The following is a 208511-nucleotide window of genomic DNA, read 5'->3' on the forward strand; positions in this document are numbered from 1 at the left end:
GATATAAATTGGTGAGGTTCTGAATGTGACCTCTCAATGACATTATTGTCAGATAATGTTTCAATTTCTGTATATCCATAGTATCTTTTTGGGAGAAGACATATATGCGAATATTGGAATGTGTTGTGGGTGGTGATGAATTCAAATTGAACTCAATTTTGAATCCTTCTATACTGTGCAGTACAAACGGATCCTTAGTGACCCAACACCATTCTTTCAAGAAATATTTTAACCTTCCTCCCACCTGTAAGTGAGGTTCGTCTGGAATGTTCCCTAAGGAACTGGCATCCACGAGGTTTGGGGAGCTGAGCTGGTGGTTGCTCTCTCCTCATCCTCGCTGTCGGCCTGCTAGGGCCTGCCCCTAAAAAAGACCTTGACTCAGGTGTGGGTCTTCTTCCAGTGCCTGGCTCTCTAGGCGTGAAACGCCGAGAGCTGTAGGGGTGAAATCTTGTTGATGGACCCTTAGGGGTAACCTGACCTTTGGTTATGAGACGCATGGTCTTTGCCTCGTCATCCAGATCCCGTACCTGTCTCGGCAGGTCTTCCCCGAACAGGTAGTTTGCGGGCTGGATATTGCTGGCTTTACAAAGAGCTGCGAACTTCGAGGTGATTGCTGGTTTAATTGCATCCTTCCGAATGCAGTTTATCTCGAAGCGGGCATTGCATAGTAGCGCCATGGTGTCTTGTTCCCGGTCAGTGAGGAGGCCTCCTTCCACACCTCCTGCAAATGAAGTAATACCAGACCCCAGCAGGTTTAGTACTTTCTGGAACTTTAGTTCTTGGTTCCTGATGATAGGACCAATTTGTCCCCAGATTACATGGTTCACTACTTGAACCTCCAGGGAAGCACAGTTGGATGGTGGGGGGTACCTGTTCATGGTTTCTTCCATGACCAGTTCTTTGAGTTGGTGGGATGCTAAGTAATTTATGTTACTTGCCAGGTCTTCATCCAGGGGAGCACCCAGTGATGTGGTAATAGCAAACTTGGATGATTGTAGAGGTACTTCCTCCATTCTCCCCTGGGAATGTTCCCCCCTTGTGCTTCCGTATTCTGATTCCGGGTAGTCCCCATATGTACTTCCCCCTTCCATGGGGAAGACATAGTTCTGCCCCGTGTACGAGGCTGCTGGCACGGTCTGTTGAGGGGACTCGTGCTGATATCGCTCCCTCCTTCGGAGCTTATCATTGTGGAGCAACTTCTCCACAAGCTGCTCCATCTGGGAGAGTCGTCCTCGGACGCTTCCCGTTGAGTGAGGGTATCCCACTTCCCCGGACTCATCCGAGTCTACGGGTCTGGCAACCTTATGGGTGGCTTTACGCCCCGCCGGGACCACCAAGGTGCTTTCCTCCTGCGCCAAGTCTGCTGCTGCCGGTTCTGATGCCGGCGGTAATGTCGGCGAAAATGACCGTCGCCCGCTACCAGGAATGCTGCGGTCTTCGGCAGCTGGTTTCCCCGCGGACCGTCTCTTCGACATTTTTGGGGCTCTGAAACACAAATATTTTTTCAAGCCCGAACAGAAAGTGCAGGGTAAGTAGTTCAGCTTCTCTTACCTGCCGCCTTTTTTAAATCCCAACGGCTGGGAGGACACAGTGCGCGTTGCGTTCAGACGTAATGATGCGCACGCAGACGGACGGCCCTTCACGTAGTCACTCACGTGACTCCGAAGTAAAATTGGTGATTTTACTTCGGAGTCACGTGAGTGACTACATGAAGAAGGCCGTCAGCCCGCATGCGTGTCATTACGTCTACTGCATTGCGCAACGACTGACTGGCAGGCACGCTGCTCCTTCCAGCGGTAAGTTTAAACCTGCAGGTAATTTTAAAAACTTATTTCCAGGTTCTGTTTTTTGTCTTGCAGGAAGCTCTTACAGAGTTTGCCTGCTGGATTCGGGGCGAAGTCATACGGGCCGCGGGGAAACCGGTTATGGACCGTGAGGAGATCCCGGTCCGGACCGCGGAAGCCGGCGGCCGTCAGGTTCGCTACCTAAGTCGCAACATTACGTGCCCTCCGCTCCCAACCCTCATCTGGTATTTCTAGTCCTCTCTAATCTTACTATGTTCAGTTCACCAACTGTTATCTGTGATTTCACACCGCTGCTTTGAAGATTGAGGCGCATGCGGGCTGACGGCCTTCTTCACGTAATCGCTCATCGTAACTCCTCAAAAATAAAGATCAAATTTCAAACTGAGAGAGAGAGAGGGGTGGAGGGGTGGAGCCGGGGCTGTGTGCGTGAAGCACAGCGACTGGAGGGGCGGGAGCGCTGCCGTGAGCGAAGACCCACCTCTCCCTCTCCCCCTTCTCCATTCCCCCTCACACCCCCCTCCCCGTCTACCCCTTTCTACCCCCTCCACCCCTCTACTCTCTCTCCCCCCTCCACCCGGGGTACATCTACCTTGAGCCGAAAGGAGATTACTCCGGCGCGGGGCCCCCTTACTCGCGGGGTCCAATTGGGAGCAACGGTCCAATCGGCTTAAGGCCGGCCCTGCTCCTTGGTGACCCTCGGAGTATCCTTGATCAGTCGTTGCTGGCTTTACCTTGCACTAAACGTTATTCCCTTATCATATATCTGTACACTGTGAATGGCTCGATTGTAACCATGTATTGTCTTTCCGCTGACTGGTTAGCGCGCAACAAATGTTTTTTCACACAGAGAGTGCACGTGACAATAAACAAAACTGTAACTGAACTAAACTTCCTTCTGAAGTCCCCGAAACTCCTCCAGGGATGCACGGGTAAATACCCGTCCCACGCCTCCCGCTATTTCCTGACACGACCCTCAGTCTCACTGGTCATCCAGGCCGCCTTGCCCTTCACTCCAAGAGGAACACACGCGAGTCTTGACCCGCCACTATCCCCCTTTTCAACACATCCCACTTTCCGGACCTTCCCTTGCCAGCAAATCTCCTCCTCCCGTCAACTCCGGCAAGTTCAGAGCTGCAAAAACATCGGTTGTGTAACAAGGGTATTTCCAACAGCAGAGGAATTCAAAATTTCCTCACACTGCATCACTCTGCAGAAAAGAAAGTGATCTCGTGCGGCTACACATACTGAAAGTAACAGGGGCAACATCTTACAGAATTCACACAGCCCAGAAACGTCCGATTAAAGATAGTCCGAGGGTCTCCAATGAGGTAGATGGGAGGCCAGGACCGCTCTCTTGTTGGTTCTAGGATGGTTCAGTTGCCTGGTAACAGCTGGGAAGAAACTGTCCCTGAATCTGGAGGTGTGCGTTTTCACACTTCTGTACCTCTTGCCCGATGGGAGCGGGGAGAAGAGGGAGTGACTGGGGTGCGACTGGTCCTTGATGATGCTGCTGGCCTTGCCGAGGCAACGTGAGGTGTAGATGGAGTCAATGGAAGGGAGATTGGTTTGTGTGATGGTCTGGGCTGGGCAAGAATCAACAGATTTTGGCGGCCTCTCCGCAGACCACAACCATCGACTCCACTGGTCATCACCTCTCCACCGGCCCCGTAACGTTAACTCACCCGTATTCCACGCCCAGTTCCGGACTGAGAGTCTGATGAACAATCTCGACCCGAAACGTCACCTATCCATGTTCACCGGAGATACTGCCTGACCCGCTGAGTTACTCCAGCACTCTATGAAACGTCACCTATCCATGTTCTCAGAGATGCTGCCTGACCCGCTGAGTTACTGCAGCACTCTGTGAAACGTCACCTATCCATGTTCTCCACAGATGCTGCCTGACCCGCTGAGTTACTCCAGCACTTTGTGTCCTTTTGTGCATTACCCAGCATCTGCAGTTCTTTGTTTCAGCTACTTACACAATGATGTGTGGGAAAGAACTGCAGGTGCTGGTTTAAATCGAAGATAGACACAATATTATACAACGATACTCTATTACACAGTAATCCCTTACTTGGTTATAGCGGACACTCTGCAATAACGGACACCATCCCCCACTCATGGTCCATTATAACGAGGGTTTACTGTAGACATCAGGTGTTCTCCCTTCTAGGAATAAAATCCTCTTTCTTATCCCTTTTCCACCAACACCAGTTCTTGGAAAGACCCTTCCTCCTCCTTCCAGCTCTCCCGGTTTCCCGCTTCCTCTTCCTCCTGGGAATTTTCCCCATTTGTAGAAAGAGTGTGGAGGCATTCAAGAGGCTTCAGATGAGATTTACGAGATTAGTTCTCGTGACTAGTTAACAGGATCGATCCAAGAGGCTAGGACCACTTCATTTGCAAATCGTAGCGTGCATGAGTGTGTCAGAGTGTGCAAAAAAGAAAATGCACAGAGGACAGCTAATAATTTCCATAAATGACAATTACGGAGAAAGTGCAGATAATTTTAAAAAGTGCAAGGGCAGAAATGAGGTAGGGTGGGAGATCTGGATTTTATCCTTAGTCTGAAGAGAGGTCCATTCGAGAGCCTGATAACTGAGGGGAAGTAACTGGTGATGTGTGTTTGCAAGCTTTTGAATCTTCTGCCCGACAGGAGAGGGGAGAAGAGGGGGTGACCGGGGTGAAAAGGATAAAAGTTTCGGAAATTCGGCTTGACTCCCACGACTCTTACCAATGTCTACAGATGATCCGTAGTTCCTGTCTGTACTGTTCTATTTTCGACATTCTATGTTTTCCAAATTGGTAAAATGGGATGGATCGAACGACCTCATTTTGTGCTCTAACCACCCGGAAACTAAACTAAACTAATCTAAATGATTGCAAGATTTCCCAACACCTCCAGCAGCCAAGATTTGGTCAATGGGTGATAGGCATGTGTCTTTACAATCCTTAATGTATCCTATCAGCTGCAGTTTATTGTTTTATATCACAAAGCTACCTGTGAGAGCAAAGTTTAAATGAGAAGCAATTAACTAAACTGCATTTCACGTGGACAATTCAGGAAAGACCCAGCAGATCAGGAAGCACATATAGAGGGAGAAAGATCAAACATTGAACATAGAAGAGCACTGTACAGAAACAGGCCCTTCGGCCCACAATGCCCATTTTAGTTTATTTTCATTTAATTTAGTTTTGTTTTGATTTGTTTACTTTAGTTCAATTTAGTTTATTTTACTTTATAGTTTAGTTTAGCTTAGTTAGTTTAGTAGTTTAGTTTAGCTTAGTTTAGTTTAGTTTAGTTTAGATCAGTTTAGTTTAGTTTAGATTAGTTTAGTTTAGTTTGGTTTAGTTTAGATTAGTAGTTTAGTAGTTTAGTTTAGTTTAGATTAGTTTAGTTTAGTTTAGATTAGTTTAGTTTAGATTAGTTTAAATTAGTTTAGTTTAGATTAGTTTAGTTTAGTTTAGTTTAGATCAGTTTAGTTTAGTTTAGTTTAGTTTAGTTTAGATCAGTTTAGATTAGTTTAAATTAGTTTAGTTTAGTTTAGATCAGTTTAGTTTGGTTTAGTTTAGTTTAGTTTAGTTTAGTTTAGATTAGTTTAGTTTAGTTTAAATTAGTTTCGTTTCGTTTAGTGGTAGTGTATTATCGTCATTGTACTGTGGTACAGTGTTTTTTTTGTGGCGTGTTCTCCAGTCAACAGAAAGTCTATACATGATTACAACCGAGCCGTTGACAGTGTACAGATGCAGGATAAAGGGAACAACAAATAGTGCAAGATAATGCCCAGTAGCGTCCGATTAAAGATAGACTGTGGCTCTCCAATGAGGTAGATGGGAGGTCAGGACCGCTCTCTAGTTGGTGATAGGATGGTTCAGTTGCCTGATAACAGCTGGGAAGAAACTGTCCCTGAATCTGGAGGTGTGCGTTTTCACACTTCTGTACCTCTTGCCTGATGGGAGAGGGGAGAAGGGGGAGTGGCCGTGTAAGAAGAGAGAGGGTCTCCAATGAGGTAGATAGTAGCTTAAAACCGCTCTCTAATCTGTAAAGTCAGAAAGAATTGAAAGATATGAGAAGAGATAGAAACGAGCGTAGTTCGTGTAAGAAATGTTTTAAAAGAGTGGAGCGACTGTAATGAATGATTGTAGATCAACTTATGGGCCAGTATGCAGAGGGTCGCCAGGCTTGGGCGCCAGCTTGGGTTTCTGTGTTAAAAGGATTATCATTTGCCTCAGGTAGAGGGTTTAGATTAGTTTAGAGGTACAGCATGGAAACAAGGCATTTGGCCCACCGAGTCCACGCCCACCATCGATCACACGTTCACACTGGTTCAATGTTGTCCCACTTTCTCATCCACTCCCTACGCACAACACACAGAGGGCCAATTAATCTGCCACCCCGCATGTCTGTGGGATATGGGAGGAAGCCAGAGCACCCGATGGAAAGCCACGCGGTCACAGGGAGAACGTGCAAACTCCACATGGACAGCACCCGAGGTCAGGATGCAACCCGGGTCTCTGGTGCATTGAGACTGCGACTCCACCAGCTACACCACTGTGCCATCCTATGTCAAGAGTGTTTTATTGTCATATGTACCAACAGCGGAACAATATAATTCGTACTTGCAGCAGCTTAACACAGGCCTGTAAACACGATATATACAGAGAATATTAAAAATTAAATAAATTAATAACTACAACCAGAGACAGTCCATCGAAGTTTCTAGTTGGGCGGCACAGTGGCGCAGAGGTAGAGTCACAGCGCCGAGACCCGGGTTCAATCCTGACTACGCTGTCTGTGCTGTCTGTACGGAGTTTGTACAATCTCCCTCTGACCATCTGGGTTTCCTCCGTGTGCTCGGTTACCTCCCACACTCCAAAGGCATAGTAAGTAAGTAAGTAAGTAAGTAAGTCAGTTTTATTTATATAGCACGTTTTAAGTCAACTCGCATTGACACCAAAGTGCTTTACATAAAATAGATAATAAGTCCATACAAACCATAGAAAAAGGTTAAAAAAATAAAGATAATGGACACAGCACATTTTAGAGTTCAACACAAATGTCGCCCCACAGCAGAATCAAAATTTTCCACTGTGGGGAAAGGCACCAGAAAGTTAAGTCCTCTTCCTCTGTGAAACACCCGAGGTCGGGGCCCATTTGTGGCCTTGCAGCCAGTCCGGTGATTTTAAGGGCCCTCTTGCCGTGAAGATGGAACTCCGGCGTCGAGTGAAACATTCCTCAGCGGCTTGGAAAGTCTGGAGCGGCTGCCTCCTCCCCGGAGACCGGGGCACTCGTAGTCCTCAGGCCACGCCGGTTGGAGCTCCGACCCTGGCGAACTCGATCCCAGGCTCCATGGCGCTCCAAATCCAACGCCGCCCGCGGCCGGACACCCGCAGCCACAGCTCCGTGATGTTGGTAGTCGGCGTAGTTACAGGCTTGTAGGTTAATAGTCTTTTGTAAAAACTGTAATTTGTCCCCTGTGTGTAGGATAATGCTATTTTACAGGGTGATCGCTGGATCGGTGGGCTGAAGGGCCTGTTTCCGTGCTGTATCTCAAAAGTCTAAAGTTGAGGTTAGTGTTTGTGCAGTGTTCAAGAGCCTGATGGTTGTTGGGGCAAAGCTGCTCTTGAACTTGGTGGTCATTTGAAATGTCTTCCGTCCATTCCCTCCACGGATGCTGCCTGACCCGCTGAGTTCCTCCAGCACTTTGTTTGTTATTCCAAATTCCAGCGCCTGCAGTTCCTTGCGGTTCCATTCGGCTGAGATCAGCGCCGACCCTTGAATAAAGAATTCCCCTGCAATCTCAGCCCTAATTTCTGCTAACAGGAACGGAATTCTGTGCCTTAAAGAGCCAGTATCCTACTGACCCTCATAGCATTAGTAATGGGGGTCAGAATGACCAAGGACAGACCAGTCGTTTTCACGGGGTCTTTTTTGGCCCATGTACCCAAGATGGCACCCAACCCAGGCGACTATATGCTCGCTAGATATTCTACAATCGCGAATTACAATCGCTCCACACACTTAAATCTCTATCCTTGATCGGACTTTGCTGGCTTTACCTTGCACTAAACGTTATTCCCTCATCCTGCATCTGTACACTGTAAATGGCTCGATTGTAATCACGTATAGTCTTTCCGCTGACTGGATAGCACGCAACAAAAACTTAAATACACGTGACAATGAACGAAACTGAACTAATCCGAGGTACAGGGTAATTCATTTTTCTACGCTGTTTAGTGCAGGTATCACTGTACCCAAGCACAGATACAACTTATATAAGCATCTCAGATATAGCATGCTTATTGCAGTAGTCTGCCTCACAGCGCCAGAGACCCGGGTTCCATCCTGACTACGGGTGATGTCTGTACGGAGTTTGTACCTTCTCCCCGTGAGTGTGTGGGTTTTCTCCGGGTACTCCGGTTTCCTCCCACATCCTGAAGACATACAGGTTAGTAGGTTAATTGTCCCCAGTGTGTGTAGGATAGTGTTAGTGTGCGGGGATCGCTGGTCGGTGCGGACTTAATGGGCCTATTTCCATGCTTAAACTCAGTAGTGCACTGAGAGAGTGTACAGAGTCGCCAGTTTGGCACCATTTTCAAGTGCCAGTTGTTGTAAGTGCAGGGTTCTTGATCTGACCACGAAGGCCCGTTGGCATGGCGACATTGCAGGGTGGGCCTGGCCAAGCATCGCCGTGGTGTCTGCCGCCGCTGCTCCACCGCTGTAGGTCGCGTGCAGTCCAGGTGCTCGGCCTCTTGGAGCGGCGCCCGGCCCAGCCAAGCTCCAGGTTTTTAGAAAAGCACATGGATATGTAGGGAATGGAGGGATTATGGATCACATGCAGGCAGATAAGAGTTGGCCTTGGCATCATGTTCAGCAGGGACATTGCGGGCTGAAGGGCCTGTTGCTGTGCTGTACTGGTTTAGTTTAGTTCGGAGATACAGCGCGGAAACAGGCCCTTCGGCCCACTGAGTCCATGCCGACCAGCGATCGTCCCCCCCCCCCCCCCCCCCCCGTACACTAGGGGCCAATTTACAATTTACAGAAGCCAATTGACTCACAAACCTGCACATCTTAGAGATGTGGGAGGAAACCGGAGCATCCGGAGGAAATCCACGAGATCACAGGGAGAACGTTCTTCACTCTTGTTATGTTACAAACCAGCTCCCACACACTGAGCTAGAGTGATCATCTGGCACAGTTTGCATTGATTTGGGACGGAGCCAAGTGGGAAGAGCGATAGCCACATTTCCCGACCACAAACCAACAGGGCCACGCCTTCCCTGTATACATCTACTTTGATCGGCAGCCGGGTTAGAGAGCAGCAGGCATATTCCTGCCCAGTTAGTGAAGGGTTAATATTGATGTGGCGGGGACTCTGCAGATGTATATATAGAGGCAGCAGCCCTGTGTGTGAGCAGAGAGCTTCAGCGCTGATCACCAGGGAACGAGACCAAACAGGAGCCAGAACTCAGAGCTGACCACCACAGTGCTGACCTCCACAACCAGCCACTCGACTCTGCCAGCATGACCCTCCACATCCAATACGCCTTCCTGCTCTGCACCGCACTCTTTCACCTCAGTCAAGGTAAGGTGCTGTCCTTCAGCGGACCAGGTACGGGGGAAGCTGAGAGGTCCCGCGGAAGTGGAAGTGGGGGTGCCATGCAGACATGATTTACCAAGGTGTTGTCTGGAGTCAAGGGGCCTGAGCCGAAGGGAGACATTGTGCAGGATAGGACTCTGTTCGTTGGAGCACAGCAGGCTGAGGGGTGATCTAATAGAGGTGTATAAAATCACAAGGGGAATAGACGGGGTGTTTCAATCAAGAGATTGAGGATGCACGTGTAAACTGAGAGGGGCGGCACTGTGGCGCAGTGGGAGAGCTGCTGCCTCACAGCGCCAGAGACCCGGGTTTGATCCTGACTGCTGCTGCTGTCTGTACGGAGTTTGCAAGTTCTCCCCGTGACCTGTGTGGGGTTTACCCGGGCGCACCGGTTTCCTCCCACACTCCAAAGACGTGCACGTTTGTAGCTTAATTGGCTACGGTAAAAAGTGCTCGCTAGTCGGCACGGACACAGTGGTCCGAAGGGCCTGGTTCTGCGCTGTATCTCTATACGAAACTAAACTAAACTAAACTAAACTATCAGGGTTGGAACATTGCCTCAATGTTAACGTTCAATGTTCAGTCAGTGCTGGAGTAACTCAGCGGGTCAGGCAGCATCTCTGGAGAACATGGATAGGTGATGTTTCACAGAGTGCTGGAGTAACTCAGCGGGTCAGGCAGCATCTGTGGAGAACATGGATAGTTCATCATTCTGATGAAAGATCCCAACCTGAACCATCGCCTATCGATGTATCTCGAGATGCTGCCTGGCTGTGTGGATTTTATATGTTCCACATGTGACTGTGTGGGCTTGCTCCGGGTGCTCAGGTTTCCACCTCTGCCCTGTAGATCAGTGGGTTACATGGGCCGCTGTAAATTGTCCCCAAGTGGGTGAAGGCGAGTGGTGGAATACCGGAGTTGACGGGAGAATTGAACGGGATGCACATGGACGGGTGCTTGATGGTCGGCACGGGGGCGATGGGCCGAAGGGCCTGTGTCACTGCTGCATGCCTCTGTGAATGGGCATGGAGTTGATGGTCCCTGCTATGAGGTTCTGTTCTATCAGGGGCATGGAATTGGAGGGGAGGGGGGAATAGTTAGCTCTCCTGCAACCTCCATGAGCAGGAGTTCTCTGTAACAACAATCTGAGGGGCAACATCTAGTTCAGTTCAGTCTTGTTTAAATTTTGTTTCTCAAATTGTAAAAATAAAAACGTAAAAAACAGATAAAACACCCAGCTCCACAGATACACCTGTAGATACATCCACAGATACTGTATATGCAGATGTCAGGCACATCTGTGGAGAAACAGCTCAACGTGTGACAATTTACAGCCTGATTCAGACTCAATTTAAGAACTCCGGGCATCGACAGTATATTTAAATTTTCTGCCGGGTGTTTGCATAGAGGGAGGGGAGCAGGGAGGGGGAGGGGGAGTAAAGGGGAGTGAGGGGAGGGGGAGTGAGGGGGAGGTAGGGGAGGGGGAGGAAGGGAGTAGGGGAGGGGAGGGAGAGAGGGGTAGGTAGGGGAGGGAGGAGGAGAGAGGGGGAGGGAAGGATTGTGAGGGGAGGGGGAGGGAGGGGAGGAGAAAGAGGAAGGGACGACAGGAGTGGTGGAATGAGGAAAGGCGATGAAAGAAAGGAGAAAGAGGGAGGGGCTAATGGAGGAAAGGGTGAAAGCAAAGGGAGTGAGGGAGAAGAGGGGAGGAAGAGGGACAAGGGAAGGAAAGAAGGGAGGGAGCCTCCCTAGTGCATGTACTCCCCCCAGCTCTTTCAGCCTCTAATGTTGCTTTCCCTCTCGTTGCGGCAGCGCGTTGGGGTAATGATGCTATGGACTGCTGCCTGGAGGTGAGCCACAAGGTTATCCCCAGAAAGATCGTGGCCGCCTACAAGGTGCAGGGCAGCAACAGCGGCTGCCGCATCCAAGCCGTTGTGTAAGTAGAGAGCTCCATCCACCTCCCTCATCCCTCTACCCCCATCCTGCCCTCCCCTCCCCTCTCTCCCCTCTCCTCCCCTCCCCTCCCCTCCACTCCCCTCCTCTCCACTCCCCTTCTCTCCACTCCCCTCCCCTCCACTCCCCTCCCCTCCACTCCCTTTTCCTGCACTCCACTCCACTCCACTCCACTCCACTCCACTCCACTCCACTCCACTCCCCTCCACTCCCCTCCACCCCTCTCTCTTCCACTCCCCTCTCCTCCACTCTCCTCTCCTCCACTCCCCTCTCCTCCACTCTCATCTCCTCCACTCCCCGCTCTTCCACTCTCCTCTCCTCCACCCCTCTCTCTTCCACTCCCCTCTCCTCCACTCTCCTCTCCTCCACTCCCCTCTCCTCCACCCTCCTCCCCTCTCCTCTTACCTCCCCTCTCCTCACCACAGGGTGGGGGTGGGGGGAGTAGGGGATGGGTCGATTACGGGAAGGAGATGGGAGGGAGTCGATTGGGGAGGTCTAGGGATGCGGTCTCTTCGGACCATGGACCACACTGGGGGGAGGAGATGGGACAGGGAGAGAGGGGAGAGCAGAGGAGAGGGGAGGGGACGGGGGGGGGGGAGGAGAGAGCAGGGTAGTGGGGGAGGGGTGGGGGTGGGGGCAGGGCAGGGTAGTGGTGGAGGGGTGGGGGTGGGGACAGGGCAGGTTAGTGGCGGAGGGGTGGGGATGGGGGCAGGGCAGGTTAGTGGGGGAGGGGTGGGGATGGGGGCAGGGCAGGTTAGTGGGGGAGGGGTGGGGATGGGGGCAGGGCAGGGTAGCCTGGGGGAGGGGTGGGGGTGGGGACAGGGCAGGGTAGTGGTGGAGGGGAGTGGGGATGGGGGCAGGGCAGGTTAGCCTGGGGGAGGGGTGGGGGCAGGGCAGGATAGTGGGGGAGGGGAGTGGGGATGGGGACAGGGCAGGTTAGTGGGGGAGGGGTGGGGGTGGGGGCAGGGCAGGGTAGTGGTGGAGGGGAGTGGGGGTGGGGGCAGGGCAGTGTAGTGGGGGAGGGGTGGGATGGGGTGAGGACAGGGTACATGGCCTGTCAGGAGTGACCATCAAGCACGCTGACCAGCAACACTCCTCTCCTGTAGCTTCGTCACAGTCAAAAACAGGAAGCTGTGTGCCCCACACGATGCTCGCTGGGTAAAGAATTTGATGAGGTGGTCTGACAAGACCAACGGATCCAGGTAGGTGACATCCCGTCAATAACCAGGGGGGGCGGGATACCCACCCACACATGAATTTAGGATGAGAGGGGATCTTATAGAAGCATATAACATTTGACAGGGTAGATTGAGGAAACATGTTCCCAATGTTGGGGGAGTGCAGAACCAGGGGCCACAGTTTAGGAATAAGGGGTCGGACATTTACAATACAATAATACAATATACAATATTTATTCAATGTCATTTAAACCTCAGTGAGGCTCAACGAAACTCTGTTTCTACAGCCATACAAAACAAAACAATTCCTACAAGACACACAAACAATTCAATTCACACAAACATCCATCACAGTAAATCTCCTCCTCACTGTGATGGAAGGCAAGTCTTTGAGGTAGATTGAGGAAACATGTTCCCGATGTTGGGGGAGTCCAGAACCAGGGGCCACAGTTTAGGACTAAGGGGTCGGCCATTTAGGACTGAGATGAGGAAAAACATTTTTCCCCAGAGAGTTGTGAATCTGTGGAATTCGCTGCCACAGAAGGCAGTGGAGAACAATTCTCTGGATGTTTTCAAGATAGAGTTAGATTTAGCACTTAGGGCTAAATGAATCAAGGGATATGGGGAAATAAGCAGGAACGGGGTACTGATTTTGGATGATCAGCCATGATCATATTGAATGGCGGTGCTGACTCGAAGGGCCGAATGGCCTACTCCTGCACCTACGTTTCAATGCAGAGGGAGCTTCATTCTGTGTCTGACCCCATTATTTTTATAATCCAAAATGCTTTTATTCAATTATACACAAATACAGAGTAGTAACAGAATCAAGGCTCCCCTCCGTACCGGGTGACCAAATATCAAGAGTGGCTTAATAAAAGTTATCAATATATAATAAAATCAAAATCTTAATGCTATGACTGACTGTGTTTCTGTCTCTGTCGCTCTGTGTCTCTGTGTCTCTGTGTCTCTGTGACTCTGTGACTCTGTGTCTCTGTGTCTCTGTGACTCTGTGTCTCTGTATCTCCGTGTCTCTGTGTCTCCGAGACTCTGTGTCTCTGTGTCTCCGTGTCTCTGTGTCTCTGTGTCTCTGTGACTCTGTGTCTCTGTGTCTCTGTGTCTCTGTGTCTCTGTGTCTCTGTGACTCTGTGGCTCTGTGTCTCTGTGACTCTGTGTCTCTGTGTCTCTGTGTCTGTGTCTCTGTGACTCTGTGTCTCTGTGTCTCTGTGTCTCTGTGTCTCTGTGACTCTGTGTCTCTGTGTCTCTGTGTCTCTGTGTCTCTGTGTCTGTGTCTCTGTGTCTCTGTGACTGTGTCTCTGTGTCTGTGTCTCTGTGTCTCTGTGACTGTGTCTCTGTGTCTCTGTGTCTCTGTGTCTCTGTGTCTCTTTGACTCTGTGACTCTGTGTCTCTGTGTCTCTGTGACTCTGTGTCTCTGTGTCTCTGTGTCTCTGTGTCTCTGTGACTCTGTGACTCTGTGTCTCTGTGACTCTGTGTCTCTGTGTCTCTGTGACTCTGTGACTCTGTGTCTCTGTGTCTCTGTGTCTCTGTGTCTCTGTGACTCTGTGTCTCTGTGTCTCTGTGACTCTGTGTCTCTGTGTCTCTGTGACTCTGTGTCTCTGTGTCTCTGTGTCTCTGTGTCTCTGTGACTCTGTGTCTCTGTGTCTCTGTGTCTCTGTGTCTCTGTGTCTCTGTGTCTCTGTGACTCTGTGTCTCTGTGTCTCTGTGTCTCTGTGTCTGTGTCTCTGTGTCTCTGTGACTGTGTCTCTGTGTCTGTGTCTCTGTGTCTCTGTGACTGTGTCTCTGTGCCTCTGTGTCTCTGTGTCTCTGTGTCTCTGTGTCTCTGTGTCTCTGTGACTCTGTGACTCTGTGTCTCTGTGTCTCTGTGACTCTGTGTCTCTGTGTCTCTGTGTCTCTGTGTCTCTGTGACTCTGTGTCTCTGTGACTCTGTGTCTCTGTGTCTCTGTGACTCTGTGTCTCTGTGTCTCTGTGACTCTGTGACTGCCTCCCCTTCTAACATGGTGCCGTTTTGATCTTTCCCCCCAGCGGATAATAAAAGCCAGCGTGACGTGAGGTGAAGTGAGAGTGCAAGAAGTTTCATGGTTCCTGCCAGGACCTTGCATAGTCTACGCCGTCTTTCATCTTCACTACGCTGTGAGAAGCTCTCTCAAACAATCCCAGACCAATGTGAATGCATTTTCTCTTCCCTTCTCCCTTCATCCACCAGATATTTTCCCCACCCCCTCATCTTCCCTTCCCCCCCCCCCCCCCCCCCCCCCCCCCCCTCCTGGACCTGTACATATCTCCCTCCTCCCACCTTCATTCCGTCCTCTGTCTGCACACTTCGATACTCGCTAATTGTTTTGTCTCACACCTTCTGTCTTTGCATCTCTCTTCCACCCATCTGCCTACCAAATACACCCCCCAACCTACCAGCCCCTCCTCTCTTTGCCAGCATTCCCCCCCCTCCCACAATCAGTGAAAAAGGGTCCCAACCTGAAACGTCACCCATCCATGTTCTCCACAGATGCTGCCTGACCCGCTGAGTTACTCCAGCACTCTGTGATACGTCACCTATCCATGTTCTCCAGAGATGCTGCCTGTCCCGCTGAGTTACTCCAGCACTCTGTGAAATGTCACCTATCCAAGTTCTCCACAGATGCTGCCTGACCCGCTGAGTTACTCCAGCACTCTGTGTCTATCTTGTGCAATGACTGGTATTTCGGATCTATGGGTTTGAGCAAGTTGTTTACACTGAGGGTGGTGGGTGCCTGGAACACTTCCAAAGATGGTCTTCGAGTCGTATAGAACGGAAACAGGCCCTGCGGCCCATCTTGTCCATATCGACCATCTATGCTGGTCCAATATGGCCACCTTTGGCCCATATCCTTCTATCCATATATAGAGCCGTGAAGTCATAGAAGACGGAAACAGGCCCTTCGGCCCAAATCGTCCATACCAACCAAGATGCCCCATCAAAGCTAGTCCAATTTGCCCATCTTTGGCCCATATCCCTCTAAACCTTTCCTGTCCTTTTGGCTTTGGTTCACTATTGTCACGTGTACTGAAGTGTAATGAAAGGCTTTGATTTGCATGCTGTCCAAGCAAATAAGATATACCATACTCATCCACGTACCAGCCCCAGCTTCTTTTAAATGGTTAGGAAGGAACGACAGATGCTGGTTTACACCAAAGATAGGCACAGAATGCTGGAGTAACTCAGTGGGTCACAAAATGTCATCCATTCCTTCACTCCAGAGATGCTGCCTGCTGAGTTACTCCAGCATTTTGTGCCTGGCTTCTAAATGCTGTTCTTGTACCTGCCTCAACTACCTCCTCCGGCAGCTCGTTCCATACACCCACCACCCTCTGTATGAAAGAGGTGCTCCTCAGAATCCAGGGGTTCGTTGGGTCAGAGGTACTGGGGCGATGGCCTGTGCAATAGTTCAAAGGTCAGGGATGAGGGTTTGGGTCAAGGGTCAGAGGTTTTGGGAATCTGGGATGGAGGTCAGATGTCAATTCAGAAATAGAATTTTCTAGAAATAAGTTTCAGGAAAACACTTTGTATTTGTTAAAGTTGAAATTTAACGACAGGAACTGGCATGATCTTTGTATATTTTTTTTTGCATTTGTAATATATGCTTTGTCGCTCTTATTTTCATGAATCATAAACATTGTAGACCGCTTATATGAATAAACTACCTGATTTAACATTTCCAATTTGTGGTGGAGATTCTGTTGCATTTTCATTGCGAAAGAGGAGGGGTCTTAAAGGTGGATTTGGGCAATTTTGAAAAGAGCACCATGTATTTCCAAGGCACGGTGGCGCAGCGGGTAGAGCTGCTGCCTCACAGCACCAGAGACACGGGTTCGATCCTGACTACGTGTGCTGTCTGTGGGGAGTTTTCACGTTCTCCCTGTGACTTGCGGGTTTTCTCCGGGTGCTCCGGTTTCCACCCACATCCCAAAGACGTGCAGGTTTGCAGGTTAATTGGCTTGGTATAAATGTGAAATGTCCCTTGTGTGTCGGATAGTGTTAGTGTGCGGGGATCGCTGGTCGGCGTGGACTCGGTGGAAGGGCTTATTTCTGCGCTGTATCTCTAAACTAAACTAAACTAGACTATGGCGATGAGGGAGTGCTGCATTGACAGAGAGGTCTTTTGGATGTAACTTTAAGGCTAGGTCTTTCTCCCATTCAAGAATGTTCAATTGTTCGTAAGTTCATGTCATTCGAGCAGAATTAGGCCATTCGGCCCATCGAGTCTACTCCACCATTCAATCATCTTTCCCTCTCAACCGCATTCTCCTGCCTTCTCCCTATAACCTTTGATATACTTAGTAATCAAGAATCTGTCAATCTCCGCCTTAAAACTACCCTTTGCAGTCTGTGGCAAAGAATTCCACAGATTCACCGCACTCTGACTAAAGAAATTCCTCCTCATCTCATTCCTAAAGCTACATCCTTTTACTCTGAGTGTTTCTGAATTGTTTAGTTTAGTTTAGAGATACAGCGCGGAAACAGACCCTTCGGCCCACCTAGTCTGCACCGACCCAGCAATCCCCCCCCCCCCCCCCCGTTCACTAACATTATCCTACACGCATTAGGGACAATTTACAATCTTTATCAAAGCCGATTAACCTACAAACCTGCACGTCTTTGGAGTGTGGGTGAAAACCGAAGCACCCAGAGAAAACCCACACGGTCACGGGGTGAACGTACAAACTCCGTACAGACAGCACTCGTGGTCAGGATGGAACCCGGGTCTCTGGCGCGGTGTGGCAACAACTCTACCGCTGCGCCACCGTGACGCCCATTGTCGTGTGTACTGGCAATGGAACAATCAAATTCTTATTCGCTGCAGACTCATTAATGGAACAAGAGGCAGATAAATATACACAAATCAACACAATAAATTAATTATTATTAATAGTCAGTATGGTTGAGAGCACACTGAGTGGTAGCGTGCACACTGACTGAACTCTTGATGTGAGATCACAACATTGGCAGCGGTAAACAGCTGTCTTCTTTGCAGTAAATTGGGATGGGGAGGACTGATAGATCAGGAATTCCACTGGAAATCAACAGGATTTGAAATGTTCCGGATATGTTGCTCAATGCCTTTTCACATCGAACAGCCGATCAATCTTCCCAATCAGTCCTTCAGCAATTAACACCATGTTGTGCCGTTCAAAGCTAGTATAGACAATAGACAATAGGTACAGGAGTAGGCCATTCGGCCCTTCGAGCCAGCACCGTCATTCACTGTGATCGTGGCTGATCATCCACAATCAGTACCCCGTTCCTGCCTTCTCCCCATATCCCTTGACTCCGCTTTCTTTAAGAGCTCTATCTAATACTCTCTTGAAAGCATCCAGAGAACCGGCCTCCACTGCACCCTGAGGCAGAGAATTCCACAGACTCACCACTCTCTGGGTGAAAATGTTTTTCCTCATCTCTGTTCTAAATGGCTTACCCCTTATTCTTAAACTGTGGCCCCCTGGTTCTGGACTCCACCAACATCGGGAACATGTTTCCTGCCTCTAGCGTATCCAATCCCTTAAAAATCTTATATGTTTCAATAAGATTCCCTCTCATCCATCTAAACTCCAGAGTGTACAAGCCCAGTCGCTCCATTCTATCAATATATGACAGTCCCTTCATCTTGGGGCATTGACGTTCATTCATTTCTGTCATCCGTACCAAGATACAGTGAAAAAACATTGTTAGCTTGCTATCCACTCAAACCATGAGAACATTCAAGCCATGCATAAAGACAACAGGTAGTGCAAAGAGAAAATCACTAGAGGGCGGAATATAGTGTTACAGCATTATATGGTTACAGATAAAGTGCAGATTTAAAAAAAAGTTTAAGGTCCACATTGAGGTAGGTTGGAAGATTGAGACGACACCCTATTTATGGAAGGACCGTTCAGAAGCCTGATAACAGAGGGGAAGAAGCTGTTCCTGAGTCTGGTGGTGCGCGTTTTCAAGCTTCTGTACCTTTTGCCGGACGGGAGCAGGGAGAAGAAGGAATGACCGGGGTGGGACAGGGACAAGTCTTTGATTATGTTGGCTGCTTTCCCAAGGCAGCGTGAAGCATAGATGGAGTCGATGGTGGGGAGTGTGGTCTGTGTGATGGACTGGGCTACATCTACAATGGTGGGGAGTGTGGTCTGTGTGATGGACTGGGATACATCTACAATGGTGGGGAGTGTGGTCTGTGTGATGGACTGGGCTACATCTACAATGGTGGGGAGTGTGGTCTGTGTGATGGACTGGGCTACATCTACAATGGTGGGGAGTGTGGTCTGTGTGATGGACTGGGCTACATCTACAATGGTGGGGAGTGTGGTCTGTGTGATGGACTGGGCTACATCTACAATGGTGGGGAGTGTGGTCTGTGTGATGGACTGGGCTACATCCACAACTGTGTGATTTCTTGCGGTCTTGGACAGAGCTGTTCCCAAACCCAAGCGGTGATGTAACCCGACAGTGTGCTCTCTACAGAGCCGCTGTAGAAGTTTGTAAGAGGCGCTCGAGACACGGGGAATTTCCTCAGTCACCTCAGGAAGTAGAGGCGTTGGTGTGGCTTCTTGGCCGTCGCTTCAATGTGGTTGGTTCACAACAGACCGCTGGTGACATTAACACCAAGGAACTTGAAGCTCTCAACCATTTCCACTTCAGCACCATTGAAGTCTGAAGAAGGGTCTCAACCCGAAACGTCACCTATTTCCTTCGCTCCATAGATGCTGCCTGCCCCGCTGAGTTTCTCCAGCATTTTTGTCTACCTTCAGCACCATTGATGCTGACTGGGGCTTGTACTCCACCATGCTTCCTGAAGTCGCTGGCAGGAATGGGAAGAGAGGGAGAAATGGGAGCTATGGACTGATGGGGTTTAGGTGGAGATGGGCAACAAGAGAGTGAAAGGGGCCGATGACATCAGGTTGGGGTTACGACACTTGACCTGAAGCAAGACCTCCAACCCTCAAACAGGGCAGGTTCGGAGCCAAACGCAGGCGCGGGACTAGGGGAGAGGGGACATGTTGATCGGTGTGGGCAAGTTGGGCCAAAGAATAGAGTGCATGTGGAGAGGATGTTTCCACTAGTGGGAGAGTCTAGGACCAGATGCCACTGCCTCTGAATAAATGGACGTACCTATAGAAAGGAGAGGAGGAGGAACTTCTTTAGTCAGAGAGTGGTGAATCTGTGGAAATGAAGGCTGTGAAGGCCAACAATGGATATTTTTAAGGTGGTGGTAGATAGATTCTTAATTAGTACGGGTGTCAGAGGTTATGGGGAGAAGGCAGGAGAATAGATCAGCCATGGTTGAATGGCAGTGTAGACTTGATGGGCTAATTCTGCTCCTATAACATATGGGCTACAACACAATGGTTGAACACAAACTCAAAACCGACGCTAGGGTTGGGTGAGCGGGCGTATGGAAGGGCAGTGGGATATATCCCCGCTTCTTTCACTCCTTTGTTAGTTCTGATGTTTTCCTTTTTTCCTTTTTCGTGTTTTTCTTGTAGTTTTTTCTTTTCTTTTTCTTTTCTTCTTTCTCTCCCTTTTTTCCTTTTTCTTTTTTTCCGATCTAGTTATTAGTTCATAAAATGTTAAAAACTGAAGCAGTACGAAAATTGTATAACTGTTATGTCGATTACTTTCTTTTTGTACAATTGCTTCTAATAAAAAATAAATAATAAACAATAAATAGATAAATAAATGACATGAACTTATGAAGGGCCTGCTTCCACACACTTATGATTATGATTATCATGGGAAAAGATTCAATAGGGTCATACACATAGGAAACAGGCCCTTCGGCCCACCAGGTCCATACTAGGTGGTGAGTAGATGGAACGAATTGGTAGAGGAGGTAGTTGAAACAGGTTCTATAATGACATTTAAAAGACATGGGACAGGTAAACGGACAGGAGCAGCCAAACGTGGGCAGGTGTGGTTAAGAGTGTTGAAATGTCCCGAAATCCAGGAGCAATTGGAGTATTGCGTTCAGATTTGGTCGCCCTGCTATGGGAAAGCTATAGGATGTTGTTATGCTGGAAAGAGTGCAGAGGTGATTTACAAGGATGTTGCCAGGACTCGAGGGCCCGCAGGAAATAAATTGAGTGCGTGCATTTTACCTTGAGTAGGGGAATCAAGAAGCAAAGGACATAGTTTAGTTTAGTTTAGAGATACAGCAAGGAAACAGGCCCTTCGGCCCACTGAGGCCATGCCAACCAGCGAACCATGCACATTAGCATTATCCTACACACATTAGGGAGAATTAAAGGACGTTCTTTTAGGAAGGAGATGAGGAGAAAATTCTTTAGTCAGAGGGTGGTGAACCTGTGGAATTCTTTGCCACAGAAGGCTGTGGAGGCCAAGTCAATGGATATTTTTCTGAGGCAGAGTTAGGTAGATTTTTGATTAGTTCATGTGTCAGAGATTATGGGGAGAAGGCAGGAGAATGGGGTTAGGAGGGAGAGATAGATCAGCCATGATTGAATGGCGGAGTAGACTTGATGGGCCGAGTGGCCTAATTCTACTCCTATCAATCATGACCTCATGAACTTATGACAATTTACATTTATCTCGGACTAATTAACCTACAAACCTGTACGTCTTTGGAGTGTGGGAGGAAACCGGAGCACCCGGAGAAAACCCACGCAGGCCACGGGGAGAACGTACAAACTCCGTACGGACAGCACCCGTAGTCAGGATCGAACTCGGGTCCCTGGCGCTGTGAGGCAGCAACTCTGCCGCTGCACCACCTGAGGTTTGAAGTGAGAGGGGAAAGACGTCAAAGGAATCCGAGGGGCAACTTTGTCACTCAGAGGGTGGCGGGTATATAGGGCCCTCTAGTCCTGGCGACATCCTGGTGAGTCTTCTCTGCGCTCCTTCCAGTTTCATGACTTGAAGGCCGATGAAGAAATCGCAGAGCAATAAAGCCATTAAGGCTGATAAGTGGTGTTAGTGATGGGACAGGCACAGGGCTGGATGTGAGGCAGGCTTTGTACCTCTGTCACAGCAAAGCCTCTTAATCAGGAGCCAGATTAAGAGGGAATTGCTTTATGGTCACAAGTGCTATCTTGTTCAGACATGGACTTCAGCTTCAGCCCTCGCCACCCGTCCACATCAAAACGCTGTGCCAAGCAATAACAAGCTTGTTAGTGATCTCCGCCTGATAGCCTTGCCTTCCCCCTCCCTTGTGTGTCGGACGGAGTTATAAATATCTGTGTCAGAGGGTTGATGGGGTTCGGGTTGCAAAGGTGAAGGCACAGGACCCGGATAGCTCAGTCGGTAGAGCATCAGACTTTTAACCCGATGGTCCAGGGTTCAAGTCCATGTTCGGGCCTTGTACTTAAGGGCGGCACAGTGGCAGAGTTGCTGCCTCTCACAGTGACAGAGATCCTGACTACGGGTGCTGTCTGTACGGAGTTTGTACGTTCTCCTCGTGACCCGGGTGGATTCTCTCTGGGAACTCCGGTTTCCTCCCACGCGCAGGCATGTAGGCTAATTGGCTTATTAAATTGTAAATTGTCCCTGGCATGTGTAGATTAATACTAATGTATGGGGATCGCTGGTCGGTGTGGGCTCGGTAGGGCATGTTTCAGCACTGTTTCTCTAAATTAAACTAAAATAAACACAAGGAACTGCACATGCTGGTCCACAAAAGCAATGCAAAAGAAGTTCGGCATGTCCCCAACTCTCACCAACAAATGCGCTATAGAAAGCATCTTATCGGGATGCATCACAGCACAGTTTGGGAACAGCTCCGTCCAAGACAGCACAAAATTGCAGAGAATTGTGGACGCAGCCCAGACCATCACACAGACCAGCCTCCCTTCCATTGACTCCATCTACACCTCACGCTGCCTCGGCAAGGCCAGCAGCATCATCAAGGACCAGTCACACCCCTGGTCACTCCCTCTTCATCCCCTCTCCCATCAGGCAAGAGGTACAGAAGTGAAAAAGCACACCTCCAGATGCAGGGACAGTTTGTTCCCGGCTGTTATCAGGCAACTGAACCATCCTACCAACAACTAGTCCTGAACTACCATCTACCTCATTGGTGACCCTCAGACTATCTTTAGTGGTCTAGTTACAGGTCTTTATCTTGCAGTAAACATTATTCCCTTTATCCTGTATCTGTACTCTGTGGACGACTCGATTGTAATCATGTATAGTCTTTCTGCTGACTGGTCAGCATGCAACAAAAAGCTTTTCACTGTACCTCGGTACACGTGACAATAAACAAAACAAAACTAAAAAAATCTTGTGTGAACGGGTGATCGATGGCCCACTGAGTTACTCCAGCATTCTGTGAAATGCCACCTATCCATGTTCTCCACAGATGCTGCCTGACCCGCTGAGTTACTCCAGCACTCTGTGAAACGCCACCTATCGTGTTCTCCACAGATGCTGCCTGACCCGCTGAGTTACTCCAGCACTCTGTGAAACGCCACCTATCCGTGTTCTCCAGAGATGCTGCCTGACCCGCTGAGTTAGTTTTAGTTTTGGAGATACAATATGGAAACAGGCCTTTCGTTCCACCGACCAGCAATCACCTGGTATACTAGCACTATTCTACACTCCAAGGACAATTTACAGAAGCCAAATAACCTACAGGCCTATGTTTAGTTTAGATATACAGCACGGAAACAGGCCCTTCGGCCCACCAGATCCAGAACAACCAGCACACTAACACTATCCTACACACATTATGGACAATTTACAATTTTACCTAAACTAATTAACTTCCAAAACTGCACGTCTTTGGAATGTGGGAGGAAACCTTAGCACCCGGAGGAAACCCACGCGGTCATGGGGAGAGCGTGCAAACTCCGTACAGACAGCACTCGTAGTCAGGATCGAACCCTGGTCTCCAGCACTGGAAGGCAACAATTCTACTGCTACGCCACCGTGCCGGCCACAGTGTAAGCCCTGCGGTTCACAGACTCGCCAGCCGCCTGCCACTGTTGCGGGCTGGAAGAGTCTGTGTACCACGTGTACATGGAGTGCGTGAGGCTGCAGCCCCTGTTCCAATACCTAAAGGGGCTGCTCCTTGCCTTCTGGCTGCATTTCACACCCACCATCCTCATCTTTGGACACCCTGTGCGTAGGGGAGAGGGTAGGGCTGAAGATGTCCTGGTTGGGTTGCTCCTGGGCCTGGCCAAGCTGGCCATCCGCGAGTCACGGCGCCAGGCGGACGAGGGCTCTGCCCGAGCCGGCTGCCTGCCCCTTTTCCGGGGTTACGTCCGTGCCCGGGAGGCGTTAGAGAGGGACTACGCCCTGTCCACGGGCACCCTGGGGGATTTCCGGGACCACTGGGCACCACGGGGGGTTGGATGCATCCTTGACAAGGATTGTAACATAGTTGTATAGCAGTTAATTTAGGATATTTGTTTGTATTGTATTATGGTGGTGGGTTCTGTTTGTTTTATTGTATTGTATATAATGTTTTAATATTTGAATAAATATTTACGATTTTTTAAAAATAGTGTAAGCCCTGGTGTTACTCCAGCACTATGTTCTTTTTTTTTGTAAACCAACATCTTCAGTTTCTTGTCCTTGGAAACTTAAGGATGTACAGGAAAACCTGAACCTTCAAGGCTAAGTCGATCACTGTGGCGCTGTGGTGTGATACGGTGTAAATACACACACACACCATTATGATCAGTTCTGGTTGCATTCTGCAGGTGTGGAGTCCATGTGCAAACAAGGCTCGGTCTTGTTAATCCCACACATTCCAAACTCCTCGTCGCCCGACAACTCCACCCTACTGAAAGGGTCAGCAGCTTCAAGTTCCTCGGTGGGCACATCACTGAGGACCTCTCTTGGACGCTGCACACGGAGAAAGCCCGCCAGCGGCTCTTTTTCCTGAGAAGACTGAGGAAGTTTGGCATGAACGCCAGCAACCTCACAAACATCTACAGTTGCACCATCGAGAGCCTGCTGACGGGCTGCATCACAGTCTGGTACGGGAACTGTTCTGCCCACAGCCGCAAATCACTACAGAGAGTGGTGAAGGCGGCACAGCACATCACTGGCCACTGTCTCCCGGCCATTCAGGACATTTTCCACAGGCGGTGCCTGCGGAAGGCACACAGTATCATCAAGGACCACCGCCACCCAGCACGCAGACTGTTCTCCTTGTTCCCGTCAGGCAGACGATACAGGAGCATGACTGCACGCACCACCAGACTTAAGAACAGTTTTTATCATCATGCCATCAGGCTTCTGAACTCATAAACACATCATATATGTTGATTATTTTATTTATTATTGTCTTTTACCTACCAATGTCACTTTTATCATCTTTTTTTACCTTAATTTTATCCTTATAATATCATTGCTGAGGTGACCCGTTGTCTTGTCAAACACATTTCATTGTACCGTTGACCCTGTGTTAACCTACATATGACAAATAAAACTGAACTCAACCGAACTGTGTCGCTGTTCCCCCTCAGACCATGCCTTCATCTACCCAGACCCCCAACCTCACCAACCCCTCCTCTGCCCATCCCTCTCTCTCTCTCTTACCTCGTTAAAACCCACCTACCTGACCATAGCCCACCCTGACTTGGGCGGAAACCCCGGGGTGGTGGGGGGGGTGGGGGGGGGTGGGGGGGATGACTCCCCCTATGTTTTGAGAAGTGGGGGACAATCCCCCCCATGTTTTCTTGTGTATCAAAACGTAACAGGCCTATTCTCCGGCCCCTTTACCCCCCTAAGTGCTCCCACCCAGCACGGAAGGAAGCCAGCGCTACACTCTTCCCAATTGATCCAGTGCCAACTGTAATTACCGTAGCATGCGTACGTGCGTACGCACTAGTACATCAGGGGTCTCCAAACTATGGCCCGCGGGCCACATCCGGCCCACCACTAGATTTTATCCGGCCCGCAGCAAGCTCAGCGCAGGACGGAGCGTGTGGCCGTTAGGCGTCGAGTCGGTTCGGGTCGGGTAGCGCGGCGGCTGCTCTCGGTGTTGTTACCGTGTGGGTCCCTCGAATTGTCGGAGCCGGGCCTCCTGCAGGGCCGCCATGAAGAAGGGTGCAATGTTGGGTGTGGGGGGGGGGGTTGTTTGTCAGCGGCCAAAATGGGTCGGTGGCGGGAGGGCGGTGTTCGGCGGCGGCAGCGGTCAAAATGGGTCGGCAGGACGTTATAACGTGTGATCATTCCTCTTTGCCCTCTCTCTCTCCCCTCTCTCTTTGAGTCTCCACTCCCCCCATGTTTTAAAAGCAATTTCCGCAAAGTCTGACAACATTCCTATAGTCCTCCATTTTAAACGTTATTCCCTATACACTGTGCACTGTGGGCGGCTCGATTGTAATCATATGTAGTCTTTCTGCTGACTGGGTAGCACACAATAAAAAAGCTTTTCACTGTACCTCGGTATACGTGGCAATAAACTAAACTGAACAAAATTGAAGAAGGGCCCTCCACCCAAAACGTCACCACATTCACCAGAGATGCTGCCTGACCCGCTGAGTTACTCCAGCACTCTGTGAAACATCACTTATCCATGTTCACCAGAGATGCTGCCTGACCCGCTGAGTTACTCCAGTACTTTGTGTCTTTTTTCGTAAACCAGCATCTGCAGTTCCTCGTCTGTCTTATTTGAGGCATAACCTGATAGCAGTATAAAAAAATGATAATAGGCATAGATCGGATAGACACACAAAACCTTTTTCTTAGAGTGGAAATGTTAAAGATGAGAGGGCGCAGCTTTAAGGTGAGAGGGGTAAAGTTTAAAGGAGATGTGCGGGGCAAGATTTATACACAGTGGGTGGTGGGTGCCTGGAACACGCTGTTAGGGGTGGTGGTGGAGGCAGATATGATAGTGGTGTTTAAGAGGCTTTTAGATAGTCAGGTGGATAAGAGCTGGGCTTGGCATCGTGTTAGCAGGGACATTGTGGGCCGAAGGGCCTGTTCCTGTACTGTTCTGTGCTCATAAATCCTGTCCCTCAGATTATTCTGCAACAACTTCCCAAAAAACTGATGTGAATTCATTTGGACTAGTACCTGGATAGGAATGTTTGGAGGGGCATGGGTCAGATATGGGCAAATGGGACTAGTGTAGATGGGGCACGTTAGTTGGCATGGATGAGGTGCGCCTGCTTCCATGTGGTATGACTCTATGAACCTACAATCATAGAATCATAGAGTCATACAGTGTGGAAACAGGCCCTTTGGCTCAACCTGTCCACAACAACAAACTATGGTATCTACACTCGCCCCACCTTTGGCCCAACTTGGCCACTTCCCTGAGCTGATACAACCTAGTCGTGAGTCTGACAACTAGACTCCATCAGGCGAGGGGTACAGAAGTGTGAAAATACTCATACTCACGCTTACTTTATTAGCCACGTATGTTTTGCAACATACGAGGAATTTGATTTGTCATACAGTCATATCAATAAAAAGCAACAGAACACACAAAATACATTTTAACATAAACATCCACCACAGTGACTCCTCCACATTCCTCACTGTAATGGAAGGCGAAAAAAAACGTTCAATCTCTTCCCTTCTTTCTTCTCCCGCGGTTGGGAGCCTCGAGCCTTCCGTTTTTGGGACGATCTTGGCTCCCGTAGCCGGCCTTCCGTGTCGGGACGATCAAGCTCCTGCATCGGGGGGTATCTCAGCTGCCCCGCACCGGGCGATCTGACCCCGGGTCGGGGCTGGTCGAACCTTCTGCTTCGTTGGAGCTCCCGACATCTACGGTCTGAGCCCGAGACTGCGAGCTCCTCGATGGTGAAATCCGCAGGCCACGGTTGGAGTGTCGATCCTAGGCAAGGGATCGCAGGCTCCGATGGTAAGTTCACGGCCCCGTGGTGGGGCTCAAAGTCAGACCCGAGCAAGGCCTCCAGCTCCACGATGTTAGGCCGCAGAGCGACCGGAGATACGATCCGGAAAACAATCGCATCTCCGGCAAGGTAAGAGATTGAAAACAAGTTTCCCCCGACCCCCTCCCCCACCCCCCACATAAAACAAATCAGAGAACATTAACAAAAACTTTTAAAACACACTAAAAATAACAAAAAAAGACAGACAGACAGACAGTTGGCGAGGTTGCCATCGTCAGCCCCTCCAGATTCAGGGACAGTTTCTTCCCAGCTGTTATCAGGCAACTGAACCGTCCTCTCACCAACTAGAGTGAGCGAATGTACGGGGATCACTGGTCAGCGCGGATTGTTTCTATGCTGTATCTCTCAACTAATCTAAACTAAACTAAACACAAGAAACTACAAATGCTGGTTTACAAACTAAACAGTATAAAAGCAATGACCAAGAAAAAACACCACGCCCTTAACACCACTTGGGCACCATTTGCGCATAATTTACGCGACATAATTTACGTGTCGCGACACGCGCGTCGTGCCACGCATGTGATGCGTGCATGGTGTGCATTACGCAAGCATGGTGCGCATTACGCGCGCATGTGCGTGGTGACGTAGGCAGTGATGCACGGTCGCGCGCGGCGCCCAGGATTTTGGGATGTACCAAATCTTTATGCGCCATCTGCGTGACGCGCAAATGACGCCCAAGTGGGACAGGCCCTTAACTTCCTTAGAAGACTTTGGCCAACAAGGTTGGTCAGAGAATGTTCTGCCACAGAAGGTAGTTGAGGCCAGTTCATTGGATATATTTAAGAGGGAGTTAGATGTGGCCCTTGTGGCTAAAGGGATCAGGAGGTATGGAGAGAAGGCAGGTACAGGATACTGAGTTGGATGATCAGCCATGATCATATTGAATGGCGGTGCAGGCTCGAAGGGCCGAATGGCCTACTCCTGCACCTAATTTCTATGTTTCTATGTTTCTATTGGCTGTAACCTTCCCTCCATTGATGAACTGTACACTGCAAGGGCCAGGAAGCGAGCGGGCAAGATCATCTCTGACCCCTCTCACCCTGGCCACAAACTCTTTGAATCACTTCCTTCTGGAAGGCGACTCCGGACTGTCAAAGCTGCCACAGCCAGACATAAAAACAGTTTTTATCCACGAATAGTTGCTCTACTCAACAGCCAAATATCTGTAACCTCCCTTTGTTCTGGTATTTGGTTGGATCACATGCGTGATCAATGGTGTTTTATCATTAATGTTTTATTATTATTAATGTTTAGTGTTTACTGAGTCATTCGTAACTGTCACTGTATGTCATGTTGTCACTTGTGGGCGGAGCACCAAGGCAAATTCCTTGTATGTGAATACTTGGCCAATAAACTTTCTTACTACTGAACTTACTTACAAGAGAACGGCCCTGACCTCCCGTCTACCTCATTAGAGTCCCTATCTTGAACTAAATGCTATTCCCTTTATCCTGTATCTGCACACTGTGGACGGCTCGATTGTAATCATGTACAGTCTTTCTGCATCCAAACTTGTCCCACCTGCCTGCGTTTGGCCCATGTCCCTCTAAACCTTTCCTAACCACTTGACTTCTGTTCCGAAGTAATATCGGGACTGCAGATTACACAATGCGGTAAGTGTTGGATGGTTTCCCAGCTCTGAGCAGATCTGCTCAGCTCCAACACAATGACTCCGACAGGCAATCAATCATCCCCACCGGTGGTGAGAACTGGGCTGGGCCCATTGATTGACGGCCGGTAAAGGAAATCATAACTTATCTAGAGATTCGAGGCACGAGAAACAAAACCTAGCATGTTGAGCGCTGATTTCAAATAATGAATAGGTGTTAGTCATCTCCACAGCGCGCCAAGTTCCCCTGGAATAACAAAAAGGAGTTCAAGACCAGATAATTTCACTCTTGTGTTTGGATAACCTGCAAAACAAAGCTTTTCATTGTACCTTAGTACATGTAACAATAGTAAAACAAAATTTAAATCGGCGTCATGCTGGTGCAGGGGTAGAGTCGCTGCCTAACAGTGCCAGAGACCCGGGTTCGATCCTGACTACGGGTGAGGCTTTACGGAGTTTGTACGTTCTCCCCGTGACCGCATGGGTTTTCTCCGGCTGCTCCGGTTTCCTCCCACACTCCAAAGACGTGCAGGTTTGTAGGTGAATTGGCTTCTGTAAATTGTCCTTAGTGTGTAGGATAGTTTAGTTTAGTTTAGTGTAGAGATACGGTGCGGAAAAAGGCTCTTCGTCCCACCGTGTCTGCGCCGGCCAGCGATCCCCGCACACTAACACTGTCCTACACACTAGGGACAATTTACAATTTACCAAAGCCAATTAAGCTACAAATCTGTAGGTCTTTGGAGTGTGGGAGTGAAACCGGAGCTCCCTGAGAAATTGTATGTGGGTCACGGGGAGAACATACAAGCTCCATACAGACAAAACCCATGGTCAGGATCGAATGCAGATCTCTGACGCTGTAAGGAAGTAACTCTATATCTGCACCACCATGAACCACACTGGACTTTAGACCTTGCTTTAGACTTTCGAGATGTAGCGTGGAAATTGGCCCTTCGGTCCACGTTGACCAGCGATCGCCCGTACAATAACGCTAACTTGCACACTAGGGGCAATGTACAATTTGGGCCAAAATCAATTAACCTACAAACCTGTATGTCTTTGGAGTGTGGGAGGAAACCGGAGCACCCGGAGACAACCCACACTTGACCCTTGACATAACGTGTACCGAGGTACGGTGAAAAGCTTTTGCTGTGCGCTGACCAGTCAGTGGAAAGACAAAACATGATTACAACCGAGCCATCCACTGTGTACGGATACATGGTAAAGGGAATAACGTGAATAATATTTAGTGCAAGATAAAGTCCAGGAAAGACCGATTAAAGATATGACGAGGGTCTCCAATGAGGTAGATAGTAGCTCACGACTGCTCTAGGATGGTTCAGTTGCCTGATAACAGCTGGGAAGAAACTGTCCCTGAATCTGGAGGTGTGCGTTTTCACACTTCGGTACCTTTTGCCCGATGGGTGAGGGGAGAAGAGGGAGTGGCCATGGTGCGACTGGTCCTTGAATATACTACTGGCCTTGCCCAGGCAGCGTGAGGTGTAAATGGAGTCAATGGAAGGGAGGTTGCTTTGTGTGATGGTCTGGGCTGCGTTCATACTCACTTCCACACACAGTTCCCTGACTGACAAGATTGGGCAGCTTACAGCCCAGCGGTAAGAATATTCATTTCTCTAACTTCAAGTAACCCCGGCATTCAAGGGTTTCAGCGATCACCCCGTACACTAGCGCTATCCCACACACTAGGATCATGTGGAGGGAAACCGGAGTCCCCAGAGAAAACCCACGCAGGTCATGGTGAGAACATACAAGCTCTGGCACCGTGAGTCAGCAGTGCTACCACGGCCACCACTTAGGGACGGGTTTGGAGGGATATGGGCCAAACACAGGCAGGTGGGACTAGTGTAGGCGCAGATTGGCAGCCACGCTTCCGTCAGTCTGCCCCAGGGCAGCTGTGGCTACAGAAGTAGCTTACCACCACCGAGTGTGACTGAGGAGTGAATGAATAATGCGATATAAAGCGCCTTGAGTATTAGAAAGGCGCTATATAAATCCCATGCATTATTATTATTATTATTAGTGTAAATGGGGCATCTTGGTCGGCGTGGGCTAGTTGGGCTGAAGGGCCTGTTTCCGTGCTGCATGCCGCTATCATACTGGAACAGGCCCTTTGGTCCACAAGGTGCATTCTCAAAATGATGCCAAGTTAAACTAACCTCCTCTGCCTGCACATGATCCACATCCCTCCATTCCCTGCATATCCATCATGTGTCTGTCTAAAAGCCTCTTAAACACCACTATCGTATCTGCCTCCACCACCACCCCTGGCAGCGAGTTCCAGGCCCACCTGTATAAAAAAAATCTTGCCCCGCACATCTCCTTTAATCTTTGCCACTCTCACCTTAAATCTATGCCCTCTAGTCTTTGACTTTTCTAACTGAGAAAGAGGTTGTGTTTGTCTACTCTATCTATGCCTCTCAAAATTAATTGGCCCTTTGTAAATTGCCTACTGGCGTAGAGGGATGAGAAAGTGGGAAAACACAGGATTAGTGTGAATGGGAGATCGCAGGCCGGTGAGGACTCGGTGGGCCGAAGGGACTGTTTCCACGCTGTATCTCTAAACATGTCACGCAGAAGCTGCAAGATCTCTGCAGGTCAGGGAGGGTCTGTGGATGGAATGATCAGACCACGTTTCGGGTTGGGACCCTTCTTCAGACCGACTGCCCCCCGGTGTGCAGGGAGTGGATGAGAAAGCGGGATAACATAGAACTAGTGTGAACGGGGGATCGATGGTCGGCATGGACTCAGTGGGCCGAAGGGCCTGATTCTATGCTGTGTCTAAACTGAACGTGGAACTCGTGTGAACGAGTGATCGATGGTCAGCACGGACTAAACCGGGCCGAAGGGCCTGTTTCCAACCTGTGTCTTTCATTCAATTAATCAGGCTCCTTCCAGTTTCTCTGCGTCCCTTGTTGGTTTACAGTCTCCCCCCTCCACATCCCGCCTGTCCAAGCACATCCTTCCTGTCGTGTGGAGACCAGAACAATACACAGCTTGCAAGATGGTGTTATAAATATCCCTAACATAAGCTCTCTGCTCGAGTATTCTCATCAATGCAAGTACCCCATAAATCTTTTTGGCATCTTGTTGATTTATTTTGCTATCGCTAAGGATCTGTAGAAATCCACTTCATAGCCATTCTGTCACTGCTCCAGCTTGTAATTGTACTTCTCCCCACCTGCAATGGATAATATACAGTATGTCTAATTTAAGTGTGTGTTGTCTGAGTCCCTGTGCCTGTGAAGACACCATGCTGGAGTAACTCAGTGGGCCAGGCAGCATCTGTGGAGAACATGGATAGGTGACGTTTCACAGAGTGCTGGAGTATCTCAGCGGGTCAGGCAGCATCTCTGGCGAACATGGATAGGTGGCGTTTTACAGAGTGCTGGAGTAACTCAGTGGGCCAGGCAGCATCTGTGGAGAACATGGATAGGTGACGTTTCACAGAGTGCTGGAGTATCTCAGCGGGTCAGGCAGCATCTCTGGCTACACCCATCACCCTTTGTGTGGAAAAAGTTACCCCTCAGATTCCTATTAAATCTTTTCCCTGTTCACCTTAAACCTGTGTCCTCTGGTCCTCGCTTCCCCTCCTCTGGGCAAGAGACTCTGTGCGTCTACCCGATCTATTCCTCTCATGATTTTATACACCTCTATAAAATCACCCCTCATCCTCCTGCGCTCCAAGGAACAGTATCCCAGCCCACTCAACCTCGCCCTATAGCTCAGACTTACAGGTGACCTGCAGGGAGTTGAAACCATTGACAGATTTGGATTATTTGGAGGTTGAGGGGAGACCTGAATGTATAGAATCATAATCATAATCATAATTACTTTATTAGCCAAACATGTTTTGCAACATACGAGGCGTTTGATTTACCATATAGTCATACCAATAAAAAGCAACAAAACACACAAAATACATTTTAACATAAACATCCACCACAGTGACTCCTCCACATTCCTCACTGTGATGAAAGGCGAAAAAACTGTTCAATCGCTTCTCTTCTTTGTTCTCCCGTGGTCGGGAGCCTCGAGCCCTCCGTTGACGGGACGATCTTGACTCCATTAGCCGGCGGTCGGGCCCTCCGCATCGGGGCGATCAAGCTCCAGCATCGGGTGGGGGGGAATCTCAGCTCCCCCGCGCCGGGCGATCGGACCCAGGGTCGGGGCTGGTCGAAGCCTTCTGCGACTGGAGCTTCCCGACATCAGCCTCAAATCAAGATCCCAGGCAAGGGATCGCAGGCTCTGATGGTAAGTCCACGTCCCCGCTGTGGGGCTCAAAGTCAGTCTCGAGCAAGGCCTCCAGCTCCACGATGTTAGGCCGCAGAGCGGCCGGAGATACGATCCGGAAAACAATCGCATCTCCAGCAAGATAAGAGATTGAGAAAGATTATGAGACGTAGATAGGGAGAACGTCCTCGGGTTTTAAGATCTTTTCCGTTAAACTGTTCAAGTTGTGTCATTGTTTCACTAAAGAACATGAAGTATTAAGGTGTTGGCTGGTCGGAGCGGACCCGGTGGGCTGAAGAGCCTGTTTCCGCGCTGTATCACTGAACACAACTAAATGTGAACCCTTGGGGTCAACATGGACACATTGCAGTGGGATTAGTTCGTGGAGGCCGTGTGGCAGCAAAAGTCGTAATTACTCGAGAGGTCCACAGCCAAGGATGGTCTTGACGTTAGCCGGAGCTGAGAGACTTACAGCGCCAGAGACCTGGGTTCAATCCTCCCCTCGGGTGCTGTCTGTTCGGAGTTTGCACGTTCTCCCTGTGACCGCGTGGGTTTTCTCCGGGCGCTCCGGTTTCCTCCCACACTCCAGGCTGGCTTCTGTAAATTGTTAATTGTCCCGAGTGTGTGCAAGGTGGCGCTAGTGTACGGGGTGATCATTGGTCAGCGCAGACTCAGTGGGCCGAAGGGCCTGTTTCCACACTGTATCTCTAAAGTAAAGTAAAAGCTTCTTCCCTAAATGCTAATAAAAAGATTTAAAAAGAAAAAAAAAGATAAAAATAAATAATAAATAAAACTAAAAATTTTTTAAAAAAGAAAGAAAAAAAAGCTTCTTCCCAGTTCTTCCCAGCAACCAGCAGGCTCTTGAACACTGCACAACACTAACCTCAGCAACTTTGATCTTCTACGCAGTATGTACTTTGGCTTTGCACTATTATGGTTAACTGGTATTAAGTTTATTAATTTATTGCATTTATGTTTATGTATTATCTGCCTCATTATGTTTATGGGCCTGTTAAAATGCAGCAAGCAACATTTAGACCGAAGGATGCTTAAATCTTGAGCAAAAAACACTTGTGCCTCAGCGGATCAGGCAGCAGCCTCTGGAGGGAAGGAATGTGCGACGTTTCGGGTCAAGACCCTGCTTCACACTGAGAGTCGGGGGAGAGGGAAAGGAGAGATATATACTCGGTAAATAGAACAAATGAATGAAAGATATACAAAAAGCAACGATGCATCGAGAGTTGGCATTGCAGAACCCTCGTCAGAGAGAGGAGGAGAACCTCTTCAAAGTGGGCATGGCTTGCTGTACATTCCTCAACATATATACCCCTGGGGGTGTAAGCTGCCCAAGCAGAACATGAGGTGCTGTTCCTAAAGTGTGTGTGCAGGCTCTCACCCTGACAGTAGACGAGTCCCAGGACAGAAAGGTCAGATTGGGAATGAGAAAGGGGATTTTAAAATGGTCAACAATCGAGAGTTCCAACAGGCCTTGGCGGACCAAACGCAAATGGTCAATGGCTGCCTCGCCAACAGTCTGTCTGTCCCTTCCTTCTCTGTTGTTTCTTTAGTATGTGTTAAATGTATGTTTTTAGTGTTCTTTAGCTTGTTTTATGTGAGGGGTGCGGGGGGGGGGGGGGGTGAAACTTTTGAAACTTTGGGTGGGTGAAACTTTTTGTTTTAATCTCTTACCTCGACGGAGATGCGATTATTTTCGGCATCGTATCTCCGTCCGCACTGCGGCCTAACATCGAGGAGCTGGAGGCCTCCGCTAGGAACCGTCTTCGGGAGCTCCCACCGTGGGTGCCTGCGGACTTTAACATCGTGGCGCTAGCCGTCTCTGGTTAGAGGCCGACTTCGGGAGCTCCAAGCCGCAGGACTTTCGACCGCCCGACGCGGGGGCTTCGATCGCCCCATCGCGGGGGCTTCGATCGCCCCGCCGATCGCCGGCTGCCGGAGCTTCGACCTCCCCGACTGCAGATGGTTCGACTGCCTCGACCGCGGGAGGAAAATGAGGGAAGAAGATTAGACTTTATTGTCTTCCATTACTGTGAGGAATGTGGGGAATCCACTGTGGTGGATGTTTATGTTAACGTATGTAGTTATAATAATAAATCTATTTAATGGCGCCTTTCAAGACACTCAAGGCCACCTTACATCATTTAACATCAGTAATAAACAAAAAATAAGCAACAAAGCATAGCACAACCAGTTTAAGTTGATATAAAATAAGATGCATTTGTTGCAGTTGAAATGAGTAAGCTAGTTTAAAAAGATGGGTTTTAAGAGCGGTTTTGAATTCTGTCATGGAGTCCACTGTGCGGATGTGAGGGGGTAGTGAAGTCTAAAGTTTAGGTGCAGTGTGGGCGAAGGCCCTGGCACTCACTGTGCTGAGGTTGATGGGTGGTAGTACCAGTAGACCTGCTAATGAAGGCCACAGGGGATGGATCAAAGGACCCAGTAGCTGAAACAACAGGGGCAGCTGTGGTAGTGCAAGGGATGAATGTTGAGATTTGCAAAAGAACAAATAACTATTTGGCAGTATATACAGTGGAACTGTACGCTATTTTTATGGCAGTTCGGTGGATAGAACAGGTGCAACCATGCAAAGTATTAATATGTAGCGACTCATTGTCTGCAATCCAGAGTATTGGGTCTGGTGCATCCCATAGGCGGCCTGACCTAGTGTATGAAATTCTACTACTATTAAGCCAAGTAACAAGGAAGGGCAGTGACGTGACGTTGTTGTGGGTCCCAGCACACATTGGTGTGCTAGGAAATGAAAAAGTGGACAAATTAGCAAAAGAGGCCGTAATAAAAGAGAACATAGAGGTAAACCTACAATTATCCAAATCTGAAAGAAGACGCATTGTGTGGAAGAAAATAAATCAGGAATGGCAACAATACTGGGAACAGGAGACAGAGGGGAGACACCTCTATTCGCTACAAAACAGAGTGGGCATTACAGCAAGAAGAGGGGGGAACAGGAGAGAGCAGGTAGTATTAGCAAGATTGAGGATAGGACACACTCACCTGAACAGCACATTAAAAATGTTGGGAAAACACCCTACTGGGATGTGTGAGGAATGCCATCAGCCGGAAACAGTTCAGCATGCTCTAGTTGCATGTAGAACAATAATAATAATAATAATAATAATAACTTTATTTATAAAGCACTTTAAACAACTACAGTTGCCACAAAGTGCTGTACATGAGAAATCATGAACAAAAAGCTATTACAAACAATTAAAAACCATTAAAACCGTAAAACGAAGGACTATAAAAAACACACTAAAAATTAAAAGACATTAAAAGCACTAAAAACAGGAGCAATGCCTCAGCCAGTGTCGAAAGCCAAAGAATAAAAATATGTTTTTAGGGAGGATTTGAAGATGGACAGTGAGGGGGCCTGTCTGATGTGCAACGGCAAGGTGTTCCAGAGTGCCGGAGCAGCAACAGAAAAGGCTCTATCCCCTCTGAGCTTCCGCTTAGACCTTGGTACCTCAAGGAGCAGCTGATCAGCTGACCTGGGGCACCGGGCAGGAGCATATAGGTGGAGCAGCTCAGAGAGGTAAGGCGGGGCGAGCCCATTCAACGATTTAAAAACAAATAAAAGAATTTTGAAATGAACTCGAAAGTGCACTGGGAGCCAGTGTAGGGAGGGCAAAATTGGCGTAATGTGCTCCCTCTTTCGAGTTCCAGTCAAAAGGCGAGCGGCAGCATTTTGAACAAGCTAGAGACGAGCCAATGAAGCTCGTGCGACTCCAGAGTAGAGTGCGTTACAGTAATCCAGCCTAGATGTAATAAAGGCATGGATTACTGTTTCAAAATGCTCCCGCTCGAGAATGGGCTTCACCTTTGCCAGCTTCCTTAGGTGAAAGAAGCTGGACTTAACCACCGCGCCTATTTGTTTGTCTAGTTTAAAATCACCGTCCATCCTAAAACCCAGGTTCAAGACGGTTGGCTTTACAGACAATGCCAGTGGACCAAAGTCAACAAAGGGAGGTTCACGGCAGCCATTGGGGCCAAACAAAATCACCTCTGTCTTCTCTTCATTAAGTCCCAGAAAGTTTAAGGCCATCCAGGAGATATGAAACAGAAAGAAGAGTTTTGATCAGTGAAATGAAGAAAATTGGAATGACAGATATATCAGAAAAGAACATTCTAGAGTATGGAGGGGAAGGAAAAGGAGTAAAGGTGTTGTTTAATTTCTTGAGGGCCTCTGGCCTTATAAAAAGGATATAATGTAAAGACATGAGGACTGTGGAGTGAAGCCAGAAGGTGGCAGCAATGCAACATTGTGGATGCCGGCTGCCGTAAAACTCCAAAGAAGAAGAAGAAGAAGAAGAAGTAGAAGAAGGCCACAGGGAGCAGGAGGGGGTATAAGTCTGAAGGAGGTTGTGAGATAAACTGGGGAAAGGTTATGAAGCGCTTTAGATGTTGATAATACAAGTTTAAAGTGAATCCTTTGTGACACAGGGAGCCAGTGTAATTGAATCAGCAGGGGTGTGACATGAACAGTGGACTTTGAGCGTGTGATAATCCGTGCTGCAGAGTTCTGGGTGAGTTGAAGTCGATGGATACGTTTGTTGGGGATGCCTGCCACGATCGCATTGCAGTAGTCAATGTGTGATGTGACCAAAGCATTGAAGCCCCTGTCCCACTTTCACAACCTAATTGGCCGAGTTTGCCCTTGACTCATACTCGCAGCATGGTCACCACGAGGTAGTAGGAGGTCTTCGTAACTCTTCCTCGTGCTCGTGAGGGGTCCCCGCGTACCCCTGGCCTCAAGTATGTCGCGCCGCTTTTTCCAGCCTGATAAAAAATGTCCACGAGTAAAATAAAAGCCGGCATGAAAAAAATGGATCCATTTTACTCGTAGGTAGGTCGTAGGTCGGCCTTAGTAGGTCGTGATGGTAGTCGTAGGTAGGTCGTGGATAGTCGTGGATAGTCGTGGATAGTCGTGGATAGTCGTGGATAGTCGTGGATAGTCGTGGATAGTCATAGGTCAGTAACTGGCTCGAGGAAAAAAATACAAACATGACATTATTTTATCATGTGATCATTTTCCACTCGTATCTGGTCGTAGTTGGCTTAGGTGTGGAAGACCGAGGTCGAGGGGGGTCATAGGAGGTCGTAGACATAGTTGCAGGAGGTTGTAGACATAGTCGTAGGAGGTCTTTTACTTTGGCGAGTCAACACGACCTTGACATTTTTTACAACTCGTCTATGGTCTTCTGAACTTGTGGAGTAGGCCGTCCAAGTGGGACAGGCCCTTGACTAGAAATTCCGTGGAGTGTTGTGTGAAAGCAGGGTGTAGTCTGGAGATGTTTCGTAGATGGAAAAAGGCAATCCGGGAGACATCGTTTATATGACTGGAGAAAGAAAGGGTGCTGTCCAAGATAACACCAAGGCTCTTCACCTGTGTGGAGACTGGTGTGATGGCTTCAGCAATGGGGAGTGAACCGATATTGGTTTTTGAGCGTGTAGATTTCGAGCCAATGAGGAGTCGCTCAGTTTTACTAGTGTTGAGCTTTGGGTAGTTGTTTGTCATCCATATCTGTATCTCATGGAGACAGGCAGTGAGAGGACTGGAGGGGGCAGTGGAAGTGGGCTTGGTGGACACATAAAGCTGTGTATCATCAGCATAACAATGAAAATGAATACCATGGTGCTGTAAAAATGTTGCCAAGAGGAAGGAGGTAGATAATGAACAGGAGTGGCCGGCCCCAAGTTGTGTCTTGTTGCTTTTGTTTTCGTATGGCTGTACGGTAATTCGAATGTACCTTAATTGGCCCACGTGGCAATAAAAGACCTTTGAAACCTTTGACACCTTTGAAGTGTTCGAAGAAACGGTCGGCGAGTCTACGCTTGGTCTCGCCGATGGACAGGAGGCCAGATCGGGAAGAGCGGATGCAGTAGTCATCCCATTGTTCCATTGCCGGTACATCCGACAATTAAACACTCTTGACCCCTCGCCCCCTGCGGAGTCCTCGACCTCTGCTCCTATTTCCCTTACAAGGCCGGCACAGCCAGATATTAAACTAATTTTGCAAACTGTTGTTAAATATATAGAACTCTGCAAACGACTTCCGTTTGCAGAACTGAATGTTCCCTCAGTCACGTGAAGTGTTGTACACACAGCCAGGGTTCTCTCCCTGTTCATCTCTAAACGGCTGGGTCAGGACAACTGCCTAACTTTCCCACACAGCGCTGGAGTTCCCCTGCACTGATAGTGTTTGCCTTGTGACATTCGAGAACCAGGCTGGGTAAACACAGGGATTGATGTTCCCGTTAACTGTCGAACTCCTGGAGAGAGATGAAGCCCCGGACCGACATTCAAACCAACCTCCCTTCGTTTGACTCCATATGCACCTCGGCAAGGCCAGCAGCATCATCCAAGACCAGTCTCACTCCCTCTTCTCCCCTCTCCTGTCAGGCAAGAGGTACAGAAGTGTGAAAATGCACACCTCCAGATTCAGGGACAGTTTCTTCCCAACTGTTATCGGGGACCTGAACCATCCTACCAACAACAAGAGAACAGGCCTGACCTCCAGTCTACCTCATTGGAGACCCTCGGATTATTTTAACAGGCTACTGAACCATCCTCTCACCAGCTGGTTGAGTTTAGTTGAATTTAGCTTAGTTTATTGTCACGTGTACCGAGGTACAGTGAAAAGCTTTTGTAGTGTGCTAACCAGTTAGCGGAAAGACAATACATACATACAAAGATTACATTCGAGCCAACCACAGTTTACAGATACGATAAAGAGAATAACATGAATGTTTAAGAAGGAACTGCAGATGCTGGAAAAGCGAAGGTAGACAATAATGCTGGAGAAACTCAGCGGGTGACGCAGCATCTATGGAGCGAAGGAAATAGGCAGCGTTTCGGGCCAAAACACCGGGAACAGCGGATGCAGCGTCTGAGGAAGGGTTTCGGCCCGAAACGGTGCCTATTTAGTTGCCTGAGGTTATCCACTTTGGTAGCAAAAACAGGAGGGCAGATTACTATCTAACTGGCGTCAAGTTGGGAAAAGGGGAAGTACAACGGGATCTGGGGGTCCTTGTACATCAGTCTATGAAATTAAGCATGCAGGTACAGCAGGCAGTGAAGGAAGTAAATGGCATGTTGGCCTTTACAACAAGAGGAATTGAATATAGGAGCAAAGAGGTCCTTCTGCAGTTGTACAGAGCCCTAGTGAGACCACATCTGGAGTATTGTGTGCAGTCTTGGTCCCCTAATTTGAGGAAGGACATTCTTGCTATTAAGGGAGTGCAACGTAGGTTTACAAGGTTAATTCCCGGAATGGCGGGACTGTCATATGCTGAGAGAATGGAGCAGCTGGGCTTGTACACTCTGGAGTTTAGAAGGATGAGAGGGCATCTAATTGAAACATATAAGATTGTTAAGGGCTTGGACACGCTGGAGGCAGGAAACTTGTTCCCAATGTTGGGGGAGTCCAGAACCAGGGGCCACAGTTTAAGAATAAGGAGTAAGCCATTTATAACGGAGACGAGGAAACACTTTTTCTCACAGAAAGTCTTGAGTCTGTGGAATTCTCTGCCTCAGAGGGCGGTGGAGGCAGGTTCTATGGATGCTTTCAAGAGAGAGCTAGATAGGGCTCTTAAAGATAGCGGAGTCAGGGGATATGGGGAGAAGTCAGGAACGGGGCACTGATTGTGGATGATCAGCCATGATCACATTGAATGGCGGTGCTGGCTCGAAGGGCCGAATGGCCTACTCCTGCATCTATTGACTATTGTCTATTGTCTATTTCTTTTGCTCCATAGAATAACATGAATAATGTTTAGTGTGGGATAAAATCCAGTAAAGTCCGATTAAAGATAATTTGAGGGTCTCCAATGAGGTAGATGAGGAGTCAGGACCGCTCTCTAGTTGGTGGTAGGATGGTCCTGACCTGTCATCTACCTCATTGCACTAAACGTGATTCCCTTTATCCTGTATCTGTACACTGTAAATAGCTTGATTGTAATCATGTACAGTCTTTTTGCTGATAAACTAAATTAAACAATGAATTCCATTGTCCATTAGTAACACCATATATTTTTTAAATATTTATTTCTCATCTAATTATATGAATTGTATTTCCTTGCAGCCATGGTGGGATTACAACACCTAATTTCAGACCAGTGGTGCAGGCTAATGGATTAACCTTTAACCTAACCTACCAGTGATCCTAGAGTCATACAACACAAATACAGGCCCTACTGCCCAATATGTCCCACCCCGGTCATTCCTTCTTCTCCCCGCTCCCGTCCGGCAGAAGGTACAGAAGCTTGAAAGCGCGCACCACCAGACTCAGGAACAGCTTCTTCCCCTCTGTTATCAGGCTTCTGAACGGTCCTTCCATAAGCTAGGGTGCTGTCCGATTCACCTCTACCCCATTGCGGACATTGGACTTTGTCTCTGGAATTGAAATTCCTAGGAGATAATATCACCAACAACTTCTCCTGGATCACCCATATTGAAGCAAGGACCAAGAAGGCCTTCCTTAGAAGGCTTAGGAAGTTCGGTATGTCCACTACAACTCTCACCAACTTCTACAGATGCACCATAGAAAGCATTTTATCGGGATGCATCACAGCTTGGGTTAGGGAACAGCTCCATCCAAGACTGCAAGAAATTGCAAGGAATTGTGGACGCAGCCCAGACCATCACACAAACCAACCTCCCTTCCATTGAACTGAAGAAGGGTCTCGACCTGAAACATCACCCATTCTTTCTACCCAGAGATCCTGCCTGTTTCGCTGAGTTACTCAGCATTTTGTGTTTACCTCCCTTCTATTGACTCCATTTCTACCTCACGCTGCCTCGGCAAGGGCCAGCAGCATAATCAAGGATGAGTCGCACCCTGACCACTCCCTCTTCTCCCCTCTCCCATCAAGCAGAAGGTAAAGAAGTGTGAAAACACACACATCAGGGACAGTTATATATACTGTATAAGCTATTTTTTTCATTTATTATATTGTTTACAGAGTACTGTGTTTACATATTCTGTTGTGCTGTAGCCAGTGAGGATTTAGATGACAATAAAACACGATTGTATTTACGTATAGTATTATCTGATCTTAGATAGCATGCAAAACAAAGCTTTTTACAGCACCTGTGTGTGTATATCAGAGCTCAGCTCTCTCCCGCCCGCACATGGCCAGCTACCCCCACCCCCGAATCCCCCGGCCCCAAATACCCCTCTTCCAGAAAAGACCAATCATTCCTGGGGGAACTTGAGGGGGGGGGGGCCTTGGCCAGGAGGAAAAAAGCTAGCGAAATGTCGGAGCGGCAGGAGGAAGGGAAGATTGCCATGAACCTCCCCCTCAGCCCCATCGCCATTGAGCTGGGCCGAGAGGGCACGGTGCTGGAGGAGGGATGAGGGGCAAACCATGTAGGATCCAAACTCCAGGAACCATCCCAAGCTGCAGCAACTGATCAAGGGTTTCATCGATCAATGTCGAGCTGGTGGAGGAGAGGATTATCGTGATGGATTTAGCTGAAGATCTGTACGATGGTCAAGTCCTACAGCAGCTCTTTGGTTCCTCTGGCAGCTCGTTCCAGATACGGACCATCCTCTGAGTGAAAACGTTGCCCCTGAGGTCCCTCTTAAATCTCTCCTTAAAGGGGCTGTCCCACTTGGACGACCTAATTGGCAAGTTTAGAAGAGTTTGAAAAAATGACACGATGAAGACTTCCTTCAACTATGTTGAAGACCTCCTTCGACCTCCTTGTTGAAGACCAGCTTCGACTAGCTACGACTAGCTACGACTAGCTACGACTAACTTCGGGAAAGTTGGACACCGAATAGTGGAGAGTGAAGACAACCTCCTTCGACCTCCCTTCGACTATGATGAAGACTATCTACGACTACCTTCGACTACCCTCGATTACCTACGACTAACATGCCGACCTACTACGACCCACTACGACTAAACCTACGAGTAAAAAAAGTATCGATTTTTTCCATGGCGACCTTTTTTTACTCACGTGCATTTTTCAACATGTTAAAAAAAAAACGCCGCGACCTAGCTGAGGCCTCGAGTACGCGGAGACCACTCTCGAGCATGAAGGAGAGTTACGAAGACCTCCTACGACCTCGTGTCGACCATGCTGCGAGTGTGAGTCGAGGGCAAACTCGCCAGAACTCGTGGATTAGGTCGCCCAAGTGGGACAGCCCCTTAAACCTGTGTCCTCTAGTTTTAGAATCCTCTACCCTTTTTTTTTTTTTTTTTTTTTTTAATTTATTATGAAACTACTTTTATTCAAAAAAATAAAAATAAACATAGAGTATTAACACAATCAAAGACTGCCTATGCTGACAGTTTACAAACAAATGATCGTCAAATTAATAACGTCAACGTCAACTGGATCCACGAAATGGCCGTTGAAGGTCGAGTGTTCCGTTTATCAACAAAACACTCGACCTTCAACGGCGACCAGTATTCATGGAAAGCCTCCAAAGTCCCCATGGACACCACGTGTTCCCTCTTAACACTTAAACAAAATTATCAAATTAAAATATTAACATTCTTATCGATAATATATTCAACCTCCTGTGGTGACCAGCGTGCACAGAAGGCCTCCACAGTCCCCATGGACACTGCGTGTTCCCTTTCTAGGGACACACGAGCTCGGACGTAACCCCGGAAAAGGGGCAGGCAGGCGACCGGTGTGCGGCCATCGACTGCCCGCTGCCTGGACCCGCGAATGGCCATCTTGGCCAGGCCCAGGAGCAGACCGACAGGGAGACCCACTCCTCCCTCCCATCCTTCCCCCCTCTGCACCGGGTGCCCATAAATTAATAGTGTTGGACTAAAATGTAGCCAAAACTTGAGGAGCAGCCCTTTCAGATTTTCGAACAGTGGCTGCAACCTCTCACACTCTATGTACACATGGAACACGGTCTCTTCCTCACCGCAGAAATGACAAGCAGGGGAAGAGTCCGTGAACCGGCTCAAATACCTATTACAGGCCACGGCTTTGTGCAAGAATCCTCTACCCTGGGGAAAAGACTGTGAGCGTTCACTTTATCCATGCATGCCCCTCATGATCTTGTACACCTCAATAAGGTCATCCCTCAGCCTCAGATGCTCCAAAGAGAAATGTCCCAGCCTGTCCAATGCCTCCCTCTAACCCTCCAATCCATGGGACGCGGGGTCATTTAGTATCTACCTTTGATTTAAACCAGCATCTGAAGTTCTTTCTTGACTTGGATTTGGCTCCGGTGGACCATCACCACCCTCTGCTGGAGGCAAGAGAAACTGCAGCAAAGCAAGAACAGCTTCAGAGACACAGAGACCGCAGATGCTGGAATCAGAAGAAGTCAGGAGTCAGCAATGTTTCCTTGTCACATGTAATGACAACAGAGAAGGGAATTCTTACTTGATGCAGCAAAACAGGCCTATAGTGCATAGAAATGTAAGAAATTGCAGAGATGTCTGTGTGTGTGTATACATATATAGTGTGTGTAGGAAGGAACTGCAGATGCTAGTTAGACACCGAAGATAGACACATCATGCTGGAGTAACTCATCGGGACAGGCAGCATCTCTGGAGAGAAGGAATGGGTGACATTTCAGGTTGAGACCCTTCTTCAGACTACTATAGTGTGTGTATGTGTGCTGACCTCTCCACCATCGAAGGTTATCCACTTTGGTGGCAAGAACAGGAAGGCAGATTATTATTAATGGTGTCAGATTAGGAAAATGGGTGGTGTAACGAGACCTGGGTGTGCTTGTACATAAGTCACTGAAAGTAAGCATGCAGGTAGAGCAGGCGGTGAAGAAGGCAAATGGAATATTGGCCTTAATTGTTGGATGATTTGAGTACAGGAGCAAGGAGGTCCCACTGCAGTTGTACAGGGCCCAGGTGAGACAGCACCTGGAGTATTGTGTGCAGTTTTGGTCTCCTAATTTGAGGAAGGACATTCTTGCGATTGAGGGAGTGCAGCATAGGTTCACCAAGTTAATTCTCGGGATGGCGCGACTGACATATGATGAAAGAATGGGTTGACTGGGCTTGTATTCACTGGAATTTAGAAGGATGAGAGGGCATCTTATATAAACATATAAAATTCTTAAAGAATAGAACGGGCTAGATGCAGGAAAAATGTTCCTGATGTTGGGGGAGCCCAGAACCAGGGGTCACAGTTGAAGAATAAGGGCTCAGCCATTTAGGACTGAGATGAGGAAAAACGTCTTCACCCAGAGAGTCGTGAATCTGTGGAATTCTCTGCCACAGAAGGCAGTGGAGGCCAATTCACTGGATGTATTCAAGGCAGAGTTAGATTTAGCTCTTAGGGCTGAAGAAATCATGGGAAATGGGGAAAAGCAGGAACGAGGTACTGATTTTGGATAATCAGCCATGTTCATATTGAATGGCAGTGCAGGCTCGAAGGGCCGAATGGCCTACACCTGCACCTATTTTTCTGTGTTTTATATGTTTCTATGAAGGGATCTACAGGAGGCGCTGCCTCAAAAAGGCGCTCAGCAACATCAGTGGCCCACACCACCCCTGCACGACATTCAGTTATTATTTATTTATTTAACTTTTTATTTATTTATTATTATTATTATTATTATTATTATTATTATTATTATTATTATTATTATTATTATTATTATTATTATTATTATTATTATTATTATTATTATTATTGTCTATATTTGTCTATAATATCTACTGAGTTCTGTGTTTAAGGACCTGTTATGTGGCTGCAAGTAAGAATTTCATTGATCTGTTTTGGTACATACAGATGTAAATAAAACACTCTTGACTTGACAATTTCTGTACACTATATATATCGGCCCAACTTGCCCATGCCAACCAAGATGCCCCATCTACACTAGTCCCACCTGCCCACTTTGACCCATATCCCTCTAAACCTATTTAAATGCTGTTATATCCCCTGCCTCAGCTGCCACCTCTGACAGCTCATTCTATACACCCACCACCGTCTGTGTGAGGAGGTTGTCCCTTAGATTCCTATTCAATCTTTATAAATAACTGGGGTCCCAGCACTGAGCCTTGCGGCACCCCACTCGTCACAGCCTGCCATTCTCAAAAGGACCCATTAATTCCTACTCTTTGCTTCCTGTCTGCCAACCAGTTCTTTATCCATGTCCATACCCTACCCCCAATACCGTGTGCTCTAATTTTGAATCCTAATCTCTTGTGTGGGACCTTGTCAAAGGCTTTTGAAAGTCCAGATACACCACATCCACTGGTTCTCCCTTTTCCGTTCTACTAGTTACATCCTCCAAATGTAATGTGGGAGGATGTGGGTGGAAACCAGAGCACCCGGAGGGAGAACGTGCAAACTCTGTACAGACAGCACCAGTAGTCAGGATCAGACTCCGGTCTCTGGAGCTTAGATTTTTCGTGATACAGCACGGAAACAGGCCCTTTGGCCCACCAAATCCATGTCGGCCAGCGATCCCTGCACATTAACACCCATCCTGCACACACTAGGAACAATTTACATCAATAGAAAGCCAATCAACCTACAAATCTGTACATCTTCAGAGTGTGGGAGGAAACCAAAAATTGTCTGAAAACCCACGCAGTCATGGGGAGAACGTATGGACAGCACCCGTAGTCGGGATCGAATCCTGGTCTCTGGCGCTGTGAGGCAGCCACTCTACCACCGTGCTGCCCCTCTCAGCTTAAACCTATGCCCTTGAGCTCTTGATTACCCCACCCTGGGAAAAAGACTGTGCATTTACCTGATCTATACCTCGCATGATCTTATAGACCTCTATAAGATCACCCCTCATCCTCCTGCACTCCAAGGAATAAAGTCCTAGCCTGCTCAACTTCTCCCTATAGCTCAGGCCCTCAAGTCCTGGCACCATCTTCTTAAATCATCTTCTCTGCACCCTTTCCAGCTTTTTGTGTGTTTGTGTGTTTATATATAAAGCACATCTACACCTCTACATCTTGAGAAGATTACAGAGATTCGCTATGTCAGAGAAGATTCTCTTTAACCTCTACAGGTGTACAGTAGAGAGCATATTGACGGGTTGCATCGTGCCTGGTTCAGCAACTTGAATGCCCAGGAGCGAAGAAGACTTCAAAAAGTTGTGACCACTGCCCAGTCCAGCCCACTCTGATCTCCCCACCTTCGAAGAGATTTATCGGAGTCGCTGCCTTAAAAAGGCAGCCAACATCATCAGAGACCCACACCATCCTGGCCACACATTCATCTCACCCCTGCCATCGGGAAGAAGGTACAGGAGCCTGAAAACTGTAACGTCCAGGTTCAGGAACGGCTTCTTCCCTACATCCATCAGGCTATTAAATACAAAATGCTGTAGTAACTCAGCAGGACAGGCAGCATCTCTGGAGAGAAGGAATAGGTGACGTTTCGGGTCGAGACCCTTCTTCAGACTGAAGTCAAAGGGCCTTTCATTTGACTGAAGTCAAATGTCACCCATTCATTCTCTCCAGAGATGCTGCCTGTCCCGCTGAGTTACTCTAGCATTTTGTGTCTACCTTTGATTTGTGTCTACCTGGGATGGTGGGACTGTCATATGTTGATAAATTGGAGCGGCTGGGCTTGTATACTCTGGAATTTAGAAGGATGAGAGGGAATCATTGAAACATATAAGATTATTAAGGGTTTGGACACGCTAGAGGCAAGAAACATGTTCCCAATGTTGGGGGAGTCTAGAACCAGGGGCCACAGTTTAAGAATAAATGGTAGGCCATTTAGAACGGAGATGTGGGAAACACTTTTTCACACAGAGAGTTGTGAGTGTGTGGAATTCTCTGTCTCAGATGGACGCCGGTTCTCCAGATGCTTTCAAGAGATAGAACTCTTAGGGTAGCGGAGTTAAGGGATATGGAGAGAAGGCAGGAACAAAGTCAAGTCAAGAGTCAAGAGTATTTTATTGTCATATGTCCTGGACGGGGCGATGAAATTCTTACTTGCTGCGGCACAACAGAATATGTGAATATGTAAACATTGTATATAATGGGGGAAAAAAGAAAAATTCAATAAATAACAAATATAGTGTAAATAACAAATAATAATATAGTCTTTTGCAGTTCAGAGCTCATAGCTTGTTCATTGTGTTTAATAGCCTGATGGTTGTGGGGAAGTAGCTGTTCCTGAACCTGGACGTTACAGTTCTCAGGCTCCTGTACCTTCTTCCTGATGGCAATGGTGAAATGAGTGTGTGGCCAGGATGGTGTGGGTCCTTGATGATATTGCCTGCCTTTGAGGCAGCGACTATGATAGATCCCTTCGACGGTGGGGAGGTCAAAGCCGGTGATGGACTGGGCAGTGGTCACATCTTTTTGTAGTCTTTTTTGCTCCTGGACGTTCAAGTTGCAGAACCAGGCCACGATGCAACCAGTCAGAATGCTCTCCATCGTGCACCTGTAGAAGTTTAGGAGAATCCTCTTTAACATGCCAAATCTCCGTAATCTTCTCAGGAAGTAGAGTTGCTGATGTGCCTTCTTTATAATTGCATCGGTGTGCTGGGTCCAGGAAAGATCTTCTGATATATGCACGCCCAGGAATTTGAAGTTATTGACCCTCTCCACCATCATCCCATAGATATAATAATAATAATAATAGGATTGTGGGTCCTCATCCTTCCCCTGCTAAAGTCCACAATCAGTTCCTTGGTCTTACTGATGTTGAGAGACAGGTTGTTGTGCTGTCACCATTTGGTCAGTCGGTCGATCTCACTTCTATATTCTGACTCGTCCCCATCTGTGATTCGTCCAACCACAGTGGTGTCATCGGCGAACTTGATGATGGAGTTCGCACCATGTCCTGCTATGCAGTCATGAGTATAGAGTGAGTAAAGCAGGGGGCTGAGCACGCAGCCTTGAGGTGCTCTGGTACTAACTGTTGCTGAGAATGAAGTGGTTCCTCCAATTTGAACAGACTGTGGTCTGTGGATGAGGAAGTCGAGGATCCAATTGCAGAGGGATGCGCAGAGGCCCAGTTCCGTGAGCTTGGTAACCAGCTTGTAGGGGATGATGGTATTAAACGTCGAGCTGAAGTCTTTCAACAACAACCTGACGTAGGTGTATTTATTGTCCAAGTGGTCTAGTGCAGAGTGGAAAGCCAGTGAAATAGCATCTACCGGTGACCTGTTGTGGCGATATGCGAACTGTAGTTGGTCGAGGTTCTTGTCGAGGCAGGAGTTGATGTGCACCATAACCAACCTCTCAAAGCACTTCATCACCACAGACGTTAGTGCCACTGGTCGATAGTCACTGATCGATAGTCATCAACGGAGTACTGATTGTGGATGATCAGCCATGATCACATTGAATGGCGGTCCTGGCTCGAAGGGCCGAATGGCCTACTCCTGCACCTATTGTCTACTATTGTCTATTAAACCAGCATTTGCAGTTCTTCCTTACACAGCCTGGCTATTAAACACTACAACCTCAAATAAGCTCTGAACTACAATATACAATTATTAATATTATTATTATTATTATTATTATTATTATTATTATTATTATTATTATTATTATTGCACTACTATTGTTTGTTTTTTTGAGTATGTGTGTAAGTATATATATATATATGTATATGGATATACATGTGTATATAAACTTTTATCTCTCGTTTATCATATTGTTTACAGTGTACTATGTTTACAAATTGTGTTGTGCTGCAGAAAGTAAGAATGTCATTGTTCTATCTGGGACACATGACAATAAGACTCTTGACTCTAGAATGAAAGTGCTGGTGGGAGCAGCCTGCCTGCCGGCACTGCGGCTGCGCTGCCGACCGCATCACGTGACGTGGGAAATCCCCGCGTTTTGCGAATGCAGTGACGCGATGGGCATCCCGGCGACGTGACGTCATCGCGTCTTGCGCGGCAGTGGGGAACTCTGACGAGTTTTACCGTCATTAAAGCTGCAGCTGGGCTCTGCAGCAGAGCCCGGATAGCTCAGTCGGTAGAGCATCAGACTTTTAATCTGAGGGTCCAGGGTTCAAGTCCCTGTTCGGGCGTTGCGTTTTTTTTCCTAGAACTTCCTATTGTTATTTAGTATATTAATTGTCAATTATATTCATTTTTCTAAATTTAGCAAGATAAATCATCCTTAAGTTCCAGAGTCAGTGCATTATTTCCCAACTCAGAAATAAACTGTTACAACTGTAAGACATCTCTTGTTATTTAGTATATTGATAGTCAATTATTTTCCTTTTCTAAATTTAGCAAGATTAATCATCCTTAAATTCCATAGTGTCTTTGAGGGCAGACTATAATGTAAATTATTATATATTGTTAGAAAGAAGGTGACATTTTAAAATGGGAATCTTCAATAACAAAGCAAAAGACACAAAGTGCTGGAGTAACTCTGGGGGGTTGGAAGCATCACTGGAGAACATGGATAGGTAACGTTTTGGGTCAGGACCCTTCTTCAGACAATTTTAGGTTTAGGTTTATTATTGTCACAGGTATGGTGAAAACCTTTGTTTTACATGCTATTTAAACAGATCCAGGTAAATACCACACATAAATACAATCCAGTACAATAGGTAGAGCAAAGGGGAAGATACAGAGTGCAGAATATAGTTCTCAGCATTGTAGCGCATCAGTTCCAGAGACAAAGTCCAATGTCCGCAATGGGGTAGAGGTGAATGAGACAGCACCCTAGCTTATGGAAGGACCGTTCAGAAGCCTAATAACAGAGGGGAAGAAGCTGTTCCTGAGTCTGGTGGTGCGCGCTTTCAAGCTTCTGTACCTTCCGCTGGATGGGAGCGGGGAGAAGAAGGAATGACTGGGGTGGGACAGGGACAAGTCTTTGATTATGTTGGCTGCTTTCCCGAGGCAGCGTGAAGTGTAGATGTAGTCGATGGTGGGGAGTATGGTCTGTGTGATGGACTGGGCTACATCTACAATGGTGGGGAGTGTGGTCTGTGTGATGGACTGGGCTACATCTACAATGGTGGGGAGTGTGGTCTGTGTGATGAACTGGGCTACATCTACAATGGTGGGGAGTGTGGTCTGTGTGATGGACTGGGCTACATCTACAAGTTGGATCAATGGGCCTGTTTCCGTGCTGTACGACTTTATGACCACTGGGCAACTCTTCTCTGTTGATTGATTGGAAACAGGCCCTTCAGCCCGCCGAGTCCACGCCATCACCCCTTTCACACTAGTTCAATGTTATCCCACTTTCTCACCCACTCCCTACACATTTGGGGCAATTTCCAGATGGCCAATTAACCTGCAAACCCGCACGTCTTTGGGATGTGGGAGAAAACCGGAGCACCTGGAGGAAACCCACACGGTCACAGGGAGAACGTGCAAACTCCACACAGACACAGACTGGGTCCCCACCCGAAATGTCACCTGTGGGCCGATTGATCTAATTCTGTTCCTATGGAAGTCGGCTATGGGAACGGATCTGCCGGCTCTGGCTCCGGCTGGGCCGGGGAGGTGGTTAGTAGGAGATTTCCTGAAATATCAGGATGCATCACAGCTTGGTTTAGGAACAGCTCCATCCAGGACCGTAAGGACCGCAAGAAATTGCAGCGGATTGTGGACGCAGCCCAGACCATCACACAAACCAACCTCCCTTCCACTGACTCCATCTATACCCCACACTGCCCCAGCAAGGCCAGCAGCACAATCAAGGACCAGTCTCACTACGGCCACTCCCTCTTCACCCCTCTCCCATCAGGCAAACGGTACAGAAGTGTGAAAACACACACCTCCAGATTCAGAGACAGTTTCTTCTCAGCTGTTATCAGGCAACTGATTCATCCTACCACAACCAGAGAGCAATCCTGAACTACTATCTACCTCTTTGATGTCCCTCGGACTATCCTTGACCAGACTTTGCTGACTTTACCTTGCACTAACCATTAGTCCCATATCCTGTATCTATTACACTGTAAATGGATTGAATGTAATCATGTGTTGTCTTTCTGCTGACTGGATAGCACACTTTTCAAAAAGCTTTTCACTGTACCTCGGTACACGTGGCGGCACGGTGGCGCAGTGGTAGAGTTGCTGCCTTACAGCCAATGCAGCGCCGGAGACCCGGGTTCGATCCTGACTATGGGTGCTGCCTGAACGGAGTCTGTACGCTCTCCCCGTGACCTGCGTGGGTTTTCTCCGAGATCTTCGGTTTCTTCCCACACTCTAAAGACGTACGGGTTTTAGGTTAATTGGCTTGGTATAATTGTAAATTGTCCCTAGTGTGTGTAGGATAGTGTTAATGTGCGGGGATCACTGGTCGGCACAGACCCAGTGGGACAAAGGGCCCATTTCCACGCTGTATTTCTGAGCTAAACTAAACGTGACAATGAACCAAACTGAACAGAACTGATTATAGAAATCAATGTTCATACCATTGGGTTGTAAGCAACCCCAAAATAAATATGGACTTTATTGTGGTTGCAGTTCTTGTTTGGTTTGTACTATTATGTTCTGACTCCCTAGTATTATAGATAATGTATTGCATTATTGGTGCATATTTATGTGTGTGTTATTACATTAATATGTATGTAAAGCAGCAGCAAGTAGGAATGTCATAGTTCTGTTGCCAGTGCACAAGACAATTAAACACTCTTGACTCAAGCTGGAAAGGGTACTGAGAAGATCAAGCTGGAAAGGTCATGAGGTCATAAGGAATAGGAGTAAAATTAGGCCATTCGGCCCATCAAGTCTACTCCTCCATTCAATCATGGCTGATCTGTTTAAGAAGGAACTGCAGATGCTGGAAAATCGAAGGTAGACAAAAATGCTGGGGAAACTCAGCGGGTGAGGCAGCATCTATGGAGAGAAGGAAATAGGCAACGTTTCGGGTCAAGACCCTTCTTCAGACATGTGAGGGTGGGGGAGGGGGGGGCGGGAAGAAGAAAGGAAGAGGCGGAGACAATGGGCTGAGGGAGTGCTGAGAAGGAATCATGGCTGATCTATCTCTCCCTCCTAACCCCATTCTCCTGCCTTCTTCCCATAACCACTGACACCCGTACTAATCAATAATCTATCTATCTCTGCCTTAACAATATCCACTGACGGCCTCCACAGCCTTCTGTGGCAAGGAATTCCACAGATTCACCACCCTCTGACTAAATAAATTCCTCCTCATCTCCTTCCTAAAGGAACGTCCTTCAATTCTGAAGCTGTGATCTCTGGTCCCAGACTCTCGCACTAGTGGAAACATCCTTTCCACATCTACTCTATCCAGGCCTTTCACTATTCTGTAAGTTTCAATGAGGTAACCCCTCATCCTTCTAAACTCCAGCGAGTACGGGCCCAATGGTGACAAACGCTCATCAACCCACGCATTCCTGGGATCATTCATGTAAACCGCCTCTGGACCCTCTCCAGAGCCAGCACATCCTTCCTCAGATATGGTGCCCAAAATTACTCACAATATTCCAAATGCGGCCTGACCAGCGCCTTATAGAGCCTCAGCATTGCATAAAGGGTACAGAGAAGATTTATGAGGATGTTGCCAGGATTAGAGGGCCTGAGAAGGGAGAGGTTGAGTAGGCTGGGACTCCATTCCATGGAGCGCAGGAAGATGAGGGGTGATCTTATAGAGGTGTATAACATAATGAGAGGAATAGATCTGGTAGATGCACAGAGTCTCTTGCCCAGAGTAGGGGAATCGAGGACCAGAGGACATAGGTTCAAGGTGAAGGGGAAAAGATTTAATGGGAATCTGAGGGGTTACTTTTTAACACAAAGGGTGGTGGGTGTATGGAACAAGCTGTCAGAGGAGGTGGTTGAGGCTGGGACTATCCCAACATTTAAGAAACAGTTACAGGCGATTCGGCCACTGAGTCCACACTGACCAGCGATCACCCTGTACACTAGCAGTACCCTACACACGAGGGACTATTTACAATTTACAGAAGCCAATTAAGCTACATACTTGCACGTCTTTGGAGTGTGGGGGAAAACAGGAGCACCCGGAGAAAACCCACACGGTCACAGGGAGAACGTACTAACTCCGTACATTCTCTCATGCTGTGAGGCAGCGACCATATTGTTGCACCATCATGCTAATGTAAAATGCCCGTAAAAATGCAACGCCCGAACAGGGACTTGAACCCTGGACCCTCAGATTAAAAGTCTGATGCTCTACCGACTGAGCTATCCGGGCCCTGTATTTATATGGAAAATGCATAGACACCGTGTTCAGACTGAAAAATGTCCCAACTATTAATAGACAATAGACAATAGGTGCAGGAGTAGGCCATTCGGCCCTTCGAGCCAGCACTCACTGTGATCATGGCTGATCATCCGCACTCAGTACCCCGTTCCTGCATTCTCACCATATACCATGGCTCTGCTATCTTTAAGAGCTCTATCTAACTCTCTCTTGAAAGCATCCAGAGAATTGGCTTCCACTGCCCTCTGAGGCAGAGAATTCCACTGATTTAAAACTCTCTGGGTGAAAAAGTGTTTCCTCGTCTCCGTTTTAAATGGCTTACTTCTTAAACTGTGGCCCCTGGTTCTGGACTCCCCCAACATCGGGAAAATGTTTCCTGCCTCTAGCATGTCCAAACCCGTAACAATCTTATATGTTTCAATGAGATATCCTCTCATCCTTCTAAACTCCAGAGTGTACAAGCCAACTCCAGAGGGTACAAGCCAACTCCAGAGGTTACAAGCCAACTCCAGAGTGTGTACAATCCTGTATCTGTACACTGTGGACAGCTCAATTGTAATCATGTACAGTATAGTCTTTCCTCTGATATATGGATGGGCCGGGTTTAAAGGATTGCGGGCCAAATGCAGGCAAATGAAGTTAGAGAGTGGTTCTGACCTCCCATCTACCACATTGGAGACTCTCGGACTTCATTAATCGAACTCCACTGGACTTTATCTTGCATTAAACGTTATTCCATTTATCCTGTATCTGTACACTGTGGATGGCTCAATTATAATAATGTATGGTCTTACCGTCGACTGGATAGCAGGCAACAAAACAGATTTTCACTGTATCTCAGTATACATGCCAATAAACTTAAAGCCCTGTCCCACTGTACGAGTTCATTCAGGAGTTCTTCCGAGTTTGCCCTGATTCAAACTCGGAGATTTACGGTAATGGCCGCTCGTAGGTACTCGGGGCTCTCGTGGACATTTTTCAACATGTTGAAAAATCTTCACGAGTCTTCCCGAGTTTACCGCATTTCCCGAGTACCTGCCGTTAGCGTTACGAGCCGCTAAGAGATGTCCCGAGCTCTGACGTACCCGCTACGTACATTCTACTTGCTTACCACGAGTTTGATTTTTTTTTTTTACTCTGGAGAGCACTTGAATGAACTTGTACAGTGGGACAGGGCTTTTAGTCTGAAGAAGTGTCTCCACCGAAACGTCACCCATTCCTTCTCTCCAGAGATGCTGCCTGACCCGCTGAGTTACTCCAGCTTTTTGTGTCTATCTTCGGCCTAACCTAAACTAAGCTTAGAGTGCCAACTTGGTCGGCATGGACAAGGTGGGCCGAATGGCCTGTTTCTGTGCTGTACAGCCCTGTGACTCTAATCCACTTGCTCTGGATTATTACAATGAAATTGAGCAGAACTGGATGATTTGAAAGATTAAATCATGTGCGGTTCGCATTTAAAGAAGGACACAAAGTCATGGCCCTTCTGCAGACAGATGCAGATGGGGGGGGAGAAAGCTGGAAGAGAGGTGGGGGAAGGGGGGGGGCATGGCCTGGCAAGTGATAGGTGGATGGAGGTGAGGGGAAAGTGGGTGATTGGTAGAGGGGTGCAGTAAGTGACAAAGGCTGGAGGTGAAAAGGAGACAAAATGGTGTTAAGGAGGGAGAGCAGTGAAATGTAAAACAAGAGGAAGGGGATAAGGGTGGAAGAGGACCAGGGGAGGGGAGGGGAGAGTGGACATTTTGAACACTCTTGATGTGCTTCTTTCAGCTGTTGGGGAATCTCAATCAAGACACGAAGGGACACGAAGAAACTGCAGATGCTGGCTTACAAAAAAAAGACACAAAGTGCTGGAGTAACTCAGCGGATCAGGCAGCATCACTGGAGAACATGGCAAGATCACATTTTCTAGCCTGAAGAAGGTTCCCAACCCGAAACGTCACCTATCCATGTTCTTCGGAGATGATGCCTGACCTGCTGAGTTACTCCAGCACTCTGTGAAACGTCACCTATCCATGTTCTCCACAGATGCTGCCTGAGTTACTCCAGCACTCTGTGAAACGTCACCTATCCATGTTCTCCAGAGATGCTGCCTGACCCGCTGAGTTACTCCAGCACTCTGTGCCTTTACTTAAAACGGCAGCAATCCAGCATCATTGATGCTTCCTCTCAGCATCCTTGAATAATGAATCACTGCCTCCATATCTGAGATCATCTCTACAATGATAACAGAAAACCAAAGCTGGTGGAACCCACAGTTTCTTCCCAACTGTTATCATGACAACTAAATCATCCTACCGCAACCAGCGAGCGGTCCTGAACTGCTATCTACCTCTGTCATTAGTGACCCTCGGACTGTCCTTGATCAGACTTTACTGGCTTCACCTTGCACTAAACATTATTCCCTTATCATGTGTCTATACACTGTGAATGGCTCGATTGTAATCATGTACTGTATAGTCTTTCCGCTGACTGGTTGGCAAGCAACAAAAGCTCTTCACTGTACCTCGGTACACGTGACAATAAACTAAACTAAACTAAACTAAACTGAAAGTGAACTGAAACCGAACACACCTTCCAAGAGACCGCTAATTCCAAATTTCTGGATCCTGAAAATGGATTGTCATTGGGTGAAGTTGTAAAGAGATGCCAAACTAACAGAAGTAAACGCGGCTGAAATACAGATGAACCAGAGTCTTATTGGTTGTGTGGTGTCATGGAATATAGAACACAGAACAGTGCAGCACAGGAACAGGACCTTTGGCCCATCACATCTATGCCCAACATGATGCCAAGTTAATGTCAGGGGTTATGGGGAGAAGGCAGGAGAATGGGGATATGAGGGAAAATTAGATCAGCCATGATTGAATGGCGGAGTAGACTTGATGAGCTGAATGGCCTAAATGCCCTGTCCTAGTCCATACGAGTTCATTCAATAGCTCTCCCGAGTTTGCCCTGATTCGAACTCGGAGATTTACGGTAATAGCCGCTCGTAGGTACTCGGGGCTCTCGTGGACATTTTTCTACATGTTGAAAAATCTTCCCGAGCTTACCGCCTTTCCCGAGAACCTGCCGTTAGCATTACGAGCCGCTAAGAGACGTCCCAAGCTCCGACGTACCCGCTACGTACATTCTACGTACTTACCACGAGTTTGATTTTTTTAAACTCGGGAGAGCACTTGAATGAACTCGTACAGTGGGACAGGGCTTTAATTCTGCTCCTATCATTTATGAACTTATTCATAACTCCTCTGCCTGCACGTGATCCATATCCCTCCATTCCCTGCATATCCATGTGCCTACCTACAAGCCTCTTAAACTGCACTAAAAAGCCATTTAAATCTGCCTCCCTCACCAATCCTTGCAGCGCGTTCCAGGCACCCACCACACTCAGTGTTAAAAAATTTGCCCCGGACATCTCCTTTAAACTTTGCCCCTCTCGCCTTAAAGTCATGCTTTGTAGCCTTTGACATTTCCATCCCGGGAAAAAAAGATTCTGACCGTCTATCCTCTGTGCTTCTCATAATTTTATAGACGTCTATCAGGTCTCTGCTCAGCCTCCGGCGTTCCAGAGAAAACAATCCCAGTCTGTCCATCCTCTCCCTGTAGCTAATACCCTCCAATCCAAGCAGCATCCTGGTAAACCTCCTCTGCACCCTCTCCAAAGCCTCCACATTCTTCCAGTAATGGGGGTGACCAGAACTGCACGCAATAGTTTAGTTTAAGGGGCTGTCCCACTTGGGCGACCTAATTGGCGAGTTTAGGAGAATTTGAAAAAATGACATGTAGAAAACAATAGACAATAGACAATAGACAATAGGTGCAGGAGTAGGCCATTTCGCCCTTCGAGCCAGCACCGCCATTCAATGTGATCATGGCAGATCATCCCCAATCAGTACCCCGTTCCTGCCTTCTCCCCATATCCCCTAGATAGGGCTATTTTTAAGAGCCCTATCTAGCTGTCTCTTCGACCTCCTTCGACTATGTAGAAGACCTCCTTCGACTATGTTAAAGACTAGCTTCGACTAGCTATGACTAGCTCCGACTAACTTCGGGAAAATTGGACACCGAATAGTGGAGAGTGAAGACGATCTCCTTCGATCTCCTTCGACTATGATGAAGACTATCTTCGACTACCCTTGATTACCTACGACTAACATGCTGACCTACTACGACTAAACCTATGAGTAAAAAAAGTGTCGATTTTTTCCATGGCGACCTTTTGTTACTCGCGGGCATTTTTTAACATATTGATAAAAACGCCGCGACCTAGCTGAGGCCTGGAGTACGCGGAGACAACTCTCGAGCTTGAAGGAGAGTTACAAAGACCTCCGAGGACCTCGTGTCGACCATGCTGCGAGTATGAGTCGAGGACAAACTTGCCAGAACTTGCGGATTAGGTCGCCCAAGTGGGACAGGCCCTTTAGAGAAACAGCGCGGAAACAGGCTCCTCGGCCCATCGCGGGGATCGCTGTCGGTGCGGACCCGGTGGGCCGAAGGGCCTGCTTCCGTGCTGTATCTCTAAACTAAAAAATGAACACTACCTACACACACTAAGGACAATTTTTATTTATTTTTTATATACCAAGCCAATGAACCTACAAATCTGTGTGTGTCTGGAGTGTAGGACGAAATGGGCGATCTCGTGAGAAAATCCACGCTGGTCACGGTGCCCGTAGTCGGGATGGAACCCGGGTCTCTGGCACTGTAAGGCAGTAGCTCTACTGCTGCACCACCGTACCACAAACTTGTTGGGAATATGGAGTGGTTGAGACAAGTACAGAGACATCAGCAGGGAGGCGGGGAGGGAAGGTGATGGAGATGGGCTGAGGAGCAGTCGGGCTAAGACTCATCGCAATTTACAAGGAGATTCACAAAATCACGCCATCGAATCACCCGTCATCCCAGAGCACCGACTGCCATGAAACGAGACAAAATAATGGTCCCTAAATCATCAACTGGCTACATTTCAATAAACTGCGACCAATATTCCCTTTACCCAAGGACGATAAGGGAATGGAATATGTTACCACCCAACACACACACTGCTCCCGATGTTAAAGTCATTTAAAAAGGGGATTGAGCAACTAGATCTCCTCAACTTGGTGAAAATGGCCCATTTCAAAATGTAATCGCTACTCTACTCACTCCGACCTGCGCCAGATAACCACTGCTGAGGTGTTTGCGCAGTATTCAACCAGAACCAGAAGGAGCTGAGACAAGGGGGAGCGTTGGTAACTAGCATGAAGCAGCTGGGCCGAATGGCCAGTTTCCGTGGTCACGGGGAGAACGTACTAACTCCGCACAGACAGCACCCGTAGTCAGGATCGAACCCGGGTCTCTGGCGCTGTGAGGCAGTAGCTCTACTGCTGCGCCACTGTGCCACCCTCCAAATGTAGCCTAACCAAAGCGTTATTGCAGCTTGTACGCGATTGAAAAGCTTGGGATAAAAGACAATGAAAAGTCTGGTAAAGGTGGAACTGTAGCTAACACCCACCTGAGAGTCAGACCGAGAGACTGTTGTTAGTGGGAGAGACTGGAAGGGATTGCTTGTTCATCTCCATCAGCTACCCATGTCGCAGCGGGTAGAGCTGCTGCCTCACAGCGCCAGAGTCCCGGGTTCCATCCTGACCTCGGCTGCTGTCGGTCTGTATGGAGTGCGCACGTTCTCCCTGTGACCACATGGGTTTTCTCCGGGTGCTCCGGTTTCCTCCCACATCCCAAAGACGTGCGGGTTTGAAGGTTAATTGGTTTCTGTAAACGGCCCCTAGTGTGTAGGGAGTGGGTGAGAAAGTGGGATCGCATAGAACTAGTGTGAACAGGTGATCGGTGTGGGCTCGGTGGGCCGAAGGGCCTGTTTCCATGCTGGATTATTCTTTAGACTCTACTTTAGACTTCAGAGATACAGCGTGGAAACAGGCCCTTCGGCCCACCGAGACCGTGCCCACAAGTGATCACTCCGTACACTAACACTGACCTTATACACTAGGGACAATTTACAATTTCACAGAAGCCAATTAACCTACGAACCTGATCCAATTTACCTACGAACCTGTACGTCTTTGGGATGTGTGAGGAAACTGAAGCACCCGGAGAAAACCCACGCAGGTCACGGGAAGAGCGTACAAGCTCCGTACGGACAGCACCCGTAGTCAGGGTCCAACCCGGGTCTCTGGCGCTGCGAGGCAGCAACTCTACCACTGTGCCACCGTGCCGCCCTTGCCTAGAGCAAGGAAACGGGATGGAGTAGATACCCCAGCCAGTGTGAATCATCTTCAGCCACAGATGGATACATGTGTCTTCAAACGCTCAGTGGGTGGAAGAGTGATTACCATTAATGACAAGGCACTGTGGCTCATTGGGGGAGCTGTTATATTGATTATTAAACACAGGCACAGTCCAAACAAGTACAAGACGCAGCGATAATGTTGGGCATTGCAAAGTGTTCAACACGTCCGCTAACGGGCGTGATGGAGAACAGGCACAGTGTCCAAGGCTGGTGGTTGACAGGGGGGGGGGGAGGGAGGCGTGGCGAGGGGGAGCTAACCACGCTGGTTGTAGCCGGGGTAGTCGTCCTCGTCCCGGTGGCACTCGACACCCAGGCTCTGCTGGAGCCTCATCTCCTCTTGCCGGGCCGGCGTGGAGTCCAGCTGTTCGTACATGGCCGCCAGCGACCACATGGGCGAGAGGTACCAGGAGTGGATGGCGCCATCCTTGCCCGTCAGCAACATCATGAAGTGCTCCTCGCTGACCTGGTAGTGTTCCCGCAGCCCGCTCACCGCCGCCCACGACAGGCTCTCTGTCTCCACCTGTGACCGCCCTGTGTTAAAGGGAGCAGACAGAAGGTTTGGTAGACTTTAGACGTTTACTTTACACTTTACGTGGCCACTTGTACAGTGGCACGGTGGCGCAGCGGTAGAATTGCTGCCTCACAGCACCAGAGACCCAGGTTTGATCCTATCTATGTCTGTACGGAGTTTGCACGTTCTTCCCGTGACCTCGTGGGTTTTCTCCGGGTGCTCCGGTTTCCTCCCACATCCCAAAGACATGCATGTTTGTAGGTTAATTGGCTTTGGTAAAATTATCCCTAGTGTGTAGGTGTACTGGATCGCTGGCCGGCGCGGACTCGGTGGGCCACAGGGCCTGTTTCTGCGCAGTATCTCTAAACTATAGACTTTAGAGATACTGCGTGGAAACAGGCCCTTCGGCCCACCGAGTCCGCGCCGGCCAGCGATCACCATGTATACTGCTTCTATCCTACACACTGGAGACATTTTACAGAAGCCAATTAACCTACAAACTCACATGTGTTTGCAGCAAGGGAGGAAACCGGACCAAACGGGCAAACTCCGTACAGACAGGGCCCGAAGTCAGGATCGAACCCGGGTGTCTGACGCTGTGAGGCAGCAACTCGACCATTGTGCCACTGTGCCGCCCCTGATCTTAGCAGATCCTAATTGGTATAACTCAGCATCTGCAGTTCCCTTTTATTACATTCAGAGTTTAATAGATCAGGTTTCACCGTACGTGTGACATCAAGAGCTTCAACATAGAAACATAGAAAATAGGTGCAGGAGTAGGCCATTCGGCCCTTCGAGCCTGCACCACCATTCAATATGATCATGGCTGATCATCCAACTCAGTATCCTGTACCTGCCTTCTCTCCATACCCCCTGATCCCTTTAGCCACAAGGGCCACATCTAACTCCCTCTTAAATATAGCCAATGAACTGGCCTCAACTACCTTCTGTGGCAGAGAATTCCACAGATTCCACAGATTAGCTTTATAGGTGTAATTATCATCAACAATCTGGCCCAGGACAAAACACAGAGGCTAGGGCCAGGAAAGCCCAACAACACCTGGCGTTCCTCAAAGCCGATGGAGGTTTGGCATGTCTCCGACAACTTTTGTTAGAGAGATGCTGTCTGTCCCGCTGAGTTACTCCAGCAGTTCCTGCGAACGGGGCTTGGGATGACGGAGCCTGTAGCCGGGGCCTGCTTCCAACAGTGGGAGGTTGCTTCACGGGGAACAAAGGAGGACCCGGCGTGGCAGGACCACCGTGAGTAGGGAGGGGAAGAGTAACTGGGACCTGGCGTGGGGGGGTCCGCCCTGAGTAGGGGGGGTGAACAAAGGGGGAACTTTGTAACTTTGTCAACACCCTTTACATGGCGACTATTTGCATACCTTGGGTATTCTTCTTACATCTTAAGCCCTTTGCTCCTCTGGGGAGCATCGGCCATTGACAAATGTCCTCCACCTCACTTGGTTGTTGGCAGTTCTTTCGAGATCTCCCCAGTTGGGCCCTCTCTCAGACATTTCTGTCTGAATATACCGTGGGTATGCAAGCTAATAATTTCACTGTGACTCCGGTATAGACCAGCATCTGCCGTTCCTTCCTACACTTTCCCTGACCGATGAAGGCCAGCGTGGCGAAAACCTCCTTCACCACCCTGTCGACCTGTGAGACCAGAGGAATGGTCAGTCAGTCCAGCTGACTCCAGGGCAGCTCACTCATCACCCAACAAATGTCCTCACCATTAGCAGGAAGCAGCTCGAGCGATCCAGAGGCCTCTTCTCCTGAACCCATCATCTTCAACACGGCAAAATGGCGAATTCCTGAACAAGGAGAGAACGTCAGTAAGATAGCTCGCTTTCATTTTTTTTTTAAAGAATTGATAGGGTGGACTCTAACACAGAGCAGGGCAATCGAGGACCAGAGGACCTAGGTTTAAGGTGAAGGGGGAAAGATTTAATAGGAATCCGAAGGGTAATTTGTTCACACAAAGGGTGGTGGGTGTATGGAATGAGCTGCTGGAGGAGGTAGTTGAGGCAACGTTTAAGAAGCAATTAGGCAGGTACATGGAAAGGACAGGTTTGGAGGGACATGGGCCAAAGCAGACAGGTGGGACCAGTGTAGGTGGGACATGTTGGTCGGTGTAGGCAAGTTGGGCCGAAGGGCCTGTTTCCACGCTGTATGACTCTATGACACCACAAGATGAATGAAAGTAAAATAAACTGCAGATGCTGGAACTCTGAAACATAGGACAGATAATGGTGTTTAAGGGGCATTTAGATAGGCACATGGATATGCAGGGAAAGGAGGGATATGGATTATGAGCAGAGAGAGGTGATTATTTTCTTCCCAGCTGTTATCAGGCAACTGAATCATCCCAAGAACAGCTAGAGAGCGGTCCTGACCTCCCATCTACCTCATTAGTGACCCTCAGACTATCTTTAATCGGACTTTACCGAACTTTATCTTGCACTAAATGTTATTTCTGTTATGCTGTATCTGTGCACAGTGGATGGCTCGATTGTAATCGTGTGTGGACTTTCCGCTGACTCGATAGCACACAACTAAAAGCTTCTCACTGTACCTTGGTACGCGTGACGATAATAAATTAAACTAAACTAAGACTGATGAGTCTGAAGAAGGGTCTCGACCCATTCCTTCTCTCCAGAGATGCTGCCTCACCTGTTGAGTTACTCCAGCATTTTGTGATTTTATCCAGCATCAGCAGTTATTTCTTAAACATAAACTAAACTAGATGCTGGAAATCTAAAACACTAGACAATAGACAATAGGTGCAGGAGTACGCCATTCGGCCCTTCGAGCCAGCACCACCATTCAATATGATCATGGCTGATCATCCACAATCAGTACCCCGTTCCTGCCTTGACATATGACAATAAAACACTCTTGACTATATCTATATAACTAAAAGTCTCATCTTGACCTCTTCCTGTCGGCACTGTATATTGATTTTAGAAATAACGCTGCCCTATATTGCTATGATGTTTGGCCATCTTCCTCACAGTCCTCCTCTGCTGAGGCAGCCCCAATGATTTTTTCGATTGATGAAAATTAAAAAAGTTATGAGTGTTTAAAAAATCTTGAGATCGGCTGATTGGTCCTCTCGCATGTCAATCACCACGACAAAGGTAACACCCCTTCCGGGGGTGGGGGGGGAGCAGAACGATAAAACCCATGGATGCCTGGACGTGAGTCAGTCACTCTGGAAGATCGCGAGGGAGAGTCCACAACTGTGATCCTAAGCTGTGAATCAGCTGGTCTGCAAATTACTTGCAATAAATGATTTGTTAGCCCTTAATGGCAATGCAATGACTTGTTTGGCAATTTGGTGTCCTGCACTCTGCTTGAAATGCTGTGAAACTGAATGTGGTGGCCTGCACTCTGCTTGAAATGCTGTGAAACTGAATGTGGTGGCCTGCACTCTGCTTGAATGGAATTTCAAAGAATAGCCGTGACTGAACTGCCAGCCCACCAGCCCTGAGTGACTGATCTGCCAGCCCACCAGCCCTGAGTGACTGAGCTGTAGCCCACCAGCCCTGAGTACCTGAGCTGCCAGCCCACCAGCCCTGAGTACCTAAACTGCCAGCCCACCAGCCCTAAGTGACTGAGCTGCCAGCCCACCAACCCTGAGTGACTGAGCTGCCAGCCCACCAGGACTGAGTGACTGAGCTGCCAGCACACCAGGCCTGAGTGACTGAGCTGCCAGCCCACCAGGACTGAGTGACTGAGCTTCCAGCCCACCGGGCCTGAGTGACTGAGCTGCCAGCCCACCAGGCCTGAGTGACTGAGCTGCCAGCCCACCAGGCCCAAGTGACTGAGCTGCCAGGCCAAGAATCCATTTGGCCCACAATGTCCATACTAGCCCTCTGGAAACCAGTCCCTTCGGCCTACTAGCACTCCAGAAAGTCCCACCCCCACTGGCCAACAATGTTGGAATTGGTGGAGAGGTGGAATATTGTGTTGGTGGACATGCAGACCCGTGTGAACATGGGACCCAATGGGTCCCACTTAGTCTAGTATATCTTTGTATTTATATTTTAACACAGCCAGGAATGCCTCTGAAGCTCCTCCAAGGGTGTGTATAGCATGAAGATATTTACCTCCTTGGAGTTAGCAAACTGTGGGATTATGTCAGGCCATGGACGCTGGGATACACTTTCCGCCTGCAATCTAATGCCAATACCACCTGCTTCTCCCACTCAGTCTGGTGAATGGAGAAATTCCTGTAAAGCTCTTAAAAAATGTCTGCAATTCTTCCAGTTGTCCTAAAATAACGGCAACAAAACTTGGCGGGGCGGAGCCCCAGGGACAGCAGCTGCTGCTGAAGTCTAGAGGGAAAAGCAAACTGCTGGAAGAACTCAGCGGGTCAAGCAGCATCTGTGCACCAGTCTTGGTGCAGGGTCTTGACCCAAAACATCCACTATCCCTTTGCCTGCGAGCCGCTACCGTCGGGCAGGAGGTACAGAAGCCTGAAGTTCCACACCACAAGGTTCAGGAACAGCTAGGGTTGCCAACTGTCCCGTATTAGCCAGGACATCCCGTATTTTGAGCTAAATTGGTTTGTCCCATACGGGGCCGCCCTTGTCCCGTATTTGACTGCTACTACTCGGGTCGAGGGGACTGTCGGGTCGGAGCGCCGCGCCCAGCCCCGCCTCACCCGTCCCGACGTAGTGCAGCCCATGGAGTGCAGCAGCAGCAGCAGCGCCCCGCCCGTGGCCCCGTCGGTCGGTCGGCAGCCCGGCCAGCTGTCCGACCTTCGGATCTTCGCTTACCGCCGACACCACCACCGCCCCTCCTTCTCATGGCCGATCATCGGTTCATGAGTTGGATGGGGTGCCGGGGCCAAAACTCCTCAGCTGGCCCGCCGGCTGGGCTTTGTGTGCAGTCCAGCACCCGGGCCAACTCATCATTCACCCAGCCACGGCGAGTCGGTCAACGAATTGCCGTCGGGAACTTGTCCTTTATTTTGATCTTTTGTCCCTTATTTCAGAGTGAGAACGTTGGCAACCCCAGGAACAGCAACCCTAACCCTAACTCGGCGACACAGCCCACCGGTCCACCGCTTGCACTACCATGGACTTGCTCCCTTTCCGTCTTTTTCGTCTTTTTCACTAATCTCTTGTTTTTTCTTTTACTGTCCTGCGGAATTTATGTGAATTTACTTCAGACTTTAGAGATACAGCGCAGAAACAGGCCCTTCGGCCCACCGAGTCCGCGCCGACCAGCCATCACCCCGTACACTAGTTCTTTCCTACACACACTGGAGACAATTTACAATTTTTACCGAAGCCAATTAACCTACAAACCTGTACGTGTTTGGAGCGTGGGGGGAAACCGGAGCACCCGGAGAAAACCCACGCAGTCACGGGGTGAACATACAAACTCTGTACAGACAGCACCCGTAGTCAGGATCGAACCGGGTCTCTGGTGCTGTAAAGCAGCAACTCTACCGTGGGGGGGAAAGGCTGTGTGGGGGGGGGGGGGTGAACAAAAGGAGGAGCCGGCGTACTTTGTATCTTTGTCAGTGCTGTAGGTAGCCGCTATTTGTATACATTGTGTATGCAAGCAAAGGATCTCACTGTGCCTAGTCACATGTGACAATAAAGTATGTCATTCCATTCAAGCATTGACACAACCGATAGAACTGCACTCCCTTATGGGCCGGCCCCACTTACACGACTTTTTCGGCAACTGCCGGCACCCGTCATAGGTCGTTACAGGTCGCCGAAAGTTTTCAACATGTTGAAAATCCAGCGGCGACCAGAACAAGGTAGGACTCTTTGGGCGACTACTCACGACCATACAGGCTTCACCCCGCGACATGTCACCTAAAGAGTCGTAGCGTCTGACTGGTAGCCGCCGAATTATCAACGTGTTGAACATTTTCGGTGACCTATGACGGGTGCCGGCAGTCGTCGAAAAAGTCGCGTAAGTGGGACAGACCATTTTAGGCTATTTTTTGGCGACTGCCGGCGAGTGTCATAGTTGTCGCAGGTCGCCGAAAAACCAGCGACTGGACCCCCTTTCCACATAAAATTTAAAATAGAATCATTACTTTAATAACAAAAATAAACCCGAAGTCAGCACCTGGCGACAACCTACGTTAACCTGGCGACAACCTACGTTAACCTGGCGACAACCTACGTTAACCTGGCGACATAGAAACATAGAAATTAGGTGCATGAGTAGGCCATTCGGCCCTTCGAGCCTGCACCGCCATTCAATATGATCATGGCTGATCATCCAACTCAGTATCCCGTACCTGCCTTCTCTCCATACCCTCTGATCCCCTTAGCCACAAGGGCCACATCTAACTCCCTCTTAAATATAGCCAATGAACTGGCCTCGACTACCCTCTGTGGCAGGGAGTTCCAGAGATTCACCACTCTCTGTGTGAAAAAAGTTCTTCTCATCTCGGTTTTAAAGGATTTCCCCCTTATCCTTAAGCTGTGACCCCTTGTCCTGGACTTCCCCAACATCGGGAGCAATCTTCCTGCATCTAGCCTGTCCAACCCCTTAAGAATTTTGTAAGTTTCTATAAGATCCCCTCTCAATATCCTAAATTCTAGCGAGTATAAACCAAGTCTATCCAGTCTTTCTTCATAAGACAGTCCTGACATCCCAGGAATCAGTCTGGTGAACCTTCTCTGCACTCCCTCTATGGCAATAATGTCCTTCCTCAGATTTGGAGACCAAAACTGTACGCAATACTCCAGGTGTGGTCTCACCAAGACCCTGTACAACTGCAGTAGAACCTCCCTGCTCCTATACTCAAATCCTTTTATTCAAGACAACCTACGTTAACCTGGCGACAACCTACGTTAACCTGGCGACAACCTACGACAGCACCTACGTCATGTTGAAAATCCAGCGGCGACCAGAAAGACGCTACGACTCTTTGGGCGACTGAGAAGATTACTCATGACCAAACAGGCGACACCCCGGCGACCATGTGGCGACAGCCTAGTCGCCTGTAGTCGCCTAAAAAATAGCCTAAGTGGGAAGGCCCATTAGCCTGTACGGAAATGTCAATCAAAACCTTTGGAGTGAGCTCACTGCCGTGGGCTGATACAGAAGCAGGAGGTCCCACACCACCAGGTTCAGGAACAGCTACTTTTCTACAACCTTCAGGTTCCTGAACCGACCCGCACCACCCTAATCCCACCTCCAATACGGAACCCTATGGTAAACCTCTGACACTACTGCGGACGTATTTTTTTATCTACGTTTTGCACTAATCTCTTGTTTTTTTGTCTTTTTAATGTTTCGTGGATTTTTGTGTATTTATGTCCAGGTTGTGTTATGTATAATTTATACGTTGTGTGTCGCTGCCTCAAAATGGCAGTCAGCATCATCAGAGACCCACACCATCCTGGCCACGCTCTCATTTCACCCCTGCCATCGGGGAGAAGGTACAGGAGCCTGAAAACTAACATCCAGATTCAGGTACAGCTTCTTCCCTACAGGCTCTTAAACACCACAACCTCCAAATAGACCCCAAACAACATAGACTTGGGGGGACACAAAATTGCTGGGGAAACTCAGCGGGTGCAGCAGCATCTATGGAGCGAAGGAAATAGGCGACGTTTCGGGCCGAAACCCTTCTTCAGACTGATGGGGGGTGGGGGGGGGGGAGAAAGAAGGAAAAGGGGAGGAGGAGGAGCCCGAGGGCGGGCGGATGGGAGGAGACAGCTAGAGGGTTAAGGAAGGGGAGGAGACAGCAAGGGCTAGCAAAATTGGGAGAATTCAATGTTAATGCCATAAGGACGCAAGGTCCCCAGACGGAATATGAGGTGCTGTTCCTCCAATTTCCGCTGTTGCTCACTCTGGCAATGGAGAAGACCCAGGACAGAGAGGTCGGATTGGGAATGGGAGGGGGAGTTGAAGTGCTGAGCCACCGGGTGTTCAGGTAGGTTATTGCGGACTGAGCGGAGGTGTTCGGCGAAACGATCGCCCAACCTACGCTTGGTCTCCCCGATGTAAATCAGCTGACATCTAGAGCAGCGGATGCAGTAGATGAGGTTGGAGGAGATACAGGTGAACCTTTGTCGCACCTGGAACGACTGCTTGGGACCTTGAATGGAGTCGAGGGGGGAGGTGAAGGGACAGGTGTTGCATTTCTTGCGGTTGCCCGGGGAAGGGGTGGTGCGGGAGGGAAGGGAAGAATTGACGAGGGAGTTGCGGAGGGAGCGGTCTTTGCGGAAGGCAGACATGGGGGGAGATGGGAAGATGTGGCGAGTGGTGGGGACACGTTGGAGGTGGCGGAAATGGCGGAGGATTATGTGTTGTATTTGCCGGCTGGTGGGGTGAAAGGTGAGGACCAGAGGGACTCTGCCCTTGTTGCGAGTGCGGGGATGGGGAGAGAGAGCAGTGTTACGGGGTATGGATGAGACCCTGGTGTGAGCCTCATCTATGGTGGCGGAGGGGAATCCCCGTTCCCTGAAGAACGAGGACATTTCAGACGCCCTGGTATGAAATGTCTCATCCTGGGAACAGATGCGGCGTAGGCGGAGGAATTGGGAGTAGTGGATGGAGTCTTTACAGGGGCAGGGTGGGAAGACGTGTAGTCCAGATACAGACTTGGGGGGAGATTGTTTTCGAATTTGTAGTCTATTTATTTGTCTTTTTTTTTTATAAATACTGAACTTTTGTGTTGTTTAACAGAGTATAATGTTTACAAATCAGAGAAGGAAAGAGTAGAATGCTGGTTTAAATCGAAGATAGACACAAAATGCTGGAGTAACTCAGTGGGTCAGGCAGCATCTCTAGAGAGAAGGAATGGGTGACATTTCGGATCGAGACCCTTCTTCAGACTGAGAGTCAGGGGGGAGATTGTGCTGCTGCAAGTAAGAATGTCATTGTTCTGTTTCGGGAAATGCGGCAATAGACCACTCTTGACTCTTGACTCTGAGTCTGCGTCTGTGATGCTGCTGCAAGCGAGATGTTCATTGTACCTGCATCTCACCGTACTCAAGCACATCAAGAACTTTAACTTTCTAGATGTAATTATCACCAACAACTTGCCCTGAACCAACCACAATGAAGCCACGGCCAAGGAAGCACATTAACACCTTGCCTCATCAAAGACTATGGACGTTCGGCATGTCTCCAACATAGGGTTGCCAACTGTCCCGTATTAGCCGGGACATCCCGTATTTTGGGCTAAATTGGTTTGTCCCGTACGGGACCGCCCTTGTCCCGTATTTGACTGCTACAACTCGGGTCGAGGGGACTGTCGGGTCGGAGCGCCGCGTCCGGCCCTGCCTCACCCGTCCCGACGTAGTGCAGCCCATGGAGTGCAGCAGCAGCAGCAGCAGCGCCTCGCCCGTGGCCCCGTCGGTCGGCAGCCCGGCCAGCTGTCCGACCTTCAGACCTTCGCTTACCGCCGACACCACCGCCCCTCCTTCTCATGGCCGATCATCGGTTCATGAGTTGGATGGGGTGCCGGGGCCAAAACTCCTCAGCTGGCCCGCCGGCTGGGCTTTGTGTGTAGTCCAGCACCCGGGACAACTCATCATTCACCCAGCCACGGCCGAGTCGGTCAACGAATTGCCGTCGGGAACTTGTCCCTTATTTTGACCTTTAGTCCCTTATTTGAAAGTGAGAAAGTTGGCAATCCTACTCCAACAACTCTTAGAAATTTCTACAGATGCACCGGGAAAGCATATTCACTGTGATGGCTGAATGGTTTCGGCCCGAAACGTTACCTATTTCCTTCGCTCCATAGATGCTGCTGCACCCGCTGAGTTTCTCCAGCATTTTTGTGTACCTTCACTGTGATGGATGTTTGTGTAAATTGAATTGAGTGTGTGTCTTGTAGGAATTGTCTCTGTTTGTATGGCTGTGGAAACTAAGTTTCGTTTGAGCCTCACTGAGGTTCAAATGACATGTAATAAATATTCAATTCAATATTCAATATTGTCATAAGGTCATAAATCATCGGACCAGAATTAGGCCATCGGCCCATCAAGTCTATTCTGCCATTCATTCATGGCTGATCTATATTTCTCTCTCAACCCCATTCTCCTGCCTTCTGCTCCACAACCCCTGACGCCTATACTAATCAAGAGTCTGTCAATCTCCACCTTAAATACTAGAAAGAGAAGCTGTTCCTGAACCTGGTGGTCACAGTTTTCAGGCTCCTGGGCCTTCTTCCCGATGGCAGGGGTGAAATGAGAGCGTGGCCAGGGTGAGGTGGGTCTGCGATGATGCTGGCAACTCCTGTAGATCCCATCGAGTTGACTTCCCTCCGCAGATGCTGCTCGACTTGCTGTTCCTCCAGAACTTTGTTCTTTGTTTCAATCCTACCTTTGTGTTTTTCGTGTATCAAGAATAATGTATTTAATTATGATCACGATACAAAATAAAACCGTGGTAACACACCCACCCCAATTGTACAAAATCACCAATTTATTCACACACTGAATTCCAACCAGCTATGTTACAAATATACTAAATAATTACCATACAGCCATGTCCCTCTCTAACACCACCCGGGCACGGACGTAAAAGGGCAAGCATCCGGCTCGGGCAAAGCCCTCTTCTGCCTGGCGCTGTGACTCGCGGATGGCCAGCTTGGCCAGGCCTAGGAGCAACCCAACCAGGACATCTTCAGCCCTGCCCATTCCCTAGATCCCGTCACCAGTCCTTTGGTCACTGACAGCAGAGCCGCTCAACAGACAATAGATAATAGGTGCAGGAGTAGGCCATTCGGCCCTTCGAGCCAGAACCGCCATTCAATGTGATCATGGCTGATCATCCACAATCAGTACCCCGTTCCTGCCTTCTCTCCATATCCTCTGACTCTGCTATCTTTAAGAGCCCTATCTAGCTCTCTTTTGAAAGTATCCAGAGAACCGGCCTCCACTGCCCTCTGAGGCAGGGAATTCCACAGACTCAAAACTCTCTGTGCGAAAAGGTGTTTCCTCGTCTCCGTTCTAAATGGCTTACCCCTTATTCTTAAACTATGGCCCCTGGTTCTGGACTCCCCCAACATCGGGAACATGTTTCCTGCCTCTAGCGTGTCCAAACCCTTAACAATCTTAAATGTTTCAATGAGATCCCCTCTTATCCTTCTAAACTCCAGAGTGTACAAGCCCAGCTGCTCCATTCTCTCAGCATGTGACAGTCCCGCCATCCCGGGAATTAACCTTGTAAACCTACGCTGCACTCCCTCAATAGCAAGAATGTCCTTCCTCAAATTAGGGGACCAAAACTGCGCACAATACTCCAGGTGTGGTCTCACTCCTCCCCTTGCAGACTCTAGGTGGAGTGGCAGTGCTCTTTGCCCGTCTGGACCCTGGCTACAAGGGATGCTCTACTGTTCCCTCTACCCTCAACAGGAACGATGCTGCTCTTGGTCTTGGCGGCCTTCTCCACGTCGTCCAAGAAGGACCTGAGCTGATGCCGGTCACTCCCAGCTACCTGTGTGTTGGATCACACTGTGTAAAGACGATGCCATCTTTAGCGTGGTCATCCTCGTTATATTTCCAAATACATTTCCGACAGTTAGTGTGACCCTAATGAACAGGAAACCTAATCCCCAGGGTCTCCAATGAGGTAGATGGGAGATCAGGACCATCTCGAGTTGTCGGTAGGACAACTAGAGAACGGTTGCCTGATAACAGCTGGGAAGAAACTGTCCTTAAATCTGGAGGTGTGAGTCTTCAAACGTTCAATTTAGTTTACTTTAGTTTCGTTTATTGTCACGTGCGCGGGTCTCCAATAAGGTAGATGGGAGGTCAGGACCGCTTTATAGTTGGTGATCGGATGGTTCAGTTGCCTGATAACAGCTGGGAAGAAACTGTCCCTGAATCTGGAGGTGTGTGTATTCCTCTTGCATGGACTCCGTACAGACAGCACCCGTGGTCAGGATTGAACCCGGGTCTCTCGTGCTGTGAGGCGTCAACTCTACCGCTGTGCCACCGTTCAAGAGTGTCACCCTCAAGAAGGCGATTGTTGTAGTGGAAGGAATGGGCACTGGATGGTCTGGGTGTGGAGCGGCTGTGTGTGTGTGTGTGTGTGTGTGTGTGTGTGTGTGTGTGTGTGTGTGTGTGTGTGTGTGTGTGTGTGTGTGTGTGTGTGTGTGTGTGTGTGTGTGTGTGTGTGTGTGCCTGTGTGCGTGCGTGCGTGTTTGTGTGTGCACGCGTGTGTGTACGCTTGTGTGTGAGTGTGCCACACGGCATGGAGGTGAGGACAACTTACCCAAGTTACACTCCTGGCCTGTGAGGGCAGTGAGCTGCTGTTGGAAGGCCCAGTCCTCCTCGTAAGGCGTGGAAATGATCAACAATCGTCTCTTCCATTGAAACCTGAGAAACATGCAGACACTTAGAGTCTGAAGATGGGTCCCGACATTTCATGTTCATAAGTGATAGGAGCAGAATTTGGCCATTTGGTCCATCAAGTCTACCCCACCATTCAATCATGGCTGATCTATCTCTCCCTCCTAACCACAATCTCCTGCCTTACCCCCATAACCCCTGACACCCGTATTAATCAAAAATCTATCAATCCCTTCCTTTAATACATCCATTGACTTGGCCTCCACAGCCTTCTGTGGCAATGAATTCCACAGATTCACCACCCTCTGACTAAAGAAATTCCTCTGAATCTCCTTCCTAAAGGAACATCCTTTAAATCTGAGACTATGACCTCTATATGGAACTAGCTGCCGGAGGAGGTAGTTGAGGCAGGCGCCATAACAGCCTTCTAAAGGACACTTGGACAGGTACATGGACAGGAAAGGTTTAGAGGGATATGGGTGAAACGCCGGCAAGGTGAGAGTAGCTGAGATGGGGCATGTTGGCCGGCATGATCTTGAAGAACGGTGGAGTGAGTTGGAAGGATCAGGCTAGACCTTGAGATGGAGTATGTTACCACACGTACCCTTGCAGGGATGTAATGCCGGGGCTTCAGACCAAACTAGGAATATCGTGAGCAGTTTGGGCCACATGTCTGAGGAAGGATGTGCTAGCTCTGGAGTGGGTCCAGAGGTTTACGAGAATGATCGCAGAAATTAGTGGGTTATCATATGATGAGCGTTTGATGGCACTGGGCCTGTGCTCGCCGGAGTTTAGAAGGATGAGGGTAGGAACCTCATTGAAACTTACTGAATAGTGAAAGGCCTGGATAGAGTGGATGTGGAGAGGATGTTTCCACTAGTGGGAGAGTCTAGGACCAGAGGTCACAGCCTCAGAATAAAAGGACATACCATTAGAAAGGAGACGAGGAGGAATGTATTTAGCCAGAGGGTGGTGAATCTGTGGAATTCATTGCCACAGACATCTGTGGAGGCCAAATCATGGGATATTTTTAAGACATAGATTAACAGATTCTTGATTAGTACGGGTGTCAAGGGTTATGGGGAGAAGGCGGGAGAATGGGGTTGAGAGGGAAAGATAGACCAGCCACGATTGAATGGTGGAGTAGACTCGATGGGCCGAAAGGCCTAATTCTGCTCCTCTGACATGGACTTATGAGAAAGCCGAGGCTCGGCGCTGCGCACACGTTACCTGGCGAGGAACTTGTTGATGTTGAGCCGACCTTCTCCCTTGATGCAGGTGACTCCTCTTCTCCTCTCCTCTTGGATCTCGGGCAGTCTGGAGGGGAAGGTGTCCATGTAATCCACCAGAACTTTGATGGGGATGGGGACGTCAAAATATTGCTGCGGAACAAGTTCATACAATTTGTTAACCATCAAAGGTAGACACAAAATGCCGGAGTACCTCAGCAGGACAAGCAGCAACTCTGGAGAGAAGGAATGGGTTGAGGTCCTTTTTCAGACTGAGAGTCAGGAGAGAGGGAGACACAGAGATAAGGAAGAGTAAGGTGTGAAAATGACACATTAAAGAAGACCATGCTCAAGGGAATATAGAACGGTTCATTGTTGGCTATGGGAAGGTGACAACGAGGCATACAATCAGTAAAATTAATCAGGAGGGCTGTGAAACTAGTCACTACGGTGGGGGAGGGACAGAGGGAGAGGGGAAAACAAGGGTGACTTGAAGTTAGAGAAGCCAATGTTCATACCGCTAGGTTGTAAGCTGCCCAAGTGGAATATGAGGTGCTGTTGCTCCAATTTGCATTGGGCCTCACTCTCACCATGGAGGAGGCCCAGGACAGAAAGGTCAGTGTGGGGATTAGGGTCGCCAACTTTCCCACTCCCAAATAAGGGACAAAAGGTCAAAATAAGGGACAAATTCCCAGCGGCAATTTGTTGACCGGCTCAGCCGTGGCTGGGTGAATGATGAGTTGGCCCGGGTGTGTGACTGCACACAAAGCCCAGCCGGCGGGCCAGCTGAGAAGTTCTGGCCTAGGTGCCAGACTTTGCACGCGTGTCTGGCACCCCATCTAACTCATGAACCGATGATCGGCCATAAGAAGGTGGGGTGGTGGTGTCGACGGTAAGCGAAGGTCCGAAGGTCGGGCAGCTGGCCGGGCTGCCGACCGACCGACGGGGCCACGGGCGAGGCGCTGCTGCTGCTGCACTCCATGGGCTGCACTACGTTGGGATGGGTGAGGCGGGGCCGGATGCGGCGCTCCGACCCAACAGTTCCTTCGACCCGAGTTGTAGCAGTCAAATACGGGACAAGGGCGGTCCTGTACGGGACAAACCAATTTAGCCCAATATACGGGATGTCCCGGCTAATACGGGACAGTTGGCAACCCTAGTTGTAAGCTGCCCTAGTGGAATATGAGGTGCTGTTCCTCCATTTTGCATTGGGCAGCACTCTGACAGTGGAGGAGGCCCAGGACAGAAAGGTCAGTGTGGGAATAAGAGGGAGAGTTAAAATGTTTAGCAACCGAGAGATTGCGTATCATCGGACAGCATTACAGAGTTGTGGGGCATGGAAACAGGCCCTTGTCCGCGCTGACCAAGTAGGCATTCTGGGCTGGTCCCATTTGCCTGCATTTGTCCTGTATCTCTCTAAACCCTTCCACTGTGCTACACACACACAGCTGTTCCACAGCCAGATGATCCAGTAATCACAATCAGAATCAGAATCACATTTTATTAGCCAAGTATGTTTTGCGAGGAATTTCATTTGCCAGGCCAGTCATACAAATAAAAAGCAACAGAACACACAAAATACATTTTAACATAAACATCCACCACAGTGACTCCTCCACATTCCTCACTGTGATGGAAGGCGAATTCCTTCCACGACAACAATCCCCCTTCTCAAAACAGAAAGGCTCTTTGACACACAGAGCACTGGAATAGGCCCATCAGCCAAGCTCTCCCACGCCAACCCCAAGTTGGCATTCTGGGCCAGTCCCATTTGCCTGCATTTCGCCCGTATCCCTCTAAACCCTTCCCATCCATATATCATATCAGGTGTCTTTTCAAAGTCATAATTATATTCGCATCTATATTTTCCCCAGGCAGCTCATTCCAGATACAGACTACCCTCTGAGTGAAAACACTGCCCCTGAGCTCCCTCTTAAATCTCTCCCCTCTCACCTTCAGTCTGTGCCGTATAGGTTTAGAGTCTGGGAAAAAGAAGACTGAGTTTTCACTTGATCCACCTAACTGAATCAGTTTGAAGGAAGGTCCCGACCCGAAACGTCTCCTATCCATGTTCTCCAGAGATGCTGCCTGACCCGCTGAGTTACTCCAGCACTCTGTGAAACGACTCCTATCCATGTTCTCCACAGATGCTGTCTGACCCGCTGAGTTACTCCAGCACTCTGTGAAACGTCACCTATCCATGTTCTCCAGAGATGCTGCCTGACCCGCTGAGTTACTCCAGCACTTTGCATCTTTTTTTTAACACAAGTGTTCCTTAATTCATCGCCAATATTAGATCCAACTTGTATTGAAGAAAGAGAGACACAAAGTGCTGGAATAACTCAGCGGCTCAGGCAGCATCTCTGGAGAGGAGGAATGGGTGACGCTTCATGTCAAGACCCTTTCTTCGAACTGGTTATAGAGTCAGATCATAGAAACATATGCTGCAACAGACCTGCGATATGTGAAATGCTCAGGCACGAGGAAGGGAGGTGAGCTCTGGTGTAAATGTTATGCTCTCGATTCCTAACTGATCTCAGGGAAAAGGTGTAAGGTTGATTTCTACACATTATAGATACAGCACGGAAATAGGCCCATCGGCCCACCGAGCCCGCGCCGAGCAGCAATCCATGCACACTTACACCATCCTACGCACACTCGGGACAATTTACAATTTATACCAAGCCAATACCTACAAACCTGTACGTCTTTGGAATGTGGGAGGAAACGGGAGCACCCGGAGAAAACCCACGCAGGTCACAGGGAGAATGTGTAAACTCCGTACAGACAGCACCCAAGGTCAGGATCGAACCCGAGTCTCTGGCGCTGTGAGGCAGCAACTCTGCCGCTGCGCCATTATGCTGCCCTTTTTAAAATATAATTAGCCATTTACTTTGAAGATAGTCACAAAATGCTGGAGTGACTCAGCGGGCATCTCTGGAGAACATGGATAGGTGAAGTTAGAGAAATCAATGTTCATACCGCTGGGGTGTAAGCTGCCCAAGCGAAATATGAGATGCTGTTCCTCCTGACAGTGGAGGAGGCCCAGGACAGAAAGGTCAGATTGGGAATGGGAGGGGTAGTTGAAGTGTTTGGCAACCGGGAGATCGCGCAGGCAAAGGCGGACTGAGCAGAGGTGTTCAGCGTATCTGCCTTTAATTTACTTAACTCGCTGATGGCGAAACAATGTCAACTCTCACCTTAACTTTCATGTCATAATCAACCAACACCATGAAGAATTCGTCAAAGGTCATCCCAAAATCTTTCCTCAGCTCTGTGATCACTTCAGGCCCGACAGGCTCCGTCACCGGGATTTCTAACGCTTGTTCATTCTCTGAAACACAGGAATGGGATGGTATGTCAAGGAAATGTCGACCTCACACTGACACAGACACGGAACACATTGCCACACACGGCTGTGGAGGCCAAGTCCATGGATATTATTAAGGCAGAGATAGATAGATTCTTGATTAGTACGGGTCATAGGTTATGGGGAGAAGGCAGGAGAATGGGGTTGAGAGGGAAAGATAGATCAGCCATGATTGAATGGCAGGGTAGACTTAATGGGCCGAATGGCCCAATTCTGCTCCTATCCCATTTGGACAGACTCCGTGGAATCTCACCCGTCCACATATCTCCAGTAGGACTGTGAGTCAAGAGTCAAGAGTGATTAACAATGACAAAGTGCTGCTGCTAGGACAACAGGCCTTTAAGGCCAGAAGAGGAATAGATCGAGCAGATGCACAGTGACTTGCCCAGAGAAGGGTAATCGAGGACCACAGGACATAGGCTCAAGGTGAAGGGGAAAAGATTTAATAGGAATCTGAGGGGTAACCTTTTCACACACAGGGTGGTGGGTGCATGGAACAAGCTGCCAGATGAGGTCGTTGAGGCTGGGACTATCCCAACGTTCAAGAAACAGTTGGACAGGTACATGGATAGGACAGGTTTGGAGGGATATGGACCAATCGCAGGCAGGTGGGACTGGAGTAGCTGGGACATGTTGGCCGGTGTGGACAAGTTGGGCCGAAGGTCCTGTTTCCACACTGTATCACTCTCTGACTTTATAAGACTCTGTGCTATTAAGAACATTGAAATTTGAAGGGCACAAGTTTGCACCAGAAATGCGGCTTGTGTACTGTACGGTGAAGTAGACTATTCTTACACCACAGTCGTTGTGTGGATGATCGATGGCCGGTGTGGACTCGGTGGGCCTAAGGGCCTGTTTCCATGCTTTATCTTTTAATGATTTGTCCTTGTACATCAGTCTATGAAAGTAAGCATGCAGGTACAGCAGGCAGTGAAGAAAGCGAATGGCATGTTGGCCTTTATAACAAGAGGAATCGAATATAGGAGCAAAGAGGTCCTTCTGCAGTTGTACAGGGCCCTAGTGAGACCACACCTGGAGTATTGTGTGCAGTTTTGGTCCACTAATTTGAGGAAGGACATTCTTGCTATTGAGGGAGTGCAGTGTAGGTTTACAAGGTTAATTCCCGGGATAGCGGGACTGTCATATGCTGAGAAAATGGAGCAGCTGGGCTTGTATACTCTGGAGTTTAGAAGGATGAGAGGAGATCTCATTGAAACATATAAGATTGTTAAGGGTTTGGACACGCTAGAGGCAGGAAACATGTTCCCGATGTTGGGGGAGTCCAGAACCAGGGGCCACAGTTTAAGAATAAGGAGTAAGCCATTTAGAACGGAGACGAGGAAACCCTTTTCCGACAGAGAGTGGTGAGTGTGGAATTCTCTGCCTGTGGAGGCAGGTTCTCTGAATGCTTTCAAGAGAGAGCTAGATAGGGCTCTTAAAAACAGCAGAGTCAGGGGATATGGGGAGATGGCAGGAATGGGGTACTGATTGGGGATGATCAGCCATGCTCACATTGAATGGCAGTGCTGGCTCGAAGGGCAGAATGGCCTACTGTACCTATTGTCTATTGTCTATCGTCTATTGTAGCGGGTACGTCGGGGCTCGGGGACGTCTCTTAGCAGCTCGTAACGCTAACGGCAGGTACTCGGGAAGACTCGCTAACAGCAGGTAAGCACGGGAAGACTCGTGAAGATTTTTCAACATGTTGAAAAATGTCCACGAGAGCCCCGAGCACCGAGGAGTGGCCATTACCGTAAATCTCCGACTTCGAATCAGGGCAAACTCGGGACAGCTCTTGGAATGAACTCGTACCGTGGGACAGGGCCATAAGAGGAAAAAGAATCATAAAATGCAAGAGCATTGTTTCCTTTAGTTTGGAGATACAGCACGGAAACAGGCTCCCATGGCCCTCTGAATCCCCGCTGACCATTCGACCTTAATTGGTATATGTGACAATAAAAGACCTTTGAGACGGCACGGTGGCGCCAGAGACCCGGGTTCCATCCTAACTACGGGTGCTGTCTGTACAACGTTTGTACGTTCTCCCTGTGACAGCGTGGGTTTCCTCCGGGTGCCTGGTTGGGTTGCTCCTGGGCCTGGCCAAGCTGGCCATCCGCGAGTCACGTCGCCAGGCGGTGGAGGGCTCTGCCCGAGCCGGCTGCCCGCCCCTTTTCCGGGGTTACGTCCGTGCCCGGGTGGGGTTAGAGATGGACTACGCCCTGTCCACGGGCACCCTGGGGGATTTCCGGGACCGCTGGGCACCGCGGGGGGTGGAATTCATCCTGGACAAGGAGTGTAACATAGTTGTATAGTAGTTTATTTAGGATATTTGTTTGTCTTGTATTATGGTGGTGGGTTCTGTTTTGTTTTGTTGTATTGTAAATATTATTTTTAATAATTGAACTAATGTTTTGATTAAATAAAAATGCGACGCAGGGCAGAGACGAGGCGGGAGAGGACGGGGGGGGCGGGGATTGTGGAGGGAGGGCCAGGGTGGTGGACACTCACCGGTCTGATAGTGTTCCACCGTCAGGCTGCTGTTGGTGGGGGAGCCCAGGATGTTGACCACACTGATGCGCCGCAGAGCCAGCTGGCACACGTGCTCCAGGTACTCGTCTCTCTGCTGGACGTGCAGTCTACTGTCCTTGCTGGGCGACGTGATCACCTGGAAAAGCAGAGGAAGGAGCATCAGCCGCACCCACAGCACCCCGCCACTCTCACACAGGTCCAGCTTCATATTTACTGTTACCAACTGCAGTTCCTTCCAACACACTCCGCCTTTCTATACCTTTCTCACATATGTACCCAAGGATTCAGTGGTTGGGAGTGTGCGTGATGGGGGAGAGTGCGTGTGAAACAGAAAAATAGGTGCAGGTATAGGCCATTTGGCCCTTTGAGCCAGCACCACCATTCATTGTGATTATGGCTGATCATCCACAATCAGTAACCCGTGCCTGCCTTCTCCCCATATCCCTTAATTCCACTAGTCCCTAGAGCTCTATCTAACTCTCTCTTAAAACAATCCAGTGATTTGGCCTCCACTGCCCTCTGGGGCAGGGAATTCCACAAATTCACAACTCTCTGGGTGAAAATGTTTTTTTCTCACCTCAGTCTTAAATGGCCTCCCCTTTATTCTAAGACTGTGGCCCCTGGTTCCGGACTTGCCCAACATTGTGAACATTTTTCCTGCATCTAGCTTGTCCAGTCTTTTTATAATTTTATATGTTTCTATAAGATCCTGACTCATCCTAAACTCCAGTGAATACAAGCCTAGTCTTTTCAATCTTTCCTCATATGACAGTCCCGCCATCCCAGGGATCAATCTCGTGAACCTACGCTGCACTGCCTCAATCACAAGGATGTCCTTCCTCAAATTAGGAGACCAAAACTGTACACAATATTCCAGATGTGGCCTCACCAGAGCCCTATACAACTGCAGAAGAACCTATACTGAAAATGTATGATCATAGCTGATCATCCAGTATCAATACCCCGTTCCTGCTTTTTCCCCATATCCCTTGATTCCTTCAGCCCTAAGAGCTAAATCTAACTTTCTTGAATATATCCAGTGAATTGGCCTCCACTGCCTTCTGTGGCAGAGATTTCCCCAGATTCACAACTCTCTGGGTGAAAAAGACTTTCCTCATCTCAGTCCTAAATGACCTATCCCTTATTCTTAAACTGTGATCCCTGGCTCTGGACTCCCCCGACATCGGGAACGTGTTTCCTGCATCTAGCCTGTCCAATTTCCCTCTCATCCTTCTAAACTCCAGTGAATATAAGCCAAGTCCTGGGAGGGATAAACTAAATTAATCTAAAGCATGATTCTGTGCTCTGTAACTCTATGATTCTATGTTCTATGATTATTACTATACCCATTTAGGTTGAAGTTTATTCTTGTCATGTGTACAGCGAGAAGCTTTGTTTTGCACGCTATCCAAACAGATCAGATAATACCATGCATAAATACAATCGTCAAACTCAAGTACAATAGGTAGAGCAAAGGGGAAGATACAGAGTGCAGAATATAGTTCTCAGCATTGTAGCGCATCAGTCCAGTTCAGTCGTGTACCGAGGTACAGTGAAAAGCTTTTGTTGCCTGCTATCCAGTCCAAAGTCCGCAATGGGGTAGAGGTGAATCGGACAGTACCCTAGCTTATGGAAGGACCGTTCAGAAGCCTGATAATACTACACACAATACCATCAAGTCAAACTCACGTACAATAGGTCTTCTTCTTCTTGCGTATGGCGTGCACAGCCTGAAGTTGCAGGACAACTTGAGTACAATAGGTAGAGCAAAGGGAAAGATACAGAGACGTGGTACATGAAAGAATTGCAGATGGTGGTTTACACTGAAGGTAGACACAAAATGCTGGAGTAACTCAGCGGGTCAGGCAGCATCTCTGGAGTAAAAGAATGGGCGACATGTTGGGTCGGAACCCTCTTTCAGACTGAAAGTAGAGAGGAGAACTTCTTCAAAGTAGGCATGCCTTGAGGAGATTTTGCAGTGGAGCAGACAAAATGTGTAGGAAGGAACAGAGTACAGAATATAGTTCTCAGCATTGTAGCGCATCAGTTCCAGAGACAAAGTCCAATGTCCATAATGGGGAAGAGGTGAATCGGACAGCACCCTAGTTTATGGAAGGACCGTTCAGAAGCCTGATAACAGAGGGGAAGACGCTGTTCCTGAGTCTGGTGGTGCGCGCTTTCAAGCTTCTGTACCTCTGCCAGACGGGAGCGGGGGTGGGACAGGGACAAGTCTTTGATTATGTTGGCTGCTTTCCCGAGGCAGCGTGAAATGTAGATTGAGTCGATGGTGGGGAGTGTGGTCTGTGTGATGGACTGGGCTACATCTACAATGGTGGGGAGTGTGGTCTGTGTGATGGACTGGGCTACATCTACAATGGTGGGGAGTGTGGTCTGTGTGATGGACTGGGCTACATCTACAATGGTGGGGAGTGTGGTCTGTGTGATGGACTGGGCTACATCCACAACTCTCTGTAATTTATTGTGGTTTTGGGCAGAGCTGTTCCCAAACCAAGGGCGGCACAGTGACGCAGTGGTAAAGTTGCTGCCTCACAGCACCAGAGGCCCGGGTTCGATCCCGACAACGGGTGCTGTCTATACAGAGTTTGCTCGTTCTCCCTGTGACCGCGTGGGTTTTCTCCGGGTGCTCAGATTTCCCCAATGATGTGCAGGTTTGTAAGTCTATTGGCCTCTGTAGATTGTCGCTTGTGTGTGGGATAGAACTAGCGTATGGAGATCGGTAGTCAGGCAGACTCGGTGGGCTGAAGGGCCTTTTTCGACACTGCATCTCCAAAGACTAAAGTCAAACTGTGAAGCAACTCATAAAATGTTATCCGCACAAGTCACCTATCAGTCAAAGCACTTGCCCTGTTCAATGTGTGAAGGGGTGGTAGAGTGAAAACTACCAGAGTGATGGGTTAATAGAAGTGGTCCACACAATGGCCACCTCAGTCAGTCTGATCACTGCAGTAGTACAATACAACAGAGTGGTTTGCTAACTCGCTTCAGAGACGGATTAGGGCAACCTCTTCAGGGTGAGAAAGTAGTCACCTCTCAGCCCAGGCCAGGAACATAGAACGGTACAGCACAGGAACAGGCCCTTCAGCCCACAATGTTCCTGTTGAACATGATGCCAAGTTAAACTAATCTCTTCAGCCTGCACGTGATCCACATCCGTCCATTCCCTGCATATCCATCATGTGCCTGTCTAAAAGCCTCTTAAACACTACTATCGTATCTGCCTCCACCACCACCCCTGGCAGCGCGTTCCAGGCACCCACCACCCTCTGTGTAAATAAACCTTCCCCGTACATCTCCTTTAAACTTTGCCCCTCTCACCTTAAAGTTATGTTCTCCAGTATCTGACATTTCCACCCTGAGAAAAAGGTTCTGACTGTCTAACCCATCTATGCCTCTCATATTTTGATATACTCATATCAGGGTCTCCCCACAGCTTGCTCGTTCAAGAGACAACATTCCAAGTTTGACCCACGGTTTGAAGGAGAGCCCTGACCAGAAACATCACCTATCCATGTTCTCCAGAGATGCTGCCTGACCCACTGAGTTACTCCAGCACTCTGTGAAACGTCGCCTATCCATGTTCTCCACAGATGCTGCCTGACCCGCTGAGTTACTCCAGCACTCTGTGAAACGTCGCCTATCCATGTTCTCCACAGATGCTGCCTGACCCGCTGAGTTACTTCAGCACTCTGTGAAACGTCACCTATTTCCTTCGCTCCATAGATGCTGAGTTTCTCCAGCATTTTTGTCTACAGCTGAGTTACTTCAGCATTCTTAGTATCTAAGTCTATCCTACCTGTCCTTATACCTAATGATTGAGATTTTGTTTTGATTACACTATGTGCTTCAGTTTTGCACTATTACGGTCTAGTTACCACCTTCATGCTGATTATTAATTTATTGTATTATTGGTTACTTTATATTTATCTGTTAAATTGCGTTAATGGGCTTGTAAAGCTGCAGCAAGGGGGGCACGGTGGAGCAGCGGGTAGAGCTGCTGCCTTACAGCGCCAGAGACCCGGGTTCCAACCTAATTACGGGGGCTGACTGTACAGAGTTGGTACGTTCTCCCCGTGACCACGAGGGTTTCCTCTGGATGCTCCAGTTTCCTCCCACATCAGATATATTTCCTCTCTAGCTTCCAACATTGTCCTAGGACATATCTGAGCTATAGGGTGAGGTTGAGCCGGATAGGACATTTTTTCCTTGAAGCGCTGGAGGATGAGGGGTGGTCTTAGTTTAATTTAGAGATACAGCGCGCAAAAAGGCCCTTCGGCCCACCGGGTCCGCGCCGACCAACGATCCCCACACATTAACACTATCCTAAGGACGATTTTTACATTTACCAAGCTGATTAACCTACAAACCTGAAGGTAGACAAAAATGCGGGAGAAACTCAGCAGGTGAGGCAGCATCCTATGGAGCGAAGGAATAGGTGACGTTTTGGATCCAGACCCTTTTTCAGACTGATGTGGGGGTGGGGGGGGGGGGACGGGAAGAAGAAAGGAAGAGGCGGAGACAGTGGGCTGTGGGAGAGCTGGGAAGGAGGGAGAAAGCAAGAACTACCTGAAAGTCAACGTTCATACCACTGGGGTGTAAACTACCCAAACTAAATATGAGGTGCTGCTCCTCCGATTTGTGGTGGGACTCACTCTGGCCATGGAGGAGGCCCAGGACAGAAAGGTCAGATATGGAATGGGAGGGGGAGTTGTAGTGCTGAGCTACTGGGAGATCAGGTTGGTTATTGCGAACCGAGCGGAGGTGTTGGGTGAAGCGATCGCCAAGCCTACGCTTGGTCTCACCGATGTAGAGCAGCTGACATCTAGAGCAGCAGATGCAATAGATGAGGTTGGAGAAGGTGCAGGTGAACCTCTGCCTCACCTGGAAAGACTGCTTGGCTCCTTGGATGGAGTCAAGGGGGGAGGTAAAGCAACAAGTGTAGCATTTCTTGCAGTTGCAAGGGAAAGTGCTAGGAGAGTGGGTGTTTTTTGTGGGACGGGACGAATTGACCAGGGAGTTACGGAGGGAGCGGTCTCTGCGGAAAGCCGAAAGGGGAGGAGATGGGAAGATATGGCCAGTGGTGGGATTCCGTTGGAGGTGGCGAACGATTTTTTTCCAGCATCTGTAGTTCTTTCTTAACCATAACCTACAAACCTGTATGTCTTTGGAGTGTGGGAGGAAACTGAAGATCTCAGAGAAAACCCACGCAGGGAAGAATGTACAAACTCCGTACAGACAGCACCCATAGTCGGGATCGAACCCGGGTCTCCGGCGATGCAAGCGCTGTAAGGCATGCAACTCTACCGCTGCACCACCGTGACCGTCTTATTGAGGTGTGACTCTCCGTCCACGTGGGTTTTCTCCGGGTACTCCGGTTTCCTCCCACATCCCAAAGGCCTGTGGGTTTGTGGGTTAATTGGCCTCTGTAAATTGCCCCTGGTGTGAACGGGTGATTGTTGGTCAGCACGGACTCGGTGGGGGAAAAAAGGGCCTGTTTCCCTTTATCTCCAAAAGTAAAACTAAAAAGTAAGGTATTTTAGTTTAGGTTAGTTTAGTTTTTTATTGTCACGTGCACCAAGGTACAGTGAAAAGCTTTTGTTGCGTGCTGAATGTCAGCGGAAATACTATACACAATTACAATCAAGCTGTCCACAGTGTACAGATACAGGATAAAGGGAATCTCCCAACCATTGCTTCTATCTCAAGAACAGCATGATCCCAGCAGGGCTCCTGTAAACGTATTTTAAGGTACGATGAACGTTTGACGGCACTGGGCCTGTACTCGCTGGAGTTTAGAAGAGCGGGGACCTCATTGAAACTTACCGAATAGTGAAAGGCCTGGATAGAGTGGATGTGGAGAGGATGTTTCCACTCGTGGGAGAGTCTAGGACCAGAGGGCATAGTGAAGTATGACCAGAGGGCATAACCTCAGAATAAAAGGACGTATCTTTAGAAATGACGTGAGGGGGGATTTCTTTAGTTAGAGGGTGGTGAATCTGTGGAATTATTTGCCACAGAAGGCTGTGGAGGCCAAGTCAATGGATATTTTTAAGGAGAGATTGACAGATTCTTGATTAGTGCGGGTGTCAGGGGTTATGGGGAGAAGACAAGAGGATGGGGTTGGGAGGGAGAGATAGATCAGCCATGATTGAATGGCGGAGCAGACTCAATGGGCAAAATGGCCTAATTCTACTCCAATGTCTTATGGACCTATCAAGGGTATATCATCGTCCCGTCTGCGATGCAGGTGACAATGGAACACTCTTGGCCTGGGTTAAGCCCATGCCCTCATCCTGTCTACTCACCAAGAGCCTCCGCTTGTTGAGGAACTGCTGCAGGAACAGCTGGCTGCCGGACTGCTCGTCCCCCCTGGCTCCTTGCTTCTTGTTCTTGTTCCTGTTCTTGCGGTTCCTCCTGTTCTTCCTTCCCTTGCCCCTGGAGCCCTTGCCCGAGTTCTCCCTGTCTTTCCTCCCCGCCTTCTTGGCCTTGCCTGGGGCAGGCGACGCGGTGGCCACGCCAGGCGCCCTTCCTTCTGGCCCACGCTGGCCACCGCCTCCCTCCTCCCGGGTGGAGTGGGGGGTGGTGGGTTCGGGAGGGTGGGTCTGCCCCTTCCTCGTTCGGGGGGTGTCGAGACCAGAAGCCAACGTTGGTGATACCTCCTGTGGTTCCCTGGTCCAGTCTCCCTCTCCCAGGTGAGGCAGAGGACCCACGGACACCGTAGTCCATCCGTCATGGTCGCCCTGGGATCGTGCTGTGCCTGAGCTGGAATCCAGGGTCGTGACCTCCTCAGGGTTGACCGGCTGACCGGATGATGATGAAGGGGTGGCGGTGTGGGGAGGCTGAGAGACCGCTCCAGAGAGGTCAATGGAAGCCCCCATGGGTGCCACGGTCGGAGGTCCAGAGGAGAAGTTCCGGTGAGGTCCTACCTGGAACACTTGACCACCGGGCCTGCGCTGGAGGGGGTGCCTGGAGTTGACCGCCATCATCTGCCGCACCTTCTGCTTGATCTGGCCCATCAGATGATCCACCATCTCCCGTCCCTTGACGTTCACTGGGCTCCTGGGTGCCTTGGCCTTCCTCTCCCCATCCGAGCCCCGGGTTGAGGTCAAAGCATTCCTCTTGCCCGGCACCGCCTCTCCGGACTTCTCCGGGAATCGGCGGCTGGAAGATCTGAAGGGATTCCGAGAATTGGGAGAGCCTGGTCTGTACCTCGGGTTGGCTGGAGAACCTTTGCGAACAGTCCTGATGCCTGAACGGTTGGGCATAGTCCGATGGGAGGCGGTCCTATTGACCAGAGATCTGTTGGCCATGGTCCCAATGGACATGGTCCTATTGACCAGAGATCTGTTGGCCATGGTCCCAATGGACTTGGTCCTGTTGAGTGGAGACCTGTTGAACATGGTCCCAATGGAGGTCGTCCGATTAGCCAGTTTCCTCCTAGCGTGGACCTGTCCTGAGATCCTCCCGGCCCGGGACCCCTTGCATTTCAGCTTCTGCGCCCTCCGGGTCATGCTCTCCAGCTTCCTGAGGGGCATTTGATCAACCGCCTCCATCACCGCCTCCACCCTCACCGCGTAAGGGAAGCGCTCGTAGACGTGTAGAGACTTCCTCAAGAGGACCATGCCGAACTGGGAGGCCTCCAGGGAGAGCTTGCGGGTGACCTGCTCCACCTCCTCCGGCCCCAGCTTCTCCTCCAAGACCTTGCCTTCCTTGGACACCCTCAACAACTTGCCCTGCGTTGGCCGGGTGCCTTGGAAGAGGACCATCACCAGGAGATCCCTCAAGGCCAAATCGCATCTCAACGCCCCCTTGCCCAGGTCTACCTGCCTCTCCATCAGCCGGTAGGACGTGTCCAGAGGTCCCGGCGCGGAGATGACCAGCAGCCGAGACTTGCCGAAGTGCCGGCCGAGGGGTCCTGAGGAGGCGGCCGGGGAGTTGAGCGCCGCCGCCAGAGTGTCCTTGGAGCCGGGCGAGGGCACCGAGCCGTCTCCTGAGCCAGCCCGGAGAGCGGAGACCAAGAGAAGGCAAGTGGTGAGCGGGCGGCAGCCGGCTCCCATCTCTGCTGTCGCTACATGCAGAGACAGACAGAGAGAGACAGACAGAGAGAGAGAGAGGGCGAGCGCCGAGTAAAAGTTTAGTGCAAGAAATTCCAGCCCACAATCCAGAGAGAGGAAAAAAAAAATCTCAGCCACAGCCTTAGAACAAACGCTTGCAATCTGGGTCAACGATTGCAGAGTGTATGTGTGTGTGTGTGTGGAATGTAATACATTTACCAGCTGCCTTCCAGGTGTCACGGCAGCATTGTACATTTGAAATGTAAACACACGGACGCTAAACAAAACTCGACCCCCCTCCCCACTAAAAAAAAACCCCACCCTCCGGGTTATGCATAGAAACTTTTGCCCAAAATAGCCACGTGTGCTCTCAAGCCCAGCCTGACTCACACCATCCCCCCGAGGGACTCCTGCCTTCGCAAGCTGTCAGACTAAATCGAATTGGAGTCATTGTATTTGGAACTTATCTGATCTCCTCCGGCAGCTCGTTCCACACGCCCACCACCCTTTGTGTAAAAAAAGTTCCTATTAAATCTTACCACCCCCCTCACCTTAAACCTATGGTTATCCATTCACCAACTCTGGGTGAAATATTGTGCATTTACCATATCTATTCCCCTCATGATCTTATACACCTCTAGAAGATCACTCCTCATTCTGCACTCCTTTATTCTCCTCATTAAAGTCCCAACCTGCCCAACCTCTCCCCCATAGCTCAGACCCCCCCCCCCGTTTGATTTTAGCTCAAGCATCTGTGGTATTTTGGTATTCACAGCCAATTAAATACATTTTAGGATTTTGTTGTAGTGTAGGAAGTTTAGTTTAGTTCATTGTAACGTCTGCCGTGCTGTCTGTACGGAGTTTGTACGTTCTCCCTGTGACCGCGTGGGTTTTCTCCGGGTGCTCTGGTTTCCTCCCGCATTCCAAAGACGTGCGGGTTTGTGGGTTAATTGGCTTCTGTAAATTGTCCCCACAGTATAGGATAGAACTGGTGTACGGGTGAGCGCTGGTCGGCGTGGGCTTGGTGGACAGAATGGCCTGTTTCCACGCTCTATCTCTAAACTAAAATAAACAAAATCAAGCCGCTCACAGTGTACAGATACAGGATAAAGGGAATAACATTTAATGGAAGATAAAGTCCGTGAGTGGCAGCCTCTTTATTTCAGGTTTTGATCATCTGCAGTTTGCTAGATTATCATTTATTGATCTCTGACTTCACCGAGGGCAGTCTCTCAGTCTGAAGAAGGGTCCTGACCCGAAACGTCAACTGACCATTACCCTTCCACAGATGTTGCCTGATGCACTGAGTTCTTCCGGTGCTCTGTGTTTTGCTCAAGATTCCAGCATCTGCAGTCACGTGTGTCTCTCCAGTTTAAATACTGGCTGGGTTAAAACAGAGAGAAAGGAAGATCTGGGGACACAAGATGGTGGAATCTGGAGCCAAACACAAAATGGTGAGGGAACTCAGCAGGTCAGGTAGCATCTGTGGAGAGGAATGAACGGATGATGTTTCTGGGCCAGGACCTGGATGGTGATGAGCTGCCAGAGGAGGTAGTTGAGGCAGTGACTATCGTAATTTTAAAGAAGTAATTAGACATGTACATGGATAGGACAGGTTTAGAGGGATATGGGACATAAGCAAGCAAATTGGACTAATATAGATGGGGTATGTAGGTTCGTGGGGGCAAGTTGGGCTGAAGGGCCTGTTTCCACGCTGTATCACTCTAGGACCCTTTTTCAGAGTGATGAATTAGAGAGAAAACTGGCACAGAGAGAGAGGGCCCATTTCTCTTCTATTCCACCCAAAATTTCTTCTGTCCGTTTCCTTTCACAGATGCTGCCTGACCCACTGAGTTCCTCTGGATCCTGGGATTCAGACTCAGGATGTGAAATTTTCCCAAAGCTTCTGCACTAGGTTTAACCCCAGCTGGAAATGCTCCTATCAAAGAAACGAAAATAACATTTTGTTGGTATGGATTATGAATACCAGATGACCCAGCATGAATTCAGACTGGGCATCCATCCAACCTAAGCATTGAGATAATGCTACTCACCCGCCTGCTTGCGGAGTTGGCAATGGATTTGGAACATTAAAAATGCCTGTCCTGTAAGTAAGTAAGTAAGTAAGTTTATTGGCCAAGTATTCACATACAAGGAATTTGCCTTGGTGCTCCGCCCACAAGTGACAACATGACATACAGTGACAGTTACGAATGACTCTGAAAACACTAAACATTAATAATAATAAGACATTAATGATAAAACACCATTGATCAAGCATGTGAACAACAAAATACCAGATAAAAGGGAGGCTACAGATTTTTGGCTGTTGAGTAGCGCAACTACTCGTGGATAAAAACAGTTGTTATGTCTGGCTGTGGCAGCTTTGGCAGTCCAGAGTCGCCTTCCAGAGGGAAGTGATTCAAAGAGTTTGTTGCCAGGGTGAGAGGGGTCAGAGATGATCTTGCCCGCTCGCTTCCTGGCAGTGTACAGTTCATCAATGGAGGGAAGGTTGCAGCCAATAACCTTCTCTGCTGATCGGTCGATTCGCTGCAGCCTCCAGGTGTCGTGCTTGGTGGCTAAGCCAAACCAGACCATGATGGAGAAAGTGAGAACAGACTCTACGATTGCCATGTAGAATTGGACCATCATGGCCTGTGGCAGATTGTGCTTCCTCAGCTGCCGCAGGAAGTACATCCTCTGTTGGGCCTTTTTTACTGTGGAGTCGATGGCAGCCCCCCACTTAGGGTCCTTGGAGATGATGGTTCCCAGGAACTTAAAAGACTCCACAGATGTGACTGTGGTGTTGTTGATGGTGAGTGGGGGGAGAGGAGGGGGAGCTCTCCTAAAGCCTACAATCAATTCCACTATCTTAAGAGCATTGAGCTCTAGGTTGTTGCTACGGCACCAGGACGCCAGATGTGGCACTTCCAGTCTGTAGGCAGATTCCTCCCCATCCTGGATCAGGATGGGGAGGAATAGATTGGGTAGACGCACAGGGACAGGGTTGTGTCGCCTGCAAACTTGAGAAGCTTGACAGAGGAGTCAGTGGAGGTGCAGTCATTGGTGTAGAAAGAGTCGAGGTGAGGAGAGAGTACGCAGCCTTGCGGTACTCCTATGCTGAGTGTTTGCGGGTCCGAGATGTACTTTCCCAGCCTCACATGCTACTTCATGTCTGTCAGGAAGCTGGTGATCCACCAACAGAGGGGTTCAGGCACAGTCAACTCGGAAAGTTTGGAGTGTAGTAGCTCTGGCACAATGGTGTTGAATGCAGAGCTAAAATCAACAAACAGGATCCTCTGGCGATCTAGGTGCTGGAGGATGAAGTGTAGGCGCAGGTTGACTGCATCATCCACAGATCTATTGTCCCAATATGTAAACTGCATAGGATCCAGCAGGGAGTTTGTGATATTTTTCAGCTTGGCCAGTACAAGCTTTTCGAGTGTCTTCATGACTACAGAGGTCAGTGCGACAGGCCTGTAGTCATTAAGACCAGTAATCCTTGCCTTTTTGGGTACAGGGACAATAGTGGAGACTTTGAAGCAGGCAGGGACAGTACATGTTTGCAGGGTCAGTATAAAGCATTGTGATGGTCAGTATAAAGCATTTATCCTCAACAGTCATAATTGTCATCACGTGAAAGAACTTCTCATCCCGACCTACAACCGTGGCATCCATGTGGGCTTCCATTGACCTCTCTGGAGCAGAAGACATTTTCCAGAACTCTAGAGTCCTGAGCTACAGGGAGAGGTGGAACAGGCTCGGACTCTATTCAATGGAGAGCAGGAGGATGAGGGGTGATCATATAGAGGTGTATAAAACCATGAGAGGAATAGATTGGGTAGACTTATAATTGGGGCGGCAGGATGGCAGAGTTGCTGGCTTACAGTGTCAACGACCCAGGTTCAAACATGACCACGGGTGCTGTCTGCATGGATTTACGAGGATGTTGCCAGGACTCGAAGGCCTGAGCTACAGGGATAGGTTGAGCAGGCTGGGACTCCCTGGGGTGCGGGATGAGGGGTGATCTTATTGAGGTGTACAAAATCATGAGAGGAATAGATTGGGTAGACGCACAGAGTCTCTTGCCCAGAGTTGGGGAATTGAGAACCAGAGGACATAGGTTTAAGGTGAAGGGGAAAGATTTAATAGGAATCTGAGGGGTAACTTTCTCCACACAATGGGTGGTGGGTGTACGCAATGAGCTGCCAGAGGAGGTAGTTGAGACAGGACCTACCGCAATGTTGAAGAAACAATTAGACAGGTATATGAATAGGATAGGTTTGGAGGGATATGGGCCAAATGAAGGCAGGTGGGATTAGTGTAGATGAGACATGTTGGTTGGTTGGTTGGGTCAAAGGGCCTGTTTCAACGCTTTGTAACTCTATGACATTTCTTTAGACTTCAGACTGTAGCGAGTGTGAAAACAGGCCCATCAGCCCATCGAGTGCGCACTGACAGCAATCGCCCCGTACACCAGCACTATCCTACATTACGGGGTTTACAATTTACAATTTTTACCGAAGCCAATTAACCTAAAATACCTGCAAGTCTTTGGAGTGGGGAAGGAAACCGAAGCACCTGGGGAAATCCACGTGGTCACAGCAACTCCACCTCTGCCTTGAGAGTGTCCAAAGCAATTGACTCCATTTACACTTCACGCTGCCTCGGGAAAGCAGCCAACATAATCAAAGACTTGTCCCGGTCAATCCTTCTTCTCCGTGCTCCTGTCCGGCAGAAAGTACAGAAGTTTGAAAGTGCGCATCACCAGACTCAGGAACAGCTTCTCCCTCTCTGTTATCAGGCTTCTGAACAGTCCTTCCGTAAGCTAGGGTGCTGTCCGATTCACCTCTACCCCATTGCGGACATTGGACTTTGTCTCTGAAACTGATGCGCTACAATGCTGAGAACTATATTCAGCACTCTGTATCTTCCCCTTTGCTCTACCTATTGTACTTGAGTTTGACTTGATTGTATTTATGCATATTATTGCTTGATCTGTTAGGATAGCATGCACAACAAAGCTTTTCACTGTATCGTGGTACATGCTCCTGGACTCGCCCCACAGAACTCCCAGGTGTCTGCGGAGAAGCTGGGCGACGAGGCCTGTCTGGGCCGAAGGAGCCTCAGCGGCAATGGGAGCCTCGGCGGCAGCATGAGCCTCGACGTGGGGCCTCAGTGGCACTGGGAGCCTGGGTGGCGTTGGGGTCTTGCGATCAGTGGTCGATGAGCGTGAAGAGGGAGAGGAAGACAATGGGGACCCGGGGACCGCTGTGAGGGACGGGGGAGAACAAAGGCGAACCTGGTGTGGGGGACTCTTGTTTAGAATCCTCTGCCCAGAGGATAAGTCTGTGTTTGTTTGTTTGTTTGTCTGTTCATTCGCCAGTATAAAATGGCGGCGCTGTAATGGTGGCGGTCCCTGCAGTTCGTCTGTCCTTTTAAAAAATATTTGTCCCATTTGCTGTGGTTTTTAATATTATTTTTAATATTGTTTTTAACTGTGTATATGTGGGCGGCGGGAGGGAAACTTTTAATCTCTTCCCTGCACGGGAGACCCGACCTTTTCCCGTTGTCTTTGGGGCCTAGCACCGTGGAGAGACCTCCAGCCGGAACGACCAGAAGACTCCAGTTGCGGAGCCTGCGGACTTGCCATCGTGGAGCTGGCCGGCCTCGGAGCGTGGGGAGCTGTGGTGCGACCAGACTTCAGAGCTTCGGAGGCTCCAGCCGCAGGCCCGGTGGACGGTGACATCGGGAGCTCGCGGGTCCCAGGTGGGAGACCGCTCTTCGGAGCTCCCACAGCGGCAGCTTCTCCTGCCCGAGTTGCGAGGCTGAAAACCGCCCGGAGCGGGACCTGACATCGCCCAGCGCGGCTTTAACGGCCGCGGGACTTGCCATTGCCCGCAGGGGGCTCCAACGTTAAGACCCGGAGCAGGGCCTTACATCACCGGCACAGCCTAAACGGCCGTGGGACTTATCATCACCCGCCGGGGGCTTTAACATCGGGAGAGGGTGGAGAGCAGGGGAGAGACAAGACTTTGCCTTCCATCACAGTAAGGAGGAAATTCACTGTGATGGATGTCTGTGTGAATTGAGTTGGTTGTGTGGCTTGTATAATTGTTTCTTTTTGTTGTATGGCTGCAGAAACCAAAGTTCCTAACGGAAAAATAAAGTTCATTGTATTGTATTGTATCATTCAGGTGTGAAGGCGCTGTGAACAAGGCAGCCAGACAACACTCGCTTGTCTTTTTCTTTTTGATTTCACTTTTAAGTTACTTTGAATTTCATTTTAATTTCATGTTTTCGTGCACCTTGTGTGTTGTGGATGTCGGCAGACCAATTTCTCCACGGGGATGAATAACGTTCTATTGTATCGCATCGTAATAAACACTGAAGAGGCAACAAAAAAGCATTTTACTGTGACGATAAAATAAACTAAACTATAAAATCCTCCTGATCAGTCTGAAGAAGGGTTTCGGCCCGAAACGTCGCCTATTTCCTTCGCTCCATAGATGCTGCTGCACCCGCTGAGTTTCTCCAGCATTTTTGTGTACCTTATAAAATCCTCTCTGCTACGGGTTGCAATGAAAGACGAGCGGTGGCCAAGATACACTCATCAGCATGCAGGCTGAGCAGTGAATAAAATCTTCCTCTGTGTCTAATTAATTCCAATGAGACGTCCTTGCTGAGAGTGCAATCCAGGCCGCTGTGCAGAACCTCATCTACAAAGGGCCAAACCCTTGACAGTTCAGCACTCACATAGCATTGACTGGGAATCTTAGACTGGATATGCTGTTGATGTTTAGTTTAAATTAGAATAGAATAGAATGCCTTTTATTGTCATGCAAACAGACAAGGTTTGAACGAAATTTCATTCCTACAGTCATGACATTACAAAAAAAAACAAGACCCACACTTAACACAATTTACACAAACATCCATCACAGTGAATCTCCAACACCTCCTCACTGCAATGGAAGGCAAGTCTTATCTCTTCCCTTTGTTCTTCTCCCGCGGTCCAGCAGTCCAACTGCAGCGTCGAGGCGACTGGGGCTCACGATGTTTAAGCCCCCTGGCGGGTGATGGTAAGTCCCGCGGCCGTTTAAGCCGCGCTGGCCGATGTTAGGCCCCGCTCCGAGTCATTTAAATCCCGCGATTCCGGCGGGAGAAGTTTCCGGTACGGCAGCTCCGAAAAGCGGTCTCCTACCAGGGACCTGCGAGCTCCCGATGTTCCTGTCCACCGGGCCTGCAGCCGGAGCCTCCGAAGTCGGGTTGCAGCCACGCGCCACCACAGCTCTCCCCGCTTCGAAGTCGGCCAGCGAAGATGGCGAGTCCGCAGGCTCCGCGACTGGAGCCCTCAGGCTGGTTCCAGTTGGAGGCCGTCGCCGGCTCCAAAATGTTAGGCCCAACGACGCCGAAGACCCGACAGGGAAAAAGTCGTGTCCCCATACTGGGAAGAGATTAACGGTCCCCCCCCACCCCCCACATATACACAGCAAAAATTTAATAAAAATTAGAACCAAAAACATACATCTAACGGGACAAAAATTAAAAAAAAGACAGACGGACTGCAGTCGAGCCGCTGCCGTTAGGCACCGCCACTTCGCAAGTTAGTTTATTGTCATGTGTACCAAGGTACATGGAGTCATGGACGTTGACAGATGACCTGGAGTAAGTGATGTTGACTATTGACCCGAGGTCAGAGACATTGATTAAAAAAAAGAGGTACAGTAAAAAGCTCTTTCGTTGTGTGCTATCCAGTCAGCGGAAAGCTTATACATGATTACAATCGAGCCGTCCACAGTGTACAGATACAGGATAAAGGGAATAGTGTTTAGTGCAAGATAAAACCAGTAAAGTCCAGCTAAGATAGTCCGAGGGTCTTCAATGAGGTAGATGGGAGGTCAGGACCGCTCTATAGTTGTTGGTTGGATGGTTCAGTTGTCTGATAACAGTTGTGAATAAACTGTCCCTTAATCTGTAGGTGTGCGTTTTCACACTTCTGTACCTCTTGCCTGATGGGAGAGGAGAGAAGAGGGAGTTACCAGGGTGAGACTGGTCCTTGATGATGATGCTAGACAGGGAGACTAGTCTGAAGAAAGGTCCGGACCCAAAACGTCACCTATCCATGTTCTCCAGAGATGCTGCCTGACCCGCTGAGTTACTCCAGCACTCTGTGAAACGTCACCTATCCATGTTCTCCAGAGATGCTGCCTGACCTGCTGAGTTACTCCAGCACTCTGTGAAACGTCACCTATCCATGTTCTCCAGAGATGCTGCCTGACCCGCTGAGTTACTCAGGCACTCTGTTTCCTTTTGTAAACCGGCATCTGCAGCTTCCTGTTTCTACGTATTAATATTTCTGACGCACAATGTGTTATTATTTAGGGCTTTAAATAGGAGAGGAATTTTATTTTCTCCAGTTAATTTGTCTCTGTACTGTGCTAACTGTGCAGAGTTTGTATGTTCTCCCTGTGACCGCCGAGGTTTCTCCTGGGCGCTCCGTTTTCCTCCCACTACATGCAGGTCTGAGGTTTAAAACTGTGACCCTACAGAGTGTGGGGTTGAGGGGTAGAATCTGGGGAGTGCTGATACAATATGAAAGAGAATACAAGGAAATAAGTGGGGAGAATGGACTGCGTAGACATGATGGGCCAAATGGCCTCCTTCCGTACCGTAAGTAATAATGAGCTGAAGTGGTTGAGGCAGGTACGATAACAACATTTAAAAGAGACTCGGACAGGTATATGGATGGGAAAGGTTTAGAGAGATGTGGGCCAAATGCAGGTAAATGGGACAAGCTTGGTTGGGGGGCATCTTGGTCGACCTGGACGAGTTGGGCCGAAGGGCCTGTTTCCATTCTGTGTCTCTAAACATATTCAGCAGGTCAGACAGCATCTGTGAAAGGAAACGGACAGATGATATTTTGGGTGGAGTAATGGAGAAATGGGAACCCTCTGTGTCAGCTTTCTTTCCTCTTGTCCATCAGTCAGAAGAAGGGTAGAGTTGCCGCCTAACAGTGGCAGAGACCCGGGCTTGATTCTGACTACTGGTGCTGTCAGTACCGAGTTTGCACCTTCTCCCTGTGACCGCGTGGGTTTCTTCCGGGTGCTCTTACATTCTCTTACATTCCAAGTACGTGCAGGTTTGTAGGTTGGTTGGCTTTTGTGAATTGTGTGTAGGATAGAACTAGTGTACAGGGTAATAGCTACTTGGCATGGACTCAGTGGGTCGGAGGGTTATCTCTGTAGCTCCAAACTGAACTAAAGATACCCGATGGAGAAATCATCTCTGCACTCTATCCTACAGCATAGGATAAACTCAAAAACTCAACACAATACTCCAAATGTTGCCTTACCAACGTCTTGTACAACTCGCTTGTTTTAAACTCCATCTGCCACTTCTCTGCCCATGGTAGGTGGACATTAATTGCCTTACTGCTAAGGAGCACAGACAGCCGGTTTGTGCCACAGTCTAAGACTTAGTAGACTCTCGACTTTAAAAATGGTGGCAAAACATGGTGGTGCCTGCATGTATAAATATCCAATAATAATTTCACCATGCAGTCGCCCGTGACAAATAAAGCGCCATTGTGTAAGGATGATGGTTTAAATCGTAAATAGACACAAAAAGCTGTCTCAGGGCCACTGGAGAGAAGGAATGGGTGACGTTTCATGTCAAGACCCTTCTTCAGACCATCGAACCATTGGTTTCACAACACAATCATGGTCGCCCTAGTGCAGTGCTATTGTTTAATTTATTATTGTCATTTGTACCGAGGTACAGTGAAAATATTTTGTTTGCGTGCTATCTAGTCGGCAAAAAGACTTAATCAAAATGATTACATTTAAGCCGTCCACGGTGCAGATGCAGGATAAAGGGAATAACATTTAGTGCAACATAACGTCCAGTAAAGTCTGATTAAAGATAGTCTGAGGGTCTCCAATGAGGTAGATGGGAGGTCAGGACCGCTCTCTAGTTGGTTATAGGATGGTTCAGTTGCCTGATAACAGCTGGGAAGAAACTGTCCCTGAATCTGGAGGTGTGCGTTTTCACACTTCTGTACCTCTCACCTGATGGGAGAGGGGAGAAGAGGAGAATCTCCGCCCGGCGCAGCCTGGGGACTTCGGGAGCCGCGGACCCCGGTATGAAGCAGCTGATTTGGAGATCCAAGCCGCTGAGGTTGGCCTCCCCTTCTGATGTCGGAGTTCCAACATCCCGGCGAGCGGTGGGCTGCCCCTAGCGGCGACTGCGGGGGGCTCCGGAGGCCCCGACCACGGGTGAACATCAGAGGAAGATGACTGACTTTGGTGCCTTCCCTCACAGTGGGAAACCTTTGATTCTGCTGTGTGGGGATGTTTTATGTTGAACTCTATAATGTGTTGTGTTCTTTATTTTTATTGTATGGCTGTATGGTGATCGCATTTCACCGTGCCAACTGGTACATGTGACAAATAAATGTATCTTGTACATTGTCCCGTGGCTTGAAGAAGCAGGAGCTGAGTGAGAGTCCTTGCCCAAAGACTCGTCGGTTGGCGGGACCGGGAGGGAGCTGGAGAAGTCGGGTGTGAGGAGCGTGGGCCGGTGAACCAGGGTAAAAACCCCAGTACCTTCAGGGTCGGCTGCAGGAGGTGCCCCTGGGGACACAAAGATGGCTGGTCAAAGCGAGAAGAGGGACGTCGGTTTGTGAGGAAACTGTTCCAGTACATCAAGCGGGCCGACTGGACATTGAATAATAGTGCCAGAAAATGTGTATTATGCATGTGTAATATTTGCAACAATGAATTTCACTGCACATTACTCATACGAGCCGCTTCGGGACATTCACGAACTGCTACGGACCCTCTCTGAGTTTGAATCAGGGGAAAACTCGGGAGAACTCTTGATTTACCTCATATTGTGGGACAGGCCCTTGACTTTCCTTATTGCATTCATTCCTCCATTGTCAAGAGTGAGGCCAGACGCAAAGTGGAGGGACAGCACCAAATATTTTGCTTGGCTAGCTTGCAACCCAGCAGTATTGAACATTGAATTCTCTAATTTTAGCTAACTTCTATATATACTCCCCACCTCCACATTGCTCCACTAAGAGTTGGTTAACGTGTTCCACAGCAACTATGTATCCCTCTTGGGCTTACACAGCTCCGAGCCAACAATCGGCCTCTCAGGGAGCCTCCCTGCCTTGAATCAACATGCTGCAGTTGGCACATATCCCTTGATGTCCTTCCTATCCATATATCTCCCCAAATGTTTGAAAAGTCATATTTATAAAATCCTAAATGGGAGTAAATTCTATCCCGAAGAATCTTCTCCGACAGCTTCCCTACCACTGAAATGAGGCTCACCGGCATAATTCACTAGATGCTTCATATTTCTCTTCTTAAATAAAGGAACAACATTAGCTACTCTCCAGTCCTCCAGCAAAGAGTAGGAGTAAACGGGTCCTTTTCACAATGGCAGGCAGTGACTAGTGGGGTACCGCAAGGCTCAGTGCTGGGACCCCAGCTATTTACAATATATATTAATGATCTGGATGAGGGAATTGAAGGCAATATCTCCAAGTTTGCGGATGACACTAAGCTGGGGGGCAGTGTTAGCTGTGAGGAGGATGCTAGGAGACTGCAAGGTGACTTGGATAGGCTGGGTGAGTGGGCAAATGTTTGGCAGATCCAGTATAATGTGGATAAATGTGAGGTTATCCATTTTGGTGGCAAAAACAGGAAAGCAGACTATTATCTAAATGGTGGCCGACTAGGAAAAGGGGAGATGCAGCGAGACCTGGGTGTCATGGTACACCAGTCATTGAAAGTAGGCATGCAGGTGCAGCAGGCAGTGAAGAAAGCGAATGGTATGTTAGCTTTCATAGCAAAAGGATTTGAGTATAGGAGCAGGGAGGTTCTACTGCAGTTGTACAGGGTCTTGGTGAGACCACACCTGGAGTATTGCGTACAGTTTTGGTCTCCAAATCTGAGGAAGGACATTATTGCCATAGAGGGAGTGCAGAGAAGGTTCACCAGACTGATTCCTGGGATGTCAGGACTGTCTTATGAAGAAAGACTGGATAGACTTGGTTTATACTCTCAAGAATTTAGGAGATTGAGAGGGGATCTTATAGAAACTTATAAAATTCTTAAGGGGTTGGACAGGCTAGATGCAGGAAGATTGCTCCCGATGTTGGGGAAGTCCAGGACAAGGGGTCACAGCTTAAGGATAAGGGGGAAATCCTTTAAAACCGAGATGAGAAGAACTTTTTTCACACAGAGAGTGGTGAATCTCTGGAACTCTCTGCCACAGAGGGTAGTCGAGGCCAGTTCATTGGCTATATTTAAGAGGGAGTTAGATGTGGCCCTTGTGGCTAAGGGGATCAGAGGGTATGGAGAGAAGGCAGGTACGGGATACTGAGTTGGATGATCAGCTATGATCATATTGAATGGCGGTGCAGGCTCGAAGGGCCGAATGGCCTACTCCTGCACCTAATTTCTATGTTTCTATGTCCTCCGGGAACTCGCCTGTGGCTAGAGAAGATGCAAGGATCTTCGACAAGGCTCCTGTAATCTCCTCTCTTGCCGCTGTCAATAGTCAAGTCACATTTTCCCAATAGGCTGGGATAGATTCCATCAGGCCCTGGGGATCTATCCACCTTAATGCTCTTCAAGATCCCCCACATCTCCTCCTTCTTCTTAATCTCAAACTGCCCTTTCCATTTTACTATTCTCAATACTGATCTCCATGTCCTTCTCCAAGATGAATACAGATGCAGAGTACTTGTTTAGTATCTTGCCTCTATCCCTAGACTTTAAGTGTGAATCCCATCAATTATCCTTGAGTGGTCTTCCCTTCTCCCAGGTTACCCTAGTTTTTAATGCAGGTTTAAAGCCTCGGGATTCAAAGAAAAACTTTGTGGCACCTTTCGGCCCTTCTAGTTACGTGCTTGAATTCTTTCCTCCTTATAGTCCTCAAAGGCCATGTCTGATCTTGGCCTAAGGCGATATGCAATTTCTTCTTTTCTCACTTTAAGGCCCGAGGCATTGGCGGCACTGGATCGATGCATTAGTGGGTGGGCCTGGCTTGAGCGGGGTCTAACATTTGCACTGTGCAGATCCCTAACAATGATCAAGAGAAAATGCAGCATGGTTTGGGAACAGCTATATCCAAGACTGAATTGTGGACGCAGCCCACACCTCTCTTCCATTGAGTCCATTTACACTTCATGCTGCCTTGGCAAGGCCACCAGCATTAACAAGGGCAAGTCTCACCCTGGTCGCTCCCTCTACTCCCCTCCCCCATCAGGCAAGAGGTACAGAAGTGTGAAAACGCACACCTCCAGATTCAGGGACAGTTTCTTCCCGTTTGTTATCGTGCAACTGAACCGTTCCATCACAGGACCCACTATCTACTTCATTGGAAACCCTTGGATGATCTTTAATCGGGCTTTACCTCGCACTAATTCCCTTTATCCTGTATCTATACACAATGGGTGGCTCGATTGTAATTGTGTAGTCTTTCTGTTGACAGATTAGCACGCAACAAAAAGCTTTTCACTGCACCTCGATACACATGACAATAGACTAAAGTAAACTAAAGAACAATGTCTTTATGAATTTAGTGGAAAGATGCTCAATGAATAACTGAACAAATATGACTGACGTGTTTAAAGAGGTAGCTAGTTAATCACAAGAGATAACGAATGTGAGGGATATGTAGATGGTTATTAGGTAAAGTGGAGGATGAATACTATATATCCAATGTTATGCTGACATTTCCAGTAACAGAGCACGTGTCTTAGACAACCATAAAACATTCTCCCTCTGTTTTAAACGCCCAAACCTCCCCACAATGTATTCAAGCAGTGGTTGTTGATGACAAAACATAGGTTGCAGCAGAATTCTACCTCTCACCATCACAGTAAATGATTTGGAACAAATTACTCCCATACTTTATTCACCATGAGAAGTGGGGCAGTGCAAATTATATAATAAATAAACCCCAAGTCAGATCATTAGTCAGAACTGTGCACGATACAGTGAATGCAACATCAAAAACATGTGTTCTACTCCCACTAATATGACCCAGCAGCTTGAAGGCAACATGTTCTCAGAGCGCCAGAGAGAGACCACAAGAATGGATTGCATTTACATCTTCTTCCAAGTCGTAAACCACTCACATGCAACATGTTATTTTGAAGGGCAGCCTCCACCCTTGTTAAGTAGCAAGGTAGGCAGCACAGTGGCGCAGCTGGAAGAGACATTTAGAACTAATTAGCTGAATAAAGGGCGGCACAGTGGTGCAGTGGCAGTGTTGCGGCCTCACAGCCCCGGGGACCCGGGTTCGATCCTGACCCCGGTTGCTGTCTATGTAGAGTTTGCACGTTCTCCCTGTGACCGCGTTCTGCCCACATCCCAAAGAAATTCCTCCTGCTCCCTTGAAATTCCTCCTGCTCCCTTGCTGGAGAAGGGGATTCCCCAAATATCTCCAAGAGATGGGATGATTTAGCATCACAAGGCAGGGTTTTGCAAGATGGAATTATTCATCACATAGATGAGAGCTGACGGGCTCTTTCAAGCTGATACAAAATCCCACTTCCCACTGGAGCAGTGAGGAATAAATGCAGACAACTTCCAGCACTAGACTGATGATTAATTGCATTGGGGCTAAGTCGGGGGAGAGCCACGGTGTTAAAGCAGCTGTTGTGATGACTTGACACGCTGCTGCTCAGAAGCTGGAGGTGGTCTGAGCATCTGGTGCCCATTACCAGCGACGGCGAGGCCTCATTCACGTCAGCCTGTCGGAGCTTCCTAGGATCAGGCAGCTGTTTTTTACACGTGGTTCCTGTGGTAGGAAGCTGCTTGTTAAGTGACGCGGGTTGATGGTGAAGCAACGGCCAGGGCGGCAGAGAGAGAGAGATCGCCCCCTCGCCCTTCTTGGAAATGATTGTGGGGTCCACCCAGGGGAAAGACAGGACGGCACTCCTGTAAAAATGTATTTGCCGAGCAACCTTTCCTTCCAGGCCATTCTACATGCTCTGGGTGAGACTATTGGCAGGGAAGCCACAGTCTCAGGCGCAGTGGTCAGTTTGTATGTATACTAAAGACCGAACGGACAGTGGCTCTAGCACTGGAAAGGGGGGTAACGGCGGGCGGGAATTTCACGGCGGTGGACCCATGGGGGGGGGGGGTCCCGTGATGCCGGTCATTTTGTCCAACTTTCCCACTTTTATTCTAAATGAGCTCCTGCTCCCAAATCTAAACAGGCTGGGGGAATTGCGGTCGGGGCTCACCGAACTGTTGTACAGGTTTAATGATCCTAGATTGCGGCATTACAAAGGTGAAACAGTTATAATGGGTGACTTCAATCTACATATAGATTGGGTGAATCAAATTGGCAAGGGTGCTGAGGAAGAGGATTTCTTGGAATGTATGCGGGATAGTTTTCTAAACCAACATGTAGAGGAACCAACGAGAGAGCAGGCTATTCTAGATTGGGTATTGAGTAATGAGGAAGGGTTAGTTAGCAGTCTTGTTGTGCGTGGCCCCTTGGGCAAGAGTGACCATAATATGGTTGAGTTCTTCATTAGGATGGAGAGTGACATTGTTAATTCAGAAACAAGGGTCCTGAACTTAAAGAAAGGTAACTTTGAGGGTATGAGACGTGAATTGGCCAAGATAGACTGGCAATTGATTCTTAATTGGTTGACGGTGGATATGCAATGGAAGGCATTTAAAGACTGCATGGATGAACCACAACAATTGTTCATCCCAGTTTGGCAAAAGAATAAATCAGGGAAGGTAGTGCATCCGTGGATAACAAGGGAAATCAGGGATAGTATCAAAACAAAAGATGAAGCGTACAAATTAACCAGAAAAAGCAGCCTACCAGAGGACTGGGAGAAATTCAAAGTCCAGCAGAGGAGGACAAAGGGCTTAATTAGGAAAGGGAAAATAGATTATGAAAGAAAACTGGCAGGGAACATAAAAACCTACTGCAAAAGCTTTTATAGATATGAAGAGAAAAAGATTAAAGTTAAAACAAATGTAGGTCCATTGCAGTCCGAAACAGGTGAATTGATCATGGGGAACAAGGACATGGCAGATCAATTGAATAACTAATTTGGTTCTGTCTTCACTAAGGAAGACATAAATAATCTGCCGGAAATAGCAGGGGACCGGGGGTCAAATGAGATGGAGGAACTGAGTGAAATCCAGGTTAGCCAGGAAGTGGTGTTAGGTAAATTGAATGGATTAAAGGCCGATAAATCCCCAGGGCCAGATAGGCTGCATCCCAGAGTACTTAAGGAAGTAGCCCCAGAAATAGTGGATGCATTAGTGATAATTTTTCAAAACGCTTTAGATTCTGGAGTAGTTCCTGAGGATTGGAGGGTAGCTAATGTAACCCCACTTTTTAAAAAGGGAGGGAGAGAAAACGGGGAATTACAGACCAGTTAGTCTAACGTCGGTAGTGGGGAAACTGCTAGAATCAGTTATTAAAGATGGGATAGCAGCACATTTGGAAAGTGGTGAAATCATTGGACAAAGTCAGCATGGATTTATGAAAGGTAAATCATGTCTGACGAATCTTATAGAATTTTTCGAGGATGTAACTAGTAGAGTGGATAAGGGAGAACCAGTGGATGTGTTATATCTGGAATTTCAGAAGGCTTTCGACAATGTCCCACATAAGAGATTAGTATACAAACTTAAAGCACACAGTATTGGGGGTTCAGTATTGATGTGGATAGAGAACTGGCTGGCAGACAGGAAGCAAAGAGTAGGAGTAAACGGGTCCTTTTCACAATGGCAGGCAGTGACTAGTGGGGTACCGCAAGGCTCAGTGCTGGGACCCCAGCTATTTACGATATATATTAATGATTTGGCCGAGGGAATTGAATGCAACATCTCCAAGTTTGCGGATGACATGAAGCTGGGGGGGAAGTGTTAGCTGTGTGGCGGATGCTAGGAGGCTGCAAGGTGACTTGGATAGACTGGGTGAGTGGGCAAATGCATGGCAGATGCAGTATAATGTGGATAAATGTGAGGTTATCCACTTTGGTGACAAAAACAGGAAGTAGACTATTATCTGAATGGTGGCCGATTAGGAAAGGGGGAGATGCAACGAGACCTGGGTGTCATGGTACACCAGTCATTGAAAATAGGCATGCAGGTGCAGCAGGCAGTGAAGAAGGTGAATGGTATGTTAACATTCATAGCAAAAGGATTTGAGTATAGGAGAAGGGAGGTTCTACTGCAGTTGTACAGGGTCTAGGTGAGACCACACCTGGAGTATTGCATAGTTTTGGTCTCCTAATCTCAGGAAAGACATTCTTGCCATAGAGGCAGTACAGAGAAGGTTCACCAGACTGATTCCTGGGATGTCAGGACTTTCATATGAAGAAAGACTGGATAGACTCGGCTTGTACTCGCTAGAATTTAGAAGATTGAGGGGGGATCTTATAGTAATTTACAAAATTCTTAAGGGGTTGGACAGGCTAGATGCAGGAAGATTGATCCCGATGTTGGGGAAGTCCAGAACAAGGGGTCATAGTTTAAGGATAAGGGGGAAATCTTTTAGGACCGAGATGAGGAAAACATTTTTCACACAGAGAGTGGTGAATCTCTGGAATTCTCTGCCACAGAAGGTAGTTGAGGCCAGCATTGGCTATATTTAAGAGGGAGTTAGATGTGGCCCTTGTGGCTAAAGGGATCAGGGGGTATGGAGCGAAGGCAGGTACAGGATACTGAGTTGTATGATCAGCCATGATCATATTGAATGGCTGTGCAGGCTCGAAGGGCCGAATGGCCTACTCCTGCACCTATTTTCTATGTTTCTATATGTATATACTTTTAAGCGCTGCATGTATATACAGATGGCACAGGGACGGACACGGAGGGGAGGTTCAATGTGGAATTGGATGGATCCACCTATAGCGTGTTCTGGAACTCGGGCCAATTGCGTTGTCATGCTTGCAAAGTGGGACATTTTCGCAGGAATTGTCCCAGAACCCGGGCTGCCAGTTCTACCACGGTGGCCCGGGAAAGCACTGCTGGCCCATCTGAGGCTGCCAGTTCTATCACAGTGGCCCAGAAAGGCAATGCTCCCTTACCCCCACCCCCCCTCACCCCCCCATGTCCGTACCTGTGGCGGTAGATGTCGGTAAAGTGCGTGGAGCAGACGAGGATGAGGGATGGGAGCGTCAGTGGGAGGAAAGCTAAGAAAAAGAAGCACCTCCGAGCGGGACCTCTGGCAGTAGATAAACTCGTGCTCTCCTCTGAGCCTAGCCTAGGGAAGCCTAAGGACCAACGGGAGGCTGGAGAAGGTGAGCAGGTAGACGGTAGTGCGGAGTCAGAGGCTTCCGCAATGGAGCTCACTGTACCACCGCACGCCAGTGGCTGGAAGAGGAGGAGGCATGGGTCCTCCGATACGGACTGCAGCCCTGAAATCCAGGGGCAATCTGTAGGGGGGCCTTCACTCCCTTTCGAGGTGGTGTACCCGGGACACGCATCCTCTGAGCTGGAGGATGCCTCTGTAGTACAGGGACCACCTGAGGGTGGTGATGCACTACCCGTGGGAGCTGTTCCCCCAGAGAGCTAGTCCCCTGGCTTAGAGGATGACCAGGGCAGCCTGAAGGGGAAGACTTTGGTGGGGGTGGGTCCCCAGCCTGTGCTCCCCGTTGAGGCACCCCAGAGGGGTGAGCTCCCCTACTGGCCGAGGGAGTAGGGGAGACTCCAGGAGCATCGGCCCCTGAGTGCCACAGTGAGGTGATTCCCCTGGTGGTGACGGCGCTGGGGTGGGTACCAAAGGTGCGGAGAAGTTCTTGAAGGACTCCAGAGGGAGTAGGAATAAGGCGGAGTTGGCTGTCGACCTGGCGGGACCCATGCAGTCCATTTATGCCATCCTTCAGAAGAAAGGAAAGGAGGCGGGTCTCACGAAAAATGAGCGGCGCCAGTTCCAAGTGCTTTTTAAAGGCCTAAAGAGAGGCCTGAAGGTTAGGGGTGGCTCCACTCTTTCACGGGGTGCTGGTAAAAGATCTTCACAATGAAGCTCTCTATAGCCAGCCTGAATATCAATGGGGGCAGTGGGTCTCACCACCTCTCGGTGCTCAGGAACGGGAGGTACGCAGTGAGCTTCTTGCAGGAAACACACACTGTGGCTAGTGATGAACACACCTGGCTCCTGGAGTGGGAATCTACATGAGCCATCTTAACTCCAGTTCGAGTGGAGTGGATTTCTTGTTGGCCCCATCTTTCCAGCCGGAGATCCTCAAGGTACAGGAAATTGTACCAGGCTGGTTGCTGTATCTGGCCTTGCGCCTGGATGGTGTGCCGTTACACTTTAGCAATGTGTATGCCCCCAAGACCGGCGCAATGCAGACGCGCCTAACCCAGGAGGTGACCACTTAGTTGAATACCATCAACCGTGGAGAGTGTGTTTTCCTTAGGGGAGATTTTAATTGTACCCTTGAGTGGAGAGATCCCTCTGGCGTTCAGCGTGACTCAGTAGCAGTGAAGACATTAAGGGAGCTGGTGGACTCTTTTGAGCTGGTCGACGCGTGGCGGACTTTCCATCCTGACTCTAGTGCCTTCTCGTACAGGTTTGAGGGTGGTGGTTCCTGTATTGACCACTTGTACATTTCCAAGGCCTATGTCTCCTGTGCTTCGGCAGCCTCCATGCGGCCGGTGCCGTGCTCGGACCACTGCCTGGTGCGAGTGGACTTTATCCCAGCGCACACACGGGCAAGGTCCGCGTACTGGCATTTTAATAACCGGCTGCTGGAGGATCGCCGATTCAGGAAGTTCTGGGTAAAGTGGAGAGAGGGGCAGGGGCAGGGGCATTTCCTTTCCCTAAGGCAGTGGTGGGACGTGGGGAAGGTCTATGTCCATCTGTTTTGCCAGGACTATGCGAGTGGGTCGACCAAGGGGCAAGGCTCCAAGATCAGACGGCTTGAGAGAGAGTTGCTCGACTCGGAGTCACGCCTGGGTCGGGCTGGCGGGGACTCATGTGAGTGGCGGGAGTACCAGAAGGGAGCACTGAGGGACTTGCAGCTTTGGAGGTCCCGGGGCGTGTATGTGAGGTCCAGATGTTGCACGATCTGGAGAAGTGGCGAGGAGCCCGCAGGCAGCTCATTGAGTTGCTTGTGGATGATGGCTCCTCTGTCACAGATCCAGAGAGCATTGGTGCCTCGGTTCAGTCTTTCTACAGGACTCTGTTCTCCGCGGGTACATCTAGTGGGGTTGCACAGGGGGTCCTTACCCGTAGGGCTTACCCGTAGTGTGCAAAGAGGTGGCTGAGCACCTCGATGATCCCTTAACTGGAGGAGCTTACTGCTACCCTGCACCAACTCAGGGGAGGCAAGTCTCCAGGACTGGGTGGGCTGACGGTGGAGTTTCTTAGAGCATTCTGAGATGTCCTAGGGGGTGACTATATGAAGGTCCTGGGGGGAGAGCCTGGCGACCGGGGAGATGCCCTTCTCGGGGCGCAGGGCAGTCGTTGCTACTCCACCTTTTGAAGAACTGCCGCCCGGTCTCTCTCCTCAGCACAGAATACAAAGTCTTTGCACGGGCATTGGCGAATCGCCTGGGTCCCGTGCTGTCCCAAGTGATCCACCCGGACCAGTCCTACACAGTCCCGGGCCAGTCCATCCAGGACAATATCCATCTGGTCCGGGACCTGATCCATCTGTCCAAGGGGGCTGGACAGTCAGTCACCTTTCTCTCCCTTGACCAAGAGAAGGCGTTTGACAGGGTGGATCACGACTACCTTCTTGGAACTCTGCAGGCGTTCGGATTTGGACCGCACTTCGTGGCCCGAGTCCGGCTTTTGTATGGTGCTGCGGAATGCCTTGTTAAGGTCAACGGCTCTGTTGGCCCCCCATTCACTTAGGGAGGGCGGTACGTCAGGGATGTCCCAGGCCAGCTGTATTCCATCTACGTAGAGCCATCACTGTGCCTTCGCCGTAGGCAGTTGGCAGGCCTGGCTTGACCGGGGCCGGGGGTGGAGGTGGATCTTTCGACCTACGCCGATGATGCCCTTCTGATGTTCACCGACCCTGTTGACCTGCGGAGGATGCGTGTGTGCCAGCAGGTTTTCTCGGCTGCATCCTCCGCCCGGATCAACTGGGGAAGTGTTCTGGTCTCTTGGTGGGTCAGTGGGTGTGCACTCCCTGCCGGAGGAGATGACATCTTATGCGTGGAGCACCACGCACCTCCTCTACCTGGGGTCTACCCGAGTCCCATTGAGGGGGCTTGGCCGGCGAAGTGGCAGGAGCTAGAGGTGAAAGTCGTTGCCCAGCTAGGCCGTTCTCTCTTCCCGGGAGAGAGCATTGGTCATAAACCAGCTGGTGGCCTCTATGTTGTGGTACCAGCTGGGCACTCTGGTCCCGCCCTCTTTATGTCACCTTGATCCAGAGGAAGTTGGTGACCTTCTTCTGGGGAGAGAGGAATCATTGGGTCTCTGCTAGGATTCTGAATCTGGAGAAGGGCGGTCAGGCGCTGGTTTGAGTCAGTACCCAGATTGTGTTAATACTCTGTATGTTTATTTTATTTTTTGAAGAAAAGTATTTGTAGAATAAAAATTTGTGTTTAAACGGGACTGTAGCTCTGGGTTGTGCTACCTGCAGTTGCCTGAGTCACCAATGCAAGGAACGGCAGACGCTGGCTTACCAAGGAAAGACAAAGTGCCGGAGTAACGGGTTAGGCAACATCTCTGGAGAACATGGATCTGAGTTATCTACCCATTGTTCCTCACCTCTCCTCCTACCACCTCACGCCTCCTCCTCTTTATACTGGCTACCTTCCCCCTCCACTCTCACTCCTCACCCAACACGTCAATGATTCCTTCCCACCTCCTCCCGACCCACTGATAATTTCTTGACCCGCTGAGTTCCTCCAGCAGATTATTGGTTCGTCCATTCTCCAGCATCTCTCGCGTCTCCACCACCTCGGACCCATGTTCTCTGTGGTGATTTTGCATCTTTTAAATACCGCAGGAGCCTTGCAAAGTGCATGGGGGCAGATCTGAGCAAGTCCATTGCCCTGAAGTTTAAGACAGGTCTTGAATACAGTGACGTTCCTGGTAATCAAAGAAGTTTAGAGTTTTTAAGAGTTTAGAGATACAGCGCAGAAACAAGCCCTTCGGCTCACCGGGTCCGCGCCGACCAGCGATCCCCACACATGAACGCTATCCTACACCCACTAGGGACAATTATTTACATTTACATCGGCAATTAACCTACAAACCTGTACGTCTTTGGAGTGTGGGAGGAAACTGAAGATATTGGAGAAAACCCACGCACGTCACGGGGAGAATGAACAAACGCCGTACAGACAGCACCCGTAGTCGGGATCGAACCCGGGTCTTTGGCGCTGCATTCTCATAAGGCAACAACTCTACCACTGCACCACCATGACCGCCCTACGGTAGATGGAGACACAAGGAACTGCAGATGCTTATAGTTGGGAGATACAGCGCGGAAACAGTGCCTTCCGCCCACCGATCACACTAGTTCTGTTATCCCACTTCGCAGGCACACCCTACCCACAAGGGGCAATTTACAGAAGAATACCCTTTACACACCCGCAGTGTGGGAGGAAACTGCAGCATGGAGGAAACTCATGCGGTCACAGGGAAAACGTATAGACTTCACACAGACAGCTCCCGAGGTCATCATCAAACCTGTCTCTGGCACTGTGAGACACCTCTGTGTGTTACCTTTTATAAGTTTTGCTGGTATACTGAAAGAAAGACTCAAAGTATTGAGGTAACTCAGCGGGTCAGGCGGCATCTCTGCAGAACGTGGATAGGTGACATTTTGGTTCTGAAAAAGGGTCCTGGCGGGATACTGTAAGTCACCTATCCATGTTCTCCAGAGATGCTGCCTGGTCCGCCTTGTTACTCCAGCATGATGTGTCTTTTTTCTCCCCCCATGTTAGATCATGGACCTGGCCTTCGTCATATCCATCACGGGGACTGCTTGCTGCGCCACTGACCTGTTCATCCACTGCACTCCTGTGTTTCCCTCAGCGTGCCCGACCCTTCGCCTCCCTCATTTAATTTTGCCGTCACCGCTTTTTGGTTTGCCTCGAGCAGCAGCTCGATATCTTGGATGGCCCTGCCAGTCCTTTGCAGTGCCAACTCCACGCTCCAGCCGTCATCTCCTGGGGGTGGGAGGGAGGTCTCCGTGGGCGGCTGAAGGGCAGGAACGGTGGGCGATGGGGGCTCAGGCTTTAGATACTTGGAGTTCTCCAGCAGAACTGCACGCACGTGCGTTAAGGAAAACCCAGAGACTACAGACAAGGCCAGAAGAAGTAATTAAGGCAGGTGATTGAGTAAATGAGACCCTCCACCCACCTCTCTTTCCCAGTTTTGTGTCTCCCCCCCTCCTCCTACTCCATCAGTCTGAAGAAGAGTTCCGACCCGAAATGTTGCCCGACCCACTGACGAAATGTGGAGGAAGGAACTGCAGATGCTGGTTTACACTGAAGATAGACACAAAATGTTGGAGTAACTCAGCGGGACAGGCAGCAACTCTTTTGAGAAGGAATGGATGATATGGTGAGTCGAGACCTGCTGAGTTCCTCCAGCACTGTATGTTTTGCTCAGGAGAGAAAGATCCTTCTGCGAGTCAAATAAATGTACAGCCTCAAAGCCGGACTTCACCGACAGGCTATTTGGAACGAATAGATAAAAAGGATACAGTTAAACCTCTGGATCTTCTGAAGTTCTGAGATAACAGACCTGGAAAATACAGAAGCTCGTGAGATACAAGGAAAGTCTTTGACTGCGTGGCATGTAGATTAACATGGGGAGATCGATCTATCCCACTCGATTACGAGTCAGGGTTCACTGAAATAAAACTGAACGCGCTGGAAACATTCAGCAGGTCAGGCAACATCTGCAGACAGGGAAACAGAGATAATGTTTCAGGTCCATGGTCTTTCACCAGAATATTAAGATGCCTGTTGTTTCTCTTGCCACCAGGTGCTGAGTGATTCCACTAATGCCTGCCTTCATTTCAGATTCCCAGAATCTACATATTTCTTGTCAGCATTCAGCGGAGACAAGGAAACACTTTTTCACACAGAGAGTTGTGAGTCTGTGGAATTCTCTGCCTCAGAGGGCAGTGGAGGCCGGTTCTCTAGATACTTTCAAGAGAGAGCTTGATAGGGCTCTTAAAGATAGCGCAGGGGATATGGGGAGAAGGCAGGAACAGGGTGCTGATTGGGGATGATCAGCCATGATGACATTAAATGGCGGTGCTGGCTCGAAGGGACGAATGGCCTACTCCTGCACCTATTGTCTAACGCTCTCCTTATTTGGCCCTGCTGAGTGCCCCCCACCCCCAAGGACTGTCTCCCTCGGATGGTCACGTCGCACAGACACATCTGCACTTTAGTCTGTTTTGACAATTTTACTGTTGTAATGTTCTTTGTACAAACCATGTTCTCGGGGTATCTAAACCAAGATGTTAGTAGTTACTTAAGTTATGATGTCAGATGGAAGCTGCATACCCAAATCTCGTTGCACTTATGTGCAATGACAATAAAATATATTATTATTATTATTATTATCTGAACAGGGAAACCCATTAGCATTTTAGGGGGCAGAGGTGGGGAAATTAAAAGGGCATCCAACTTGAACCAATGTAATGAGTCGCACTTCTTAGGTTCAGTTGTTAGGTTAGGTTTTATTATAGTCGTGTATTGAGGTACAGTGAAAAGCTTTGTGTTGCAAACAGATCAGATAATACCATACATAGATACAACCTAGTCAAACTCAAGTACAGTAGGTAGAGCAAAGGGGAAGATACAGAGTGCAGAATATAGTTCTCAGCATTGTAGCGCATCAGTTCCAGAGACGGGGTGGAAGATTGCAACCTTTACGTGATCCGCCCTGTTTCGACTAATGCAATCAACTCGACGTGCACAAACGGAAGATCAAATAGAACAAGTTGTCCAACAACTTTAGGCTGTGCACGCCACACGAAAGAAGAAGAAGAAGTTCCAGAGACAAAGTCCAATATCCACAATGGGGTTGAGGTGAATCGGACAGTACCCTAGCTTATGGAAGAACCATTCAGAAGCCTGACAGAGGGGAAGAAGCTGTCCCCAAGTCGGGTGGTGCATGCTTTCAAGCTTCTGTACCTTCTGCCGGACGGGAGCGGGGAGAAGAATGAATGACCGGGACTGGGACAATGTTGGCTGCTTTCCCGAGGCAGCGTGAGTGTAGATGGAGTCGATGGTGGGGAGTCTGGTCTGTGTGATGGACTGGGTAACATCCACAACTCTCTGCGATTTCTTTCAGTTTTGGGCAGAGCTTTTCATAGGTCAGAGCATTGATGCTGTTCCGTTCTATAACTCGGGAGAAGGTGCTTATCGAATAAAGCATTGTGACATTTTTTTAGGTGTGTTACAGTCACCCGAAAAGTCACAGCAAATTCCTCACCAGTTCTCCTCCTGTCCGCTGGCCTGTTGACTGGGCATGTCCTTGGATTTTCGCTCCTGTGTTTTTTCACACACGTGTCGGCACCAGTCCGTTGCTGCAGTAACGTATCTACACCAGGCAGGGAGAAAGCAATTATCCACAAGCACAATACCACTGGTTCACCCACTTACAACCTGGTCCAAACAGTAGTTCCAGAGAGATGGGAGACCTCTGGAGAGGGCCAGAGTCAGTTGAGCTGCCCAGGTTTTTTACAAGCAACCATTCCCAATATGTCAGCCTTAGATATTCACAGATATTTGGATACAGTGGGAACCAAGAGGTAAGGTATAATCAAAGGGGTGATATGGTGGCCCAATGGTAGAGTTGCTGCCAGCACCAGACACCCAGGTTCGATCACGATTATGGGAGCTGTCATAACGGACTTTGTACATTCTGCAAGTGCCCACGTGGGTTTTCTCCGAGTGCTCCGCTTTCCTTCCACGCACCAAAGATGTACAGGTTTGCAGGTTAATTGGCTTCAGTAAAATTGTAAATTGTCCGTAGTGTATAGGATAGTGCTAGTGTACAGGGATCGCTGGTCGGTGTGGACTCAGTGGGCCGAAGGGCCTGTTTCCACTCTGTATCGCTAAACTAAACTAAACAAAGAGCATGGAAAGAGGCCCAACTCATCCTTGCCGACCAAGATGCACCTCCAAGCTGGCCCTTCATTGCCCTCATTTGATCCATATGTCGCGCAACCTCTCCTGTCCATGTTGCCCACTCCTTTAATTACTTTTAATTTGAATTAAATTCAATAATTATTAATTTCTAACTGCACTGTAATTTTTATTCTTGTATTTTATACATCTTATTCTATTTTAGCTTGTTTTTATTTTCTATTCTTTGTAATGACTGTTTTTAATTGCTTTTTAATGCTTTGTGTAAAGCAATTTGAATTACCTTGTTGCTGAAATGTGCTATCTTTGGTTTGAAGGGCCGAATGGCCTCCTCCTGCACCTATTTTCTATGTTTCTATATAAATAAACTTGCTTGCTTGAGAGGATGGGGATGAGCCACCTTGAACTGCTGCACACCTTTCTGGTGAAAGCTCTCCGTAAAGGCTGTAGACCTCGAGTTCCAGGATTTAGTTCCCAAAAGAATGAAAGAGTATTATTTGTCCAAGTCTGGTCTGTGTGCGACTTGAAGATGCTGGAGATCCCATGTACAGGGCTGCCCGTGTCATTTTAGGCTGCAGAGATTAGGAAGGGGTTGCATTGTTGAAGAGACATCGGCAGATTGCTGCTGCACCTAGTTGCTGCTCCCCGTTGCAGCCCCAGTGCACCCGAGGGGGAAGGGGAATCGTGCACAGTGGTGCCAATAAGACCTCAGCCTCAATCTTCAGACCCGCACATCACCCATTTAAAGCAGAGATGAGGCTAAACGCTCCCTCGGAAGAAAGCAGAATCTTTGAATGTTACAGAACTGGTAGGGAATTGAAGAATGCAGGTGAACAGAGGGATCTGGGAATAACTGTGCACAGTTCCCTGAAAGTGGAATCTCATGTAGATAGGGTGGTAAAGAAAGCTTTTGGTGTGCTGGCCTTTATAAATCAGAGCATTGAGTATGGAAGTTGCGATGTAATGTTAAAATTGTACAAGGCATTGGTGAGGCCAATTCTGGAGTATGGGGTACAATTTTGGTCGCCTAATTATAGGAAGGATGTCAGCAAAATAGAGAGAGTACAGAGGAGATTTACTAGAATGTTGCCTGGGTTTCAGCAACTAAGTTACAGAGAAAGGTTGAACAAGTTAGGGCTTTATTCTTTGGAGCGCAGAAGGTTAAGGGGGGACTTGATAGAGGTCTTTAAAATGATGAGAGGGATAGACAGAGTTGACGTGGATAAGCTTTTCCCACTGAGAGTAGGGAAGATTCAAACAAGGCGACATGAGTTGAGAATTAAGGGACAGAAGTTTAGGGGTAACATGAGGGGGAACTTCTTTACTCAGAGAGTGGTGGCTGTGTGGAATGAGCTTCCAGTGAAGGTGGTGGAGGCAGGTTCGTTTTTATCATTTAAAAATAAATTGGATAGTTATATGGACGGGAAAGGAATGGAGGGTTATGGTCTGAGCGCAGGTATATGGGACTAGGGGAGAATACGTGTTCGGCACGGACTAGAAGGGTCGAGATGGCCTGTTTCCGTGCTGTAATTGTTATATGGTTAATATTAGATAGTTGAAATGCAGGTTGGGGAGGGAGGGGGTGAAAGGACTTCAAGGGGGAGGCAGGAATGCAAGAGGTTCCAAGCAGATCATCCATGCATGTCAGAGCAAGCTCGAGGTGTCAGAAGTAACTCAGTAGGTCAGGCAGCATCTCCGGAGAACATGGAGAGGTGATGTTTTGGGTCAGGACCCAAAACATCACCGGCTCTTTGTTTAGTTTAGAGACACAGAGTGGAAACAGGCCCTTCGGCCCACCGAGTCCACGCTGACCAGCGATCCCTGTACACTAGCACTATCCTGTGGCGAGGTGGAGATAGGACAAAGCTTGGCACTTAATAGTTGAACACAGGCGAGGGGGGAGTTGATTTTTTTTTAAAAAAATTTTTTTTTATTAGAAGTAAGTACAATACAGTGGCACCTTTGTACAGGATCCCAACATTATATTAACATATTACATTCTCTGTACAACTTCCTTTTTTTTATTTTTATAAAGAAAAAAGTAAGAAGAGAAAAAAGAAAAATAGGTCGTAAAGAGTGAAGGATAGACTAGTGTGTGTGAGCAAAAGGCAGAAAAAGAAAATGGTGAAGAAATGAAATGCGTGAGGAGGGAGAGCAGGAAGGAATTTGTTCAATCGCCACAAGGAGATGATTATTTATGTTCTAGATCGTCTTTCACCCATACTTGAAACTTTTAATTTTCGCGATACTATACAGTAGCACCACATGCCTCCAAGTAATCAATAAATAAGGTGTGAGTTGATAAGCAGATGGATAGACAAAGTGTGTTGGAAAGAACTGCAGATGCTGGTTTACACCAAAGATAGACACAAAATGCTGGAGTAACTCAGCAGGACAGGCAGCATCTCTGAAGAGAAGGAATGACTGACGTTTCGGGTCGAGACACTTGAGTCATAGAGAGTGATACAGCGTGGAAACAGGCCCTTCGGCCTTTAACTAGCCCACACCGGCCAACATGTCCCAGCTACACAAGTCCCACCTGCCTGCATTTGGTCCATATTCCTCCAAATCTGTCCTATCCACCATGTACCTGTCTAATTCCCAGGACCTGGCTGAACCGACCCGACCAGCTGTGACCTGCGCCAGATACTGGCAGAACGACATCTGAGATTGCAACGGACTCGAAGAAGAAGAACCTGTCTAATTGCATTTTAAATGTTGGGATAGTCCCTGCCTCAGCTACCTCCTCTGACAGCTTGCTCCATACACCCACCATCCTTTGTTTAAAAAAGTTACCCCTCAGATTCTTATAACATCTTTTCCCCCTCACCTTAACCTTATGTCTTCTGGTCCTCGATTCACGTACTCTGGGCAAGAGACTCTGTGCGTCTACTCAATCTATTCCTCTCATGATCTTATACACCTATAAGATCACCCCTCATCCTCCTGCGCTCCAAGGAATAGAGTCCCAGCCAACTCAACCTCTGCCTATAGCTCAGACCCTCTAGTCCTGGCAACATCCTCGTAAATTTTCTCTGTACCCTTTCCAGTTTGACAATATCTTTCCCATAACACGGTGCCCAGAACTGAACACAATATTGTAAATGTGGCCTCACCGACGTCTTATACAACTGCAACATGACCTCCCAATTTCTATACTCAATAATCTGGTTGGTGAAGGCCAATGTGCCAAAAGCCTTTTTGACCACCGGATCGACCTGCAACTCAACCTTCTTCAGACAGAGTCTGGGGAGAGGGTAATGAGATATGGAAGGGCACAAATGGGATGGACAAAGGCCAGTGATGAAAAGACAGTCGGCGTGAGACAAAGTGATTGAAGAGTTGCGAACTAAGAAGCTAGAGGAAGTCATGTAGTTGGAAGGGTTGGGGGAAGGGAGTAATAGAGGTGAGTCCAGCTGTCATTGTGGGGGAAGAAGGAAGGGGAAGTGGTTTGTAGTTACGTAAAATTGGAGAATTCAATGTTCATACTGCTGGGTTGCAAGCTGCCCAAGTGGAATTTAAGGTGCCGTCCCTCCAGTTTGCATGTGGCCTCATTCTGGCAATGGAGAAGGCCCAGGATTGAAAGGGCAGTGTGGGAACGGGAAGGGAGTTAAAATGGTTAGCAATGGAGAGATTTAGCAGGCCTTGGCAGACAAGTAATTGAGCGCATGTATTTGACAAAACTTTTCTGTACACCAGCACCCCCGTAGTCCCTTGTGTCTCCAAGGTTGAGGTGACCAACTCCCACTATATGTGTTTGTCCATACGGTGGGGGCAGTGGCAATGAAGGCAAACACACACAATACAGGTACCAGCTCTTACCTCTCGTAGCTTCCAGCAGAATGCATTTGAACCGATTGGGAGGATCTATCTGGAAACAATAATCGGTACCAACCAGCTTGTGTTTCGCCGAGACCCGTGGGTGAGGTCATGGGATTGCCCTGCTGAGAGAGGAGGAGAGGGAATTAATCGGGGACTGTTTAGTTTATTGTCAAGTGTAACGAGGTACAGTGAAAAGTTTTTGTTGCGCGCTAACCAGTCAGCAGAAAGAAAATACATGATTATAATCAAGCCATTCAGTGTACAGATACATGATAAGGGAATAAAGTTTAGTGCAAGGTAAAGCCCCAAAGTCCGAGCATGGGTGGTCCGAATGTCACCCGTGAGATAGATAGAAGTTTAGGACTGTAGGTCTCCTGCCTACATTCAATTCAATGGGCTTGTACGGTTAAACAGTATGATCAGTCCCCATGCATCAACGGATCTCATCTATGGATGGTGTTACAATGATCTTGTTTATGAAATAAGTTGAGGGAACCTCTGTGCAACTTCAGAAAGGTTTAGTTTAACTGTGCTACCACAATACCCTCATCTCTCGCCCCCCCCCCCCACCCCCACACCGCCCAATCAGTCTGAGAGAAGGGGCCCGACCCAAAACGTCACCTGTCTATGTTCTCCAGAGATGCTGCCTGACCTGCTGAGTTACTGCAGCACTCTGTGAAACATCACCTATCCATGTTCTCCAGAGATGCTGCCTGACCCGCTGAGTTACTCCAGCAATCTGTGAAACGTCACCTATCCATGTTCTCCAGAGATGCTGCCTGACCCGCTGAGTTACTCCAGCACTCTGTGAAACGTCACCTATCCATGTTCTCCACAGATGCTGCCTGACCATCTGAGTTACTCCAGCACTCTGTGAAACGTCACCTATCCATGTTCTCCACAGATGCTGCCTGACCCGCTGAGTTACTCCAGCACTTTGTGTTCTATGCAGCTCCTTGTGTCTACATTCTCTTCCCCAGAGAGTGTAGGCGAGATCGGAGGCGGATTTATTTAAGGGGGATATAGTTACGATTTTGAAAGATCAGGGAAATGAGGGCTATGAGGAATCGGCACAAAAGACACGGGGCCTGGACATGTCATCCATGATAATACTGAATGGTGTGGCAAGCTAGTCTTTTTTTGTAAACCAGCATCAAGTTCCTTGTTTCTACATTCTGGATAAAAGATACTCTGCATTTATCCTATCTACAGTGCCCTCCATAATGTTTGGGACAAAGACCCATCATTTATTTATTTTCCTCTGTACACCACAATTTGAAATTTGTAATAAAATAAATCACATGTGGTTAAAGTGCACATTGTCAGATTTTATTAAAGGGTATTTTTATACATTTTGGTTTCACTGTGTAGAAATTACAGCTGTATACAGGGGGCACTGTATTCCCCTCGTGATTTTATATACCTCTATAAGATTACCCCTGTCTCTTGAGCTCCAAAAAATAAAATCCTAGCCAGCCTCACCTCTCCCCATAACTCAAGCTCTCAAAGCCTGGCAACATCCTTGTAAATCTTTGCTGCACTTTCCGGCTCAATGGCATCAAGCTGATAATGTATCTCAGTACATGTGACAGTAATAAACCAAAATCAATACCAGGAGATTGGGAAAATGTATTACGGAGGAAATATGCTTAAAAAGAGCAAATGCACCTTGAATTATTGGCTGGAGAACAGCTATCGTGTGCAATTATCCAACCTTGGTGTTCGAATGAATATCACCCAAAAATGCAGGATCCCCAGGGCATTATCAAGAACCAACAAAATCTTGAATTGCAAATTCTTGGAAGCACTGTATCTCTCCAGCTGAGGAACAAAATGGTTCATGAATCAGCTTCAAATTAAAAAAAGGCTAACGTCATCCAAACTGTTCTGTTGGACTTGCAGGAAGAGATGCATTCCAAATTCCTTTAGGAGTCCAAGGAACAGATAACAAACAAGGGACACAAAAAGGGCTGGAGTAACTCAGCAGGTCAGGCAACATCTGTGGAGAACATGGACAAGTGACGTTATGAGTTGGGACCCTTCTTCAGACTGATTGTGGGGGAGAGAGGGTGGGAAAGAAAGTAGGAATGGAGATGGTGGATGGGGGACAAAGTCTGGCAAGTGATAGGTGGATACAGGTGAGGGGATGTTCCATTGGTAGATGGGTGGACAAAGACTGGAGGTGAAATGACAAACCACTGTGACTAGAGGCGTAAAAATGTGAAATCAGAGGAATGGATGTAGTTGAAAGAGGACTGGGGAAGAAGAAAAGGTCGGGGAGGTGGGGGGGGGGTGTGGGAGAAACAGTTTTGTGCCATGCTTTGGAAAGTGAACCAGAATGTCACACACGTGACAGGATGGCATCACATAAAGTCATGCATTAAAAAAATTATTGTAAGAGATCAATCTTATTCATTGCTATTTTCCTACCTACAGAGTTATAATGCATGTCTGCTAAAGATATGAACATACTAGCTTTTTAAAATTCAGTTTGTAAGATAAAACTGATGGCTATATTTAAGAGGGAGTTAGATGTGGCCCTTGTGGCAAAAGGGATCAGGGAGAGAAGGCAGATACAGGATACTGAGTTGGATGATCAGCCATGATCATATTGAATGGCGGTGCAGGCTCGAAGGGCCGAATGGCTTACTCCTGCACCTATTTTCTATGTTTCTATGAAAGAAATGCTTCTATGATGTCACACACGTGACCAGTCATATTTGACCTCTGACCCCAAACAAACATTGTCAGCATAACATAGAAATTTCACTTGATAAATTTCGAAGAAAATATGAATCATACACACAGTACAAAACAATATACCCTTAATACTTTCAGAATTAGATGTATTCCACAGTCTTTCATATTTTTGGTCACACACGTGACCAAGACTAGGCCTTTAGTTTAGGGATACAGCGTGGATACAGGCCCTTCGGCCCACCGAGGCCGCACTGACCAGCGACCACCCCTACACTAGTTCTATCCTACAAACCTGCAGGTTTTTGGAGTGTGGGAGGAAACCAGAGCAGCTGGAGAAAACCCATGTGGTCACAGGGAGAACGTACAAACTCTGAACAGAGCACCTATTGTCAGGATCGAACCCGGGTCCCTAGTGCTGCGAGGCGGCAACTCTACCCGCTGCGCCGCCCAAACAAGAACCTAAACAAGTTACTTAAATGGTTGCATATCTGGACGGGGCACAGGGCAAAGAGGGGGAGGGAAAGGGGAAATTTGTTGGTTAATTGCCTAAAATTGGAGGATTCAAATGTTCATACAATTGGGTTGTAAGCTACCCAAGCAGAATACTAACTAAGCCAAGGTTTAAGTTTGCAATCTCCTGCGGTAACTGCACAAGTCTGTCATTTTGCTGGTTTGTGTCCTGAAGCAGTCTGTTCATGTCTTCCTTCAAGCATGTGTTTCCAATATAATCCAGTGGCATCCACGTTGACCACTTGGTATAATAACTCCCCGCCCTAGTTATCCGAGCCAAAGCAGCAGGAATTGCATGCTCTGCTGCACGATCATTGCTTGCTGCTTCCTCTCACACTTTTCATCGTTCCATTACCACTACATATGGCAATTAAACACTTATGACTCTTGATCTTACTTATCAAGCCACTTCTGGAGAACATGGATAGGTGACGTCTTCGGTCCCGACATGAAACGTCACCTCTCCATGTTCTTCAGAGATGCTGCCTAGACCACTGAGTTACTCCAGCACTTTGTGTCTTTTGTTTGTTAACCGGCATCTGCAGTTCCTTGTGTCTCTATCAACCACTTCGCCGCTTTGCAATGATGGTTGCCTGTGTCAGGGACGTTCCTTTAACATGCTCAAGACTGTAAGCCTTGTCCTTTACAATGGCCACCTACTGTTGAATGATTGAAACATAAGGCTTTGCCAATTTGCAATGATATTTTATTATCTAATTATAAGCGGCATAGTGGTGCAGCAGTAGAGTTGCTGCTTCACAGCGCCAGAGACCCACGTTTGATCCTGACTATGGGTGCTGACTATGTGGGATTTATATGTTCTCCCTGTGACCTCGTGGGTTTTCTCCGGGTGCTCAGATTTCCTCCCATATTCCAAAGACGTGCAGGTTTGTAGGTTAATTGGCTTCTGTAAATTGCCTCCAGTGTGTAGGATGCAAAACTGGGATAGCAGAAAACTAGTGTATGGGTGATCAATGGTTGGCGCAGACTTAGTGGGCTGATGGGTTCTGCTTGCACGCTATATCTCGAAACTGAGCTAAACCAATTTATCCTCCAATATAATGATTTTCCTTTTCTTGGAAGACATAGACATAGACATAGAAACATGGAAAATAGGTGCAGGAGTAGGCCATTCGGCCCTTCGAGCCTGCACCGCCATTCGATATGATCATGGCTGATCATCCAACTCAGTATCCCATCCCTGCCTTCTCTCCATACCCCCTGATCCCTTTAGCCACAAGGGCCACATCTAACTCCCTCTTAAATATAGGCAATGAACTGGCCTCAACTACCTTCTGTGGCAGAGAGTTCCAGAGATTCACCACTCTCTGTGTAAAAAATGATTTTCTCATCTCGGTCCTAAAAGACTTCCCTCTTATCCTTAAACTGTGAGCCCTTGTTCTGGACTTCCCCAACATCGGGAACAATCTTCCTGCATCTAGCCTGTCCAACCCCTTAAGAATTTTGTAAGTTTCTATAAGATCCCCCCTCAATCTTCTGAATTCTAGCGTGTACAAGCCGAGTCTATCCAGTCTTTCTTCATATGAAAGTCCTGCCATCCCAGGAATCAGTCTGGTGAACCTTCTCTGTACTCCCTCTATGGCAAGAATGTCTTTCCTCAGATTAGGAGACCAAAGCTGTATGCAATACTCCAGGTGTGGTCTGGAATGGTAGACCTACCATTGCATGCAGTTTTTTTGCATTTGGGAGGTATGGTAATGGTACAATAGTGTAAGAATTTTGCATCACAATAGCTTGTACAGTGTTAGTAAAGAATCCCAGACACTGCTTCAATATGGGTCTCTCGAGATGGCTGGCGTTGGTGCGGGGATCAAGCTGCCATTACCAGTGCTTGCAGGAAACTGCTGTTTGGAGGAGTGAATGTGTGTTCGAATGAACAAACTGGAGCTCGTGTAGTTTTGAGATACAGCGTGTAAACAGGCCCTTTGGCCCACCAGGTTTGCGCCGACCAGCGATCCCCGCACATTAACACTATCCTAGACACACAAGGGATAAATTTTACGTTTACCAAGCCAATTAACCTACAAACCTGTACATCTTTGGAGTGTGGGAAGAAAGCGAAGATCTCAGAGAAAACCCACACAGGGTGCATCTCTCTCTCTTTGCACAATACATTCAACTTGCTCAGTTTAGAGATAGAGCACGAAAACAGGCCCTTCGGCCCACCAAGTCCACCCGACCATCGATCACCCGTTCACACTAGATCTATGTTATCCTACTTTCTCATCCACTCTCGACACAATAGGGACAATTTGCAGAGGGCCAATTAACCTACAAACCTGTGCATCTTCGGGATGTGGGAGAAAACCGGATCATCTGGAGGAAACCCTCACGAACACGGGGAGAATGTGCAAACTCCACAAGGACAGCACCCGAGGTCAGGATCGGACCTGGGTCTCTGGCGATGAGAGGCAGCGGCTCTACCACAGTGCCACTGCGTCGTATTCACGTGTGATGTGATTTGACTGGGTAGCAGATAAAACCAAGCTTTTTGCTGTATCTTGAAACCCATCGGGACTGCTCCCTGGTTCAATCGTGGCTGATCTATCGTTCCTTCTCAACCCCATCCTCCTGCCTTCACCCCATGACCTTTAATGCCCTTACAAATGAAGAACCTGTCAACTCCACTTTAAAAATGCCCATTAACTTCCTCCACAGCCATCTTTGCTGCGAATTCCACAAATTCACCACTCTCTGGATAAAGAAATTCCTCCTCACGTTCATCATAAAGGTACATCCTTTTATGTACAGGCTCCGCCCTCTGGATCTAGATTCTCCCATTACTGGAAATATCTTTCCCACATCCACTCTATCTAGTGCTACCTCCTGCACCCATGCAGAGCTCACTGAATTCATCAACTTCACGACTAATTTCCATCCTGCACTCAAATTCACTTGGACCATCTCCTACATCTCCCTACTGTTTCTGGATCTCACCGTCTCAGGAAACAGACTATTGACTGACATCTATTACAAACCTACTGACTCCCATAGCAATCTAGACTACACTTCTTCCCACCCTGCTTCCTGAAAAGACACGATCTCCTACTCCCAATTCCTCCGTCTACACTGTATCTGTACCCAGGATGAGGTTTTCTATACTAGATCATCAGAGATGTCTTAATTCTTTAGGAAACGGGGGTTCCTCTCTTCCATTATAGATGAGGCTCTCACTAGGGTCGTCTCCATATCCCGCAGCTCCGCTCTTATTCCCCCTTCCCCCTTTCGCAACAAGGACAGTCACCCTTGTCCTCACCTTCCACCCCATCAGCCGTCGCATACAGCATATAATCCTCCAACACCTTCGCCACCTCCAACGGGATCCCACTACTGGCCACATCTTCCCATCTCCACCCTTTCTGCTTTCCGCAGAGACCGTTCCTTCCGAAACTCCCTGTCAACTCGTCCCCACCCAAACCACCCCCTCCCCAGGTACTTTCCCCTGCAACCGCAGAAGATGCAACACCTGTCCCTATACCTCCCCCACTCGACTCCATCCAAGGACCCCGACAGTCTTTCCAGGTGAGGCAGAGGTTCACTTGCTCCTCCTCCAACCTCATCTACTGTATCCGTTGTTCCAGGTGTCAACTGTACATCAGCAAGACCAAGCACGGGCTCGGCGATCGTTTAGCTGAACACCTCCGCTCAGTCCACCTTAACCAACCTAATCACCAGGTTGCTCAGCACTTCAACTCCCCCCTCCCATTCCCAATCTGACCTTTCTGTCCTGGGCCTCCTCCATTGTCAGAGTGAGGCCCAGCGCAAATTGGAGGAACCGCACCTCATATTTCGCTTGGGCAGCTTACACCCCGGCGGTATGAACATTGACATCTAACTTCAGATAGCTCTGCTTTCCCTCTCTCTCTCTCTCTCTCTCTCTCTCTCTCTCTCTCTCTCTCTCTCTCTCTCCCCTCCCCCTTCTCCCACCAGTTTTACTGTCTCCAACTACATTCTATCTCTGTCCCGCTCACTCCCCTGACATCAGTCGGAAGAAGGGCCTCGACCCGAAATGTCACCCATTCCTTCTCTCTAGAGATGCTGCCTGTTCCACTGAGTTACTCCAGCATTGTGTGTCTACCTTTCGCTCTATCTAGGCCTTTCATCATCCACGTTGGGGAAGATTTTTTTTCCGGAACCTTGAGTATTATTTGCTCCTGAATACAGAGGCCTGAATTTGCAGACCAGGTACAAATAGCACTACACAACGCTGGATGAAACCAGTGTTATGTTCGCTTTCTTGCTGAGAGGCTGTTCTGAGGAATTCTACGACAGCTGACTGCTGACCAACTGACCTGGGACATGGTCTTCTGCTCTCTCCTCTGCCGGGACCCAAAGTCCCAGGTTGTGCTCAGTCGAACGCCGTTGCAGAAGGTGACATGGACCTGCCCATCGGAAAATGCCAGGAATCTTCCGACGTTACCAATCACTTCCTCGGCGAGAATAGCTGGGAACTGGATAGGAGGTCCTGGCTGCAACTCCTCCTTCAAAAAGAGAAAGGAAGTTCATAGAACATAGAATACCACAGAAGGTGGGCACAAAATGCTGGAGGAACTCAGTGGGTCAGGCAGCATCTCTGGAGAAAAATAATTGGTGACGTTTCAGGTAGGAACCATCTTCAGATGAGAAACCTCACCTATTCCTTTTCCCCAGAGCTGTTGTCTGACCCGCTGAGTTACTCCAGCATTTTGTTCTCTCTTCCGAATAAACCAGCATCTGCAGTTCCTTCTTACACATGGAACACTACAGCACACGAACCGACCCTTCAGCCCAAATGTCTGTGGTGAACATAATGCGTAGTTAAACTAATATCCTCTGCCTGCACAGAGTCATAGATAGAGAGTCATCGAGTGATACAGCGTGGAAACAGGCCATTCAGCCCAACTTGCCCACATCGACCAACATGTCTAATCTACACTAATCCCACCTGCCAGCGTTTGGCCCATATCCCTCTAAACCTGTCCTAACCATGTACCTGTCTAATTGTTTCTTAAATGTTGCGGTTGTCCCTGCCTCAACAACCTCCTCTGGCAGCTCTTGTCACACTACAATCACATGATCTACATCCCTCCATTTCCAGCACATCCACGCTCTTCTCGTCTTCTCCTTCTCTTGAAGGAATACAAGAGACCACGAGTGTGATCACTCGTGGATGCACTCCAAGCCAACATAGTCATCATTTGTTCATGGCTCGGTTCCTCTGGTGATTGAGGAAGCTCTGTCACAACCCAAGGACCAACACCACAGGCTACTGCTACTGACACACGCTTTGCGTACAAGGGAACTCACCGTGATCCAGCAACGCACACTGGGCAGTTTTAGGGACAGCTTGAACTGGTTCCAGCACTGCAGGATCCTGGAAAACATTAACTCATAACGTTAGACCCAGCCAAGAGAAATGACAGAAAGGCAACCCGTCCCCTTCCACCGATAAGACCATTAGACATAGGAGCAGAATTAAGCCATTCAGCCCATTTGATCATGGCTGATCTATTTTTCCTTCTCAACCCTTCTCCCCGTAACCTTTGACATCCTTCCTAATCAAGAATCTGTCAATCTCCGCTTTAAAAGTACCCATTGACGGCCTCTGCAGCTGAATGTGGCAATGAATTCCACAGATTCACCATCCTCTGGTTAAAGAGATTCTTCCTCATGTCTATTCCGGAGGTACGTCCTTTTATTCTGAGGCTGTGCCCTCTGGTCCGAGGGTCTCATTACTGGAAACATCTTCTCAACATCCTTCCTCTGGATTTACATTTCGTGCCTCTTCTGTCCTTATCTCGCTCGTCTTGTCTTTTCATCTCTGGCCTTTATCCAACCATCCGCCTATCAAAACAAGTCCCTCACCTGCATACATGTTACTGCCAGTGCCATAATTTCAGGGAGAACTTGGAAACATCACCACGGAAACTTAAGGATAATATTATTGTAAAGTTACCAAAGCAGTAGGAAGGAACAGATATGAGGATAGAGCAATGGTGAGTTATCCAAACATCCACAAATGCATTCAAGATTAATGAAAAGCAACAAGTTATGCAAGGGTATGGAAATGATCAATTTTCATTGATTACTAAATTGGTATCTGAAAATTCAGAATAGAGGAATTGGGAGCGGCACATTGGCGCAGCGGTAGATTTACTGCCTAACAGCGCCAGAGAACTGGGGTTTGATCCTGATTACGGGTGCTGTCTGTGCAGAGTTTGTAAATTCTCCATGTGACCGTGTGGGTTTTCTCCGGGTGCTCCGATTTCCTCCCACACTCCAAAAGACATCCAGGTTTGTAGGTTAATTTACTTCAGTAAAATTTTTTAATTGTTATCAATGTGTAGGAGTGTCAGTGTACGGGGTGATCGCTGGCCAGCGTAGACTTGTTGGGCCGAAGGACCTGTTTCCACACCGTATCTCTAAAGTCTAAAGGAGTAAAGAACTAAGGGCCGGGCAATGAATAAACTTTAAATAGTTTAGTTTATTATTGTCACGTGTGCCGAGATACATTAAAAGCTTTTTTGTTGGGTGATATCCTGTCAGGGGAAAGACTTTTCATGATTACAATCAAGCCATCCACAGTGTACAGATAAAGGATAAAGGGAATAACATTTAGTGTAAGATAAAGTCCAGTAAAGTCCAATTAAAGATAGGCTGAGGGTCCCCAATGAGGTAGATGGGAGGTCAGAACCGCTCTCTAGTTGGTGAGAGGATGGTTCAGTTGCCTGATAACTGCTGGGAAGAAACTGTCCCTGTATCTGGAGGTGTGCATTTTCAAACTTCTGTACCTCTTGCCTGATGGGAGAGGGGAGACGAGGGAGTGATCGGGGTTGAGACTGGTCCTTGATTATGCTGCTGGCATTGGCGAGGCAGCATGAAGCTGTTATCAGGCAACTGAACCATCCTATCACCAATTGGAGTGTGGTTCTCACCTATCATCTATCCCATTGGAGTCCCTTGGACTATCACTTTAAGTCTTTTTTACCTTTTAAATAAAAAACCAGAGGAATTAAAGCTTCTGGAGCAGATACCTGAGTGCACGTGTGACCATGGAACAGATGGAGTATTTGGAGCCAGGTGTGTCTGGAGGAAGGCTGCTCACTCTGTACATTCTCTCTTCTCCCTGAACCAAAAAGAAAAGCACAATGTACTGAAGGCACAAGGAACTGCAGATGCTGGAATCTTGAGCAAAAAAACAATGGCTGGAGGAACTCAACGGTTCAAGCAGCATCTGTGGAGGGGATGGACAGGCGACACATAACCCGTAGAAACATAGACAATAGGTGCAGGAGTAGGGCATTCGGCCCTTTGAGCCAGCAACACCATTCAATATGATCATGGCTGATCATCCAAAATCAGTAGGTACACAAAAATGCTGGAGAAACTCAGCGGGTGCAGCAGCATCTATGGAGCGAAGGAAATAGGTGACGTTTCAGGCCGAAACCCTTCTTCAGACTTTATCAGTCTGAAGAAGGGTTTCGGCCCGAAACGTCACCTATTTCCTTCGCTCCATAGATGCTGCTGCACCCGCTGAGTTTCTCCAGCATTTTTGTGTACCTTTGATCTTCCAGCATCTGCAGTTCCTTCTTGAACACATCCAAAATCAGTACCCCGTTTCTGCTTTCTCCCCATATCCCTTGGTCCCGTTAGCCCTAAGGGCTATATCTAACTCTCTCTTGAAAACATCCAGTGAATTGGCCTCCACTGCCTTCTGTGGCAGAGAATTCCAGATTTTCAACTCTCTGGTGAAAAAGCTTTTCCTCGTCTCAGTTCTGAATGGCCTATCCCTTAATCCAGTCTGATAAAGTGTCTCGAGCCGAAACGTCATCTATCCATGTTCTCCAGAGATGCTGCCTGCCCGCTGAGTTACACCAGCACTCTGTGAAACGTCACCTATCCATGTTCTCCAGAGGTGCTGCCTGACCCGCTGAGTTACTCCAGCACTCTGTGAAACGTCACCTATCCATGTTCTCCACAGATGCTGCCTGACCCGCTGAGTTACTCCAGCACTCTGTCATTTGTCACATACATGTGAGTGTTGCTGGACATTAAAGCTGCGATTTGTCATGGAGATTGTAATCAGTTGTAGCACTCAACCAGTGGTGTTAGGGAACCACAGTTCTTTGTCCAGCTAATGCTGATCTTTGAATAGACTGCCCTTTCCTATTATCAATTCTTTTCAATGCTTGGGACGCTGCCTCAAAAAGATAGCCAATGTCAAAGACAAACACCACCCTGGCCACTCCCTCATCTCACTCCTGCAGTAGTCTGAAAAACCGTGACCTCCAGGTTCAACAGCTTCTTCTCAATAATCATCAGGCTCTTGAACACGCAACAATAAAAAGAGCTTTTCACTGTACCTCAGTACATGTGACAATAAACTAAACTAAAAATTTTAAATATATAATGACGAGGGTAGCAAGGTGGCGCACCAGTAGAGTTGCAACGTTACAGTGCAAAATACCCAGGTTCATTCCTAACTAAGGGTGATGTCTGTATGGAGGTTGTATGTTCTCCCCGTGACAACGTGGGTTTTCCACGGGTGCTCCGGTTTCCTCCCACGCTCCAAAGATGTGCAGGTTTGTAGGTTAATTTGGCTTCGGTTGAAAAAAATTGTAAATTGTCCCTAGTTGGTAGGATAGTGCCAGTGTACGGGGATATCTGGTCAGCGTGGACTTGGTTGGCCGAAGAGCTTGTTTCCACGCTGTATCTCTCAACTAAATTAAACTAAGACTTGTGTCTCAGCACAGAGCTGCCTTGCCTGATGGTCACACAGGCAGACGTTCCACCAGGAAGCCATATTCAGCCAGCGATGGAACTGGTCGGCGCGTCTTCGACTGCGCCCAGCCTGGGGTTCCCTGCACAGAGAATCAACCCTGGAGGGTTTGTTGATCTTAACAGGTCATACCAGTAAAGCTCAGAACTACTTGACAACCAATCACACGGCACAGAAAAAGACACGGTGGCGCAGCGGTGGAGCTACTGCCTTGTAGCGTCAGAAAGCCGGGTTAGAACCTGACTAAGGGTGCTGCTGTCTGTACGGAATGTGTACATTCTCCCCGTGACCTGCATGGATTTCCTCCGAGATCTTCAGTTTCTTCTCACACTCTAAAGATGTACAGGTTTGCAGAATTGGTATAAATGTAAATTATCCCTATTGTGTGTAGGATAGCGTTAGTGTGCGGGGATCGCAGGTCGGTGAGGACCCGGTGGGCCAAAGGGCCTGTTTCTGTGCTGTATCTCTAAACTAAACTAAACACAAGGTGCTGGAGTAACCATGTGGGTCAGGCAACATTTTTGGAGATCCATGTAATATCCCTGTAATGCCCAGGAACAAAGGAGATTGCATAAAAAGTGGTGGACACTACCCGGTCCATTACAGGTATTGACTTCCCCACCATAAGGGGTCTACAGGAGGCGCTGCCTCAAAAAGGCAGCCAGCATCATCAGGGACCCACACCACCCTGGCCACACTTTCATTTTACTCCTGCCATCGGGAATAAGGTACAGGAGTCCGAAAGCTGTGATTTTTAGATTTAAGGACAGCTTCCCAACAACCTCAGGCTCTTGAAGATTACAATATATCTATGTTGTCCACAGATGCTTCCTGACCCGCTGAGTTACTCCAGCACTTGACATCTGCAGTTCCTTGTGTAAGCATAAAGCACAGCTTTGATGATGGAAGCTTGTAACTCCGTTACCTGCACGTCAGCGTGTCCCACCCGATAATGAGTGAAGTAGTTGCTCATGGCATCGTGGGCTTTGAGAACAGAACCATCTCCTGGGTAAATTTCCACAGAGGTCACTGTCCCAGCAATTACTCTGAAGCAACGAGACAATAAACAGACAAAGTCACAAACATCACGGGCAGGTGAAGTATTCTATTCGTGAAATTACTGATAAATGCACCACTCATCTACAGATACAAGTCCAAATCCCACCTTGGCTGTTGAAGAATTGAAAATCTAAAGTGGTGGCACAGTGGCTGACACAGCTTGTAGAGCCGCTGCCTCACAGCACCAGAGACCCGGGTTCGATCCTGACGACTGGTGCTTTGTGTGGAGTTTGCACGTTCTCCGTGACCCAGTGGACTGACATGGTCCTGGCCTGTGATTGTTTCCCATCTAGTGACTGCATTAAAGCTGCATTGATGGACAACGGCAGGCAGAGGTGCCTCCTGTCTTGGTTATTACTCATTCAAGGACACGCCTCGTGACGAATAAAACTGATTGTATTGAAGAAGGGACCAGCCTCAAAATGTCAACTATCCATGTTCTCCAGAGATGCTGCCTGACCCGCTGAGTTACTCCAGCACTTTGTGTCCTTTCTTGCCACGATCCTACAACAACAGACCGAGAGTAGCTGGGGTCAGGCCACTTTCCTGTTAGACAATAGGCACTAGGTGCAGGAGTAGGCCATTCGGCCCTTCGAGTTAGCGCCGCCATTCAATGTGATCATGGCTGATCATCCACAAACAGTCCCCCATTCCTGCCTTCTCCCTATATCCCCTGACTCTGTTATCTTTAAGAGCCCTATATAGCTCTCTCTTGAAAGTATCCAGACAAACCGACCTCCACCGCCCTCTGTTGCAGTCCCACAAGTGGAAAGTTGACATTACAATGGTATGACGTTTGTGAGTCAGTCATACAGCATGGAAACAGGTCCTCCAGCCCAACTTGCCCATGTACACCAGTCCCACCTTCCCACGCTGGGCCCATATCTTTCTAAGCCTATTCTAACCATGTACCTGTCCAAATGTCTCTTAAACGTTACATTGGTACCGGCCTCAACTACTTCCTCCAGCAGCTCATTCCATACACTCACGTTTATGTGCAAAACGTTACCCCTCAGGCTCCCATTAAATCAGAGCTGATGGATTGGTATTCATCCCGGAAAACAAATAGTCCATTACACTCCTGACTGGTGCATTATCGATAATACTCAGTCTCTGAACTAAGTTTCAAGCCGTTGTATTTAGGCAGTCAAAATAAAAAACAGAAAATACTGATAACATTCAGTTGGTCAAGCACATCCGTGGAGTCAAAATCAGGGAAAACGCTCCAGGTCTAATATTTATCTCAAAGTAGGACAAAGGTACAAATCAAACATGTTTTAAGTTCCGCAGAAGGGTGTGGATGAAACAAAGATAAGATCTGTAACATGTAGAAACAAATAACTACAGATGCTGGTTTATACCAAAGATCGACACAAAGTGCTGGAGTAGCTCAGTGGGTCAGGCAGCATCTCTGGAGAAAAAGGATAGATGGCATGGCGGCGCAGCAGTAGAGCTGCTGCATTACTGCACCAGACTCGGGTTCCATCCTGACTATGGGTGTTTGTCCGTATGGAGTTTGTGCGTTCTCCCTGTGACTTGCGTGGGTTTTCTCCGATCTTTTGTTTCCTGCCACATTCCAAAGACGTACAGGTTTGTAGGTTAATTGGCTTGGTGTAAACGTAAAATTGTCCCTTGTGTGTGTAGGGGAATGTTAATATGTGGGGATTGCAGGTCGATGCTGACTCGGTGGGCCAAAGTACCTGTTTCCACACTGTATCTCTAAACTAAACTAAGGTGACATTTTGGGTCAGGATCCTTTTGGATCAGTTACTCCAGCACTCTGTGAAACGTCACCTATCCATGTTCTCCACAGATGCTGCCTGACCCGCTGAGTTACTCCAGCACTCTGTGAAACGTCACCTATCCATGTTTTCCAGAGATGCTGCCTGACCCGCTGAGTTACTGCAGCACTGTGTGTCTATCTAAGATCTGTAACAGAGTGGCTTTCTGATGTACCACATGACTACTCCTAGAGAAATCCAACGAGCTGACATTGTATATCTCTCTGCACCATAAACTATACTGTACACTCTGGTATTTCTCTTTGCACTACCTGTTATACTTGTGTGTAGCTTAGTTGTACTCGTGTCTAGTATGATTTGACTGGATAGTAAACAAACAAAGCTTTTCACTTTGTCTCGGTACACGTGACAATAATAAACTAATACCAATTGAGAAGAAGGGTCCTGACCCAATTCGACACCTATCCATGTTTTCCTGGAATGCTGCCTGACCTGTTGAGTTACTCCAGTACTTGGTGTCGTTTTATGAATCATAATAACACACTTTGGCCGAGAGACAGTGAGATTCTCATTAGCTTTACCATTTGCATTACTCCACAAAACTAGACAACAAAGTATTTTTTTCTAAACACTTAACATAGAAACATGGAAAATAGGTGCAGGAGGAGGCCATTTGGCCCTTCGAGCCTGCACTGCCATTCATTGTGATTATGGTTGATTAGCTGCAGTGCCCGGAAACACAGTGAGAATACATTTAAAAAAAGACTTGCAGTTCTCTGTCACATGCTCCAAGACCACAGATATCCCAAAGCTGTTCTCAGTGATTCAAAAATGTTTTGAAATTAATAGTGACGTTGATTCGTGGGAGATAAATATTGTGTGGTATTCTGGTGAAACTGTCTACGATTCACCTGAATTAGTAATAGCCCATGAGATTTATTTCCATCCATGTGCAAGAATAGACATACGTGACATCTCAACTTTTGAGAAAAGGCACTACTGTGGCGTGCACAGCCTAAAGTTGTAGGACAACTTGTTCTATTTGATCTTATTTGATTGTGCACGCCGGGTTGATTGCATTCGTCGAAACAGCGCGGACTACGCAAAGGTTCCAATCTCCCACCCCAAGCACTACTCATACCGTAGAACTTCCTCACGTTTTTTCACCTCTTATCCGGCATCCACATAACACAAAATGTCAAGGTTTACTAAGACAGGTTTAAGTTGATTATTGCCACGTGTACCAAGGTACAGTGAAAAGCATGCGATCCAAGCAGATCAAAATGATTAAAGTGATTGTATCCACATATTTCAAACCCGGGTACAAGAGAGAAAGCAAAGGGGAAGATACAGAGTGCAGAATATAGTTCTCAGCATTGTAGCGCATCACTTCCAGAGACAAAGTCCAATGTCCGCAATGGGGTAGATGTGAATTGGACAGCACCCTAGCATATGGAAGGACCGTTCAGAAGCCTGATAACAGAGGGGAAGAAGCTGTTCCTGAGTCTGGTGGTGCGCACATTCAAGCTTCTGTACCTTCTGCCAAGACGGGAGCGGGGAGGGGGAGGAATGACCAGGGTGGGACAAGTCTTTGAATACATTGGTTGCTTGAAGTGTAGGTAGGGTGAAGTGTAGATGGAGTCAATGGTGGGGAGTCTGATCTCATAAGCTCATAAGTTGTAGGAGCAGAATTAGGCCCATCAAGTCTACTCCGCCATTCAGTAATGGATGATTATCTTTCCCTCTCAACCCCATTCTCCAGCCTTCTCCCCATAAGCCCTGACGCCCGTACTAACCAAGAATCTGTCAATCTGTACATAACTAAAACTCTGATCTTGTGCTCTTCCGGTTTGCGTGGTTTTTCTATTTGCGCAAACACGGTACACAATAGCACTACGATTTTTCGTCACCTTACTCACCATTCTCCTGTTCTCAAGTGTAACAGTATTGTTCCGGTCGATGGTATAGTTTAAAAGTTATTAAGGTTTAAAAATCTTAAAAACTGTGCATGCGCAGATTGGTCTCCTCTCCTGCCAGTCACCCGGGACGGTGACACCCAGGCTGGGATGGTGACGCTCATTCGGCACAACATCGCCGCACTGACTGGCCGGGCCCTCTGTCACTCACCGGCGGGGAGAATTGAAGGAATGGACGAGCAGAGTTAGTGCATCACCTGGAGCTGCATCGCTCAGAGCCTGGCCAACTCCGACGCCAACTCCTGCAACCTCGAGATCGTGGGAAGGTGCGGAGGGAGAGGAGGGGGTAGAGAGGGAGAGGGGGAAAGTGGAGGAGGTGAGGAGGGAGAGTGGGGGAGGGTGGGGAATAGAGGGAGAGGAGGGGGAAGTGGGGGAGGTAGGGAGTGGGGGAGGTCAGGAGGGATAGTGGGGGGTATAGGGGGAGGTGGGGGGTAGGGGGGAGATGAGTTATGGAGGAAGGGAGGGGGTGACTAAGGGTAGGGGAAAGGAAAAGGTGAGGCGAGGGAAGGGTTGGGGGAGGGGAGGAGGAGAGTGGAAAGAAGAGGAAGGGTGAAGAGGAGGGGGAGGGAGTGCTCGGGGATGAGGGGAAATGAGCTGCGCCTGCGCAGTTAGGGACTATGGGTGAGTGGCGGAATATTGTGTTGGGGGAATGGGTTGCATGGGGGAACGGGTGAGTGGTGGAATATTGCATTGGGGAACGGGTTGCTTTGGGGGAGCAGGCCTCCCATGGGGGCTATGGGTGAGTGGTGGAATATTGCCAACAGGTCCCACTTAGTCTAGTCTCGGTCTTAAAAATATCCATTGACTTGACCTCCACAGCCTTCTGTGGCAATGAATTCCACAGATTCACCACCCTCTGACTAAAGAGATTCCTCCTCATCTCCTTTCTAAAGATATGTCTTTTTATTCTGAGGCTATGGCCTCTGGTTCTAGACTCTCCCACTAGTGGAAACATCCTCTCCACAACCATTATATTCAGGCCTTTCACTATTCGGTAAGTTTCAATTAGGTCCCCCTCATCCTTCTAAACTCCAGCGAGTACAGGAACAGTGCCTTCAAACTCTCATCATACATTTTATTCCAATAATTCCTGGGATCATTCCAGTAAACTGGGTGCTCTCCAGAGCTAGCACACCCTACCTCAGATACGGGGCCCAAAACACTCCAAACGTGGTCTTGTTCAGTGCCTTAGTGGTCTGTGTGATGGACTGGGCTACATCCACAATTGTCTGAAGTTTCTTGCAGACTTGGGCAAAGCTGTTCCCAAATCAAGCTGTGATGCAACCCTTCAGCATGCTTTTGATGGTGCATCTGTCTGGCTGTAGCAAGTCATGTAAGAGTAGATGGAATATATATCTATGCTGGAGGCAGCATCTACGGACAGAAGGAATTGGCGACTTTTCGGGTTGAGACCCTTCTTCAAACTATATATCTATGCATGTCTTTTATTGCACCTGCCTCAACTATTTCCTCGCGCAGTTTGTACAACATACCCATCACTCTCTGAGTGAAAAAGTTGCCCCTCAGCTTCCTATTAAATCTTGCCCCTCTCTCAACTAAAATTATCATCTTGAGTCTTGATTCCTCATTCCCTGGGAGAAAAACTGTGCATTCGCACCTTAGCCTCCTGCACGCCGAGAAAAAAAGTCCCAGCCTGCTCAAACTCTCCCTGTAGCTCAGGATCTTGAGTCCTTGCATCCTCACAAACCTTATCCGTATTCTTCCCACATTAACGCCATTTTTTCTGTAGCAGGATGACCTAAACTAAACACTATAATACTCCAATGAGTGCAACATACAAGCAGCTTGACAGCATCCAGATGAAAGCAGCTGGCTTGTCTGAGCACTTAAACATCATCTCCACCATGGCCAGCCACAAAATGCTAGAGTAACTCAGCAGGTCAGGCTGCATCTCTGGTGACGTTGCGAATCAGAAACTTTCTTCAGAAAAGGGTCAGAAGAAGAGTTCTGACCTAAAACATCACCTATTATTTTTCTCCAGAGATGCAGCCTGCCCTGCTGAGTTACTCCAGCATTTTGTGTCTATCTTCGGTATAAACCAGCATCTGCAGTTCCTTCCTACCCATTTCCACCACTGTACTCAACATACCCAAATGAAGTTGAAATACCCCTGTTAATGCAGGATTATTTAAATTCCCGATGCATTCTTACCTGTACACAACACCTTGGCACCAAACCACTTTCACTGGCTCCGAATCCAGACAGGTCTCCAAGTCTGGCTCTCCCTGACTCAACACATTTCTGTATCGCCATCTAGGTGTAGAAACAGCAATTATTACTGGTATATTCCTTATGTTTGCCACAGTCAGATATGCAAGCAAAAGGAATCTCAAGGTAGTGAACTGCATCAATACATTTGGAGCTTTATGACATGAAGCATGTTGATGAATACCGTAATAATCGTACAAGGAATGCTCTACATGATTAATGTTTTTCTCACCTTTTCCATTAATTGTGGGCTGGCAGCATACATAAACGTTCAGGCACAGCTTCTACAGATATTAATCATCAGGCTATTGAACCACACCTCACAACCTGACCTCAGCAATAATCTACTGAAGGCTTTGTATTAGGTTGCAATACGTACTTACGTTTGCACAATGGCTGATCTACCTTTCCCTCTCAACCCCATTCTCCTGCCTTCTCCCCATAACCTTTGACGCCCTTACTAATCACATAAGTTCATAAGTTCTAGGAGCAGAGTAAGTCGAGAGTAAAAGGACTGACTCACTTGGCCGTCATTCGCGCGCCATTTACGCGACCTGCTAGCGTGTGGGTAGCGCGGTACGGGCGTATGGAGTGGCGTGGAAGAGTATGGAGATGCGTGCAGCATGCCAGGATTTCGTTCTGCACTAAATCTTCGCGCGCCGCCGGCCTGTCACGTAACTGACGGCCAAAGTGGGACAGGCCCAAGACCCTGGTGCGGCGCAACGTCTCAACACCAACAGCAGCAGAAGCAGGCAAGCGATCGCCGAGCTCGGCCTGGGGCTCACTGCCATTGCAGATCCGGATCCGCCCCTCCTACCCCCAGAGCGGGGCCAAGACGATTGGAGATACCGGCAACTTCTCTCTGGAGAGAAGCAATGGGTGATGTTTCGGGTCGAGACCCTTCTTCAAACTGAAGAAGAGTCTTGACCCGAAACATCATCCATTCTTTCTCTCCAGAGATGCTGCCGATCCCGCTGAGTTACTCCTGCATTTTGTGTCTATCTTCAAATGACGTCAAGCGCTCCAGACGGCTGTGCGGAAGCATGATGACCATCGTGCGTCAGTCACTACCGGCCTGTCACATAAGTGATGGCCAAATGGGACAGGCCCTTAACTCCCGACGCCCGCACTAATCAAGAACCTGTCTATCTCCGCTTTCAAAATACCCAATGACGGCCTCCACAGTCATCTGTGCCAATTAAATTCCAGATTCACCACCCTCTGGCAAAATAAATTCATCGTCATCTCCAGTCTAAAGGTACATATTTTTATTCTGAGGCTGTGCCTTCTGGTCCCAGTCTCTCCCACAAGTGGAAATATCCTCTCCACATCCACTCAATCCAGTCCTTTCACTATTCAGTAAGTTTCAATGAGATCCTCCTTATCCTTAAGCTCCAGTAAGTAATAATAATAATAATAATAATATCTTTTATTGTCATTGCACGTCAGTGCAACGAGATTTTGTATGCAGCTCCAACCGATGAAAAAGAAAAGTAAAATAAATAAATAAGCTGTGTGTCGTGACCATCCGAGGGAGACAGTCCAGGGGGGGTGGGGGGCACTCAGCAGGGCCGGTTCAGAGCCGCTATAGCTCTTGGAATAAAGCTGTTTCTGAGTCTGGAGGTTCGGGCGTAGAAGGCCTTGTAACGTCTGCCGGAGGGAAGTTGTTCGAACAGACCGTTACAGGGGTGTGATGAGTCTTTATGGAATGAGTCTTTATGGAGGACCAGAGTCTCATATTTTAACCCAATCATCCCCAGGATTATTCTTGTAAACCTCCTCTGGATCCTCTCCAACACTAGCACATCCTTCCTCAGGCACAAGGAACTGCAGAAGCTGGAGTTTTATGCAAATCACAGAGTGCTGGAGTAACTCAGCGAGTCAGGCAGCACCTCAGGAGAACATGGATAGGTGACGTTTCATAGAGTGCTGGAGTAACTCAGCTGGTCAGGCAGCATCTGTGGAGAACATGGATAGGTGACGTTTCAGAGTGGTGGAGTAACTCAGTGGATCAGGCAGCATCTCAGGAGAACATGGATAGGTGACGTTTCGGGTCGGGATCCTTCTTCAGCCGATTTATCACAGAGTATGTGTGGGTACTGACCTCCCCACCATTGAATGGATCTACGTGAGTCGCTGCCACAATTGTCACAGACTCGCAACACCCTGGCCACGCTCTCATTTCACTCCTGCCATCAGAAAGAAGGTATAGGAGCTGAAAACTGTAATGTCCAGTTTCTTCCCAATGACCATCAGGCTATTAAACACTACAACCTCCATATAAGCTTGTTTACAGAGAACAAAAGGGCCTGTCCCACTTACGTGTCCTTGGCATGCAAATTACGCAACCTCGTGGTCGCGTTGAGGCGCACGGGCATCGTGTGGCCGCGCGGGGCTGGTCCCACTGAGAAGCGCGGAGGGGTATGTAGTTGTGCGCGACATCGCGCGGGGCTCCGAAATTTTTGTAGCGAATGAAATCTTCGCGCGCCAACGGCCTGTCACGTAACTGACAGCCAAAGTGGGACAGGCCCAAGACCCTGGCGCGACGCAACGTCTCACCTCCAACAGCAGCAGAAGCCGGCAAACGATCGCCGAACTCGACCTGGTTCTCACGGCCGTTGCGGTCCGGATCCGCCCCCACTTCTACTCCCAGAGCGGGGCCAAGACAATTGAAGATAGACACAAAATGCTGGAGTAACTCAGCGGGACCGGCAGCATCTCTGGAGAGAAGGAATGGATGACGTTTCGGGTCAAGACCCTTCTTTCAGACTGAAGTTTCGACACAAAACACCATCCAATCCTTCTCTCCAGAGATGCTGCCGGTCCCACTTAGTTACTCCTGCATTTTGGTCACGTAATTTGCGTGCCAAGGACACGTAAGTGGGACAGGTCCTTTAGTTTAAATATCTGTTGTGCTGCTACAAGAATTGTGTCTGAAGAAGGGTCTCGACCTGAAACATCACCTAATCCTTCTCTCCAGAGATGCTGTCTGACCCGCTGAATTAGGCAGCATTTCTCGAGAGAAGGAATGGGTGATGTTTTCGAGTCGAGACCCTTCTTCAGACAGGTTAAACTTCCCCTGATAATGAGGATTCTACTGATAAGATACCCACCTGTGAAGATGTGGGGCTGGACAGTTGAGGGGCAGAGCCTTGGGCGGAATAGTGGTGGCTTCTGGCACTGCAAGAGGCCCCGGTGTCTCAGGCTTGTCATGTCTGCCGGAGTGGTCGCTTGGTGATTTATCTTCTTGCCCACTGCAGTGAAGTGCTAGATTGAGAGGGTGACGCCATTCTGGTGGACACAGGGAGACGGTGTGGTGCTGGACCACCCAGGTGTACTGGTGCGTGTACTTGGGACACATCTCCGTTGAGCCTCTGACATCCGGCTTGCAGGGTGGCGCAGCTCTTTGGGCTTCACCCTGCCGACCGCGGGCTCTCCCCACCGAAGCGTTGTTCCCCGAAGCCAGTGCCACAGGCTTCACGTTCTCCTGCTCCGAGCTAAGCCCGTCGCTCTGCGCCAGTCCCGGTTTAGGACGCGGTTTGCCGGGGACGGGGCGGCTGACCCGCGCCAGGAACTCCACGGTGAACTCCAGTCGAGATGGGGACAAGTAGAGGAAGGCTTGACCTCCCAGGGAGGAGACCATAACCCGACCATTGTCAGCGATCGTCACTGCACCTTCCCTGTCTGTACCGGGCCATTTCACTTCAGGGATATCAAGGAACAGGTTCTGCAGAATCAGGGCAGAAGAACAAAAGTTTAAATGGAAACATCAAGTCAAGCAAGCAAGCTTGCACATGTACAGGGTGGCATCCTGAGCTACTATCTACCTTTGATTGGACTTTACTGGACTAATCTTGGACTAAACGTTATTCCCATTATCATGCATCTGTACACTGTGGTTGGCTCGATTGTAATCATATAAATGTCTTTCCACTGACTGGTTAACACCAACAAAACCTTTTCACTGTACCTTGGTGCATGTGACAATAAACTAAACTGAGATACATGGAACAGCTGAAGTTGGTTTGTGCAAAAAAAGTACTGAAATAGGGCCCTGACAAGAAACGTCACCTATTTCATCATTTCCGGTTCTCTGCCCTCTAAAGCCTCCAACCTTATCGTTTCCCAGCCCCGCTCGGCCCGGTTTTATCATCTCCCCAAAATCCACAAACAGAACTGTCCTGGCAGACCCATTGTTTTTGCTTGTCCATGTCCCACTGAATTAATTCCCACATACCTCGACTCCATCCTATTCCCCTGGTTCAATACCTCCCTACTTGTGTCCAAGACACCTCATACGCCCTTTGTCTCTTCAATTACTTCCGTTTTCCAGGCCCCCATTCCCCCATCTTTACTATGGATGTCCAGTCACTCTACACCTCCATCCCCCACCAGGAAGGTCTTAAAGCCTTCTGTTTCTTCCTCGACCATAGAACCAGCCAATTTCCATCTACTAATACTCTCCTCCGCCTAGCAGAGCTGGTCCTTACCCTTAGCAACTTCTCCTTCGACTCCTCTCTCTTCCTCCAAATCCAAGACGTAGCTATGAGCACTCGCATGGGCCCCAGCTATGCCTGCCTCATTGTAGGGTACGTTGAACAATCATTGTTCCATGCATGCAATGGGCCGGCCCTATCCCCAAACTCTATCTCTGCTACATTGACGACTGCATCAGTTCTACCTCCTGCACCCATGCAGAACTCACTGACTTCATCAACTGACTAGTGGGGTACTGCAAGGATCGGTGTTGGGACCGCAGCTATTTACAACATATATTAATGATTTAGATGAAGGGATTACAAGTAACATTAGCAAATTAGCAGGTGACACAAAGTTGGGTGGCAGTATGAACTGTGAGGAAGATGCTATGAGAATGCAGGGTGACTTGGGCAGATTGGGTGAGTGGGTAGATGCGTGGCAGATGCAGTTTAATGTGGATAAATGTGAGGTTATCCACTTTGGTAGCAAAAACAGGAAGGCAGATTATTATCTGAATGGTGTCAAGTTGGGAAAAGGGTATCGGGGGACCTTGTTCAATAGTCAATGAAAGTAAGCATGCAGGTACAGCAGGCAGTGAAGAAAGTGAATGGCATGTTGGCCTTCATAACAAGAGGAGATGAGTATAGGAGCAAAGTGGTCCTTCTGCAGTTGTACAGAGCCCTAGTGACACCACACCTGGAGTATTGTGTGCAGTTTTATTCTCCAAATTTGAGGAAGGACATTCTTGCTATTGAGGGAGTGCAGCATAGGTTCGCAAGGTTAATTCCTGGGATGGCGGGACTGTCATATGGTGAGAGAATGGAATGGCTGGGCTTGTATACTCTGGAGTTTAGAAGGATGAGAGGGGATCTAATTGAAACATATAAAATTATTAAGGGTTTGGACACGCTAGAGGCAGGAAACATGTTCCCGATGTTGGGGGAGTCCAGAACCAGGGGCCACAGTTTAAGAATAAGGGGTAAGCCATTTAGAACGGAGATGAGGAAACACTTTCTCACACAGAGAGTTGTGAGTCTGTGGAATTCTCTGCCGTCCCCTTTAAACTTTGTCCCTCTCACCTCCGCTTTGTTTTTAAAGATGTGTGGGGCACGCTTTGCTGAGGTGGGACTCACCTGTAGTTTGTCTGCAGTGATCAAATCTGCAGGGAGATACGGACAAGTGGCAAATCGATTCCTGAACTCCAGAGCATGCAGTACTTGCTCCTGAAAAAAAAAGTTGACGCTGAATATCAGGCAATAACTAGGACTGAAACGTAAATTGGAAATATTCAACATTGCCATATAAAATATTTAATTCCTGTATCTTCTTCACAAATACTGCCTAATAGGCTAAGTATTTCTAGCATTTTATAATTTTCTCCTATGACCTGCATTTGTAGTGTATTGGCAAGGTGCCAGAAACATGGCAATTCTTGTTTACCAGAGTCATACAGCTTGGAAACAGGCCTCTCTTGCCCAGGTAAATTACCCACGCCAACCAAAATGTCCCCTCAATGCTAGTCCCACCTACCTGTGTTTGGCCCATATCACCCGAAACCTTTCCTATCCATGTTCCCTGTCCAAGTGCCTTGTAAATGCTGTTAAAGTATGGGAAGAACTGAGCTGTTCATCCCCTTTCAAAATGGGTGGCACTTCACTCTGTGGGAATCAAACGTTACTGCAGTGAATGGCTAAACATGCCTGGTGCAGGTGGCCCCATGGAGTTAAGAAAACAAGTTCGCTAAACACAAAGAAGAGCTTGTGAACTCAAGGATACACCGAGACATCCTAATCTTCCTACATAGATAATGACGCCTGTTTCTCAGTGGCAAGTTATTGAATGCTGGATCACAATAGTTAACCCTGTAAACAAGTGTACGTGACTAACCTTGCTATTATGCTATCAAAAATGATATTAAAAAATACTGCATGCATTGAATCGGCAGGACAGTCTCTTGCTTGACTGTTCACCTTGTCTGACAAGTTATTGCTTATAAATCAGCTGGCCCATTCTTAATCACGTGCGTGATCCAAAATATGAAAAATTGTCGAATACATCTCTTCTAATTCTGAAAGCATTATGGGTATATTGTTTTGTACTGTATAACATGATTCTTTTTTCCCCCCGAAGTTTATCAAGTGAAATTTTTATGTTATGCTGACAATGTTTGTTTAGGGTCAGAGGTCAAATATGACTGGTAACGTGTGTGACCTCACACGGAAGCATTTTTCATAACTCAGTTCTATCTTACAAACTCTCGTGAATTTTAAAAAGCTACTAGAATGTTCATATTTTTAGCAAACATGCATTATAGTTCTGTAGGTAGGAAAATAGCAATGAATAAGATTCATCTTTTACAATAATTTTTTAATGTATTACTTTATGTTATGGTATCTGGTCACGTGTGTGACAATTTGGTTCGTTTTCCAAAGAATGACCCAGCCACAGTTTGACAGTCACTCCACAACAAGAGGAGTTGAGTATTGGAGCAAAGAGGTCCTTCTGCAGTTGTACAGGGCCCTAGTGAGACCACACCTGGAGTACTGTGTGCAGTTTCGCTCTCCAAATTTGAGGAAGGACATTCTTGCTATTGAGGGAGTGCAGCGTAGGTTTACAAGGTTAATTCCCGGGATGGCAGGACTGTCATATGGTGAGAGAATGGATAGCTGGGCTTGTACACTCTGGAATTTAGAAGGATGAGAGGGTATCTTATTGAAACATGTAAGATTATTAAGGGTTTGGACACGCTAGAGGCAGGTAACACGTTCCCGATATTGGGGGAGTCCAGAACCAGGGGCCACAGTTTAAGAATAAGGGGTAAGCCATTTAGAATGGAGATGAGGAAACACTTTTTCACAAAGAGAGTTGTGTTTGTGGAATTCACTGCCTGGAGGAGAAGGAGGCCGGTTCTCTGGAAACTTTCAAGAGAGAGCTAGATAGGGCTCTTGAAGATAACGGAGTCAGGGGGTATGGGGAGGAGGCAGGAATGGGGTACTGATTGTGGATGATCAGCCATGATCACACTGAATGGCGGTGCTGGATTGAAGGGCCGTATGGCCTACTCCTGCACCTATTGTCTATTGTCTATTATCTCGTGAAAATTATTCCAACAACAGCACCTGCCTTAACTACCCTAATTAACCAAGTAACGAGCGTTCACGTCGCGGCCCTGTTTCCACCGCCAAGCGCAAGACAGACACCATTGTATGCAGATGCCGAGAAGCGTGTTCAGCTCTGGCTGAACAACTTCTAATCCTGTGATGTGGACTCGATAAGAAGAACTACCTCCTCCGGCAGTTAGTTCCATACACCCACCACTATGTGAAAAAGCTGCCCCACAGCTTTCCGTTAAATCTTTCCTTCTCACCTTGAAATGCTTCACAGCTGTTGCAGATAAAAACAAGTTGTTACACAAAAGATTGGACAAATTTACGGAGTAGTTAAATATTCTCCTATAGGGAAGTGTGCTGCCTCAGTGTAATCTACCAGTCCTCCGCTCTTGTAGTTAAGTATGATTGTGGCCATGTACATTAAGATTTTTACTCAACTGTTTCACTGTACTGTGACAATAAAGTACCATTGAACCATTAATTTTCTGGTCAGTCTGAAGAAAAGCCCCGAACAGCATTATTTTATCAGGATGCATCACAGCATGGTTTGGGAACAGCTCTATCCAAGACCACAAGAAATTGCAGTTTTAGACACAGCCCAGACCATCACACAAACCAACCTCCCTTCCATTGACTCCGTCTACACTTCACGCAAGGCCACCAGCATAATCAAGGACCAGTCTCACCCTGGTCACTCCCTCTTCTCCCCTCCATCAGGCAAGAGGTACATAAGTGTGAAAACGCACACCTCCAGCTTTAGGGACAGTTTCTTCCCAGTTGCTATCAGGCAACTGAACCATCCAACAGCAACTAGAGAGCTGTCCTGAACTACTATCTACCTCATTGGAGACCTTCAGACTATCTTTGATCGGACTACTGGCTTTATCTTACACTGAATGATACTCACGTTATTCCCTTTGTAATGTATCTGTGCATTCAGCATGCCTCTAATTGTCGGTACACGCGATAATAAACTAAACTGAAGGCTCGAAGAGTCACCTATCCATGTTCGCCATAGATGCTGCCTGACCCGCTGAGTTACTCCAGCACTCTGCGAAACGTCACCTATCCATGTTCTCCAGAGATGCTGCCTGACCCGCTGAGTTACTCCAGCACTCTGTGAAACGTCACCTATCCATGTTCTCCAGAGATGCTGCCTGACCCGCTGAGTTACTCCAAAACTCTGTGAAACGACCCTTTTTGCACGTTATGAACTTTCAGAGAAAGTCTCTAAATGTATCTTCTGCAACTAGCTGAGAGGTTAAAATTGGATTCAGTGGGGTTGTTACTGTACTGGAATCATGCAGCATAAAAACATATCTGTTCAGCACATCCTGTCTGAAGGATCAGCCCCTCAAAAGAGCAGACCAACTGATTCTGCTGTTCCTCTGCAGATCTGTAAATATTTCCTTTTCAAAATAACTAATTCTAGTTTAGTTTAATTTATTATCATGTGTATACCGAATATTATCACAGTGACGCTGTTGGTAGAGCCGCTGCCTCAGAGCACCGGGTTCAATCCTGACCTCAGGCGCTGTCTGTGTGCGTGGAGTTTGCACGTTCTCCCTGTGACCGTGTGGGTTTTTATCTGGATGCTCCAGTTTCCTCCTACGTCTCAAAGACGTGAGGGTTTGTAGGTTAATTGGCTTCGTAAATTGCCCCTAGTATGGGGGGAGTGGATGAGAAACTAGTGTGAAGGGGTGATCGACGGTCAGTGTGGACTCGGTGAGCCAAAGGCCCTGCTGTATCTTTCATCATCTAAATGCTTCGCAGCTGTTGCAGATCAAAACAAGTTGTTACACAAACGATTAGACAAGTTTATGGAGTAATGAAATATTTTCCCATAGGGAGGTTGGTAAGTAGGTTGACCTGCTGCTGAAACCTAATTTGAGAGGTTGTGGTATTAAATCCCACGCCAGAGACTTGATGGCATAATCAAGAGCAGATGAGCCTTTTCTCAACTCTTAGCATTGTTGTCAGGACTGCCTTTGATTTCCCCTGTATAACCTGGGACTTCCTTAGTGCAAGATGTTTAGACGGGCAGAATGTCTTAGGCACATTCAACAGGGTTTCTTAAAACAGTATGCAGAACCGGAAAGGGTGCAAAAAAGATTTTACTAGGATGTTATTGGATCTGGGGTGTAAAAAGGAGAGGATGAGTACGTGGGAACCTTTTTTCCCTGGAGCATAGGAGGCTCAGGGATGACCTTATACAGGTGTATTATAGTCATGCAGAGTGGGAACAGGCCCATCGGCACAACTTGCCCTAGCCGATAAACATGGCCCATCAAAACGTCCCACTTGCCTGCGTTTGGCCCATATCCCTCAAAATCTTTCCTACCCATGTACCTGTCTAAATGTTTCTAAATGTTGTGATAGTACCTGCCTCAACTACCTCCTCTAGCAGCTCGTTCCATACACCTACTGCCCTTTGTGTAAAATAGTTTCCCCTTAGGTTCCCAATAAATCTTTCCCCCCTAACCTTAAACCATTGTCCTCTAGTTTTTAATGTGCCTACTCTGGCTAGAAGACTGTGTGTATTTACCCTATCTATTCTACTCATGATCTTGTACTTACCTACTTACTTACTTACTTACTGGCTATTATGCCTCCTGGCATGTAGGGCAGCAACGAAGGTCCTCCACTCCTGTCTGTTCTGGGCTAGCTTCTGGACACTACCCCAGGTCAGGCCCATTGTTTTCATTTCATCCTCTACGGTTCGACGCCAGGTGGTTTTGGGTCTCCCTCTTTTCCTTTTCCCTGTGTCCGGTGCTGAGCTATTCTTGGGATGCTGCCTGGTTCTCTTTCACCATTGACATTCATCCTAGCATCTGTCGATAGCCCTGGAAGTCCATCACACCCAGTAGTGTTGATTCCTTCAGTTGCTGTTTCTGTAACATATTTGTTTTACGAGACAGGGTTGTTAGCCCTGTGCTCAACCTCCAACCTGGAGGACCAGTGGATCGCTCTTCGTCTCGCCTCTACCCTTCGACCTGTCCAGCATGGGAGACCCTAACAGGAGATGAATCTCCCACTGGCATAGCTTTAGGAGTCACTGAGACACACAAGCTCCCCGACCACGACAAGGTTGCAATCCAACGGGGTATCATGATCTTGTACATCTCTATAAGATATACGCTCCAAGGAACTCTATAAGATCACCCCTCATCCTCCTGTGCTCCAAGGAATAGTCCTAGCCTGTCCAACATCTCCCTATAGCTCAGGCCCTCGAGTCCTGGCAACATCCTCGTAAATCTTCTCTGCACTCTTGAGAAAAGGAATAGGTGATGTTTCGGGTCGAGACCCTTCTGCAGAAGAAGTCTGAAGAAGGGTCTGGACCCGAAACGTCACCTATTCGTGTTCTTCAGAGATGTGTCTGACCCACTGAGTTACTCCAGCATTTTGTCTATCTTCGGTTTAAACCAGCATCTGCCCTTCCATCTTATAGACTTCTCTGCTCTCTTAACAACATCCTTTCTCTAGTAGGGTGGCCAAAACTGAACACAATATTACAAAATGCAGCCTCACCAAAATCTTGTGCAACTTCTCGCTGTATCTTGGCACACGTGATAACAATGAACCAGTAAGCTGTATGGCTGATGGTTATGACAGATGTAAAAGGGAATGCCACACTTTGAGAAAGTAGGAAGCTGCATCAGTTGCCGTTACCCACCTTGTAAATGCTGATGGTGAACAGCGTTCGCTGGCGCACCCGGCAGCAGCTCTGCAAGGGGTGCAAGTTCGGCGCAGGACTCTTCTCAATCATAAATTCGGATCCGCAAGGGGAGAGCTGGAGGCTGGAGCCATCCGCGAGTTGGACTTCCACAGAATCATCCTCGTATAAGACCATCAGACTTACCAAGGCCATGGCAGGTTGGTTGCAAAGTTTGCGGACGACACCAAAGTTGCTGGTGTCACCGGCTGTGAGGAAGGCTGTGAAAACATACAGTGGAATATAGATCAGCTATGGAAATGGGCGGGGAAGTGGCAGGTGTGAGGTGTTGCACTTTGGGAGGTCAAATGTTGGAGGAAATTATACAGAGGAATCAGCGTTACAGGCAGACGCTGGACAAAGAGTTGGTTGGAGAACGGAGGGTCTAGCTTTCCGCATCTACAAGGTCGGCTGCGGAAGGTGCCCTCCCAGGGGAAGGAAAGCTGAAGGCCGATTGAGGAGAAGGATGGCTCGCTGCCCCGATCCAAGTGAGGTGATGGCTGCAATGGGCCATTTTGAGCAGCTACAGCATGGACTGTGTAAAAGTGGCGCCGAAGTGTGGTGACTATATTGACACCTGGAACAGAAGTTGACACCTGAAACAGAGGATACATATGACCTATATGGAAAATATGTATTTGGTACACGTGACAACAAAAGAACCACTGAATCATTAATGGCAAGCTCAAAGGGGACATTTTGGTCAGCAACCCATGTATTCCCTCTCTCTCCATCCGTCCCCCACCCGTCACACCAGCTTCTCGTTCTCACTTAGCAAATAGCTAACAATGACCTGTTTTCTTAATCATCGTTACTTTTTTGCATATCTTTCATTCATTTGTTGTATATCTCTACATCACTGTCTACATCTCTCGTTTCCCTTTCCCGACTCTCAGTCTGAAGAAGGGTCTCGACCCGCGAAACATGACCCAAACAAAACTATCCTCCCCCCTCCTCCTCTCCCGCTCCTCCACCCCCTCCTCTTCCGCCCCTCTCCCCTCCCCCTCTCACACCTCCTCCCCCCTTCCACTACCCCGCCTCCTCTCCCCTCTCCCCTTCCTCCCTCCTACTCCTCCTCTCCCCTTCCTTCCCCACCTCCTCTCCCCTTCCCCCTCTCCCCCGCCTCCTCTCCCCTTCCTCCTCTCCCCTTCCTTCCCCACCTCCTCTCCCCTCTCCCCCACCTCCTCTTCCCTCTACTCTCCCCTTCCTCCTCCTCCTCCCCCCCCCTACTCTCCCGCACTCTCGCTGCCCGCAGTCAAACTTACCGCCGCTCTCCTCCTCCCCGCCCCGCCGCCGCCTCGCAGCAATCCCGCCCGCCATTGGCCCGGCGCCTCGGCCCCGCCTTAAAGCCGCCGCGTCATTGGCCCAGCGCCGCTGTTCGCGTCACGGCGCGGCCGGTTACCCCGGCAACGCGGCCTAGTCCACAATTTTGCTAGTCCTTGCTATCTCCTCCCCTTCCTTAACCCTCCAGCTGTCTCCTCCCGCCCTCCCGCCCGCCCTCGGGCTCCTCCTCCTCCCCTTTTCCTTCCTTCTCCCCCCCACCCCCCCATCAGTCTGAAGAATGGTTTCGGCCCGAAACGTCGCCTATTTCCTTCGCTCCATAGATGCTGCTGCACCCGCTGAGTTTCTCCAGCATTTTTGTGTACCTTCGATCTTCCAGCATCTGCAGTTCCTTCTTGAACACTAGTCCATAAGCTGCAGGCCGGGCCCCGCTGACAGCAAGTGTGTGGAAGAAGAAACCGCAGGTGCTGGTTTAAAAACATAGACAACAAGTGCAGGAGTACCTTCGAGCCAGCACCGCCACTCAAAATGATCATGGCTGATCATCCACAATCAGTACCCCGTTCCTGCATTTCTCCCCATATCCCTTGATTCCTTTAGCCCTAAGAGCTAAATCCAACTCTCTCTTGAAAATATTACACCGAAGATACACAAAATGCTGGAGTAACGTAGCGGGACAGGCAGCATCTCTGGAGAGAAGGAATGGGTGACATTTCGAGTCGAGACCCTTTCTTCAGATTGAGAGTCAGGGGAGAGGGAGAAAGAAAGATATAAACGGTGATGTAGAGTAATATAGAACTAATTATTGATTAGAACTGATTAGGAAAGGGGGAGATGCAACGAGACCTGGGTGTCATGGTACACCAGTCATTAAAAGTAGGCATGCAGGTGCAGCAGGCAGTGAAGAAGGCGAATGGTATGTTAGCATTCATAGCAAAAGGATTTGAGTATAGGAGCAGGGAGGTTCTACTGTAGTTGTACAGGGTCTTGGTGAGACCACACCTGGAGTATTGCGTACAGTTTTGGTCTAATCTGAGGAAAGACAGTCTTGCCATAGAGGGAGTACAGAGAAGGTTCACCAGACTGATTCCTGGGATGTCAGGACTTTCATATGAAGAAAGACTGGATAGACTCGGTTTGTACTCGCTAGAATTTAGAAGATTGAGGGGGGATCTTATAGAAACGTACAAAATTCTTAAGGGGTTGGACAGGCTAGATGCAGGAAGATTGTTCCCGATGTTGGGGAAGTCCAGAACAAGGGGTCACAGTTTAAGGATAAAGGGGAAATCTTTTAGGACCTAGATGAGGAAAACTTTTTTCACACAGAGAGTGGTGAATCTGTGGAATTCTCTCCCGCAGAAGGTAGTTGAGGCCAGTTCATTGGCTATATTTAAGAGGGAGTTAGATGTGGCCCTTGTGGCTAAAGGGATCAGGGGGTATGGAGAGAAGGCAGGTACAGGATACTGAGTTGGATGATCAGCCATGATCATATTGAATGGCGGTGCAGGCTCGAAGGGCTGAATGGCCTACTCCTGCACCTATTTTCTATGTTTCTAATGAATTAAAGATATGTAAAAATGTAACGATAATCAAGGTCATTGTTAGCTGTGGGCGAGATGAGAACTTGCAACCCAGCAGTACGTCTTTTCTCTAACTTCAAGAACCCTTGCATCCCCTCTCCATTACTCCCCCACCCATGTCATTGTACTATTTCACTGTCGTCCTGGTAGGCTTCACTGTCTGTATAGCTCATTTTCACCTAGCCCACAGCCAACTATGGACCGTTTTGTTTAACGTTATTATTTGTATATCTCTCATTCATTTGTTCTATATCTCTCATTTCCCTTTCCCCGACTCAGTCTGAAGAAGGGTCTTCACCCGAAAAGTCACCATTCCTTTTCTGCAGAGACACTGCCCCACCCGCTGAATTACTCCAGCTTTGTGTGTCTACCCACTGAGAGCAAGCCAAATCAACTGAGAAAGATAATAACACAGATATTTACTAGAGATTTAATGTCAACATTTCCGGGTGCTCCGATTTCCTCCCACATTCCAAAGACGTGCAGGTTTGCAGGGTCATTGGCCTCTGTAAATTGTCCCTAGTGTGTTTGAAGTGGATGAGAAAGTGGGATCACGTAGAACTGGTGATCAATGGTTGGCGTGGATTTGATGGGCCGAAGGACACGTTTCCCTGCTGTATCACTAAACTAAATGTTACACTTGCCCTCTTTTTTTCATGATTCTTTTTCTTACTTGTTTTTCTTCCCCTTCTAACTGCCCTAAGAGAGAATCCCTGTTTCTCAGCCCCAGTGTGATATTATGATTCACAAAAGGACACAAAGTGCTGGAGTAACTCAGCAGGTCAGGTAGCATCCCTGGAGAACATGGATAGGTGACGTTTTGGGTCAAGGCCTTTCTTCGAACTGCTTGTAGGAACCTCCCTCCATTTGCTCTGTTAAACCTTTGTAGGATCCTTTTTCAATAAAATCATCTTCACGTACATGAGTGTAACTGCATAATAAAATTATTTCCCATGGAGATTATAATCAGTTGTGGCACTCAACCTGTGCTGTTATGGGACCACAGATCATTCCAGATCTTTAAATAGATTGCCCTTTCCTTTTCTCATTTCCTTTTAGATGCTTGACCTTCCCACCATCAAAGGGATCTACAGGAGGCGCTGCCTCAAAAATACAGCCAATGTCATCAAAGACCCAGATCACCCTGGCCACTCTAATTTCTCTGCTACCATTGGGAAGAAGGTACAGTAGTCTGAAAACTGTGACCATCAGGTTCAAGAACAGCTTCTTCCCAGCAATTATCAGTCTCCAAACCCAACACAACATGAACCTCAGGAATTATGATCTCCCATGAGCTGTCTTTGGTTGCATTATGGACTTCGGTTTTGTTCTATTATGGTTAACAAGTATCAGGGTTATTAATTCATTGATTATATTTGTGTTATTGAGTTTACAGACCTGTAGCAAGAATTTCAATGTTCTGTCGTCTTTACTTTAGAGATACACTGCGGAACCAGGCCCTTCAGCCCACTGAGTCCACGCCGACCAGTGATCATCCCATACACTAGCAGTATCCTACACACCAATGATAATATACAAATTAGAAACCAATTAACCTACAAACCAGTACATCGTTGGGGTGTGGGAGGAAACCGGAGCACCCGGAGAAAATTCATGCGGTCACATGGAGAACGTTATAAACTCTGTACAAACAGCACCAGATTGACCCGGGTCTCTGGCACTGTGAAGCAGCAACTATCGCTGCACCACCCCTTGTCGGTACGTGTGACAATGAAACTGCTTTGACCTCCAGTTAAGACAAATTTCATTTTTGGTCTCTGCCTCATTGGAGCTTTGCTGCTGAATATGTGTCCCTCCACAATATCTCATCTCCCATTTGTGGCACCAACCCACAACTGAACCATTTAGCGCATACCTCCTCTGTCTACTTCATTTCCAGACATCCTTCACTCTTCCCAACCTCGCCATTTTCTGTTGCAACCCTAACCTTGCGGCGACACCTTATCTCCTTCCAACTGGAGATAGCCATCATCCCATCCTCCACCCTCGAAACTCTACCTCGCCCACAACTGCAGAGTCATACAGCACGAAAACAAGCTCTTCAGCTCAACTAGTCCATGTCGAGCAAGATGTCCCATCTACACTAGTCCCACCTGCCCGCATTTGCCCATTATCCCTCTAAAACGTTCCTATCCTGTCCGCGTGTCTTTTAAATGTTGTGGTGGTACCTGCCTCACTAGGGTAAAAGACTGTGCATTCACCCTATCTGGCAGCTCGTTCCATACACCCACCACCCTTTGTGCAAGAAAGTTACCCCTCAGGTTCCTATTAAATTTTTCCACCTTACTTTAAACTTATGTCCTCCAGTTCTCGATTCCCCTACTCTTAGCAAGAGACTACTCTATCTATTCTTCTCATGATTTTATACACCTCTATAAGATCACCCCTCAGCCTCCTGCGCTCCAAGGCCTGCCCAACCACTCCCTATAGCCAAGGCCCTCGAGTCCTGATGCCATATTTGACAGACGTTGCACGGTCCAGGTTTAGCCAAAGAAAAATGTTCATAAAGCATAAAACGCAAAACCATTTACAAACACATCAAAATTTATTTACCAGGAATAGGAGGGGGAAAAGAAATCACAAGGTTGTTTCATGCATTGTTATATATACAATTTGAAGAACAGTGTAAACATCTACAATTCAAGTAAATAAGACTGCAAAACGAAGGCAATGCTTAGATACAGGGACTACTGCACAATAAGGGTGCAACTTTAAATTGTGCTGTAGGAAGCAACCTCGCAAACCTACCTGGAACTGCTGCCAATGGTTCAGCAGTTGGTATTAGCTACTCTCACAGTAGCTATCTGCAAGCAGGGAACTGGGGTACTGAGACGTAACCTCCAATCATTTCCCCGGGGAAGAAGTGGATGGTTAGTGGTGGAAGGCACTACTGAAGAGGGCAGGTATGCTTTTCACTTGGGGTGGGGAAAGAGGTGGGACAGGGACGCGATGGACTGAAGTAAGGATAGACTGCAATAAGGGGGGCACTTTGGAGCTGTCAGTAATCCTTGCGTGAATTGAAGTCTTACTGGATTTCTGCTCCCGAGAAGCTGAAGCAAGACAAAGTAAAACATTTAATATTTACAGGCAGGTTTTGCTCCAATTAAAAGCTGCAAGCATACATATACACGTCAGATAGATACTGCTTCGACAGAATAGTGAGAATCAGAGTAATGGGGACGACTCTTCCATATTCCAGATTCTTACTAACAATCCTAAACTAACAAGGAAACTTCGCTGCTTCTGAAATACCCCAGAAATTGGTAACTCAATGTAACATTTGAAACATGCCTTGTTGTCTTTTACTTTTATAAATCGCGGACTGACAAATAATGGCAGTGGTACATTTTGGTGAGTTGCCTACCTAGGTAAGACATTTGTGACCACCTTGGGTATTTTTTCAGGAAGGGCTCACTTTCGTGTGGAATACCGTCAATGGGAGCAACAATTATCTAGCAGTGCAAGGCTATGCCAATTTTCCGCAGGCTCCTTTTTTGGTGTCAAGAGATTGTCAGCTGGTGTACAATGGACAGCAAAAACACGAGGTTACACGTCACCTTATACAAACATGTTATCTTTGTCCAATACCATCTTCCAACTTGATAGCAATTTAGCATAGTTTCTTAAAGTGCACATTGTTTGCATATTGCCAGCCTCTGTGTGTGTGCGTGTGTGTGTGCGTGTGTGTGTGTGTGTGGGGGGGGGGGGGGGTGCGTGTGTGTGTGTATATATATATATATATACACAGTAAATGTGTATGCATTTAAGTGTGTGTATGCATGTACATTGTGTGTGTGTGTGTATATATATCGTACATGTTTATGCATTTAAGTGTGTGTGTGTGTATATATATATACCGTATATGTGTATGCATTTAAGTGTGTGTATGCATGTATATTGTGTGTATATATACCGTATATGCGTATGTATTTAAGTGTGTATGCATGTACATTGTGTGTGTGTGGGGTGCGTGTGCGTGTGTGTGTGTGTGTGTGTGTGTGCGTGTGCGTGTGTGTGTGTACACATGCATATATGGACTGGTAAATAATGGCAGCATTACGATTTGACTATTTAACAGTAGTCCCCACCTTACTCTCTCAGTGAGAATTTCTCACTCTTCTCATGCCTCATGTCCATACATCTCTTTCCCCCAACCCAATGACTTTGCACGGAGCAAGCTGCTGTTTTCCTCTCCCGACTGATACATATAATTCATTGTCTGCGTGCCTTGTGTTGTTTTTAAAATTACATATTGATCGGGAGAGTCAAAATCTTTAGTGTGCTTCACGAAGCGATGCAGCCCGTTACAAAGAATCATTTTATTTTAGTTTTGAACTTGCAACTTTTACATAAAAATAAAACTATAACAAACTATATTACAAAAGAGTCTCATTAAAAGTACAACATATTATCAGGCAGAATCTGCTTGGGCATTTTTGCAGTGTATTCACCATCAACAGCTTTAGGTAGATTCCCACAGACCTTTTCCTGTAATGCTTTCAATGGCACAAGAAAATGAAAATGTTTCTTCAGTTTGCCTTTAAATTACTTGCATGTCTTTTGAAAGTCAAAAGTTTTTTTTTGTCCTTTTTTTCAAATAAACACTCAAAACCCAAATTTTTTTTGTCTATTTTTCACTTCTAACGAATCCCATGCTCTCTCCTCTTTGCACTATTTTGTCTTTTTCTCTGTTTCGGCACAGAACTTTTCAAAAGCTTCTTCCATCTCGGGGTCCATCTCATCATCCGAGTCATCAAGATACCTATTGAGAAAATTGTATAGGGGATGTTAGCTAATGGTACCAAATGTGTGCATCCCCCCCCCCCCCCCTGGAAGACAAATTCTGCTATTGGGAAGAATGGACGGGACCCCCAAAAAAGTAACATCCAAGTTCAAGCACAACTTCTTCCCAGTAACCATGAGCCTTTTCAACACTGGTTTAGCTTTATTATGGTCACATACACCAAGATAGAGTGAAAAGCTTTGTTTTGCATGCTAACCAAACAGATCAGATATGCCATACATGGATGCAATCAGTTCAAACGCAAATACAATAGATAGAGCAAAGGGGAAAATACAGAGTGCAGATACACTGTACAACGCTAATCGCTACCTCAGCAACTATGATCTGCCATTACTTTGTCCTGGTTGCACTACGGACATCAATGAACTTGCACTATTATTATAGTTTAGTTTATTGTCACGTATACCGAGCTGAATCTGGAGGTGTTCGTTTTCACACTTCTGTACCTTTTGCCCAATGGGAGAGGGGAAGAGGCAGTGACCAGGGTGCAACTCATCCTTAATTATGCTGCGGGCCTTGCCGAGGCAGCGTGAGGTGTAGATGGAGTCAATGGAAGGGAGGTTGGTTTGTGTGATGGTCTGGGCTGCGTCCACAATTCTCTACACTTTCGTGTGGTCTTGGATGGAGCTGTGGCCTGGTTACCTGGTATTACTGATTATAAATTTATTGTACCATTGATTATTGTATATTTATGTTTGAGTTTTGCATTAATGGGCCATAAAGCTGCGGCAAGTTTCTTTGTCAGTACACACAACAATTAAACACTCTGTCAAGAGACCTATTAGCACAGCAGATTCCCCAGGCTAGTCTCCATGCCAAAGCAGAGCCTTTGTTTTATCTGTTATGAAGTCCAGAGAGAGACTGCTCACTGACAAACATCAATCCATGATGCTCTGTTTCATTCACAAACCAATAATGCATCTGCCCACACCAGCATGTTTACTTTCTTGATCAGAGTGGCTGCTTTGTGATTTGCTCACCAATATCTAAAGATGCATACATCTTCCAAGTAGCCATATTTTTTAATTTAGTTTAGATATAGTGTGGAAACAGCCCCTTCGATCCACTTAGTCTGCACCGAACAGCAATTTCCATACACTAGTTCTATCTGAAACACTAGATACAACTTGCAGAAGCCAATTAACCTACAAAACCGCATGTCTTTGGAATGTGGGAGGAAACCAGTGCACCCGGAGAAAACCCACGTGGTCACAGGGATAACATTCAAACTCCATACCGACAGCACCCGTAGTCAGGATCAAACCCGGGTTATTGGTGCTGTAAGGCGGCATCTCTACCACTGCTCTACCGAATATATTTGGGATATATTATAACCCTAATTTATTTTCCCTACAAGGAACGACAAAGTGCTGGAGTAACTCAGAGGGTCAGGCTGCATCCCTGGAGAACATGGACAGGCGATGTTTTGAATCGGGTCCCTTCTTCAGTGATTGGGGTGGGGGAGGAAAGGGGATGGCAGGCCAAAGCCTGGAAGGTCTGAAGAAGGGTCTCGGCCTGAAACATCACCCATTCCTTCTCTCCAGACATGCTATGCTGCCTGAGTTACTCCAGCATTTTGTGTCTATCTTCAGAAATTCCTTTCATTGATTCCTGTTATACCCTGGAATAAATTTCATCAGGGCCTGGGGATGTAACCACCTTAACGTGCCACAATCTTCCCAACACTTCCTCATTCCTGATATACGTCCCAGACTACCAGTGTACACTTCCCCTCACTCTTCAACCTCCCCGTAAACTTCTCCCTGGTGAACAGTCATGCAAATCTTTCCCTAGCTATTCTCCAGTATATTTATAAAAGGTTTATTATTTTCTCTAATTCTGTTGCCAGAGCCATTTCTTTTCCCCTATTTGCACACATGTTTTCTAATCTCTCTTATATCATCTATAGAACTTAAAGGATTCACTTGATGATTTCTTATACCTGACACACGCTTCTTTTTCCCCCCCCGATCAAACTTCAACTTCCATTGTTAACCAAACTTCCCCAATCTTACCATTTTTGCTTCTTACAGTTTACAGGGACATGCTAATTTTGAACTCTTGCTTTTTTGCTTTTCCCATTTTTAAGATAGAAATAAGGAACTCCAGATGCGGGCTTACAAAACAGACAGTGTTGGAGTAACTCAGTGGGCGAGACATTATCGCTGGAGAACATGGACAGGTGACGTTGAGTGTAAGATTCAAGGGTCCTGCCTGACCCACTCCAACATTGCGTCATTATTTTTACACACGATACCAGCATCTGCAGTTCCGTGTGTCTACTCTTTATCCACTTACCAACAGATACAATAGATGTGACTGTGCATCATGAATGAACCAGGTTGTGGAGATGAATTAATTGAACCAGGAATGAGTAGGTTAACCTATGATGAGCATTTGTCGGCACTGGGCTTGTACTCGCTGGAGTATAGAAGAATGAGGGGGAACCTCATTGAAACATACAGAATAGTGAAATGCTTAGATAGTGTGGATGTGGAGAGGATGTTTCTACTAGTGGGAAAGTCTAGAACAAGAGGTCATACCCACAGAATTATAGGAAGTTCTTTTAGGAAGCAGATGAGGAGAAATGTATTTAGTCAGAGGGTGGTGAATCTGTGAAATTCTTTGCCACATAAGGCTGTGGAGGCCGTCAGTGGATATATTTAAGGCAGAGATAGATAGAGTCTTGATTAGTACAGGTGTCAGAGGTTATGGAGAGATGGCAGGAGAATGGGGTTAGGAAGGAGAAATAGATCAGCCATGATTGAATGGCAGAGTAGACTTGATGGCCCGAATGGCCTAATTCTACTCCTATCACTTATGACCTTATGCCCCAGTACATCATTCAACACCTTCAACCTCTCAATTAGATCATGACTCATTTTCATATCCCACGAGACCTTCCATCAAGAAACATCCATTCATTGAAATTTCACGCAACAGGGACGTGAACAGAAAGAGAAAAACTTACGCGTCCCCATCTTCGTCGGAATAACCTTGAAACAATTCCTCTCGATCAATCATCTCCTGGTATTTTTCCAGGTAATCTGAAAGCCAAGCAGAGGAGAAATGCTGCTGAGAATCTGGTGGAAAGATCTGTGCACCCTTTCCCTTATGTTTGTTAGTTTTACAAAACACACAGCAAAAAGATATTTTAAACCGGTCAGGTGTCTGTTAAAAAGTGAAAATATATCATTAACGTTAAAAAAAAGCAGAGCCGCGTGGGATATGTGAGATTAGATAAGTTATACAGAACAGAAACAGGCCCTTCACCCCACCATGTCCGTGCCGACCCCTTTGCTAATCAATATTAATCGCATTGTCTACATTTGGTCCATATCCTTCTATGCTGTTTAAGTAGCTCTCTGAATGTAACTTAAATCAAGTGTTTGCATCAAACTCCACTACCTCTTCTGACAGCGAGTTTCAGTTATCTAACACTAATAGGTAATATCCCTTCCTGGCTTTGTGAAAGAAAAAAAACTATCCTCTCAGCTTACTTTCCTCTCATCTTAACTACGCAACTATTGTTTTGATACCCCTACCCTGGGTAAAGGATTCTGACCACCTATATATGCTTCTTCTAAGTTTGTATACTTCTATCGTGTCACCATCGATCAGTCATGATCACATTGAATGGCGGTGCTGGCTCGAAGGGCTGAATGGCCTACTCCTGCACCTATTGTCTATTCCCCATTAAACCATCAGCTCCCCTTTCACCAGTTTACATACACACATTCATACCTGGTGCTGAAAGATTCCTATGTCAGTTTTAACTGGTGACACATTCCTCCCTTGTTCCAGATTCTGATCTGGTGGGAAGAATTATCCTTAAATAATATCTTTAACATTTCTCTACAAGTCTATGAATCTCTGAAGAGTACAGTCTGGCCAAATGAAATTCAGAACCGGCTACATGCCCCCAGGAGTTGGCGATGTCCTTTCTCAAACCCCATTCCTTTTGACATTTGCAGAGGAGGGAATGGATCAGTAAATTAAAAATAATTGTCTGGCTGACACCAAAAGACTAACCTGGGTCTGCTGGAGTGAGAGGGATACCCTCTGCTGAATAAAATACAGGCTCATTCTGAAAATTAAAACATAGTAAACGTTACTCATTGCTCCTGAAGTACACAAGCGTCACGCTAATTCAGCATTACTTCCTTTAGCAGGTTAACTCAGTGGATCCACGCTCACAGGTTATTTTTGTTCTGGTTGTTCTGATTAATATGCAGAGTAAATATTCAAGCGATTGGATAGGCACGGTGGTGCAGGGCTAAAGCTGCTGTCTTACAGTGCCAGAGACCCGGGATTGATCCCGACTATGGGTGCTGTCTGTACGGAGTTTGTACATTTTTGTTGCGACACCGTGTGTTTTCTCTCCGGGTGCTCCAGTTTCCTCCCACATTCCAAAGACGTACAGGTTTCTAGGTTAATTGTCTTCTGTAAATCATCCCTAGTGTGTCGGATAGAACTAGTGTACGGGTGTTTAAGAAGGAACTGCAGATGCTGGAAAGTCGAAGGTAGACAAAAATGCTGGGGAAACTCAGCGGGTGAGGCAGCATCTATGGAGCGAAGGAAATAGGCAACGTTTCGGGGCGAGACCCTTCTAGTGTACGGGTGATCGCTGGGCGACGCGGACCTGGTGGACCTGTTTCCATGTTGTATCTCTCAACTAAACATTGCACTGGGCTACGAGTATGTAACAGAGTGCGTGAATGCTCTGGCAATGCCCTATTCCGTAAGTGATAACTACCTGCAAACAATGAAACAAGAATCAGGCAGGATGGATTTAAAAGAGAGTAGAAAACAAGGAAACAATCAATGCATCAACCCTCACCACCCCACTTGCCCTGAGAATAGGGCAGGAAGGAAGACTGCCATTTTTATTGCAACTTCAAATCACCCACAAACCACCATAGCAAGAGATATTAAGTAACAGTAACAAGGCAGATATGGCAGTGGCATTTAAGATGCTTTTGGATAGGCACATGGAAGTGCAGGGAATAGAGCGGTATGGATCACGTACAGGCAGATGAGATCTGTTAACTTGGCATCATGTTCGGCACAAACCTTGTGGGCTGAAGGGCCCGTTTTGGTGCTGCACATTTCTATGCAAGGCACTGAGAGAGTAAAACAGGATTGGGCTGAGTTGATGTGGACAGGTACATGGATAGGTACCTGGTTGAGGGAGGTACTATGACAACATTTAAAAGACCTTTGGACTGGTACGATAGGGAAGGCTTAGAGAGATATAGGCCAAATGCAGGTTGGTGGGACCAGTGCAGATGGGGCATCTTGGTCGCCATGGGCAAGTTGGACCGAAGGGCCTGTTTCCGTGCTGTATGTCTCCATGTTGTGGATTCATGCAAAGACAATCCAGCAGAATAGATGAGGGGAAGTGGTGTATTTGGAGTTCCAAAAGACTTCTGCCACACAATATAGAATTTTAAACAAAATTGGAGTGTGGGGTATTGTGTGCAGCAAGATAGTGGCAGGGGTTAAGGAGAGATTAAAGAGAATAATTGGGTCATTTTCAGATAGGGAGGCTGAGATTGAGAGGGAAGAGGCAGCAGCCACCATCAGTTCTAAGGACTTGTCTACATCAATGGAAAGAGCAGATCAAGTATAATATAACCAACATTTCTAAGATGGGTGACAACATGGGTTATGAGGAGGCTGCAGAGAGGGAAGGTTCAAGAGAATAAAGACAGTGAATGAAGACACAGCAGGTGGAACATACTGTGGACAAATAGTCATCATCACTTGGGTCTTAAAAAAATGGAAAAGCAAGATGTTTGTTTTAAATAGAAACATAGAAAATAGGTGCAGGAGGAGGCCATTCGGCCCTTCGAGCCAGCACCACCATTCATAGAAACATAGACATAGAAACATAGAAAATAGGTGCAGGAGTACGCCATTCGGCCCTTCGAGCCTGCACCGCCATTCACTATGATCATGGCTGATCATCCAAATCAATATCCCATACCTGCCGTCTCTCCATACCCCCTGATCCCTTTAGCCACAAGGGCCACATCTAACTCCCTCTTAAATCTAGCCAATGAACTGGCCTCAACTACCTTCTGTGGCAGAGAATTCCACAGATTCACCACTCTCTGTGTAAAAAATGATTTTCTCATCTCGGTCCTTAAAGACTTCCCTCTTATCCTTAAACTGTGACCCCTTGTTCTGGACCATTGTGATCAAGGCTGATCGTCCCAAATCAATAAACCGTGCCTGCCTTTTCCCCATATCCCTTGATTCCACTAGCCCCTAGAGCCCTATCTAACTCTCTCTTAAACTCATCCAGTGATTTAGCCTCCACTGCCCTCTGTGGCAAGGAATTCTAGAAATTCACAACTCTCTGGGTGAAAACATTTTTTCTCACCTCAGTCTTAAATGGCCTCCCTTTTATTCTATGAGTGTGACCCCTGGTTCTGGACTCGCCCAACATTGGGAACATTTTTCCTGCATCTAGCTTGTCCAGTCCTTTTATAATTTTATATGTTTCTATAAGATTCCCCCTCATCCTTCTAAACTCTAGTGAATGCAAGCCTAGTCTTTTCAATCTTTCCTCATATGCCAGTCCCGCCATCCCAGGGATCAATCTCGTGAACGTACGCTGCACTGCCTCAATCACAAGGATATCCTTCCTCAAATTAGGAGACCAAAACTGAACACAATACTCCAGATGTGGCCTTACCAGAGCCCTGCAGAACAACTGCAGAAGAACCTCTTTACTCCTATACTGAAATCCTCTTGTTATGAAGGCCAACATTCCATTAGCTTTCTTCACTGCCTGTTGTACCTGCACGGCAACTTTCAGTGACAGGTGTACAAGGACACCCAGGTCTCGCTGCACCTCCCCCTTACCCAACATTGAGATAATAATCTGCCCCCTTGTTTTTTTACGCCAAAGTGGATAACCTCACATTTATCTATATTATACTGCATCTGCCACGCATCTGCCCACTCACTCAACCTGTCCAGGTCACCCTGCAACCTCCTAACATCCTCTTCACAGTTCACACTGCCTCCCACTGAAAGGGGTTGGCGTTCAGAGACCTGGGATCTTTGTGCATGAATTACCAGAAGCAAATGTACAGGCAATGCAAGCAATAAGGGGTCGTAGAAAGGGCCTGGGTGAGACCACATTGGGAACATTGCCTTTTCGTGTGGTCTCCTTACCCAACAAGGATATACAGTGCCTTCCATAATGTTTGCGACAAAGGCCCATTTATTTATTTGCCTCTGTACTCCACAATTTGAGATTTGTAATAGAAAAAAACACATGTAGTTAGAGTGCACAGTGTCAGATTTTAATAAAGGCAATTTTTATACATTTTGGTTTCACCATGTAGAAATTACAGCAGCGTTTATACATAGGCCCCCATTTCAGGGCACCATAATGCTTGGGTCACAACAATGTCATGTACATGAAAGTAGTCATGTTTAGTATTTTGTTGCATATCCCTTGCATGCAATGACTGCTTGAAGGCTGTGATTCATGGACATCACCAGTTAAACATTGACATAGAAACATAGAAAATAGATGCAGGAGGCCATTCGAATCAGCACTACCATTCTTTGTGATCACGGCTGATCGTTCGCAATCAATAACCAGTGCCTGCCTTCTCCCCATATCCCTTGATTCCACTAGCCCCTAGAGCTCTATCTAACTCTCTTAAATCCATCCAGTGATTTGGCCTCCACTGCCCTCTGTGGCAGGGAATTTTACAAATTCACAACTCTCTGGGTGAAAACGTTTTTTCTGATCTCAGTCTTAAATGGCCTCCCCTTTATTCTAAGACTGGCCCCTGGTTCTGGACTGGCCCAACATTGGGAACATTTTTCCTGCATCCAGCTTGTCCAGTCCTTTTATAATTTTATATGTTTCTATAAGATTCCCCCTCATCCTTCTAAACTCCAGTGAATACAAGCCTAGTCTTTTCAATCTTTCCTCATATGACAGTCCCATCAATCTCGTGAACCTACGCTGCACTGCCTCAATCACAAGGATGTCCTTCCTCAAATTAGGAGACCAAAACTGTACGCAATACTCCAGATGTGGTTTTACCAGAACCCTATACAACTGCAGAAGAACCTCTTTCCTCCTATACTGAAATCCTCTTGTTATGAAGGTCAACATTCCATTAGCTTTCTTCACTGCCTGCTGTACCTGCACGCCAACTTTCAGTGACTGGTGTACAAGGACACCCAGGTCTCACTGTACCTCCCCCTTACCTAACCTAACCCCATTGAGATAATAAACTGTCCCCTTGTTTTGGCCGCCAAAGTGGATAACCTCACATTTATCTATATTATAATGCATCTGCCACGCATCTGCACACTCACTCAACCGGTCCAGGTCACCCTGCAACCTACTAACATCCTCTTCACAGTTCACACTGCCATCCAGCTTTGTGTCATCTGCAAACTTGCTAGTGTTGCTCCTAATTCCCTCTTCCAAATCATTTATATGGTAAACAGCTGCGGCTCCAACACCGAGCCTTGCGGCACTCCACTCGCCACTGCCTGCCATTCTGAAAGGGGCCCGTTCACTCCTACTCTTTGCTTCCTGTCTGCCAACCAATTTTCTATCCACGTCAACACCCAACCCCCAATACCATGTGCTCTAATTTTAGTCACCAGTCTCCCGTGCGGAATCTTATCAAAGGCTTTCTGAAAGTCTAGATACACGACATCCACTGGCTCCCCTTCATCCATTTTACTTGTCACATCCTCAAAAAATTCCAGAAGATTAGTCAAGCATGATTTTCCTTTCATAAATCCATGCTGACTTGGACTAATCCTTTTACTGCTATCCAAATGCCCCATTATTACCTCTTTAATAATTTACTCCAGCATCTTTCCCACCACCGAAGTCAGGCTAACTGGTCTGTAATTCCCCGTTTTCTCCCTGGCTCCTTTCTTGAAAAGTGGGATAACATTAGCTATCCACGAACTGATCCTGAATCTATTGAACATTGGAAAATGATCACCAATGCGTCCACTATTTCTAGAGTCACCTCCCTGAGGACCCTGGAATGGAGACCATCAGGCCCAGGGGATTTATCATCCTTCAGTCCCATTAGCCCACGCAATACTTTTTATCACCTAATGAAAATTTATTTCAGTTCCTCTACCCCCTTAGATCCTCTGTCCTCCAGTACTTCTGGGAGGTTGTTTGTGTCTTCCTTAGTGAAGTACCTGTTCAACTCTTCTGCCATTTCCTTGTTCTCCATAATAATTTCACCCATGTCTGCCTTCAAGGGACCCACATTTGACTTTGCTATTCTTTTTCCCCTTAACAGATCTAAAGAAGCTTTTACTGTCCTTCTTTATATTCCTGGCCAGCTTCCCCTCGTACTTCATCTTTTCAGCCCGTATTGCACAGTTCCTGGGTGTTTTCTCTGGTGATGCTCTGCCAGGCCTGTATTGCAGCCATCTTCAGTTTTCTCTTCAGCATATAAAAGGCATGCTCAATTGGGTTCAGATCGGGTGATTGACTTGGCCACTCAAGAATTTACCATTTTTAAGCTTTGAAAAGCTCCTTTGTTGCTTTAGCAGTATGTTTGGGATCATTGTCTTGCTGTAGAATGAACCGCCGGCCAATGAGTTTTGAGGCATTTGTTTGAACTTGAGCAGATAGGATGTATCTATACACTTCAGAATTCATTATGCTACTACCATCAGCAGCTGTATCATCAATGAAGATAAGTGAGCCAGTACCTTCAGCAGCCATACATGCCCAGGCCATAACACCCCCACCACCGTGTTTCACAGATGAGGTGGTATGCTTTGGATCTTGGGCAGTTCCTCTCTCCTCCATACTTTGCTCTTGCCATCACTCTGCTATAAGTTAATCTTTGTCTCACCTGTCCACAAGACCTTTTTCCAGAACAGTAGTTGCTCTTTTTAAGTGCTTCTTGACGAACTGTAACATGGCCATCTTATTTTTGCAGCTAACTAGTGGTTTGCATCTTGCAGTGTAGCCTCTGTATTTCTGATCATGAAGTCTTCTGTGGACAGTGGTCATTGACAAATCCACACCTGACTCCTGAAGAGTTTTTCTGATGTTGGACAGGTGTTTGGGGATTTTTCTTTATTATAGAGAGAATTCTTCTGTCATCGGCTGTGGAGGTTTTCCTTGGCCTGCCAGTCCCCTTGTGATTAGCAAGCTCACCAGTGCTCTCTTTCTTCTTAATGATGTTCCAAATGGTTGATTTTGGTAAGCCTAAGGTTTGGCTGATGTCTCTAACAGTTTAATTCTTGTTTCTCAGTCTCATAATGGTTTATTTGACTGCCATTGGCACAACTTTGGTCCTCATGTTGATAAACAGCAATAAAAGTTTCCGAAGGTGATGGAAAGACTGGAGGAAAGAATAGGTGCTGAGAGCTCTCTTATACCTGCATTAATGAGTTATTTAAACACACCTGAGCAATTACAAACACCTGTGAAGCCAGTGTGTCCCAATCACTTATAGTGCCCTGAAATGGGGGGGACTATGTATAAACACAGCTGTAATTTCTACATGGTGAAACTAAAGTGTATAAAAATACCGTAATAAAATCTGACAATGTGCCCTTTAACTACAAGTGATTTTTTTCTATTACAAATCTCAAATTGTCTTTGAGATTATGGAGGGCACTGTACTTGCAATGGATGGAATGTCACAAAGGTTCACCAGGTTATTGGAAATAAAATGCTGGAGTAGCTCAGCGGGCAGGCTTCATCGCTGGAGAGAAGGAATGGGTGACCTTTTGGGTTGAGACCCTTCTTAAAGACTGAGAGTCAGCAGAGAGGGAGACTAGAGATATGGAAGGGTAAATGTGAAAACGACAGATCAAAGCAGGCAATGATAAGGAAATGTAGAATGGTTCATTGTTAGCTATGGGGAAGGAGACATCGAGGCAACAGATTGATGAAGAATATGTTCAACGATAAGAGATTAAGCAGACTGGAATTATATTCTCAAATTTACAAGAATGAGAGGCGGTCTAAATGAAACATACAAGATCATTTGGGGCAGACTAAGTTTTTCCCTCAGCTGGGATGTCTAGAACCAGGAGACGCAAGCGACTGCAGATGCCAGAATCTTAATCAGGAAATAAAGTACTGATGGATCTCAGGGGTTCAGACAGCATCTGAGGAGAGAAATGGACAGACAATGTTTAGGTCGGGACCCTTCATCAGACTAAATCAGTCTAAATTTCAATCAGTCTGAAGACGGATCCCTCCAGAGATGATGCCTGACCCGCTGAGTGCCTCCAGCACACTGTTTTTTTTTGTCTAGGGTGAAGGTCTGGTCTCAAATTGGTGGCCATTCAGTACTAAGGGGGAAAGTTTCTTCACAAAGAGGCGAGTAAATCTTTAGAATTTCTTTATCCAGTCTATTTAAGGCAGAAGAGCGACAAATGTTTGGATAGCAAGATAATCAAAGGAGATGGGGTTTGTGCAGAAAGATATCGGTGAGGTCAAGGATCAGTCCCAATCTTACAATGGCAGAAAAGGCAGCAGAGGCTGCTTCTTATAACCAGCGATGCAGTCTTCTCTAATTACAGATTCTGCCTCTGGAGTATTGAACAATACCTTTCAAGGTTCAATACAAACAGTTTGCTTCTATTCCACCAGGGGCGTAATTTTATCTTTTTTTGTTATGTTTGGTGCGTTTTAAAAGTTTGTGTAAATGTTCTCCGGTTTGTTTTATGTGGGGGATGGGGGAAAACGTTTTTCAAATCTCTTACCTTGCCGGAGATGCGATTGTTTTCCGGATCGTATCTCCGGTCGCTCTGCGGCCTAACATCATGGAGCTGGAGGCCTCCTCGGCCTGACTTTGAGCCCCACCGCGGGGCCGTGGACTTAACATCGGAGCCGATCCCTTGCCTGGGATCGACGCTCCAACCGCAGCCTGCGGACTTTAGCATCGAGAGCTCGCAGTCTCGGGAGAGGCCGAGTCGGGAAGCTCCAACGAAGCAGAGGTTCGACCCGGGGTCCGATCGCCGCCTTGGGGAACTGACATCCCCCCGATGCAGGAGCAGACCGCCCCAATGCGGTGGGCCCAAACACTGCCGGCTACGGGAGTCAAGATCGACCTGTCATCGGAAGGCTTGAGGCCCCCGACTGCGGGAGAGCAAAGAAGGGACGATATTGAACTTTTATTCGCCTTCCATCACAGTGAGGAATGTGGAGGAGTCACTGTGGTGGATGTTTATGTTAAAATGTATTCTGTGTGTTCTGTTGCTTTTTATTTGAATGACTGACTTGGCAAATGAAATTCCTCATATGTTGCAAAACATACCTGGCTAATAAAGTATTATTGTATTGTATTATATTATGTCATGTCCACTGTCAGCAAAACAACACATCTATTCTAGTGAAAAGATGATTTTACCCACTTGACTTATTTGTCACTTGGTTGACAATGGTGGACGTGCAACTCTGCAGTGTATGAAATCCTTCCTCCTCTATACGCAAGGCAAGCCCCGTTTGTGGACGTGATATTTGGATGGACAAGGTTTACATTTGTGTCCCTCTGCCCTATCCCCAATTCAGACAGTCCCAAATCAAGGGAACATGGAGCCCACGGAACTAACTGTGTGATCCAAAACCACTTCTGGAAGAAAGAAAGATTTAAGTGACCAAAACGTACTCTCACACATGATGTGTAAAAGAGAAGCCGTGAGCTTCGTCAATGCATTGAAGTTCACCCACTCAAGCCCCACCACAGAACCTTAGCACTGTGTCAACAGCATAAATATTGGGGGCAGTGAGAAGGTAACTCAACCCATCGATGGAATACTTCTTTGGGCCTTTTACAAAGCAACCCAGTTATTTGGTCTGATGAAACTAATATCTCCATAAAGACCATCTGAACTTCCAATGATGACCCACCCATGGTCCTACGCATCTGAGAACATGGATTACTGGCCCCTACTGACAACTTTCAACCATGTAAATACTGAATCGTGCTGAGAACTATATTCTGCACTCTGTATCTTCCCCTTAGGCTGTACCTATTGTAATCGAGTTTGACTTGATTGTATTTATGCATGGTATTTTCTGATCTAATTGGGTTGCATGCAAAACAAAGCTTTCCACTGTACCTCAGTATGTGACAAAAATGAGCCTGAACCTATTGCATGCAAAAGAGGAATTTCACTGTACCTAGGTAATAATAAATTATCATTGAAACACTCTATATCTTCCCTTTTGCTCTATGTATTGCACTTAAAGTCATATAGTCACACAGCGTGGAAACAGGCCCTTCGGCCCCATCTACACTCGTTCCACCTGCCCGCATTCGGCCCATATTACACCAAAACTATCCTATCCATGTACCTATCTAAAGACTTCTTAAGCATTGTGATTGTACCTGCCTCGGCTACCTCCTCTGGCAGCTTGTTCTGTGCACCCACCACCCATTGCTGCACCCCTCAGGTTCCTATTAAATCTTCCCCCCCCCCCCCCCCCCTCACCTTAAACCTGTGTCCTCTAGTTCTCGATTCTTCACTTGAGTTTGGCTTGATTGTACAGCATTATCTGGTCTGGACAGCGTGCAAAACAAAGCTTTTCACTATACCTCGGTACATGCGACAATAATAAACCGAAATATTAGACCTAAAATCTAACTGTGGATGCTTTAGCGTGGATGATGTAGTAGATAGCCCAGTGTAACAAACTAAAGAGTCCCACTCCAGCAATTGGAAAGTGCTGTACAAAGGTCTTTACGATGAGATACCGACAGATCTGGCCCGGGTTCCACGATGGTTATAAAAGACCCACAGCAAAATCTCAAAGGCCAAAGAGAGTTTCCCTCCTTGTCCTGGCCAACAATTATTGCCGTTGCTATTGTTACTGCTTGTTTAATAATAGCAATTATTAAATACATGCTATTATTTAATAACTGCTATTATTAAACAGCAATAACAATAGTAACGGCAATACTATTGCAGTTTAATCATAATGGACAGATACAGGTCCAACCAGTCTGAGACATATAAGTGCATCAAATTATATAATATCTGCATTCAACCTAAATGTAAGTGTGCTTAAGTTTACTTCTGCGACGCACTGTGTAAAATCATGATGGATTCCATAGAAATAGGAGTGTGATTTAACATTCGGCTTCTTTCAGTGGTGAAAGGCACCTAATGCCTTCACCAAGGGCAGTAGATGCATGCGTGCGCCCTTACCATATAATAGTTAGGATCATTTTCAGGTGTAGCTTCATTGTATGTGACTGCTGTGTGAACACGACCCCAATTACTAGACCGCAACTCCACCAGCTTCAGCAACATGTGCTTGACATCTCTGAAAAGAGTGAAGATCAGAAAGTAAATCAGTGCTAAGACTTTAATAATGCTTGGAGATTGAAGGCCTTGCTTCTGCTTTGAATTCATTGTTCTGGTGTCTGTACACACGATAATTAAACGCTCGTTCATAAGAAGTGATAATAGCAGAATTAGGCCGTTCGGCTCATCAAGTCTCCTCCGACATTCAATTATGGCTGATCTACCTCTCCATCTCAACCCCATTCCCCTGTTTTATCCCCATAACCCCTGACACCCGTACTAATCAAGAATCCATCTATCTCTGCATTAAAAATATCAATTGAAGGCCTCCACAGCCTGCTGTGGCAATGAATTCCACAGATTCATCACCCTCTGACTAAAGAAATTCCTCCTCATCTCCTTCGAAAAGGAACATCCTTTAATTCTGAGGCTGTGACCCCTGGTCCTAGACTATCCCACTAGTGGAAACATCCTCTCCATGTCTGCTCTAGCCAAGTCTTTCACTATTTGGTAAATTCTAAACCCAGCGAGTAGAAGCCCAGTGCCGTCAAACACTCTTGACTCTCTTGAAACAAATGCAATTGATTTGACTATAGAAATCTAAAATATTATACCTAGGTGCTCACTCATATTGTACAATGGTCTGCCGATAACTCTTTGGGGCTAATGTCAAAATCCTGTGGTACCCCAAATGTTGATCAAACCCAGAACCTTGGTTCAATGGCCAAGGACACTTACCTACTACAGTCAGAATCTAGAACAACATTCTCAACTCGCTGAATTATCTCGGCCATATCTGATTTTCCTTGCTTGTTCCAGGCATCTTCTAGTATTGACCCAGTAAGCTGAGAACAAAGAAGACATTATTAAAGGGAGGGCAACAATACGGCCAGAGTTTTTGGAGAGAGGTAGAGGGGATAGCAAGACATGACCAGAGGAGAAGGGAGTGCAGGCAGGTGGGAATTGTGTAGAAGGAGGAAGAGGGGCCATGCAAGTGGGGGCTACCTAAAAATGTAAAGATGGAAGGAAAATACTCCAGACTAAAAAGAGAGGCAAGTGAAAGCTGCCATCATACCTTCAGTAATTTTACAGCACAGGTGAGGTTATCATCCACGGGCTTAGAAAACAGTGCGCTCAGTAATTCGCAGAGTCCTATTTGCAAAATCTCAGCTCGTGTCACCGACCCGTTTACACCTTTGATCTACAGATCCACAGAGAGAAAATCCCCGTAATAAATACATTTGTTCTGCTGAATTCAAATGACAACATTTTAGTGCGACTGAACCCAGATGAATGTGGTGTTATGTTCAGACTGTACAAAGTAAACAATTACATCTCAATACATTTTAATTTTAGTTTTAGAGGTACAGCGTGAAAACGGGCACTTCGGCCCACCGAATATGCGCCTACCAGCAATCACCATTTCACTAGCACACGAGGGACAAGTTTACAATTACCAAAACCAATTAACCTACAAACATGCACATCTTTGGAGTATGGGAAGAAACAGGAGCACCCGGAGAAAACCCATGCGGTCACAGGGAGAATGTACAAACTCTGTACAGGCAGCACGGTAGTCAGGATCGAACCCGGGTCTCCGGCGTTGTAAGGCAACAACTCCACAGCTGCGCCACCGTGCCGCACACAGTCATAATCTCACAACTAGGTGTCAGCTGTTCTACATCAGTGAGACCAAGCTGATCTCCCGGTAGTCCAGCTTTTCAACTCCCTTCCAATCCCAAATCCGACCTTTCTGTCGTGGGCCTCCTCCATGGCCAGAGTGAGGCCCACTGTAAATTGGAGGAGCAGCACCTCATATTTCGCTTGGGCAGTTTACACCCCAGCGGTATGAACATTGACTTCTCCAATTTCAGGTAGTCCTTGCTTTCTCCGTCCTTCCCCATCCCTTCCCAGCTCTCCCCCAGCCCTCTATGAATGGTATGACTATGAACTTGAACGACGATCTCTCGTCTCCCTGATTTATTTTTCACAGAGCTTCTTCAAGATAAGCAACAGATTTAACAATTGAACTCTCACCTCCAGGTTGAGATACAGCTCACCCAAAAACAGCACAAATGAGTGGAACTTCTTCCTGGCCTTTTCATCACCATTCGCTGCCTCGTTTCTCTTCGAGTACTCTGTCTCACACCTGTGGAAGGGGGAACAGAGGCACAGCAGGGTGAGAAGCAAGTGCATTTGCAGTCCAGCTACCAAACCAGCAGGCATCATCCTTGGCCCATTAGTTTAGTTTAGAGATACAGCACAGAAACAAGCTCTTCAGCCCACCAAATCCATGCCGGCCAGCGATCCCAGTTCAATAGCACTATCCTACACACCAAGGATAATTTCCAATATGTTTTAACCAAAGCCAATTAACCTACAAACATAGAGCTTTGGAATGTCTCTTCCCCCAACATGAATTGCAAGTCCAACGTCTACCCTTATAGTTAATGCCCTCTAATCCAGGCTTTGTTCCGGTCAACCTCCTTTACACTCGTTCCAAAGCCTCCACATCCTTCCTGTAATGGGGCGACCAGTATTGTACGCAACGTTCCAAATGCGGCCTAACCAAACTCCTCTAAAGCTGCATCTTGACTTCCCGACACCTATCACTCAACCGATGAAGGCAGGCATACTTGGGTCACCACTTTCACGGAGTCATGGACTTGGACCCCAAGATCCAGCGACATCCAGGAGTTATTAATGCAAAAGGTTTGTAGATAAATTAACTGCAATCTGGTGTCGCTTTTTTCTCACTGGTCAAGAACTTGAACTTTTGTCACGGGGCAAGGGCAAGGGCAAAGAGAAGCGAGCCCGACAAAGCAGCAAATGTACACAATAACTTCACGGGGTGAACAGGATCCAGCACCTACCTCTGTAACAGGAGTTGGCGGAAGTTGCTATTTCTGGGGTTAATAGTAAGGTTCTGGGACAGGTAGTTACATAGTCGAGCAGCTGTGTACGTGAAGTTGGGCACCGTGGTTGCCTAAGAGACGGGAAACAAAACAGACTGAAATAGATCATTGTGGAGGTAGAATTGGAAAGTACAGTAACACAACCATAGAACAAAATGCTGGAAACGCCCAGTAGTTCAGCAAGCACCCATTAGAGTGGAACAGTTAACACTTTGGGTCAATTAATTATCTTGGACACAGGCCCTTCGGCCCTACTCATCCACGCCAACCAAGATGCTCCTTCTAAGCTAGTCCCATTTGCCCAGATCCATTTAAACCTTTCCTATCCATGTTCCTGTCCAAATGTCTTCTTGAAAGGCGTTTTTCTACGTGCCTCAACTACTTTTCCCAGCAGCTTATTCCATAAAACCACTGTGTGGAAAAAGTTGCCCCTCGGGTCCTATTAAATCTTTTGCCTCTCACTTTTCATCTGAACTGGATGTTAGCTACAATAAAAGGGAAGGGCTAGGAGTTGTAAAAGTATAAATGGGGTAGTATCTGGTAGATTGGAAGGAAGGCGTCTAAATGACAAACAGAATCACGATGGAGGAAAAAAGATGCAATGAGACAAGGAAGAAACCTTTAAGAGGGCAAATGATGGCAGCAAATCAGACACCAAATCCATCCTAAAAAAAGTGAATAGATTGTTGAACTCAAGGTGCTCCAAAGGTAAAGAGCTGATGTGAAAAGTTTGGTAAATGAGGATGCAAACTGCGTTGGCAGGCTGACGTATCCAGTGGTGCAGGCTGCTGGTGGCCCTGCAACAGCCTGGGGCTCGATTAGATTTGGCGGCATTCGAGCGGCCAAGCGCATGGCACAGACGCAGCATGCAGCGGCATGAAGCAGCAGAGGTCGCTCGAACTCCGACCCAGTGCCGCCACCAGGACAATGGGCCTTTATTGCCAAGTTAAGACTGTAATATTTTTAACAGCTCTGAACTTAAAGGGTACAAGATGGTGCCACGAACGTAGTGACTTCTGTGTACTGCCTCAGTGTAATCTACTATTGTATAAAGTACAGTTGCGCCTAATCATAAGGTTGTTACTGAACTGCATGCAAAAAGATTTCACTGTACCTAGGTGTATGTAACAATAAAGTACCATTGACCCATATCATTAAACCATGTCATAAGTTCTAGGAGCAGAATAAGGCCATTCGGACCATCAAGTCCGCCATTCAAGCATGGCTGATCTAACTTTCCCTCTCAACCCCATTCTCCTGCCTTTGCCCCACAACCCTGACACCCGCACCTATCAAGAATCTGTCTCACACACACACACACACACATGGGTTATTAATTGATTGATTTTTGTATATTATATGTTATCTATGAGTATTGTGTTTACAGGAGGGTAAAGCTGCAACAAGTGAGAATTGTTCCGTTGTCGGTCTGCATTACAATGAAATATCCTTGGCCACAGAGACACTTTCCTACCTGCTGGTAGATGATTTCCACCACCTCTTGAAGTATTTCGTCAGTGTTCACCCAGGTGTTCATCATTTCTGTGAACTGCCCAATCTCCAGCTCAAAGCTCCCGGGGTGAGAGGTCAGGAGACTCAGGAAATCTTGGAGATAATCAGCAAGTGTGAGGTCAGGCGGGATCTCAAAATCCACATAGGCCTCGTCGGCAGTAGCTTTCTGAGGAGACACCAACAGGATCATGTCAGACAAGCATGAAAGCTTTTTAACGCTTGGTTTCTTTATTGAACAAAGAGATGGAGAAAGTAACCAGGCACCTAGGTCCCCTAGTATAAATACAGAATTAGGGGCGGCAGTAGAGCTGCTGCCTCACAGCGTCAGAGACCCAGGTTCGATCCTGACTACGGGTATTGGCGGTACGGAGTTTGTACGTTCTCCCTATGACCGTGTGGGTTTTCTCCTGGTGCTCCGGTTTCCCCCCACACTCCAAAGTAGTACAGGTTTGTAGGTGAATTGGTTTCAGTAAATTGTCCTTAGTGTGTAGGATAGAACTGATCTAAAGTTGATCGTTTAACGTAACTAAATCTTCCCCGTGTCACCATAAACTTATGTCCTCTTAATTTTAAACTATACCCTGGGATGTAGATGGTAGACAACTGTCCCTCAGCCTCTTAAGTCTGAAGAAAGGTCCTGACCCAAAGCATCTCCTAGCCATTCCCCCCCAAAAATGCTGCCTGAGCCGCCAGGTTACTCCAACACTTTACGTCTTTTTTTGCAACCCAGCATCTGTAGTTCCCTCTGTCTCTAAGATTTAATAGCAACCTTTACACACAGAGGGTGGTGGGTATATGGAACAAGCTGCCAGGGGAGACATAGTGAACTGCAGATGCTGGTTTACTCAAAGCTGGTTTTGCCTAAGATTCTGCCAGCATCTGCGATCGTTTGTATTCTTCAATCTTACGCTGTTCCATATTCCAAAGAAGAGGTCAGGAAGGGAGTGGGGTGGAGGAATAAGGGGGCAGACAACTTCGGGTCACAGTTTGGACTAGTGCAGATGGGACATGTTGGCCGGTGGGGGCAAGTTGGGCTGAATAGTCTGTTTCCAAGCAAGCAGAGAAATTCTACAAAATGGTCACCCGATCCACGTTTGGTTTCTCCAAATGCAGCAGAGACGACACCGAGAGCATTGAATGTAGGATGATGAGATGGAGGTAGAGGCAGACACTTACCGACGACACTGCCATAAAGCCAGAGGGGTAGAATTCTGGTGCGCTGGCTGAAAGTTTAGACTGGATGGTGAATGTCTCCATTTTCTGTGATTTAACCATGGAGGTATTTGTGCCATGCGACAGATATTGGTCATGAGATCCCAAGGCCATTTGCCCATGATCTGAAAAATCACAAAAACACATCCCATTATTTTCCACATCCTCCTTGCCTGGGGTGCCCAAGCAAAAACAACAATTGCCCACCAACGCCCCAGATCAACGGAGCTAATCTTTTGGTTTAGTTCAGAGTGACAGCATGGAAGCAGGCCCTTCAGACCACCAAATTCATGCTGACTATCGGTCACCCATTCACACTAATCCTATGTATAGTTTTAGAGAGACAGCATGGAAACAGGCCCTTTGGCTAACCGAGTCCACGCCGACCAGCGATCACCTGTTCACACTAGTTCTCAGTTACCTCACTTTCTCATCCACTCCCTTCACACTCGGGGCAATTTACAGAGGGCCATTTAACCTACAAACTCTCAGGTCGTCTATGGGATGTGGGTGGAAACCCGAGCACCCAGAGGAAGCCCACACGGTCACAGGCAGATGTGCAAACTCCACAGTCAGGATCAAACCTGGGTCTCTGGCGCTGTGGGGCAGCAGCTCTACCCGCTGCACCACTAGGTTGGCCTTTTGATGTTTGTGGACTGATTGGTTGGGCACCATGGAGATGCAGTGGACACTCTGGCGATGTAAGGCAGCAGATCTACCGCAGCACCACCGTGCCACATCTGTGACAGACATTCCACCTCTAGTTGCCATCCCAAATGCGCAAACACAAGAGGAAATGAGAGTCAAATGTCAACATTGCAGTTGGAGCATCTGAAGAAATGTTTATCCTTGCTTTTCTTTCATAGAGACATAGACCAGTACAGCAAGGGAACAGGCCCTTCTCCCCATATTGTGCATAAAATGTTAATCTCCTCTGCCAACACACATACCTCCATTTCCTGCATATCTACATGTCTACCGAAAAGCCTCTTAAAAATCACTATCATATCTGCCTCCGCCTGCGTTCCAGGCACCCACCTTTAAACATCTCCTTTAAACATCCCCACTTTATATCAGCCATCCTTTACAGGACTCCAGATTGAGTGTTTCTTTTTTTTTTTTTTAATAGACCACTGGGATCTCTTCTGGGGTAGGGGTGACCTGTACAAAAGGGACGGGTTACACCTGAACTGGAGAGGGACCGACATCCTGGCAGGCAGCTTTGCTAGGGCTACACGTGTGGGTTTAAATTAAATAGTGGGGGGGAAGGGATTGACAAATTGAAAGTATAAAGGGGAAGTGAGTACAGGAAAATTACAAAAGATTCTCGAATTAATGGGAAGGAAAGCTCGAGAATGGACAACAGAGTAAGGTCAGGGCTAATTGCGAGCGGTGCGAGGGGAAAAGTGAATACGGAGGTCAAAGTGCTATATATGAATGCGCGAAGTTTAAGGAATAAACTGGACGAGCTTGAAGCTCAGTTAGAAACTGGCAAGTATGATGTTGTGGGAACTACTGAGACATGGCTGCAAGAGGGTCAGGGCTGGGAACTGAATATTCAAGGGTATACCTCCTATCAGACAGGCAGGTGGGCAGAGGAGGTGGGGTTGCCCTGTTGGTGAGGAATGAAATTCAGTCCCTTGCAAGGGGTGACATTGAAATAGGAGATGTGGAATCAGTACGGATAGAACTAAGGAATTGTAAGGGTAAAAAGACCCTAATGGGACTAATCTACAGGCCTCCAAACAGTAGCCTGGACATAGGGCGCAATCAAGAGTTAAAATTGGCATGTAGCAAAAGTAATGCTGTGGTTGTTATGGGAGATTTCAACATGCAGGTAGACTGGGAAAATCAGGTTGGTACTGGACCCCAAGAAAGGGACTTTGTAGAGTACCTTCGTGATGGATTCTTAGAACAGCATGTATTGGAGCCTACCAGGGAGAAGGCAATTGTGGATTTAGTGTTATGTAATGAACCGGATTTGATAAAGGACCTCGAGGTTAATGAGCCATTAGGAGGCAGTGTTTAATCTACAATTGGAGAGGGAGAAGGGAAGATCGAAGGTGTCAGTGTTGCAGTTGAATAATGGGGACTATGGGGCCATGAAGAAGAAGCTGGCCAAAGTTGACTGGAAAGATACACTAGCAGGGATGACAGTGGAACAAAAATGGCAGGTATTTATAGGAATAATACAGAGGGTGCAAGATCAGTTCATTCCTAGGTGGAAGAAAGATTCCAAGGGGAGAAAGGGACGACCATGGCTGACAAGGGACGTCAGGGACAGTATAAAAATTAAAGCGAAGAAGTACAACGTAGCAAAGATGAGCGGGAAGCAAGAGGATTGAGTAATGTTTAAAGAACAACAGAAGATAACCAAAAAGACAATACGGAAAGAAAAGATGAGGTACGAAGGTAAGCTAGCCAAGAATATAAAGCAGGATAGTAAAAGCTTCTTTAGGTATGTGAAGAGGAAAAAATTAGTTAAGACCAAAGTTGGATCCTTGAAGACCGAAAAAGGTGAATTTATTATGGGGAACAAGGAAATGGCAGTGGAGTTGAACAGGTTCTTTGGATCTGTCTTCACTAAGGGGGACACAAACAATCTGCCTGTTATGGTAGTAGCCAGAGGATCTGGGGTGACGGAGGAACTGAAGGAAATCCACATTAGGCAGGAAATAGTGTTGGATAGACTGATGGGACTGAAGGCTGATAAATCCCCAGGGCCTGATGGTCTGCATCCCAGGGTACTCTGGAAATCATGGATGCATTGGTGATAATTTTCCAATGTTCTATAGACTCAGGATCAGTTCCTGCGGATTGGAGGGTAGCTAATGTTATCCCACTTTTTAAGAAAGGCGGGACAGAGAAAACAAGGAATTATAGACCAGTTAGCCTGACATGGGGAAGATGCTGGAGTCAATTATAAAAGATGAGATAGCCGAACATTTGGATAGCAGTAACAGGATCGGTCCGAGTCAGCATGGATTTACGAAGGGGAAATCATGCTTGACTAATCTTCTGGAATTTTTTGAAGATGTAACTAGGAAAATGGACAAGGGAGAGCCAGTAGATGTAGTGTACCTGGACTTTCAGAAAGCATTTGATAAGGTCCCACATAGGAGATTAGTGGGCAACATTAGGGCACATGGTATTGGGGGTAGAGTGCTGACATGGATAGAGAAGTGGTTGGCAGACAGGAAACAAAGAGTAGGGATTAACGGGTCCCTTTCAGAATGGCAGGCAGAATGGTACCCCAAGGCTCGGTGCTGGAACTGCAGCTATTTACAATATACATCAATGATGTGGATGAAGGGATTCAAAGTAACATTAGCAAATTTGCAGATGACACAAAGCTGGGTGGCAGTGTGAACTTTGAGGAGGATGCTATGAGAATGCAGGGTGACTTGGACAGGTTGGGGGAGTGGGCAGATGCATGGCAGATGAAGTTTAATGCGGATAGATGTGAGGTTATCCACTTTGGTAGCAAAAACAGGAAGGCAGATTACTATCTAAATGGCGTCAAGTTGGGAAACGGGGAAGTACAACGGGATCTGGGGGTCCTTGTACATCAGTCTATGAAAGTAAGCATGCAGGTACAGCAGGCAGTGAAGAAAGCGAATGGCATGTTGGCCTTTATAACAAGAGGAATCAAATATAGGAGCAAAGAGGTCCTTCTGCAGTTGTACAGAGCCCTAGTGAGACCACACCTGGAGTATTGAGTGCAGTTTGGGTCCCCTAATTTGAGGAAGGACATTTTTACTATTGAGGGAGTGCAGCGCAGGTTTACAAGGTTAATTCCCGGGATGGCGGGACTGTTATATGCTGAGAGAATGGAGCAGCTTGGGCTTGTACACTCTGGAGTTTAGAAGGATGGGAGGAGATCTCATTGAAACATATAAGGTTGTTAAGGGTTTGGACACGCTAAAGGCAGGAAACATGTTCCCGATGTTGGGGGAGTCCAGAACCAGCGGCCACAGTTTAAGAATAAGGAGTAAGCCATTTAGAACGGAGACGAGGAAACACTTTTCCTCACAGAGTGGTGAGTATGTGGAATTCTCTGCCTCAGAGGGCAGTGGAGGCAGGTTCTCTGGATGCTTTCAAGAGAGCTAGATAGGGCTCTTAAAAATAGCGAAGTCAGGGGATATGGGAAGAAGGCAGGAACGGGGTACTGATTGGGGTTGATCAGTCATGATCACATTGAATGGCGGTGCTGGCTCGAAGGGCCGAATGACCTACTCCTGCACCTTTTATCTATTGTCTATTTAAACAGGGACAGTGAATATTAATAAACATTTAAATGTAAATATGGAAGATTATAGCCAGTAGCTAATTTCCATCTTTAGTCCCTTTGGCAGGTTGATGTTAAATAAACATGTTAAACACATCACACCACAATCAATCAATAAGAATAAAAACAACAATAAGAAGAAAAATAACAATAAAGAGTCCAATAAACAAACAGACAAACAATGCTGCTTATGACAGACCAGATAGCGGTGAATAATTTTAAGGTAGATTATGAGTGAAGTATTGATTTTCCAGTAGCCACATTTTTAGATGTTTGGTAAATGAGGTAAAAGTTGGCAGATCCCGTATGATGCTTGGTATCGTGTTCCAGGTCTGCGACGCTCGATATGAAAACACTGACTGCCCAAAAACACTTTCTCTAAATGGGACTAGACAATCACCTCTGGAGCCTGCTCTAGTCGACCTATTTGTGTTTTTCTTTATAAAGTCCTTTAACGGAGGTGGGGCTAGTCCATGGAAGATTTTGTAAACCAAAATAGAATCTGCATATTTGATTATGTTTTCCCAGCTCAGCAGATCATATTTCTTCAGGATGCTACAGTGATGGTACATTCTGGGCTTTTTTGTCATGAATTTTTAGGGCTTGTTTGTAAGCAATTTCAACAGGCTTTAGTGTGGACTTGCATGCCAGTGCCCAACTTGTTATACAGCAGGTCATATATGGCATAATCATTGCATTAAAATATAGTTTAGCTGAATCAATAGTTAAATTATTTCTAATATATCTAAAATTGGACAAGTGAAATTTAATTATATTTACTATTCTTTTCACTTGTTGTTTGAAACAGAGCTGTGACTGCTCAGTTAATTTGGGACGAACAATAAGTCACCCCTTTCAGTGAAGTCCACATACACGGGGAGGGGGGAAATATTCCCACAGAAAAAAAATCCTGCTCAAAATTCTGATTTCTAAGTTAAATTACCATCTTCACTCTAATTAATCAAACTTTGGAGTACAAGTACCATTCTGATGAACCTACAGCATAATGCTTCCACCATCAGCTTATCTCTTAATAAGGCCTCAAGACATAGAAGCCAAAATAGGCTATATGGCCCATCGAGTCTGCTCCACCATTCAATTATTGCTGATCTATTTTTCCCTCACAACCCAATTCTCCTGCCTTCTCCCTGCAACCTTTGACGCCCATTACTAATCAACAACCTGTTAATCTCCCGCTTTGCAATGAATTCCACAGATTCATCACCCCCTGGCAAAATAAATTCCTCCTCATCTCCATTCTAAAGGAACGTCTTTTTATTCTGAGGCTGTGCCCTCTGATCCTAGACTCTCCCACTACTACAAACATCCTTTCCACATTCACTATGTAGGCCTTTCATTATGCAAACAGGAGAATGCGGAGATAAAATCAATGGGGTTTTCCTCCAACCTTGAGTATTATTTTCTGGAGAACATGGATAAGCGTCGATTTGGATCAGGATGCTTCTTCATACTGGTTGCTGAGTTACTTCAGTACTTTGTGTCATTTTGTGTATTAACCAGCATCTGCAATTCTTTGTGTAGGAAGGAACTGCCTAGACAGAAATTGCTGGGGTAACTCAGAGGGATAGGCAGCATCTCTGAATAGAAGGAATGGGTGATGTTTTGGGCCGAGACCCTTCTTCAAGACTGAGAGGAAGACACGGAGATAAGGAAGAGTAAGGTGTGAAAACGAGACATTAATGAGGACGCAGCTCAAGGAAAATGTAGGATAGATGATTGTTAGCTAGGTGATAACAAAGAGATAAGATTTAATCACGGGGACAGTCAGACTAGTTCGAGAACTCGGAAGGGGGAGGATGGAGAGAATGGGAAAGCAAGGGTTACTTGAAGTTAGTGAAGTTAATATTCATATCGCTAGAACGTAAGCTTATTTCTACAGTTTTACGGTGATTCCGAATTACATAAAATCGGACTTATGTTTGGGTTTACAGAACATAACCCTTGCATAAATCAGAGAGTGTCTATATAGGTTTAGTATTGTCACACATACTGAGATATTGTAAACGGCTTTATTTTACATGCTAACCAGGCAAACCATAACATACATCAGTGCAATCCAACTATAAGTAAATCAGACAGCGCAAGAGAAAATAAACAAGAGTGTAGAATATAGTGTTACAGCTGCAGAGAACGTGCACTTTTTTTTTTTTAAAGTGCAAGGCTTTAAGTGAGGTAGATTGGATGTGAGGTAGATTGGAAGTGAGGTAGATTGGAAGACTGGGAAATGGTCCTCAGCAATGCATGCCTAGTAAATTTGGAGGTGACACCAAAATTGGTGGTATGGTGGACAGCTGGAGAGACATTTTGCAGCAGGCTTGACAAAAACATCTGGATCAACCAGGGAAGTGGCATAAGAAGGGCAGATGGATTGTAACTCAGAAAAGCGGTAGGTGATATATTTTGTTCAGGCAGGACTTGCAGAGTAAATGGTACGGCCTAGGAGAGTCTGTACCCTTCAGGATACAGGTATATAGTTTCCTAAAAGTACGGACACGAATCGATAGGATGATGAAGGCGGCGTTTGGTACACTTGCGTCCATTGGTGGGGCCATCAGGCTACAGGTGTACAAAATGTTGGTCAGAACGCACTTGGAGTATTGCATGCAATCTGCCACCTTACTATAGGAAGAATGTCAATTAACTGAATTGGGCGTAGAAAAGATTCACCAGAATGTTACCAGGACTCGAGGGCTTGGGATGGCTGGATCGAGTGAAAATGTTATCTCCCCCCCGAAGTGCAGGGGGCTGAGGGGTCATCTTATAGAGAGATACAGAATCACGAGGGGCTAAGGTCAACGGTCTGAGTCTTTTCCCCCCCAGGGTAATCAAAAACCAGAGGGCATATATTTTAATTGCGAGGGAAAGATTTAAGAGATCTGAGGGGCATTGACACCAGAAGATAGTGTGTATATGGAACAAACTGCCAGAGGAAGCTGTACAGGCAGTTACAATGGTAACATTTAAAATACTTTTAGAAATGTCTTAGAAATGTCAAAACCTCTCCAGCCTCTCCAAGTATCTTAAGCTCTCGAGTCCTGGGAATATCCTGGTGAATCCTTCCTGCATCCAATCCAGGCCAGTGATGCCATTCAGGGTGACCGGAACAGAATACAATACTCACATGTGGTCTCACCAAAATGGATAGAAATGGTTTAGAGGGATATGGGCCAAACACATATGGGAATGGTACTAGGCGTTACAGGTCTGAAGAAGGGTCTCGACCCAAAACCTCACCCATTATCAGTCTGAAGAAGGGTCTCGACTCGAAACGTCACCCATTCCTTCTCTCCAGAGATGCTGCCTGTCCCGCTGAGTTACTCCAGCATTTTGTGTCTACCTTCGGTATTATAAAATCTGGTCGGCATTTTTAAAAATAAATAGCAAAGCTTCAAGAAGACAGTAGGGGGTAGGGGCAGGTAGAGTGCCTAACGATGCTCAAAGCCCTCTTCATGTGGCATAATAATTATGTGCTTTAAAGAAGGTTGAAACTGAGCATGTGTACCCACCTGTTTAAGAAAGAACTGCAGATGCTGGAAAAATCGGAGGTCGACAAAATGCTGGAGGAACTCCGCGGGTGAGGCAGCACCTATGGAGAGAAGGAATAGCCGACGTTTCGGGTCGAAACCCTTCTTCAGACTGATACCTACCTGGCTCTTACTGCTGTCTACTCTAGTCAGGTTCTATCCTATTTTGTGAAAGGACAAATGGCAATCGTAAAACAATTTTAAAAAAAAGGTCGAATGGGTAACAGGACATCTGTTTATCTGTAGGTAGACACAAAATGCTGGAGTAACTCAGCGGGTGAGGCAGCATCTCTGGAGAGAAGGAATGGGTGACGTTTCGGGTTTCGACTCAAAACGTCACCCATTCCTTCTCTCCAGAGATGCTGCCTCACACGCTGAGTTACTCCAGCATTTTGTGTCTACCTTTGATTTAAACCAGCATCTGCAGTTCCTTCTTACACATTTGTTTATCTGTAATGGGGTGGAATTGGGCTGTGTTTACTGATCTGTGTTTTTCAGAGGTGTATTATTTATAATTGTTATAAGAACATTCAAAAGAAGGAAAATGCTTAAATGTGCCTGCTACAGTAATCAACACATGAAAGGAAAATTCTGTATCAGTAGATGAATCTTTGTTAGGTGAGTAATCTCCTAGATTGTTCAGTGATCACTGTATTTCATTGCCTTGCCCGATGGTGTGTTTAAAGATTTCTTGAACAGCATGGGCAAGTTGGGCTGAAGGACCTGTTTCCCCGCTGCACGTCTATGACATTCAGTCCACTTTCACACCCTGGCTCATTCCCACAGTCTGTAGAGGAGGAGAGAGAATGCTTGGCCAATATCCAGTCTTGGATTAGCTGACATTTTCATCAGCAGGACAGCTCAAAGACAGCAGAATCCATTCTAGCCACCACCACCACCACATCTACACTCTACTGGACATGACCATTTAGACCTTTTCTGACCAGTACCTCCATATCTTTAAAGGAGGATGAAGGGTGATCTAGGGGTATATAAAATCATGAGATGAATAGATATGGTAGATGCACAGAGTCTCGTGCCAGAGTAGGGCATTCGAGGACCAGGGGGCATAGGTTTAAGGGGTAAAGTTTTAATAGGAATCTGAGGGGTAGCTTTTTCACAAAAAAGGGTGGTGGGTGTATGGAACGAGCTGCCAGAGGTGGTAGTTGAGGCAGGGACCATTTAAGAAGTAGTTAGACAGGTACATGGATAGGACAGTTTCAGAAGGATATGAACCCAGCGCAGATAGGTGGGATCAATGCAGCTGGGACATGTTGGCCGGTGTGGGCACGTTGGGCCTGTTTCCACGCTGTAAGACTATGACACTCCTGCCCTATCACAATCTTACAACCTATCAACCCATCACCCTCAACATTCTACAGTTTCCGAACCTTAACTTTGCATAATTGTTTAATTTAGAGATACAGCGCAGAACTTCAGCCCACCCAGTCCGCACCGACCAGCAATCCCCGCACACGGACACAACTCTACACACACTGGAGATAATTTACAATTTTACCAAGCCAATTAACCAACACACATGCACGTCTTTGGAGCGTGGGGGGAAACCGGAGCTCCCAGAGAAAACTCACGCAGGTCACGGGGAGAACGTACAAGCTTCATATAGACAGCACCTATAGTCAGGATCAAACCAAGGTCTCTAGTGCTGTAAGGCAGCAACTCTACCGCTGCGCCACCGTGCTGTCCAGTGGTCTAAATTGCTTTTAATCATTATAAGCCTGACATTTCTCCAAAGTTCAATCCCTAATTTTCTATTTTTCTCCACTTCAGCATCATCTTCATCCCTCCCTTTGTCCCAATAGTGCCCCCACTCCCTCTATTAAATCGCGACTTAAACTCATTCTTTTGTGTCATTCTTTATTCAACTTTTAATGGCTCCCAACATGTATTGTCACCGCATAATTGAAGGCTTTATGTCTCAGTTGTAAATATACAAAAAGCTTTGCATCGTAGAGCCGTATGGCACGGACAAAAGGCCTTTCGACCCACCTTGTCCATGCTGACCCAGCTGGCATCTTGGGTGAATCCCATTTGCCTGCATTTTGTACACATCCCTCTAAACCCTTCCCCATCCATATATCTGGCCAAATGTATTTTCAAAGGCATTATAAAGTCCTTACATGTCACTGTTGTGGTCAGGCCAGTAATGAATCGTTTAACGTTTCAAGAGCCAGACAGACACTGTCCCAGTTCCAAGACTGAAGTAAACAATGTGTCAATGAAAGCACTAAATATCATTCCCTCATTCACGAGGGAAAATATTTTTTTAAACTTTCATTTTCAATACTATTGGCAAGCAAAACAATCTTAATTGCAAAAGGTTTGAGCAATAGTTTTTCATTTTTTATGAATGAATCCACAGGATGGGAGTGCCATGGGAAAATTCGAGTAGTAAGTTCAGTTTCGTTTGTTGCCACGTTGTACCGATGGACAGCGAAACGCTCTTTTTGCGTGCTAACCAGTCAGCAGAAAGACAATACAATTATTACAATCGAGCCTTTCAGTGTTCAGATACGTGATAAGGGAATAGTGCAAGGTAAAGCCAGCAAAGTTCGATCAAGGAAAGTCCGAGGGCCACCAATGAGGTAAATAGTAGTTCAGGACTGCTCTCTGGTTGTGGTAGGACGATTCAGTTGCTGGATAACAGCTGGGAAGAAACTGTCCCTGAATCTGGAGGTGTGCGTTTTCACACTAATATACCTTTTTCTTGATGGGAGAGGGCAGAAGGCTGAGTGGCCAGGGTGCGACTCGTCCTTGATTATGCTGCAGGCCTTGCTGAGGCAGTGTGAGGTATAAATGGAATCAATGGAAGGGAGGTTGGTTTGTGTGACGGTCTGGGCTGCGTCCACAATTTGCTGCTATTAACAGCCACTCCTCACTGCCCTGGAATATGCAGTCAATTTGCAGACTTTAAAACTGACACATTATCTGCTCAACGCAGTGTGGCTGCTTGCAGGAGCTTGTTGTGCTCAGCTGGAATGTGCTGAAGTGAAGGAACCGGGCAAACAACTTCCCTCCTCTCGTTTCCTACTCTAAGTTCTGACAATTCCACACACACAGTTCGCTGACATTACACAAGGATTAATAGCTAATAGGGCACAGTGGGGCGGCACAGTAACGCAGCGGCAACCTCACTGGGCCACACATCCGGGTTCAATCCTGACCATGGGTACTCTCAATGTGGAGTTCGCATGTTCTCCCTGTGACAGTGTGGGTTTCTTGCGGGTGCTCCGGTTTCCTCCGTGTCCCAAAGCTGTGTGAGATTGGAGATTTATTGCCTCCAATTGCCTAGCGTGCAGGGAGTGAAAGTGAAATTGGGATAGCATTGAACGGTGGCGTTGTGGTAGAGCTGCTATCTTACAACACCCGAGACTCATGTTCGATCCCAACTACGGGTGCTGTCTAAATGGAGTTTGTACGTTCTCCCCGTAACTACTTGGGTTTTCTCCGAGATCTTCGGTTTCCTCCCACACTCCAAAGACGTACAGGTTTGTAGATTTATTGGCTTGGTATAAATGTAATTGTCCCTGGTGTGTGTAGGATCGTGTTAATGTGCGGGGATCGCTGGTCGGCACGGACTCTGTGGGCCGAAGGGCCTGTTTCCACACTGTATCTCTAAACTAAACTAGTGTGAGCGAGTTATCGACGGATGGCCTCCCAGCCACTCACCATCCCCACTTTGAACTCTACCCCTGTTGCTTCACCACCACCGTGTCACATTCCTGGAGCTGCCTACCTGACAGCACTGCGGTTGGAGTCACACCCCAAGGTCAGCAGAGGTTCAAGACGGCAGCTCACCATCGCATCCTCAAGGGCAACTTGAGGCTGGCAACTAAACGCTGTCTCAGTTGTTGAAGCAGGCTGAGAGGTGATCTTATGTGTAGGAAGGAACTGCAGATGCTGGTTTAAACCGAAGATATTCACAAAGAGCTGGAGTAACTCAGCGGGACAGGCAGCATCTCTGGAGGGAAGGAATGGGTGACGTTTCAGTTTCTAATCTTGTGATGTGGACTCGATAAGAAGATCTTGTGGATGTGTATCAAAAATCACGATGGGAATAGACAGACAGAATGAATGCAGTCTTTTACCCAGGGTAGGAGAATCAAGAAGTAGATGGCATAGGCTTAAGGTGGGAAGGGAAAGATTTAACAGGATCCTGAGAGGCAACGGTTTTTTTTTTTTTTTACACAGAGGGTGGTTGGTGGGTGTATGGATCGAGCTGCCAGAGGAGGTAGTTGAGGCAGGTACTGTAACAACACTTGACAACTGGACAGGCACAAAGATTTAGAGGGACATGAGCCGAATACAGCAAATGGGACTAGCTTAGACGGGGCACCTTGGCTGGTAAGGACAGGTTGGGCTGAAGGGCCTGTTTCCGTGCTGTATGACTAAATTTTAAAGGAGGAATTATGAGGTTCATTTTTGTAGGTGTCAGTGATGTTCACGTTCTTTAAATGATTGAACCCCTCTGGTAGAAAGAGAGCAAGTAAAGTTTCAGGAGCAGAGACACTCTCCAGTAACAAATTAAGACTATGAATGACAGGTGTGTTTGTTGCATTGGTATAGAAGGGCCCCGACTCGAAACATCACCTATCCATGTTCTCAAGAGATGCTGTCTGACCCGCTGAGTTACTCCAGCACTCTGTGAAACGTCACCTATCCATGTTCTCCAGAGATGCTGCCTGACCCACTGAGTTACTCCAGCACTCTGTGAAACGTCACCTATCCATGTTCTCCAGAGATGCTGCCTGACCCGCTGAGTTACTCCAGCACTCTGTGAAACGTCACCTATCCATGTTCTCCAGCGATGCTGCCTGACCCGCTGAGTCAGTCCAGCACCATGGGTTTTAACCTTTATATGAACAGCAATGCGTTAGGATGAGCAAAGGTGGTACTTATTTCAAAAACGGAACAGTTTGGAATAAAAGATGTTATGTGAATAAGATACTCATTTCCTTGAACACCCATGTCCCTTATTTTGTGGATGAAACGGTGCCAGTATGTATATAACAAATATAAAGGGTGGCTCAGTGGCACAGTGGTTGCTGCCTTACAGTATTAGATACCCGTGTTCGATCCTGACCACGGGTGCGGTCTGTACGGGGTTTGCACGTTCTCCCTGCGACCACGTGGGTTTTCTCCAGTTTCCTCCCACAAACCAAAGGCAAGTTCACAAGTTACAGGCTATTCGGCCCATCGAGTCTACTCTGCCATTCAATCATGGCTGCCTCCTAATCCCATTTTCCTGACTTCTCCCCATAACCCTTGACACCCGTTCTACTCAAGAGTTTGTCTATCTCTGCCTTAAAAATATCCAGTGACTTGGCCTTCTCAGCCGTCTGTGGCAATGTTCCACAAATTATCTACCTTCTCACTAAAGAAGTTCCTCCTCACCTCCTTTCTAAAAGAGCATCCTTTAATTCTGAAGCTATGACCTCTGGTCCTAGACTCTCCCACCAGTGGAAACATCCTTTCCATATCCACTCTTTTTTAAAAAATAATATTTTTATTAGAAGCATATACATATCATAATCAAAACACATTTTGTTTATCAATTACATATTGTTAATAGTTGGGATCCCAGCTATCAAAGTAATTGGGGTCCTCATTTATCAATTACATATTAACACAGCTTCTATTTGTTTATTTTTTTTATAGGCAGAAAGGAGAGAAAAAAACGATTTAAAAAAAAAAAGAATAAATTACCAATAATACAACTTTGGAGATAGGTCCATAGATTATAAAACATAACTATTCATCTAATCCTGGGCTCAAGTTTCAGTCAGGCCTCCGTGCCGGACCAATGTACCTTTCAGAAAATCAATAAATGGAGATCATATTCTAGCAAATAATTCTCGTTTGTCAATTAAGACAAGTCTAGTTCTTTCCAAATGTAAGGTCTCCGACATCTCCATAATCCACATCTCCATATCCATTCTATCTATACCTTTCATTATTCTGTAGTTTTAATGAGTTGAAACTTCTTTGAGGTTGTGGCTTCTAGTGCCTAGTGTGTGGCTAGACAGTGCACTGGTGAATGCTGGTCAAGCGGACTGGTGGGCGAAGGGCACTGTTGTATCTCTAGATAAAAGCTCCACCGACATTGGACCATACATCAATCTAGTTTTTAAACTTTTAGGTTCCGACCTACATTGGTCCCACTTATTACAACATGATGTACGCGGATATACAAATCCACCGTCCTCAGCCTGTCCCATCCTATCATGTTCTCTGTGGGCCGACACCCAGTCCACTGTGTTAACACTGTCACATACCTTCCCCTTCCACACTAGTCAGTTCATCCCCGTACTAATTAACTTGTGCGGGGCCGATGACTCCACGGAGCCATGTGTGAGCGGACCCAGCAGCGGATACTACAAATCTGAATGTTGGACGAGTCCAGAACCAGGGAGTCACAGTCTTAGAATAGGGGGGAGGCGATTTGGGACTGTGGTGAGAAGAAACTTTTTCACCCAGAGAGTTGTGAATTTGTGGAATTCCCTGCCACAGAGGGCAATGGAGGCCAAATCACTGGATGGATTTAAGAGAGAGTTAGATAAAGCGCTAGGGGCTAGTGGAATCAAGGGATATGGGGAGAAGGCAGGCACGGGTTATTGATTAGGGATGATCATCCATGATCACAATGAATGGCAGTGCTGGCTTGAAGGGCCGAATGGCCTCCTCCTGCACCAATTTTCTATGTTTCTATGAAATGGAACTGAAAATGCTGCAACAGATTATTCTGCTGGAAGGTCACTTGAAATATTAACCTCTTCCCTCTCACAGTGTATCTGGCACGTCAGTTGTTTCCAGTTGCATTACAAAATGACCACAGAATATATCTGCTCTCCTGTTGACTCTTAATCAATGCATGTATTGAACACAGAACTGTACAATATAGGCCCACAACGTGGAAGCTCCAAATGAGAAATAAATTACTGTGGAAATGTACTCAAATGGGCTAGTCACAGAAACACTTCAACTGTACATAGAACATGAAACCGTACAACACGGGAACAGGCCCTTCGGCCCACAATGTTTGAGCCAAACATGATGCTAATTAATCTCCTCTGCCTGCACGTGATCCTTATCCCGCCACCCCCTGCATATCCATGTGTCTAAAAAAAGCCTCTTAAATGCCACTATCGTATCTGTCTTCACCGCCAACCCTGGCAGCGTGTTCCAGGCACTCACAGATCTCTAAAAAATGTCCCACATATCTTTCTATTCACAATTTCATAACCAAACTAGTCAAGAGTGTTTAATTGTCGAATGTGCTGATAATGGAACGATAGAATTCTTGTTCTTGAAACAAGCCATTAAATATTTTGGCTGTAATTGCTCCACATAAATCTACCTGGTCATCTTGATAAAACATCCATTCCTACATTTATCCACACAAACATCTATTCGGCATCGATCCTTATCAAAGATTGAAGATGTTGAAAAGTGAACTATTTCTTGCACTCCGCAGATACTCTCTGATCTGCTGAATATTTACTGCACTTCTTTTCTATTGCAGATTTCCAGCATCTGCAGTTTTTGTTGTGACTAGTTCATAAATCCATGGTTTAACTCCAAAGGTTTGTGGCGGGAAGCAATGTGAATATTTGCTTCCAACTAACATTCGGGGGCTAGACACAAAATGCTGGAGTAACTCAGCGGGACCGACAGCATCTCGGGAGAGAAGAAATGGGTGACTTTTTGGGTCGAGACCCTTCTTTGTTTCCTGCCCAACTCGATCATATTTAATACAGTCCTAGTCCAGACCAGTCCTCAGCCTGTGGGTTCCATACATTCCACCATCGCTCCTGCCTACTGGCATCCATACACAGAACCCATCAGTAGAGTCACCAGCACCCTCCACAGTTAAACCGTGGAGTTGTGGACTAATCATAACACAATTGCAGATGCTGGAAATCAGAGACAAAACAGTGTTTTAAAAATGCAGGTCAGAGCGTATCTGTGGAGTCAAAATAATAGTTGCCTCCCTCACACAAAATCCACAGCCGCCAATTTGTCCCGTTACACAGTCACGGTGGCGCAACGGTAGAGTTGCTGCCTTACAGCGAATGCAGCGACGGAGACCCGGGTTCGATCCCGACTACGGGTGTTTGTACGGAGTTTGTACCTTCTCCCCCCTGACCTGCGTCGGTTTTCTCCGAGATCTTCGGTTTCATCCCATACTCCAAAGACGTACAGGTTTGTAGGTTAATTGGCTTGGTAAATGTAAAAATGGTCCCAAGTGGGTGTAGGATAGTGTTAGTGTGCTGGGATCGCAGGTCGGCACGAACCCGGTGCGCCGAATGGTCTGTTTCCGTGCTGTATCTCTAAACTAAACTGTCGCCAGCTGATCCCTTCACCTCCAGAGACCCTGGTCAGCTCCTCCACCCCTTCCCCAGCCCTATCATGTCCTCTGTGCACGCACACACCCAGTCCACTGTGTTAAATGCACTGTACAATCAGCTTCCCCTTCACACCAGTCAGGTTCATCCCCGACCTAATTCCAACCTGGTGCGGTGGCACAGAATTGAAGCTCCACGGAGCCATGTGTGAGCGGACCCAGAAGTGGGGCCTGGGAAGATAGAGGGACCTGGCTGGAGGGGAGGAAATATCAAGAACGAGGACAAACGGTGTAGGACTCGGCCGGGTGGAGGGCACACCCGCACACACACACAACAAAGAGGGATCAACATGAATCTAATGATTACTTCTGTAAATTTATCGGCGACTCTCTGCGCACTTTGTGCATTGCATGCAAAAACAATTTCACTGTACCTAGGTACATGTAACAATAAAATATCATTGAATTGAATCCTCCCAGCCCTGTCCTGCTCACATTCCCCAGCCATTCCCTCACCCAGATTCCCCCCTCCCCATCCCATCTACCACTCTTCCCTCCCCCCCATCCATGTCCCACCCACCTCTCCCTCCCAGGCCTGGCCCACTCCACCCCAGCTCCCCACTATCCCCATCAACACCCTCCTCTTCCCCCCCCCCCCAACTCCCCCCAGCAGGCAACTCCAACTCACCACCCCGCTCCTCCGTCCCCACTCCCTTCAGGTCTTGTCTTCCCCCCTATTCCCTGTCACCCCCTCGTTTCCCCCATCTCCCTGGGACTTTCACCTCCTAGTCTCCACCCTTACAACCCCCAAAGCCCCTGTCATCCCCCTAGTCCTGTCCAAAGATACAAGAGGAGCTCCATAGTCACTAGTCCTGTCACTCCGTAGTGCCCCCCCCCCCCACCGCCCCACCGTCAACCCCTTGGTCTCCCCTCCCCCAGGCCCTGTCACCTCCTAGTGCCCTTTCCTCGTCCCTGTTGCCCAGACGCTCGGCTGACATCCACATCACCTTCTGCCCCCCCCCCCCCCCGTGTAGTCGTGTGGCTGTATGGCGACCACACATTTCACTGTACCAATTGGTACATGTGACAAATAAATGTATCTTGTAGTGTCCCCCTCTCTCTTCGCCCATTCCCCAGATGCTCAGGAGGTGGGATACCTCCCTCACTCCCCCCCCCCCCCCACTCCATGTCCCAGTTCCCACATCTCTCCAGTTATACCGGCCGTCCACTCATCACCCTCTCTCCCTGTCACACTCACTCCCCCTCCTCCCTCTGGATGTGTCACCTCAAGTTTCCCCCAACTCAAGTGGGTAGTGTCCCCTGTTACCCGGGCAGAGCATCCCCTATGCCCTCCGTCTCCCCCATTACCCGGGTGCTCAGCGGACTGGATACCTCCTCTCATCGCCCTCGCTCCCTGTCACACTCACACCCTTCCCCACCCCTGTAACCTCAAGTCTCCCCCTCTCCCCCCCCCCCACGTCTCCCCCGTTGCCCTTCTCCCCGTTACCCGGGTGCTCGGCGGGCGGGCTGCTCCGGGGCTGCCGCAGCGGCTCCTGCTGCTGGATGGCGCTCTTGACATGGACGCCGTTGCCCTGCAGTCCGCTGGCGGTGGCGGTGACGGGGTTCCCGGAGGCGGTGATGCCGGGGGCGGCTCCGGGCAGCTGGGCGAGCGCTGCTCCGGGTCCGGGGGCCGGAGCCAGGCCCAGGCCCGAGCCGGGACACAGCCCGTTCTCCTGGGCGCCGTCGCCATGTCCCTGCGGCCGCCCCCCCGCTCCCGCGGCCGCCCCGAAGCCCCGGCCGCGGCCTCGACCCGCTCCCGGCGCCCGGTCGAAGGCGGGCGGTCTGCCGCCGCCGCCGCCGCTCTCCATCGTCCGTTACCGACTGCCGGCACACTTCCGCCGGAAGCCGCGACCTTTCGCCCCCCCCCCCCGCCGCCATCCGCTTCAAAACATAACAACGGCGGAGCTGATGCTGGTCCTCCAACTGCAGCGCCCCGGCGGTGAGAGGGAGGTATTGCACCCACTCACGGTCCTCCTATTGCAGCGCCCCCGGCGGTGGGAGGGAGGTATTGCACCCACTCCCGGCCCTCCAACTTTAGCGTCCCCGGCGATGGGAGGGTGGTATTGCCCCCACTCCCGGTTCCCCGGCGGTGGGAGGAAGGTATTGCACCCATCCTCGGTCCTCCAAATGTAGCGCCCCCGGTGGTGGGAGAGTCATTGCATCTACCAGGTCCTCCAACTGTAGCACCCCCGTCGGAGAGAGTATTGCACCCACCCGGTCCTCCAATTGTAGCGCCCCGGCGGTGGGATAGAGGTATTGCATCAAACCGATCCTCCAACTGTAGCGCTCCCAGCAGAGAGAGGGAGGTATTGCACCCACTCCCGGTCCTCCATTTGCAGCACCCCCGGTGGTCTGACAGAGGCTACTACACCCAACCCGGTCCTCCAGGTGTAGCGCCTGCCTCCTGCGGTCAGGAGGGAAATACTCTGTCTCGGTCCTGGTTCTGTTGCGCCGCCAGCGGTCAGAATAGAGCTACTACACCCAACCGGCTCCTTCCGCTCTGACGCCCCCGGCGGTGGGAGTGAGGTATTGCATCCACTAACAGGGCTTCTCCACCCAACCCGGTCCTCTGGGTGCAGCGCCCCCTTTGGTCAGAATGAAGGTACTCCCTCTGCCTCGGTCCCGGTTCTCCAGCTGCAGCGCCGCCGCCGCCGCTCGGAGGGCGATACCTCACCTTTCCAGGTCCTCCCCAGCAGGCGGAAAGGAGGTATTGCACCCAATGTGTCCTCCGGTTACCGCGCCCCCAGAGGCGGGCGGGCGGTACTCCCTCTGACCCAATCCTCCAGCTGCAGCGCCGCTCAGAGGGCGGTACTACATCTAACCCGGTCCATCAAGTACATCGCCCCTAGCGGTGGGAGGGCGGTCCCACACCCATTCCCGGTTCTCCTGTTGCAGCATCCCCGGCGACAGGAGGGCAGTAATGCACGTATCCTGGCCCTCACGGCGCAGCGCCCCCACCGCTTCAAGGATGCTACTGCATCTATCTGCCCCCGCTGGCGGTAGGGCGGTACTGCACCAGTCCCGGTCCTCCAGCTGCAGCGCCGCCGCCGGTGCATGGAGGTGCTGCACCTAACCCGGTCTTGCCGTCGTTGTGCCCCGGTTGGTGGACGGGCGGTACTGCACCCCGGTCAGTCCTCCCAACTGCAGCGCCACCAGCGGTGGAAGGACGGTACGGCACCCTTCCCAGTCTGCCAATAGCAGCGCCACAGGCGGTGGAAGGGTGGTACTGTACCCTGGCCTGCACCTCCAGTCGCAGAGCTCCCAGCGGCGGGAGGGCTGTACTGCATCGACCTGCCGCACCCACCCCCTTCCATTCCTGCCTCCTGCAGGTGGGCCACAAAGCTGCAAAATGGACTCGTAAGATACTGCAGATGCTGCAAACCTGAGTCAAAATCAAGAGTGTTTATTTGGTACAAACAAGGGAACAATGCAGACAAAAAAAGACATAAAGTGTTGGAGTAACTGAAGGTCTGCATTGAGTTCACCACTCTCTGTGGTATGAATATTGATTTCTCTAACTTCAAATAGCACTTGTTTTCCCTCTCTCTCCGTCCCTCCCCTACCCCAGTTCTCCGACTAGTTTCACTGATGCCCTGATTAATTTCCTTGATCACCTTCCCCTCAGCTAATAAGATACAAGATACAAGATACATTTATTTGTCACATGTGTCAGTTGACACAGTGAAATGTGATCACCATACAGCCATACAATAAAATAAAGAACACAACACACGATAGAGTTCAACATAAAACATAAAACATCCCCCCACAGCGGAATCAAAAGTTTCCCACTGTGAGGGAAGGCACTAAAGTCAGTCATCTTCCTGTAATGTTCTTGATGTTCACCCTTGGTCGGGGCCTCTGGAGCCCACCGCAGTCGCCACTACGGGCAGCCCGCCGCTCAGGCCCACTCGCCGGGATGTTGGAACTCCAACGTCGAAACGGGAGGCCAACCTCAGTGGCTTGGACCTCCGATTCGGCTGCTTCCTTCCAGAGTCCGCTGCTCCCGACGTCTCCAGGCCGCGCCGGGCGGAGATTCACGCTGGCAGCCCCTGGCAAAGGGCCCCAGGGACTCCACGATGTCGGTCAGCGTCGCCCGTGCTGGGAGCTCCACGAACCAGTGCCCTGCGATGTTGGAGCAGCGGGCCCAACGCTCCGGAGCTCCAAACAGCGATCCAGGTAGGTATCGCTCGCTCCACGGTGAATCCAGCGCCGCGCCCCCGCTGCCGAAGCTCTGGTCCGGTCGCCAGTCTCAGGTAAGAAAGGCCGCTCCAATCCAGTGGTAGACCGCGAGGAGTGGGGTGCGAGAACGCGACTCGGAGAAATAGTCTCATCCTCGCCAGGATGCGACTGGGAAACGGTTTCCCCCTTACCCTACCCCCTCCCCCACATAGAAAAACGAAAGAATCCCCCAAAACAAACTAAGATTTTATAAAATGGAAAAAAACGGACAGACTGTCGGCAGAGGCGCCTTCAATGCAGCGCCGCTAGTGGACTGGAACTGCAGCTATGTGAGAAAAAGTTACCTATAAAATCTTTCCCCCTTCACCTTAAACCAATGCCCTCTGGTTCTTGAGTCTCCGACTTTGGGCAAGAGACTGGGCTCTTCCTCTCATGATTTTATACACCTGATCTATTCCTCTCATGATTTTGCGCACCTCTATAAGATCACCCCTCATCCTCCTGCGCTTCAAGGAATAGAATCCGAGCCTGCTTAATCGCTCCCTATCTCAGATATATCCGAGGCCACAACTGAGGAAGCATATCTAATGTGGGAGGAAATGTGGGAGGAAAACGGAGCACCCGGAAGAAACCCACACGGTCACAGCGAGAACATGCAAACTCCATACACAGACAGCACCCAAGCTCAGGATGGAACCGTGGGCTCTGGCGCTGTGAGGCAGCGGTTCTACCCGTGATTCTCTTAGGAGGAGAGAGCATCCTCAGCACCCCAATGAAGAGTTTCTGTACAGGAAGTGAGATCACGGCCTCTGCATATCTTTGTGAGTCTGGTTTTTGGGAATTGTGGCGGATTGAGAACAGACACAGGAAGACGTACGCGCTCTTCTGGTCACTCAACCTTCCCCTTTAGCCCACGGACCCAAGCTTCACCACAGTGCAAGTCAACTCAGATTAAGTTTATTGTCTCGTGTACCAAGTTACAGTGAAAAGCTTTTGTTGTGTGCTAACCAGTCAGCGGAAAGACTATACAAGATTACAATCGAGCCATCCAAGGTGCACAGATACAGGATGAAGGGAATAACGCTTAGTGCAGGATAAAGTCCAGTCAAAGATAGTCCGAGGGTCTCCAATGAGGTAGATAGTAGTTCAGGACCGCTCTCTAGTTGCAGTAGGATGGTTCAGTTGCCTGATACCAACTGGGAAGAAACTGTCCCTGTCCACTATATTCCTCCAAACCTATCCTATCCATGTACCTATCCAAGTGTTTTTTAAATGTACTTTAGAGACAGGCCCTTCGGCCCACCGAGTCCACACTGAACAGCCATTATTACCCCGTACACTAACACTATCCTACACGCTAGGGAAATTACAGAACTTTTTACCAAAGCCAATTAACCTACAAACCTGCACGTCTTTGGAGTGTGGGAGGAAACCGGCACACCTGGAGAAAGCCAACGCGGTCACAAGAAGAAAATACAAACTCCGTACAGGCAGCACCCGTAGTCAGGATCGAACTCAGGTCTCTGGCGCTGTGAGGCAGTAACTCTACCACTGTGCCACCATGCCTGTTAAACTGTAGGAAATGTTCCGTTGTTCTGTTGCCAGTACACATGAAAATTAAACACTCTTGACTCAATATTTTACCAACATTTAATTTATTCAACTATTTACAATAACATTTATACAATAACAATACACCCACCACCATAATACAACAATCGCCAAATATTCTTTCCACTAACCATCAAATTACTATACTAGTAACATCCCGAGGTCCTGATCCAGGATACAGTCAATCCCCTGCGATGCCCAGCGGTCCCGGAACCCTCCATGGTTCAAAGGTTAATGTTCATAGTTTCTAGGAGTAGGGGAATTGAGGACCAGAGGACATAGGTTCAAGGTGAGGAGGAAAAGATTTAATAGGAATCTGAGGAGTAACTTTTCCACACAAAGGGTGGTGGGTGCATGTAATGAGCTGCCAGAGGAGGTAGTTCAGGCAGGGACTATCCCAACGTTTAAGAAACAGTTAGACAGGTACATGGATAGGTCAGGTTTGGAAGGATATGGACCAAACGCAGGGATTGTCCCGCTCCGCAATGGAAAGTCTACGTTGCACCCGCGGCTAGAAACTCCACAGACCGTGGCTTCACGATGTTAATGTCCGCAGGACGGTAGTCGGAGCACTTCTTCTGGCTATCCCCGGCAAGGGATCGACCCGCTCCGCGATGTTAAAGTCCCGCCGCGCCTGCTGCTGAAGCTCTGGGCCATCTCTGAGAAAGGCCGCACCAATCCAGTTGTTAGGTCGCGAGGGGGGCGAAGATGCAGATGGACGGACGTAGTTGAGGCAGGGACTATAGCAACATGTTTTTGAAAGACATTTGGATGTGTGGAAAGGAACTGCAGATGCTGGTCTATACTGACGATAGACACAAAAAGCTGGAGTAACTCAACAGGTCAGGCAGCATCCGTGGAGAAGATGAGTGACGTTTTGGGTCGGGTCCCTTCTTCATACTTCTTTAGAAAAGGTCCTTTTCTTACCTTCAGTTCCCTCCCCTCTTCTAGTAGGGATGGAACCCGGGTCTCTGGCGCTGTGAGGCAGCAGCTCTACCCGCTGCATCACCCGTCTGGCCTTCATGGAGGAGAGTACGCAGGGTAGTTTTCACAGAGAGCAGCTAAATCTTGGAAAATCTTAACACTTTAGAAATACTGTATGAAGACAGGCCCTTCGGCCCACCGAGTCAGCGCCAACCAGCGATCTCCCCGTACACCAGCACCATGCTGCATCCTAGGGATAATTTACAAATTGCAGAAGCCAATTAACCGACAAATCTGCACGTCTTTGGAGTGTGGGATGAAACCAGAGCGCCCGGAGAAAACCAACGAGGTCATGGGGGGAACGTACAAACTCCGTACAGGCGGCACCTATAGTCAGGATCGAACCCGGGTCTCTGGCGCTTTGAGGCAGCAACTGTGTCGCTGCGCCACCGTGCCACACCCACAACTGAGATGCAGGCCAGCCCGGCTCATTGCAAAGAGGCCATCTGGCTGCAGTGAGATGAGACATTCTGAAGCGTCCCCAGTGTTATCAAGGGCCTCCATCGTAAGCACATGAGGCGGGTGCGACTATAGTAACGAGAGATAACCAGAAACCGAGGTTAAGACAGTGAAATATCGATGCATCCCAAAGGGCCATGTTGGGGTGGTGAGATCTTCGAGGAAGGGTCATGGTCGCTCAGCGGTAGAGTTGCTGCTTACAACGTCAGAGTCCCGGGTTCGATCCTGTCCACGGGTGGTGTGTGTGTGTGAGTGTGAGTGTGTGTGTGTGTGTGTGTGTGTGTGTGTGTGTGTGTGTGTGTGTGTGTGTGTGTGTGTGTGTGTGGTGTGTGTGTGTGTGTGTGTGTGTGTGTGTGTGTGTGTGTGTGTGTGTGTGTGTGTGTGTGTGTGTGTGTGTGTGGTGTGTGTGTGTGTGTGGAGTTTACACAATCTCCCTGTGACCCTCACTGCGTGGGTTTCCCCCGGGTGCTCCGGTTTCCTCCCACATCCCAAAGACGTGCGGGTTTGCAGGTTAATTGGCCCGCTGTAAATTGTTCCTAGTATGTAAGGGGGTTGGTTAGAAAGTGGGGAAAACATAGAAGATGGACGCGGAGGGCCGAAGGGCCTGTTTTCACAATGTAATTTTCAATCAATTCAATGCTGAAACAAAAAAAAGTATAGAACCAAAATGTTGATGTTTCTCTCTCCACAGGTGCTGCTCAACTGGCTGAGTTCCTCCTGCCTTTATGTTTTTATTTCGGAAGCCAGCATCAACCTTTTTAAATCAGTGGGACAGGCAGCATCTCTGGAGAAAAGGAATGGGTGACATTTCGGGTTGAGACCCTTCTTCAGACTGAGTGTCGGGGGAGAGGGACATGAGAGATATAGACGGTACTTAGGACAAATGAATGGAAGATATGCAAAAAGCAACGGCGATCAAGGAAAAGTGGAGCCCACATTGGTCCATTGTTGGCTGTGAGCTCAATATCACATATCCCCCGGCGAGCAATCTGCACTGTCTCTGTAGCTGTAACAGGAGGAACAGCATCTCATATTTTGCTTGGGCAGCTTATAACCCAGCAGTATGTATATCGACTTCTCTAACTTCAAGTAACTCTTGCTTTCCCTCTCTCTCTCTCCATCCCTCCCCCATCCTAGATCTCCAACCAGTCTGACTGTCCTCCTGATTAACATTTTATCTTTGTATGCTTTGTTGTCACCTTCTAACAATGATCTATGTTACATTTCCCTTGATTTTCCTCCCCATTGATGTCTCGTTTTCACACCTTACCCTTACCCTGTGTCTCTCTCTTCCCTGATTCTTAATCTGAAGTAGGGTCTCGACCCGAAACGTCACCCATTCCCTCTATGCAAAGATGCTGCCTGTCCTGCTGAGTTACTCCAGTATTTTGTGTCGATCACACTACAGTATATTCTACACTCTGTGTACTTTTTCTTTTCATAATCATAATAATACTTTCTTAGCCAAGAATGTTTTGCAACATACGAGGAATTTGATTTGCCTCACAGTCATAGCAATAAAAAGCAACAGAACACACAAAACACATTTTAACATGAACGTCCACCACAGTGACTCCTCCACATTCCTCACTGTGGTGGAAGGCGAAAAATCTTGTAGTGGCACCTAGTGGTTAAACTGTGTATGCAGAACCCTCGTCATAGGTCGGGACTGTCAGGTGACAGGGTTCGTTCGCGGGCTTTTCAGTGTGTTTAGCAGCTAGTGCTCTTCACGACGACAAGAGCTAAAAACTCGACTTAGTGCTCGTGTAGTTCAAGTGTTGTTTTGACAATAAAAACCATTTTGTTCTGCCCACTTGGTCTCGCTACAATCTTCGGTCGGGGGCCTCTAACCTTCCGTTGACGGGACGATCTTACTCATGTAGCCGGTTGGAGGCCTCCTCGTTGGGACGATCCTGCATTGGGGGGAATCTCAGCTCCCCCGCGCTGGGCGATCGACCCCGGGTCGGGGCCAGTCGAACGTCGTGCGGCTTTTGGAGCTTCCCGACGTCGCTCTCAACCCAAGACTGCGAGCTCCACGATGTTAAAGCCCGCAGGCCGCGTCGATCCCAGGCAAACTATCTGCTCCGATGGTAAGTCCACGCCCCGCGGTGGGGCTCAAAGTCAGTCCCGAGCAAGGCCGCCAACTCCATGATGTTAGGACGCAGAGCGACCGGAGATATGTTCCGGAAAACAATCGCATCTCCGGCAAGGTAAGAGATTGAAATAAAGTTTCCCCCTCCCCCCTCCCCCACATAAAACACACCAGAGAACATTAACACAAACTTTTTAAACACACTAAAAATAACAAAAAAAGGACGAAAAGGACAGACAGACTGTTGGCGAGGCTGCCATCGAAGCGCCACCTGGTGCTTTTCACTGCCTGATGTACACGTGTATGGTATGATCTACAAAGACAGCACACAAAATAAAGTTTTCACTATATCTTGGCCCACGTTACAATAATAAAACAATCTGTCCTTACCTGTATTCACCCATTACTTGCTAGTCATGTCCCACCTCTTTATATTGGTCCTATTCCCTCGAGGGCCAATTAACCTACAAACCCGCACGCCTTTGGGACGTGAGAGGAAACTGGAGCATCCGGAGGAAACCCACATGGTCATGGAGAATGCGTAGGAAGGAACTGTATATGTTGGTTTATACCGAAGATAGACACAAACTGCTGGACTGCTAACTGCTAACACAGCGTGTCTGGCAGTGTCTCTGGAGAGATGGAATACGTAGGCGATGTGTCTGGTCAGATCTGAAGAATCTGTCAGATCTGTTCGTTATCTCCAGAGATCCAACGTGCAAAGTCCACACAGACAGCACCCGAGGTCAGGATCACGCCCGGGTCTCTGGTGCAGTGAAGTAGCAGCTCTACCAGCGGCACACTGTTATAGGTTCTGTTATAACATTTAAAAGCCATTTGGACAGGTATATGGATAGGAAGGTTGAGAAAGATATGGGCCTATACGCAGGCAAGTGGGACTAGTGTAGATGGGGCATCTTGGTTGGCATGGATGACTTTAGACTTTAGAGATACAGCATGGAAACAGGCTCTTTGGCCCACCGAGTCCACGCCGACCAGCGATCACCCCTCTTTGGAATGTGGGAGGAAACTGGAGCACCCGGAGGAAACCCACGTGGTTACAGAGAGAACGTGCAAACTCCACACAGACAGCACCCGAGGTCAGGGTCGAACCTGGATCTCTGGTGCTGTGAGGCAGCAGGTCTACCAGCTGCACAATGTTGCAGGCAAAGATAGGAGAGGTTTAGGGGGATATATGGGCCATACACAGGCAGGCGGGTCTAGTGTTGAGGGGGCATCTTGGTTGGCGTGCATGAGTTGGGCTGAAGGTGCTGCTACCGTGCTGTATGGATCTGTAACGAAGGTTTTTTGGGCAGAGAGCCATGCTTCCAGTGCACTTCCCATCCACAAGTGGCACGGAGCCACATCGATGATGAGTAGTCTTCTTGTGCAACACAAGAGGGGAAGTGGAAACGAGTGTCCCGTAAGACCAGGCAGTTGGAAGAGGGGGATCTGGATTTCCTTGGGAATGTTGAGGTCTGGGAGGAGTGTAGAGAAATTCAGATGTTGGGCCAATCTCTCCCGAAAACAGCTGGAAGGAACTTTGCGGATTTAAAGTGGAATTCAGCTCCTCAAACTGAAACTGCCTTTAATTAAGAACAACTCAGGGGCGGCACAGTGGCACAGCGGTAGAGTTACTGCCTTACGGCGCCAGAGACCCAGGTTCGATCCTGACTACAGGTGCTGCCAGTATAGAGTTTGTACGCTCTTCCTGTGACCGCCGTGGGTTTTCCCTGGGTGCTCTGGTTTCCTCCCACACTCCAAAGACGTACAGGGTTGTAGGTTAATTGGCTTCAGTAAAATTGTAAATCATCCCTAATGTGTAGGATAGTGTTAGTGTACAGGGTGATCGCTGGTCAGCATGGACTCGGTGGGCCGAAGGACCTGTTTCCATGCTGTATCTCTAAAGTCTAACGAACAGCTTTGTCCCATTCCCTGCAATACTTTTTTCCTCATTACAGTTCTTTTTCGAAAGTTGCTTCCACCAGCTCTTTATTATTTTGCTCCTATTTGCTGCATGAAGGAAAGTTTTGGCACAGTGGTGCAGCTGGTAGAGCCGATGCCTCACAGCGCCAGAGACCAGGGTTCCACCCTGACATCGGGTGCTTGCCTGTGTGGAGTTTACACGTTCTTCCTGTGACCGTGTGGGTTTCCTCTGGATGCTCTGGTTTCCTCCCACATCCTAGACGTGTGGGTTTGTAGGTTAATTGGTCCTCTGTAAATTGCCCCTGGTGTGTAGGGAGTGGATGAGAAAGTGGGACAACATAGAACTAGTGTGAACAGGTGATCGATGGTCAGCGTGGACTCAGTGGGCCAAAGGGCCCGTTTCCATGCTGTATCTTTCAATCTTGGTTCTTCTGCCCAGCATCTGAAATCTAGGACCTCTGTAATTTGATCCTCCTATCTAAATTTGTTCACATTACTTGGGTCCTTTCAGGATTTGGAACATTTTTGGTTAAACTGGCTCCCAAATCCCGCTGCTTCCATGAAAATAATCTCAGTCCCTTCTTGTAACTGAAATCCTTAATTCCTGGAATTACTCCGGCAAATGTTAATGTTCCCAAAGCTCTTCACATCCTTTCTGAATTGCAATACTCCGAATCAGACACAAAAATTTTGTTGTGGCTAATTAAGTTTTGTCGTGACGAGCCAAGAGTGTTTATTTGTCATATGTACAAATAATTTCATGTCATTTGTCATATAAAATTGGAACAATGGAAAATAGTAACATAGATATTAGGGGTGCCAACTTTCTCACTCCCAAATAAGGGACTAAAGGTCAAAATACAGGACAAATCCCCGACGGCAATTCATTGACTGACTCGGTCATGGCTGGGTGAATGATGAGTTGGCCCGGGTGCTGGACTACACACAAAGCCCAACCGGCGGGCCAGCTGAGGAGTTTTGGCCCGGCACCCCATCCAACTCATGAACCGATGATCGGCCATGAGAAGGAGGGGTGGTGGTGTCGGCGGTAAGCGAAGGTCCGAAGGTCGGACAGCTGGCCGGGCTGCCGACCGACCGAGCCATGGGCGAGGCGCTGCTGCTGCTGCTGCACTCCATGGGCTGCACTACGTCGGGACGGGTGAGACAAGGCCGGACGCGGTGCTCCGACCCGACAGTCCCCTCGACCCGAGTAGTAGCAGTCAAATACGGGACAAGGGCGGTCCTGTACGGGACAAACCAATTTAGCCCAAAATACGGGATGTCCCGGCTAATACGGGACAGTTGGCAACCCTAATAGAGATGGCAGTCAGAGACATTTCCAATGCTCTTGAGGCCTACTCCTGCAATTAGTGCATTCAGTTGTAACCCCTTAAGGACCGTGTTAAAGAACGGAGGCTGCAGTTTTAGTTTAGTTTAGAGATACAGCACGGAAACAGGGCTTTCAGCGATCACCCAGTACACTAGCACTATCCTACATACACTGGGGACAATTTACAGTTTTTTCCGTAGCCAATTAACCTACAAACCTGTACATCTTTGGAGCATGGGAGAAAAATGGAGCACCCGGAGGAAACCCACGCAGGTCGCGGGGAGAATGTACAAACTCCGTACAGACAGCCCCCTTAGTCAGGATGGAACCCGGGTCCCTGGCACTGTGAGGCAGCAACTCTACCGCTGTGCCACCGTGCTGCTCTGAGCTGGTGACCTCAGGATTATCCGGGGGTGTGAGAGTGTCATGGATTGGAGTTACAGTGTAGTGTTCATGCCTAAGGTACCGGCGGGAAGTAGATTGGTGACCACCAGGAAAGAGAGCAGGCAGAGTGCCGGAGTTCCCTGGGGCTGTTCCCCTCAACAACAGGTCTGTCTGCTCCTTTGGGTACTGTTGAGAGGTAGGAACGATCAGAGGAGGGCAGCAGCAGCAGTGATACAGACTGTGTTTTCAGACCTGGCTCTGAGGCACATAGGAGAATGGAAAAGTCTGACAGAACCACAGTGATAGGAGACTCATTAGTTAGGGCATCAGATAGGAGACTCTGTGTTCAATTCAGTTCAGTTTATTGTCACGTGTACCGACTTACGGTGAAACGCTTTTGTTACGTTCTAACCAGTCAGCAGAAAGACAATACATGAATACAATCGATCCATCTACAGTGTACAGATACATCATGATGTATCTGTGCGGTCACGGTGGGGCAGCGGTAGAGTTGCTGCCTTACAGTGCTTGCAGCGCCGGAGACCCGGCTTCGATCCCGACTACGCTTGCTGTCTGTACGGAGTTTGTACGTTCTCTCTGTGACTGCATGGGTTTTCTCCGAGATCTTCAATTTCCTCCAACACTCCAAAGATGCACAGGTTTGTAGGTTAATTGGCTTGGTATAAGTGTAAATTGTCCCTAGTGTGTGTAGGGTAGTGTTAGTGTGCGGGGATTGCTGGTCGGCGCAGACTCGGTCGGCCCAACGGCCTGATTCCATGCTGTACCTCTAAACTAATATAACCAAAATACGGGTATAACGTTTAGTGCAAGGTAAAGCCAGCAAAATCCGGTCAAGGATAGTCCGTGGGTCACCACTGAGGTAGATAGTAATTCAGGACTGCTCTCTGGTTGTGGTAGATGATTCAGTTCCCTGATAACAGCTGGGAAGAAACTGTGCCCGAATCTGGAGGAGTGCGTTTTCACACTTTTATACCTTTTGCCCAATGGGAGAGGGGAGAAGAGGGAGTGACTGGGGTGAGACTGGTCCTTGATTGTGCTGCTGGCCTTGCTGAGGCAGCATGAGGTATAAATTGAGTCAATAGAAGGGAGGTTGGTTTGTGTGATGGCCTGGGCTGCGTTTGGAACTATGAATGTGCTAGCCATTCCCATACTGACTGTTTTGGCCAAATTCAAAGTCAAAGTCAATTTTATTCGTCACATGCACCCGAAGGTGCAATGATATTAATTTGCCAGCAGCGATACATTTAAAAAGAGAACACACAATACACAATAGAATTTAACACAAGCATCCACCACAGCATTCTTCACTGTGGTGGAAGGCAACAAAGTTCAGTCAGTCCTCCTCCTTTGTTCATCCGTGGTCGGGGCCATAAACCCTTCGTAGTCGACGAGACAGATGGCCAGGGCCTCCTCCTTTGCCAGAGAGAGGCCACACCCACTGGAGGAACAGCACCATATATTCCGCTTGAGTGGCTTACGACCCAGCGATATGAACGTTGAATTCTCCAACTTTAGGTAACTAACCTACAAACACTCCCCTCCCTCTTTTCTCTCCAATCTCTTTCCTGTAACCCGCCTGGATGTGACCCATTTTTCCCTTTCCTTTTCCCATCTATATTCCTTCCTCTGGATTTACATTTCACAACTCTTCTTATCTCAGTTTTTCATCTCTGCCCTTTGTCCAACCATCTGTCAATAACCTCCCCCCCATGTGTATCCCTCCTCCACCCAAGTCGCACTAGCTTCTCATTTTCACCCTACAAACAGCTAACAGCCATAGATGCTGCTGCACCCGCTGAGTTTCTCCAGCAATTTTGTGTACCTTTGATCTTCCAGCATCTGCAGTTCCTTCTTGAACAGCTAACAATGCCTCTTCCCTTATCATCGTCACTTTTTTGCATATATTTAATTCATTGTTCTTTATCTCTCCACATCACCGTCTATATTTCTCGTTTCCCTCATCCCTAAACTGTCTGAAGGGTCTCGACCCGAAACGTCACCCATTCCTTCTCTCCAGTGATGCTACCTGTCCCGCTGAGTTACTCCAGCATTTTGTGTCTGTCTCCATGTATCACTTGCCTGGATTTGAAATCTTCAAATTCCTAAGGAATAAATTTCACCAAAGACTTCTCCTGGATCACCCATATTGAAGCAACGACCAAGAAAGCACACCAACTCCTCTACGTCTTTGGGAGGCTTAGTTCAGCATGTCCCCAACAACCATCACCATGGAAAGCATGGAAAGCATTTTATCGGGATGCATGACAGTTTGGTTTGGGAACTCCATCCAAGACCGCAAGAAATTGCAGCAAATTGTGGATGCAGCCCAGACCATCACACAGACCAACCTTCCTTCCATTGACTCCATTTATACCTCAGCAAGGCCAGCAGCATAATCAAGGACGAATCGCACCCTGGCCATTCCCTCTTCTCCCCTCTCCCATTGGGCAAAAGGTATAAAAGTGTGAAAACTCACACCTCCATATTCAGGGACAGTTTCTTCCCAGCTGTTATCAGGCAACTGAATCATCCTACCGTAACTACAGAGCAGTCCTGAACTACTATCAACCTCATTGGTGTCCCTTTGACTGTCTTTGTTCAAACTTTACTGACTTTATTTTGCATTAAACGTTATTCCCCTATCATGTATCAGTGAACTGTGGATGGCACAATTGTAATCATGTATTGTCTTTCCACTGAATGCTTCGCATGCAACAAAAGCTTTCACTGTATCTTGGTACTAGTGACAATAAACTAAAAC

General features: G+C 47.9%; 4 protein-coding genes and 3 non-coding genes across 12 annotated transcripts; 3 read left to right on the forward strand and 4 right to left on the reverse strand.

The window, feature by feature from the left end:
* Positions 1 to 9188: 9188 nt before the first annotated feature.
* On the forward strand, positions 9189 to 15099 carry LOC116971360 (C-C motif chemokine 19-like). Its single transcript, XM_033018480.1, has 4 exons — positions 9189 to 9391; positions 11216 to 11339; positions 12463 to 12558; positions 14578 to 15099. The coding sequence occupies exons 1-4, from the start codon at positions 9331 to 9333 to the stop codon at positions 14582 to 14584; spliced, it is 288 nt and encodes a 95-aa protein (XP_032874371.1). The 5' UTR covers positions 9189 to 9330; the 3' UTR covers positions 14585 to 15099.
* A 6715-nt stretch (positions 15100 to 21814) lies between these two features.
* Positions 21815 to 21887, forward strand: trnak-uuu. The gene has a single exon. It is a non-coding gene; the product is annotated as a tRNA-Lys (tRNA).
* Positions 21888 to 50185: 28298 nt separating this feature from the next.
* Positions 50186 to 50258, forward strand: trnak-uuu. The gene has a single exon. It is a non-coding gene; the product is annotated as a tRNA-Lys (tRNA).
* A 4045-nt stretch (positions 50259 to 54303) lies between these two features.
* On the reverse strand, positions 54304 to 54376 carry trnak-uuu. Its single transcript has one exon. It is a non-coding gene; the product is annotated as a tRNA-Lys (tRNA).
* Positions 54377 to 60736: 6360 nt separating this feature from the next.
* Positions 60737 to 89014, reverse strand: LOC116971361 (coiled-coil domain-containing protein 80-like). 2 transcript variants are annotated; one of them, XM_033018482.1, is made up of 8 exons: positions 87962 to 89014; positions 86930 to 87916; positions 80586 to 80742; positions 77908 to 78041; positions 74709 to 74860; positions 73402 to 73505; positions 62919 to 62999; positions 60737 to 61202 (listed from the first exon to the last, which is right to left on the reverse strand). In XM_033018482.1, exons 1-8 carry the CDS (start codon positions 88931 to 88933, stop codon positions 60925 to 60927), a joined length of 2865 nt encoding a protein of 954 aa, XP_032874373.1. In that variant the 5' UTR covers positions 88934 to 89014; the 3' UTR covers positions 60737 to 60924. The 2 variants fall into 2 exon arrangements, with proteins under 2 accessions (XP_032874373.1, XP_032874372.1); XM_033018481.1 differs by having other exon boundaries at positions 86930 to 89011.
* Positions 89015 to 110182: 21168 nt separating this feature from the next.
* c3h5orf34 (chromosome 3 C5orf34 homolog) lies at positions 110183 to 149703 on the reverse strand. Of its 4 annotated transcripts, none has more exons than XM_033018485.1 (14): positions 149677 to 149703; positions 148845 to 149104; positions 143195 to 143284; positions 140696 to 141309; positions 137526 to 137627; positions 131502 to 131622; positions 128832 to 128923; positions 127105 to 127171; positions 126111 to 126296; positions 118588 to 118709; positions 114110 to 114217; positions 112362 to 112402; positions 111655 to 111918; positions 110183 to 110737 (listed from the first exon to the last, which is right to left on the reverse strand). In XM_033018485.1, exons 1-13 carry the CDS (start codon positions 149690 to 149692, stop codon positions 111659 to 111661), a joined length of 2079 nt encoding a protein of 692 aa, XP_032874376.1. In that variant the 5' UTR covers positions 149693 to 149703; the 3' UTR covers positions 110183 to 110737; positions 111655 to 111658. The 4 variants fall into 4 exon arrangements, with proteins under 4 accessions (XP_032874376.1, XP_032874375.1, XP_032874374.1 ...); XM_033018484.1 differs by having other exon boundaries at positions 118588 to 118706; positions 126111 to 126299; XM_033018483.1 differs by having other exon boundaries at positions 126111 to 126299.
* Positions 149704 to 156065: 6362 nt separating this feature from the next.
* On the reverse strand, positions 156066 to 194615 carry paip1 (poly(A) binding protein interacting protein 1). Of its 2 annotated transcripts, XM_033018488.1 has the most exons (11): positions 194209 to 194614; positions 176468 to 176628; positions 175254 to 175457; positions 173738 to 173850; positions 172902 to 173013; positions 171940 to 172065; positions 171603 to 171709; positions 170766 to 170883; positions 160602 to 160656; positions 159541 to 159616; positions 156066 to 156527 (listed from the first exon to the last, which is right to left on the reverse strand). In XM_033018488.1, exons 1-11 carry the CDS (start codon positions 194567 to 194569, stop codon positions 156437 to 156439), a joined length of 1524 nt encoding a protein of 507 aa, XP_032874379.1. In that variant the 5' UTR covers positions 194570 to 194614; the 3' UTR covers positions 156066 to 156436. The 2 variants fall into 2 exon arrangements, with proteins under 2 accessions (XP_032874379.1, XP_032874380.1); XM_033018489.1 differs by lacking the exon at positions 160602 to 160656 and having other exon boundaries at positions 194209 to 194615.
* Between the last annotated feature and the right edge of the window lie 13896 nt (positions 194616 to 208511).

The sequence above is a fragment of the Amblyraja radiata genome, chromosome 3 (genome assembly GCF_010909765.2).
Source record: "Amblyraja radiata isolate CabotCenter1 chromosome 3, sAmbRad1.1.pri, whole genome shotgun sequence".
NCBI classification, from domain to species: Eukaryota; Metazoa; Chordata; class Chondrichthyes; order Rajiformes; family Rajidae; genus Amblyraja; species Amblyraja radiata.

What these genes read in the sequence shown, in the direction of transcription:
- LOC116971360 (XM_033018480.1), top strand. Translation starts at nt 9,331, where the DNA reads ATGACCCTCCACATCCAATACGCCTTCCTGCTCTGCACCGCACTCTTT. An exon ending in ACTCTTTCACCTCAGTCAAG is followed by an intron (nt 9,392 to 11,215) that starts GTAAGGTGCTGT and finishes TCGTTGCGGCAG; the next exon opens with CGCGTTGGGGTAATGATGCT. An exon ending in TGCCGCATCCAAGCCGTTGT is followed by an intron (nt 11,340 to 12,462) that starts GTAAGTAGAGAG and finishes CCTCTCCTGTAG; the next exon opens with CTTCGTCACAGTCAAAAACA.
- paip1 (XM_033018488.1), bottom strand. Translation starts at nt 194,569, where the DNA reads ATGGAGAGCGGCGGCGGCGGCGGCAGACCGCCCGCCTTCGACCGGGCG. An exon ending in CGCCAACTCCTGTTACAGAG is followed by an intron (nt 173,014 to 173,737) that starts GTAGGTGCTGGA and finishes CCCCTTCCACAG; the next exon opens with GTGTGAGACAGAGTACTCGA. An exon ending in TCCGACGAAGATGGGGACGC is followed by an intron (nt 156,528 to 159,540) that starts GTAAGTTTTTCT and finishes TTTTCTCAATAG; the next exon opens with GTATCTTGATGACTCGGATG.
- c3h5orf34 (XM_033018483.1), bottom strand. An exon ending in TCTGCTGGAAGCTACGAGAG is followed by an intron (nt 114,218 to 118,587) that starts GTAAGAGCTGGT and finishes TGCCTGGTGTAG; the next exon opens with ATACGTTACTGCAGCAACGG. An exon ending in AGCGGACAGGAGGAGAACTG is followed by an intron (nt 112,403 to 114,109) that starts GTGAGGAATTTG and finishes TGTATTTTCCAG; the next exon opens with GTCTGTTATCTCAGAACTTC.
- LOC116971361 (XM_033018481.1), bottom strand. Translation starts at nt 88,933, where the DNA reads ATGTACAATGCTGCCGTGACACCTGGAAGGCAGCTGGTAAATGTATTA. An exon ending in GGTGGAACACTATCAGACCG is followed by an intron (nt 78,042 to 80,585) that starts GTGAGTGTCCAC and finishes CCTGTGTTTCAG; the next exon opens with AGAATGAACAAGCGTTAGAA. An exon ending in AGGCCAGGAGTGTAACTTGG is followed by an intron (nt 63,000 to 73,401) that starts GTAAGTTGTCCT and finishes CTCCTTGTTCAG; the next exon opens with GAATTCGCCATTTTGCCGTG.